Below are 288358 nucleotides of genomic sequence, written 5' to 3' on the forward strand. Positions count from 1 at the left end.
GCAACCCTTTTAGGGGGCTGATGGTAGCTAAGAGCCCAATCCTAGGCCTGTCTACTCAGAAGTAAGTCCCATTGTAGTCAATGGGGCTTACTCCCAGGTAAGCGTGGAAAGGATTGCAGACCTGGGAGGAAGCCCCATTGACTACAGTGGGACTTACTTCTGAGTAGACAGGCCTAGGATTGAACTCTCTGGCCCATCCCAGGCCACGAGAAAAGGCGGTGCCTCCTCTCTCGCACAGGGTCGGCGGATCAGCTGACAGCCCGGGCATGGCTGGGCAAGGGCTTCGTGGAGAGCTGGAGGCTCTCCTGCGGAGCTTGGACATCCAGGCGCTGAGCGTGCAACACCCTGAAGTGAGTGACGGCGCAAAGCGGAGGGTCCCCAGGCAGAGGGAGCTGCCACGTGGATGACTCGGGATGCTGCAGTGGGAAGACCTCGCCCTGCCTGCGCTTCCTGTTTGCAGGCCTAGATTGCCCGAGGGAGAAGGCGCTGGGCTTGAGCCCCCCTTGCAAGTCCGACCCAGTGGCGTAGCTGGGGGGTGCAAAGCACTAAGTTTTGCAGGGAGCCTCCCCGCGGTTTGTAAGTGCCCCCCGTCCTGAATGGCCCCGAAGGGGAGGGGCCTTGCACGCCGCAGGGAGGCTCCCTGCAAAACTTAGTGCTTTGCACCCCCCAGCTACGCCACTGGTCCGACCTTGCGCATTTGTCCTGTATCGCTCAGGGAAGCGGGGATGGCACTCACTGCGAGCCCGATCCTAGGCATGTCTACTCAGAGGTAAGTCCCACTGTGTTCAGTGGGGCTTACTCTCAGGAGAGGGTGGATAGGATGGCAGCCTGCATCATGTACGTCTGGCTGTTAGGAGAGGTGAGGGGGGGGTAAAAGGTGCAGGAGAGGAATTGAGAGGCAGCCTTTGTCCTACAGAGCTGCAGTGAGAAAGAAAGAGGTGGTTCCCTCCTTGACATTGTTGTAGCTCTGAAAAGGCACAGCAGGAGCCCTGGAATTGGCTCCTGTTCTGGAGTGGAGCCAGGCAGGCGGGCCTCTTTTCCATGTGGCTTCCTGGTGGAACTCACACACACAGCTCAGAAATGCCCAATGAGCTCATGGAGGCAGACCCTTAACCCCTCCAATCTCATCTGCCTGACCTGTGGCAGCTGCTTTCCAGGGTCTCAGCCAGAAATCTTTAGCTTCAGTCTTTTGCCCCTGCCAGTGTCATGTCTGATCCAGATACCTCCAGCACCTGCTTGTTGTTACCAGTGGAATTTTTTTTTCCTCAAGCAGCTGTGAGGACAAGGAATCTAGATCAAAACAATGGCAGGAGCAAAGGCCCCCTCACCCCCATGGCAGCTCCATTATGGTTTGGGGACCCAGTGACTGCTCAAGCTCTCTAGATCAATGTTTCTCAAACTGTGGGTCAGGACCCACTAGGTGGGTCTCCATTAATTTCAACATTTTATTTTTAATATGTTATAGATCTGCACTTTACTATACATACATACGTACATACATATATATGCTTTTAACAATGATAGTAAATGGGGCTTACTCCTGGGTAAGTGTAGGATTGCAGCCTAGGATTGTTAAAAATTTTCCTACTTGATGATGTCACTTCCAGTCATGACATCATGTGGGTTCCAACAGAAAGTGGGTCCTGTTGCTAAAAGTTTGAGAACCATTGATGTCTCGATACTGTACAGTACTAGGATATTTTAAATACAGTAGTAAACAAGTTTGTCATTGGGTGGTTTATATGTTTTAAAGAAATGCAAGGAAGAGCCAAAGTGTTCCTTTATAGTCCACCTTTGTTCCTCAAGGCAGCACACATGAGGTAGTCACCCATCATGCACTGACCAGCCCTAGACCTCCTTCAGGAAGATGGCTATATTCTATGCCTGCAGACCACATCCTAGGACCTCAGAATGATTTTTTCTTATCTTTTTTTTAGGTGTTCACAGTTGAAGAAATGATGCCTCACATACAGCATCTGAAAGGAGCTCACAGCAAAAACCTTTTCCTTAAAGATAAGAAGAAAAAGGAGTACTGGTTGGTGACCGTTATGCATGACCGGCAAATCAATTTAAATGCCCTGGCGAAGAAACTGGGTGTTGGAAGTGGGAATCTGCGCTTTGCCGATGAGGCAGCCTTGTTGGATAAGCTGAAAGTTGGCCAGGGTTGTGTCACCCCCTTAGCTCTTTTCTGTGACAAGGGAGATGTGAAGTTTGTGTTGGATGCTGCCTTTCTGGAAGGAGATCACGATAAGTTGTATTTTCACCCAATGACAAACTCTGCAACCATGGGATTACATCCAGAGGACTTCCTAAAATTTTTAAAGTCCACAGGACATGATCCTATAATTGTGTATTTTGATGAAAGTGAGAAATAGCAATGCAACACTATTTTTGTATGTTAGGCATAGCACTTGTTTTGAAAATGTTTACAAGCTATTCAATTAAAATAACTACTGTATCTTGGTATACTGTGTCAAAATGTAGCCTATTTTTAGTTTAATAGCATAATACTGGCTTTGGGGTATGTTTAACAATGCTGAACTGTTTTCCCAGTTACACCAGCCTATAAGCCATTTATTCTGGAGCCCCACCAATAGGGAGTTTGGAAGAAATTAATCAGTTAGTTTGAATACTTCACCTAGAATCAAGATTGACAAATGCCCATTTATAGAACATTATGGCTCTAGCAAACATATTGTGTATCCATTATATGAAAAGAACAAAATACCAAAAATCAATGCTTGGTGTGTATTCAGAGGGAAGGTTTATATAGGTGTGGTGTCCCTATTAGGGACGGTTGGTCTACCCAGTACCATGGCTGGAGGAAACCCTCACCAGAATATAGGTCCCCCAGTGCAGTACAGCTCTTTTGCTTTCCCCACTGGAGTGGACAGCAACATGGGATGAAGTGTGACTGCAATGAAGCATTTTCAGCCATACCAGTCTATGTGAGGCACTCATAGCTCAGACTCAGGGTTGGCCCATTCATACTGTATCAGTGGCAGATTTTGAGGGGTCTGAAGTGACAGTAGACTTGGGGTGCCCGTCTCCCAAATGTGCTACCACCACACTCCAATCACTGCTGCCTCCCTCCCTCAGTCCAAGAATGATCAGTTTTGAGCTGTTGTGAACATGACACAGATTCTGCTTCATGCTTCAGCACCAAGCTGCTCATTCCCCTACTTACCAGGTTTCTTGCGCACTGCACTTCTGTGTTTCAACACAGCATGCAAAGAGCACCATAAGAGCTGGGGGGGGGATTTTTAGCACAGAGGTGGCAGAACGATGCCTGCATCAGGCAGCATTTCAGGTTTCACAGCCCCTGGGTGGAGTCCATGTTTTGTCCATTGGAAAAGGGGCTAACCCCAGTCTCTGGTGACCATAACCATTAAGATTTGGGCTATAACTTTATCCACACAGTTCCCAACATAGCCACTTTTGCCAGCATAACCTGTTCCAGACAAATTTGTGCTCTAAACAGCCCAGTGCTGGTTATTTCTCCAGCAGTGTTTTTAGTAGTAAATAACTGGAAATGGTCGGTAGAAGCCTGTGTCTTAAAACATGCACTGGACTAATGATCCTTCTAATCAAGGATCTTATATGCAAAAATTGTGTCTCATATTTGCAGTGTGAAGGATTGTGGTCTGTTCTCTTACTTTCTTCTGCTGCATGTTTAGACCAGACCTGAGCCTGTGGTCACCACTGCATCCTGAGGCAGGGTAGTCCATAAATTAAACATGTTATGTGAACTACTGTCGTAACTCTTCTGAATCTGCTGCCCATTATTTTAATTGGGTGACCCCTATTATGAGATGAAAATTCTATCCATGTTTTTCAAATCATGAATAATTCTGTAAACCTCTGTCCAGTTCCCCCGAATTTTTTTAACTGAAAAGGAGGTGCTTTTTTTTTTTTTGTAGGGAAGGTGCTCCAACTCCTTGATCACTTCTGATTCTGCATCTTTTCCAGCTCTCCACTATCTTTTTCTGGATGCAATGGCTCCAACACTGCACAGTATTTCAAATATGGATGCATTTATCCTTATTATGTTACAACTTTAGTGGTTGAAGCTTATAGACATATTTGATCTCCGTCTTCCAGATATGGAACTCTTAAGAATTTACATTTCACCTTACAGTTTTACTCAACTGATTACAGACCTCTTGGAAAGTAAACAAATGCTGCTTCTGAAGGAAAAAAAAAAGGTGGAAGACTGAAGAGTTATTTGGCTTGAAATTTTAATAACATAATTAAGTAGTGTACAATGGCAAACATTACAAAACTCTTTAGTAGGGGTAAAAAAGGAAAAACTATAGCTTTAAATAAGAGCTTCTGTAAAACAGTGTTTAAACAGTTTGTGTCACACCCAGGCTCTCTCTTTTTAAGGCAGTTCTATTCTTAATGTTTGAGTTACACACAATAGAGTTTATACTGAAAAACATACACTGGCTCCGTTGTTAGAGCTACACTCTCTTGTGAAACACAAAATATTTCAAGAAATAATGCATTCTAGAGATGGCGATTGTAGCCATAGCAACAGAGTGGAAATTAAAACATTTCATTGTATTACAACAGATTTCCAGTTTCTGTTTTGTAGCTGTTGAAAATTGTCATGTGCAGTGAAAAAGCCCTTGCATTTAATTCCAAAGATGCTAGAATTTCAAAGGATGGTTAAGTGACACACTTTTCCTGATGCTATCATATATTTTATAAACAATTTTTAAAAATTGTTAATATATTTATAAACTGTGTAAACTAATGAAATGGGGATGAAAGGGATGACAAATTTCAGTTTTCTTTATGTATGCAAAAGGGGTGAAGTCTATAAAAATTAGGGGAACCAGGTTATAGTCCTCAATGTGCTCTGGAAGAGGAAGCTAACATTACTATGGGGCCTTAGGTTCTCCCAACAAAATGTTTTCAGTTAATCTGCTAACAGAACAGCAACTGGTTTTACAAAGAACAAATTACTAGGTTTGCTAAAGAAGAACTACAGAAAGAAATTACTTACAGCCCATAAACCTCTTCCTTCGAGAAAGATCAGTGGAAAGGGAAAACTGTATTTCATTTTTAACACTTTGAAATATGCTAAGAAAAACCCTGTTACATGTAGTGCTAAATTCAGTTGGTTGTCCCAGTAGGTACATTACGAAAGGGTATTATCAACTTCTCTTGTGCAAGGCCCATCTAAATAATATGATGGTTGTGGCATAATTCACCTTTAAAATTTTAAAGCTCTAGGTCAGGGATGTCAAACTGGTTTCATACACAGGGCTGAAGTTAGCATTCATAGTGTCTGCTCAAGGCCAGAAGTGACATCATTAAGCAGATGATGGCCAGAAACAAGCACTTTGTTTTCACATAGAAACTCAGCTGCAAATGACAGAAGAGAAAATGTGCAAATCTTCATATTTTCAAGATATGAGAGAGACCAATTATCAAGCTGGGAGAGCCCAATTTTAACAGGAGCCAGATAAATTGCTTCCTGGGGGCACATTTGGCCTGCTGGCCTTATGTTTGACACCCCTGCACTACATAATATAGTTTCCTGTAAAAATGCAACATGCCTATGAAATGAAATTTTAGGTCACATATACATGTATATAACAAGTGCAAAGCTCAAAAAGGTGCAAATCATAAGAAAACAGGTATGGTCAATCAGAGGACTGGCAAATGCACAATTGTTCTCAAAAGTTCTAACAAAGCAACAGAACCTTAAACATACATTGTCTTGGGGGTCTATTCATACTAATCCACAGTTCTCTGTGGCTAGTTTCACTATCCCCTACCTATACCCATGTTTAGAAATGTTTGTGGTGGTATGGCATAAATCAGAGGCTCTGTCTGGAAGTGGCTACACTTAAATAGATTTGCCAATCTGTTTCCAGCTCTGTGGCAGAATAATTTCTGGTAAAGTGTACTGCTAGGTTTAGTTCACAAACGTGCTGAGTGGGTTTCTGGTGCTTTTGGATACATTTATTCAAAAACTAGGTCTTTTTACTGGTGTTGTAGTTTATAATTATATAAGGGCTTGCTGACCTCAATTTCAAGAGGAACATCGGGAAATGGGGATCCTCTGAAGCGCACAAAACCTGGACCTTGGGAAGTTCATAAGAACATGAGACCTGCTGGATCATGCCAAAGGCCCATCTAGTCCAGCTTCCTGTATCTCACAGTGGCCCACCAAGTGCTTCAGGGAGCACAGAAAGCAGCAAGACACAACCTGCGTCATGATGCCATTCCCTGCATCTGACATAAGTTCCTTTGTGTTCAGCCTTCTGAAAGTGATGTCAGGTCTTTCACTGTTATTAGAAATTCCTTTGAATACTGTATATGAACTGTACCTGGATACTGAGTCAAATCCATTTTGATCATGTTGCCTTCCTCTAGTCTAGACAGACTTGGAAAGCTAGAACAAATTCACTTGAATGGGCTGATGCACCTGGAAACAATGTTCATATGGATTCTAACTCATATAAACATTGGGTGTGGTGACATGAACTAGCTAGATCCAAATAATGAGGGGTAGTGTGATGGGCAAATTGTGCAGCAGTACTATCTCATCCAAACATAATAGAAATTGTTCCCTGTGACCTTCATATGACTAATACCAATTCTCGCCTGTTCTTCCCAAATTGAAATGGAGTGCTTATCCCACTGCAAGTCTCATATGCTTAAATATTTTATTTTGGAAAAGGATTAAACAAAAACCACACAAAGCATACACATGCATTTCTGTAAAGATAGTGGACTCAGAAGTCATGGCCAGAATCTTACCCTCCTTTGTAGAGGGTAGGAAGCAGCTACCTTGAAGCTGAACAGACCCTTAAGGTCTCCACATCCTGTAGTTGTAAGTACTCTGCACAGATAACCAGCTGGGTGAGGAAGGTGAGTCTTGAGAATGATGCATCACAGAGCCATGGATGTGTCAGGGGTTCCACCTGCATGCTGCTCCTAGAAGCTGGATTTAGGCTGCAACCAGCTTCGACCCCTAGTTTGCTTAATGTGAGATGTGGCATTGCCTTCTGTTTGCCAACTGGAGAGGCAGACACTATTCTAACTTGTCAGAAATAACATTATTAATGGTAAGCAAAAAGCCTGATGATTATAATAAAACATTTTACATATGAAATGTACTAAGCAAGAGTAAAGGCAGTGGCCCCAGTTCAACAAGAATTTAGATATACTGCAACTGTACTCATGAGAGAAAATGGGCTGAGATAAAAGTGAAAGGTGATGGTGGGGTTTAAATGTGCATAGGTGCTAGCGGGGCAGTACCCTATGAGGTTAAACGGTAAATCTGATACATGTCATGGAAATATTAACACATTGGCTTGTAAGAAAATAAAACTCTGAAATTTAATATAAACCAGGACTTCATGTACATTTCCCAGGATTAACCAAATCTATTTTCTAGTGCCCTTTGCAAGAGTTTTGAAGACAACAAATGCATACAAATATTTTAAAAGTACCAACAACATTAATTAATGCAAACAAAATTATAAAGAAGAAAACCAGGACAACTTATTAAGGGCCTTACACAAAAGGTATGGTTTGCAAAACACAGATCAGATCATGAGCATAGTTACATTGGTCTTTTACCAAAAAGCATCTTTCTAAGTCATCATTGTCATAGCAAAATCACAAATTAAAAAAACCAACAAGTAAAAATAAAAAATACGTAAATGTAAAATATTTTACATTGAAAATGGTATGTTCAAAACAATATAATTCTATTGAAAAAGAAAGTTCCCAGAATCTTCTGTTCCTTTCCTACAAAAATATTGTTGTGTTGTGAAACTTGTATAAAGAATACACATGAGAAAGATGAATTAATGATGTGTGGATTAAGGTGTTATGTTTTCAAGTCCACTTTCAATTTCTTTTTACCATATGCACAAAAATAAATCAACAGAGTCCTGTTTTATGAAGAGCAACTTCATGCAAATTATGAAAACCCAATGGGGTGTGAAGTGCCAATAAGCTTGTGGGGCTCTTTTTTTTGTACCTGTATTTACAACAAATTCCACAATATACTACAGCCTTTTCCCCTTTTAGATTTACAGAACTAAATATTGCTAATTATTAGCAGAAGCAGAAGCAAATGGTGGCTAAATTCATAAAGGAACAAAAGAAGTAGTAATTGGATTCCTGGAGTCATTCTTGCGACCACATAACCCTTGGTCCTTAGAGAGATGAAAATTGTCCTTTTTCAGTAGATCTTAACAGTGCAATGTGCAATAGATTCCATCTTTTACAAAAATCAGCAGGAGTCACCAGTATAGTTCCTTGATTCAAGGAAAGAAGATTTGTATTTCTTGACTGCTGTATTCATGTAGGCCTGTAAAAACTTTCCTTAACATATTGGTTTGGTTTTTTTAAAACATGATTCTTATAGCTGGATGCCTTGTTACTTCAGAAATAAATAGGCTTCATACTGAGATACTGAAGGACACTTTTCTCTCTGTGATCAATTGAAAAGCAGAAAGAGAAGAAAGAAAATGTAAGAGCAGTTTTAAAAAGATATAGAAAAGATATAAAAATCCAGAGTAAAGTTACCAAAAGGGCTAGCAGGACACAGCAGAAATGATTTAAGAAGGTGATAAGAAAAAGAGTACATTATTGAATACTGGCATTCTCTGGTAACCACAGAGCAGCTGTAGAAATATATATTTTTATGTGCACCATACACAGGGTTATGCATATCCTACAATTCTGTGGGACTCAAAACAGTGGAGAATGTGATAGGGTGTGGAATTCAGCTTACTGAGAATCTTGGCAATCATTAAAAAAGGGAATAAATTATGCAAATTAATCAAATAGCAGTCATATAAGGCAAAAGGTACAATCAGTTCATAGAAACCAGCTTTTATATGTCATAGAAACCAGTTTTTCTTGGTACTCATGTGTGTGTGTGTGTGTGTGTGTGTGTGTGTGTGTGCGCGCACGCATGTGTGTGTGTGTGGTATACACAGCCCTGATCATTTTAAGCAAATATTTCTGAATTTCTTAAATATAAATCATATCTTAACAAAGTGGTATGACGTACACAGTGCAATCTTGGGACACCCAAAACAGCTGGTTCCTCAGATGCTGGGATGAACAAAACTGCTATTTATATAAGACTACAGAGAAAACACAAAATGAATATGGTAACAGGTCCAGGAAAAGGAAGGTGAGTTTAAGAAACTGGACACTCCTTGTCTGATCAAATAAAACAAAGTGTCAGTCTCTAGTTTGGCTTCAGCAGTAAGCATGATAAGAGAGCCACTTAACGCAAGCACAATTTACAACTGTTAATGCAATGTGCACTTGTATTATTTATAAAATGTTAGTTTTTTTCCTCTGTAAATGAAAACGATCTCATTTACATGCTGGGTAGAAAACTCACCACTTGGCCCACATCTCATGTAGTGGGGCAATAGAATTAGGAGCTTTGTTGCTCCCTAGACCTGCTTTTTGAATTTCTGTGGTCTGGTTTAGCTTCCACATCTGCAGAAGAAAAGCATTTCATGTTATTTGTTTAGCAGGGGGGAACAAAATGTTCTCACATTGCAACATATATTGTTCGATATGACTGGTGGAAAGGTTACAAAAATGAAGAAAAGGAATAAGGAGGAAAGGTAGGAACACCACTGATTGTTACAATATTATAACAATAATAAACAAATTTATTATGTTAATATTCATTTCATTTATTATTATCTTCATCATCATGATCTTAGATAGTTCCCCCCAGGCTATCCACAGGTGATCAAAGCTCAATTCTAAGAATACTGAACTTCGCTAAAAAATGAAAAGACTTGGAAATTTATGGAACTATGACTAATAGCATCAGCAGAGAATATGCAACTAATTTATTCACCCTAACAAACAAATCTGTAAAGCAGAAAATCATCATTACATGCAACAAAATGGAACATGCAGAGCCAAATTATCGTAAATTAGCTATTGGCTTAGAAGAGCAGAGCTTCAAGCAAGCCTTTTCTTGCAAGCAAACCAATTAACACCAAATCACAACATACCAATTAATTCAGTTCCTTATGCTTCTGTTGGGACAGTGGTTCTATTTGATTTAAGGGTAATTTCAAACAACCAAAGAAAACTGTTGAAGTGTGCAATAAATGATGCCCACATGCAGAATCAACTGTACATTACTTCTCTACCTACCTACCTGTTTATAATTTATACCAGAATTACTGCATTATTAATCAACCCTCTTTTGAGACCTCTAAAGTGGAGTGATAAATGTAGGAATGGATAATTTATGAAACAAAATTGCAGTGAAACCATCACTAGACATGTTTGTTTTCTGTGAGTAAGTTAGGATTACAGTACATCCTAAATCTACTGAACACAGTGGGCTTATTTGAGTAAAATAAATAACACCATTTCCAAAAACATCTAGCAATCACCATTTCTTCATTGTATGGTAACACAGAAATTTATGAGTATCAGCTGATGAAGTGAGCTGGCTCTTATACGATCATTTCCAGGATCAAAACAGACTAAAGCTGTAGGTGCAATACAGCAAGAAATTAGTGTTCTGTACTATGTGGTGAAGCAATGTAGGAATCAGTTAAAGGAAATAACAAATAGGTCAAACAAGAAGAGTCAAGTCATGCGGCTGTTTAAGAGCCCAATCCTATTGGTCATTAGTGCTGGACTGAGCCCCAGGGCTGGTGCCAGGTGTTGTAAATGTGCTGTAAAGCATGTAAAGCCAACTGGTGCTGGGCCCAGCACCATGTGGAGGATGCCTGGAGGTGAGACAGAACTTTGGGAGGGGGGTGGGACTTGCAGAGGCCTTCTTCTCCAGATTCTATCCTCCATGTCGGACTAAAAAGCCTGATACAGAGGTTCTCAAGTCAGTACTGGCAAAAGAGCCAGCACAGACTTGAGAAGCCCCACTTGTACCCTTGTGCCCTTACTCAGGGGCTTGTACCCTTACTCAGGGGAAGGAGACAAATGTCCCATTCCCACAAGGAGACCTCCGGTGGCTTCCCAGCACCCACAGGATACATCAGTTGCCATTTTGGCACCGCTTTTCCTCCATGCACCAGGCAGTTTAGGATTGGGCTGTAAGTCTCATTAAGCTCAGCATTATTTTTCAATAGAGCAATGGAGATTACAGAGGATTTCTTATACAGGAAACAATGGTGGGAACTCACTTTCACTAACGTAAGATCTGGATAGTACAAGTTACTTCTAGTTACGGACACTGTTTTCCAGATTGTTATTTTGCTATAAGAAGTGGTCAGCAGGACGTATGAATGGTACAAACCGAATACATGATACTATGACTTTCCTCTAATAGTACATCCATTCTGGATTTCACTTTTCATCAGTGAATGCTTTCCCAGGCTTTAACTTTTAACTATTCCTACTTCCACTGAAATGAGCGGATTGTGTCTAATACTGTATAAAGAAAGTGAGAACATTAACAGAACAAAAATGTCTAAAGGGTAACAAAATGGTGCAGACATGGGATGCAGGGAGTTATGTTGTCAGTGACATAAGTACTACCCATTTGTGCAGCCACATTCTGCATAGTAAGTTCAAAAGCTGTGGAGGTCCTCTTTGGAAATTTTTTTAAAAAAAATGATACACAATTATAATAGTGTTTTATAATTCTGTGTTTTTAATGGGTAATATGTTTTCTTTAAAAACAATTCTAGTATAATCAGCACAAAAACTAGACTATGCTCGTGTGCCCGACAAAGATGGCAGTGGTACTGACTTAATACTTACAATGCTGCTAGCACTGCAATTAACTGCATTCTCTAATTAACTGTGTAAAGATTTCATCCAGAAACAAAATGTTATCAGTGAGCATTTATAGGACATTTGTTGGCTGCATAACCCTGTACTATGGAAAGACAGGGAGGTTATTTTATATCTACAACAAAGTTTTTATTCTGTTAAGCCCCTTCTCCCAAACCTTACTGAATCACCTTAGTTAAAAAAAAAAAGTTCAAAATTTACCTGTTTGAGGGCACAATCCTGCCCTTCACATGGGCTAACGCAAGACCCTTGCACTGGCCTAGGAGCGTTGCAAATGTGCTATAAAGCACGTTTGCGCCTCCTTGGAAGTAAGCCACACTGGCGCACAGAGGTGCACCGGCACACAGAGGCTGAATCCAGCCTCCATGGCAGTTTCTGCAGTGTGCCTTGCGTTGGCTCAGGCGGGCTGACGCAAAGCTATGGGGTGGGTGGGGAGGAGATGGGAGGGAGGTGTTCCTGGATGGGGGGAGGGTGGGTGGTGGGCGGCCCAGGGGGCAGATGGGTGAGGAGCAGGAGACAGGGCTGGGATCCAGCACTTATGCTAGATCCCAACACCCATTCCTGGGGAGTTTGGAGTGGCTTCAAGTTGCTCCGCTCAGACTTGTATCACGTCAGGAGGTGGTGCAAGGGCGCGTTACCTGGAGGTAAGGGCAAAAATTTCCCCTTGCCTCTGGCTGAGCTACTTTGGGCCCCCATCTTGTGCTGGATACAGCACAAGCCTCTTGGATTGCCTGTTCCAGCACAGGGTAGGATTGCACTCTAACACATGTCCTCCTATTGAAGAAAATGGGATTAAGGTGGCTTACATAAAATATTTCAGTTTAACAATGATGTGGATTCAAGTTGATTGCCCCCCCTTCTTATTTTAAGATGGATAAAAGAAAAATGTACTTAATTTTGTCAGCTAGAGACAGTCCAGAAATTACCTAAGGAAAAAAACAGTGAGCTGTTCCTACAGCATTCTGGTTTTGCTGCTTCTAGATGTAAAAAAGCAATCTTCAGCTACTTTTAGAGAGGGTTACCACACATTCAAGAAGACCGCCATGCAGATTTAATTTTTAATTTTGGGATACATTAATTTTTATTTTATTTGCTGCCTTGATTATTTTTGCAGGAAGAATACAAAAGTTTACAATAAAAAATGGAACATTAGCATTCCTTTTTTTCAGAAGTCTCATTTTCTTTATGTAGGTTTTTATATAAACATAACATTAATGGTTCTTACCAATGGATTAATACCAATTGGTATCAATCATTATAATCAATCATTGATACCAATTTTCCCTTTAAACATGAGAACACATTTACCACACGGCAAACTGTAAGTAAAGATGAGACTTTCAAAAACACATTGTGGTAGGGGATGAATGGGATTCTGATGTTCAAAGAAACCATTCCTAAAACAGCTTTTGGATCCTGACCTATGACATACAATGAACATTTTTTGAAGTTGAAATTTAGAACTCTTATCTACTATGCTCAAGTGATATTTAAATGTTCTTCACAGATGGTAGTGAATTAAAAGGATTTAAATGAACTATGATATTAGATTCATTCATTCATTAGATTAGATATAATAGAGGCACTATTTTCTACTCTTAAAGATCTAAAGTTCTTCTGAAGGTTCCAAAGGGCTCTTGAACTTGTGTTTCTTGAACAGTAGCCACTAATGCATATGGCATACCTGTTTAGAATATGAGGGAGTTTCCAAAACCAGATTGTAATATGATATGGGATCCAGCTCTTCAAATAAAAATAAGCCAACCCAAGCCCATTGGTACAGGTGTGCATCACTTAACAATGGGGATAGATTCTCCAATCCCTGTTATTATGTGATTAGGTTGTTAAGCGAACATCCAGCCCAATTTAGTGCTTTGTTGTGTCAACACACACTCCCTGGCTGCACAGGCTACTGGAGATAGACAGCTGCTTCTTTGCATTAAGAGTTTCTTTGTTGTGTCAACAGACACTCTGCTGCAGGCTATGGGAGACCTGACTGCCTCATTAAGAGCTTCTTTGTTGTGCTTTGACCACTGTCATATATGCGGTTTGTTGTTAAGCAGGCAGTTGTTAAGCGGCGCACAGCTATAGTCTGAAAGTTTCTCTTCTTTGGATCTTACCCCAATTTTAAAAATATTTTGTGCATCATTTTCTAATAAACTCTCATATTCCTGAACAGAAAAAAATAATACGACCATACCATTTTATTTTTTATTTTAATACACTGTAAAAATTCAGATAAAGCTATATAATAAAAATTCAGATAAAGCTCTATAGATAAGACAATACATGACCACAGAAGTACATCAAGCATGGGGTGGAAAAGCACACAAATGGGAAAAAGATGGAGTGGGTCAGTCTTTTCAATGCAACTGCTATAAAAAGGTCGCCATTTGGGTTTCTAAACCATATTGCCTTATTATTATGAACAGTATCATACTTAGTGTGCAAAATAGAAGCACGGAATTATTTTTACTAGAACGTTTTTCTTGATTAGAATTTATACATGGCATAAATAAAAAGCTAGAAGTGCAGAATCCCTTCTATACTCTTTTCACTAGAAAGAGGGGGAAATTTTTTTTACTAAAAGCCTTCAATCTAGCTTAAGGTAGTTATGACTAGTAGTGCAATCCTATGCACACATAACTGGAATTAAGCCCCCCTGAACAAAATGGGGCTTACTTCCAAGTAAACATGTACTGGATTGGCCAGTATTCATTAAGCACTGAAACTTAAGTTAGTCATAACTAAGTTGTTCCACTGGGTTTAACTCAGACTTCGTCACAACTAACTTGAGTTTGATTTGGATCAAATGTATAATCCACATGATACTAGTGCATCTGAAAGGAAAGGAAACTGAAGAAATTACCGTTGCTAAAAGTTACCTGGTTTTTTAATGCCATTTCTGGCACAGCAGCATGCAACTGGGTTAGCATGCATCCAGCAATGTACAGAAAACAAATATTTGTAACACATAGAAAATAAAAATACAGACCGTTAGCTTGTATTATTAAGGCATTTAAAAGGCATGCAGAAAATACACAGTGCGGTTAATGTATCATGCAAACTTTGGCATGGTTACAATTTTTACATTCACCCACATGTTAAGGGGAAAAAAGTGAATTCTCCATATTTCAGAGAAAAGTGTATACATCTGGGTACACCTAGATACTATCCTAGCTAGTAAACAATTTAAACATTGCCTAAGCTGTTCATGATGAACATGAACAAGAACATCTACATTGCAAACAAGAATGTACTTCATATTATTTGTACGTCTCATACACAACCATATTCATACCAAAGAGTTTGATTATCTTCACAAACTGGTAATGATGTTTCACTCTCACTAGCACTTACACGTGCAGGGACAGTACATTCACTACTATTTTGAGTCCCCTCTATGTTTCGGTTATCAGATTTCTGATTCTCAGAAATTGGTCTGTGATCTCTCTGTGGAGATTTCACTGATGAGCCAAATGTGTTATCAGCTGTTTTTGATACAGGCCACTGGGGTAGCGCACTTACATTGCTTACTAATTCAGTGTTAATTGACAAAAAAGGCCTGGAGAAACAAACTGCAGAAAGCTTCTCAATACCTCTTGTTGACATGCCCACCTTATCACTGTGTATGTTACTACAAGAAAATGTTTCAGCAGTTAAATTTGTCTTCCCTGTCCTTGAATTCTTAGGCTTTCCTGATATATATGTAGAATGATCTAGTGTAGCTATATTACCCAGGTCATTTTCTGACAAGGTAACTGCAGCATAAGGAGTACAATGAAAAACAGAGGACTGTTGATGAGGACTGTACTCACTAGAAGCTGATGGGACACTTCTGCCAGCTGTTGGTGGACTCGGGTCAACTGATACCGGTTGCCTGGTGTCCTTAGATAAAAAATCGTGGATGCTTGTCCTTCGAGTAGTTCCTTCAGCAGTTGAAATTACACTGCTTGCGCGAGGTAAGGTAGCATAAGGGTTATTATCTTTTGATTGTCGTTGTGATAGGTCTCTGTGTACATTTTCCTTAACAGGCTTGGCCTTCCCTTTAGTGCCTGCTGTAAGTGTTTTTGAAGAGAAGTTAGGACCTTCCATTCTACGCATATTGGACCTTGCAAAGTATTCTTCTTTCCCTAGCTTTCCATCAGAGAACTCAGTTGTGGTTTTCACACTCTGTGATCTTGCAATACCACTACTGCCTGATGATTGTTTCCGGAGTTTCTCTCTTCCTGATAATTCAGCATTTTCAGAAAAAATTTTCATTACTTCATCCAAAAGATTATCTTGACTTGATGACTTTATCTGCAAAAGACATCCAGAAAGTTTACTCAGTTTCTGATTTTATTGTTCAGAACATAAGAAAGAGTTTTGATAACTTCTACAGCACAATCATATAAAGCCATTACATAGTTTCATCTTATGCTTATGTACTGACCATGACATATTTTCCTCTTTAAATGTACACCTCTATAGGCTGATAAAGAAACACACTTACCTTGATATTCTGATTTCTGGATATAGCAGTACATCTTTCTAAACTGATGTTTTTTCTCCAGAATCAAGAAATTCAACCAGACATTACCATTTCTCTTTCTAATCTCTCATATCCTTCCCACTAACTGACTAAAAATTTCCTTAGCAACCTGAACATCTTGTTCAAGAGAACTTAAGCCTGAAATCATTGTACAAGTTTCCGGATTTGGAATTCCCAGTTGGGAGTCCTTGGAAAAAATCCAAGTTTCAAGAAGAGAACAAGGCTGCCCTCCCTTTTCAAATGAATTCTCCAAAGCAAGGCTTATTAAAAAACCAGTCACCTGTATACAAATACACCTGCAACTCTTGATTCAAAGAAGCTATGGCATTTGCTAAAAGGTTGTACTGTACTGTCAAGTAATCTGAGAAAACTGCTGTGCCTGGTTCTTCAGAAAACTGTTAAAGTACAAGGCAATAAATTAGACCAAGATTACCATCCAGCCTATCTGGTTTCATAGGGAAGGTTTATATTGGAGAAGATAAACAGAAATTAAGTTCTCTGGATGAATTCAGTTTATTCAACCAGTATAATGAGCAATCTTCTTTTTCATACAAAAATGTTACGAAATTTACTTTAACGAGAATGTTGACAACCACCCTGTTCTCTATTTTCATCAGATATGTGAGGAAAAAGATAACTATTATAAAATTGCAGATGAATGTTTAAATGTCAAATCCCTAATCACAGACTCACAGTACAATCTCCTACACATTTACTCAGAAGTAAGTCCTCTTAAATTCAATGGCATTTATTCCCAAATAAATGTGAACAGGATTGCAGCCTTAATCATTTTGAAAAGAATCTCCCAAGTTAAGTAGGATATTTTAATGCTTGAGAATTTGGCATTAACATACAACCACACCCACGTCTTTCCTTTATATATAAACAGAAGGGACTGGAGAAGTTCCAGCTTAGTTAAGTCAAGATAGGAATACAGAAGCAAAATATTCACTGGAAATTTTAATGAGAGGAAAGGAAGGAATGGACCAGGAAGGAAAGTGCAAACCAACACCATAGTAAGATCTGTTTGAGAATAGTTCAGGTTATTTCAATGTGGGGAAGTGGGAAGTCTTTATCTGCGGATTTGGCATTCATGGATTTGACTCTTGGAGGGTTCCAAACCAGCAGCTTGCCCCACTGAAGACCTCCTGGACGCAACTGGAATGTAATTCAGGTCACATGTGGGAGGTTTTCTGAGCCTTGGGAGATGCCGTGTGCCACTGTGCGCTGCCTCTTCAGGGCTCAGAAAGTCACCCGAAGCCCTTTTTCAGCAACTTCCCAATTTTCGTCAAAAATCGGAAGTTACTGGAAAAAGGCTCCAGGTGGCTTTCAGAACCATGGAGAGGCTGCGCATGGCCTCTCCAAGGCTCCTAACAGCACCAGACACAACCAGAGCAATGTTCTAGATGGCATTCCAGTTCTAGTTATGGGAGGAAGGAACCAGATTTGTGACATCTCAACATAAAGTATATGGTGAACAAAATACCACATGATGCCAACGCAAGGTCACAAGCAGTATGAAGATGCCTCAGAATTAAAACCATAGTTTTTCCATCCCTCTGAGTTCTTTTGGCAATGGCATATCTGCTAATACATACCAAGCATAACCAGACAAGGGTTTATTATTATTCATTTAAAAGATTTATATCCCGCCTTTCCTCTGCTGGGGGCTTCCTCCCCAGGCGGCTTACAATAGTAGACTTTAACAAAAACATATACAAACACCACAATACAAACAACAATAAAACAAAAAAGGCATATAGAGGCACAGGGAGCAGACAGATGACACATCAAACACTCACAAAACGAATCAGAAACATTGTGAGCCCTTGCTGAAAAGCCATGAGAGAGGGGGTAGTTCCCCTGGAAGGGAATTTCATAGCTATAGTGCCACTACAGAGAAGGCTCAATGCTGTGCCGCTTCCACTTTTTTTTCATTTTATTATTTTATGTAAGTCTTGTTAACTGCCTTGAGAACCCCGATTGTGGAGAAAGGCGACAAAGTCTTTTATAAATGAATGATGCACTATGAAAGGTACTACAAAGTTATTTATTTTTCATGTTTATAAACTGCTCTTCCTCCAAGGGAGTCAGGGAGCTGGAAATGACTCCTTCCCCTCTTTTTAGCCTTACAACCACCCTGTGAGATACGCTAGACCGGGAGAACAGTGACTAGCCCAAGGTCACCCAGTAAGCTGGATGGCTTGCTTATGAATATGAATCCAATTGCAATTTGGATTATGTACTGAAGCAGCTCTGAGGGAGTTTAGCAGAGGCCTCTTCAAAACTCCCCTATATTTCAGTATTCACAGAAAGACCACCCACACCATGACTTGTAACATTTAGTTTCTATTTCCAAATTTGCTTATACATGCTGGTCATTATGTCTTTTACAGAAGATGCTTTGAATAGTTTTCCTAATAGTTGGTAGTAGTGTTTTAATTCTGTTTTTGATTACTGATTGTCATTTATTGTGTTTGTAAGCCACCTGGAGCTTCCTCTTCTGGAACTGGAAAGGTAGGGTATTAAATCTTTGAAACAAACCAATGTGAGAAACTCAGAATACACATTTTTAAACTGCTAAAATCCTACCCAGTTTGCCAATTATTTCTTTCCAAATTTCCTTACCAATTCTGAATTTGGGGCATAAAATCAAAATTATCAAATTGACTTCACTGGTTTTCAAAACCCACTGTTTTGCAATCTGGTATAACACAAATCATACAAAATCTCAGCAATGTTATGCTTTGCTTCCTAAACTTAAGTAGCTTTTCAACTTACCTCAGCTGAAGTAACCTTATTACTTTCTTCCAAAAATTGCTGCAAAGAAACTACTTCACTTCCAGGGGAGTTGGTCATAATTCTCCACGTGCCTCGTCTATCCAGCGTTTCTGACATTTTATGATGAAGTACAGGGCTAGACCTGGTATGGCTTTTCAAATACTGGATAGGACTGCTGCTGCTGCTGGACCATGCTTCATGATCATGAAGCAGGCTAAATTCTCCACTGCTATGGCTTTGTGGTCTGCTTTGATTATTAACTGCACCTGCTTTGGGGGTAAATAGTATTGACATCTTTATTACACAAAAAATAAACCAAAATACAGGTTAGCAAACACATTGTGAATGAGACCCAGCGTATCACTGATGTTTGTTGAATGATTTTCTTTAATACACTGAAATATCTACTGTCATAAAGGTACTCAAACTGCTACTTGAAAGTCATGTAAGATATACACTTTATTTTTTTATAACCTTTTATGACTCTTTAATGTTATGACTAATTCTTTTATGATCACCTTTTCAGGAAAAAACCAGTTTTTAATCTCAATAGAACTCAATTACAATACCTTTAGATATTTTAATGACTCAGTTTAGAGGTAGAGCAAAACTACAGATAGAATTTTGATGTCTACTGCTATTTAAGAGTTAAAGTAAAAGACATAATATGAAGAAAAACATGTCAGGCTGATCACAAATTTTTTAGTAAAAGTTTCATAAGAAGACATGCCAATGATGGTCAGTTTCACTTTGTTATGACTGTGACTTGAAGAAGAAAAATGAAATTCTGCACAAAATAAAGAATGATGAAATGCCATTTTACCTTGTATTTCAGGGTTTTTTTTAAAAAGAAAACCCTTCAATATAAATTATTGAAAAAATATTAGATTTGGAAAAAAGAAAAGAGCCAAGTACAGTATATATAAAATACTACTAAACCACAGTGTATGTATGCTGCGGACTACATTACTGCAAAGAGAAATTCATATTAGGAAATCATAAACACTTAAAGGAATAATATACTTCACACTTATATTTTGCATTAGGCAGATACAATCCTGAAAGATTAAATGATTTAAAAAACATTTCAACAATTTGTATTCAAATAATGCAATGGGGCAACTGATACTGGTTGTGTTTTTGTCCTGCCTTGCATACTGTTGTGCATCACCTGTCCTGCAACAGAAAAAAACAGGTTGTACATTCCCAGCTGAATGTGTTTGAAGTCTAGAATCGGAAGACAAGAGTATCATTTGTCCCTTTGATTCTACCTATTGTGCAACACTGGTAGCACTGTAACATTCTGCTTGAGCTAGTTCATCTTCCCTCTGCCTTATACAGCCATTCTTCCTTTTTTTCCCCTACTTAACATTCAGAGGAATCCTATCCTTTGCTGCAATAGTCAGGCCAGGAGGCCTGCACTGTATCCAGCACAAGATTGGGGCCAGAAGTGGCTCAGCTGGAGGTAAGGGGAAACTCTTCCCCTTACCTCTGGGTAAGCCACCATGGTTCCAATGGGTCTCCTCAGATTTATGCCACCTCACAAGATTGCATAAGTTCAAGGAGAATGGAGCAGCTTCAAGCCGTTCTGCATTGCTCAGGGAACAGGGTTGGGATCTGGCACGACAGCAGGGTCCCAGTCCTGCTTCCCGCCCGCCCCCTGGAACACCCTCCCCCTGCCCCAGAATGACTCTCCTCGCCTCCTCCCCAACCTCCCCAGACTCCTGCGTCGGCTCAGCTTAGCAGACACAATGCTCCCTTCTCAAGTCGGTGCGGAGGCTGGATGCAGCCTCTGCAAGTTGGCGTGTGTCCCTACACCAGCCCAGCTGACTTCCGAAGAGGCGCAAACATGCTTTATGGCTTGCGCCAGCCTAAACAGAAGTTAGGATTGTGCCCATTGTTCTCCTCCCTGCTCATTGCTGCCCTTACACCTTTCATACTACATTATCCATTTTATTCATTCAAAACTTATGTCACAAACCTTTCTTCACAAACCCTACCTTCTTTCCCCAACATCTCCTTTATCATGAACCTTTCCCTTCCTTATTCCTACAAATTCCATTATAATCTCTTCTTCCTTCTTCTGCTTTTTTCCTGACAATTTAACAGATGTGAAATTCTTTTCTTATTTTTGTGATGTAAATTCCTTCTTTTGACTTCTCTCTTCTCAGAACACTTCCTTCTTATCATTCATTCTCTATTGAATTTTTTCAGTTTTTTCGTATTTTTCAGTAATTTTTTTGTGCTTCAAAATCATAACTTTTTGCTGATGCCCTTCAGCAGCTACATTCAAATCTACTACTGAGTGTTTTTTGAAGAAAAAAGACAAATTCCTTACCTGGGAAGTCTTGTTCTCTGTGGAGGAAGGGTGCATTCCGTAGTATGGGTTTGCCCTTGTGTTGCTAGGCAGGGTCTAATCAAGTCACATGACCTCCTCCACACAGAGGACTCTCATTTCCCAAACGGTATGTCGAGCTTAAGAACCATTCCACAGTAACTCCGGATAGGAAAATAAATCTCCAGGCACAGTCAGAACTAGAAACTAGGAGTCTTGAGTCAAGCTAAATGGTGCATAGAATAAGAGAGGGGAAGTACCCTACTAGGAGGACAGTACTGGTCTACTAGGTACTGGTCTACTAGGAGGAGGGTACTGGGCAGAAGGTCTGGTCTAGAGGGTTGAGCCTCCATTTGCCTGAAGATAACATCCGAAGGTCGCCGGTTCGAGGCCACCGGCACCGTGCGACCTTGAAGCAGCTGACAAGCTGAGCCGAGCTATTCCATCTGCTCTGAGCGTGGGAGGATGGAGGCCAGAATGTGCGACCAGATCAAGAAAGTAACATCTGAATGCTGTGGTTTCTTGAAAGATAGAAACCTTCTTTCAAATTGTAAAAATCCCTACAGGGATAGGCCTACCTATGTAAACCACCTTGAATAAAATCTAAGGAGAAATCTGAGGACCAAGAAAGGCGGTATAGAAATACCTGTATTATTATTATTATTATTATTATTATTATTACTATTTCCCGTCCAGTTACTAACCATCAGGAATGAGATTTTAACAACTAACATGGCAAAGTACCTTCATTGCATTTATACAAGAATTGACTCAAGAAGTTGAGTCTAATGCATATGAATATTTTTCTGTTTAACACCCTGGTTTTATTATTTATGCCAATAAAGGTTTTTTAACTTTACTTTCTCCTGGCCCCCAAAAATCTCAAGGAGAGAGAACGTCCCCAGTTTTAGGAGGTGGGTGGAATGCACCCTTCCTCCACAGAGAACAAGACTTCCCAGGTAAGGAATTCGTCTTTTCTCCAGTGGAGGAAGGGTGCATTCCTTAGTATGGGATGTTCAAGAGCAGTACCCCCTCTGGGTGGTAGATAGGGACATTTGCTTAGGGATAAAGGACCTTTTCAAGAATGCTTCTCCCAAGGGAGGCATCTGAAGAAGCAGCGGTATCAATCTGATAAAGTTTGGTGAAGATGTGGAGAGAAGTCCACGTCGCTGCTTGGCAACACACCTCACAAAGGTAGCCCCACCTGAGGTAGCCACACCTCTGAGAGGTTGTGTTCACCCTCCGGATGAGAGACCTCCAATATACTATACCACTTTATTATGCATTCCACTATCCAGTATGCTAAAATGGAGGAGAAGATTTTCTTTCCTGTGGAGCTTCCTTGAAAGGCAATGAACAGAGCTTCAGACTTATGAAGCAGCTTGGTATGTTAAATATAAAAATGGAGTGCTCTTCTCACATCCAACCTGTGACAGATTTTCTCTTGTGGATGGGTTGGTTGTTGCAAAAGAAGGGAAGACCGATTTCATGCTCTCTATGAGATAATGAGTTTACTTTGGGAATAAGCGTGGTCAGTACGTAGCATTACCTTTTCTTTATGAAACACAGAATGGTCAGGAAGCACGGATAGGGAAATCAATTCTGAAACTCTGACAGCAGAAGCGATTTTGACCAGAAACTTCAAAAATGATTTCTCTTCTAGGCGTTTTGGCCAGGGGTTTGCAACGTGGGGTAGTGAGAACGTGCAAAACCCTTTTAAAGTCCCAGTAGGAATTCTCTTGACAGGAGGAGGATTCAGGAGTTATTGCCTCTCAGGAATCTTTTAACATGTGGTTAACATGGGGAGATGAAATATTTTAGTTCCTAGACCCACTCCTGTGGAGCCCTGATAGCCTACTCAATAGATCCATTCCTAAGATGCCCTGAAAGGCTGCAGCCTGTCTGTGGTGTTAGTCCGCAGGCCCTTGTCCAAGCCATCTTATAAGAAGGTCAAGACTGTGGGCACACTGGGATTGGATGCTGAAAAAGCCATGTAGAGGTACCAGTGTCTAAATATTTTCCAGATATCATAACTTTTGTAAGTGGAATGGTGTCTAGATGCCATTAAGGCAGGAATCGAGAGTAGCCAAGACGCGCTAGTCCTACCCTGTCAAACTCCACATAGTCAGGTGGAATTGCATAGGTTGTGGGTAAATGAGTGGCCCCCGGGAGAGGAGATCTTGATGGGGAGGAAATTTCCAAGCATTTCTGATGGATAACTTGAGGAAGTCTGGGAACCAGGGTCCCCTTGGCCACATCTGCGCTACTAGAATGACTTGTGCATGTAGTAGACAGATGACTTTGAGAACCAGTGGGAGAAGCAGAAAAGGGGAGAAGGCATATAGAATGGGCCATTCAGTGTTTAGATAATCCATGCTTCTGCACCCTACTGCTGATACCTTGAAAAGGATCACAAAGTTGGGCATTGTCACTTGATGTGAACTGAACCAGGACTGGAGTGCTCAGGTGAAGAGTCATACCTTTGAAAGCCTGGGGTTAAAAACCTCCACTCCGCCTCCCTGAGCCTCTGGAGGCTGCGCCAGTGCGTATCAAGGTACTGGAATCCTGCTAGGTGTTTTACTTGTCAGGAGAGTAAATTCGTCTCCGCCTAGTGAAAAAGGAGTGAGGCTTCTAGAGCTAGGCCTCGGGCCTTGGTGCCTCCTTGGTGATTTAAAAGCTTTGGCTGATACATTGTCTGTTCTGCCAAGTTTATGGTGATCTTGTAGGGAGCTGTGGAAGACTCTGAGAGCTAGGTGAATGGCTTTCCATTCTAGGTTTATGCTCTACAGAGCCTCCTGGGGTGTCCACTTGCCCTGAGTGAAAAGACCCACAGTGTGTGCACCCTATCCTAATAAGCTGGCTGTGATGGTTCTGTGTGGAACCTCCACACTCACCCCTTTCATAAGTTGTTCCTTCTGCAACCATCCGTGGAAGCAGGGGAATTCTGATGTGTAAGTGAACCCAGCTCTCTATTTGTGGCTGAAATGGATGGAGGACTTTTTAAAGCCACCTTGTGTGAAACTGAGCCCAAGTTACTAGGTCCTGGAGAGAGAGTAGTATTCCTAGTAGCCTGGATAATTGCATCACATCCAAGGAGCTCAATGTGAAAACTAATTTCATGAGTCCCTTTAACTTTAGGTAACACTCCTGAAATGGTGCTGCCTGAAAGGATCTTGTATTGATGAGAACCCTGAGGTGTTCCAGGGTCTAGGAAGAAACAAGGGAACTCTTTGTATGGTTGATCACATATCCCAGGAATTCCAAGGATTTAATCATGGTCAGGACATTGTTCAAGACTTGAACCCTGGAGGGTGCCCTGAGTAGAAAATTGTCCAGGCAGGGGTAAACAAAGATCCCCTATTGGCGCAGATGAGCCACAACTGTCACCAAGATCCTAGTGAAGACCCTGGGGAATGATGTCAACCTGACTGTGAGTACTCTGTATTGAAAGTGATGCCAGTGCAACAAAATCTGAGATAATGCTTGTGGGCCCTCCTGATTAAATATGGAGGTAAGCCTCTGAAAGGTCTATGGAACAGAGGAAATCTGCCTTCCCCAGGAAAGCCAGAACTGATTTGATATTTTTCCTGTGGAATTTGTGGTAGACTATGTAACCACTTGAGATCCAGAAAAGCTGTTTTTTAAATAAGGAAGAATACCGAGTAGACTCTAGAGTACACACATCGGAGTACACAAAGGGCCACCAGTGTGCAAACTTGAGGAGATTGCCCCCCACCAGCACTGGGTCTTTGAGCGGCATGCCATCAGGTAATTCTGCCCTTGTTCTGCTTAGAGGACTGACTGGAAGATAGAAAGTTGGAGGACTTTGCTGTGTGGTGATGCAATATAAATTTGCTCAACTGAGCTCTAATTCAGGTTGTTCTTCGGGGCAAAAAGACCATCCTTGGCCTCAGAAGACTGATGCTGAGTGTTAACATTCTCTTTGTGATTAGTAGGCAATATTTTCCTATTGTTTTTGACTGAAACAGGATCAAGAACTTCGCCAAAAAATTTATTGCTCATAAAGGGCAGGGCTGCAAGTCTGGCTTGGGATGCTGCATTTTTGTCCCAGTGCCTAAGTCAGATATTGTGCATGGCAACTAGGGAAGCGGTCATGGAACGTGCACTGATTTGAAGTGCATCAAGGGACATATCAACCAAGAATGTTGATAGAGCTAGCTTCTTTAAAGTATCTGTCCCAGGCTTAGGGATAGAAGAGTCAGCACCAGCTAGTTTTTCTGCCCTGTAATAAGTAGCCCTGGGTATTGGCACTGGCAGCACTAGCCCTGATAAAAAATGAGGAGTTTTCAAACACTCTTTTAAGTATAACTACAACTCTCTTATTACATGGGTCTTTAAGACCCTGTTTCCCCTCAGAAGGCATGATGGTATGGTATAAAGCAGCCACCGGTGCATCTACTTTGGAAATTTGCAGTGTCCAAAGCAGCCACTGGTGCATCTACTTTGGAAATTTGCAGTGTCCAAAGCTTACTGTGGTAAAGAATAAAGCTTACCAAACAATTTTGGTGTGTGCTTCTTTTGCACAGGTACTGCTCACCCTTCGCACCTACTAGTTCAGGACGGAGCGTACGAAAGGAAAATGGCACCCGAGAAGTTCACCTCAGAGGCCTGAGATAAATTACTGAAGCTTGGGATTGCTGGGCAGGATGGGCACTCTATTTATAGAAGGTGCCTGCCTTGCCCCCAATGAGCAGAGCTCGAAGTGTGGGCAGAGGAGGCCTGTCAGCTCCTTCACTTCTGCCACAACAGCTGTGAGGCGTGAAGTTTTGGGACCCATTTGGGTCGCGGTGGCACTTGGAGAACGAGGCAGTGGGCACCATGATTTCTCTGGACCGTCGCTGCCTTTGCCGCTTGACAGACTCAGGCAAAAATAATGCGGGGGAGCCTTGAAGCTCCCAGCACAAATGTGCTTAATGTAAACATTTAAGTTCTCGCCGCAGAAGCGGGCCCTTGAGGGAGCTTCACCGCATTTTCCCTCCAGTGCCTTAAAGCACTGGCCCCTCAAGGGGCGAGAAGGAGGAAAGTAGAAAAACAGTTTACTTCAGAGAAAAAAGAAGAGTGAAAAAGTCCCTCAAAATGAGGGAGCAAAGTGACTTGCGATCTCTTGCCAGGGAGGCAAGGCCGAACTGGGAAATGAGAGCCCACTGTGTAGAGGAGGTCATGTGACTTGATTAGACCCTGCCTAGCAAACACAAGCCACCTTGGGTGCCCTTTGGGGAGAAAGGCGGAATACAAATCCAATAAACGAACGAACGAACGAACGAACGAACGAACAAACAAACAAACAAACAAACAAACAAACCCGTACTAAGGAATGCACCCTTCCTCCATTGGAGAACTAGAGATAATTCTGTTTCCATCACAGGATAACTTGTTCTAATTACCAACATTTTGGAGTTACAGTGATCCACAATACAGGTGCAACCTATTTATCCACGGATTTTTTATCTGCAGATTTGTCTCAAAGCAGGAATGAAAGCAGGGGGAACTGAAAGTCAAACACACCTTTGCCCTGGAGCTGGCTCCATTTCAAGGCAGCCCAAAACACTGCAAAAAGGCTCCACCTTGAACAGGCAGGGAAATAGCCCTGGAGCCATGGAAGAGGTTCTCCTTGCAAAGGAACAGTAAGACTCCTGGAGCCCCTGAGCCAGCCAAGGTTGAAGAGGGGAAGGGGGAGCGGAAAACCTCTGTAGCCAGAGCACTTGCAGCAAGGTGGAGTGCTCTCACTCACTCACACACACAGGGGCAGGTGTAGTAGCAACAGAGAGGACTGCTTTAAAAAACTCAGTGAGTGTTTCCCAATTCCCCCCCCCTTCAGACTATGATGGTGCAGGCTCTCTGTGCTCCAGCCTATGGAAACAAAACAGCCCAGCAAGCAAGTCTTCCCAGCAGGCCAAAGCATGAGATTTAAGCTACAATCCGATCCACACTTTCCTAGGAGTAAGCCCCACTGACTAGAATGGGACTTACTTCTGAGTAGGCAAGCATAGGACTGGGTTCTCAGGCTACAACCTGATCCACACTTTCCTGGGAGTAAGCCCCATTAACTACAATGGGTTTTACTTCTGAGTAGAAATGCATAGGACTGGACTCCTAAAAGCTCAGCATCCCACCTGTGAAAGAAGGGGGGACAGCTGAGTACGGAGCGGAGGAGGGGAGTGGAGGGGGAGGCAAAGGAGTGGAGGGGATTGATAACAGCTGCCTTAGTTTCCTTCCAGCCCCAAATGTCAGGCTGCATTGTATTTGCATAACTCTATGGAATTTAGCACAACGGGTTTTTTCTTAATTGCACTGGGTCACGGAACGGAACCCATGTGAATAAATAGGCTCCACCTATTTATTCAGTAAGTTGCTCTGAAACAATATGAAGAAAGTGTCATATAAATCCAATAAACAAATAAGGCCCCAATCCTATCCAAAACACCCCTCGCTGATGCACACTCGTCAAAAATGCATGCACTGCATCCTATGTTGGGGGAGGAGTATTGGGCAGCCTGCAGGAGGCAAGTACTTTTCATACTTACCTCCTGGTAGCTGCCTTATTTCCAATGAGACTCCTCAGACACCAGCTTACTTTGGTGCTGTATGTCCGAAGAGAGGAAAGGAGAAGGGAGATTTGAAAAGGAGATAACATCCAGTGTGCACCATCTCAGCTGGATCCACTCCTTCCACCTTCTCACTGCCCCCAGTTCTTTCCCCTCTTTGCCCAGAAGTGCCCCTGTTCCTCTCACTCTCTCCCTACCCATATCCACCACCAACTCACGTGGGGCTGGTGGATGCTGCTCTTGCTGCTGGCAAGCACTAATGGCTGCCAGCGACTGGGGGGCCTTGCTGCACTCACAAGGCATTGGCATTGGCAAGCACAACAGGATCCAGGCACTCACACCTGTGCCGGTGGATATGATTGGGTTGTAAAAAGCTTAAAATAATAAACAATACTACAGCTGGACCTCAGTTTCTGTGGGGGATCTGACCAAACCCTTCGCAGATACCAGAACCTGTGGATAAGCAAATCTGCAGGTCAGGTCCAATATAACCTCCAGACACGACTGGAGATGTTCTCCGGAGACTTTTCTGAGGCCTGGAGAGGTCGCACAGAGGACTCAGAAAGGCCCCTGGAGGTGTTGTAAGTTTCTTGCACCTTCAGAAGGGGCAGGGGGGTTTACAAAAGAGTGAATAAGATTCAGTGTGTGCCATTCCCAATTCCTCCCCCTCCCCACCCAGAAACACCCCTATTCTTCCAACTTCCGTTCCACCACCCACCCCCACTGCTGCCTTACTTGGCACCAGTGGATGTCCACGCAGCCACAAGTAATGGTGCTAGTGGCCTCATTGTGTTCAGTGGCAGCATTGGTGAGGGTGACAATGTCATGCTCTGGATCCAGGCACTTCCGCCTAGATCCTGCTTCCACTGGCAGATTATGCATTCTGCTTATGAAACCAATCTGATAGGATTGGGCCATGTGAGTATGATGCCAAAAATTTATTTGCTCCTTCAAGCAAATTTTAATGCACTTTTGATTTTCTGTTCTAAGATGAGATTTGTTAAAGTATTCAAAATTATTTGGAGGTATTTTTACCCCCTACATTTGTCTGATCTATGTTTAAACTTTGCAAGTACAGCAAACTGCACCAGTAAGGGAAAAGTACAGACTATATGGCAGAAAAAAAAGAACCACATATTAAGAACTGCATTATTCATTTAATGATTTCCATCCTATTCCAAAGTTTAATTTAAAAGGAATGCAGTGTATAAAATGATCAAAGGAAAAAAAGGAATGAATTGCCCACCACCACACACCAAATGGATGAAGCATACGTGTCAGTTTGCCTAGAAGCATACCTTTGACTTCATGGAGTGAGGCATTATTATTGCTATTGCTAGTGGATGTTCTGCCACTATCAAGGCTGGCTGGTCTGGAAGCTAAATGAAAAAAATCAGTAGATAGCATGAAGCACATACCCACAGCAGATGACACTATGCCTGGTACATTCTGATCACAGAATGCTCCAAGGCAGGAAATCATGCACTACTGGTACTGCACAAGCTGAGCATGTTGACTGTCAATGTGGCTTCTTATAAGTGAGAAAAGCGTGTTTCAGGCAGCCCAAGACAGCACTTTAGAAAAGTGTACAACAGGAGCAGGAATGTACAAAGGAGGAAACATAAAAACAGAATGCATATTTAGAATTAGAGCTGGTTTATTGGTGGGGAAAACCAGAATTTTAAAAGGAACAGCACACCAACATGCAGAAAACTAATTGTGATTATGGCACTTACAGCATATTTGACATGAAACTCTGCACACTGCAGAAATGCCACCAACTAGAGGAGAAAGAGCATCTGTACAGTTAATGTCCTGCACTCCTAACCAACACAAGCACAGAGATATCATTAAATCTGTTAAATAGCATTAATTTAATGCTATTAGATAGCATTAAAACAGAAGCACAGAGATAGCATTAAATTTAAAAGGTGTTTTAAAAAGTTACACTACTATGAGTTAAATTGGTTTATATTCACTTGTAGATTTATCTTAACTGTGATTTCAATTGAAGTTTTCTGCAATTTCAATTTCACAATTATGTTAAAACTTGTTGCAGAAAAAATACATCAATTTATACAAGGTTAAATTTGAAAAACAGATTTGTTAAATATAGTTTTTACAACCAAACTGCAAGATAGGTTTGGGGGGGGGGGGGAAAGAAATTTGGTTCCTGTTCAGGTGCACTTTACTCTCAGTTTGATGTGTTTAAGAAAGGCATTAGGGTGACAGATGTGAGACAGATAACATACAATTTGATAAGATGCGAGAGAGAACATGCACACGTGCACGCTGGCCATTTCCTATTCCTGGACAAACTTCATCAGTACTCCAATAAGAGGTCTGCTGTTCCACACTCCTTTAAAACACACATCTTACCATGAATTCTTGATCCTGTACTAGAATCATCACTAATTCCTTGTGGACTTACATCTTCAAAAGATGTAGCATCTGGATAGGAAACAAACACAATTTTGTTACGAACACATGATTTTTAAATATTTCAGTCAACAAAAAGATAAGACATTTTGTCAAATTGACCATTATTTCAGTAGACTCATACTTCCTCCAAAGAACTTTATAAATACAGCAACTTTTTCCCAACCAATTGTTCCACTGGTCTGCAATTCAATTATTCTAGTTCTGCTGGAAAATAATGTGAAAAATGGAGCACGAACAGATTCCAACAATGCTATTACCACCAACACAACCACATCACACTGTGAAAAGGTTCTACCTATACCTTTATTATTAAGCAACTGCTTGGATCTCAAGCCTGCAGCAGAGTTGACAGTTGCAAAGTTGATGGATGTAGTAGAGAAGGCCATAGATCCCAATTCCTTTCTCCTTTTACCAGTAGATATATCATCAGGACCCTCCAGATGCTCAGAACTACCTGTCCATTGTCCTCCTGATAGGACCATGGACTGCACCAGGTCATTCATGGCTGGGATGTAAATGAAAGCAAATGAATCAGCATGGTTCAATGTTTTTTTTTTAACTGACTTTTTGCACTGTAAAATGCTTCACATTTTTCTAAGTATCAAAGCATACTGAAAGCTACAGTCACAGGTTCATACTGGTTACAACATGCAATTGGCTAAATGAATGAAAAGTGTTAAAAAGCCAAAGCCTTCTTGTACAGATGATTGCAATTGCTTTTTATTAGCTAAACCGCCATGCTTGAGCTAGGAGTGCTATACAGTAGATATGTTAGAAGCTCTGATATGTTTTGCAATGAGAAAATGGAATGAACAGGGTAAGATGAGCAGAAGTGCTAATACAAAGTCAGTGTTGCAATGATTAGGGTTTTATGTTCAGTGCAGGTTTCTGCAGAATACTCTACATTGCATGACACTAGAGAAGAATCTGAAATAAAATGCGTCCTATGATAAGCTACCTTTATGATGCTATACACATTGCCAGATCCCTCCCCCAACTTTTAAAAGAGCATACCATTGAAAAAGTAGTGACAAAAATATGTTCCCTCCCCAATCTGAAATGATAAAACATTTGTAAAGAATAGTACGGCTACCATTTATCTCTGCTCTGGCTTTTAACCAAAGATTTTATAGATTTATAATTTAAGTTTTTATAAGACATATTACAAAGGGTGGAGTTCAAAATTTCCAAATGTATTGAGTGCACTGTACTTTTATGTACACATAATTATGTATTTTTGTTCAAATATGTGCAATTTTCCATAAATTGAACATATACGTGTACATTCATTTTGTGTGTGTAAGTAATAGGCATTTGAGTACGTATACACCTCAAGTGTTACGTGCACCGAGTACTAAGGTGTTTAAGAAACATTGCTTCAGCTCCTTGTATTATAGCAGGACTTGCACTTTACAAAATAGGAAAAACAGCACAGTCCTGGGAAAAGGTTAGTGAAATTAGTAATAGAAGCCAGTGTAGCCATTTAAAAAGAAGCTGAACTGTCATAAAGTCTTACACATGGAGCGACGGTAGAAGGCCTTCATTTTGTCTTTTTCCTTCGGTCTGTTCCTCAAAAAGGGCAGTCTTTTCAGTGCAACCACTTTTATGTCATAGCATAAGGAAAAACGGAAACGGGAAGATGAAAGAAAAAGGGGAGAAGAACAGATGGAAGTTAAATGTTGGAACTAAGGAGAGAAATGAATGTTTGCGTTTCCACTAGGTTTCCACTAAATGCTATTAACCTCATGCTTCTGAATGACAATGGAATATGAAGCCTCCATGGTGAAACTTTTAATACAACCCAAGAAACATTGGAAACCACGTGAGGAATGTAAGAAACTTTTTATAGAATTGCTAAGTCGCTGAAAAAACAAGCAAAAAAGGTGTAGATTTTTGAGGGAAGGTAATCAAAACTCAGCCAGCAGATTTTCTGATGGAAAAGTATCTTGAAAAAAAAAAAAGTTGGCTTGTTGAATAAACATAATTCAATAATGTTATTTTCAAGTCTTCCTGTCAAGCAGTTGCTGTTTTCTTTTCCACATTAATGGCATGTTTTAGATGTGACTAATTTAAGCCCATTATATTGAATTCAACTACCATGAGTGCAGCAGCAGCAAAACTTATCTTTTTTTTTTTTTTACACATTATCAGATCCTGTATTCACCATTTAAGATATTCATAGGATGGAATGAGAAAAGCTGTTAAAATATGACAGAAATCTACTTTAAATATGAATTCCTGATTAAGTAATATACAATACTGCTATTGGGGAAAACAGAAAAAAAATGATAGAACAAAGAAATGAACAGAAGAATATCAATGACAGTGTGGCAACATGTGCAGGAAACATTAAAATCAAATATGCAATACCTGCAGAGAGAATTTAAAATTCCATGTTATAGAAAGATTTCCCAAGTTTCTGCCAGAGTTGCAATCCTGAGCAACAGAACTTTGAAACTAGCAGACATCTGTATTACAGTGTAGCATTATTACCAATACAAAGGATGTAAACCAAGGGTGTGTACAATGTCTTAGAACAGTGTTTGTCTAAGAACCCTCAATGTTTGTCCCCCTGCCATGCCACTTTGCATGGTCCATTTATTGGAAGAACTATTGGAATGGCCAGTGGTGTTCCTGGGGGTCCCAGTGACCAGGGCAACCCCCTTTTTCGCCCCCACACCCCCTGTTCCACCCCCCAGCCCCTGACCCAGAAGTAATTGCGGTGACGTCATCATCACCGCAATTACATCCGCGCAGCTACCTCCTCCGTTCCCCCTTTGAAAACAAGGGGAAACAGAGGAGACAGCCGAGGCTCCAACTGAACCATGCTGCTTGTAAGCGGTGTGGAGGTCTCCACTGGAGCAGTTTGGGGCCACTGGAAGCAGCCCCAGACCGCTGCAATGGAGACGTCCGCGCCGCTTACAAGTTGCAAGGAAGGCTCTGTTGGAGCCTGGGAAGCGGCATGCATCTTCTCTGAAATAGGAGGGGGTGTGCGCCGCTTCCCCTCTGCCTCTGAGGGACACCCAGGAGCGGTGTGGAGAGGCAGCGCCTCAGTGCCAGACTGGGCTGCCCCCTCTCCGCTCCTCTTATAGAAGGAAAGGGGATTCCTAGAGAGGAAACACGTTGGGAGATGTGACTCCCAGCGTGCTGACGCTCTAGGATGCCTGTCTTCTATGCTCCGGAGGCAGGGAGAAGGCGCCCCAGAGAGGCAGCATCGCCACTCCCAGCACGCTGGAGGATAGCAGATGGGCGTCCTAGAGTGTCAGTGTGCCAGGAGTCACATCTCCCAATGTGCTGCTTCTCTAGGGCGCCCTCTCCCTTCCTCTGGAGGATAAGAGACGGGCACCCTAGAGTGTCAGCATGACAGGAGTCACGACTCCCGTTGTGCTGCCTCTCTAGGGTGCCTTCTCCCCTCTTCCGGTGGATAGAAGATGGGTGCCCTAGAGCATCAGCATACCGGGAGTCACATCTCCTGACGTGCTGCCTCTCTAGGGCGCCCCTTTCCTCTCCTCCTATAAAAGAGGAGGGGAGAGGGGGCGGCCCAGTTTGGCACTTAGGCGCTGCCATACAGATAGCTTCTCGCTGCTTCACCACAGTACTCCTGGGCGCCCCTCCTCTGTCAGGAGGATTCTTTTTTCTTAAAAGGACAGAAGCCGGCGGAGCTGCCAGTTTCTCTCCCTTTAAGGAAAAAAGGCAAACAGGCGACAGGGAGGGTGGGGGAGACTTGAGAAGGCACCCCTGGAGGGTCCAGTGCAGATGGACAAAGGTCTACCCAGCCACCTGGACATCACATCCAGAAGCAGCATAAGATCCAGGACACTCCCAAACTGTGGAAACGGTCCTTCAAAGAGAGTGCCACCCACCCCAAAAAATTCACAATCCACCGACTGAATAACAGGTCTCTTGATCAACAGTGCCTGTTTTATCTGGATTTAATTTCCATTTGTTCACTCTCACTTAACCCATCACTGACCCCAGACAGTAGTTCACTATTTCTACCACCTCTCCTGCACTGGATGAAACAGAAATACAGAGCTAGGCACCAAATTGCATACTGGTAACACCCAACCCAAATGATCTGATGACTTCACCAAGCTCCTCAGATCGGCTCCCTGAAGCGATCGCGACCTGGTGTCGCAACTATATTATATTTAAATATTGTTAAGATTGACATTCAACTCTTCCATCATTGTGTTCAAAGTGGCTTACAAAAATGCAATCCCAAAACAAATATAACTATTTTTAATGTAAATGTAATGAAATACACATATTACGTGTTTGTTTTGTTCACGATAAAATTTTGTGGTAGACATTTGATGCTGAAGAAACTGCCCATCCATAAGACGCTTTATTATGGGTAGGCAGGCAGCACAGACGCTTTCCCACTGAGGCAATATACGTAACTTCATACTGACTTTTACTATGCAAATCAGATATGGTAACACAACACAAAATAAAATACAAGCATAGGCACCCACCCTTAAGCTGACCCCACAGGTAAGTCGAGGGCAGGTTTTGAGCCAACAATCATGGAATTTTCTATGGACCCCTCGGACAAGTCAGGGGTTAAACTTAGGGGGGTGTCTAACTATAGTTTTATCTGATTTTACCTGAGGCCAGATCCTAAAAAAAACCTACCACTAATTGTTACCTAAGAACTGTAGTCTCTAATTTATTAAAAATATAGTAAAAGATCATAAGATACATTTTTATTCTTTTTTAAATTCTGGTCTTCACCACCTTTTTGTAAAGACTATCAGAGTAAGTGTGCTGTAAACTACACACTAGTAAAACAGTGGTTCCCAACCTGGTATTCACGCACTCCCAGGGACACTCAACAGGACCTTTAGGGGTAATTGAAAAAGAATGAAATAATGGCAGAAAAAGGCACTCCGTGCTCCAGAATGCCTTGCAAGGCAGGAATGCCTTGCAAGGACCAGCAAGGCAGGAAGGGAGGTAGCTAGTTGGCTGTGAAAGCCCCACCAATAGTTAGTTTTTGGTCATCAATTCATCTATGAACCAATGATTGAAAACCATCACAGTAAAAAAGCTGAAACAATATGAAAAGTGATCAATCACCCAGAATTTCTCAGCACACTTCTAGTGCAAAACAGTGCAAAGGCAGAGTCTTCTGTTCTTCAAGCAGATGAAAAGAGAAAATATGTGATGAATACATGGAGTCTGGGCTTTCATATGGAGGAGATGAAGGCTTGTATTATTAATTACAAACATTTTGCTAATAGGAAGGGTACAATTTATGGAAATGGGCTGCCAAGGGATATGCGAGTGAAAAAGGTTGGGAACCACTGCAGGAGAACCATGAATCAAATCCACCTTTAAGGTGTCTGGCTCTACATACAACATACAACCCATAACACATAACTGAGAGTGTGCAATTCAATTCACAGCAGAGAGATGAGATATTTGCAACTCTTTTTATGCAGAAGTAGACCCACTGCTTTTCATGGGTGTTATTCTTAAGTAATGGTGCACTGAATTGTAGCCTGGGAAGGAGGGTCCCATCCTGGTGTTTCAAAAAACAGACCTGCTTTGCAAGCATTTGCCAAGCAGAACCAGGCTGCAGCAGAAGGAAGGAGAATAAAATGTTAACTTTGGCTGGAATCTCCCTGGAAAGTAACTATAGCAACTAAGGAGGTGCCTGCCTGAGCTGAGCAACAGCTCAACTGAGAAAGGAAACTGTTCAGAGTTGAAAGGCTCTGCCCTCTGATTGACACAGAGATAAAGTGAAGTGATAATTGGAGCTGGATTACTTGGCAAAAATTTCATGTACTATACTTGAGTATCCACCGTAATCACTGGGAATATGTTGGAAATACATAAGGTGGACCCCACCATCTAGTTAAGCAAGAATCCTTAGATTTAACTTTTGCCTGCATCCAAGTACCTAGTTTGTTTCTGTGTCAGGTGGACAGGCTGAAAAAAGTTTGAGTGGTTATAAATGTATTATAAGGACTGCCCATATAGTGAGCTGTGCTCAATAGTGAGAGTTATCCTAGTAATCTACTGGGGCCAGAGCAAGATAGTAAAACATGAGCTCTGTCTGCAAAAATTATCACACTATAGACAACTGAGAATTCTAAGCATACTTGGGGGAAATGTCTCCAATAAGAACATTCTGCAGTAAGTGATTTAGGCCAAAATCACATACAGTGGGCCCTCCTTATTGGTTAGCATGGGAAACGTGGGCCTTCCAGTTGCATCTGGGAGGACTTGTCGGGTACAGGGAGGTTGCATATGCCCCCTGTTCCCCAGAAGCCCCCCTGGTTAAAGTTAAACTTCACACTTTAAATTTCATTGAATCATTTCCAGCTAGTGCAGAAGACCACATTTACTTGCTACCTCCACCCCCACATAATCATATAATCTAGCTCACACTGTCTTGCTATTAGACTTGGATGTAATCTAATCAGTATAATCCTAGACTGCTCCACTGCAATTTCTTACACCACTCTACACTCTACTCTAGGGATATCAAGCAAAAGGCCCATGGGCCAAATGAGTCCCCAGGAAGCAATTTATCCATCCCTGGGAAGCAATTTATCTGCTCTTTTAGCAGAGCTGCTTCTGCAAAGACATTAGTTTGCAGCTCAGCAGCTTAGAGGTGCTCTGTGAAGTGACATCTCGGCAGAAGCAGTGCTGCTGAAAGGCTAGTCTACCTGATAATTGGGCTCTCCCAGTGCCTCAGCAGCATCTCCTTTCTCCCTCTCTCTCCCCCCCTTGATCTGCCCCTTCCCCCTGTACCCTTCCCCCCTCTCCTTCTGAGACCTCCTTCAGTCTCCCCCTACCAGCGCCTCAGCAGAAGCTGTGCTGCTGAAAGGGTGGTTCTGGGAGAGTTCAATTATTACAAGGGCCAGATAAAGAGTTTTGCTGGGCCACATCCAGCCCACAGGCCTTATGTCTGACACAACTACTCTAAAGCAACCGACAAGGTCAGGGAAAGTCTTGGCAGTTCTAATTAATTCTAAAACTGAAGAACAAACTTTGCAAGAATGTTGGTAAATGTGAAGACCCTTCTGAAGGAAAAAGGAATCACCCCAAACTGCTCTTGCCCTCATCAGAGCAAAAGCAATGACAACAGGGAAAAAGGTGGATGGATGAAGTTTCCCTGTATCTGAAAAATAACCTTGCCAACTTCACTGAAGAGGAAAGAGAGATGGTAAAGATGTCCGTCAATGACAAGGTTTCATCCTACAAAATTCTGTATAGTGAGGAGAGGTTAAAAAAATGAAAATTCAAACATGTGCAATTCTCTAGAAATGTGGTGGATGGAGAACTTTAAAGTGTTTCAGACAGAACAACCATGTTCACAGGTAACCTAACAATGCAAAATGACTGAAATGAGATTTTAACTCTCTCTGCCTGCAAGGTCATTAATTTAAAAGTCTGATAGAAGTACAAAAGGTCCATTTTGGTTCTTCACATATGGAGGTACACATGCACACCAGCAGTGCAAAAGAATCAAAAGCACATATGAAATTTGTTATAAATCAATCTTTTATAAAAGGAGAAAAATGTGGCATGTGTGAAATTAATGGACAGCCCAGTCCAAACTTAGAATTGAGCAGGCGCAGGCCTTCCTGTGCCACTTCTGAGTGTTGCAGAAGTGTGGTAAAGGTACTTTTGCACTTACTTGGGAGCCAGTTGTGCTGGCTGGGCTGGGCGGGATCCAGACTGCACGAGCTGGCACACATAAGCATGCACCAGGTGGTGCATGGGGTGGCAGGAGGATAGGACCTGGGAGGGAGGTGGAATCGGCGGCAGCAGCACACAGTGTATTCTAATCCCCCTCCCGGCTAGCCCACATTACACTGGGTTTATCAGATGCCAGCTATTAAGCTGGCGCAGATCCAAGTAGCCCCATAGGACAGGCTAGAGTGTTACTCAAGGCAAGAAGAAAAATAACCCCTTACCCCAAGGCAACCTCCAGTCTGCTCCTAATCTGCATAGGTTACAGAGTAGACCATATGGTATGGTATACCGGCACAGGTTAAGATTGCACTGTAATTGTCAAACCTTTTCAACATGTTTTTACTTTTAAGCAATGGTCCAGTAGGATTGTTCTATTCAATAAAGTTAATATTAAAAAAACCTAACCACCTCTATATTCTCTCTCTCCCAACTTTCCCTTACATTGGCTGTTCCAATGTTTAAAAACAGAGTTGCAAGTATTGGTTGAGAAGTTTGTGAACAAATGCGGTTTGCTGTAGACTGCTAAGCACAACTAAGCACAAACAAGCATCTTTCTGGTTAGGAAAATGGACTGAAGATCTTTGTAGGTGGAGGACAGCAACTACTGACTTGATCTGATGATAGGCAACAACTGATCAAATATTAGACCAAAATAAAATGTGGAATTTGGTTTAGTACAGCAAGTAGTCAAAAACCTGTCTTCTAAGTTTTCCAAACTTTAATTCTGATCCTGTCTCAGAGGTCATACGTCAAATGCTATTTCCAAAGGGAAATAATTAGCATGAATAGCTTACACAGTTTCCAAACTGTGAACCGTGGCTCCCTGGGGAGCTGAGGAAACCAGCCAGGGAGCAGCAGAATCCTTGCAAAAAACCCATCGTCTTATACAATGTATAGGATAGAAACTCACTGCTCTATACAATGCATAGGACTATAGCCCTAATGGGGAGCCATGGTCAATGGCCCAATAGGTCAAGGGAGTCGCCAATCAAAAAAACTTTGAGAACCAGTGGCTTAGATGGATTATCAATCACCAGCGAACCCAAAATGTAAAAGCAATTTGTTGAAAAAAAGATTTAAATGTACAATAAAACAGAAATAAATTTCTAATATTTGTATAGAAACTATATAACCAAAGCAGACACTGTTTTAATTTTTTTCTATAGGAACAAATAACAGAGAAATGTATTTTAAATATACATGTTGTTACTATGTAAAACTTATAATACAATGTGTGTGTTGCTGCTCTGCTTTACTAGCATAACAGATCTTAGTGATGCCATAAATTACTTGTTTCAATTGTTGATTTATAATAAATCAATGAATAGACAATATGAACAACCCAAATCAAAACAGACCTAATTCATTTCAAGAATTGATAAAAATGGCTTGTTTCGGCACAGTTCGTATAACCATATTCACTTCATGATAACTGCAACTACCATGTGATGCCATTTCTATAAAGCAAACTATCACAGATCAAACTGAGTCATGGATTGGGAACTCCTATATAAACTCAGTACCTGTCAATGAAAAATAGTTTATCTAGTCTACTGTCCAATTTTGCAAGTGTGAACTGCCTTCTTGTCACAGTTTCTACACTTACTTTTTTCTCTGAGATGGCAGTCAAAAATAAATCAAGTGACTTACAGCTCAATGTTCTATTTTGTACTATGCCAATGCAATGAGATGTGAGAAAAGATTCAATTTCACAAATGCTGTGTCAACACAGCTTGGTATAACAGTGCAGTGGTGATACAGCATGATGAAGAGATATGAGTTAAAAGGAGCAGAAGAGATATCACACTGTTGGATTACTGGCTTCCAAAGAGTCTATATAGTGGTTATATAAGGTGGACTTCTATATTGGAGTTACTCCTTGTCAACCTGCTGTCCAGGTCTACATTCCATCATAAAACTTTTAGAAGCAAATGATCCAGAACAATGCTTTCCCATGCAAAGCTTGAAGTGGTGTTACACTATGACAGCTCCATTAGAGATGTAGGCTACCTCCTATGAACATGCAGATATAGAGGATCAATACAGCAGCAGTGAAAGAACATTAATAAGGAAGTGTGTCATAGGGTGACCTACATGCACAAAGGCAGAAATGTTATGAGTGTATGAGAAGATACAGTATAGAAAAGAGCAATAGATACAAGTAAAAGATGTGCCAAATTTTACCTGTTTAGCTTCAATCTGAACAATTTTTTTAAACCATATTTAAATACCATAGTCCTAAGAAACACGTAAAGGGCATTTGTCTGCTGAAGGGCTTGATTCTCCATTCTTGGTTCCAAATGTTAAACCAGCATTTTCCATTAAGTTTGGAGTTTTTTTTACTGCACTTGGAAATAGTACACCAAACTTGACTCCTTATTAAAATGAAGCAATTTACTCACTGCTGCTTTTTTTGGTTCCCACAGTCTGACCATCTTCGAGTGAATTTGAGCCCACGGAGGAACTATCTTGACTATCCTGCTGGGGCAGTTGGAGAAATCCTTCACTAGATTCTGAGCGGGTTGGTGTCAGAGTCAAAGACTTGAGACGCTCTCGATTAACATCCTTCTTAGATTTTATCAACTTTCTCATTTTCAGAGTAATCCAGTTGCCTCTCCTTCCATATAAATGAAGAGAAACACTAAATTTAGTATTAATCACATAGATTCTTTGTTAATAGGAGTCTTAAAATACTTTAAATATTTAAAATAATATCCTAAATAATATGCTTGTAACATACAAGGACTCCATTAGGAGTCTATGGGACGGACAGTCCAATCAGATGGTCCGGTGCCACCATGGAAAAAGCAGTGCCAAAATAGCCATTGCTGTATCCTATGGAGCCAGACCAGCTGCTGGAGCCGTCTTGGGGTAAGGCAACAAATATTCCCTTATCCTGTGTCGAGCTCTGCTAGTAGAAATGAGTCTCCTTGCATCTACGCCCGCTATTTAGCTGGCGCAGAACTGAAGAAACCCGTGTTTGGGCAGGAAAGGCTCAGGAAGGGGCACAGGATTCAGCAGCAGACTTTGCTGCTGTTCCTGCTCCTCTCCCAGGCCATATACTCCCTCCTGTCCAATTCCCTCTGCCTAGTTCCGCCCCCCTGCCTTCCCCCCACCCTGAAAAGACTTCCTGCCACCCAGCGGGGACACTTACCGCCCTGTGCTCCTTGGAGGAGTCTTCCCAGGGCTGAGGCCCAGTACCAACTGGCGCAGGCCTCACTGCCAGTGCAGCATTCCTCACTGCCACTGGTGAAATGCCTTATGGCACTTGCACAGTGGCGGCTGCCAGGGCAGCATGTAGGCCACCAGTACTGCCCTGGCTTAGGATTGGGCCCTAAATCACCTGCAAGAGGAAGAAAACAGTAGGAATCATGCATTACCTTCTTGGGGGAGATGGTTCGTAAAACTTATACTGATCCATAATCTTTTCTTCTAGTTTTTCTTTTTGTCTTCTCAATTCATTTAGCTTGTCACTGTAAAGAATAATTAATACACATTTCAAAACATATGTACATTTTTAAACAAAACTGTATTTCCTTCAGCCTCTTCAGATCTTTTGTACTATTCCTGTTCAACTGTTGCATGAGATTGGCGTAGCTTGTGTTTCTGGTGTGGAGATATGGCATTTTCCCAGCATGCAAATGCCAATATTTTGATTCCTAGGAAACGTGTGTGCTTTGTGTTGATTTTGAATAAATAATGCCACAGAGACCTATTGACTTATTGTACTGGTATCATGACATTAATGGTAAGCCACACAACATTTCTACATCCCTTATTTAGAAATATAATTACTAACAGAAATATGCCCCCAAAACAAAGCAATATGCATTATAGGGATAGTAGATGATCATGCTACTGTCACTGTAATGAGTTGGTAAGAATTCCTTAATAATCATTTGGAATGGCTCTTAAGTATGTGTAGCTGGACACAACCTGTGAACGAAGGAATAAAACACTGAAGAAAGCATTTTGTTTAACCATTTTGCCTTCAGTCAATCCATTCTTATTATGGTCTCCTAAAAGGACATATTTTAAACATCTTCAATGATTGTTTATAACTTAGGACAAGTTCTAATCAGTCTGCTTCTTCTCTAGATTATGGCAGTTTATTTAAGGGGTTATAATTCAAGATCAGCACTGAACATGTTTTCACTGGGAGCAGCAGCAGCTATACAAAAGAACAAACATGGTCATCTTTTGTTAACAGCATGTACTGATAAACATTTTCATCATTTATTTCTGGTTGAAGATCCAATAGCACAGTGGTTCCAAACTTTTTAGCACCAGGACCCACTTTTTAAAACAACAGTCTATCGGGACCCATCTAGGTTTACCCATCTAGATTTTAAAAATCTAGAAAGCAATAATGTTTTATTTGTTTATATGGAATAATAACCAGAAAGAAAGACCCAGAAACATTTATCTCCCTATTTTTATACATGCTTGCAAACTGCAGGAGCTCAGCTCCTTGCAGGGCAGGGAGCAGCTACAGTACCTGATTTCTGAATAGCTTCAGGGCTTGAGGCAATTAATTATTATCTTTCCATCACCCTTTGGCTACCCACCAAAAATCAGGTCACAACTCACCAGTGGATCCTGACCCACAGTGTGGGAACCACTGCAATAGCAGTTGTATACATTTTGATACCTACATATATTGCCTTTGTTCAACGTGGAATAGATCTTTGCTTTCCATATTCTGCTCTAATAACGTCCGGTTTTGTAGCATTAATGTCTGTATTTGATCCAGTAGATGTCTGTTTTCCTCCTCCAAGTTTCCTTTTAGTTGGCTAAGCAACTGTTAAAAATGTACAATATTTTAATGTTGGCAATGTGCCCAGTTTTACATATAAAACAAAATACAGAAAGGAAAGCCTGATCAAATAAATAGAAGGTTGCATCTGAAAAATATAACTGCTATGAATTGTCTTCTTTCTACATTAAGGAAAGCAAGATCTGTACTTTCCGTTAAGGTCCTTAAAACGACCACTGTGCCAGAGGATAGCTAATGTCACGCTAACAAAGGAAGGAGAGGGGAGCCAGGAAACTACAGGATGGTAGGCCTAACTTCTGTCCCAGATAAGATGGTGGAAAGCCTAATCACAGATAAAATCTTAAAACATACAGAAGAACAAACTTTGCTGAGGGAGACAAGAATGGTTTCTCTAAGGATAAGTCTTGCTTAAAAAATCTTTTACAATTCTTTGAAAAGTTTAACAAGGATGTGGAAGTGATAAACCCATTGCTACGTATTATATATCTGGACTTCCAGAAGGTGTTTGACACAGGGAACAATCCTTACCAGGTCTACTCAGAAGTAAGTTCTATTTTGTTCAATGGGGCTTACTCTCAGGAAAGCATGGTTAGGATTGCAGCCAGTCACTCACCAAAGGCTCCTGAGAATACTCCACAGTCAGGGAATAAGAGGGCAGGTTATTTTATGGATTAGGAACTGGTTGAAGAACAGGAAATGGAGAAAGGGTGTAAATAGGAAATTTTCAGAATGGAGAGAAGTGAAAAGTGGTGTGCCCCAAAGATTGGTTTTAGGACCAGTGCTTTTCAGTTTGTTCATAAATGATGTGGAGTTGGGGAGAAGCAGCGAGATGGCCAAGTTTGCAGATGACACTAAAATTTCCAGGTAGAGAAATCCAAAAGGGATTGTGAAGAGCTCTAAGCTGGGGAAAACAGGCAGCAAAATGGCAGATGCACTTCAATGTAAGTAAGTGTAAAGTGATACAAATCTGGGCAAGAAATAAAAATTTCACATATAAACTGATGGGTTCCAAATTGTCAGAATAGACTAGGGTGGAGAAAGGAATGGTGATGGAGAGCTTGATAAGTGTTGACCTAGTGGTCAGGATCCATGCTCAGAATCTTTTCCCTCTCACGCAACACTAGAACCAGGGGACATACACTAAAATTGAATGTTGGGAGAGTTAGGACAGACAAAAGAAAATATTTCTTTACACAATATGTGGTGGACATGAGAAAAAGCAAAATATTGGAAAATGATACCTAAATTGTTACAAGAGATATTGAATTGTGTATTACCATTCAAACCAGAAATATTCCTCCTAAATGTGACATCAGAAATTAAAGACCAATATAAGAAACACCTTATTGTTCATATCAGTACAGTGGCAAGAATATTGTATGCGCAAAAGTGGAAATTTACAGATGTTCCAACTAGAGAAAATTTAATAGATAAAATTTATGAAATAGCAGAAATGGAGGTTTTAACAGAAAGAATGAAAGAGAGATTTAGGAAGAGTAAGAAGATATTGGAAGCCTTTTTATGACTGGATAGATAAGTTTAGTTAAACAATATTGACTTTTTAGATAAATCATCAATTAGCATAATGACAAATATGATAACTTTTGTACTGATGAGTATTTTTCTCATTGTTGATTTCTTCTTTTGGAACAATGCATGTTGTAATCTATGGCCAATATCCTCATGTGTAACCTGTGTAGTCCCAGCCCTAAGTCTAACCCATTTTCTTCACCTGTATCTGTAATAAATAAATAAACTTTGCACAAAAAAAGGAAAATATTTCTTTACTCAGTGTGTAGTTGGTCTGTGGAACTCCTTGCCACAGGATGTGGTGATGGCATCGGGCCTAGATGCCTTTAAAAGGGGATTGGACAAATTTCTGGAGAAAAAATTCATCATGGGTTACAAGCCATGATATGTATGTGCAACCTCTTGATTTTCGAAATGGGTTATGTCAGAATGCCAGATACAAGGGAAGGCACCAGGATGCAGGTCTCTTGCTATCTTGTGTGCTCCCTGGGGCAATTGGTGGGCCACTGAGTTAAAGGAAACCTATGGCCTGATCCAGAGGGGTTGCTCTTATGATAATTTAAAAAGGAATTGAGACTAAAATTGCCAGTATTATTATGCCACTATACAAATTGGTGGTTAAGCCACATATGGAGTACTGTGTCCAGAACACATCTCAGAAAGGAGAAAACTAGAAAAGGTGTAGAAGAGAGTGGCCAAAAGGATTAAAGGGCTGGGAAACCTTCCTTAAAAGGAAAGGCTGAGTTGGCTTTAAGCCAATTAGACCAATTGTCCAAATTGGCCCCTGCACCTAAGGGCCCCCTGCACCAGGGTAATCCACCTTAGTGAAATACAGACAGCAACATATTTCAACAGACCCCTAACACCACGTAGCAGGTTTTATAGAAAACAGTTTTAATTTTCTTCTGAATCCTTAAAAAGTCAGTAGTGTATGTTTGTACTGTTTATATTTTGAAATTAGTTGTGAACTGGGTGTGAACTGGTTGTGAACAAAACTTGTTTCCAATTGGGCCCCACAGCTCCTAAGGCCAGCCCTGAGGAAAGACTACAACATTTGGAGCTCTTCAATCTAGAAAGAAGGTGTCCAAGGGGGGCATGAATGAGACGTAAAAAATTATGCATGGGATGGACAGAGTAGGATAGAGAAAAGTTTTTCCTTTGGCGCAATACCAAAACCAGAGAACATCCACTAAAGTTGAATGGCAGAAGAGTTAAATAGACAAGTCCACCTGATAGTTTCCTTCTCTTGGCTAAAACTTCTGGATTTAGGAGAAGGTATTTTCTGCTCTGTACATCTCAGAATCCCCAGCCAAAGGGAAAACAAACAATGCACAGAAGAGCTCAGTACAAAGGGAGTCATAACGAGCAGCCATTTTCCCAGAGTCATTTTCATCAGTTTGTTTAATGAAGCTGATAGCTTATGCCAATAAAGGTCTTTGATTTGACAAAAAGAAATATTTCTTTACCCAGCACATAATTAATTGGTGGAACTTCTTATTGGTCAGATTTATAGAGGAAAAATCTATCACAGGATACACACGGGTTACATGATATGTATGTGCAACCTCTTGATTTTTGAAATGGGTTATGACCAGTGGTGGGATTCAGCCGGTTCACACCGGTTCTGTAGAACCCCTACCTAATGTAGCTAGGGTTCTGCGAACCGTTTGCTAAGCTGCTCACAGGACAAACTTCACAGCCATGCCCCTCAGGGTGTCCACTGGCTGCAGAAGTCCCCACCGGGAAGCCGGCTCCTATAGTAAGTTGCGCGGGGCTGTGCCTGCGCCTTGGAGAGTTGCAGCACCCTGGCTTTGTTGGGCGAGGGCGCGACGGAGCCTCGGAGGTGCCTGCGGGGAGGAGACGCGAGCACAGGAGCGGAGTCTCGCTGGCTGGAGCCGCTGCTGCCAAGCGCTTTCTCGGCGGCAGCAGACTGGTGGTTCCAACCGCCGTGGACCCCGAAGCCGGGCTCCTCGAAGATGCCCGGGCCACCCCTTGGAGGAGCAGCATCATCAAGGTAGTGCCTCATTCATTCCCTCTGGTCGTGAATGTGTGAGTGGGTGTGCATGTGTGTGTGCGTGAGAATGTGGGGTGAATGAGTGAGTGAGTGTGGGTTGTGTGTGTGAGAGGGTGGGTGTGGGGGTGGGTAAGTGTGACTGTGTGAATGAGTGTGGGGAAGTGTGTGGGGTGTGTGTGTGTGTGAGCGAGTGGTGGGTGTGGGGGTGGGTAAGTGTGACTGTGGGGGGAGTGTGTGGGGGTGGGTAAGTGTGACTGTGTGTGAGTGAGTGTGGGGGGCGTGTGTGGGGTGCGTGTGTGTGAGCGAGCGGGGTGTGTGGGGGTGTGAGAGTGAGTGTGGTGTGTGTGAGAGGGTGGGTGTGGGTAAGTGACTGAGTGAGTGTGGGGGGAGTGTGTGGGGTATGTGTGTGTGAGTGAGTGAGCGAGCAATGGGTGTGAGGTTGTAAGGGTGTGAGTGTGGTGTGTGTGTGTGTGTGTGAAAGGGTAGGTGTGGGTAAGTCTGAGTGTGTGTGTGTGAGTGTGTGTGTGTGCTGCCTCTTTCCCTCCTGCTGTGAGGATGGTACCATTCACACATGACGTTTGCCCTGCATGGTGTTCCTGCAAAGGAAACAATGACTGCACACCCTGCCCTGTGCGCCTCTTGGCTCTCCAGGGCTTTGCTGCTGCCTCTCACTCAAGCAGACGTGCCCGCTTGGGCACACCAGCAACTTCTTGGGGAGGTGTTCCATGCGAAAAGGAAAACCAGCTCCGGGAAGGAGAGCTGGAGGGGAGCGGGTGCCTGACCTGCCGCTTAGAATGCCTGCAGGTTTACCTGTTATGGTAGCAAGCAATGGGCCCAAAGAGGGATGATGCATTGAGGGCTGAGCCCAATCCTAGGTATGTCTACTCAGGAGTAAGTCCCCTTATAGTCAATAGGGTTTACTCGCAGGTAGGTGTGGAGAGGAGTGCCATCTTGGAGCCGAAGCCTATGCTTGTCTACTCAGAATTAAGTCCCATTATAGTCAGTGGAGCTTACTCCCAGGCAAGTGTGGATAGGATTGCAGCCTTGTTTCACAGCAGAGTGACAACAAGAGAGCAAGATTTAAAACCGGTTTCTGCCTGGCCCACAGGTGCACACTTTTGGTCCCTGTTGTATATATGCAACATTGGGCAGAAGTGGCTTAATTAAACTACTTCTGATTTTTTTTCTAAAAAAAGTTTTGAGATTCAGTTGCAGGTCGAAGATGCTCTGTGGCAGAAGAGGAGCCGCAATAGTTAATGCTACTCTTACATCAGAAGAGTTTTAGGGCCCAATCCTGTCAGCTTTCCAGCACTGATGCAGCCCTGAAGTAAGAGACCAAACATTCCCTTACCTTCTGGAGGCCTCTGTGACTGCCCTCCCCACCACAGAATGCAGCACCCACCCCTTTGGCACAGCTGCATCAGTGCTGGAAAACTGGATAGAATTGGGCCCTCAATCTGGGGATGATCAGAAGTGATGCCCACCTTCTCTTCTGTTGGCCAGTGAGGGGGTGGCTGACCACATGGTCCATACTGGGGCGGGCCCCAGTATTCCCATCCAGACAGCCATGGCCCCCTGTACCCCCTTTGCAGCCTTGCCTGCTTTCACTAACTTACCTTCGAAGTCCCGCTGCCTTTTATATGTCTTAAAATGGTCATTAGGACATAGAACCTGTTGTTAATTTATTTAAATCCCACCACTGGCTATGACTATAAGCAACCTCCAGGTTTAAGGGGTAATCTCTGAATGACAAGATGCAAGGGAGTGGCAACAGGATACAGGTATCATGTTGTCTTCAGTGCTGCCAGAGACATCTGGTGGGCTACCATGAGATATAGGAAGTTAGACTAGGTGGGCCCTTGACCTGATCCAGCAAGGCTCTTCTTATGCTCTTTTGTTAAGGTCCTTGTGTTTTTTTGGATTCTAGGAAAAAGTATTCAGTGCAGCAGCTAAAAGGGAAATGGGAACTTTTTAGGGCAACGCCCTAAGTCTGAAAACCTCTACCTTAGGTTATTGCGGTACACTCATAAGAGTGCCATGAGATGGCCTCTCCTACCTGTTCTCCCAGACACTGCAATCTTGGATCTTGTAAGAGGCTGCGGAAGCATTGTGACCAGGTAAGTTTGGGAACTACTGGTCTAAGCTTAACCTAAAACCATCAATATTGGTGGCAGTATAGTACAAATCAGTCAAGAAACTCACAGCCAAATCCTGAGCTGCCCGAAGTGTGGAGTTGCTGCGGTGCCAAAAATGGCTGCCGTGGCATCCAACACACAACTGGGCAGTTGCTGGCAGCTCCTCAGGAGAAGGGGATGTTTGTCCCCTTCGCCCCGGCAAGGAAAGTAGCCCCACAATGGGGTTACTTGATTCTGTGGTCCTGCCCTTCGCCCGCCCACTTTCCCCACCATGCCTCCTCCCTGCCCTCCCCCTTCCTCAGAACATCTCCTCCCCACCTCTCCCCACACCTCCACCTACCTCTTCATTGCCTGGCAGTTCAGGTGACCACTGAGCAGTTGAGCATTGGCTATGCCCTGGCACTAGCCCAGAGCCTGCTGGTACTGGGCTAGCTTCAGTGCTTGGCTAGCACTAGGCCCCACAAATGTGCCTTATGGCACGTTTGCGACAGTGCGCACTGACAGTGAGTTGCCATGCACTGCACAGGATTGGGTCCTCATGCTGCTGCAGTGCCCTTCACTGTCATCTATAGATGAGGAAGGTTTCCTGAGGTTCTAAGTTAATTGTGACATATCTAAGCAATAGTCCTGCTGGCTGCCGGGAGAAACTGCCAAGCCTGATGAAGGTGTAGAATACAATGACTATGGGAAGTTCAGTATAGGACTTTGCCCTAGGACCTTCAGCAACATGGCACAAGAACTACCCCAAACACTACATTGAAATTGCAATAACATCCATAGGACTACTTCATAATACACAGAATTAAATTTGTTCCTTATGCAAATACATTTTTTAAAGATATGCCAATCACCTAAAACTGGAAATGTTAAATATTCCAGTAAACTCATAACAGCGGGTATACTATTCTAGAACACTGGTGTTGCTGGGAGTGACATCACTCAGTGCAGAGCTCAGGAACACAGAAGTTTGGTGGAGATATGATGATATCTTCACATCACCTCACTTCTGGATTGCCAGGAAGGAAATTGACCAAGATGCTGAAACAAAAGTAAACACACATGAAACTGCTGCCAACCCCTGCCAAATCGCATGCCTTGTTTCTGATTGTTGCATGGGTGTGTCTTGCCACATAGCTGCCATGTTCCCCCACAGCACCCAGGTGACCTAGGAAAGTGAGTACGGAGGATGCTTGCAATCATGGATGCTGGAAACCAGTTATTTTGCAATGCTGGGTGAATTTTTCATTTCAGTATTTTCTTTTTCTCTAATGGGTTTTCACAGCAATCTCTTCTTGGGCACTCAGGCAAGTTGCAGAGGAGCAGCCGCAGGAGTACAAATGGCAGTGCAGAACTGCCTTCCTCCTCCTCCCCAGACCCTATCATCCATATCCAAGCTCAGAAGCGACCCTTGGACACCTCGCTGCTGGAGGGAGTAGAAGCCAGCCGTGGTGTGCGACAACTCCAGCATTCCAAAACATCCTCTGTATTCTTTCCCAGATCACCTGGGGATGTCAGGAGGCACAGAGGTTAGGGAGCAACACAGACCCATGCAACAATCAGAAACAAGGCATGCAATTTGGGAGGGATGGTGGAAGTTTTGTGTGCATTTACCTTTGGTTTCAACAACTACCAAAGTGACTGCAACAACTACCGCGGCATCTCTCTCCTTAGCGTTGTAGGAAAGCTGTTTGCCCTAGTTGCACTAAAGAGGCTCCAGGTACTTGCAGAGAGCATCTATCCAGAATTGCAGTGTGGATTCCGAGCCAACAGGTCCACCACTGATATGGTATTCTCCCTTAGACAACTGCAGGAGAAATGCAGGGAACAATGACAGCCACTCTTTATAGCCTTCATAGATCTCACAAAGGCTTTCGACCTGGTCAGCAGAGACGGCCTCTTCAAGATTCTCCTCAAGATCAGATGTCCACCCAGGCTCCTCAGCATCATCAGATCTTTCCACAAGGACATGAAGGGCACTGTTGTCTTCGATGGCTCCACATCAGACCCTTTTGACATCCGAAGCGGCGTGAAGCAGGGCTGTGTTCTTGCGCCAACCTTGTTTGGGATTTTCTTCGCTGTCCTGCTGAAGCAGACCTTTGGAACTGCAACAGAAGGCATCTATCTCCGGACCAGATCAGACGGAAAGCTCTTCAACCTCTCCAGACTGAGAGCAAAATCCAAAGTCCAGCTGAAATGTCTGCGTGACTTCCTCTTTGCCGACGATGCAGCTGTCACTACCCACTCTGCCAAAGATCTCCAGCAGCTCATGGATCGTTTTAGCACGGCCTGCCAAGATTTTGGACTGACAATCAGTCTGAAGAAAACACAGGTCATGGTTCAGGATGTGGACTCACCTCCCTGCATTACAATCTCTGCGCATGAACTGGAGGTTGTCCATGACTTTGTGTACCTTGGCTCAACGATCTCCGACACTCTTTATCTCGATACCGAGCTAAACAAGCGCATCGGTAAAGCAGCTACCACGTTTTCCAGACTCACAAAGAGAGTCTGGTCCAACAAGAAGCTGACGGAACATACCAAGATCCAGGTCTACAGAGTTTGCGTCCTGAGTACACTTCTGTACTGCAGCGAGTCATGGACTCTTCGCTCACAACAGGAGAGGAAACTGAGCGCTTTCCACATGTGCTGCCTCTGACGCATCCTCGGCATCACCTGGCAGGACAAAGTTCCAAACAACACAGTCCTGGAACATGCTGGAATCCCTAGCATGTATTCACTGCTGAAACAGAGACGCCTGCATTGGCTCAGTCATGTTGTGAGAATGGATGATGGCCAGATCCCAAAGGATCTCCTCTATGGAGAACTCGTGCAAGGAAAGCGCCCTACAGGTAGACCACAGCTGCGATACAAGGACATCTGCAAGAGGGATCTGAAGGCCTTAGGGATGGACCTCAACAAGTGGGAAACCCTGGCCTCTGAGCGGCCCGCTTGGAGGCAGGCTGTGCAGCATGGCCTTTCCCAGTTTGAAGAGACACTTTGCCAACAGTCTGAGGGTAAGAGGTAAAGAAGGAAGGCCCATAGCCAGGGAGACAGACCAGGGACAGACTGCACTTGCTCCCGGTGTGGAAGGGATTGTCACTCCCGGATTGGCCTTTTCAGCCACACTAGACGCTGTGCCAGAACCACCTTTCAGAGCGCGATACCATAGTCTTTCGAGACTGAAGGTTGCCAATACATACATACCTTTGGTTTCAGTGTCTTGGTCAATTTCCTTCCCTGCAATTCAGAAGTGATGTGTGACATTATGGCTGGTCTGTAGGATAGACTGCATCTGCGGCCCCATCATTATTATGCCATTGTTCTAGAATGCGAATAATGCTTTGTGCATTTTGTATTAATTCACAGGGCTGCAATATAACATTACTGTAGTAACTCAGACAGATTACCTCACACTGATTATTCAATTTTGTATATGTAATGTCCAGCTGTTGGTACTGTTCTCTGAGCTTGGAAAATTCAGCTTCTAATCGTGTTTGTTCTAGTTTAGAATTGTTCAGTAGTGTTTTCAAATTCTTATGATCCATTTGCAGAGCTTCATTGTCTTTCAAAAGATGAATGTATGTATGATTTAGTCTGTAATAAAAATATTCAGAAAACAGGATTGAACAATTAAAGTAAGTCTGTACAGAATTGAAAGTGGTGTAATTCACAACAATTAAGCAAGTAAGAGCATGTATGTGCACATGGCAGGCATTTGTAGATATCAAATGGATGAGAAGTCAAGGAGAGAGATATATTATAAAATTTATTGATAGTTTCAATAACCCAGTGTTTCACAAACTGTGGGTCGGGACCCACCTGGTGGGTCGTGAGTCAATTTCAGGTGGGTCCCCATTCATTTCAATTATTAGACTTGCTTCTACCATGGTATGTGGCTTCATTGGGGAAATGTTACAGAAGGTATGTGGCTTCATTGGGGAAAAGTACAGTAAAAGCCTGTATTTTAACAGGCTACTATGTATATGCTTTTAACAATGAGAGTCAATGGGACTTATTCCTTGGTAAGTGTAGGTAGGATTGTAGCCTAGGATCGTAAAAATTTTTCCTGCTTGTTGATATCATTTCCGGTCATGACATCACTTCCAGTGGATCCTGACAGATTCTTATTCTAAAAAGTGGGTCCCAGTGCTAAAAGTTTGAGAACCACTGCAATAACCTATTACTAAAGATCAATTTTCTACATGAATTTGTACTCCATCTCTTATCCCCTAAAATAGTTAGGGTTCCTTACTTTGTCTGGGAGTGTTCCTAGCATGGGAGACAGATCCCAGACATGCTGCCCCTGATATGGGTACAGTAACACCTGCATGATAAGATTGCTGCAGCAGTAGGTGATGGAAGCCATCAGAGACAACTCAGGCAGCTTGAGATGAATTTAAGCAAACCTCAAAGCAAACTTCTTCAGTGAAGAAGGGGTGGCTGCTTAACCCTTCTTCACTGCCTACTCCACAGCCAGGAGATGCTTTTGATTTTCCTCCTGCTTGCACCCTGCTTGGGGTGGACATCTGTGAACAGAGCCAATCACTGCAAAAGAACCCAAAGGAGGGATTCCAAAACCACGCAAGTGCTGCTCCAGCCCAACGGTCAAGATAGGACCCTATGTTTGAGACTAAGGTGTTATATAATCTCAGTCTTAAATATGCAAAATGCAGCTACATATTTAATAACATATTTAACCACTTTAAATCAGTGGCATAGTGGTAAATTTTAAAGTGCAGGAGCTTATCATGATAACTTTCATAGCTATTTGCCCAGTGACAGACCTGGTGGGGGGGTCGGGGGAACAAAAGCCTCAGACACCACACTTGTGGGGGCGGCACCACTGCACCATCTCCACCCGCCCTCTGGAGCCGTTCCACAAGCTGGGGAGGCCCCATGCTGAGTTCCCAGGAGCTCTGAAAGCCTTCCAAGGCTTTTGGAGCGCTGTTAAGCAGTACTTAGGGTTTTCCAACGAAAACCAGAAATACTGTTTAACAGCACTCTAGAAACCTCAGAAGACTTTTGGAACACCTGCAGACATAGCACGGGGATCCACACAGCTGCGTGAGTCTCCTCAGTGGGGGGAGCATGCTGCAGTTAGAGAGGTTTTTCCTCTTCTGTCACTTATTTCAGTTTTGAAGCCTATTACTTCACTGAAATATCTAGCTTATTTCAATCCAAAACATTAGAGTTGTAATAGTTTTGAAACAAATGTATCAAATTGAAAAATGGGATGAAGAAAATGTCCCAAGAGAAAAGGTTATTAGGCTACAAGCCTATAAACATTTACCTGAGAGTATGTACCATTTAACTCAGCAGGACTTACTTTCAAGTAGATATGTAGAAAATTGTGTTGTTAGGATGCTAGTCTATACATGTTTAGTCAGAAGTCCTTCTGTGTTCAACAACAATATAACATATAATCTCTCAGTTACCCCGTTTGAAAGAGTCTCTCAGGTACTCCATTTGAAAGACAACGGCATCATCAACATATGCCCCCAGCATATACCTGATAATGGTTCTTAAAAAAAAATAAAATCAAAAGCATCACCTGAGCACTCCTGCTGACAACATCACAACTCCTGCTGCAGAAGTTTCAGGGTTCTGCTTCTGTTTACTTCCAGTCAACTACACCACAATTTAAATAAGAAAATCATTCATTAATTTTCTCACCTATCATTTTCCTCACAAAGCCTTTTGTATTCTGCTGTTACAGTTTCATGCTGTTTACTGTGCTGTAGCATCTTCTCTTGCTCTGCTTTGAGAACTTTTTCCAGTTCTTCTAATTGCACTTTTTGTTTCAGCAGCTGATTGTATCTGTAAAGTGATTTTAAACATGAACTCTATTCAAAATTAACAAATTACTGAGAACACAACAACTTTATATGATATAATCTCAAAGTTTTAAAATTCAAAATAACTTATTTTCAACTCAAAATATTGTAAAGGATACATTTCAAATTTAGTTAGAAAACTGATAGTACACTGTAATCACCTATCTTCTAAGTCCTTATGTTCCATCTCAAGGTTCTTGTGTGCGGATTTGAGGTTTCCATGTTTGGAAATTAGAGATTCATATTCAGCAGCTTGTCGTTCATGAAGTTGTTCCAGTTTTTCATGATCTTTGATTAGTGAATCATACAATGATCTCAAATCCTCCCGCTCCTTGATTATGGACTCATTTTCATTTTCCAAAGCAGACTGCTGAATCAGCAGCTGTGCGTTCTGATTCATAAGAGATGTACTTTGCGAATTAATAGCAGAGTTTTCTACCTACAATTGTCAACAGTTACATAAAAACATGAATAATAAAGTTCCTTTTAAAGTATTACACCATAATATGTCTCAGACACCACAATAAGTCTTATATACAGATCAATGGTTCATGTAGGCAAACACAATTAACTAGTTCTGAATCTAGCTTCCCTACCTCTCAAGCAGACCCCTGCTCAGAGTCCTCAAGGTCTTTACAGATGAAATGCTGGGAATTTAATTCAGGCATTATACATGCAAAGCATGTAATCTATCTCTGCGTTATGGGTTCTCTCCAGCAATTAAACGGAGATTGACACATAAGTACATAAGCCAATCTTATTCATTTAGGGCGCAATCCTAACTCCCAGGTTAGGCCAGCATAAGCCATTTGTGCCAACCTGGGGGTGTCACAAACGTGCCATACGGCATGTTTGCGTTGACTTAAGAGTTGAGGAGGCCAGTGCAAGGAGTTGCACAGGCCTCCCAGCGCTGGATCCAGGCCTGAGGGGTAAGTTTGCACTGGCCGAGCTTGGCTGACGCAGAGGTCTGGGGGGGTATGGGGAGGAGGCAATTTGGGGTGGGAGGGTGGTGGGTGTTCCTGGGGTGGGTGGGAGCAGGGGGCGGGGCCAGGATCTGGCAGTTATGCCAGATCCTGACCCGTTCCTGGGAGGCGCAGAGCAGCCTCTGGTCGCTCCGTTCTGCTCAGATTTGCGCCACCTCCTGAGATGGTGCAGATCTTAGACCTATTGAGGCCAGTGCAGCAGAACACGGGCTAAGGGAAAAGTTTTCCCCTTGCTCGGGTTGCACCGATTTTGGCCCCAAACTTGCGCTGGATAGAGCAGACCTACTGGCCTGCCTGTTCCAGCGCAAATTAGGATTGGGTTGCCCAATACAGTTTCCTTCATCGAATGTGGATAAGGCTGCACAATCCTCCATCTCCTAAATTTTACACCTTATTTCACAAAGATTCACTTTACCCTCCACTAAAACTCAAAAAATTGTTCCAGGACACAGAGGAAACAATATGGTTTTTGATTTCTTCTATCACTGAAAGTAACAGGAGGGAGGAAACATGAATATCTTGCTCCAGTATTATGGTTCAAGCAAGGACAGGAGTTGTTTGACTTCTCTCTAGCCTGAGGAGGTGAGTTATGGTTGGGGAACATTCCAAGGTGAAAGCCAATGACAACATATTAGGAACAGAAAGCAGCAAGGAGTTGCAAATCACCAAAGAATGGAAGAATAAAGTCCGAAACATCTTCCCAGGGAGTAAGGGTGCATAATAACATCACTGCCTTGTTTTCAGACACAGGATCAATCTGGGGACGTGTGTGTGTGTGTGTGTGTGTGTGTGTGTGTGTGTGTGTGTGTGTGTGTGTGTGTGTGTGTGTGTGTGTGTGTGTGTGTGTGTGTGTGTGTAGGAATGTGACCTAACCTAGAGGCTGCCTAGAAGGACATTATACAGTCATATTGCTTATAAACAATATACGAGTATTTAACATCTCCACAGACTTCCCATGAACTTCACATTACTTACTAATGCTGCTATTACCATGCACTTAACAACCAAGCTTTTCACTTGCAAATTGTATGTGGTGGACTGGGAGAAAAATATGCTTTTGTGAAAACAGAACCTGAAGCTTGGCATTCTGAGTTTGCAGCGTTGTATTTTGCTCTTGTAAGGAGACAGTCTGTCTCTGAAGTGCCAAAATCTGAGCTTGCAAATTATTGTTCTGCGTCTCTAGTTGCTTTAGTTGTGTTTTCAGGGCTTGCTTCTCTGCCTGCAGAGTTGCATTCTGGATAAAAGAAAAACAACAACACATAAATGCATTAAATACATGCACCTCTGAGGTAATCACAATACTGATTATATTCAGGGCTGTATTTTAAACCATACATTCCAAAATTTGACATTGAAATCTTGCATTGAGGAGAAATTACAAGTAAAAGCACATGAGCTGGGTCCAAACTACATCCTAATTTGACTGCATAATGGTGTTATGGTATATTAGTTTTATACATGTGTAGCATCCTCATGGGGTCATGATGAGAGATAGAAGATATTTAATCTGTCACCTCCATGCCATTTTCCCCACTGAAAAATACTCCAAAAATAATGAAAATCCTCTAATCGTAGTAATAGTCATTTTAAGGGTTAACAGGCACATAAGTTAAGAACATAAGAACAGCCCCACTGGATCAGGCCATAGGCCCATCTAGTCCAGCTTCCTGTATCACACAGTGGCCCACCAAATGCCCCAGGGAGCACACCAGATAACAAGAGACCTCATCCTGGTGCCCTCCCCTACATCTGGCATTCTGACTTAACCCATTTCTAAAATCAGGAGGTTGCGCATACACATCATGGTTTGTACCCCATAATGGATTTTTCCTCCAGAAACTTGTCCAATCCCCTTTTAAAGGCGTCTAGGCTAGACGCCAGCACCACATCCTGTGGCAAGGAGTTCCACAGACCAACCACACGCTGAGTAAAGAAATATTTTCTTTTGTCTGTTCTCCCCCAAAATGTAGCAGTAGAGAATCTGAGTAACCTCTTCCAGTGCCTATGGAGATAAAGGGTCAAAACAGAGGGAGCAGCCCATGGGAAAATGGGCGAGACTGGGCAAGGCAGGGCAATATAAGGCAAAAAAAAAAAAAAGCTTCTGCTAGCAGACTTGAAGTGCCTGCAGTTCTCTCTAACCAACTGTCCTGTGACACAATGAGTAAGAAACTGATGCGTGGCTCTCAGGACTCCTGGCTGATGTCCTACAATGCCTGACATAAGTTAGGCATTACGTTAGGCATATTTTTCAAAATGCCTCTGCAATATTCAGAAACGAAATCCTCAAGATACCAAATTTTATAATAGGGTCCGAGTCAGTGCATAAACCATTCAAATCCAGTTAGATTTCAGATAATCAAAGAAGACAGTAAATTAAGAATACTATGGATAAGAGCTTTAAAGAAAGGCATAAAGAAATGTCCATCCCGTCCCCTCCCCAGTTTCAAAATATACTTTATGCGTGTCAATCTCTTCTATGCCAGATTCAGACAAATCTGCTGTGTCTAGGCTGGCAGAAAAGCAATTTATATGTATGAAATAATTCTGTACCTAGGAATTGAAATTTAAGAATTGACACTGAATTACAAAAGCTTTCATAAGAACATATGAAATGAAGCCTGAAAAATGCCAAATTATGACTCAGAATACTAAGCTACTACCAGGTAAGGTAAAAGTTTTGATAAAGTAAGGTAGATCTACAGATTTTCCAAACGTCCATTTGCTAAAGCAGGGGTGCTCAAACCCCGGCCCGGGGGCCACTTGAGGCCCTCAAGGACTCCTCAAGGACTCTCGTGTGAGCTGTGGGATGAGGGCTCCTTCCACTGCTTGCTGTTTCATACCTGTGATGCAGCAGCAGCAGTGAAGAAAAGGTCGGCCTTGCTTTGTGCAAAGCCTTTTATAGGCCTTGAGCTATTGCAAGACCTTCATTCATTCATATAAATTCCATCTCTAATATATTCATTTATGTAAATTTATTCAAATTTGAAATGTAAATAATTCTTTTTTTTTTTTCCTGGCCCCCACCAGCATCAGAGAGATGATGTGGCCCTCCTGCCAAAATGTTTGGATACCCCTGTGCTAAAGCATACTCCACACAGGAAAAGTTTAAAATGTCTTGCCATTTTTGGATAGCATGAGGTCACATTTCAGGAGTTACTAAGCTGTTTTATTCTCTTTTATGATTTTGCAGGATTGATTTTTACACAGAGCAGCATATGGCTGAAGATGTACCATACGGCATGATAACATTTAACTGAAAACTATTCAAAATGATCACAAATATTACTCACATTTCTCTCAACTTCAATTAATCTATCTTTGACCTTCAACAGCTCTCTAGTAGTCTCCTGGCTCTCTCTTTCCCATTTAGTAACAGGATGACTTTCTTCACCAGTTCTTGAAGAACAATTCTGTACCATTTTTTCCTCCTCTTGTCTTTGCTTGAGGGCTTCATAATTCTTTTTCACCTAAACATCAATTCATTCAATTTTAGATATGCAAAATACCATTCTAAAGTAACTGGGATGGGACAAGAGATGTCACAAGGTGTTTTTTTTTTTTAATTTCATTTTATTGACGGTGATTGTGCACTGCACAGATAATAAGACCTAAAAAGGGTTGTGAGTAACTCAGCATGATTCCAAGATTTGCTGTATCATTATAGAAATGCTGAGGACGAGACAATACCAACAACATTAGTGTAACTTCACGATATATATTATGCTATTGCTGCAGCCAAGTTCTAAACAATGTAATATATTGAGTTAAATATTTGGGGATGCTGTACCAACATATGCTATAACTAAAAAACAAACAAAAAACTAAACAGCAATAGTCTACCATAACTTTTCAAATTAACTTTTCAAAATAGCTCTGAGTAATTCTCTTTTAATCCATTACTTATAAAAGTTTCTGTTTTTTAAGTTGTTGTGAGGATTACTGAAGTAATGCACCTGAAGTGCCTCAAGTGTTCAGGGAACATTACATAAATGCTAGCTGTTACCACATTCCAATGAACTGTTCTCTCATTATTTCAGCAGATGAAGAATAAAAACCCAGACCAGTGTCAATAATGAGAACAGAGTAGTGCAAAAATTATTAATACCACAAACTTCCCTTGTCAATATCTGAGATTAAAAAAAAGTATTTTAGCCTATTTGTTTTCAGATTAAGATTAAGTTTTAAATATACTCAAAGTATACGCATGAAAAAAGAAGAGAGGTTCCAGACATAAGCAAATGAGATAACTCAGAAAGGGCAGATATAGTGTCCTGACTTTTCGCTAATATACTTTCTTGTTCTCAAAAGCAGCTCTGCAGTTTGTCATCTGCCAACAGAGGCATGATGTCTCAGCGATATGTTTTCTCTGGCATGTACTAAATGCCTTATTAAAATTTTTTGCATCGTTTTGTCTTTACAATAAAGGGCTATCAGTGCTTGCACCAGGTTGCAGGTGGTCTGGGGCAGAGCTGATCAGCATGTTCAATGGCAGGCGGCCCGGGCTCCTCCATTGGTGAATATGGGAGAAACGTGGCAATTGATCAAGGTGTTCAAGGGGCTGGCCCAAACAGATGGGCCTAAATTGGTGTGCAATCTGGCCGACTTCTGATGCCAGCCCAGACAGCTACAAAGACAGTAGTAAGTTAAAGACAAACTTGATAAGATTGTAGCTTTATGATGGCAGTTTTATCTTACCCCGAGGAGACTTATGGCCTGCCCAATTTCAGCGCTAAATACGGTGTGGGCTGTGTGGCCCCACTGGGAAAGTGCTGAATAAGACTGCCTGACATACAAAATGTGCATTTTTGTATTTTAAACTGTATCATAGCATTGAGAAAATGCTATTAGTTTAAGTATTTTATTTCAGTTATACAGCATTTAAAAAATTAAAATTTCAATTTTATGTAAAATAAAATTACATAAGAACATAATAAGATCAGCAACACTGTTTTCCTTACTGTTTTAAGCTCCTGGCGCAGCTGTTGATTTAGATTTGTTGATTCTTCTAACCGAGCTTCCAGAGCAGCAATTTTTTCTTCTTTTATTTCAAGTGATTTTTTTAGTGTAGACTCTAGCCTTGACTCCAATAGTTTGTATTTGCTGTTGAATGAAATAATTACAATAATGTTTTCATCATCAGGAAGAACAAAAAGCAAATGAACTAAAATATACAAACGCACATTATTCTCAGTGAAATACATTCAAAAGGTGAGCATACATTCAAATTGGAGTTGTTGTTTTTTTAAGTAATCTGTGTAAGGAAGGGAGCACAGTTCATACCAAATTCCAGTACCTTAATTTTACCCTCCTACCTGCCACGGTTGCCCCCACTGTGGCACATACACACACCCCTCATGCATGCACCCCCCCCCAAAGGTCCATACTTCCTTATCTTGCTCGTTCCTCACATGGTTCCCCCCCCCCCCCCAATAACAGAAGTGCCAGACTTCTTTATTTGTAGGGATCACATGAGGAAGGTGTAAGGTGGGTGGATAAGGGATTGCTGCTGCCCACACAGTTTTTGTCAGGTGCAGACAATGGCAATCCACTTACCTATCCTCTCACCTCACTCCTTGCTCAGGTGGTTTCTTTAAATAAAACAGGAAGTCACATACTGTGTGAGGAAGGAGAAGAGGAAGGAAGTAGATCAATGCAGTTCTGTCTGTGGCAAGTTGGAGTAAGGTGCCAGCAGACTCGGAGTGAAGGGCATGAACTGCTTCATGCACCACAATTAGGCTAGTTCTGCCCCCCACTCATTCTTGAAGGTTTATGTGTGAAAATGTAAAAATCCAACATTTAGGGAAATAATGCAAAATCTGAGGCCACAATTTCAGGAGAGGAAGCACATATGTATAGGAAAAAACACAAATACTTGATATTGGACAGTACGGAACAAAACACAGAGGTGTCACCAGGGATGGTCTGGCTGCAACCTAACAGAAGTGGAAAACTTGAATTCAATCATAAATGAAATATGTGAATGAAATATGCATGCTTTGTGTTTGCTTTGTTCGAATTTTTTTTAAAAGCTAGCAGCTTTGAGAGACCTCCACGTGAATGAGGATCACAGCATGGGATCTTCTCCCCTATGCTGCAATCCTGACGAAAATTGTCCCTGGAGCTATTTACTTTGAGAGGGAAACTGTCATTTGGTGCAGCAGACAATTAAGTTAATGTCTCTGTCTCCATTGCACAATCCAGATTACCTCCCCAGCTATTACTATTTACAACCCAGACACATTCATAAATGCAAAGCACATATTTCAGATCACATAAATGCAAAGCACATGTTTCAGATCACATCTAGCTTGACCTGAATAATTGTAGAACATACAACAACGTTGAATTCAAATAGAGTGGATTGCTAGCAACTGTTTGTCATTTTGGCTGCATTTCAGAAAAAGCAAAGATAAAAATGAGCGTGATCACAATCTTTCAGTATGAAGGACCTAGAGAGCTGGACCCTGCAGTTCCATCTCATACTTGATCAAAATATGGCAGCAGCAAAGCAAAGAAGGAATAAACTATCAAGCAGGTGGATGATTATTTCATGTGTATATTAGCAACATGTAAACCTGGCACCCAATGCAGCAGCTGTTTCAAAAATGATTCTTTCTTTGATAAAGCAAAACTGACTTGATTCCCCTCCCCCCACTGCCAAATTTGCATGCTGTTTTCTGAGATGGCCAATACAGATGAACATTATGGACAGCCCAATCCTATGCATCCTGACACCCGGAAGAGTACCAAAATAGCTACCACTGTATGCTGCAGGTACAGGGAAGCCGCCAGAGGTCTCCTAGGGGAAAGGGGACTTTTCCCCTGAGGAAAGCCCAGGTTCCACAATAGGGCTTCTCAAGTCTGCACCAGTTATTTTGCCAGCGCAGACTTGAGAACCTCTGTGTCTGGCTTTGCAGCCTGACTTGGAGGATTGGATTTGGCGGAGGTAGCCTCCGCTGGTCCCACCCTACCCCAGCTGGTCCCTTCCCCTGAAGGGCCGCACTACCACCTGGTGTCGCACTTACCTCTGGCCAGTACCCTTCTGGCACTGGGCCCAGCACTGACTAGTACCGGAATGGCACCAGTGCTCCCTCATCCCACAGTGCTATAAACATGCTTTACAGCACGTTTACAACACCAAGTGCTAGAGCTCAGCGCAAGCGCTGAGCAATTACAATTGGGCCGTAATCTCTCTAGTTTGCAAAAGAACACCAGCAGATAGCCACTAGAAAAGACACTACTGGGGTGAAGTGGGTCAGTTACTCTCCCCCTGCTAAAAAGAGGAGCACCCACTTGAAAAAGTGCCTCTTACCCAGTTAGCAGGGAAAATCAGCTGTTAGATTGTTAGTTCCAAAGACTTCTTTATTTTCATCTCCTTTATTCCTTTTCCCTCTGCTTCTAGCAGTCAGGGCATGGGCTCTTTAAATGAGGGAGGGGATTTAAGGCTGCAACTCCCAAACTGGCAGTGGGAGTTGCGATAGCACCTAAGTGCATTGTAGAGGCACCTACCTCTACAATAACTGCCATAACAATTGGCTCAAGTCTTTCAATTAAGCAGCAGAAGCCAGCAAAGCTCGCATAGCCGCTCTCCTGTAGGTTTCACTGGCTTCTGGCACACTATGCCCAGGAGGGCTGAGATTACCTGCACTCTTTAGCAGAGGGAGTGGCTATGTTTTTGGGGAGCTGCCTCCCAGAACCCCTCCCCATGCCACTGTCAGCAGGATCCATTCTGAACAGACATCAGGCCTGCACAATGACTGCTTCAGCGGTAAGGTCTGAAGCTCCTCAAATAATGTTGATCCTAAGCAGCACACTCATTAATTCATTGCTGAAGTATGCCTTCTGGGGGGGGGGGAAGGTTGCCCTCTGACTTGTCAGCAGGGGAGGATACCTCTAAAGGAAAACCATTTTCTTTTGATCCAAAGGCACAGGCTCAGGTAATCTCCTGGATTAAATCTGTGGTAGAGGAGGTGGTTGCATCTCAGGCTCTTCCTAATGGACTCCCCAGGATATTCCTCAGCAGGAGAGAGAGCAACAGTCTTTTTGTAACTACGCAGATAAGTGTCTCAGGGATTCTAGTCCCCTTTCCATCTCATTTCAGGGGTTTTCTGATTCCAGTAAAATGTCTGACCCTACCACATGCTGGCACAAGGGCATTCCCATACAGTTAGGAATGCCCCTTTCCTCTACCAGGAACAAGAATTCAGAGGTAAGGAAATTCCCATTTTTTTTGCATCCCTTCTTGTTACAAAACATTAGAAAAGAAACACAAGAAACAATCAGCCAGAACACTAGAAGAGGGACACATCCAGAAAGCTAATAGGAAGAAGGAAGCTTCCTGCTTTGTGTTAGTGTTCTCTTAGTCTCCCTCCTCTAGCATTCTGGCTGACTGCTTCTTGCATTTCTCCTCTAGCATTCTGTATCAGAAAGGGCTGCAAAGGAAGAAAGATGAGAAACAATGCTAACGGGAAGGGCTTGTGCAGCATAATGATACTGTAAGTATAGGGTTTGCTTTTATCCAGTTTCAGTGTCCATGGGGGGGTGGGTGGGACAGGAACATATCCGCTGTGGATATTGGGGGAAACCTCTATGTATTTTGAAAACTTAAATGAATAAAATATTTCTTCCTTGTTACTGTTTGTGTCATGGAGCCTACTATCCTAACAAAAATGATTTCTTCCTTATTCCATCCTATTCTCAATCCATCCTATCCTTCCCCAATCCATCCTATCCTCCTCCTCCAAAATACTGCTCCTGAATCTTAATAGCTGTTCCATGTCACTGCCACTGAATGTGACTTCCTGGATCTAATGATTTCACTCCACAATACCGACACCCCATTTTCCATGGCTGAACAACAAGCATTCTTATGACCCTAGCAGATTCAAGCAACAACTGGAATGAGAGAAGAACTGAGAAGGAAATTTTAGGATCTTGGATAGAAAAAAGAAAGCAAGATATGGTAGGGTAAAAGTGCTGATCTTCTTCTTGAAAAGCTCACATTGTCCAAACAAAACACAGAAAATAAGACTGGATACATAAAATCATAAAGCTGGAAACCTCTTGAGAAAGAAACTGCCACCATCATTATGTCAGTCAATGCTATGCTAATAATAGACTATAGTGCCAGCTGTTTTCATTAGCAGAGTGGCATGCTGACAGGAGGGCTGGTCAGAAGCTGGACTATTCTGTTTTCCTTAACACATATTCCACAAGGAACAGGATGAAATGTAAAACCAAGCAAAGGAAACATATGTTTGTAGGCCATTAGCTTTCTGCTGGCAGGTGCAGTAAACTAATCAGAGCCAAAAATACTTCTGAGAGACCGTGCATACTTCCTTGTCTGGTGTATGACATGACAGTTTTATTTTCTGCTGGAAGCAACACAGTGGCTGAGGAAGAGAAATTTATTATAACAAAAAATGTTCAGTGATGACGGTCTTGCCACATTTTATGCTCCGTGTAAAAGTTAGAGAAAGCATGAAATAGATGAATAAATTTATAGGTCCCCTGAGATCCCCCAAAATGGAATGTGAAAAGCCAGAGTGCTCTCAGAGAGATGCTCTCTATTTTATCATCAATTCTTTTTCACTTTTATCACAATTGTGAAATAGAGAGCACCTTCTCTCACAGCAGACTAACACTATTGCTACACATTAGTATAGTACATCAGGACATTCTGGTTTTTCACATTTAAGTGGTCTGGTTCTAAGGGCTGAAGTGGTTGTGTTTTGAACACCTGTTAGCATTTCCAAATGCACTCTGTGATTCACTCCTATTTCTACTGCACAGACTAGGATGGCCTTGGGGGTCTATTATACAGAAACTGTATCTGAGTTGTTAGGTCAGCAGGGGAGGAAAGCCCTTGCTTTCCCGACAGAGTGGCACGGGAGTGTAGGGAGATAGCACAAGAAGCAGGTGATCCCAAACAGAGCCAAAGAAGCAGACACAGGCTTGTTTGTTGCAGAAGTATGTATTGGTAAAAGGAGCAGGCAGAAGAGTAGTCAGTCGTACCGTTCAGAAGTCAGGGATACAGCAGGTCACAGTCACGATAAGCAGTCCAAGTCACAGAACAAACCAGCAGCACAACACGCAGAAACTCTACCAGATCAACCCACATTTGGTGTCTGTTCTTGCCCCCATATACTGGGGCCAGCCAATCAGAATGGGGCGACCTCATAGTCACAAGACAGTCTTGTGACCCACTCTGATTGGCTGTCCAATGGTGCATTGCACCACTCCACCATAGCCTATGTGACTCTGCACACATCCTCCCAGGTCACGTGACTCCCACCTGCAACAGGTACATCTGATTGCTAATCACACACATATACAGTGCTGCTGTTCCTTTGTTTGCATTTCATACGAGGCCTGGGCATCAAGACCGCTTCTGCCACATCCTGGCTTACAACAATTCAGGGCCTGGGATGCCAAAGGCCTGACATGAGTATTCTTAAAAGCACTAGCTATATTTAATTTAATTTATTTTATTTTATTCAAAAGAGTTCTATCCCACCTTTTTGCCACATCAGGGCACCCAAGACAGCTTACAATCATAAAGTTAAAATACACAATACTCAGCATTTAAAAAATACATAAAAATATAATAAAAGAAAACATTAAAACCCACAGAACAGTAAAGCAGATTACAAACCAGGAAGAACAACCAACAGAAACTAAGGTGGGAAAGGGCAAGTTAACTGAAACAAAAATGTTTTTAACCCTTGCTGAAAGGCCAACAAGAACAGCACAGATCTCAGTTCAACTGGGAGTTCCATAGTATCAATGTTTCCAGAAAAGGATCATCTAGGCTCAGACATAGATGGCACACAAAGGACGATCGTCCCCACATGACCTCACGGGACAAACTGACTCATATGAGAAAAGGCAGTTCCTGAGATACACCAGTCCCAATCATGAAGAGCTTTAACAGTCAAAACCTGCATTTTGAATAGTGTCTAGAAACAAACTGGCAGCCAGGACAGCCTCAAGAGCAGCAATCTGACAGAGTCAAATCACCAATCACCTGAGACCATGCTGACTAGTGTATTCTGCATTATCTGCAGTTTCAAAACAGTCTTTAAGGGCAGCCAAAGTAGAACATGTTACAGTAGTTGAGGTTTGATGTCACCAAGGCATGGACCAGCATATATTTTAATATGCTGAGGAATTCTGAGACAGTGGTGATGAATTCCTGGTAGCAACTAGCTGAAGTGTATCAATATTATGGACAGTTCATGAACAACTCATTCATTCAGTTCATGAACAACTCATTTGCTCTGGAAAGAGCAAAGCTATCAGTAATAAAATATTCACAATTTGTCAAGAGTCAGTGAAGAAAGAAAAAGTCAGTCACTCAGAAAAATGCCACAGCCTAGAGATAGGCGTGCTGTCTGTGTTAGTAGGGTGAGGCTAAATACAGAGATCAGCATGTAAGGGAAGGTATTCAGAGGTGAGGTGGCTGAGGGAAGGAAAAAACTAAACCATGAACTAAGAACTGGAGTCCTAGGGTACAGTAGATAAAGCAGACAAGAGAAGAAGAAATGAGGGGGCCAAGGATAGGAGAAGCAGTATAGTGTAGTAGAAGAGAAGACAATGGAAGAGACAAGAGTACCAGGCAGGCAGAAAGCTGGTTGAGAGTTAAGAGTGGTTGAAGAAAGGAGGTAGAGTAGGCCATGGACTAAAGACCAGAAACTTAGGAATCAGTAAATGGAGGCAGCATGGAGCTGATAGAAAGAGGAACCAAGCAGAAAATAGTTTTTCCTACTTGAGATAAACATTGTGGAATTCTCCATTGTGTTGACAAAGTCAGGTATAACTGAGAAGTGAATTTAAAAGGAATGCATCACACCAGACCAGTTTAAGGAAGGAATGCTACAGGGAAAGGGGCAGACTAAGAAGGGTGAGGGAAACACTGCTGAGCTGCTGAGAGAGCCCAATTATCACATGGTCTGCCCTTTCAGTAGTGCCACGTCTGATGAGGTGTCACTTCACAAAGCCCCTCTTCACTGCTGAGCTGCTAAGTTTGCTTCAGTAGAAGCAACTCTGCTGAAAGGTTGGCCCACATGATAACTGGGCTCTCCCCTAAGTTGAAAATATCACCAAAATGTGCATATTTTCTCTTTGGTCATTTGCAGCTGATAGCTCATTTCTGGCCATCATCTATTCATTGATGTCACATCCAGCTCTCAGCAGGCGCAATGAATGTTATTTGGTCCACTGTATGAAACGAGTCTGACACCCCTATTTCAGACCAGCCAGATGCAGCTTCCTCATGATTTTGGCAGATGATAGAGTGCTGTGTCATAGAACAGTGGTTCCCAAACTGTGGGCCAGGACCCACCAGTGGGTCTCAACCTGATTTTTGGTGGGTTGTGCAACAGACAAGCTGATAGTTGGCAAGGAATATGTACTGAGCCCTATGGGAAGAGAAATGTGTGGCTTGAAGTATGCCAGGTCACCATAATGAACCCAATCAAATGAATGTGGAGTTCAACAAACACTCCAGTAAATGGTCGTCCACCACACTGTAGTTAGGAGGATAAAAACAGCTCGAGCAGCTGGTAAAGGGAAACTTTTTTTAGTGTTTTAAAGCTAGGTAGGTTCTGATAAAGTGCTGTTTTAAAAAGTGGGCCCTGATGCTAAAAATTTAGGGAACCACTGACACAGAACAATGGAATAAAGATATTGCAAAAAATCTTCTGAGAAAATGTTAGCTTAAAAATGAACAAACTACTTTAGAGTAAGTAAACACAGAGTATCTAATTTGAAACAACCACTTGACCTAAAGCAGCAATTGCCAAACTTGCAACTACTGTGCACAGAAAAAGCTGTCGCTGTTTGAACTCACTCTTACCATTCTGCCGTGCTGCTTGGATGAACATAAGAACAGCCCCACTGGATCAGGCCATAGGCCCATCTAGTCCAGCTTCCTGTATCTCACAGTGGCCCACCAAATGCCCCAGGGAGCACACCAGATGAAGCCCACTCAATTGCTGTAACGCAACACTCTAGGCCAGGGGTGCCCAACCTCTGGCCTGGGAACTCCCAATCTGGCCCATGAAGAGCCACCAGTCTCCAATGAGCCTCTGGACATCTGGAGACTTGCAGGAGCCCGTGCTGGCCCAAAGCAACTGCTCTCAGCGTGAGGGCGACTGTTCGATCTCTCACGTGAACTGCAGGCTGAGGTCTCCCTCCACTGTTTGCTGTTTCACATTTGTGATGCAGCAGCGGCAGCAAAGGAAAGGCCGGCCTTGCTATGTGCAAGGCCTTTTATAGGCCTTCAGCTATTGCAAAACATTCATTTATTCATACAAGTTCCATCTCTAATATATTCATTTATGTAAATTTATTCAAATTTTAAATGTAAATTAATTCTTTTTTTCCTGGCCCCCGACACAGCCCCCTTCTGCCAAAAAGTTTGGATACCCCTGCTCTAGGCAATTGCGTTTGTAACACAACAGGCTTTGCACATGCATTTCCAGCTAGACGCCACTGCCTTGAGTGTCACGTTATAACAATCAGTTGGGTTTTGTTCGAGCAGTGCTATGGAACTGTAAGCGCTGCTCACACAGGGAAGGGATGCAGTGCTGCACCGGATCTGGCCTTCAGCCTGTGGTTTGGAAAGTGCTGACCTAAAACAAATACTTCTGAAATTGGCAAGAAGTTTGAAAATACCAATTATACCAACTGCTGACATGCATTTTTAGTTAATTTTTATAAGTCAAAATTCAAATTTATATTTTACCTGGAGGTCTCCGATACGCATTAATCTATATTATTAGTACAGTTTTGAGTATGATTCTTTCTCCCTTCTTCTATCTCGATGCATTGAATAAGCATGCCTGGCACTTAAATAACCTCGAATTCACAGGTCCTCTTTACAGTAAAGACTTCTGCTGTGAGAATTCTTTACCTCTATACATAAGTTATAAAGAACACTGGTTTGCATTCAGAGTTGCACAAACTTTGCTTGCATAAGGTTCTTCCACTTGATTCTTGGCTATTCCCCTTACAGATCCTTGTACTCTGTCCCACGCCTCTCAGGAAGGTTCCCTGACCTTCAGGAGAGGCTTTTAGGAGGCACAGGGGGCTGAACAAGAGAAGAAGAGGAAATGAGAAAGCCTGTTGTGCAAGCAGACGTTCTCTTGAGAAATTCTGGATTCAGCCCAACGTAAACTGTTGATACAATTATGAATTTTATAAAGTAGTATTGTGATTTTTAGAATTGAGGTGTAATAATTAAAGGCATTTCCACAAAACAAAACTGAAGACAAAAAGAACTTAAGAAAAAGAAGAAGAAATTATTATGTTGAATATCCCTTATCTGAAATGCTTGGAACCAGAAGTGTTTTGGATTTTTGAATATTTGCAGATGTTTGGGATCAGGGAAAAGACGAAGTGGTGATACATGACAACAGAGAGTTGGAGAGTGGCAGGTAGGTCTTGGACAGCTCCTCCACCCCCAGCTGCAAAGGCTTAGATATCCTTGGGGCTGCCTTCTGGGCCCTTCTTTCCTTGCAGCAGTGTGCTTTAAAGAACAGGTGGGACTTGGTATCAGCTAGGGCAGGGGTGCTCACACTTTTTTGGCTCGAGAGCTACTTTGAAACCCAGCAAGGCCCGGAGATCTACCAGAGTTTTTTTACAATGTTCGCACCATCATAACATATAACATTTATGTGTACAATGTATGTTGGTGTACCTTGAGCCCCACTGAGTATAACAGGACTTACTCCTGAGTAGACATGCCTAGGATTAGACTGTGAGGCTGCAATCCTAGCCACACTTACCTGGGAGTAAGCCCCATTGAGTACAATGGGCCTTACTCCCGGCGTTTCCTCCCAGAGGCACCTGAAGGGGGGGGTCGGCACTCCACGATCTACTCATTTTGCCTTGTGATCTACCGGTAGATCGCGATCCACCTATTGAGCACCCCTGAGCTAGGGGTTGGTTCTAGGACTCCCCACTGATACAAAAACAGCTAAAAAAAATAACTGTATTCAAGCCATGGTGAGTCAAATTCCCAGATTAAAAATCTGTGGGTGACAAATCCCAACCTGTATAAAAGATATGTTCTTCACAGTGCCTGAACAAACAGCAGGTGCAAGATAATACTTTTAATGAGATACTTACTTTCTGTCATCAAATCTGGAAGGTTTTTCAGGACACTTTCAGCTACGTATCCTGTGAAAACAGCTGGTGCAGAAATACCATAAGGAACTGCTCACAGTCTATTCTAAAAAAATCTGGTACACTCACCTGTCATCTGTACTCTGTTCGTCATGCAAGAGGCGCTCCTTATTTAATCCAATCTTTTCAAGTTCATGAGTAAGCTTTTCCAAGTCATTATTCATCTGCTGCGTCTTCAGTTTTTCATTCACCAAGTCCTTTTTCAGAAAAGAAAAAATAAAGTAAAAACACTGAACATATGTAGCAAATAACGCAACACTAGTTTCTAGAGACTGCAGCTTGAGAAGTTTAAGAAGAGCTGAAAGTAGTTTGTAAGATGTAAGACATATTTCTTAGTCACCTCCCATCAAACAGATTTTGAAACAATACAAAGTCATCCAAATGTGTTTACTAGAGGTGACAGTAAGAAAAGTGAACATACCACAAGCAGTGATTCCTCTACAAACCACCTTTAGCTCTTTGAAGAGATTACTGAGCTTCTAGCCTATACACTCTGACTGCACTGACATTTGAGCAAATATTTTTGAACATTATACTAATTTAATAAATGCAGCAATGCAGTTAATTCCTAAAATAATGCAGGCAAGGCCAGCTTCATTCATTACAAAATCATGGCAAGGGTTCCTTGCATAGTGCTGCAGAAGCCCATGATGCTCACACATCTTAAAGTGAGAGGGAAAGTTTCTGCTTTGCATGTTGCACAGTCAGTGCGTGAAGATGTGTTGTTCACATATTCACTGTCACTACATTGTAACATGTGGACCAACTTTCAGATCATAAAGAGCATTAGAACTAACTGTGTTAACATTATTAAAAAACTTCATTCATAATGAACTAAATTACTAGAATGATACTGATTTGCATTATTTGTACATTACAACTGCATTACCCTTCATAGTGATTGCATAACATAGGGAAAGAAACATTACCTCTCGCAATGTGACAAGTGTTTTCTTGTCAATGGTGGCTCTTTTTACCAGCTCTTTATTCTCTTTTTCAAGCTCTTTTAGCCGGATGGAAGCCTCTTTACAAACACCAATTTCCTTACTGAGTGATTTGTTCTCTTTTTCTAAGTTAGATATTTTTATATTATTTTCTTCCAACGTGCTGTCCTTTATATCTGCTTGCTGTCTAAGCCTCTTGTTCTCTTTTTCTAGCTGCTTTTTGTCTTTCTCTAGCTGAGAACTCTCTTGCTCCAAAAGTTTATTATCTTTCTCCAATTTTTCTAGCCGTTTACTAGAGATTTTGAGCTCTTCTAGGTTTTTTTGTAGGGCTTGGTTTTCAGTCTCCAGATCCTGTAATTCACTCTCCAGGTGCTGTATCTTCTTGTTGCTATTTTCTAGGGCTTTCTGCAGTCTTTGGTTTTCAGTATCCAAACCTTGGTAACTAACTTCTAAACGTTCAGTCTTCTTAAAGGACGTTTTCATAAGCTCTAGGCTCTTCTGAAGTTGTTCTTTCTCACTTTCCAGTTCTTTATTTTCTAGCTGTAACTGAGCCATCTTGATGTTTGCACTCTTCAAAGATTCAACTGTTCTTCTGAGCTCTAAATTCTCTTCATCAAGCTGCACATTTTCTTTCTCCAAGGACTCCAGCTGAAAGCTGAGATTTTTCAGGCTATCTAAAGATTTTTTTAGCTTTCTGTTTTCAATATCTAGACTGGAATTTTCTTGTTCTAAAGCATCTATTTTTTCACATGTAATCTTCAAGTTGGTAATCTTTTTCTGCAATATTTCATTTTCTTTTTCAAGATGATGAACTTCCTTCTCTAGCTCATCCGCTCTTTCTCCTTTCTCTTTGTAATGTTCTAACTCTTTTTTAATTTGCTTCTTTTCAAATTCTATCTTATTTAATTTACTGCTTGTCTCTTTAATAGACTCATGGAGAATTTTATTTTCCTTTTCAATATCTTTGACTCTTGCTTCAGCACTGATTTGTGAGCGCTGTCTAAGGGAAGCTACTGTTGTGTTCAAATGGTCGTTCTCTTGTTCCAGTATTTTAATCTAATTAATTGAAATTATAGACAAAAATTTAAATGTCCATCAGGCTAAAATAGTTTATGTTAATACATGAACATGAAAAAAATGTGCTATCAAAATTCTTTCAAGACTTGGATAATAATATGGTAGTAATAGGTCATCCTGAATTGTAAACATTGGTATGTGGGAAGAAATTGCCAGACCACTTCACTGTATTCCCCACTAAACCAAAATTTCAGCTCACATTCAGGGTTATAGAACAGTAGATACATCAGAACCTAGGAGTTCCTATTATAGAGTCTGGGCAGTTGTAACACCAGGCAGGGCTCCGCCTGAAAGTGGTGCAGAGCTTAGAAGGTTAAATGGGCAGCTCTTCAGCCTAAAATTAGAATTGTTACTTTCGTACTCCCCACCCAAAAAAGGAAAAGAAAGCAGGGAAAAAAATCACACTGCATTAAGTGACTTGTTAGAGTTAATCAATGTCAGTGCTTCAAGCTAGCCTAGGTTTGAATGAAAGACTAAGGGCACAATCATAACCCCTTATGTCAGTGCTTTCCAGCTCTGAGGTAAGAGAACAAAGCACTTCTGAGGTAAGGGAACAAACACTCCCTTTGTATTTGTGACACCTCCATGAGGCCTCCGTGAGTGACACCCAACTGCGGGATATAGCACATGTCCCGGTGGCACCGCTATGCCAGTGCTGGAAAGCACTGACATAAGGGGTTAGGATTGCATCCTAATTCTCATACAGTTAGGGAAGAGATTCAGCGAAATCTGACAACATTCCTAGACAGATGTTTTTCTGTGCAGAGCAGAGTTAGCCTTTTAGTCCTCCTGTAGAATCTACCCACTTTTCCAGCCAATCAGTATACGAAGAGGGTGCTACTATATGCTCATACACAGGCTGAAAGAAGAATTAAGGAATAAAGTTTCCCTGTCCTGCTCAGAAATTTTGAAAAGCATAGGTGTGGTCCATCCACAAGGTAATCTGACAATCTGAGAAATTTAAAAGGGAATACTTGTATAACAAAGTTCTTTTTTTTCCTCAAAAGGGGAAAAAATTAAGCCATGATGACTATGTTTTATAAATGTAGCCTCTGTTTAAGACCATCTAAATAATGACAAGTGAAAAGGTTTCTGATGCATTACCTGTCTCTCTGAGTTTTCTCTCAGAGTCTCAATTGTCTTTTCAAGTTGTGCTTTCTCTTTCATCAAATCTTTGCTCAGATTCTGACTATTCTGAAAACTTTGCTTCTCTTCAGTAAGTTCATTCTCCAGTCTTTCCAGCTAAGAAGAAACACAAAAGTACTCAATTAGTACTTGCAATTCAAATATTATATTTGATGCTATACAATTAATCTCCTAAAACAAAGGTTCCTAAAGTGTGGGGCCTGCAGCCCTAGAGTGAAGGGATCCAGGGGGGAGGTGCCTGAGGTGCTCCCAGAATTTTTTTTCAAAATAATTATCTTGATATACATCTTTTTGTACAGACAAGGACAATTCACAAAATTTTTTTAATTTGGCCTGACTACCAATAAGGCAACAGAAGTAAATATTTTTAATAGGCCACAATATTTATTACTTTTTGATCTGATTTCTGATTTCTCTCATGAGTTTTTTGAGGTCTTTAAATTCCGTGCAATGAATATTAACAAGAAGCAGATAACATTCTGCCTGTGTCCCTTTAGCATTCAGGCTGCCTGCCTGCTTGCAGAACGGCCCCTCCTAACCGAGGAGTTAAGTCAGATAGAGGTTAAAAGAGAAGATGTTTCAGACCTCATTGATAAATTAAAGATCAATAAGTCACCGGGCCCTGATGGCATACACCCAAGGGTTATTAAGGAATTGAAGAATGAAGTTGCAGATCTCTTGACTAAGGTATGCAACTTGTCCCTCAAAACGGCCACGGTACCAGAAGATTGGAGGATAGCAAATGTCACGCCTATTTTTAAAAAGGGAAAGAGGGGGGACCCGGGAAACTATAGGCCGGTCAGCCTAACATCTATACCGGGTAAGATGGTGGAATGCCTCATCAAAGATAGGATCTCAAAACACATAGACGAACAGGCCTTGCTGAGGGAGAGTCAGCATGGTTTCTGTAAGGGTAAGTCTTGCCTCACAAACCTTATAGAATTCTTTGAAAAGGTCAACAGGCATGTGGATGCGGGAGAACCCGTGGACATTATATATCTGGACTTTCAGAAGGCGTTTGACACGGTCCCTCACCAAAGGCTACTGAAAAAACTCCACAGTCAGGGAATTAGAGGACAGGTCCTCTCCTGGATTGAGAACTGGTTGGAGGCCAGGAAGCAGAGAGTGGGTGTCAATGGGTAATTTTCACAATGGAGAGAGGTGAAAAGCGGTGTGCCCCAAGGATCTGTCCTGGGACCGGTGCTTTTCAACCTCTTCATAAATGACCTGGAGACAGGGTTGAGCAGTGAAGTGGCTAAGTTTGCAGATGACACCAAACTTTTCCAAGTGGTAAAGACCAGAAGTGATTGTGAGGAGCTCCAGAAGGATCTCTCCAGACTGGCAGAATGGGCAGCAAAATGGCAGATGCGCTTCAATGTTAGTAAGTGTAAAGTCATGCACATTGGGGCAAAAAATCAAAACTTTAGATATAGGCTGATGGGTTCTGAGCTGTCTGTGACAGATCAGGAGAGAGATCTTGGGGTGGTGGTGGACAGGTCGATGAAAGTGTCGACCCAATGTGCGGCGGCAGTGAAGAAGGCCAATTCTATGCTTGGGATCATTAGGAAGGGTATTGAGAACAAAACGGTTAGTATTATAATGCCGTTGTACAAATCGATGGTAAGGCCACACCTGGAGTATTGTGTCCAGTTCTGGTCGCCGCATCTCAAAAAAGACATAGTGGAAATGGAAAAGGTGCAAAAGAGAGCGACTAAGATGATTACGGGGCTGGGGCACCTTCCTTATGAGGAAAGGCTACGGCGTTTGGGCCTCTTCAGCCTAGAAAAGAGACGCTTGAGGGGGGACATGATTGAGACATACAAAATTATGCAGGGGATGGACAGAGTGGATAGGGAGATGCTCTTTACACTCTCACATAATACCAGAACCAGGGGACATCCACTAAAATTGAGTGTTGGGCGGGTTAGGACAGACAAAAGAAAATATTTCTTTACTCAGCGCGTGGTCGGTCTGTGGAACTCCTTGCCACAGGATGTGGTGCTGGCGTCTAGCCTAGACGCCTTTAAAAGGGGATTGGACGAGTTTCTGGAGGAAAAATCCATTATGGGGTACAAGCCATGATGTGTAAGCGCAACCTCCTGATTTTAGGAATGGGTTAAGTCAGAATGCCAGATGTAGGGGAGAGCACCAGGATGAGGTCTCTTGTTATCTGGTGTGCTCCCTGGGGCATTTGGTGGGCCGCTGTGAGATACAGGAAGCTGGACTAGATGGGCCTATGGCCTGATCCAGTGGGGCTGTTCTTATGTTCTTATGCTTGCCTTTCTGTCAGCTTGCCTGCTTATAGCATTCTATTAAAGGAAGATATAAGCTTGCTAAGAAGACAAACAAAGGTAATAGGCGCAGGGGGGTCACAGAGAACTATGGAGACCAGATACATGGATATGGGAAGACAAATTTGCTTTTTTCCTGAAATTCAATCAAACACATATGGCAAGTGGAATGCCAAGAAACAGCATTAAATTTCAATCATAGAAAAGAAATTGTTCGTGTCCTTCTGGTTGTGTCCGAGAGGTGGACCGAGGCCTGAGGAGGACCATGGAGGGAGGCGCAGGCCTGGTGTAGCCTCCCAAGAGCTTGGCACAGCCCTAACAGAAATAATTGCAGCACTGTGACCCTGCCCCCCCCCCAGACTCCAGCATCTGTGGATTTTGGAATTAGCTGGGGGTTCTGGAATGGATTATCTGCAGATACCAAGGGCCCATGGTATTATTACTATTTATCCTGTTCTAATTCCTGTTAGGTCTCTCCAGTCACTTGTAATATAAATTTGATAAGAACATAAGAAGAGTCCTGATGGATCAGGCCAAAATCCCATCTAGTCCAGCTTCCTGTATCTCACAGTGGCCCACCAGATGCCCCAGGGAGCACACAAGACAACAAGAGACCTGCATCCTGGTACTCTCCTTTGCATCTGGCATTCTGAGGTAGCCTACTTTTAAAATCAGGAGCTTACACATACCCATCACGACTTGTAATCCACAACGGACTTTTCCTCAAGAAATTTATCCAATTCCCTTTTAAAGGCATCTAGGCCAGATGTCATCACCACATCTTGTAGCAATGAGTTCAACAGACTAATTACACACTGGGTAAAGAAATATTTTCTTTTGTTTGTCCTAACTCTCCGAACACTCAGTTTTGGTGGATGTCCACTGGTTCTGGTGTTGAGTGAGAGGGAAAAGAACATTCCCATAACCACTTTATCCACCTTCTGCATAATTTTGTATGTCTCAATCATGTTCCCTCAGGCGCTTTTTTTCTAGACTGAAGAGTGCCAAATAATAAGAGAGTTGATAATACAGTTCATTTAAAAAAAAAAGACTCTGAAGAGGACACTAATCAATGGAGCTTTACCAAACTCAATACCAGAAATAAAACATTTGAAATTCTTCCTGGATAAAGAGAAACCACAGGACAACAGCATACTGACGTGTCAAAAAATATCAAGTTTCAGAGTTTCAACACCTTTATTTCTTCAAATTTATGTGTGTGCTAATTAAAAGGCTATGGTACAAGAACCAATGCTGCATATTTTAAGGACAACAGCACTGGTTCTTGTTTTATCACCATTTTTTAATACATTTGTTAAATATATTTCAGTGTGAACATATAATACAAGAGACTAGGATAACGGAGCCCAAAATTCAGATTATGAAATGAAAAGTTCATTAAAGTAGCTATGTACCTGTTTCCGTATTAAGAATTTCAAAACATTAACATACACTTGGAGCCAAATATAATCTTTACAGATACATCTTGCAACTGCTTTCAGGAAATAATGTTTAAAAACATTTATAAAAGTTAAAAACAAAAGTTAACATTTGTTTTATTTCAGAAACTGCTCAACAATCAAATCAATAAATTCATTCCTCCAGTTAATATCAAAGAGGTTTCCCACACGCCCTGTTCCCAAGTATAAAACAAAAAGGTCTCTGAGTAGAAAACAGGGAAGGAGACATAAAATGAAATTTATACATCTGCAACTTTAGTTTGTCTTAATTTTTTATATATTCAGAAATTTTGTTTTGTGAATTAACATAAGAACGTAATGCTATCCCAGGATTTAACACCTTCTTATTTTAAAATATATCAAGAAAATTAGTACCTTTTTACTTAGTCTTTGGTTTTCCTTTTCCATTTTCAGAATTTTTGAATTACTTCCTTCCACAGATCCCACTGTATTTTGAAGCTTTTCCACAGTCTTTACCAAACTTTGGTTTTCCATTTCTAGTTTTAGTAACTTACTTGATGTCAGTTCATTCACTTCATGGCCAAGTGATTTCTGTGGAACTATATGATTGAAAAAAAATTCCCACTTATTATTTCCAGAATATTTACTATTTGGAATAAATGTACATCTTATGAACCAAGCGAGTCACTCTACTCTATTTCACCATGCTCCTACCATACATTATTCCAGGCAAAACAGAAAGCATGGCCTCAATAGCTTCTGCTTCTTTCATGACAAAAGATTATGAAAATCTAACATGTTGAAGAAATGACTTTGACAAAAAGTTCCCCAGTTTCAGAAAGTCATTTGTCATTTGCTTTCATTTTTCTGGGTTTCCAGTTCATGAAATTGTGGCTTACTGTGGCCCTGAAAAGCTGAGATACTGCCAATCTTCCAAGCTCACCTTTCCATATTTGCTCTGGCTACTTTGCAGTCCAGGATATTATTTTGTTGTGTCAAGGTTGTAAACAGACACTTTTTCTTACATTTTGTTATTGGAAAATGGCTGAGAAATAACCCAATAAAAGTGAATAATATGCTACGAGATACTCTTCTTTTAGCACCAACAACTGTGTCTCCACCATGTGGTGTTGATTGAATTTATGGGAGATATCAATTCCTCCTTGATGACATCACTCCCAGCTCTGGCATCACAATGAGGACGCATCCAATTTGATGATGTCGCTTCTAGTCATGACACCACTTCCAGGTTGATCACTTCTGGTGGGTCCCAGACAGACTGTCATTCTCAAAAGTGGGTCCAGTGCTAAAAGGTTTGAGAACCACTGGTACTGCATTTTTTAATGTTCAAAGCACTTCAGATGTATTATCCTAATCCTTAAGGTTTGTATTATTATACCCACACTATAGCTGGGGAGGTTCATTACTTAGTGAGTTCATGGAAGAGATGAAATTTTAACAGAGAAGTTCTGATTTGCAGAAAAGAGGCATCTTTTAAAGTGGAGTCATTTTATATTTAAGCAGAGGGAGAGCAACTGTTTCTCCAAATGCCTCGCAAGAGTCACCCAGTGTTGAGCTCAGGAATCTAGAAGTTTGCTAGTGATATAATAATGTCATCATGTCACACATCACTTCCAAGTTGCTGAGTTTTAGCTGCTGGAGGGAAGAGAAGTTGGCTGCAGTCAGCCAGGTGTGGTGTGCATTTGGGTGTATGTCGGCTTCAACCACAGCAAGCACCACTGGCTCTCTTGCCCACCGTCTCTTCGCAACAACCAAGTCTCCTGCCAGCCAAGCTGCAGCATGTCTGAGGCTGGCAAGGACAGGGCAGGAGTGATGCTGACACCTTCCTTAACACTTCCTTATGGCTGGTACCCAGGGCAGACTGCACCCCACCTGCTGCTATACCACTGTGTCCCTCTTCACCAGCATGGTGTCTTTTCCAGTGGCTTTGCTAGTGTCTCTTCTGTATTTTTTAGACTGTGAGCCCTTTAGGATCAGGGATCCATTTATTTTTACTATGTAAACCACTCTGTGAACTACTCTTATTGAAAAGCAGTATAAAAATATTCTTAATAATAAAACAAAAAATAAATGACATGAAACAAATCAAAGTAGAGTGTCTTCAAAATACTTGTTGTTACTTCCAATGTTTGTAAATTGATCCATGTGGAATAGCCACAGGTCTGTGAATACAGCCTTGTCAATGCTATGTCTGACCTACAGCCACCATTTCCCAGTAGCAATTAATATGAATTCAGGGGCTGGAAAAAATGCTAATGTTAACGGTGACTGGAAAGTGGTAGCTTTACTGATAGATGAACTAGGCTAGATGCTACTGCCTCCACATGACTACAGCCTTGGAAACTTGTTGAGTAGAACTGTTTACAAACAACTAAACCAGTCTGTAACAAGCTGACCATTTCCCATCTGTGTGGCAAATAAGTAAAGGTTTATCTACCTTCAGAAAGCTCAGTAGTTCTGTTTATCTGTTCAAGTTCCCAACCAAGATGCAGTGATTCGTCCATACTCTGCTTCTGAGCCATTTCTAGAGTCATGTTTTCCTCCATAAGTTCCTCAATTTTCTTCCGATCCATATCACGTTCCTTAAATATTATTGACAGAAAACTTTGTAAATACTGTCAAAGTGGACTGACTTATAGAATCACAGAATGTTAGAGTTTGAAGGTCATCTAGCCATGGCGCAGGCAACTACTACAGCATCCCTGAGAGGAGGCCATGCAGCCTCAGTTGAAAACCTCCAATGAGGGAGAGTATACATACTGCACAAGGGAGATGGTTCCCAGTGTCAGAGCACTCTTAGTAAGGAAGTTCTTTCTAATGTGTAGCCTAGTGTTTCTCAAACTGTGGGTCAGGACTCACTAGATGGGTCACGAGCCAATTTCAGGTGTGTCCCCATTCATTTTAATATTTTATTTTTAATATATTAAACTTGATACTATGGTATGCGACTGCATTTGTGGAAATGTTACACATCTGTACTTTTAACAGGTTACTATGTATATGCTTTTAACAATGATAGTAAATCGGATTTACTCCTGGATAAATTTGGGTAGGATTGCAGCCTAGGATTGTGAAAACTCTTCCTGGATGATGTCACTTCCAGTCATGACATCCCTTCCAGTGGGTCCTAACAGATTCTCATTCTAAAAAGTGGGTCTCAGTGCTAAAAGTTTGAGAACCACTGGTGTAGCCTATACAGGTCATTCCTCGTTATCCACTGGGGTTCCGTTCTGGAACCCCAAGCAGATTAAACAACCCTTGGATAAAAAACAGTGGAAAAATAGATTTAAAGTTCCAATTTCAGGTTTCTTGCCCCTCTGTTGCTCCTAATGGAATAAGGTCATGCCTTGACAAATGCAGGAGTTTGATTCTGGGACTCCCTGCTGATACCATAAAATGTGTTAAATAAAAGCAGTTTTAAAAAATTAAAAATGTATCCCTTTACAATTGCTGTTTAAAAACAGCTTTTCTTACTGTTGTAGAGAGGCAGTCAGCAATTAGAAATGCAAAGGACCCCCTGCATTTGCCTTGCTCAGCTGAAGAATGGAATTGATCTGAATGCATGGCTGCCTCTCTACAACAGCAAGAAAAGCAGTTTAAAAAAAAAACAACCTGTGATTTTAAAGGGATGGATTTTTTCCCCTTCTCCAAGGATTAGCACATTCCTTCTCACTTGCAGTGGCCATTTGTGTAGAGTCAAATCTGTGTATTAAAAATCCATGTATAACAAGGTTGGACCTGTACATACTTCTCTATAATTTTAACCCACTGGTTCTAATCCTGCCCTCAAGAGCAACAGAGAGTAATTTCTCTTCTTCCATGATACGCATTTTTCAAATATGTAAAAAGCTATCACAGGTTGGTCCAACACGTGGCCTGTGGGCCACATGCAACCTGTGAGGCTTGTTTTGGCAGCTCTCGTGGCATGCAGCCCCCCAATCCAGACAGGCAGTTGCACTGCACTTGCTCCACGGTACTGTCTCCTGGACCATAGCAGGGCATGCTGTAGGAGGTCCTGCAAGGCCTGTTGGCCTCACGAGAGCTCCCTTGCCCAGCATTCCCTGCCCTCAAGCAGACGAGTAGCTTCCAGCTTCTCAATGTCTTTCTCAAAATGTGGTGCGCAGAACTGAACACACTAATCCAAGTAAGAACTGACTAGTGCAGAGTAGAGTGGAACTTGCTTCTTTCAGTAACCAAATTTGTGCAAAATGTTAACTAGGTGAATTTTCTAATCTATTGTTTAGAATTAGTTGCAGGAGCACAGGATGATCTACTTAAACTTAACATATATATAAAATGGGTAACATTGGGTGCCTCTGTCCAATGTTCTGGAAGCTGTACTGGAAGCAGCACTAGTTGAGATGATAAGCAGTCTGTCTGAAGGTGGCAAGTCTTCTGGGCCAACTCTTTTAGAAGTCATACCCACAGCGATCAGCTAATGAACAAGCTTGTGAACAGGGCAAACTCCCATGGGAGAGTGCAGGGGAACCCAAAGACTACTGCTGGTATGTCTGCAGATCTAAGCAACAAGGACAACATGGAGAATGATGACTGTGACCTGCAAGGTATGTGCCACACTTGTTTTCCTGCCTGCAGAAGATACGAACTATATGTGTTTTAAATACAAGCTAGTCTCCTGCTGAAGGAGAAGGTGATAGTTAGAGCCCAATCCTGAGGCACGTTTGTGGGTTTAGTGCTGGCCCAGTACCAGAATGAGCCCGGTGCAAGCTCGCACTGGGCTGGCACTGGTGGAAGGCTGGTACTTTGCTGCTTGGCGGTTGCCTGAACTACCAGGCAGCAGAGAGGTAGGTAGGAGTGGGGGGAGGGGTTTCAGGGTGGGAGAGAGCGGGGAGAAGATATGCCAGGAGAGGCAGTAGGGTAAGAGGAGGGTAGGACTGGTGGAGCTCTGCTCCACTGGATCCTGCCATGTGGCCCAACATGGAATTCTTTGATTCTGTGGCAGCTCCAGAGTTACTACTTTCCTTACCTGAAGGAAGGGGTAGTAGCCCCACTACTTTCCTTACCTGAGAGAAAGGGATGAATGCCCCCTTCTCCCAAGGAGCTCCGGCGGCTGCCCAGTTGCACTCAGAATGCCATGGCAGCCATTTTTGGCACTCTGGCAACCCCGTGCTCCAGGCAGCTCAGGATTCGACTGCCTGGCATTCTCTGAATTCAAGGCTTTTCTCTCTCTCTTTTTACTATTTTGTCACTTTTAAAAATATTCAATGCTGAGTTTACTAAAAGTAACCCAGTTCAAACAGTGAAGCACATAAAGTAGACAAAGCAGCAGCAGCTGTCAGAATTAGCAAATTCAGCAGAATTCATTTTGTCTTGATTTAAACCAACATATCTGAGGTCTGATCTTGTAAGCTCACCATCTCCATATCATGCAGCTTAGCCTTTAACTGTAGATTCTCTTTCTCTAATTCATGCAGTTTATCAGAACGGGCTCGAGTCCCTTCCAACTGATCTTCCAACATTGTTTTTGTTTCCAACAATACTTGATTATCTTCTTTTAGCTCCTATAAGAATTAGGAAGAAATATGAAGCTGAAGTTCAATATGCATAAGTATATACCATATATACTCACATATAAGACAAAAATTTACCCTGGAAACCTGGTTCAACTTATAGTCAAAAAAGCTTCTAAAAGCTGCTGCTTGGGCAGGTGGGGGGGGGGCAGGCTGAGAAGCAACACGCAGGGGGTGGGTGGGTAAAAAAACAGAGCCACTTTACTTACCTGTTCTGAGGGGGCAACAGAAAGCAAACAAACCAAAACAAACAAATAAAAAACAGAAGACATTTTACCTTCTTCTCCAAACAGAAAGAAAGGTGAAAGCTCTTATGGGAATTTTAGTCTCTATAAGGACTGTGGCTATGGGTATTGTACTATATTCCTAACAAAGCCTACAACTCACATAAGTGCCTTCATCTACCTTCTTGTTTGGACATCTACCTTCTTGTTTGGACAAGAAGGTAAAATTGCTCCTTTTGTTCTTTTTGGCTTTCCGTTGCTGCCTCAGAACTATTACTGGTAAATCGTTTTTAAAGAATTTTATACACCTCTAACTTTTACACTCAACTTATCCACGGATCATAGCAAATTCTATGATTTTTGGTTTAAACTTGTTCTCTACTTATTCATGAGATTAACTTATACATGAGTATATATGGTAATTAACAGAACATACAAATAGCATGCATTAAACAAAAATAAAAAATAGCCATTTAACCCTTATAAATACAAAAACTATGGACGCAATCCCAACCCCTTATGTCAGTGCTTTCCAGCACTGGCAGAGCGGTGCCAGTGGGACATGTGCTGCATCCTGCTGTTGGGTGTCACTCATGGAGGCCTCCACAAAGTAAGGGAATGTTTGTTCCCTTACCTCAGAGCTGCATCGCCCTTATGTCAGTGCTGGAAAGGGGTTAGGATTGCACCCTATGTTTTACAGACTGCTTACTGCATCATTCTATCTTTTGGGCTGACATGCAGTGCAATCCGATGGTTGTGTATTCAGAAGTTCAAAGAAGCTTACTTTCAGGTAAGTGTGCATAGGATTGTAATCTTAGCAATCAAAATTCACTTCAGAACCCAGAAGTGGCAAATGCTAAATGCAAAAATACACAAGATTGAAAATCAGTGTGTCTGGATGCAGGAAGGTCGGGTCTGGTAATAATGTCGAACAAGGAAGCAAAGTGCCTCTTGCCCAAATGCTGGGACTCCATACTCTGTTGCCAATGTGCTGTGAGCTTGAAGTATCATTTTTAAATTGAAACTCTGAATTCCTCTAAACACTGTTTCTATATGCTAAAAACAGTGTTGTGTTGTGTCTCAGAACAGAAACTTCTGTTGTAAACTCCTTGCAATGGGTAGTCCAGCACACTGGAACACCACCTTGCAAACTGTGAGTCACTGAAAAACTAAAACCAGTGAAAACCAATGGGTTGCAACCTACTTGTTTGTGGGCCATGAAACTGAACCTGACAAGCTGATGACAAGGAAAATGTATTGAGCCCTACAGAAAGTGAAACTGAGTCGCATATGCGCATTTACTCGCAAATACGCAAATATGTCTCAGTCCATTTTGAAGGGCAGGCTGAGAGGAATGCAACACCACCAGAATGGTTCCAATCCAATAAACGCAGCCCCCCAAAAACACTAGAAAAGGAAGTCTCCCCCAGCTGACCAGGTAAATGAAACTCAGCTGCACATGCTGCAGTTTACTTGTGAATAAGCAAATATGCTTTGTCGCCTACTGAAGAACAGGCAAAGGGGAATGTAAGAACACCAGAATAGTCCTGATCTGATGAATCTGGACCTCAAATACTGCAGAAGGTGCTCCCCCCAATAGTAGAAAGAATAAAAACATAGGCTAGAGCAGCTGGTAAAGTGAAACCCTTTTCCCCGTTTTGAAAAGCTAGGTAAAGCAGGGCTTGTAAAGCCCTGATAGAGTGTCATTTCTAAAAAGGGGGTCTCGGTGCTAAACCGTTTGAGAACCACTGTGCTAAAGATAAGTTTCAATTAACTGATGCAGACAGTTTACTAATTGCAACGACATAGTTGAGCATCAAGAGATCTCCCACATTTCCATTCAGATAGCAGATATGGAACAGAGATGAAGGACAGAAGTATAGTAAAAGCTTTGCAACTGAGTATCCAAAGGGAACAGGAATGGCCAATTAAGTAATACACTGGTTAACAATGTTTTACAGATCTTGAAGCAACCCCAAATCACACTTTTCAGACAAGGCTCACCTCTGCAGTGCCACTCTGCCTTCCTTTATTACTTTCTCGAGGGTCCTCTAGGAATGGATACTCTGCTGTAATGAAGTAAATAATCTCCATTCCTAGATGGCCCTTCTGAGGAAAAGAGCGTTGAATGGCATCACTAGAGGAAGCCCTGTCCAATAAGTTAGGGAAGGGGCTGAAGGGAACAGGCAGCTTTTAAACTGACACTTTGTAAGCTGCAAACTTGGTTAACTGGCTGCCACCTTAGACAACTGGAGATGCCAGCTAACTGAACACATCTTAACATAACATTCCACCCGCCTCTTACATCAGGCTTGACAGGGTATAACTGGATAGTGGCTAGGTTTTCCTCTGCTCAGTGTACCCAGCTACTTCTGCAGCTCTCTTGTTTGGTTATCTGTTTTGGCATCGCGTGTTGCTGTCTTTTCTTCTCCCTCTCCAGTTTCTTCAGTGATAGACATGTGGTCAGTGACTGTCGCCAGTTGGATGACACAAACAAAGGAACTAGTGCTCTCCAACACCAGTCTGGGAAAAAGGATACCCTCCCAGAAGGAGGAGACTTTCAGTCACACCGACTCCACTTCCTGGAGAGGAGGGCTTCCCATACATCAGGAATGTCACCCTTCCTCTTACCAGAATAGGAGATTCACAACAGTAAGAATCTTTTGCAACACGTTTGCAACACGTTAATTAATACCACTTTAAGAACAATTTTAAAAACTTCGTCACCTCTACTCTAGCCTTGTAGAACTCAATATCATGTAGCCTCTCTTTGTATCGGCTGACTTCACTTTCAAGTTTGTCCACCCGGATTGCTTTTTCTCTGAAAGCATCAAGTTCATCTCGGTACACTCTGGCAGAACGGGCATCCGAAAGCAAATTCATATTCTAGCAAACAAACAAAAAAGTTATATTTTGAATACTTGGACAAAATTAGATCTTGCAAAGAATGACTGATACCATGCATTCACATTAAGTGACATGTCTGGACAATTAAAAGCAAAGGGAAAGACACTAAATCATTTGGAATATTGAGAGTAATAAGACATAAAACAACTATATTTGGATTCATGTAAAAATGTGAAACTGTAGCATGCAACTCAATCCTATGCATTGCTTGAAAATCTCACTGAATTCAATAGGGCTTACATTTAAGTAAGAGTGCGTAGGATGGCACTCTTATGAATAAAAGTCTCATTTTCATTTGGGCCTTATCCCAGTCACTGAGATTCTATAACACAAGCCTGCAAAACTGAGGGTCAGAAAAGTTTTCCCCAAAATTTATGGTGGTTTGATATGAATTTGGGGTGCCAATTCCAAAAATGGCATCCGTTTTGCCCTATCACGTCTAGTTTTGGAGATACAGTATAGACTCATTAGTGAATGGTTCAAGCAGCTTCATCATGAGGAAGCCATGCTGGAGGCTTCCTCATGAGGAAGCTGCTTGAACCATTCACTAAAGACAATGCCATGTCTCCAATATTTGGAATCAACACCCCAAATATACCCAGCAATTGGTGCAAATTTAAGGAAGCAAAATGTGTGTTGGCCTGTGTAATTATTATTGTGAGAAACATATCTGAGCCCTGTATTGTAATCATCTTTTCTGTAAAACAGGAAATGAATTCAGCCATTTCTGCTATTTTCGATTGCAAATGTGTATAAAGGATCTCACCCTACACAGAGATGCAACAAGTTCCTTACTAATTTAGATAGATATTTAGATAGATATATTTGATTATCCCAATCTAATTGTTTCCACTTCTGGGCACTCAGTCTTATTTTATTGTGGTATTTATGTACGGCCTAACTCGGGTGTCAAACTCATTTCATATAGAGGGCCGAATAGCATTCATGATGCTTGCTGAGGGCCGAAAGTGATGTCATTAGGCAGGAAGTGATGTCATTAAACAAGTTATGACCAAAAATAAGCACTTTTTTCTCACTTGGGAACTCAATAGCTGCACATGACTGAAGAGAAAATATACAAATCTTGATCATATTTCAAGATATGGGCGAGCTCGATTTTCAAGTGGGTTGCCTTTCAGCAGTAACACCTCAGCATGGTTCAGCAGTTAAGAGCCTGAGGGCCGGATAAAAAGCTTCCGCGGGCCGCATCTGGCCCCTGGGCCTTATGTTTGACACCCCTGCCCTAACTCATAGACTCAAGGCAGTTTACATAGGCAGGCTGAACCCTATTTTCCACTGGGATTTTTACAAATATTATTCCATGTTTATGTTGAAACAACTTCCCCAACCCCAAAATTGCAAAGTTACTCCATTTTTAAAGGAATTCTTCTTCTGATAACACAGGCAACCTGAATGATTAAATTGTCTTGATGGATAAAGTTCACAGAATACTAGAGTTGGAAGGGACCTTTCAAGTCCAACCCCTCGTTCAGCACAAGCGACTACAGAATCTCTAACAGATGGTCATCCAGCTTCTGCTTGAAAACCTCCAATTAGGGATGGCCAACAATTGCACTACAGCTCTTGCAGTTAGGAAATACTACCTAATGTAGCCTAAATCTACTCCTCTATAGTGTCAACATATTGGCTCTAGTCGTGCCCTCAAAAATCACTAAAAGCAAGCCCTTTCCTTTCTTCTGTATGACGTAACAAGCTCTTTTTAGTATTCCTCATAAGACTTGGTCTCCAAACACCGCAGCATCACGGCTGCACTTCCCTAAACCTGCATATCAGTGTCCTCCTTAAAACAAGGTGCCTAAAACTGGATGCAAAATTTCAGGTCTGATTAGTACAGTATAGAGCAGAATTATTAGTTTTCATGACCTGGAAACTATGCCTGTTAGCACAGCCCAGCAATGCATTCCCTTTTTTAGCAGCTGCATCACAGTGCTGGCTCATGTTCAATTTATGGTTCACCAAGACGCCTAGATCTTTTTCACACATATATTGTTAAGGCAGGTTTCCCACACCCTGTACTTGTGCCTCTGGTTTTTGGTCCTATGTGGAGAAACATTTGTCTCTACTGAACTTCTTCATGTTGGTATGGGCCCACTAGTGGACTCTTAATATTATTTTGAATCTAGTTTTTGTCTTTCATACTGTTAGCTATTCCCCTAAGCTTGTCGTATCTGCTAATTTGATAAGCATCTTCTCCACCCTATCATTCAGATCATTTATAAAAATTCTAACAGCACAGGGCCCAAAACAGAGCCCTATGCCACTGAATACCTGTCTCTCCAGGCTGACAGATAGCCACTTAAAAGTGCTCATTGGAAATAGTTGTTCAACCCAGCTATGAATTCACTTAACAGCAGTACCTTCTAGCCCAATATTTACCATTATATCCACAAGGATATCATGCGAAACTATTTCAAATGCTTTGCTGAAATCTAGGTACATTATGTCCACACAGTCCCTGCAGTCCACCAGACTAGTCACTCTATCAAATGAGAAGTGATTCATCTGGCATAATTTGCTCTTGACAAACCCATGCTGGCCCCATTATTTTCTAACAGCCCAATCCTAACTAAATGCCCCTACCCCACTGATGCAGCCACACCGAGTGCAGACTGTATTCTGGCAGTACCAGAGGTCTCCTTAAGGTAAGCCTTCCCTGACAGGTCTACTCGGACCTGCACCAACTCTTTCACTGGCATAACTCTGAGTGGACCAGGGGAATATAGATCAAAGCTGGGAAGGAGAATAGAATACTGGTGCAGTCAATGCTGCCAATAACCATCCCCTTTCCACCATTCTCTTCGCCTTTTTTCCTTCAGTAGCATTTACTCTGCACAGAATTATGAATTCCTATTTTTCCAACTATCATTCTAACAAGTCAACAAACACTGAGATTATTTGACTCTCTGCAAAGAGATGTTATATTCATATTGACAAGTGTTGGACAAGTGTTGTGCAATACATACCACAGCAATGCAGCCTTCAGAAGAGAAAATCAGGACAATCTTTTCTCCAGAAATAGCCATTCAAGCCAACAGAACTCATGGCTTTAACTTCAAGGAGAGCTAAGGCACAATCCAAGCTGCTCATAAGCCTGCGCAAGTCCTTGCACAGGACTCTGGGTGTCACGAAAGTCCTGTAAAGCACTTTTGCAGCACCACGGAAATTGGGGAGGTCGGCACAAAGAAAGACACTGGCCTCCTCATGCTGGATCTGGACCTGTGCCAGTATGTTCACATTGGTAGTGGTCCACCAGTGGGTTTGGAGAGGGCTGGGGGAAGGCATTTTGGGGTAGTGGGGGGCTGGGCCTGGAAGGAGGGTGGGACTGGCCTCCAGCACTTAGGCTAGATCCTAACCCCCCCTCCTGAGCAGCCTGGCATTGCACTGGGCTGCTAAGATCTGCACCAGTGATTTAGCTGGCACAGATCTGAGTGGCCCCATTGCAGTGGCTGGGGCAGTGCTTGGAGTAAGGGGAAAAGTATCTCTACCCCACTGCGCCACAGCCACCTCCAACCCTGCCTTGGATATGGCGCAGGGCAGCTGACCTGCCTTTTCCAGCACAGGTTAGGATTGGGCTGCCCATTATATTTCTCTCCCATATGGTGGATACACAATTATGAGGAGCGGTTGCCTCAATTCTGATAACTAACATTACTAATAAAAAACAGATCTATGTGGTGTTAAACTAAAAATATACTGTAGAAATCAAGCAATGCCTCATGGAGAGCTTTTGCCACTAGCTCAAAGAAAAAATAATCTGATTAATATTGTAATTTATTATTACAAGATTGCAGTTTCATATGACGTGTCACAGAATTTTTGAAAGCTCATTAAAAAAATCTGACATACTGTTTTTATGCTTGGAAATAAATTCATTCCCTATAGACCTACCGTACTGTACTTGTGAGCATCCCAGAGTTCATACAAATTAAAACATTCTTTATTTGTCAATCATTTAAATGACCCTTAAGTGCATGAATGGATGGCTTCCAAAGGCACTTAAAATACATGATGCAAAGTGGACAAAGCAAGTCCCTAATCCAGCTCCCTGGCACAAAAACCTACTTAATCCAGAGTCCTTATTTGGAGAATATATCAGTGATTCAACTGATAAAAACAAATAGCTACATTTGATCTGAGCAAAAGCCCCAAAAGTGATCTTATATTTCCAAACCTCTTGTTGTAGTCTCTTTAATTCAGCTTCGATCTGTTCCAGTTCTTGTTTACAATCCAGCAACTGTTCAGTCTTTTCCTCACTTAATTAAAAAATAAAGAATAGAGTAATTTAAAAATAAAACTAACCTCTTATTTTACATGCCTAGAAAAAGAGACAGAACTAAATCAGTTAATAGTTCCTCCATAACTCACTCAGGGACTAACTATGGGTGCAATCCTAACCCCTTATGTCAGTGCTTTCCAGCACTGACATAAGGGCAATGCAGCTCTGAGGTAAGGAAACAAACATTCCCTTACTTTGAGGAGGCCTCCATGAGTGACACCCAATTGCAGGATGCAGCACACAGCCCACTGACATAAGGGGTTTGGATTGCGCCCTATATGTTATATGCCAACACGCTCAAACAATGTTTTTGTCTTAAATAATTAAGAAAAACCACTTGGAGGAAGACACTTGAGCAACTGTTAGCAGGAAGAGGCAGGTGAATACTTAACCATTTGCCTACTCCATGTGTATGATTTGCATTCCCCCCCCCCAACCAACCCCACTTCATATGCATTTTGAAACTAACTGGTGGTGGTAAACCACAGAGGGTGTAAACTGAAGAAGAGAAATGGCATGGGGGGAAAGTGTTAAACACCATCCCAGCTTTTTTGCTCTCAGTCACCCCTCTCAAAGCTTTAAACTTTAAACCAATTTTCTTTTTTAAAAAATTCATTTATCAGAAGTGATAAAACTAATTGATAAATTTGGAAGATGGAAAAAACAGATGAAATCAAATGTTCGTGCATAATCTCAATGAATCAGAAAAAAGTATGGAAAAATTCAATCAACATTGCTGAGGATTAATTTTCAAGTAGCATAAAATAATGTCAATAAGACATCATGAATCTAGCCATGGAATACAATTACTGAATTTATTATTCTGTACACCATCACGCTAACATGTGAAGGAGCTCGAATGCACTGCCTTAAGTTATGCCTCTTAAATCAAAATAATGGCCTCTTCCATATATTCACATATTTTACAAAATATTATATTTTACAAAAATGTATTTTAAAAATAGATTACAAGTGCAATGTAATTTATTATGCACAGTACTAACTGCTACTAACAACTTAATCATTAAAATTTATTTAGCATTTTATTTCTAACAAGGAATGTGTTTACAAATAAAATTCTAAAACACTGCAAATACTGTTCAAAAGTTCACAGTCACGACTATACTTCCAACTGAGTGCTTCAACTAACATGAGACAGGAATAGTCTTTAATTATACAGAATAAACCAGTGTTCACTGTTTAGGCTATTTACTGCCAGTCAAATTAATAACAGCAATTTGCATTAATTTTCCTAGTGCAGCTGTTTACAGAATATCTTGGGCAGACTCATTTCAACAGACATGTAATAATCCACTCATCAGAAAATGAGATCTGTTTCTTTTATTGTATTTCAGTGCTCATGACGACTAAGATGTATTACTTTGTGTGCCATGTTGGGGCGGAGAGGGAACTGAATAGAGATAACAATTAACTCAGCTGGCTTTAGATGATCTAGTCAAAACTTTTGTAAAAAGAGTATTGTTCTTGATAGGTACAGGTTATACCACAACTCACAGCCGATTCCTATGGGCATTTTGCAATGCTGGGACTTCAGATCTGCTGGCACAAAACGTTCAGAAATGGCGGAAACATTCTGCTGCCATTACACACAGAACAGGCCAGTGGCTCTGCGCATGCTCCAGAATTGCCTGGATGCTATGCTGACTACGGGTACACTGGCAGAGGGGCTAGGACATGGGTGAATCTCAGCTGCAAGAGTGCATGCTGGATCCTATCCCCCATTTTTCAACCTTTCCCATCTTCTCACTAAAGCCAGCTAGGTAGCCAACACGGACCCAAGGAGAACAATAAACAGCCAGAAGGCCAACCCATGTAAGCAAAAAAGTACTTACCTCTGCTTGACCTTCTGGTTGTACCCCTTTCCCACCACTAGATGCAGCACGTGCTCTGTCAGCACAGTCTCATCACATACAACAGTGGAGGATAGGATTGAGCTATTAGTGCCCCATTACTTTGTTCAATCTCTGACTCAATATGTGAGGACCACGTGAGACTCATCTCTCCTAGACTACCACTGCTGCTGCCCAATAAAAGATCATGGATGAAAAATACACCAATTAGTCAGGATGAAGCCACTGAATTTGAATGCATAACTGTAAAACCTCCCATGCTCCTACTTAAATCCAGAAGGGACATGAGTCTGCTCTTGGAATCTCTGGTTGTTGGGGCTTGGCTTTCCTACAGTGCCTAGTTGTTCACTTTCTGTTCTGGCAAGCAGGCAGGCAGGCAGGCAGAATCCATTAAGCTTGCCTGTTAGCCAGATAAGACTAAAAAAAAAAACCTCACAAGAAGCAGAGAGATGCTGTGCTACAGCCACTCCAGATTGCTGAGTGAAGACCCTGCAGGACTCAAGAAGGAGTGTGAGAGGGTTCACAGCTTGGTGGATGGGTGTGAGGAGGGGGAGACACATTCTTGGGGTTTAAGAACAATGCAATTATTTTAAAAATAAATGTTATTTTTAAAAAATGAGCCAGTGCAAATCACACTTCCAGCATTAATTTTTCATCGATCGTTACAACTAATTTGTCTACAGAGCCAGGATTTAGGGTACAAATCCTTTAGCTTTACCTTGTTTGTAAGGCTTTGCTTCAAAGAAGAGAAACTGGCAACAAAAAGTTGGATTTTCCCAAAGCTTATGACCAACTAGCTCAAGCAGGCCAATTTCCTTTTCCTGTCCCCACCCATCACAATGTTCTACTACAGTTTGTTTCTCAGTGTTTGATGTTTCTGGGAGCCATTGAGTTCCATGAACATGCAGGAACCCTTTATCTTGGGTAAAAGAAAGGTTGTTCCATACCATGGTGATAGGGAGATTGAAAATCACTAAATATTGAAAGGCTGCAACTTTACCAAGGTCAAGAGAGTGGTTTGTTGAACTGCAGGATTTGGTTACAATGAATAAATTAACTTGGTATATTCAAGACAGGAATAGTTTAGCTCCAGTCTATAAGCTGCATCCTAACATTCTGTCACTTAGTTCAACCAGGGAGCAGGCATTTTACTGATCTCCACTTAGTTTTGAGGCCCCCTGTATGCCCTGAGAAAAAAGTGTGAGTCACACAGTGTTAAATACATCTAAGCAGGGGCACCCATACTCCAGCCCGGGGGCCATTTGCGGCCCTCAGGGACTCCTAATCTGGCCCGCAGGGAGCCCCCAGTCTCCAATGAGCCTCTGACCCTCTGAAGACTTCCTGGAGCTAGCACTGGCCTGACACAACCGCTCTCAGCATGAGGGCTACTATTTGACCTCTCACATGAGTGGGGGGATGAGGGCTCCCTTCACTGCTTGCTGTTTCATGTCTGTGATGCAGCGGCAGTGAAGGAAAGGCTGGCCTTGCTTTCTGCAAGGTCTTTTATAAGTCTTGAGCTATTGCAAGACCTTCATTCATTCATATAAATTCCCTCTCTAATATATTCATTTATGTAAATTTATTCAAATTTGAAATGTGAATTAATACTTTTTTTCTTGGCCCCTTACACAGTGACAGAGAAATGATGTGGAACTCCAGCCAAAAAGTTTGGACACCCCTGAACTAGAGTTACAGCATGACTCAAGTTTCTCAAAGTAAAATCTTCCCCCTCCTGTCCTACGGGGTCAATTGGGCTGGTATGTTCCAAGGCAGTAAGATGAATGAACCGCCCCCACCATTCCAGGATAAGCTCATTCTCAGCTCCAGTTAAGCTGTGGAGCCATGGTGCAGTGACAGTGAGGCAAATCAGGAGTGCGGGGAGAAGGGAATTGGGCCCAGGCAGGAGAAGCACAGCATGTGTGTGGGCTATGACCCAGAACAGGCTGTTCTCTAAGAATCAGACAACCCTGGTTGATGTGATTGCATTAAAACATCTTTGGACTCAATCAACAATTTACATTTGTACCATTGTATTAGTTGATTGTGGAATACCTGTGCATGCTGAGGACAGCAATCTGCACAGTTTCTCCATGATGGACAGTCATGGAGAACTAGCACTACTGGGTTAATTTTGAGATAGAACTGCTGAATCACACTTCATTAGTTTCCACTTGTTAGTAAGGATGCCTCCTTTGCCTTATATCAGGATCTGGGACAAGGTCATGTGCCTAGATGAAGCAAAAACTCAGGGGATTCCATCAGCTACTTTTTCCTCATGGAACTGTAAAAAATGGGGCTCAAGATGCCATTTATTAACCATCAGGCATGTCATGTGGTCAGCTGGAGATGGGCCACATGCAAACTTGCCCATAAGGATTTGTTCAGGAAAAAGAGACCTCACTACTGTAAGAATGCTATATTGTGTTTTATCTGCTTGAGGGAATTGTTGCTCATGCAAGGTAATAAATCCTTGCTTCTGTCAGTCTTCCACTGGTCATGTCTCCGTATTCAAAAATAACTTTTACCCTTCTAGCAATACAAATACTATTATTAATAGGCACACACACAAAGCAAGGGTCAAATTGCATTATGTGAAAAGTGTCTGAATTCCACCTGAATAAATACAAAAGAAATACCCTAATTCAAAGGACTTTTAAGCCATTTCTGCCCAACGTTGCCTATATGCAACAGGGATCAAATGTGTATACCTGTGGGTTGGGCAGAAACAGGTTAACTGGAAATAGGTCCTATTGAAATAATGGAGTGGCTTACTGTAGCATTCCAAGCTTTCTTTGAAAGTTAAGCATTCTTGGGATCAGTGATTACATTTTACTGAGATTAAACCATTCTCAAATACGCTGATTTAAAAGCTGTCCAAAATGCAAGTTCCTTTTCCATTTTCCCAACTGTACAAATTGACCACAATAGCATAGAATTCCTGTTCATGTAATTTATACAGTCAGATACATAAACTTGACAAAAGAGTAGCAATGCAAGCTTATGTGTATCAGCTCAGATGTATAGCCCCACTGAATTAATGGAACTTACTCCTAGGTAAATGCGTATAGGATTGCAGCCTATAGCACTGTATTTAAGACAACACAAATGGCATAAAACATGTTGCTAAAAATATCAACCATCCTGTGATGGCCCTACTATCCTCCTTTTCAGGGTACTCATGGAGTTTCTCAGATAGTTCACAGCTCTTAACTGCATACTTACAGTTCTTGTCTAAGCCTTCTGATCTTTGCTTTGGCATCTGCTAGTTCCACTGACAAGTGCTGTCTGCTTTCTGTGCGTTTCATGCCAGGAGAGCCACAAGGTGATTGTGCTGCTGATGCATGAGGTAGAAAATGAAGAGAGTCTCGTTCTTCAGAGAGCTCTATGATAGTCTAAGATACAATATAAAATCTTTTTCAGACACATGCATATGAATAGAAAAATACTAGTTTTTATAGTACAAGTAGTAATAACATACCAAAGCCATAAGTAGAGGTGTTTGAAAACAGTGTTACTTACTCAGAAGTAAGCCCATTGTGTTTAGTAAGACAGGCAGCCCAATCCTGAGCTGCCCGGGGCGCCCAGGCTCGGCAGCACCGAGAAGGGTGCCGCAGGAGGCGCCTTGGGAGAAGGGGACTTTCATCCCCTTCCCCCAAGTAAGGTAAGCAGCCCTGCAATGGGGTTACTCACTTTAACACCGACCAAGGTAAAGGCACTCGTGTAGGGCGCGCAGCCCTACACAAGTGCCTTGGATCCAGCGGAGGGAACTCGGCAGACCCGCCTCCCTCCCCCAGATATGCCTCCTGCCCGCCCCTGGCACGCCTTCCCCTGCCCTCTCTCCGCCCCCCACCGGGCTCCCCCCTCCCCGGAATGCCTCCTCCCCACCCTTGCTTACTGTGTTGCTGCTCGGCAGTCCGGGAGACTGCCGAACCGCGAAAGCTGGGCAACCGGCCCACGCTAGCCCAGCACCGGCTGGCGCTGGGCTAGCACTGGCGGGAGCCCGGCAGTGAGGCTGGCAAATGTGCCTTATGGCACGTTTGCGACAGTGCTCAGCGGCACGGAGCCATGCCGCTGAGCACAGGATTGGGCTCTTAGGCTGTAATCCTATTTTACGCACCAAAAACACCTCTAACCATAGGAAACAAGTTAACAGCACAAACTAATGGTTTCCTTCTGCTGATACAGCAACACCAAAATTGCTACCATTGCATACTGCTGGGGGGGAGTGTCATGGAAGTGTCCACTGAGCGAGGGAACACTAGTTCTCTTATCCAGAAGTAAGCCTCTGCAGCTTGGAGGGGTCAACTTGAATCTGTGCTAGTGGCAGTTGCTGCCGCCAAACCCACTCCCTTCCTATAACAGCTGCACCCCACCTCCCACACTGTCACTGATTTGTTCCACCCTCCCTGGCCCCCCCAACTTAACTGCCTTAGCAGGTCCCAAAAGGACTGTCGCACACAGTGCGCTGCAGCACAGCTGCAGCCTTCCTGCTGGTGCTCTGGCAGCGTGTGCCTCTGTGTGCTCTAGGAATACCTTTGGAAACTACAGGCAATTAGGTTCGTGAATCGTACTTTCCACCAGTGTTAGAGCACTGTAATACAGACTCAAAAACAGTAGTAGGAATCCTAGCAGTTGGCACACAACTCAGTCAAAAGTTGTGTGGTTGTGTTTTAAAAATTTCATTTGCTTCCATGAAAGAGAGTTAAGCATCTGCTTAATTCTTCCTTTGACATCAAAGGAACTCTAAACAGGTTGATGATAAAAATCAGGTGCATGATCCAGCCTTGTGTGCGCTTTATATCTTCTAAAGAAGACACTTAGCACAAAAGATATTCCAAAGAACTTAGAAAAGATTTTCAAAATAGGACTATACAGCTAAGGTTCTAAATCTATATTATCTAAGGCAGTGGTTCTCAAACTTTAGCACCAGGACTCACCTTTTAGAATGAGAATCTATCAGGACCCACTAGAAGTGACATCATCAAGCAGGAAAATTTTTAACAATCCTACCCACACTTACCCAGAAGTTCCATTTATTATCAATGTTAAAAGCATATATATATTAGCCTGTTAAAAGTACAGACCTGTAACATTTCCCCACATGCAGTAACATCAAGTCTAATATATTAAAAATAAAATACTGAAATGAATGGGGACCCACCTGAAATTGGCTCACAACTCACCTAATGGGTCCTGACCCACAGTTTGAAAAACACTGATCTAAGGCCCAAATCCTAACCAACATTCCAGCACTGACATAGCTGTGTCAATAGGGCATGTGCTGCATTCTGCAGTTGGGTGACAGTCATGGAGGCCTCCTCAAGGGAAGGGAATATCTGATCCCTTACCTCGCTGCTGGAAAGTTGGTTAGGACTGTGCCCTAAAAAAAAAATGATCAGTTAATACACACTATGCCAAACCCTTCCACTGATGCTGGCAAGAAGTGTACAATGGATTATACTTTGAAATTAGTTGCGTTATTTAGACATCAAACAGAAATATTTGTACTGGTTTATAATCTCCATTTAAGTTTTCAGTATCTTATAATATGATACTAGTATGCACAGTATGCTTTCTGGTGCTGTCCGAGCTCAACTGTTGATGACAGAGGGGTTAGGTCAGGAAAAGGGGTGGTGGGAAGATACACCCCTCAGGCTGTCATGGTCAGAGTTCAACTGTTTGTAACTACAAGGTGTCAAGGTTCTAGACCAAGTTCTATGCAAGTTTGATCTCCCTGACAATCCTTTCGAAATGCATGGATGGGGGAGAAATATCAAAGTTTTTACGATTTAGGAGGAGGTGGATTATGGCAAAAGCCCAGAGGATATATGAGTGGGCTGAAAGAGTATTATTAAGAGAAAGGTTGCAAGAAACCAGATGGAAATTGGCAGGGTTAGATCATGTTAATGGTACATTTGAACCTCAGCAATAAGATGAATAAGGAGAATTGGGATAAACTGCATGCTCTATACAGTTATGATGGAGAAGAGGGAAGAATGCAATAAGACTAAGCAAAGGAAGACATTTGAGGGAATTTGGAAAGGAAGGGAGACAGTGGATTTGGTGAAACCCACTGGTGGTTATTAACCTATCGCTCAAACCCAGGGAACACTTGTGGCCCTCAAGGATTCCCAATCTAGCCTGTGGGTAGCCCCCAGACTCCAGTGAGCCTCTGGCCCTCCAGAGACTTGCTGCAGCCTGTGCTGGCCAATGCAACTGCTCTCTGTGTGAGGGCAACTGTTTGACCTCTTGCATGAACTGTGGGACGAGGGTTCCCTCCACTACTTGATGTTTCACATCTGTGATGCAGCAACAGAAGCTAAGGAAAGGCCAGTCTTGCCTTGTGTAAGGCCTTTTATAGGCTTTGAGCTATTGCAAGACCATCACTCATTCATATAAGTTCCTTCTCTAATATATTCATTTATGTAAATGTATGTAAAATTATTCAAATTTGAATATAAATTAATTATTTTTATTCCTGGCCCCTGACACAGTGTCAGAGAGATGATGTGACCCTCCTGCCAAAAAGTTTGGACACCCCTGCCCTAGATTACTGGGTGTACCATAAACCAACTCCCACTGACTGGTATTTACACTTCTCTTCTAATCACCATCCTAAGTAGAAATGGGGCTTCATTAACACAACAATGAAAAGAGCGAAGCATGTGTCCAAACTTCAATATCTGCAGGATGAAAGGGATCATGTTACACAAGAAGTAAAATTACCCCAGAAACGTGACGGATAGGGTCCTAGTACTAAAAACGAATAGGAATATTAGGACCCAAATCCGATGACCTAGTAGTGCCCATCTGAAAAGCCTGACACAGAGCTTCTACAGTCTGTGCTGGCAAAATAGCTGGCACAGACTAGAGTAGCCCCACTGTGGGGCCTGTACCCTTACTCAGAGAAGGGGACGAACATCTGCAGGGCTGCTGAAGGCAGTGGTGGCCCTTTGGATGCTGCTGCACCCAGCAGCACCAGGCCAGTTAGGATTAGGTTACCCTTCAAGTGGAGGAGGGATTGGACCAGAGAACCCGGGTGTTTTTGCCTTACATAAAAGATACTGTCACCTGGGTCAAATGGAGAAATCAGCGGTTGCCCGAGTACGGAGCACCAGTTGGAGTTCGCTCAAACTCAAGTGTTGTCTAGAGAGGAACATTATCAGAAAAGAATTTGCAGGGAGGCAACAGAAACACTGTAGGAAAATAAACTGTAAGGAGGAGACGCTCTATCTAAGGGCAACTTGGATTCTGGTGTTGAAAAATGTAATTTTCAAATTACGTTTGATGCAAATTACTAAATGCGTTACAGTAATGCAGAAGTGTCAAATTCTGTTGGTATGAAATCAAGCAGATGGGTAATACTGCTCTAACACAGCTGACAATGGAATAGGAGAGTGATGGATGGTTTGCAAAACTGATTGATCACATGACTAGGTTTAAGGTGTTTGATTAAAGGCAGCACAAGAATTGAGCAGGGACTTGCTTATATTATCAGCTTCTTCTTGGGAGCTCTGGCTGGTAGTTTGTCTCTTTGATGTAGGAGTATGCTTTTAACATTCACTTCTGTAAGTTTTAAGTCTTCTATTTTAGGATTTATTTTAGGTCCTGTGGGTCTAGCAGTTTTTTACCAGCTTTTAATTACTTTTCTTTTTCTTTTTCATAATGCCATTCACAGGTGAGGGGGAAATGTCAGGGAGATCAAATTTGCATGGAATGTGTTTGAAAAACTCAAAAGCTTGTAATTACAAACAATTAAACACCCCCTTAAGTAGCATCACTGCAATAATTAAAGTCAGAACCTGCCACAACCATATTAAACTAAAAGCATAAATATTGGAAGATCCAGTTATAAAAACATGACAAGATCCGCTGGATCAGGCCAAAGGCCCATCTAGTCCAGCTTCCTGTATCTCACAGTGGCCCACCAAATGCCTCTGGAAGCACATGACAACAAGAGACCTGCATTCTAGTGCCCTCCCTTGCATCTGGCATTCTGAGGTAGCCTACTCCTAAAATCAGGACCTTGCAGATACCCATCAAGGCTTGTAACCCATGATGGACTTTTTCCTCCAGAAATTTGTCTAATTACCTTCTAAAGGCATTCAGGTCAGATGTCATCACCACATCCTGTGGTAAGGAGTTCCACAGACCAATTGCAAGCTGGGTAAAGTAGTATTTTCTTTTGTCTGTCCTAACTCTCCCAACACTCAATTTTAGTGGATGTCCCCTGGTTCTGGTGTTGTGTTAGGGGGGAAAAACATCCTTCTATCCACTCTATCCATCCCCTGCCTAATTTTGTATCCCCAATCACATCCCCCCCCCCCCAGCACCTTTTGACTAGACCAGGAGTGTCCAAACTTTTTGGCAGGAGGGCCACATCAACTCTCTGACAGTGTGTCAGGAGCCGAATTAATTTACATTTCAAGTTTGAATAAATTTACATAAATAAAATATTAGAGATGGAACCTGTATGAATTAATGAAGGTCTTGCAGTAGCCCAAGTCCAATAAAAGTACTTGCACAAAGCAAGGCTGGCCTTTCCTTTGCTGCCACTGCTGCATCACAGACATGAAACAGCAAGCAGTGGAGGGAACTCTCATCCCACAGCTCATGTGAGAGGTCGAACAGTCATCTTCACTCTGAAAGCAGTTGCATTGGGCCAGCATGAGCTCCAGCAAGTCTCCAGAAGGCCAGAGGCTCTTTGGAGACTGGGGGTTCCCCACGGGCCAGATTGTGAGTCCCTGAGGGCCGCAAGTTGCCCCTGGCCCAGGGTTTGGGCACCCCTGTTCTAGACTGAAGAGCCCCAAACGCTATAGTCTTTCCTCATAAGGTAGGTGCCCTAGCCCAGTAATCATTTTGGTTGCTCTCTTCTGCATTTTTTCCATTTTCACTATATCCTTCTTTAGATGTGGATAAATAGGCTGCACCTGTGCAGTAGTAGGTCATGGGCTCAGCACAAGCAGAAGCAGCTTCCAGGGGTTCCCAAGAAGGTATTGTGGCACTACAGGAAGCATTATGTCGCGACCCACCTCAAAGGACAAGGTGGTTGCGGTGTTAAAAGGTTTGGGAACTGCAGCTATAATTCAGTGCTGCTTGCTATGCTCTTATCTGAATAAAAAACCCCAACATTGTTAATCATACTCATAAATTTTAGTAGAAGGATTTCCCATTTGCAATGGAAAGTGATATTTCAGCTCATAGCCACTCTCCATGCTAGTGGAAAAGAGGTGTTTTAAAAATGCGTAAAGAATGCAGAATGCATTCTTAACAGAATGCAAATTAATAGAAGCTTCAAAAAAGTAACTGTTTTATTTTAATTCTTTATAATGGAGGAGGGCTACCTTCACTGATTACAGGCTACAAAGACCACCAAAATATACAAATTTATCGAAGATCCCAGTTTCAGTGCTTTAAATAGCTCTCTCTATCTCTCTCTCCCTTTTGCGCTCTCAAACACTTCATTTTGTTAACGATTAAATAATCCCAAACAACAGAACTGAGAAATTGCTGACATACACATACCTCAGAATGCTCATCTCGCTCATCTATAAGTCTTTTTAAATGTGATGCCATGTTTTTTAGGAGAGGCTCAACATAGTCTTGTGACAAAGCACTGTCATCCATCCACTGGAGATCAAACACATTTTCCTGATTATGAGTTACCTACAAAGAATAAAGTCAGATCAAAGTGAAATCCTGTCACACCTGAAGAATTTTTATCCCACCTTTCCTTCACATTAGTGAATGCCCAAGATGGCCAACATAATTCATAAAAACAGCACCACACATAATAAAATATTACACAATAAAAAGCCCACAACATAAACAACCCAAATACATCAGCAATCCAATAGCATTAAGAGTAACAACAACAACAACAAAACAGCAGCATAAAAAAAAAAAAATCCTTGCAAATATTTGCAGCAGCATAAGACAATATAATATTAAAGAATAAGAGTGCAAATTAAAAGGTACAATAAAAGTGCACTGTAAAATGGTGGAGGGAAGATAAGAACCAAAGGGCATAAAACAACAGTAAAGAATAACAAAATATTCTTCCCACCAAGCCTATCCAAAGTTAACCAAAACAAGAAAGTTTCCAGTTCTCATTAGAACACATCAGGGGAGAGGGCAGTTCTCAGATCCTTAAAGAGGAAGTTCCGTAACTGCGGTTGTCACTGCCAAGAAGGCCCTTCCTCTTGTTGCTGTCATCCCCCCCCAACTATTTTAAGCAGCAGAATCTGAAGGACAGCCCCCTTGGCTTGCCCGGGGGGGGGGGTATGGAGGAGAGGCTTCTTCATCAGGTCGCTGCTGGAGTTTTTCCTCATTATCTCCTCCCACTATGCCAATCACAAGGGGAGGAAATTGTGTTGTTGGTGCCACTGGCATTCTGGCAAGCAGCTCACCCAAGTAAACACCCCCCCCCCCCGAGTAACATGTTTAAATATACTATAATTAAATATATAAGTGATAAGATACAAAAAGATGCACTAACCTAGTGTGATCTAGCATAACAAGGTCATATATTGAGTTTTATCCAAATCTGGTGATGTGCATTTTAAGTGGGATCCCTACTTGTCTTCCATATTTCAAATCTCATATTTTACCTACTAGATCATAATTTCTCTTTCCTTTAGGGAAATTTTCTTCACTTTCACCACTGTACTCCTCAAATACTTCACCACTAAGGTAAAAGGGGGCATGCCTCCCTGATCACAGAGCAACAAAACAAAGCAACAATGGATGGGGTTAGACACAAGCAGAAGTAACCTTTCTACCAAGAAAGGGATGTTCACACAAATGTCTAGTTTGGCCCCATGCCCCACTGAAACCAAACAAACAAGTTTGTTCTCTTTACATCTGCCCATAGCCAATTCAGAACAAAACTTCCTCAGCTCCAGTCCCTCAAACCCTCTACTCTGGGACCCACTGATGACATCTTCATCTTCTGGACCCATGGAAAGGAGCACTTTGTGAAACTCTCAACAACTTTCAATCCACTGTCATCAGGAACCTGAATCACTCATAGAGCAGGTTCACATTGTGAATACTACTATGTAACTATATAAATCCTTCTCTATTATGATCACCACTCTATATTGGAAACTCACTGATTGCTACACATATCTACATGCTTCCACTTTCACTCAGAACACACCACACAATCCACTGTCTCTAGCCAGGCTCTACATTACAACTGCATTTGTTCTGTTCCTTCTCTTATTGGTACTGTTTTTGGGTAGTTTACTGGAGCCATTATGGTTCTCACTTTGTTTGGATTTTCGTTTCCACTGTATTTTATTCCATTATTTTGGGCCTTGAGCACCCTCTCATTTAAGGTCAAAGGCCATGTGTAACTGAGAGCCCAATCCTGTGGTCGGCGGCACGGCTCCAAGCTGCCGAGCACAGCCACTGGTGCTGGGTTAGCGCCGGGTGGTCGCCCAGGTTCCGCAGCTCAGTGGGCTCCCAGACCGCAGAGCAGCAGAATGGGAGGTGGGGGTGTGGACGAGGCATTCTGGGGAGGGGGAGGCCAGTGGGGGTGGAGAGAGGGCAGGTGGGAGGCCTGCCAGGGGGCGGGTGGGAGGAGGATATGCGGAGCTGTGCTCCTCAGGATCCAGGGCGCTCATGGAGGGCTGCGCGCCCTACACGAGTACCTTTTTCTTACTGCCGACCTTTTGGTCAGCGGTAAAGTGAGTAGCCCCATTGCGGGGCTGCTTACCTTACTTGGGGGAAGGAGACGAATGTCCCCTTCTCCCGAGGAGCCTCCTGCGGTAGCACAGGAGGCACAGGATTCGGCAGCAGCCCTTCTCGGTGCCGCCAAGCCTGGGCGCTCCAGGCAGCTCAGGATTGGGCTGCCCGTGCGCATGCATATATGCAAAATAAATTTTCAAAATGTTACTGCTTGTTGAACAGGGACCTACACTCGAAGGATTTACAAGGTATTCCTTGTATTCCTATTCCAAGGTATTCCTGAAAATGATAACATTCATTCAACAAATTGAAGAAACCGATTGACAGAGGTAGCCGCCAGCTCACCCAGGAGCACAGATCCAGATAGAAAACCTGGTTTTTGCCTGCTAAAAACTCATCAATGTATCATCAATTACCTACAACTCATCCTGCTCAGGGACATTTATCTCTCACAGGTACGGGACCAGGATGATCTATTCTTGTTGGCAGACACACCAGCAACTATATAACAGAGACAAGCACAGAGACAAGATCCAACTGCAAATACCAATGCCAACTTCAACCTACTCAGGCAACACCATTACAGGATCCTATAACACTGGATACACTATCAGGAGCTCATTCTTTTGCTTATCAACCAACATGATATATTCCAGTAGCTGCCAACAGTGCCTTCCTGCTAAATACATAGGACAAACAGGTCAGACTCTGCACAAAAGAATAAAAGGACACAAATCTAATATCAGACATAACAATTTTCAAAAAATCAACAGTAGAACATTCTGACCTTTCAGGACACTCTGTCACAGATCTTAAAGTGACAATTCCTTAACAGAAACATTTTAAAGGAAATAAGAGGGAGAATTGGCTAAATCAGAATTTACAACAAGCCTTGACACCATAAAAGGACTCAGTTGAGACAATAGTATTTTTATCACATTCCAACTCTACCTGGAGATTAATAGCTTTTCTTGTGACATCACTAAAGGCTTATATGTAGGATGAACTTAGCATAAGGGAATATTTAGCTGATGCATTTGATTCACAGTGAATATACCTGGGTAACAGTTCAGGAGTTAACAATGCTGGTGCTTACAATTCATATGGCACAATGTTCAACAAAAACAAAATGTTCCTGGGAAATATTTCACAGGAAATGGCAGCATCTTAAGTTTCCTATAGACCACAAGTACAGTGTTGGTGGCATATTTTTGGTCTGTTTTTCTTCCAGAAGAACCTATTTACCACTTGATCTGAAATGTTCCTTCTACAGACAATCTGGAAATCTGCTGTGAATTTATCATCAAATAATCCTATATTAAGAGTTCATACAGTGATTGAGCGCCCAAAATTCATGCATCTCATTAAAGCTGGATAAGGGTATAATTCTTTAGGTTAAAGTGACATACTAATCTTTATTTCTACCGGCTGTTACTATAACATTTATTGCTCACAATATAACCAGAATACTGAGCTGCCCATTTTAACAGATTGTTCTATGCAGTTTCTGCTTGTGTAGCCCTCTGCAAATATTCACATTCTTCTAAACAAAGGATGTTCAGGATGTTTGGCTGCTACCAAAATTCTTTGAAGGAGATTTTACAGTAATATAAAATATATACCTCTTGTATATGGGCAGCAACAGCTGCTCTTGTATCGAAGTCTAAACTTTGGATTCTTTCAATAAACTCTTCTTTCTTCTGACACTAAAAAAGACATACATTTTTTTAAGACAATATAAAACAAAACCAGAATTATATAAATAAAATGAAATGACCTAGAATTGTACCTAAAGTTTCTAAGGAAACTGTACTTCTGTATTTGAAAGAGTTCACCTTCTGTTTTTTTTAAGTAACAAATCCAAGGTGTGAAACTTTTACAGATACAGTTCTGTTTGAAAACGAAGCACTATATTATGATAATATATTGCTTCAGAAAAAGACAAGTCTACAGTCATACAACTACAGACATACAACTAAGGATCTGGCAGTATTTCCAGTGCATAAAATTGAAATTGTGTGTCACGTTTTCTCAACCATGTATGCAATTTAGGTCCAAATCCTAACCCACTTTCCAGCACTGGCATAGCAGTGCCAATGGGACACGTGCTGCATCCTGCAGTTGGGTGACACTCACGGAGGCCTCCCTCAAAGTAAGGGAATGCTTGTTCCTTTACCTCGGAGCTGCATTGCCCTTATGTCGGTGCTGGAAAGTGGGTTAAGACTGTGCCCTTAGTAAGGGTTTGTTTACAGAAACAATTAAATACCACAATATTTGTGTTACATATCTGACCATTATTGGTAATTGTAATTTTTTGTTTTGATATAAAAGTATCAAGCATGGTATTTCATAATACTCACCTGTAGGATTAATGAGCAACAAACTTCAGGATTCTGCCAAACCTAATCTTATTCTCTGCTAAACAGAGATAGTGGCATATAGATCAGAGGAATCATTAGGCTGGTGCAGGAGGTGCAGAACAAGTCCTCAGGAGGGTGCAAGTCCTCAGGAGGGTGGCACCAAACAGGGAGCCCAAACAATTTCCAATTCCTGTCTGGCAGCACAATGTGCCTTGCCAGGCAGCGACCATATCAAGGCCTCGAGACTTGGCATATCCTGCGAGATTAGGCATTGAGACCAAATTGCAGGAGATGATTGGATGCTATGGGCAGTGAAGGCATAGCCTAGAGTTGGGAGCCTGCCTAAGTGTGCAACACAGCCATTTCAAACTCAATAGGAGGAAGGGCAATTAAGAACTGGTAACATGGTTTGTTTGTTTGTTTCTTTCCTCATCATTGACTGAGTTGCGGGGAATAGGATGGGGGATATTTGGTGACTGGGCTCCTTGCCTGCCCTTCTCAAGGGGGGAGGAGCACAAGAGGCCCTTCATTCTCTCTCCAAAATGGCTGTTTCCCCTTCTTCCCTCCTTTAGCAGGTGTGGCAATGGGCTTCTGGTCAGGCATGCTATCTCCCTCCCCTTCAAAAAATTTCGACCAGCTCAGGATCCTTACATACACACCCCAAGCGCACTTAGGGAAGACAGGAGAAAGTGATGGCAATGGCAACAGATACATGTTACAACCACTACTAACTGGGTAAGAGGTACTTTTTAAGCAGGTGCTCTTCTTTTATTTAGCAGGGGGAGAGTAACTGGCCCTCCTCACCCCAGCACTGTCTTTTCTAGTGGCTGTCTGCTAGTGTTCTTTTGCATCCTTTTAGATTATGAGCCCTTTTGGGACAGGGAACCATTAGTTGTTTGTTTGATTCTCTCTGTAAACTGCTTTGTGAACTTTCCATTGAAAAGCAGTATATAAATACTGTTACTAATAATAATACATGTGCTCCTCTTGCTGCTGCAGTCATGGTCACCATCACCTCCATCGCACTGCTCAGGCTCCACCAGCCTATGCCACTATGGGATCGACAAACTGGAGAGTGGGAGTGCAGCTACGGCTGCTTGGTGACTACAGTCCCATCCTCCACCTTGTTATTTTAAAACTATAACCTACAGCAGTGATTTTCAATATTATTCATTTCACGGCACACTGACAAGGCACTAAAATGATCAAGGCACACCACCAGGTTTTTGACAATTGACAAGGCACACCATGCTGCCAGTGAGGGCTCACATCTCCCATTGGCCCTATTAATAAATGACCTTCCCCCAAATTCCTGTGGCACACCTGTGGACCACTCACAGCACACCAGTGTGCCATGCCACAGTGGTTGAAAATGGTTGATCTACAGGGTTGAAGGCAGAAGAAGAAGGAGCTGCGCCTGCTCCTGCTTCACAGTCCTCCTCCAACACTGCAGATCAGTCATTTTCAACCATTGTGCCAAGGCACAATGAGTGGTCCACAAGTGTGCCATAGGAATCTGGGTGGTTTATTAGTAGGCCCAGTGGGGGATGTGAGCCCCCCCCCCTCATTAGCAGCATGGTGTGCCTTGTCAATTGTCAAAAACCTGATGGTGTGCCTTGACAATTTTAGTGTTTTGTCAGTGTGCCATGAGATGAAAACGATTGAAAATTGCTGCTGTAAATCAGTGTTTCTCAAACCATAGGTCGGGACCCACTAGGTGGGTAGTGAGACAATTTTAGGTCACCAAGGTATGTGACTGCATTTGGGAAAATGTTACTGATCTATACTTTTAACAGGCTACTATGTATATTCTTTTAACAATGATAGTCAATGGGACTTACTCCTGGGTAAGTGTGGGTAGGATTGCAGTCTAGGATTGTTAAAACTCTTCCTGTTGATGATGTTACTTCTGGTCATGACATCACTTCCGGTGGGACCTGACAGTTTCACATTCTAAAAAGTGGGTCCCGATACTAAAAGTTTGAGAACCACTGCTGTAGATTATAGTTTTAAAAGAATGAAGAGTATGACAGGGATGTTTTTGTGTGCTTAGTCCAGAACAGGGGTGTCCAAAGTTTTGGCAGGAGGGCCACATCATCTCTCTTACACTGTGTCGGGGGCTGGGGAAAAAAGAATTAATTTACATTTAAAATTTGAATAAATTTACGTAAATTAATATACTAGAGGTGGAACTTATATGAATGAATGAAGCAATAGCTCAAGGCCTATAAAAGGCCTTGAACAAAGCAAGGCTGGCCTGTCCTTCGCTGCTGTTGCATCACAGACGTGAAACAGCAAGCAGTGGAGGGAGCCCTCATCCCACAGCTCACGTGAGCGGTTGAACAGTTGGCTGTCATGCTGAGAACAGTTGCGTCAGGCCAGCGTGGGCTCCAGCAAGTCTCCAGAGGGCCAGAGGCTCATTGGAGACTGGGGTCTCCCTGAGGGCCACATTGGGAGTCCTCGAGGGCCGCAAGTGGCCCCAGGGCCGGGGTTTGAGCACCCCTGGTCCAGAACACTGGGCAAAATGGCTGAATGACTTGATACCAAGGAGAGCTGTGTGGTGGTGTACGTGTGCTAATGCTTCAAATACTGTGGCTTTTTCAATAGCTATGCCAACAGTTGTTGAATGCAACACTAGTGAGGCATTACATTGAACCTAAAAGTTTCTCTGTCCTCTGCTCATGCAACCAAACTATAATTCCTCCCCTAAGAAAAGCTTCTGCTTGTATATCTCTTTGTTTATATGTAAGTTTACTGGGGCGCTACTTCCCAGGCCTGGCACTGATGCGGTGGAGCAGGATGGGTTGCAATGAGTCAGGCTGCCACCCTTTCTAGGAGCAGGGGATCTCACAGCCAAGCCACACCCAGGAGGAACGCTGCTGGGAGGAGCAGCGGGAAGGGGTGGAGTGAGGGGACAGGATGTCTTAAGGGGGCGGAGTGTTGATAGGTCCCCAGGGAGGCAGAAGAGGGGGTGACACTGAGTTCTTGCATCAAGTGACACCAATCCTAGTGGCGCCTCTGATATAGTCCAGTGTTCACAGTTTCCACCCCAGCATAAATGGGCAAATTGGTCTTCATTTTTAGTGAAAAACGTTCATTAAACTCATTCACCTGTTTTTCCTGCTTGTTCCTTCAAAGTGATTTTCCTTAAACATGGCGACAGCATGTATTTAGAAGCTTTAAGCTCATTTTAAAGGCAAACTGTCAGAGGAAAGTTGCCCGAGACTCTAAACAACATGCGCAAGGAAAAAAAACCCTAATAAAGGAAATGTCAGTATGTGTTTAAGTCAAATGCTTTGTCATAGCAACTATTTTATATGTAACGAACAGCTGAATCTATGGGCCATTAATGACAGTAGATCTATTGATCCACTGTTGTAAATGGCCCTGTGACAGTACAAGCTGTCACACATGACACCGCCAGTGATGGAAATGACCAGTGGTGCCACATGCATGCCAGACTCGCCCAGATCTCCACACAGTGCGTAGCTAGCGAGGGGCGGGGGTGCAGTCTGACCCAGGTACCAGCCTTGGGGGATGACACCACAAATGACCCGACATAGCGGAGGTTACAAATAACCCCATCATGCTATATACCGTTGGATGCAGAATTTCCAGCTGAATGCAATGAAAAAGCAGGGTAAAATATCTCCTTTCCATCAAAAGTTATGGCCAAAGTACTGGAAACAAAAAAATGCATGGAGCACTATAGAAAGTGAAACTGAGCCATATTGCGTGTTTACCCGCAAGAAGGCGAACTTGCCTTAGTCTGTTGGAAAGGGCAGGTTGAAAGGAATCCAATGACAACAGAATGGTTCCTATCCAATGAAAGCAGCCCCAAAAAAATACCCAAGAAGGAAGTCCCTCCCTCCAAGCAGATGAATGCATTGAACCCTATGGAAAACAAAAGCCACTGGATGTGTGATCCCCCCCCCCCCCCACAAACACAGCATGCAGCATGCGCTCTGTCAGCACAGGTACAGTTGGAAGATGGTGGGGGATATGATTGAACTGTTGGAATATGAGGACCACAAACTAGCCTCTAAGAGTACATCCATCCAAGGGAGCATCGTGAGAAGTATGACTTACCTGAACTGCACAGCCAAGCAAGAGTAGAAGTAGCTTTTTTACTTCTTCAGTGCCTTGTTCTGAAAATATTTGAAACACAATTCACTGTATATGCATACTTTTAAATGAGTACTGAACATATTTTGATTATCTATGTATTTAATACTCTCCTGTTAATACTAGATTGTGCTGGGTTTTACAAAACACATGGTCATTACTAGAAACTACAGGATGCTGCACAAAGAGCAATAATCTTGCTCTCTTCTTGACCCTCCCCCCAAAAAAACACTGCATGTGGTCTTGTGCTGCACCCAGCTCCTTTTCCAGGGCACCATGGATGAGTTTCTTCCTCCTCTGATGTTGAGAAACTGGTGCCTGAACCTATGACTTAGTGGTAACTACAAATTCTAGTAACCTCTGAACCTAGCTACTTCCTTCACAGAGACCCACCAAGCAGAAGGAAAGGACATGTTTCTCTGGTCTCTGACTCTCTCAGCATGCATTTTGGGGTGCTCTTAAACAGCTCCTAATAGGAGGACCATCAAAAGTTTGAATCCATCACCAAGAACTGCAGTCCAATGCAAGATCTATGCCTGCTTTGGCGGCAGGAGTCCTCAGGCACAAGCTTCCTTTACGTGAATACGTGTGCATGCGGCTGACCACCATCCTTCACCAAAACTGGACAGGACAAGAATTTAGGAATTTTAAAATGGAACTTGAAAAGATAAAGGGAAGGCCGCTGCTGCTATATCCTCCTATCCTTACCCCAATGAAGTAACCAATGAGGACATTTACCAAGTAATGGAGAAGGGACTTGGTAGTAGCAGAGTGTCATCCAGGTCACTAGAGTATGGATGAGCAGTGACCCTCAGCATGTACCTGACCTAGCCTTATGCATGATACCAGGCGCTCATCAGGTGCTACCAAGTGGATCCAAAACTGACTCCCTGTATCACTTGGGCTGCTAGTCAGGAGGGAATTAAAGACAGTTCCTGATGGGATGTTCAGAATGCAGCCCGTAATCCTCCTGGCCTGAGAAGTCAAGTGCCACTAGAGAGTCAATTTCATACCCTGGCTGATATAAAGCTATCCGATCTGCTACTTTCCCACAGTAAAGGCAATCTGTTACTGAGGTAGGTCATTAGGTCTACTACCACAAATCTACCTCCAACATATCATTAGATAGTACTTCTAGATTACTGCCCATCAGTCTGGAAGGGATATGCATCACGATACTGCACAGTGGGCAAGATTACTGGACTTAGTGACAAACACTGCTGGTCAATCAATACTATATAGCTTCAAAGAACTTTTCAAAACATGCATTTTAAGAGCTCATGAAATGCAATGGGAAACTGTCCTTCACCAATGTTCCACATTTGTTAGGAACTACCAGGTGTATGACACTTGCATAACCACATTCTAAAAAGCACTCACTACACTAAACAACTGGAATTAGCACTGAGAATCATATTTTCCCAGAAAAAAATTCTGCTCTTCTAACTGTCTACATCTATCTGAAACCCTGGAGAGCTACTATTACCCAGTGTGGACAATACACTGACAGTGGACCAATGGTATGACTCAGCAGAAAGCAGCTTCATATGTTCTTGGAATTAATAGCACCTTTGGGTTCAGGTGCTCAGCAGACGCTGCATTCATTATTGTTCTGGGGCCAGCACATTTTATCTCTTTCTGTCTTTTCCTTTACATTCTCCACCCCCCAAATTTGTAGATCCTTTTTTAATAACTTTTTGAATAACTGCAGAACTCTGAGGCGCCCAACAGTTATTTCTTCTGTATTACAGTTCTCTAAAATTCTTTTACTAATTTCTAAATTACTAGTTTCTAAGTATTTTGGCAATAACCTCATTCTTGTATATTCTTCTTTTGTGCACTTTATTTTGTGTGTGCCAAAAAAGAAAAAATCAATACAAAACTGATGTAAAAAAAGAATAGAATAGATGAGATTAAAAGTCCATTACATGTAACAAAAACTAGGACAGCAGTGAAATTAATTATTTTAGAGGATTTATCTGACTGCATTTTATCTAGCCCTTCACTGAATGGTTAATTCTTGTCTGAATTAATTTCCTATGAAACATTCAGGAGTTAAAACAATGTGCCTGCTTTAAATTGAATAAGAGACTTACCAGAAAAAGGGTTTTTACCAATTATTAAGACATTTGGCAAAGGCATCATAATCAACTGTTGCAAAGTCTCCTACAGAAACAAATGTAAACATTTATAAGAGGCATGGAGACATCTTTTATAAGTAACCAAAAATGTAAATATTGTGGCCCTAGAATAATAATGCATTCATTTAGGCTTACTTCCAATTTCAAATTCAATACTATCAGAAGTGAAATTATTTAGGCTTTATGACTTTTTTCATACATACAACAATTCTGAAGACTTAAATAAGCAAAATCCTCTCATGGATTGGGAACAGAAAGCAGAGAGTGGGTATCAATGGACAATTTTCACAGTAGAGAGAGGTGAAAAGCAGTGTGCCCCAAGAATCTGTCCTGGGACTGGCGCTCTTCAACCTGTTCATAAATGACCTGGAGACAGGGTTGAGCAGTGAGGTGGCTAAGTCAGCAGATGACACCAAACTTTTCCAAGTGGTGAAGACTAGAAGTGATTATGAGGAGCTCCAGAAGGCTCTCTCCAAACTGGCAGAATGGGCAGCAAAATGGTAGATGCGTTTCAAATATAAGTGTAAATATAATGCACGTTGGGGCAAAAAATCAAAACTTCACATATAAGACTAATGAGTTCTGAGCTGTCTGAAAGGGAACAGAGAGGGATCTTTGGATGGTGGTGGACAGCTTGATGAAAGTGTCGACCCAATGTGCAGCAGCGGTTAAGAAGGCCACTTCTATGCTTGGGATAATTACAAAAGGTATTGAGAATAAGACAGCTAATATTATAAAGCTGTTGTACAAATCGATGGTAAGGCCACACCTGGAGTAATGCATCCAGTTCTAGTCTCCACATCTCAAAAAGGACATAACGAAAATGGAAAAGGTGCAAAAGAGAGCAACTAAAATGATTACTGGGCTTGGGCACCTTCCTTATGAGGAAAGGCTACAGCGTTTGGGGCTCTTTAGTTTGGAAAGAAGGCGCCTGGGGCGGACATAGTCATGACATACAAACATTATGCACGAAGGCTAGAGTGGATAGGGAGACGCTCTTTTCCCTCTCACACAACACCAGAACCAGGGGACATCCACCAAAACCGAGTTAGGAGAGTTAGGACAGACAAAAAAGAAAATATTTCTTTACCCAGCATGTAATTAGTCTGTGGAACCCCTTGCCACAGGAAGTGGAGATGGCATCTCACCTAGATGCCTTTAAGAGGGGATTGGACAAATTTCTGGAGCAAAAGTCCATCACAGGTTACAAGCCATGACAGGCATGTGCAAGCTCCTGATTTTAGAAGAAGGCTACCTCAGAGTGCCAGATGCAGGGAACATGTTGTTGTCTTGTGTGCTTCCTTTGGTGGGCTACTGTGGGCTACTGTGAGATACAGAAAGCTGGACTACATGGACCTTTGGCCTGACCCAGTAAGGTTTTTCTTACGTTCACCAGTCTAAGGTTGCAAAAGGCACTCCGCACAGGAGACAGTTTATCACCTTCAGTGTTCACACTGAAACCCAGTGAAAAAGATCACAGATAAATTGTGAAACTAATAACTTCATAATATTGTGCTATATTCTAGCTATAGCATTTAATAAGACATTTCTTACACTTAGACCTTTGAGGATTTGAAAGTACATCAATAACATACAGACAAGAACTGTGCCAGCACAGCTCAATGATTCAGGGGGAAAGGAAGAAGAGGTGAGGGTGAAGGTGCAATAAAACAACCTTTGTGGGGATATATAACAATGATATGGGAGTCAAAATCAAAGCAATACAATGCCATCTAACAATAAACCATTCACTTCCAGCTTGACCCCAAACACAAGCAGTTGTTATAGAAAGCAAAAGGAAGGAAGCAGATAGACAGTCCTTAGAAGGACAAGGGGATGTGCAATGGAAAGACCATGGAGGGGGAAAAGAAGGGGGAGGAAAACTTACGAAATTATGTGGGTTTCCCAGAGATATCAGGGGCTAAGAAAGTGAGGGTTTGGGAGTGCATAGGAGGAGGAGGAGGAGGAGGAGGAGAACTGGAGAGGGAAGAAGAGAAAAAGGTTCACGGGGTTTGTGACAAAATGAAATGCTGTGACTGGAACAGATCTCTAAAACCTGAACCACAAGCTACAGACAAGGGCTGAGCCCCTCAGCAGGCAATGAAATCACTTCACCCACTTGTGGTGGTAAAGCTAGTCAAATGAACACTCTTAACTAACATCCAAAGTCTCCAAAGGGAGATGGGAAGGGAAATTTTCCTTGTTCTGGAGGAAAATCACAAGCATAAAGTGTATTGCCAATTCAATTGCACACAAGATGAAGACAATGAAAGACAGGGTGGGCCAGAGACCAAGTTCATGAGTCTGTATCTTCTGCTAAGCTTGAATGTGCTGTGTTGAAGGAGCTGTGGGGCAAAGGTGTCAAGACCTGTTAGAAGCAAGTTTCAAAGACAGAAAGTTTGCAGTTGGCCCTAAATGCCAGGAAGTAACCCGAATTCAATAAAGCAGTGGTACTCAAACTTTTCCGGCCAGTGGCTCCCTTGACCCCCATCATGTTCCTGGGGGCTGGAAGTGACATCATTAAACTGGAAGTGGCCAGAAATATTAGCTATATTAATAATTATATTAATCATATCATTAATTAAATGCACATCTTAAAAATATATGATTAATACACAGCAATATACATGCTTTATAAATGATCAGCTACTGATCACTGTTGGAGACAGAATGCTGGAGTAGGTAGATTTTGTCTGGTCCAGGAGGACTCATTTTTTTTAACTTTGTAAGCATACCAATAGAATTGTTTTATCAAATAAACTTTGCGAACAACCAGTCTGACCAACATTACACACACACACACCCCTGTGGACCCCAATCCAACTGGTCATTTCTCCCATTCTCCTTGGATAGGATGGAACCCTTTATTAATTTAATGAAATTAAATTTTTCCAGCAGCTGGTGGGGAAAACAAAAATAGACCACAAAAATATATCAGAGCTGATAAGGGTTTGGTTAGGAGGCTGATTTGTCTCCTATACAAGGAGATGCGCAGCTCAAGCCTATGCATGTCTACTCAGAAGTAAGTCCCATTAGAGTCAATGGGGCTTACTCCCAGGAAAGTGTGGATAGGATTGGGCTGGCAATCACTTCATTAATGGCTGATAAGTATTCCCTTCAAACAGCAAGATTCATCACTTTAAAAATACAGCCTTTCCTCTTCAGTCAAACAACAAGATTAATAAATCACTTTAAAAACAGTACCCTTTTTCTGCTCCTGGCCAAGTAAAGTGTGTGCTTGTCTCTCCCCTCCCCCTTTGCCAACTGCATGGAAACAACTTTAAGGGGAAGGGGAGGAAAGCTGTGGAAGGTTTGGAGATCAAAAGGGAAGAGGGAAGGGGGGTTGAAAAGAGAGATTTCACTTTGGTGAGAAGGAGCATTTCTTTCTGAGGACAGAAAGGTCAGCAAGGACAAGGACTGCAAAATGAGCATGCTTGGTACTTGCCAGATGGGGGCTGGAGTGGAAGAGCTTTGCAAACAACATGCAGCGAACACAGAAGGCGGCAGCCTCGGAGTGGAGGGAGAAGAGGGCGGGGCGGCAGCAGCCACTCTCACAGCTGAGCAACTCCCCTTTCTTCTGCTTTAAAAAAAAGTGCAGAGATGGGCAGAAGATGGGCTCCTATCCTGCCCAGGGGTGTGACTGTATCACTGCGAGAGGTCATCCCGCGCCTCCCCTTTCAGTTCCTGGCGCCTCCCTAACGAGCCGTGCCTCACAGTTTGAATAACACTGCAATAAAGTGAAGGAAGAGGGGCCAGACAGACAGTGCTATTTTCCTGGGGAGAAGAGGTACTCAGCAAGGAGGCCCATAATGTTTGGCTATCCAGTTTGTCATGGGCCAGTGTGCTCAGGGACAGGAGCAGGGAAAAGGTTGGAAAGAGATAAGGGAGTGGGGTTTTCAATATTGAGTAATGGCTGGCACGGTGGTTCTTGGATTGTGGCTGGAATGACGTTGGCTTGCAGTACCAACAGGGAAAACACAACAGACCAACAGCAAAGTAGGATGTTGGAAAGGAACGAAAGACATGAGAGTCTGCTCAGGGGTTTTACAGGTTCCCCCCCCCCATTGATTCCTCTAAGACAGAAGTTCTCAAACTCTAAGGGAAACTTTGAGCAGCAGTAAGTGTGCTCGGGGGCGGGAGGAAGGCTGCAACGCAACCCGCTGGATCATGTTGCTTTGGGGGCGCAGGGGCTTGCTGCCACTTACCAGAGCCTGCAGCAGCCTCCCAAGGGTATAAGGAGCACCCGCACCAGCCTCCACAGGGTTTCCCATGCTACGGAGATTCTCAAAATCATGATCGCGACCACTTCCAGTTTTGCGTTCACAGAGGGGGCAGAGGCTAGGTCTCTCTGGCTGGGGCATTAAAATGACCCAGTTTGAGAACCACTGCTACAGGATCTTAAGTAGGGTGACCTAGTCAAGGGACATTTCATTGCTAGTTGATGGCACTCCATGGGTGCTATCTCTGAACCTGGTTGAGGATACAATGGCTGGTTCAGAGGTCTGTTGGCTCCCATTACCATGCCTCCATGATTGAATTTACACAGGACTATAAGAACATAAGAAGAACCCTGCTGGATCAAGGAGGTGGAGGACACACAGAGTTGGGAATTGTTTTGTTTTATAAACAACTGGTTTTCCTGGCTCAGAAAGCTCATAGGAAATGAGTTTTTATCACAAGGTTAAATTTACTGTGCCTGCAAAGTGCAGTTACTTTATTAGAATTTTGGATCAAGTAAAGTTATATTTGATAGAAAATGAGGGTGGGTTATGTTTTTTGCTCCAATAGCTAAAAAATGGTTTGTTATGGCCTATGGATCTGAGGCCTTCTGCCATGTCCTGGAATCAATGTCATCTTACTGGCTTGGGTCATGCCTTCTTGGCAGTAATTCAGTACTCCATACACATGTTCATCTATGTGTACAGAAATCTACCAGGCAACATACCCTACTCATTTAACTACCATCTCTGATGGCTCTTACGATGTCAGTTATACGAGTTTTCAAGTTTTTAAAGTGTCATGTAACATGGTTTTAACTGTACAAGGTTCTGTTCAGGGCTCAGAATATCTTTTTTAAGTAAATGTAGCTATATTATTTTAAGTATTCTATGAATAGTCTCACAGAAGTTGCTCTGTACTAACTGTAACATGGACAGCTGTAATCAGAGAAAATCCTCAGTCTAGACAGCACCTAATTCTCTAAAGTTAGTGAGTATTCCCTTAGAAACATCTGGAAACCTATCATAGCAGATGTTACAAATATATGGCTCTGGCAACACAAAACTGTTTTTTCTATACAATAGGGATTTTGCAATATCCTCAGTACAAGTGTATAATTTTATTTATGCTATGAGTGATTAAAGAGAAAATAAAGATTATCCTACATATTCTGAGAGAGTTACACAGCCCAGGTTTTTAAGAGGATATAAAACAAAACCAGATTTATATAAATAATAAAACAAAATAACCTAGAATTGTACCTAAAGTTTCTGAAGAAAGTAAACATTTTCTGTATTTGTAAGAGTTCACCTTCTGTTTATTTTACGAGTAAGTACCAAATCCAAGGTGTGATGTTTTTATAGAAACAGCTCCTTTTGAAAACTAAGCACTGTACTATAATAATATATTGCTTCAGAAAAAGTCTAGTCTACAGTCTTACAACTACAGTCATACAACTAAAGATCAGGCAGCATTTCCAGCACATAAATTGTATAGCTCAACTGCAACACAACAGAACATACAGATACCACACAGATGAAATGGTCAATCTAGGTCCAACCCACTGACTTCACAATCATAACATTCCTGCCATGGAAATCAATAGAGCGTTTTTCCATATAATGATCTTAAATTCGCTGGATGAGAAACTGAGAAACTAAAGCACCTATCTCAGCAACTGCAGTCCCTAAAATAATGCTACACAAGGTTTTAGCAGTAGGCTGCAACATTATGGATCCCCTAGAAACCATGCGGCCAACGTGATCTGCAATCTATGCACATATCTGTGTAATGATGATATGTCTCACCATAGGCCCACCTCAAACATGACATTATTCTGTGGGAAGACACATCTGTGAGCTTCAAACACGTGGGATTTGCAACCACATTTGAACCTGGGGACTTAGTCACGAAAAGAGCTGTCCTATTCCCTCCTCTGGTACTGCCAGTCATCCTTTGGCAGCCTTCCTGCATCTTCACATATCCCAGAAGAACATGCTAGCCATAAGGGGAAAGGGGATTTCCTCCAACATTTTTCCCTTCTGAGGGCAGTAAACTTTCGGGGGGGAGGGGGGAATAGGCAGCAAAATGGCAGATGTAAAGCAACAAAGTCATACACATCGGGGCTAGAGGACAAAATTCCACATATATACTAATGCAGTGGTTCCCAAACTTTTGAGCGCCTTGACCCTCCTCATGTTCTGTCGTGGGTTCCAACACAATGCTCAATGGTGCCCCTAAAAGCCTTACTTGGAGTCCCGAGAGACTACTTCTGGATTTCACCAGATCGCAGCCCACTCTGTTGGCCTCTCCAGGCCTCAGAATGCCCCTTGAATGCAGAAAGAAGACACAGAAGTAGCTTCTGCAAACCAGAAACAGCTTCCAGTTATGTCCAGGAGGCAATCTGAGGCCCGCAGAGACCAATGAAGTGGGCTGTGGGCTAGCGCAACTCAGAAGCAGCCACTAGGGACTCCAGAAAGGCTTTTGGGGGCAGTACTGAGCATGGCCCACAGTTTGGGGAATACTACACAATGAGTTCTGGGTTATTTGTGATGGATCAGGAGAGAGATCTTGGGGTGCTGAAGGACAGCTCAATGAAAGTGTTGCCCCAGTGTGCTGCTGCTGTGAAGAAGGCCAATTTCATGCTCAGAATAATTTTAAAAGGGATTAAAAATAAAAAAGCCAATATTATATGCCACTATACAAATCGATAAGGTCACATCTGGAGTATTGTTTACAGTTCTGGTTGCCACATCTCAAAAAAGGATATAGTGGAACTGGAAAAACTGCAGAAGACAGCAACCAAAATTATTACTGGGCTGGGGCTCCTCCCTTATGAGGAGAGTGTTCAGGGCTCTTCAGTCTAGAAAAAGGCACCTGAGGGGGGATATGATTGGGACGTATAAGATTACGTACAGATAAAGGAATATTCATTTTCCTCTCTCACAACAGCAGAACCAGGGGGCATCCACTAAAATTGAGTGTTGGAAGTAGAGCAGACAAAAGAAAACCTCTCTTTACCCAACGTGTAATTAATCTGTGGAACTCCTTACTACAGGATAAGGCAGATAGCACCTGGCCTAGATATCTGAAAAGGGTATTGGACAGATTTATGGAGAAAAAGTCCATCACAGTTTACAAGCCATGATGGGTGTATGCAGTCTCCTGGTTTTATTTCTGAATGCCAGATGCAAGGAAGTGGCAACAGAATGCAGGTCTCTTGTTGTCTTGTGTGCTTCCTGAGGTATCTGGTGGGGCCACTGTGAGATAGAGGAAGCGGGCCTAGATGGGCCTTTGGCCTGATCCAGTAGGGCTCTTCTTATCTTCTTACTTGATAATTAGTTATAACTAGAGGTGAGCGAAAACAGTGATAATTAACACCGCTTTCTGCACTTCTTTTTTGTAAAAAACAAAACACCATTAAAATCTGTGAGAAAATAAAACCAATTTATTTGATTTTTATTATTTAATGGGGGGTGCATGGGTAATGACTGTGGCTGCATCTGCTGACACTATACAACCTACCAAGTACACTTTTAAAGTGATTATGAGCACAATCCAGAGGACATATTCGGTGGGCACAAGTCCCTTGCACCACCTAGGAGTGTTGTGAATGTGCCATAAAGCACATTTTTTCACAGCAGTTATCCCCCCCGCCCCCAAGCTCCAAAAAGTGAAATCTTTTTGGATTAATATTTTGGGAAATCTCTTTCCAAACTACATCATCCGTAACTTAAGTTTATAAAGTTAAAAAAAAACACCCTAGATATCAAATTCAGTTATATTCATATTGAATTTGGTGTTGGTCTTTAAAATTCTCTCTCTACTCTTGGATGAGATTACAAGGTATTGCCTCTGTTAAAAAATGATTTATTCCATACTCCCACACCTTATGATAATCCTCCAAGTTTTCCAAAGTTGTAGGAAGGGAACTGTCAGGATCCAGACTGGTTAAAGTTAAAATATTCCACATATTCCAAGGTTTTATATTCGTATAATTGTATCATCAAACTCTTTAACATTTACACTTCAGGAGTGACTCAGTAACCATGCGGGTTCCATTCTGGAACCCCTCACAGTTAACTTAAACCACAAATACCAGGAAACGCCCCCCCCCCCTCCAGAGGCAAGGAGAGCTGTACCACCCACCCTCTGGAGAGTCCTCTGAAACCCTATGAACCCAGTAGGGCTTCCCTGGGCCTCCTAACTCCTGATTAGGAATTAAAAAGTCCTATCTACCTCTTGGGCCAGTTCCCCCTTCCCTGCCCCAAAAATACTCAACACCAGCCGGCGCTGCAGGACTACCAGACAGCCTTCCATGCTGAGCTGAAGCTCAGCATCAACTGGCACTGGCCCAGTACCAGTGACCACTCCTCTCCAGGTGCCGCAGATGTGCCTTATGGTACATTTGCGACAGCCACACCGGCTCTGGAGCTCAGCGCTGAGGGTCAATAGGATTGGGCCATGAGTTTAGCCATGCAAGGCAGTTAGGGCTGGAGATCCTTCTTTTGCGTTGCAAACAACTTGGTTTGCTGCAAGCCAGGATGCTCCCAGAGTGAAGCTTTGGTTCACAGATTCAAATATATTGTGCAAGCAAGGAGGGCACATGTGGAACGTTTCAAAACATGACTTCTCTCAAGCTAGCCTACCAGAGTGGCAAGAATAGTGATTGCACTGTGGCCTTCTTCAAGTTCTTTCTTGTCATCAGTCCAACTACAAACTATGGTACTGCCCTGGGTTGTACTCTCCTAGCAGACATCCAATGCTACGTTCATACATAATAAAAGGGTGTTACATGTCATGCATCCAAATAAAAGAAATGAAAGATTGCCAGGCAACATCTGAGGCCAAACTTCTACTCATAAATACGACTGTAACTACATGCTGATATATTTACCATCATGCGTAGTTTAGCCTGCAGTGGCCCAAAGACACTCAACATTGATTTACACAGGATTATTGTGAGATACAAAGTTAGAGACACCATGCACCACCTTGAGCTTCTTGGATGAAGGACAAGATATGAATACAATAAATACTAAGTACAGCACAGGAAAAAATGAGGAAGTAAAGAGACAAGACACTACAGTGCAAGTATACTCTAAGATGATCAAAGGGGCAAAACATGTTGTAGGTTTCAGACAGGCAAAAACAGTGAAGAAATGCATAGGGGCCATTTATGAACATCCTGAGTCTGAGAAAGCAAAAAGTAGTGCCCACTGTAATGGGGACATGCTGACATGGCACTTGAATGCCTATGACACAGCCTCATGCAGAGTCAGACCACTGGTCTATCTAGTGTCCACTCTGACTGGCAGTTGCTCTCTTGGTTTGTCAAGAGAAGAAAGGTCTTTCCAATCATTTTCTGTGTGATCCTTTAGCAGGAGGTGCTGGTCCAAACTTTCTCCATGCAAAACACATGATTGATTGCTGAGCTATGGTTCCTCAAAGCTACTGTTGTCTCATCTGCTACTGAAGAGGAAGGTGACAAAGAAGGTACTGATGTAATACTGCCAACTGGTTAACCATAGTTAAGTCACCAGTTGTGGACCACGGGATTATGTACTTTTCCCATTCAGCTTCAAAAATGAACTAAGTATAAAACCTGGCTAGCCCTAGTTGTGGCTAACACCAATGCCAATGTAACAGTTAACTGCAGTTAGGAGCAGCAGGAGGAATTTGCATTCAAGCTGGGAAGGAAGTGGCCCACTGCCAATTGCTTAACCATCCCTATGCGAAGTAGCAAGATTTGTTCACATCCCTTGTCAATAACCAGTATTTCTTAGACTGGTTTCCCCCATGTCTAACTTATGGGTCTTTATATAGCCAACAACAAATGTAAAGTTAAACACCATTAATCCAATCATATCACAAGCTTTAATTGTACAGCATAGGCGTACCCAGGTGTCTGTGGGGGTTCTGTTTTGGATTCCCCACGGATACTGGAAACCATGGATATTGGGGGCATGATAGACCCACATGTCAGACCCACTCTAACATGTTCAGAAAGTTTTTAAAAGCCTCCAGTAACTTGCCCAATCATTGCACAGCACTTAACTGCTTTTACAGGGCTCCAGACAGTCAATCTTCAGTTTCTTCCAGCCTCTTCTGGGTCACATGGAGGCCCTTTTCTAATTCACAACCAACAGCCCTATACTCCTAATAAACCAGCTTATCTCTACATATGCCGGTGCAATGACAACCCAAGAGGGCTGTTTTTCTACCCTTGCTCTGTGCGATGTGTGTGATGTCCTTGGACATCTCCTCATGGGCTGGTGGTGGTGCCTATTGCTGTGTTGCTCATTCCTGGTAGCCACCAGGGGTGCTCTCACAGCACTGGCCACTTATTGGCACTACATACCTGCCCTCTTGTTCAGTTCACCATGGTGGCACTTCTCTGGTTGCCAGCAGTGGTACTGACTGTATGCAGTGATTGGTTCCTTGGATGTCACACCAATGATGTGCCAACATCACAGTGGTGAAACACAGATGTCACACCAGTGATGCATTGATGTGAAACCAAGAGCACGAGGACATCACATCAATGAAATGCCAATGTCACAGTGATGGAGTGCTGACACCAGGATGCCATTCCATGGATAATGGGCCATTTCAATGTTTTCATGGACTCTGGAAGTGTCACTGGAAAGGGTTGTGTCAGCATTTTTGCCTGGACAAGTTTGGCATATGGACCTTGTTGCATTGGCACTGATGCACTGGCAGTGAGGCATTGCCAGGATGGGTTAATCATATGATTGACATTTTGCTGGTGTTATGCACAATTGGCACAGCAACCAAATCGAATAGGGCTGTTAGTGCGTAAATTGTTCAGCTTGCTGTTATTAATCTCATCACCTTTTAAATGTTAAAAAAGGAAAAAACATCACCTACCTGATAATACAATTTCACTTGTTTCACCAAAATAGACAAATTTTGAATTCTAAGTGATGCATCATTGTTGACTTTCTTATTTACTCTTTGACAGGCTGCTTTAGGGTTGCTGAAATTAAGAAAAAAAGAAGAAGATTTAAATGAAAAAAGGCTACAAATTTAGCTGAAATTTTCAGATAAAAGTTTATAACCAAGGAGAAATCCCAGATCTCTAAAGCTTAAAATGAACGTTAACCACAAGTTTACTGAGCATAACTGAGACTATGAAACCAATATGCATACAGTGTATGATAAAACAATTAGGGAATTATAGCTAAAATTTTATACACGAACACATGAGTCTTGTTTTCTGTTTTCCTGAATTTTTTAAAGCAACAACAGAAGGGGACACAAAAATATATTTGCACTAAATAGATACTTTGCAATAGTTTATAGTATTGTCCATGATATAAGACTTGGAAATGAGATGACAGAAAAACCATCAGTTAATGTTAGGCACTTGAAATTACTACATATTAACATTTATTTTACTCTCAAACTTTATTTGATTCAAATTTCTATTATTTCAATCCTCTGAAAAACACATGGGAAGCCAATATGGGGGAGGGCAGGAGGAGAAGGTGAAGGGGGAGGGTAGAACAGGAAGGTGATGGGCGGGATGCGTTTGGTAGCAATGGTGGTTGCTGAATCCTAGGCCCCTTCCCAGACCTGATCCCATGACACACATCCATGCGGACTTACACCAGTGAATTTACTAGTATAAGTCTGAGTACACTCCTCCACACTGTGGAGGCTTACCCTGAGGTAAGGGAACAAATGTTCCCTTACACAGAGGAGACCTCCACACACACTCCCTGCAGGATGCCATTTTGGCTATTACTGCATCGGCAAGGGGGGGAGAATAAATTGGGTTGTGAATGTACAAAAACATGCTGCTAAAACATACTCCACAGCTCAGTTTTCTCAAATCCAACTAATTACATGAGAATCTACTACTAGGTATGAAATATCTTTTTCAGAACATAAGGACAGTCTTGTAGTAACACAGGTCATTTCATGCCAAATCATCGCACAGTTTCCAACTGTCCTCCTTAGATTTTTATGAAATTGGGGTGCTTGTTTGTCCTATGGTGTAATGAAAAAAATACCAGTTTTTAGTTGCCTATGTTCACTATGTGAAATTTTATAGCTACATAAATTTTCAAAATTTCATCAAAAAAAATGTTGTGCTAGTGATACTAACTAGCTGTAACTCAGACACCAGTTGAGATATAGGGCTGTGGATGGTCTGGTTTAGAGCTCTTTTAATGATCTTTCATATGCTATACAACTCAATGGGTGTAATAATTTAATTTTTTTAAATTCAATTTAAATTTTTAAAATCTGTTCTCAAAAACAGACATTTTCAAATTTTTGAAAAAAATTCAGAATTAGTTCATACTTGAGTGTAACTATTCACAAAAAACTGGGAGGGATTATGATGATGGGGCATAAGATATGAGATGCAACACATGTATGATCAAGAAAAAATAGTGGAATCAAAATTTTCAAATTAAACTCTTGCTATAATAATAATAATAATAACTTTATTTCTACCCCGCCTTTCTCCCCGAAGGGACTCAAGGCGGCTTACAACATATTAAAAACAATTTAAAAACAAATAAAAGCATATTAACACATACTAAAAACAGCAGTCAGAGTAAAAAAAAATAGGTAAAAAGAGCATAGAGCAGCAGCAAGTCATAAAAGAATCAGGCCTGTAAAAAATATTAAAAGATGTTAAAAGGCCAAGAACTCAGAAGGCCTGTTTAAACAGAAGGGTCTTCAGGCCTTGCCGAAAGGTCTCACGAGAGGGAGCCATTCTTAAGACAAGGGGAAGGAAGTTCCATAGTGTTGGTGCCACTACTGAGAAGGCCCTATTTCTTGCAGCCGCCCCACGTACCTCCCTAGGCGGCGGCACTTGTAAAAAGGCCTTCTCTGATGACCTGAGAGGACGAGCCGGATTGTACGGGAGCAGGCGATCTCTAAGATACCCTGGTCCAGAGCAGTACAGGGCTTGAGATATGTGTGTTTATTTGCTATGTGCTATGAGATATGTGTGTTTATTTCATATGGATAATCTGTATCAAGGGAGTTATCTTCCTCCTCCTAGGAAGCTGCTGTAGTCAAAAAACTGTCACCTCACTGCTGAGAGGGTGACCTGCATGATAACTGGGTGCTCCTAGCACTGCTTTTTTAGCAATGCCACTTCCACCAATGCATCACTTCACAGCTCAGCAGCTGCTGCTGCTGCTGCAAGCTGGATAAAGAGATCATATCCAGCCTACAAGCCTTATGTTTGACAAACCTGCCCAAGACCTTTGAAAATACTATCGTCTCAAGTTTCATTCTCTAATCAGAAACCACTTTGAAAGATAACCAGGCAGACCAACAGACAAAATATAATTTGTTTATTGAAAGTCTAAACAAAAAAAGATTAAACAACAGAGGAAAAGAAAGGTGCGTAATAGAAGTACAGTGAGATGATGGAAAATGTCAGGTGGGAAGCTTAAGAAAAAGGTTGTCACCAAAAGTATGCAATAACCGTTAACATCCAGTAGATGGAGCCAAGATACTACTGCATCCAAATGAATTACGCAGGCAAGATCTGTAAACCAGCTGGAATCATAGCAAACATGCACCAACAAAAAAAGGGTGGGTAAACCCCATAATCCTGACTAGATAATCTCTAGTCCAGTAGTTTCCAAACCTTTTAGCACCGAGACCCACTTCATAACAACACTCTGTCAGGACTCACCTAGCTTTAAGAGACTTCAGCAAAAAGTTAAAGCCCATGTTCTTCAGATCAGGACTATTCTGGTGGCCTTGCATTCCCCTTTATTTGGTCTTTGAAGCAGACAAAGGTACATTTGTGTTCTGGTCACGAAAAGGAGACCGGATTCCTTGACGTGCTAAATGACTGTGCCTTAGAGCAGCTAGTCATGGAGCCCACCAGAGGACAGGTGACTCTGGATTTAATATTGTGCGGTACACAGGACCTGGTTAGAGATGTCAATGTTACAGAGCCGTTGGGGAACAGTGATCATGCTGCGATTCGTTTCTACGTGCACGTCGGGGGAAGAATACCGGGCAAATCTCTCACAAAAACCCTTGAATTCCGACAGGCGGACTTCCCTCAAATGAGGAGGCTGGTTAGAAGGAGGTTGAAAGGGAGGGTAAAAAGAGCCCAATCTCTCCAGAGTGCATGGAGGCTGCTTAAAACAACAATAATAGAGGCCCAGCAGAGGTGTATACAACAAAGAAACAAGGGTTCCACTAAATCCAGGAGGGTGCCCGCATGGCTAACGAACCAAGTTAGAGAGGCTGTAAAGGGCAAGGAAGCTTCCTTCCGTAAATGGAAGTCTTGCCCTAATGAGGAGAATAAAAAGGAACATAAACTGTGGCAAAAGAAATGTAAGAAGGTGATACGGGAGGCCAAGCAAGACTATGAGGAACACATGGTCAGCAACATTAAGGGGAATAATAAAATCTTCTTCAAATATGTTAGAAGCAGGAAACCCGCCAGAGAAGCGGTTGGCCCTCTGGATGGTGAGAGAGGGAAAGGGAAGATAAAAAGAGACTTAGAGATGGCAGAGAAATTAAATGAGTTCTTTGCATCTGTCTTCACGGCAGAAGACCTCGGGCAGATACCGCTGCCCTAGCGGCCCCTCCTGACCAAGGAATTAAGTCAGATAGAAGTTAAAAGAGAAGAGGTTTCAGACCTCATTGATAAATTAAAGATCAATAAGTCACCGGGCCCTGATGGCATCCACCCAAGAGTTATTAAGGAATTGAAAAATGAAGTTACTGGTCTCTTGAGTAAGATATGCAACTTGTCCCTCAAAACGGCCATGGTGCCAGAAGATTGGAGGATAGCAAATGTCACACCTATCTTTAAAAAGGGAAACAGGGGGGACCCGGGAAACTATAGGCCGGTCAGCCTAACATCTATACCAGGTAAGATGGTGGAATACCTCATCAAAGATAGGATCTCAAAACACATAGATGAACAGGCCTTGCTGAGGGAGAATCAGCATGGCTTCTGTAAGGGTAAGTCTTGCCTCACGAACCTTATAGAATTCTTTGAAAAGGTCAACAGGCATATGGATGCGGGAAAACCTGTACACATTATATATCTGGACTTTCAGAAGGCGTCCGACATGGTTCCTCACCAAAGGCTACTGAAAAAACTACACAGTCAGGAAATTAGAGGACAGGTCCTCTCATGGATTGAGAACTGGTTGGAAAGGAAAGGAAAGGCCAACCTTGCTTTGTGCAAGGCCTTTTATAGGCCTTGAGCTATCACAAGACCTTCATTCACTCATATAAGTTCATCTTTAGTATTTTCATTTATGTAAACTTATGTAAATTTATTCAAATTTTAATTGTAAATTAATTTTTTTCCCCTGGCCCCTTACACAGTGTCAAAGAGCTGATGTGGCCCTCCTGCCAAAAACTTTGGACAGCCCTGATCTATGAGATAGTTTTTAATACTATTTTTGCTATGGTATGTACACATACTATATATGTATACTGTGTTCTTAATACTTACTCTTTTTTTTTAATAATTTAGAAACTGTACAGTTCTTGGGTAACAATTAGTAGATTATTTTCCAGGATCTGGCCTCAGGTAAAATCAGTCAAAATTCGTCTGACTTGGACACCCCTCTAAGTTTAACCTTCGACTTACCCAAGGGTCATAGAAATTCCCATGATTTTTGACTCAAAACCTTTCCCTCATCTGTGAAATCGATGTATAGGTGAGTGTCTACAGTAGGTACCCAGGGAGGATACCAGTTACTGGTATTGAAAACCACTGAGAGGGCCAGTAGAGCCAATAGAGACCCCTTTCACCTGCCCAGTCCCTGGTGTTATGGTATCTTATTAGGACAGCAATTTTTTTCAATCTTTTTCAACTCGTGGCACACTTACAAGACAATAAAATTGTTGGGGCACACCATCAGTTTTTTCACAATTGACAAGGCACATCATGCTGCTGGTAGAGGATTCACATGTTCCAATGGCCCTACTAAAAAATGACCCTTCCCCAAACTCCCACAGCACATCTGTGAACCATTTGTAGCATGCCAGTGTGCCAAAGCACACTGGTTGAAAATTGCTGATGGTTTAATATAACCATATCAAACTCTGACCAAAATTCAGATTGGAATTGAGTTGTGATTAACCCCCAGTACTCTCCCCTGCTTTCCCCCTATATTTTGCATATTTTTCTATTTTTTAGGCAGTTTTTAACCCTCTAGCAGCATCTATGCCATTTAGCTTCGGGGATATTCTTTACAGGTAGCTTTTGTCCTTTGATAAAAACCTCTTGGAGCATGCTACATGTGGATTCAGTGCCTTCCCATCTGAGTTAAATAGGTCCCCACTGATATTGGAATGTGCCTGCCAATTGGTAGCATCCCTGTCTCACCTGATCCAAGGGATGGAATGGAGTGACTAGGTAATTTCCACTCCTCCAATGAGGTGATGTGACATCATCATTACAGCCAAGTCATAAAACCTCCTAGCCCAATGGAAGGGAGGTTGTTCTCTTTCAGTTGCTTGAGTGACCCATTTACTGGGGACTAATTGAGGAACACCCACTTGCTAAACCACAAGTGAAAAGACTGGAGATTCCTTGCAATGTAAGTAGCGTTGACTAGGGCAGCAGTCTTCAAACCATGTCTTACGGCACTCAAGGATTTTTGCTCCAGGCGTGGCAGTGGTGAAGCCTCTCTGTTCCACACCACAGCCAGCAGTTTTCATGCCGGATCTTCACAAAGCCTTGTGCTGGGCAACTGCTTCTGCTGCCTGCTGCCCCAGAAGACTCTGTGCCCAATTTCCTGGGCAAAGTGGTTCCCCGTTGTGAGGGTCTGTGACGACTGAGTGAGAAAAATGTTGGCTGTGGGGTGGAACAGTAATGCTTTGCCATCGCCATGCCAAACTACACCTGGAATAATTTTCTCAGCATGCCAGTTCCAGTCTGTGGGTTGGAGTTTGAAGGCCCATTAACTAGGGCAGTGGTGTGGCCCTTGAGGACTCCCAATCCGGCCTGCAGGGAGCCCTCAGTCTCCAGTGAGACTCGGGCCCTCCAGAGACTTGCTGGAGCCCGCACTGGCCTGGCACAACTGCTGTCAGCATGAGGGCAACTGTCAACCTCTTGTGTGAGCTGTGGGATGAGGGCTCCCTCCATTGCTTGTTGTTTTATGTCTGTGATGCAGCAGCGGCAGCAAAGGAAAGGCTGGTCTTGCTTTGTGCAAGACCTTTTATAGACCTCGAGCTATTGCAAGACCTTCATTCATTCATATGTCAGGGGTGTCCAAACATTTTGGTGGGAGGGCCATATCATCTCTCTGACACTGAGTCGGGGGCTAGGAAAAAAATAATTTACATTTAAAATTTGAATAAATTTACATAAATTTGAATAAATTTATTAGAGATGGAACTTATATGAATTAATGAAGGTCTTACAGTAGCTCAAGGTCTATAAAAGGCTTTGCACAAAGCAAGGCTAGCCTTTCCTTCACTGCCACTGCTATATCACAGGTGTGAAGCAGCAAGCAGTGAAGGCAGCTCTCATCCCACAGCTCAGGTGAGAGGTTGAACAGTCGTCAACATGCTGAGAAAACTTGCATCGGGCCAGCATGGGCTCCAGCAAGTCTCTGGAGGGCCAGAGGCTCACTGAAAACTGGTAGCTCCCCGAGGGCCGGATTGGGAGCCCCCTGAGGGCTGCAAGAGCTCCCCTGGGCCAGGGTTTGGGCATCCCTGGTTTTGGATGACAGTTTGGGACACTGCTTTGCAGTGGTTCCAGTTTTTCTTGGAGGACAGAATCCAGAAGGTCGTATTGGAGGACTCATACTCCAGGGGTGTAATCAAGGGAAGAACTAAGGAGAAAGAGTTCTGGGACTTCTACTGCAGAAGTGGTGATGTCATCAGCAACAGCTCTCAGGTGTGGTCTTAAAAATTTTTTCAAAAGGGCCACAGTCAAGAAGAAACACAAGGCTCAGCGGGAAGTAAACAAAATGTTAATATCTCCCTGCTAACTGGCTAAGAGGCACTTTTTCAAGTGAATGCTCCTCTTTTATTTAGAAGGGAGAGAGTAACTGGCCCACCTCACCCCAAAGGTGTCTTTTCTAGTGGCTGTCTGCTGGTGCTGCATCTTTTTAGAATGTGAGCCCTTTTGAGACAGGGAGCCACTAGTTATTTGATTTTTTCTGTAAACCGCTTTGTGAACTTTTTGTTGAAAAGTATATAAATACTATTAATAATAATAGTAATAATATCTTGGCCACTATCATTCTCACTGGCTATATGAGACACAGTTAATCCTATGAATATAGTCAACTTGACCGAGCCAACACAGGCATCTCTGTTTCAGCAGTGAATACATGCTAGGGATTCCAGCACGTTCCAGGACTGTGTTGTTTGGAACTTTGTCCTGCCAGGTGATGCCGAGAATGCGTCGGAGGCAGCGCATGTGGAAAGCGTTCAGTTACCTCTCCTGTTGTGAGCAAAGAGTCCATGACTCGCTGCAGTACAGAAGTGTACTCAGGATGCAAGCTCTGTAGACCTGGATCTTGGTATGTTCCGTCAGCTTCTTGTTGGACCAGACTCTCTTTGTGAGTCTGGAAAACATGGTAGCTGCTTTACCAATGTGTTTGTTTAGCTCAGTATCGAGAGAAAGAGTGTCGGAGATCGTTGAGCCAAGGTACACAAAGTCATGGACAACCTCCATTTCATGCGCAGAGATTGTAATGCAGGGAGGTGAGTCCACATCCTGAACCATGACCTGTGTTTTCTTCAGGCTGATTGTCAGTCCAAAATCTTGGCAGGCCTTGCTAAAACAATCCATGAGCTGCTGGAGATCTTTGGCAGAGTGGGTAGTGACAGCTGCATCATCGGCAAAGAGGAAGTCACGCAGACATTTCAGCTGGACTTTGGACTTTGCTCCCAGTCTGGAGAGGTTGAAGAGCTTTCCGTCTGATCTGGTCCAAAGATAGATGCCTTCTGTTGCAGTTCCAAAGGCATGCTTCAGCAGGACAGCGAAGAAAATTCCAAACAAGGTTGGTGCAAGAACACAGCCCTGCTTCACGCCGCTTCAGATGTCAAAGGGGTCTGATGTGGAGCCATCAAAGACAACAGTGCCCTTCACGTCCTTGTGGAAGGATCTGATGATGTTGAGGAGCCTGGGTGGACATCCGATCTTGGGGAGGATCTTGAAGAGGCCATCCCTGCTGACCAGGTCGAAAGCCTTTGTGAGATCTATGAAGGCTATAAAGAGTGGCTGTTGTTGTTCCCTGCATTTCTCCTGCAATTGTCTAAGGGAGAATACCATATCAGTGGTGGACCTGCTGGCTCGGAATCCGTGTCGTGAGAATGGATGATGGCCGGATCCCAAAGGAGCTCCTCTATGGAGAACTCGTGCAAGGAAAGCGCCCTACAGGTAGACCACAGCTGTGATACAAGGACATCTGCAAGAGGGATCTGAAGGCCTTAGTAGACCTCAACAAGTGGGAAACCCTGGCCTCTGAGCGGCCTGCTTGGAGGCAGGCTGTGCAGCATGGCCTTTCCCAGTTTGAAGAGACACTTGGCCAACAGTCTGAGGCAAAGAGGCAAAGAAGGAAGGCCCATAGCCAGGGAGACAGACCAGGGACAGACTGCACTTGCTCCCAGTGTGGAAGGGATTGTCACTCCCGAATTGGCCTTTTCAGCCACACTAGACGCTGTTCCAGAACCACCATTCAGAGCGCGATATCATAGTCTTTCCAGACTGAAGGTTGCCAACACAAAGTCAACTTAGAGCTCAATCCTGAGCTTGGTGGCATGACTCCATGCCGCCGAGCAGTCGCAAACTTGCCATAAGGCACGTTTGCAAGCCACACTGCCGGACTCCCGCACGGCCAGTGCTGGGCTAGCGTGGGGCGATCACCCAGCTTCCGTGGCTCAGCAGTCCCCCGGACTGTCAAGCCGCGGCACGGTAGGTGGGGAGGAGGCATTCTGGGGAGGGGGGAGGCCGGCGGGGGACGGGCTGGAGCAGTGCCGGGGAAGGGAGGGAGGCGGGTCCACGGAACTCTGCTCTGCAGGATCCAAGGCACTCGTATAGGCCCCGTGCCCTACATGAGTGCCTTTACCTTACCACCAACCTTTTGGTCAGCGGTAAAGTGGGTAGCCCCATTGCGGGGTTGCTTACCTTACCTGGGAGGACAAAAGTCCCCTTCTTCCGAGGCACCTCCCACAGTAGCCTGGGAGGCGCAGGATCCAGCGGCAGCCCTTCTTGGTGCCGTCGAGCCCGGGCACCCCAGGATATTTTTAATGTTATTTTTTTGTTTATTTCAAAGTATTGCAACCCACTTCAAGAATTTAGGATGAAACAGCTTACATCATTAAATGCAATACTAATAAATTTCAAAGTAGAAATGAATGGCAGTAGTTTAAGGAAGAAATTTAAAAATGATGTTTTTGTTGTTGAGTGGACTAAAGGAAGTGTCATGATTAGCTTCTGGACTTCAAAATCTAGCATCACACCACAGGCCATGGCTTTTGTTATCCTACAGGATTCAATTTTGTCTCCCATTGCCATGACCTCTGTCCTGCCCTAAGCAACAGCTCAGTGTCTGACCCTGAGAAAGAGGAAAGAGTTGAATTGGGAGGGCCAGGCCTGGACCAGGTCCAGATCCTAATACTAGACTAGAGCTTAGGCCTTAGCATTAAGGAAACCTTAGTCCCAGAAAACTGGAAGGGATGGCCTAGTTTCTTTATAATGGCAAGTGAGTTTGCAACCGTTTCTCTGCACATCAGCTTGAGTCCCTGTTTTCACCATACTTTGGGTGTTATCCTGAAGCACCCTAGGATCAGCACAAGTCCCTTGCGCCGGCCCAGGAGGGTCACAAACATGCTGCAAAGCACATTTGGTCCTCCATTTGAGTCAGGGAGGCCAGCCAAAGGACACGCGCAGCTTCCCTACACCAATGCAAGCCCCGGGACAGGTGAGTTTGTGCCGGCCTTTCCATGCCGGCGCAGGGATCTGGCAGGCGGGGAACAGGCGTTCTGGGGTGGGGGGAGGGCAAGGACAGGATCTGGCTCTTATGCCAGATCCTAGCTGAGTTCCCAGACAGCCTGGGCCAGTCCTAGGCTGCTTGGATTTGCCCCACCTCTATAGGTGGTAGAATTTCAGTTGGTGGTACCCTGCGAGAGGGCTCTTTCAGTGTTGGCTCCCAATATGTGGAGTTTTCTTACTCATAAGGTGAGATGGGAGCCCTTTATGTCAGGTTGCTAGCACTGTCTTCATTTTTTTTAAAAATTCCAGTAGATCTTCATTGCTTTGGTATGAGTGGAAGTTCTCTTCCCCCCCCATCATCTGCTGTTTGTTTATACCCCGCCTTTCCACCCTGCTTAAGGGCTCTCAAAGCTGCTTATAAAATAAAACATGAATACAATAGTGAATAAAACAATACTAAATTAGAAATGTAAAAACAACTGAAACCATAAAAACAATATGACAAAATAAACCCAATTGGATCACAATTAAAATAGCGTATCATAAAAAAGCAACAGCCTCCCAATGTCAGCATTTAAAAGCTTCCCTAAATAAAACAGTCTTGAGGCCCTGCCGAAAGGACTGCATGGAGGGAGCTGTTCTCCAGTGGGAGGGAATTCCGCAGATGGGGCATCACCACCAAGAAGGCCCCATTTCTTGCTGCCATCCCCCTCACCTCTACTGGTGCTGGCACAGTAGGAAGGGCCCCTTCTGAAGACCTGAGAGGACAGGTAGGATTATATGGAAGGCAGGACCTTGGAGAGGAATTTTATCAGGGGGTACAAAGTTTCTTTTGGGCCCCTTTGCAAAGGGGGAGGGGTGAAACAGAGTGGGGGAGGGTGGTGACGGGTGAGCAGAATGGGGGCAGGGAGGGGTGAAACAGGGCGGGGGGAAGGTAGAGATAGCTGGAAAAGTCTTTGGAGCCCAGGTCTACTAACCCATGTGGCAACAGTAGTTTCCCCAGCATCCCCAGTTGTGGTAGTGTTCCCAGCATCTCATGCGGGCAACAAGTCTGAGTAGATATGAAAATGTAATATCTCAGGAAATTTCTGGGCCCCCTCCTTTAGCCCCCTTTTTGACCCTGGGCCTGGGTACAAATTACCCCCTTTACCCTCCTTTCCTAGGCCCTGATGGAAGGAGGTGATCTCTCAGATACCCTAGACCTGAACCGTAAAGGGCTTTAAAAGTAAAACTAGCACTTTGAATTGAACCTGGAAACAAACTGGCAGCCAGTATAATCACCAAAGCAACAGCATGACTGAGTTGAATCAGCAAGCCCCAGCAACCACACAGGTGGCCATGTTCTGCACCAGTTGCAGTTTCCAGGCAGTCTTCAGAGGCAACCCCCCACAGAGCATATTGCAGTCATCTAATCTAGATGTCACTAGGGCATGTGTCTGCATGACTTGATTTTAGTCTCATAGTTTTACAGCCCAATCCGAACCTGTGCTGGTACAGGTAGGCCAGCTGTATCCAGTGCATGGTTGGAGGTGGCTGTGGTGCAACTTGGGGCAAGGGGATATTTTTCTCCTTACCCCAAACACTGTCCCAGGCACCACAATGGGGTTACTCAGAACTGCGCCAGCTAAATTTTTGGCGCAGATCTGAATAACTCTGTGTTAGGCCAGGCTACTCAGGAGGGGGGTTAGGATCCAGCCTAAGTGCCGGAGGCCCATCCCAACTCCCTGCTGGGCCCGGTCCACCTGCCAGTCCACCCACCTATAATTAAATATATCTATATTAAATATAATTAAATAAACTGAAAGTCACAAACAAATCCTACCAGTAAGACATCTGCATACAAGCTGTAGATTCATAGCTGATTTTGGCAAAGCTTTTCATACTCAAAATGCCTTTGCTGGATAATCAGTATTCTTGAGACAGAGAGACTCTATTCTGTAGCAGTAACAAAATACAACAGCTAAACTTGGTTACCATCTCAGCTGTTACTGATAAATTATAGTCTTTCTAACACAAGCTACTGCCAGACAGAGGAAGTAACTTTCCTTAAGAGATGCTCCTTGGCGAAAGTCAAGGGAGTATCCTACATAAATTTTAGAAGTCATGACATATGCAGACAGAGAAGAAAACTCTTCCTATGGATCTGACAAATTCAGGAGGTAGCAGCAATTATTTTTAATTGCAGTGGAAGGTCAACTGACAGAAATCTTAAACCAGCTGATAAGAGTTACTGTGCTGAAAATTTCTGTGCAATCTACCCAACAGGACAGAGGAAAGAGAGAGATATCAAAGAGCAGATGTGGCATGCTATACACAATAGTGAACTGTGTTTTCAGAAGAGCTGCAACACGACACATCCATATTAGTATTCAAGATAAAATGTAAGGCTTACTAATTTACTTGGCTAGCTGATAGTTTTATTGTTGTTTAAATTGTGTTTGCAAGTTGTTTCAAATGGTTAAAAGGGTGAAGCGTAAATTGTTTAAATAAAAAAACTGAGGATTTAGGCTGCAGCCATAATCAGGCACGGAAAGCACACCAAAAACAGAAAAGGTCTGAACGTTTTTGTTAGAGTCAGTCACTTGGCTGAATAGACCCGCTTAATGGAAATGAGCCTTGCCAGTTCCACCAGGCATCTGGCTACAGGAAACTCTTTGTAACATACTTTTGGCTGCACACATGTGCCTTTTTCCCCATGCTACGGAAATATAAAACTGTGGTCCCAGTTTCTTACAGGTTATTTGTAGAAATAATTGCTAGCATCACCATGCATGCTTATGTGTAAACAAGCATAGGATTAGGTTATAAACCACTGAAAATTTCAGCTCAGCATGCTGCAACAATGAAAAAAGTTTGATATTAAAAATTACTGGATAGAAAATAAAAACAGCAGGTATAACATATTACATTAGATAAATCTATGGTGCATTATATAAATCTATAGACCAGCTTAATAGAAAGAAGCCTTGCCTGTTCCACCAGGCAACTAGCTACAGGAAACACTGGCAATGTTGTGTACAGTTCTAGTTGCCCCTTTAAAAATATACCAGCGTTTGAAGCAATATAGAAGAGAGCAATACAATAATCAGGGACTTGGACCATCTGCCCTGTAGGAAAATAAAATAAAATAGAAAAGCTGGTGCATGTTAGTTAAATAAAAATACAAGGTTTGGCAAAGAATTCAAGTGTGCTTTATAATATTATAAATAGGTATGGAACGAATTAAAAAAAACCGTGCAGAGCTGGGTAGTTTGTTTACAGTTTTAAAAATGGCTTACTAATGAAACTCTAAGGTTCAGAGATACTACAGAATTATACATTCTCACATAGAGGGGGTGCAGGTAGTTCAAGAGAAGATGCACATAACTGCCCATAGCAGGCAACTGCTTTCTACTTTGGTTCTAAGATATATTTCTGCATGAAGACTAATGGAGTGAAGCATGTTACTGCTCTGCAGAGCTCTACAGAATTACTGTTAAGCTTGCTGCTGAGGAATAAACTGTTCTGGTAGAGTGCCCCTTCAAAAAGGACTCAAGGTACTTTATTGGATAACTGGAAAGCCAACATTACAGCCTTTGTCACCCAGCTGGCTAAACATTGAGTGAATATGTTTTTACCCTTTCATTGTATCTAGTATCCTGTTGTCCACCCAGAAAGATGCAGTTCTGTAGATACAAAAGGGGAGAACCCACTAAACATCCAGTGTACGTGTGATATCCATGTCCCCTCGGGGTATTGGCTCACCTGCCTCTTCTAGCCCGGCCCAGTCTCTCCAGGGTCGACGCGAGGAACGGGGAGCAAACAAAGAGGGCTTATTTTCTTTAATTTGGTGGTGGCCTTTACATTCATGGGGTGTTCTTGTTCCTTCACAAGAACCCTAATCCCCCAAGTACAGTCTCAATCACAGATTCTCCACAATCCAGGACCCAAGTGGCCCGCCGCCCCCAAGAGCCTTTATCTCCCCCCCCTTTTAGTTCTCACCACGAAAGGTGTCTGGTGCAGGTTGTTCTCCGCAGGTCCGGTCTGGAGCTCTGGGGTTCTCTTGGCAAGGGGCTGGGTCCAGTGGTGGCCCTCCTTTCCCCTTGGTTCTCAATTGTTGTTGGACTCAGCCAGGAGTTATCCCTGACGTTTTCTGGACTGAGATCCCTTCCCCAGCCTATTGGCAGCCCCTTCCTCCAGGGGCTGGAGTATTGGGCTCCTCTCCACTCCTGGATCTCTCTCAGCTGGGAAGGCCTCTCCTCCCTTAGAGATACCTCCTTTCTTCCTTTTCTGCCCCTTCCTAACCCCCATTCCAGGGAGCTCTGGAAGGTGCATCCTCCCCCTTTCACTGTCTCTTCCCTTCTTCTTATCCCTCTAGCCAGACCTCTTAGCCCTGCCCCTTCCTTCCCACACCTGGGCCCCAGATCTCTCGGGATCTCCTCTTCCCTTCTCCCTGCTGGCTCCACCCTTTCTTTCCTCCAAGGTAGCTGCACCTGGGCTCTGAGAAGGCCTCTGCCTTGTACCAGAGGAGAGGTGCCTGCTTGCAGCCAAGACTTAGGAGTCTCACCCTCTTGGTCAGGTTCCTCGCTCTTCCCTGGTCTTCCAGGGGTCTGTATACCCCTTTTCTCTACTTTCCACCCCTTTTCCTCCTGTTCCCCTGATGGGTTTTGCTTCTCCTGGTACCCCCAGGGATGATAGTATGCAAGGCTCTTTTTCCTGGGCTGGGCTAGGGAAGTTCTGGTTAACATGAAAACAAGTCAAGTTCTGGTTAACATGAAAAGTTGGGACCATTTTTGGTAGGAAAATAAACATCCAGTCTCGGCAGTATTTCTCTGAATGAAACCACATAAATGGAGGGTCAGAGCCTAGGGCACATGGTTCACAGACTCTCCACGTTGATGCAACAGTCATTGGACGTACAGTTTTGAAAGTGAGTTGCAGATTGGTTTAAATGGCTTGCTCATGAGCTGTGACAGAACAAGTGACTGACTCTAAGATTACATCTGAATTCTTAGAACAGGTAGAGTTTGGCCAGACTTTTGAAGAAAGTTCTCAATAAGAATGTGAAAAGACTAATGCATTGCCTACTGTAGGAAAAATTGATGAAAAAGCAAAGGTCTCAGGAAAGTTAAATAACTCAGCAGGTGTTAAGATGAAATGTGTAATCAAGGATGTTCTGTGAAGACACATTCTGTGACTGAAAGCTCTTTCAGTCTTTGTAGTGCAAAACTGTTTCCACTTAACCAGCTAAGGGTGCAATCCTAGAAACGACTTTGGCCACGCAAGTCCCTTGCACCAGCCTGAGAGAGTTGCAGATGTGCCGTAAAGCACATTTGTGCCTCCTTGAGAGAAAGCAGTTCAAAAAGAACTAAAAGTATGGTATTCTTTTCACCCTTGAGGCATGTGACATACATGGGATTTCCCCATTCAAGGGTAGGGACCACCACTGGACAAAGCTCTAGCAGTTTCCAAGGTCACTGCTGTGCATGCATGGAACTGTGTATGACTTGCACAGAGACCACAAAGAACCACTGTTTGTTCCACTACAGCTAACCAATAATGTTGAACAGTCCATTATATGTTCTAGAAAAGGCATACCTTAGCAACAGAAAACATACTTTGTATGCAGTGGATTTCAGGTGCAATTCTTGACATCACCATTGATGCTGCTATACTGATTGGCAAAAAAAAAGTTCACAAAGTAGTTTAATAGTAAAATAAATAAATAGACTTAAGACGGATTACAATTGAACCAATGATGCAAAAGAAAAACCAGAAGTCATTAGGAAAGACATTTTGATGGGGTGAAGAAGGAAATTTGCTCTCCCTCTGCTAAATATAGGAGGACCACCATTTAAAGATAAGTCTTTCCCCTGCATCCTCTAATTAAAAAAGATTTGTGTACCAGAACTGGGAAAGACTTCTGCCTAAAACTCTAGACAGTTGCTGCCAGACAACACCAGATTAGATGGACTAATGATCCAACTCCATATAAGTCAGCTTCATGTCTCAAAAAAGGACAAAGAAATTCAATCCTGATGCTGGCAGATTACTTTCTTAAGCTCTTAATTTTTCCATTTATGAACTGTTAACCTGACAATGTTGAATTCACAGAAAAAGTATTCTCGAAATTAAAGAGCAGAATAATTGTTTTTGAAATATTTTCAAAATAAAAGATCACCTTGTACAATGCATGGAATTATTGAAAAAGAAGTCTGCATGAAACAAACATACATTGCCAGTGGCTCACTAGTCACACTATACATATATTCCAAGGAAAGTATCTCACATAACTGAATAGGTTTTTTTGTAAGGTAGAAAATGTAAATGCTTCACTGGCAAATAGCCTAGTAAAATAGGACATCTCTCTCTAGAAGTCAATAAGCAGCCCAGCAGTAAAAGCTAGCCTTAAGCAATTTTACTTTTAAGAGCAACCTACATATGACAAGTTACATTAATTTCTATTGGAAAGAAGACAGACAGAACATTCATGATGTGAATACTACAATTCAAAAAGCTTAGGAAATGGAGGAGAGTCTGTCATTTCTCAAAAGCATCAGTGCTGCAAAATACAGATTCGGCCATCACGTAATCAGGGATTAGGTATCTTTTTCATTCAACAAAATCTATCACAAATAAATATGAAGCCATTAAGCTATCAGATTTCCAAGCCTAAACAGACTGCAAACCAGTTGCATCTTCTGTCCATTAAAGGTACTAAATGACTAAACCTACTATTTTTTGCACTGAATTTTTAAAATATAGCTTAAATACCTGAGGTACTCCAACAAATAGATATATAGTTTATATGTTGGGTCTGGAAGATCTATGAAAACTAGAGCAAAATGGTTATTATTTCATTACATAGTTTTATGTTAAAAAAACACGTCTTAGCAGAACAAACTCATTCTATATGCCCAAAGTATCTTGGAGGATCACTATTTTGCTAGTTGATTTTTTAAAAAATTTTTAATTGATTTTAACAGTGCTTCAAAATGTCTGCAAACATATCTGCAAATTTGTTTGACTGACACTAAAATGCAACAAGAGAAATTGATCTCACTGAAGAACTTCTGGATATACTGATAATTTATATCACTCTTCATTCTCAAACTATTTGACCCTCAAGTGCTTGAACAAAAGCGTATGGTAAAATGATTTGTTGGAAAAAAAAAAAACACTGTATCCTATTATTTGCCAGCAGAGTGCTTGGCTCCTTGCAGCCATAAAGGCACCAAAAGCTATACGAGTTGAGTATCCCTTTTCTGAAATGCTTGCAACCAGAAGTCTTTCAGATTTTGAAATATATGCATATACATAATGAGATATCTTTGGAATGGGACCCAACTCTAAATATGAAATTCATTTACAGTATGTTTCAAATACACATAGCCTCAAGGTAGTTTTACACAATGTTTCTAATAATTTTGTGCATGAAACAAAGTTTATGTGCATTGAACCATCAGAAAGCAAAGGTGTCACTATCTCAGCTACCCATTTTGGAACGTTTTAGACTTCCGTTTAGGCAGTGGTACTCAAACTTTTCGAACCAGTAGCTCCCTTGATCCCCGTGACTGTTGGCCATGACTCACCATCATGTTCCTAAGGGCTGGAAGTGACATCATTAAACAGGAAGTGGCCAGAAATATTAACTATATTAAATATAATAAATAATATTATAATATTATATTTATTATAATATAATATTAAATATTAAATATATATTAATGATATATTAATTATATTAATCATATCATTAATTAAATGCAGATCTTAAAAATATATTATTAATACACAGCAATATACATGTTTTATAAATTCTCAGCTGCTGATCACTGGTGGAGACAGGATGCTGGAGTAGGTAGATTTTGTCTGGTCCAGGAGGACTCATTTTTAAAAGCTTTGTAAGCATACCAATAGAATTGTTTTATCAAATGAACCTTGTGAACAACCAGTCTGACCAACATTACACACACACACCCCTGGGGACCCCAATCCAACTAGTCATTTCTCCCATTCTCCTTGGATAGGATTAAACCCTTTATTAATTTAAAGAAATTAAATTTTTCCAGTAGCTGGTGGGGAAAACAAAAATAGACCACAAAAATATATCAGAGCTGATAAGGGTTTGGTTAGGAAGCTGATCTGTCTCCTATAATAGGAGATGCACAGCTCAAGCCTATGCATGTCTAATCAGAAGTAAGTCCCATTAGAGTCAATGGGGCTTACTCCCAGGAAAGTGTAGATAGGACTGGGCTGGCAATCACTTCATCAATGGCTAATAAGTATTCCCTTCAAATGGCTGATTATTCCCTTCAAATAGCAAAATTCATCACTTTAAAAATACAGCCTTTCCTCTTCAGTCAAACAACAAGATTAATAAATCACTTTAAAAACAGTACCCTTTTTCTGTTCCTGGCCAAGTAAAGTGTGTGCTTGCCTCTCCCCTCCCTCTTTGTCAACCGCATGGAAGCAACTTTAAGAGTCCTGATGACTAGTAAAATAGGAAGCATTTTATTTGGGGAGGGGGAGGAAAGCGGGAAGGTTTGGAGATCAAAGGGGGGGAGTGGAAGAGGGAGGGGGTTGAAAAGAGAGATTTCACTGATGAGAAGCGATCCCAGGCTGGGAACTAGGAACCAACCAGTCAAGGATCAGTGAGGGTTAAGGGCTGCAAGCATGCTCGGAAGAGGGCAGGGTGGCAGCAGCCACTCTTGCAGCTGAGCAACTCCCGTTTCTTCTGCTTTAAAAAAAGCGCAGACGACAGGCAGAAGACGGGCTCGTATTCTGCCCAGGACTGTGACTGTATCGCTGTGAGAGGACATCCGCGCCTCCCCTTTGAGTTCTGCCGCCGCCCTAACAAGCGGTTTGAATAACACTGAATTTAGGGATACTCAACCTGTACTCTTCTAGCACTAGTACTGTGGATAACTGAATACAAAGACTTGGTTCAAATTAATGTCCTAAACATAGTCTGAATAATATATAGCAAGGTTTCTAAGTCTGAGTTCTAAGAAGAATGACCACTGACATTTTCACAACCTCTTAGATTAGACAAAGACTGCACAGCCCTAAATAATTTGGAACCAGTGTACCTTAAAGGATCATCTCCACCCATATAATCCTGCCTCTCCTCTATAATCAGCTGAGGATGACCTTGAGGAGTCTGCCATCAGTATAGCTAGTGGAAACAATGGAAAGATATAGGATTGATAAGAGTTTATTACCTTGTATCTGACCTAGAAGACATGTATTTTTCTACTTTACTGTTGCAAGCATGAAGTAATGCAGCCCTCCATGCGAGTGCTTACCTGAAACCTAAAGTGATACTGTACTGAGTGTATGTAGCTTTAACTGCTGTGGCTTATAATAATAAACTCTGCTTACAAGTGCTAATTACATGGTAAAGTTTTACGCTAATTGATTTTACTTATATACGTACACGCACATACAGTTCACTATAGTAGTATACTCATCCATGCTTTCCTGCATGAACAATCTTCTGATTAAGATGCCAGGGCTAAAAGCAAACACAGTGTTCATGCTTCACTAACTGTTAATACTGAGGGAAATCATGAGTTGACACAGAGTTGGCACATGTTTACATTAATGTGTTAAGGACACGTGCCAAATTTCTCATTCACAGTTGTATTTGAATGGGTGACACCATCGTCTTCCCTCAAGCAACTATTCATGGCACAAGCTACCTCACTACAAAGTTCAGCTTGAAAAAGTATTCTTCTATTAAGCACAAATAAGAAACGCATTTCAAAACATGAACACAGCAATTATTGCATATTTTCTACCCTACAGTTCGTGCACTGAATATGTATTTTAAAAGGAAAAAAGGAAATGCCTTTCCTATAAAAAGAAAAACGAGAAAGTGAGGACAACACAAACCTAAGGCAAAAAGGAAAGTAGTTTTATTCAACTTATAAGTGAATATCTAAGTTTCCCTTCACTAAAAAATAGTCTAGAATACTATAAGGTCCTTATAAAGGTTACTATAAAGGATGGGTGTGCCTAGGCACTTCTTGTGATCTTAGTTCAAGTGTTTCAGGATTAAACCAGAAACACAGGAAACACAGAAAGATGTATGAAGTAAATGAAAACATCCCCATGCCCACCTGTCTGCTAACAGTGCAGAGTGGTCAACAGTGCAGATGGGTGAGAGAGATGCTGATCAGTGCATGCTGATCATGAGTTCAACACAGAGACGAGACAGGTTCAAAGGACACACTGGATTTCTAAGGAAAGTTCCATGTGTGTACTCCAATATAAAACAAGTAAGAAGATAGCTCATTGGATCATTTTCTGACTTTGTTGGGAAGCTTCCAAGCTTCTGAACTGCTGAAAAGTCTACTATGCAAGAACTTTATTCAACAGTTTCACATAAACAAAGGTGGTCCCGTGCATTTCTTATTGCCTGGTACCAACACAGTAACTATGGCCTACACGAGATATATTTATACGCTGACTGTCATGACTATCCAGGACTAGGGTCAATAGCATAAAATGAGAAGGGGAGATAAAAAGAAAATGAGTTTATATTATCAAGTCAGTGGGGGGGAGGGGAATATAGCAAGAGTAAAATCAGAGGACACACAAACCTGGAAACCATAACTATCTAGACATTATTTAGAAGAAAAGGCTGTTGTAATTACTTATAACAATAAAAGCTAAAGGAAAAAAGGGGGTTAGTCTGTGTGTTTGAAATACAAGACAGAAATGTAAAACCAGAAACAATTTTTACGTTAATTGCAACAGCTGTCATCTCAAAGCAGCATAAAATGTGAATATAGCTTAACTATTGTTTCATTTCAGTTTGACTACATGTGTTCCCTTCTATAATATACAAACTTGTATTATTTAATACATTATAACAATATAAACATGTGTTCAGCCAGCCATCCCAAGAGTGAATTACTGCCAAGTGAATACAATAAGTCCACTTACAACATTTTCAGACAATATAAATATCTGCAAGCTGTATTTAGCTATTCTTAAAGGTTCATCTCTTTTGTATAGTGATGTGTACCTAAGAGCACACATTAAAACTGAAGTCACATGAATTAGTGTTCTGGGTACAGATATCTTGAATATTTACAATATTGCTTCTTAAATTCTAATGGACAAAAGTAAATCTGATATATGTATTCAATAATTAATCTTTTGTCCAAAAATCATAAGTGCAAAAATGCACCAATTTATGATCAAAAATTTTCCGTACATAATATTAAGGTGTAACTAGCAACAGCAGCAATACCATTTATTTCAACACAGAACTGCCTCAATTACGTAGAAAGAAGGAATTGAAGTACAGTAATATGTTCTAAACAGCAAATGCAGTATGTGCAGGAGGCATCCAGAGTCCCCTTCCTTCCTTGACACTCTTCAGCTTCTTTCTCAGTCCATTATACCTCCCTGTAGCTTCTCCGTCAATTTTTCCTCCTCAGTTAAGTTCCCATACTAGAAGTTACCTCTGCAGAGTGAAACAATAAAGGTGGTCCAGCTTGGGAAGAGAAGCTGCAGAGTGGGACATGAGGTTCAATGCCATTGTTACTATTAAGAAGTCAGATCTCTCACTTGCTCTCTAGGACTGGGTATGCTCCATGTTTAAACTCAAAGAACTGTCACCATCAGATTTAATACGGTCCTTCATCTTTGGTAGTAGAACCAATTTCTAACCTCTGGATATTTTTATATTCTACTACAGGTTGACCTTGGCTTTCGTCTTCTTGACTTTCATCACTTTGTTCTTTTGACCTTTTCAATTTATAACCATATTTCGAATTTCATCAACCTGCTTTCGTCTTTTGTCCTATTTAAACCAAATCCTCAAAGGGTAAGGAGTAGGATCAGCCATAGGAATTGAGTTAACTGGCACCCTGGGGAAATACTATACAATGGGAGGGGATCAATCACTCTGGCACTGACAGGACATGACTGTACAGAAAGGTGGATTACAATTGCCTGGTTGCTCTCAGTTACTTTTCATAATGGTATCTGGTAGAAACTTGTGCTGAAGAGATTGCAGAAGAATTGCTTCTATTTTCTGAATGGGAGTCACTCCTGAGCATGGACAGTCTGATTTTTTTTAAATTGTCTAAGCTAGCAGTCCCCAAACCCACCTAGCTTTACAAGAAAAAAAATTTCACAGCCACATATGCCTCTTTTGAAGCATTTGTTGGATCAGGACCATTCTGGTGGCCATGCATCCCCCATTACCTGGTCTTCCAGAAGAGCCAGAATGCATTTGCCTACTCGCAAGTAAATGCACATGGCTCAGTTTCCCTTTCCATAGGGCTGAATGACTAGGCTAGAGGTTCCCAAACTAGGACATTGCAATGCTCCAGCCACTGGGAAAGGGTCGTTAACCCCTTAGAGGGGTTAACATCACAACATTGGCAATAGCACTTCCAGCTGCCGCAAAGAAGGGATTCCCACTTGCCTGGGGGTCGCAATGGCCCTCTAGAGTAGTGGTTCTCAAACTATTTAGCACCAGGATCCACTTTTTAGAATGACAATCTGTTGGGACCCATCGAAAGTGACGTCATAAGCAGGAAAATTTTTTAACACCCCCATACAACAAAAATCAGATCAAATTAGAAGTTTATAATAAGTTTAAAAATTTATTTAAAATAAAGAACCCTCCTAACCTTCCCAAACAGTTGCTGAACTGTTTAAAAAAAAAAATTCCCCAAACACCCCAAATCCTATCCACACTTATCCAGTAGTAAGTCCTATTGATTCTCATTGTTTAAAGCATAGTAACCTGTTGAAAGTACAGATCAGCCATGAAACAGGAAGCGAGACACAAGCCCCCATACCCTTCAGAGAGCGGGTTCGACCCCAGGTAAGTGGAAAACCCCATTTTTCACAGCAGCAGTGCAATCTTGGAAATGCTGCCATTACCCCACCCCCACAACTACTTATAGAGGTCCCACCTCTTCTATGAAGTTTAGGAACCTGTTCATGCCAAGAAAGGTTTTGGAATTGGAGTGGAAGTTTAGGAACCTCAGGACTTAGCTAAGCTTTGACAGTCATCCTTTACTTTCATCCATGCTCTGGGAAGTCCAAGGTATTCTTGTACTTTATTTCACTTAGGATCTAAAGCCAGCAGGGAAGAACAACAATACCTGCAATACCAATGACCTTCTAGAAGTAAAGAATAAATTAAAATACTGAAGCAAACACTGCATGCCTTAACAAGCACTTTTAACACAACTGATGTGATCTAGTTACGTGATCTAATATGAATATATAAAAGTTGCCCGACTGATGATTTACAATGGAAAACAAACAAATGGACAAATGGCACTCAAAAAACAAATAATTCAAAACATTCCAAAAGCACAAGCCCCATTTAACAGCAATCTATTTTGTGCTAAAGGAGTGTTTGACTAAAAAAAGTCTTACATGCTGGACAAATGAAAAGAGAAAGCTATTTTAAACAGATACATTACAGTATTTGCCAACATCCATTATATTCATCCTGAGTACATCCTGAGTACACTTCTGTACTGCAGTGAGTCATGGACTCTTTGCTCACAACAGGAGAGGAAACTGAACACTTTCCACATGCGCTGCCTCTGACGTATCCTTGGCATCACCTGGCAGGACAAGTTCCAAACAACACAGTCCTGGAACAAGCTGGAATCCCTAGCATGTATGCACTGCTGAAACAGAGAAGCCTGTGTTGGCTCGGTCATGTCGTGAGAATGGATGATGGCTGGATCCCAAAGGATCTCCTCTATGGAGAAGTCGTGCAAGGAAAGCGCCCTACAGGTAGACCACAGCTGCGATACAAGGACATCTGCAAGAGGGATCTGAAGGCCTTAGGAGTGGACCGCAACAGGTGGGAAACCCTAGCCTCTGAGCGGCCCGCTTGGAGGCAGGCTGTGCAGCATGGCCTTTCCCAGTTTGAAGAGACACTTGGCCAACAGACTGAGGCAAGAGGCAAAGAAGGAAGGCCCATAGCCAGGGAGACAGACCAGGGACAGACTGCACTTGCTCCCAGTGTGGAAGGGATTGTCACTCCCGAATTGGCCTTTTCAGCCACACTAGACGCTGTTCCAGAACCACCATTCAGAGCGCGATACCATAGTCTTTTGAGACTGAAGGTTGCCAACTACAATTATATTCAAATCAACATGCACTTTAGAAAATACCATTAAATGCTCCAACATCTAAACCAGCAAACAAGTTGTCACATCAATATGTTCACAGGGTTGAAATATCTCAAGCTCCTCTGGTACAACAGGACAGTTCCATTCACTTTAAAGGAAGTGACTTTTCAAATAAAAGTGCTTATCATTTGAGTCTTTGGCTTCCCAAACTCCTAGCAAAACGGTTGCCACCAGGTCAAAATCCAGAGATTCTAACACTTTCACAACAGCAATGGAAGATACAAGTTAAGCTTCCTCCTATCATGAGTCTCCCCCAGCTGTCAGTTATATTTTCATACCATGTTCTGGATCACCCAAACTGCTGATTTCCTCTATAAAAGACAGGAGTGGGGGAGGAGCTGAAACAGCAAAAGTTACATCCTCTTTTGCTGCTTTGGAACTATCACAAGTTTGTTTTAAATAATAATTTTGAAAATCGTAAACCAGTTACTTTGGCTTAATTCCACAGAAAGTTCTCTGAATTCAGGATTATTCTGACCAGGGACATCAATTATTAAAGCAGGGACCCATCGAAATACAATCAGCTATTGTAATGAAGGGAGGAGACCAATAGATAAGTGAAGTTACATAAACACCCCTCACAATGTATTAATTTATTACCATATTTTTATACCGCCTTTCTACCCCTAATACAGTGTTTCCCAACTTTGAGGGAGCTTTGAGGGAGCTCAGTAAGTCTTTGTGGGGGAAGGGCTAGGGCAGCGACATGATCCCCAGGATCGCATCCCTATGGGGAGCGAGGGGTGTGTGCTTTCTACTTACTTAATGTAGGTATGGCTGAAGCAAGCTGCAGGAGGTACGGGGAGCCATGCGCAGCCCTCTACAGTGCTCCTTGAGGCTTGGAATTGTCAGTAAAAGTGGGGGCAAAGCACCTACTGCAAAACGGAAGTGCTTTGTGTCCGCTTTTACTAATGATTCCAAGCCTCGGGGAGCGCTATAGAGGGCTCAGCAGAGCTCCCCACACCTCGTGCAGCCTGCTGCAGACCTACCTACATAAAGTAGAAAGCACCCCCTTGCCCCCCATAGGAACGCAATCCTGGGGATCACTTCCCTGCCTCTCCCCTTCCCCCACTCCTTAAAGGGGGGGGAACCTTTTACAGAACTGGTGGGTCGCAGTTTGAGAACCACTGCCCTAAGATTTGCAAATGAGGATGGCTTATCAGAGAAACATTTAGCAGAATCTAAGATTGTCTGCTGAACAAACCTTCATCAGCAACCTCTACTGCTCCCACCACTGACAGCTCCCCAAGGCCAAGTATCCTCTTGCAGCTCCAAACTATCTAAGAGCCTAATACTATTAGTAGAAATAAGTCCCATTATAATCAATGGGACTTACTCCCAGGTAAGTGTGGATAGGATTGCAGTCTCAGGCCTATCTTTACATGCCACTCCTTGTCCTTCAAAAGAGTTGCCTCACAAGATGACTAAATATCTCTATTATGCAAGCCTTCTTCCTCTCTAACCTGACTTCATCTTCACTCCTCCCTTATATACAAATCCTGGCAAATTGCAAATCCCATTCTCTTTTTGATGCCTGCACTGCTACTTTAAATTACTTTAAATAGAATAGGGAAGAACTGATACATGGACTACACTAAGGGCACTGCATTCAAGCCCTTCTGTTACCAAAAAGGGCTGTTTTGTATAGGGGAATAATTACACTGCCCTTATTGGAAACTTCAGGACCACAGGCTGGATAACAAGACGGCGTAATGCAGAGAAATTCCCTTTTAGCTTAAGGAGGAGACTGAAAGAAAGATAACTTTTAATAAAAGATTATATTTTTATTACAAAAACACACAGGTAAACATAATGCACATGAAAAATGATGAGTCTTGGTCCTAGTACTTGCATCTAGTGTACCTAGCTTTATGGTGGTTGCATGTGAAAAGTATTTGGTGCATCCAAGGAAATTAGAAAGGGAACGGTTGAAGGGAAGGATTTTAGGGGTCCCTGGTCTGCCAAACCCAGCTGCTAACTAAAGATGGGGAGAGAAGGGGAGAAAAAAAGGGGGGGGAAGAAAGGAAAAAGTCCCAGACGTGAGATAGTTACCTGACTTGTAGAGCAGTTGGATGGGGGGGAAGAGTCCTGTGGAGGACCCTCTGACATGGAGGGACAGCCAGAGAGAGAGCATGTGGGCAGAAGGCCTCTCTTAAAAGGGGTTTTTTCTAGACCTGGAGCTGACCTGGATGTGATCTAGAGCTGACCTGGTTGTGCTTGCTTACTGCACACAGTGGGGTACTTGGAATATGTAAAACACTGAAAGGATTATCAGCAAAATTCAATAGGGTCAAATGACTGTCTTCCTAGCTGGGGGAACTTACACAATACAGTAACCCAGGAAAGCAGTTCAAATTTGCATAGAGTACTTAAGCAGTGATTGAGTTAAAACAATACAATGAATAGGAGACACTTAAACAATGATTTACTATGCAAGACTTCTTCCTCCTAGAGGTGGATGTTCTTCCTCCTAGAGAGGTGAATGTTGTAACCATGAGCTTGTGGCTTGACCTGATTGTGACCTGTGTGTTGAGGCTTAATGCGTTTGCATAAACAGTGACTGGATTAGGAGACACTTTTGCATAAACAGTGATTGGGTTAAAACAATACAATGAATACAGTGACCACATGGAAGTGGAGGTTGTGTAATCCATGAGCTTGTAGCTTGAGCAGAGTTTTGGAAGTTTGGCCTGCAACCAGATATAAAATCAAAATTAAGGAAAAAGGGGATTTTCACATAACACTTCATGGTTCAATAATTTGAGGCAAATGTTGTACAAACACACCTGGCCATATCTGGGATCCCAAAGAACCTGATGTTTTACAACCTTGCTCTAGTTTTTTGGACCAGAACCTAATAGAGATTTATTCTCACAATCTTCAGGACTCTAACTACTTAACCAACCATACTTCTGCTAAGCAGTCCTCATTTGCAAATCAAGAAAGAATATTAACTAAAAAACTTACTAAACTCAAAACATTGAGAATAAAGATATTGGGGTTTAAACTATATACTTATAGCAAAGGGAGTAGCAGCAGGACTATATCATTAAGCCCTACCATTTCAGACCAAGATAAAGAGGGTTAATAATATCAGCCAAAGGAACAGCTGAAGTCTATTAGTTTTCTGCAGTATACAAAAGAAGGAAGTTACCAACACTAGGCAGATGTTGATTACTCTCACAGAATTTTTCAAACCAAATCATCATAATCGGCTTTATAGTAAAAGAGAAAGAGAATACAGAGACTTTTACACTCTGAATTCTGTAACACTTAGGTACTTTACACTAAGCTACTTTAAGGTAACTACATAATAGTTGAGTAGAAATTGTGTTCTGTGCTCTGTTTGAGTCAATTTTTGGATCTGGGGGTTGAATTTCTAGGCTCAAGAATCAGGGAAATTAAAATATAGGTTCCTATGGGTTCACAATGAGAGGGACGCAACAGGTCAGGTCATCCGACATTGGTTAACAAAAACACGATGCCGCAAAGAATGAAAGAAATGTTGGGACCCACACAGAGGAAGCTAATGCTGATATTGCGAGGAATGGGTCATCTAAGTATCTAAGGTAGGCGAATTTCCATGAAACAGTTTAATGCACATCCTTGGATGACAGTGCAATCAGTACTACGCTGGTGCAGTAACAATCCTGCCATCATAGCCCCAATTCCACTGATAGACACACCATGGATAGTGTAGCATTGTTCCAGAAAGTTTCTTCCAATACCAGTAGAATTACAGCTGGCAGAAACCTCAAAACCAGATGAAGAAATGGGTGGTTTAAAGAATACTCAATGTATGTATAGCATATCTTAAAACCCTCCAGACAATGAAAACATTACATATACTGGCAAAGAGCTACAATGACATCAAATCTGGTACAAAAATTAAAGAAGCTGAAGGACAGGATGAAAAACCAAAAACACTGAGAAGTCTCAACTCCTGCCAGTCAAACTAGGAGCAATTGTTAACAGGAAGCAGGAAGTTCATGTTAGTCTCCCCTCTAGGCTACCTGCGTGTCTTGCTATAACCTTTCTACTTATAGTGTTTGGTTAAAGTAAGACATGTTATTACTTCATGTGAATCTAATAAAGATAAATGAAGGTAATGGGCATGGGGAACCACAGTTACCAGGGGACTCCTGTAAGTAACTGCACATTTAAAGAACTCATTTTGGGGTGTAATTTACCCAACTACACATTATGCAGAGTGAGCTGCTGGTATGTAGAGATGATAGAATTCCAAACTGTTTATAGTGCAGATGTAATGTCACTTTTTAGAATAATTATCCATGCAAAAGACCCTGACTGCATGAGCACTCTGGAGGAAAGGTTTTGGGCGGTGCTGGTTTACTACATGCAAGAAATTTTTTAGGTAGAAAAGGATTCAGAAACAGGACTCCTAAACTTCAAGTTAGGACTCCTAATTTGAAGCAAAACAGCCCAAAATTCCAACAACCCAGTTTTCCACCTCACTTTACATAATGTGTAAATGGAGTCATTTAGTGAAGCTGTTCTGGGTAGTGGTTATTTAGTTTTATTTTAAATATACGTATATTTTCATCTTTGTCTCACTAGATATTTCCAGAATGCCAAGGCAGCAAGTGGGTGACCACATCTTACTACTGTGGTCCTTTCTTACTTACCTTATTTGGTCAATACATCTGTTCCAGGAGAGGATATTTAATTTATTAAAGAAGTGAGGCTGGGATGTCAACTTCTTAGAAGGTGATGGTGGTTAAGCTTCTCAAACAGAGAAACTGTAATGACACTATTGGAGATCCATCTCCAAGATTTCCTCTTAGAAATGTTGTATGGTCACAGCACAGCTCCAGGCATTCTAGGTGATACTATCTTCCCCCAACCCATTTCATTTCCATTTATGGGTAAATTTTGGGGCAGCTTTAGCAGACAGTAGTCACCTAGAGGTCAACAGGAACAGAAGTGGAGCAAGGAGGGGGCAGAGTGGTAAGTACAGCATGCTCAGCAACACACCATGTAAGCACCCTCCCCCTCAGGTGTTGGAGCCATTCAGGGCAGAGATGGCAAAGTACTATCACTGCCCTGAATGGCTCTGATGCTAAAGGGGAGGGGCGCTTACAGGGTGCATTGTGGAGCATGCCATACTCATCACTCTGAACCCCCCAGCTCCAATTCTGAACAAGAAGACATACATACAACTTACAACATTTAACTGGGAGTTTGTAATTCAAATCACAGCAGTGACACAAGCAACAAAGAATGACTGTGAGCAAGTGCAGGTGCACACAGCTGCAACCCTATTTACTCAGAAGTAAACCCACTGCTTTCCATGGGTGTCATTATTAAATAATGGTTAGTACATTCTTAAGTAAGTACTGAATTGTAAGCTGGGACTTTGTTTCAAATGGAAACCAGGATTACATCCAAGTGTTTTTTTGTTTTTGTTTTTAAAACCAGACTCCTAAACTGAGGGGTGCATGAAATTCTTTGAAAATGACTTACCAGGAACTGTTCTGAGGCAGCAGCAAAAAGAGAAAAAAGGAGACATTTTACTTTCTTCTCCAAACTGGAAGGGAGATGACAGGGCTTATGGGCTTTGTAGGCTTTGTGAGGAGTACAGTGCTGCATTTCCATAGAAGCAACCTTCATACAGACTACAATCCCATAAGCACCTTCATTTCTCTTCCTGTCTGGAGAAAAAGCTAAAAAACAGACAGATTTTTGTCTGTTCTAACTCTCCCAAAAGTCAATTTTAGTGGATGTCCCCTAGTTCTGGTGTTGTGTGAGAGGGAAATGAGCATCCCTGTGTCCACTCTATTCATCCCCTACATAATTTTGTATATCTCCATTATGTCCCCCCTCAGGTACCTCTTTTCTAGATTGAAGAGCCTCAAATGCTGTAGCCTTTCCTCATAAGGGAGTTATCCCAGCCCATTAACGATGATGATCACTCTCTTCCGCAACTTTTCTAGTTCTACTATATCAACTTTTCGATGAAGTGTTAAGTCTTGACCATGCATTCTCCAGAACATGTTAAGAGCCTGAAATGTTAGCACAGACACTGCAGCTGTAATGTCAAGGAAAATGTAAAGGTGAAGTGTAAAGGTTAAGACAACTCTTAGCAACTTGTCTTTTGGCCTCGGAGGTTCTGCATCTTCCTTACTATAGTTGTGCGCCGCTTAACAACAGGGATGTGGATCTTCATCCCTGTCGTCAAATGGGCCTTGATGCTATGCAAAGCCTCCAAAGACGAGGGGAAGCTCTGCTCCCCTCACCTCCAGAGGTTTTTATGAGCCTCCCAGAGGCGGCACATATCCACGTGCTGCCTCTGCAACGCTCAGAATGTGGGAATCATGAGAGAGACGTAACTTCCAATTTCCTCTGGAAAATCGGAAATAGTGTCTCTTGCGCAATTGGGGCATTCTGAACTGTTAAGAGGCAGCATGAGTCTGGGAGGCTCAGAGACGCCTCCGAAGGCAAGGGAAGCTCTGCTTTCCCTCGCCTTCGGAGACTTGGGGGTACGACCTCCTGGCCATTGCATACGTGACCAGTTGCTGGCCAGAAGGTTGTTAAGGGGCACACACCTGTACAAAGATTCAAAACCTGAATCTATGAAGTAAAGAGGCAGGGATTAGCAGGTTTGCTGTTCTAAGGAATGTTCCTCAGGAATGTTTGAAACTATTAGGCGAGTTCCAAGAGCTTGACAGCAGGTTCCCCTTGTCCTGCCGTTCATGTAGACTAGGGGTCGGCAACCTGTGGCTCTGGAGCCGCATGCGGCTCTTTTAGCTGTCTGCTGCGGCTCCTCCGGGTGAAAGTGGCAAAGGGGGTGACAGGAGGCACTTGTGTTGGGAGGGCAGGCTGCTTCCCTCCACCCCCTGAGCTCACTGCCCTCCTCTCCCTTTACCCCCACCTGCCCCGCATTGCTTTCCCTTTTCAATTTTGTCAGCTCTGCAGCCTTAAGCTCCCTGTTTTTCCCTTCCCCAACTCTCCAGCAGGATGCCCTCCTCTTCAGCCAATGCGAGCCCTTGCAGCCCACCTTTCCCTGAGCAGGTCCCCACTCAGTGCAAGGAGAGGCTTTTCCTCCACAGTAGAGGAGACATCCTGTGTGTCTACTCAGTAGTTAGCCCCATTACAGCAGATGAAGCTTACTCCCAGGAAAGGGTGCCTGGGATGGCAGCCTTGGAGCCTGCTCAGGGCCAAGCGCAAGGACGGGTGAGTGGGAGCCCGCGCCCGGCAGGTCTGTTCTTAAGCAAGCCCCGATGTAGTCCCTGCGCTACTCCTAGGAAGGTGTGGAGGGCTGTAGCCTCAGCCCCCTGCTAAGTAAGCCCCACTGTAGTCAGTGGGGCTTCCCCCCAGGAAAGTGTGGAGAGGACTGCAACCTGAGAGCTCCAACCAACTTGTCTGCTCAGAAGTCCCATTGTAGTCAATGGGGCTTACTCCCAGGATAGTGTGGAGAGGGTTGCAGCCTCAGTGAGGGAGGGCAGGCAGGGCAGAAGTTGGCCTGTGGCTGCCCCCCCACCTTCCCCCCCCCCCAGCTCTGGCTTCTTCTCTTCCCCACCTCTGGAGTCTGTGTCCTTTTTTCCTTCCAGCATGGTGCCTCTGGAAGGTGGGGAGAGTTCTTTAGTATCCATGTAAGATAGCCAGATGTCATAACCGAGGTATGTATTGGAATCCTGGAAGATCTGGTGAGGAGGTAGATGTGGTGTCAGCAGTGGCCCCTTTAAGGGTAAGGCCAGGGCATCCAGCAGAGTGTGCTGCACAGCTGCAGCCACTTGAAGGCAATAGGGCCCTCGGGAATATAACAGCACCTGAGGCAGGAAGGGGGTGTGCGGTGGAGAGGACACTCTGACTTTGGACTCTGCCCGACTTTGTGACTAACAGACTGCTGGAGACACTGGAGTTTGAAGTGTGGCTGCTGTGCCCAAGATCTGCTGATGACCCAGGGTCTGCTGTAGTGGTGGGAGGCTGCTAGCAGGAGAGAGGACATCTGCAGGCTGAACAGGTGAGCTACCCTGGAGGTGGGGTCCAGCAGGACTACAGGGCAGAACCAGGGTCATTTGTTGGGGGGAAAGAAGAGGAGCTAATTTGCTTAAAGTGGGCATAATTCTCCAGGCAGAGAATGGCCTTGGAATCAGGCAAAACACTATAGAGAACCAGGCATCTGAAAACATAGGACAAGAATGTATGACAAAACTAACTAAAAGCTACAAGAGGGGCCTACATTATAAAAATGGGACCTATAAGAGCATAAAGGTAAAAAAAAAACTATATATGCAGTGTTATCTTCATTTTAGATGTCAAAAGGGTTTTGTGGCTCCCTTTTAGATGTCTCCATTTAGATGTGGCTCCATTTTAGATGTCAAAAGGGTTTTGTGGGTTTTTTCCTCCGGAAAATGGGTCCAAATGGCTCTTTGAGTGCTTAAGGTTACCGACCCCTGATGTAGACAGACATCACCTTTACCATTTCCTAGATATTACAGCTGTAGTGTCAATGACAACATTACAGGGTCTTGACCATGCATTTTTTGGGGGAGTACCACTACCATACTATAGGTCCTCGAACTGCATAAACAGTAAGATTTCACATTACTTTTCTACCACTTACATAACAGTTATCTTCTTTGCTACTTAAGTATTTTCATCTCTACTATAAACCAGAGATATCATGAGAGAAGCATCTTGGGTGACACTGTATAAATAGCCTTGATCAGCCTACTATTCCAGACTATGCCATCAACCAAATAGCACCAACAGTTAATGGACATGCTTTTCCTGCACCAAATACAGGCTTATGTTAAGTTTCATCCACTTTACTTTCCAATGCTTTGCTCTTTCAACTGCTTTAAATTATAACCATATTTCAAATTTCATTCACAGGCTTTGGTCTTTCATCTAACCTTCCAAGAGGTTAATCAATTATGTTTATTTAAGTTTCACACATATTTACATGTGTTCTAGTTAGTCATTTATGTTTTTCCACTGGCCAAAATAAATTTGCAAGCTAAATAAACTATGCTTTGACATTCATCAATTTCTTACATTCATCCATGCTCTGGTCCCTAACCAGATAAAAGTGCAAGGTATTGCTGTATTCTGCAAGCTACCTTGATACATAAATCTCAAGAGATTAATATCCTTAAAGCTTACCCTTCCCTCTGCAGATTTCATGAGCCACAGTACTGAACCTTCACAGAGTGATGTTTAACTATGAAACCACTTAAATAATGCTCCCCATGGCTATGGCTATAACACTATAGAAATTCAGGGAACACAAAGGCTTCTCCTTGATAATGTTTGGGTTATTTCTCTTTATCCCCCCATCACCTTTAGTTTTTCCCCTCAGTAACTTATTCCTTTAGCAGTGCTGACAGCAACAAATACTAAATGGATCATTGCATCTTAATATTTAACTTTACCACATTTCTGAATATACTGAAAGTAGTTGTGTATTACTGGACAAAGATCTTGCTTGCTTAGCTTCCAAGTAATCACAATCCCTGAGTGAATTCAAATGATAGTAATGTCTGACTGAACACTAAATTTGTACACATCCATTAGTAGATGCAAGCAATGATTTTGGGGGGGAGGAGGTGGTGAACCTTTGAATGCACCACCAGAAGGTCTTGTGTCAAATTCTTCTGACTAGTAATGCTGCTGCTCATAAACTTCACAGATGTCTATTCGTAGATGATGATTCCCATATGTTGAATCACTAGCCTATATGCAGTAGCTCTTAGGCAAAAAGAACAGCACAAGAAATTAGGTATGGCATTTAGATCAATATTTAAGGATTGCATATCAGAAAATAAAATCCAGAATGTGTATTGGCTACAAGTTTAAACCATCAACCGTACACACTTTGTTAAAGTCTGAGTAAACGTGTGAATGGTCATCTTTACAGAATCATACGCTGCTTCTAAAAACACTTTGACTCATTAAAGCAAAACTACAGTGAACATCATTTTTTCTGCAATTTACAGTCTTCCCAGTGGAAAAGCAGATCAAAATAAAATAAACATATGAATTTGATACACTGTCACTCAATATTACATAAAAGTTCCTTAGGCTTGAGTCTAAACTCTAGAGTATGGGTCACCTTCTGATTGTCTCTTCACATGGCAAAACCAGACTGTTTGTAATTATTGCTACCCGATTGTGTCTTTTGAACATACATACAGGTTGAGTCATTTGCAAGGGTTCTGTTCCAAGAACACACAAGGATAGCAAAAAACTGCACTATAGCAAATCAATTTAAAAAACAAAGTTTCTTTGCTCTGGTGATTTAAAAACAGCTTTGATGACCTTTGTAATACACACAGAGTCATTCAGTCTCTCTTCAGGCCCTTAGGCTTCACTAGGAGGCCGTGATCCCTCCCTTCACCAGAAGCCCCAGCAAGGGGGAAAGAATGGAGGTGATAATTGCTGCCATTTAGCCTTCTTTTACATGCTCAGGGGGAAGGGTGTAATGAACCCTGCAGAGAGAATGACTAATGGATTGTCAGCCAGCTGCCCTCTCTGGCATTATTAAGAGACTGTTTTCCTTTAATTTAAAGGGTTCTTCTAATCAGCTTTGAGATAGAAAAATCTGTGGATACTTAGGTTATACCTGTAATCACTTGTATGTATCACTCTCTGCAACAGTAAAAAGTGGTTTTTAAAACTGATTTTAAAGGGGTGCATTTTTCCACTTCTCCAGGGATCAGCACATTCCTTCTTATTTGCAGGGGCCATTTGTGTTGAGTCAAATCCGTATATAACAAGGCTGGACCTGTACATCTATATGTACACACATATGCTCACCTCAATAAGTATGCCTCTAAGCAATCATACTGCATTTTGAGGTGTGTTTCAAAAAATCTTCTAAGGCAGTTTTTTGAATGCTAAATTAAATTAAGGCTGCAATTAACTTGAATGTAAGATTCACTGAAATCAAAAGGATTTATTTCCAAATGAATCAATTTAAGACCAGATTGCAAGTGTAACTGCTTTTTAATTGAAAACATAGTTGATCAGAATCATTGAAATGACACTTTACATATGCTGTATAAAAAGGAATGGATCGTAGAAGGTAGTGAGCTGTCCAATCTGATCTTACAAAATGTGTGTATTGGGCTGTAAGGATAATGTGAAGTGCCCCCAAGCTGGACAGGAACATAGCATAGATATTAGAAATTAAAACATACCGATATGCTCAGGATAGCCAACTCTGTACTGAACCATAACATCCTACCTTGTTTCTGCCTAGTATTTCCTGAATCTATTTTTACAGAAATCATGTAGATATACAACTTTTCAGAGTAGCATCAGCACAGACCTATACTATAAAAGATGTACCACAGTATTAAACAATATCCTAGGTCAGAGGTTCTCAAACGTTTAGCATCAGGACCCACTTTTTTGAATGAAAATCTGTCAGGACCCACCAGAAGTGATGTCATGATTGGAAGTGACATCATCAAGCAGGAAAATTTTTAACAATCCTAGGCTGCAATCCTACCCACACTCACCCAAGAGTAAGTCCAATTTACTATCATTGTTAAAAGTATACACAGATATGTAACATTTCCCCAATGCAGTCACATGCCATGGTAGCATCAACTCCAAAATATTAAAAATACAATATTAAAATTAATGGAAGCCCACCTGAAATCAGCTTGCAACCCACTTAGTGGGTCCCAACCCAAAGTTTGAGAAAACTCTGTCCTAGGTAATTTGAGAACATGGCCACAAAATACCAAATAATCTTAAGCAATAGAATAAAAATGCATTCAGTCAGTAACATACCAGATTCTGCAAGGCAGCAAAACAGAGAGAAATAAAACAACTTACATTTGGAGCATGACTTCATTCAAGAAAACACCATCCACCAGGGCAACATATTCTTCCAGGTTGGTTCCATTTCCTCTAGCCAACAGTCCAAATGTCTTAACCTAGAACCAAATCAGCATCATTATTGCACTGACTTTGTCTGTAGAGCATGAACATAGATAGATCAGCGATTTCTAACCTTTTTCATCTCGTGGCACACTGACAAGGTGCCAGAATTGCCAAGGGACACTATTAGTATTTTGACCATTGACAAGGCACCCTATGTTCCTGGGAAGGGGCTCAAATCGCCCAATGGCCCTATTAATAAATGAGCCTTCCTAAACTCCTGTGGTACACCAGCGGACCATCTGCAGTACACCAATGTGCCATGGCACAGTGGCTGAAAATGGTCTAGAGTAGACAGACAAGACAGACAGACAGATGGATAGATAAGGGAATAAAAGCCTTACCCAGGTAACAAGAGGGCTGGATATGAAGAGCTCCAAAACAGGGGTGAATATCTCGTTTTCCATATTTTAAAAAAAGCTGGGTAGGGGGTTTCAACTGGAAAAAACCAAGAGGCGAGGCAGGGTTCCTTTCGTTTTAGCAGTTCCGCAAAATTATCCACGACGTCAGGAAGAACAAATCCAGGCTGGCTCTCCAATATGCTCAGAAAGTAGTCAGGGCATTGGAGACATTATCCGCCTGGTCCAGAAAGGAAGAGATCCGCGGCCATCAACGCCCAGCTTCAGTTTTTCCCCCTCAATGTCTCCCACTGACTCTTTCTTCTTCCTCTCTCCGTGCTGAAGAGGGAGGAAGGAAGGAAGGGAGAAAGAAAGGAGGGACCCAGCGAAGATCCTACAGCAGCGGCCGCACAACGCCCACTCCCCCCCGGGCTGCAACACCAGCAAGCATGTCCGCAGGCAGATGGGGGCAAGTCCTCGCCAGGCTCCCCAATTAACCCCCCGTGTGTGTGTCAGCAGGGAAGGCGGCGATCACATTCCTCTCCTGCACTTTCTCGCTAAGCCAGCTCGGAGAGAATCACTTCCCCTCCGCAGCCAGCCTGGTTGTCTCGCCCCTACAGGAGACGGGGGTCACGCGCCAGCCCCCGCAGGAGCGCCCCCTCCCTCGGCTTTGCCTCTCACTCGTCGTCTTAATGCGATACTCTCCCTGGTGGCTCCCCGACTCGCAGCCCGCACAACTGGGGCAGGGACCCCACCCCTTATCCTCCGTCTCCCCCAACCCACCCCGCCCAGCTGTTCCAAGCTCCAGTCGGCTTCTCCCCGCGCCGCCTCGGCCCTTCGCTCGCTTCCCCCCACCCCCAGCCAGGCAGCTTCCTCAGCTTCCTCTTCTCCCCCACATGCCCTCCCCCTGCTCTTGGGGGGCGCAGCCACTCCCCCCCAGCAAGACTGACTCCCTTGGGCGGGGGCACACCCACCGCCCCCCAAGTAACGGCCACCAGGCTTCAACGGCGCCGCATCACTCACTCCCTCCCTCACACACCCCTCTCGCCCCTCCAAGGGGAGACTGAGAAAATCCCTCCGCAGAGCCAGAGAAGCGCTCCCGCGATCGCGCGCTTCTGGCTTGATCCGTCCGCCGCCGCCGGACGGCGAGGGAGGAATTAAGGAAAGGGCGGGGGAGGGAGGAGAAAACCGCTGCATGGCGCGCGCGAGGGAACGCTGGCTGCAGCTGCAGTAACGGGCGCCGGGCGCGCGCCAGGGCACGCGGAGAGGGCGTCGCGCGCTCTCTCTGAGGAGAAACGTTGAGGGTGTGACTGGGGCAGAGGAAGGGGCAGGATGAGGGTGCGCTTCTCCGCCTCCCCTCTCTGTGCCATAAAGCCTTTGGCCCGCACCTGGGGATGCCTGCAATGAACCCCGTTTGGAAGAGAACGTCACCACCCTTGCAGGCTGCAACCCTCGGCACACGCTTGCCTGAGTCAGCCCCACTGCAGACTACGGGGCTGGGGCTGCAACCCTAGGCACACACTTGCCTGGGAGTCAGCCTCATTTTGACTTCAGAGGGACTTCTGATAGACATGCATAGGATTGGGCTGTTATGGCTGGTATGCATGTCTACTCAGGTATGCTGCAATCCTATGTATGTCTACTCAGAAGTAAGCTCCACTGTAGTCAATGGGACTTACTCCCAGGTAAATGTGGTAGGATTGGCTGACAGACCCTTCAGCTGCAGAAATAACTTGTGGAGTGCAAAGTAAGGGCCCAATCCTATCCAACTTTTCAGCACTGGTGCAGCTGCAATGCAGCCGCAAGGTAAGAGAATAAATGTTCCCATAGGTTGAGGAGGCCTCTGAGACAGCCTGTCCGCCACAGGATGCAGTGCATGCCCATTGGCACAGCAGCACTGGCATTTAAAAATTGGATAGGATTGGGCCCTAAATGTTCCTGTTAATAATAAAATGAAGTGTTCTCACTGACATGGCATCACATTCACACACACCCCTCACCCCAGTGAGGCAGGGGTGTGTGTGTGAGAAAGAGAGAGAGCCCATGGGGGTGCAGGCAAGCACATCTCCCTGTGGAAAGAGGGAAAGAGGAAATGTGTGTGTGAGTGAGAAAGAGCATCTCCCTGTGGAAAGAGAGGGAAAGGGAGGAAATAATAGTATTTGACATCCCCCTGGGCAAGAATGGTGGTAGAAAGGATTAATTTCATTTTTAAGCCTCACTTGCCGCCCTCAGAGCAAGAAGTCAGGAAGTCTCCCTTCAAGATAGCAAGAAATATTCAAGATAAGGAAGCAGGGGAGAAACAGTCTCGCATGTATTTGATTTATTAGATTTATATCTATGCCAGATATGTAACCAGTCCTAGCAGCCATCAAAAAAGGGCAATGTTTTCTGAAGGCATCCAGCTGCTAAATGTCAATTTGTAGACTTGGTGCTGAAGGATGGGATGGGTGAGGGCCCAAAACTATGTGTGGTGGTGCCTCTGGCGTTCTGCCCAGGAGGTTGGTACACACCCACCCACACATACACTGGTGCAGGAGGTTGTTAGAGGTATACGCACACACACACCATGGTGCAGGAGGGTGGTAATGTACGTGTACACACACACACACACACACTCTGCTCTCTTGACAAGGACTAACAAAAAAGCTCCTTAGCTTCACAGATGTAATCAGACATCTGCAAGACATTTTTCAGGTTACAGTGAAAGAGTGTGAGAAATGAGAATAATGGACACTCTGAAATCAGATTGTACAAAAAAGGAAATTATTAAAATGAAGGACAAGGCAGAGAGGATTGTTGTGCTCTGATTAGGAAGAGCAATTCCACTAATTTGAGTTAACATTTCCCAATCAAAGAAAGGGACTACTGTATGTTGGGCTAGTAGCCATGTGTGAAGCATCACTACAGAAACTTATGAAAAGAAAAACAAACTAAGAGCCCAATCCTGCTGCCGGGCAGCACTGGTCTTCCATGCACTTCCCTGGCAATGGCTGTTGCAGATCTGCTATAAGGCACATAGCAGAATGGCACCAGTGGGAAGGCTAGCACCAGTTGGTGCTGGGCCTCCATGCCAGTCAGACACCTGCCAGAACCTGACAGTGGTAAGTACCCCGCCAAACAGTGGTGATACAGGCTAATGGAAGCGAGCCAATTATGTTAAAACAGATCATTTGGGCACAGCAAATGCTTAGCAGTTTAATAGGGAGAATGTTCAAATGTTTACTTATGTTAATGAACCAGTGTTTATGGGTGTTTATAGCTAAATAGTTTAAAAAAAATAATGTTTAAGAAATAAGGAAAATGATGCTTAAAACATATGAAATCCACTTTGTCTGAAGAAGTCTGAAACTGAAACAAAGATAGGCTGTAAATCAAGGAATGAGTCTAGCAAACTGTCAAAGCATCCGATAAGGTTCAAAAAGGGAGTGTAAGGCTGGAATTTACATCTGAGGCTTAACTGCAAGTATGAAGGAGTGAAACAGACTCCCGGCTTCTTCCCTGCAATGAAACCATAGAAAAAGAACATTTTGGATTTTAAAATGTAATCAACATATATAGTGGCTTCAGAAGTTAATTTTAGCTGTTAGAATAGTTTAATCAAAGCATGAAATACACAGAAAGAGGAAAACTATTAAGTTTTACTTAAAGCCACAAGTTTGAAAATTGTAATGCAACCTTGGAGATGCAGATGTAGCAAAGTTAATCAGGAGAGTCTGACAGGAGACATTGGAATGTGGTATAGAGTTACTCCTCAGATAAGACTCTTATCTTAGGCACTCTGTGGACTCAAGGTCCTGCTTAATTGGAACTAAGGAAGTACAACCTAAAGTGAGATTAGATTACAACTCAGATTTACAACATACAGGGAGTAGCCAGGAAGCAGAGTAAAACTTATCTCTTGGCACCAAGAGGCAATAAAACTAAGGGTTATATACAGGTTAGAGACACTTTTAATGAGGGAAAACTAGCAACATTAGTTAAGACAGTTGACAGCCTTGACAAAGACAGTAAACCTGTTGCTAATTAAAATAGAGTTTTTCAAGATACAGACACCCGCAGAAACAGCTGGACAGGAACAAGATAATATGAGAGAGTCCCTGATAAGCCAGCAAAACATAATGAGAACCTCTAAGCTGACACAGAGGGAAATGATATTTGTTTTAAATAAGAAAAGAGTTCTAAAAGAGAATCCTTTTGTACAATAAGAGTTTAGTTTGTCCTGAATTAAATAAATGAAATTACACCACTATACAGATCACATATGAAGAATTACACATGGGATAGAGGGAAAAACCAAAAGGGCTTAGTTCAAACAGAGGTTAGCAGAAAGCCCACAGTGATTAATGAGACCAGACAGAAAGAATGTTGAATAGATAAGCAGATGGCTGTTTGAAACATGTCAGGGTCAGGCCAGTGAGGAATGGCCAGAGATAAGCAAAGACATACCAAAGGCCAGTAATAAATAAGTAAAGAGTAGCAAAAGATAAGAACCAAAAACAAAGTTATCTCTGGTCAATCCTGAGAAAGCCTCCATCTCTGATGTCACACATCAGCCAATGAAATGTAGGACTCCTCAGACAAAGGAGCCAGAATCCAATATAAGGGAGAGGCTCACACTGGAAAATCACTCTCTGAGGGCTTTGAGAGTTCCCACACAGCAACTGTTACCCTGCACATGCCCAATCTCGTCTGATCTCGGAAGCTAAGCAGGGTCAGGCCTGGTTAGTACTTGGATGGGAGACCGCCTGGGAATACCGGGTGCTGGAGGCTTATACCATAGTCTTTCGAGACTGCAGGTTGTCAACCTCACGGCTCTAATTGCTCTCTTCATTTTGGACAGGAGTCCCTGAGAGGCCTGTTGCTGGCAACAAAATAAAGCTTGCAGATGATCACCACTCTTGCTTACTGAGTTTGCTTTTGAACTTTGCTCTTGACCTTGCAACAGTGGGGAGACATTATGGGGCATGGGGACGATGGCGGAAAGGGGTGTTTTGGGGCAGGGGAGGGCAGACCAGGAGAGTTTGGGCCTGGAAGAGGGTTGGGCTGAAATGGCAGCCTCTGCTGCTGTCCCTATCCCCCCTCCTGGAACTCAGAGTCCTACACCGGTCTCCTCTGCACCAGCAATTGAGCTGACGCAGATCCGAATAGACTCATAGGGGCTGCCAGGGTCCGACACAGGATAAAGAAACCAATGTTTCCTTATCCTGACCTCTGGCTGCATCCCTGGCCCTGCAGGATACAGTGGCGGCCATTTCAGAGCTGCTGTACTGCAGGGCAGCAGCCTGGATAGGATTGGGCTGCCCATGTAGCCTTTAAAAACAAATGTAATTAAATGTGTATACATAAACACAAATGTAATAGCTTTATTTGCAAAGATAAATATTTCCTATTTAAATCAAATGCAGATCTACTCAAAGAAGGTCTTTCTCTCCTTACTAGCAAATTAGATCTTGTTGGAAATGTTTATTAGACAGCAGATTAAAAAAATGAAAGCTGGGGTGGGGGTGAACATAGGTGAGAAATCTTGGACTAGAGTAAAGGTCTGGTGATATATGAGTGAAATAACTGCCAAAAAACTTCTAGCTCTTTAAGGCAACTACAAAAGCATTTTTGTACAAGCCTGAATAATTAACCACTAAGCATTCTGTGTCTGGCAACAGTATATAGTACATAATTGTGTAAGCAAATACTATGGAAGTTCTCTGGCTCATGAACATGTAGGCTTTCATCAAGCAACAATTACCGTACTTTAGCATAGGCCATTTCCTGGTTTTTAAAGATTCATTACCAGGCACTGCTGATAAAAACATCAAGTTGCACGCTAACAAAAAGCAACCAGTCCCTTGGAAACAGTTCACACTGTTTTGAGATAGAATTAGGAGGACACAGCTGTAAAAACTAGTGTATACCTTCTTGTTTTCAGTTCTCACATTTACCTAAGCTCAAGGCTACTGTGAAATTTCTACTTTTAGAGATCTTCACAGAATGCTAAGTATGTGCTGATTATTGCAATCGCTGTTAATTATTTCATTCTCCAGAAGACTACTGGAAAAAAAGTATCCAGATTTTTGTTTAATGTGCTGCAATTCTTAAAGCCAAAAGAGGTTGGAACGACTGTGTATCAGTTCTCAAGATTCTATAGTGTTTTAGTGTAGAAATACCATTCTAGTTCAAGATTCTATCATGCTCTAGTCTAGTGGAACCAGGACCAAGTAAACAGGCTGCAGTATGGAACACAGCTGAGGCAGGTGTTACTCCTTACTCTGATCCTGGCAGTAGCATCCCTAGGTGGACCCTTTTTATTTTCTGCCATATAAATGAATGACTGCTATTCCCTCCTCTGGAGAAATCATTGCACTTGACCCTGGTTGTAATAAGAGTAAAACCTATCCACAACCCTGATGCTGCTTGTTCTGAACATCACTGACAGGGAGTCCTCATGAGGAAAACATGTTTCCATGTCCGAAGGGGTCCACACACACACAAAGAGGTCAACTCTCCCTGCATATCTCAAGTATCATAATTGCAACATTTTTCTACTCCTTAATAGAAGCTCTCTAAAGAAAAATGGTGTTGGATTATGTGACTGAGTCACAACCTAACTCATCCTCGTGGGAATACCTCTTCCCATCATCTTCTGTGATGTAGAAGTGATAGCAGCAGTTACACAGCAGGATCTGACCTAATGCACCAGAGTGCAGTATTGTGAGCATATCTGCATTAGAACAGTGTTATAATTACCTCCTGTAGCATTGTTTGAAACTATGACAGCTGAACCCTCTCCTGCCTTTCCCTTATGAAACCCTGGAGAGTTGCTGCCTGTCAGTGTAGACCAGTGGTCAACTTTTTTTGTGCCATGACCCCAAAAAATAAATAAATAATAAGGCTGGGGACCCACTGCTGATCCCACCCTGCTCCCAGGACCCAATCACCCCTATTCCCATCACGGCCCATTCTCTGCCCCCACAGGATCCCAGTGGAACACTGGTGTAGACAATACTCAATTAGATTGACCAATGCCTTGATTTAAAGGAGTTTAATATGTTCCTCCTGCTTCCTTGAACAGCTCTGGCTGTTTTTCCCTCACCCAGTGCATGGAACTGCATGGTACCATCTTTCTCCCCTCATATTGTTCCCAAAAGTCACTTTTTCACATGGCCTCTGGCTTATCTTTGTACCGTATTTTTTGCTCCATAAGACGCACCTAGTTTTTAGAGGAGGAAAACAGGAAAAAAATATTCTGAACCAAATAGTGTAATAAAATATTTAATAAACTATAACAGAATAACATTTGAACCATGTAAAGTGAACAGCAGTCAACAGTGGCATTAAGAACCATTATCACTGTCATTAACAAATGGAGAGACTTAAAGGTTTGAGTACTCTAGTTTTCTGGAAACCCCAAGAACTCATCATTGCTAGAGTCAGAATTTGTGAAGCTCACAAAAGCAGGTGCACACAAATAGGGGATCACATTATCTTTCTGCTACAATGATGTTCTGCCAAATTCCAATCCACTGGGCCTCGTGCCCGCTTAAGGCTGATCAGTCCCCCTTGTGCAACTCACCAGTGCAGCAAGCAAAAGTGAGTCCAGTTCCAGTCCACAGATGCCAAGTAAATCAGTCCCATCAATTAGAGTTGCCAAATCAGAGTCCAGAGCCAATAAGCCAAATTACAGTCCAAGGTCAGTCAAATCCATCAGGGTATCCAAGTCCAGTCACAATCCACAGTCAGATTCCAAATTCAATAAACCCAGTCAGTCTCCTCTCTTACCTCCAACCTGCACTCCTTCAAAACCCACAAACCCTTTCTGCCTCAGGTACTCCCCTGAGGGCCCTATTGCCTTCCAGTGGCTGCAGCTGTGCAGCACACTCTGCTGAATGACCAGGCCTTACCCTTAAAGGGGCCACTGCTGACACCACATCTACCTCCTCGCCAGTGATTCCAATACAAATGAACAAGTGGAAAGTCCAACCACAACTTGAATTCTCAAGACACAACAGACCTCTGGATTTATGGTGAGAACCGAGCCTTACCTGGGGCTTGTGCAATAAGCAAACACTGGCATTCTGACCAAGGAGACAGTTTTTTCTTTATGATGGGGGGGCTTACATTCAGATGCTGGATGAGGTGAGTGAAAGCGCCCCTTCCCTGCTGTGTGAGTGAGTGTGGGGGGGGGCAGAGCATCTGTGTGTGTAAGAGAAGGGGGCAGCCTGTGTGTGTGAGAGAGGGGGGAAAGTGTTCGTGTTGCAGAGAAGTTGTGATGCTCCAGGCTTGGGGTGGGGGGTGGGGGGAAAGAGAGGCTGTGATGCTCCAGGCTTGGGGGGGGAGGCTTTCCTGGGAGTAAGCCCCCCTGACTCTAATGGGACTTACTTCAGAGTAGATATGCACAGGATTGGGCAGTGAGACTGCCACCCCACCCACGCTTTCCTGGGAGTGAGCCCCAGTGACTCTGTGACTTACTTCTGAGTAGCCTCTGACTGGGAAGCAGAGCAGAGCTAGCGGGCAGGGGGCGGGGCCAGAGCTGGGGCGAGTTTTTTTTTTTTGCAGTATTCGCTCCATAAGACGCACACACTTTTCCCCCCACTTTTTGGGGGGGAAAAAGTGCGTCTTATGGAGCGCAAAATACGGGTAATTCTTATTCTCAAGTGTAAGCAAGCTTTATTTTATTTATTTATTTATCACATTTTTATACCACCCTTCCTCCAAAGAGCTCAGGGTGGTGTACATGGCTGCTCCCTTTTTTCCTCACAACAACCCTGTGAGGTAGGTGAGGCTGAGAGAAAGTGACTGGCCCAAGGTCACCCAGGGTGCCTCATGGCTGAGAGGGGATTTAAACCTGGATCTTCCAAGTCTGAGTCTACCTCCCAAACCACTACACCACCCTGGCTCTCTACCTTTAAGTTATGGCATTTGCCCACATTCTTCCCAACTTTGTCATTCCTTCCTTCCCTCCCTCTATTGTTTCACCAGTGTCCGTTTTACACTATCAGACTCTTGGGAGCAGGAATCTGTTTCTGTTGTCTATGTAACCCTGCAAAGTGCTATGTACTTAATATAAATTAAGTGCAATATAAATTAACAACAACAACAACAACAACAAAACAAAACAATAAAAGATGCAATAATTTGTTATTTATTTTGCTCCTAAGCAATAGAAACTGGGTTTTTTTTTAATTTTTCAGATGAATGTGAACTTTTATGAAGGTGCAACTGGGGTCTTATCTTCTTCTCCCCACCCTTCATTGTATGCACTGATAAGTAGATTAGCTCAGCAGCACCCTCATCCTACTTTCTTGCAAAATACTGACCCAAACAGTCCCTGCTTTCATTTAAATCCTGAAATTCCATGTACATAGGCTTAAATTCTATGTATGACTCTTTTGTGCTTAAGTTTCTTTATATAAAATAATGTGTCAAAAACTTTAATTCTACACTAGCATATATCAAAATAAGAATTTTGCTCTGAAGAGAGGCCGGTAGGCCTTTCTTCTGAGTTTGTCATCATCAATACTTAAAGGTTTGCCTTGGCAAGCAGGAAACTGTGATTTCACAGTGGAAAAGAGTCTGCTGATCTCACCAGAAACAGAGGTTGTTTTTCTCACTTCTGATGTTTTTACAGTAAAATTGCCTGTGCACAATATATGTTCCAGAGGAATATGAAATTTGTCTGTGTGGAGAGATATCTGGACTCATTCTATGGAATGAGATGTAACATATATCTAGAGTAAAGAGGAATTATTGAATTCTTGTGTTTTCTTTTGAAATGGTGAAGTTTTTGAGTGTTCATAAATGGGACCAGAACTGTCTGTATCAGAATTTTGGACAAGTCCTTTTTGTTTTGCATGCTCAGAAAGGAACAGCTAGAAAACCACAAGTTCCAGTTCCCTAACACAAAACCACAAGCACATTGGGGTGGAAGAACAGCCAATATTGGGACTGAAAGTAGAAGAAGCTCAGAGCTGTTGGGTACAGGGAGATCTATTTCTTAACTGATACATTCGAAACATTTGGTATTATGCTCTTCAGTTTCAAACACTTTTTCAACAGTGGCTTACCATTAAAAGATGAAAACAGTGAACAAACTAAGTCAACACAAGAGGAACAAAACCATGAACAGCATTGAAGAGCAGGTTTAAAAAGCCAAGGCAAATAAAAAAGTCCATTTAGCACTGAAAAGACCAAATATAGTGTCTTGTTCTCCTTGAAAGGCATTTTTCTTTACCTGTACAGAAGATTTTCATACTCCCGCTGCACCACCTCCTTCCCCCATGCTATATGCCATGAGCATAAGTGCTTCTTCAACACATATGGCTCTTTGATGTGTAATATGGAGCTCATGAAGCTATGTTGGCTGAGCTCTTTTTGCATCACAATTAATATAAAGGTAATAAACAACTTTCAAGTTTTATAATTATTTACCAGGTATACACTGAGAGGCCACTGGATTAAAACATAAGTTGAATATTCATGGTAAGTTCCAGATATACTCATGTACAAGTATAATACGAGTATTATACATGACTCATGTATAAGTCAAAAAATTATGCCTTAAATTGACCCTGAAAACATGGGTTGACTTATAAACAGATCAATGCAATGTAGTAAATAAAGCTTCTGTGAGCAGCTGCTTGGTGAGGTGGAGGTGAGACTGGGCTGAGAATTAGGACACAGAAGGGAAGGAAAAATTGTACTTACCAGTAATTGTTCTGAGGCAGCAACAAAAAACAAACCCCAAAAAGGTTGCTATTATAGCTTTTTCTCCAAACAGGAAGAGAAGTGAAAGCGCTTATGTAGTCTGTATGGGGGCTGCTGCTATAGACATGCAGCACTATACTCCTCACTTCCAGAGGGTCCAGGACAGATTGTCATTCTAAAAAGTGGGTCCCGATGTGTATTGGAATCTCGGTAGATCTGGAAAGGAGGTAGGCTGTGGTGTCAGCAGTGGCCCCTTTAAGGGTAAGGCCTTGGCTTCCAGGAAGTGTGCTGCACAGCTGCAGCCACTTGAAGGCCATAGGGCCCTCAGGGATATAAGGAGCACCGGAGGCAGGAAGGGTTTGTGGGTAGCAGAAGGAGGAAAGCTTGAGGCAGGGGAGACTGGATTAATGGACTAAGGAATTGATGGCTAATGGATTGATTGGTGAATGGATTTTGGAGACTGCTGGAACAGACTGCTGGAGACACTGGAGTTTGGTGTGTGTTGTGTGGCTGCTGTGCCTAAGACCTGCTGAGGACCAAGGGTCTGCTGTATTGGTGGGAGGCTGCTGGCAGGAGAGAGGACCTCTGCAGGTTGAGCAGGTGAGTTACCCTGGGGGTGGGGTCCAGCAAGACTGCAGGGCAGAACCAGGGTCATTTGTTGGGGGAAAGAAGGGGAGCTAATTTGCTTAAAGTGGGCATAATTCTCCAGGCAGAGCTTGGCCTTGGAATCTGGCAAAACACAGTGCTAAAAGTTTGAGAACTGCTGCCATAAGTTGTTAATATTATTATTAACAGTATTTACAGAACTTACAGCAGTTCTCAAACTTTTAGCATGTATATACTGATTTTAGTGATTTTGAAAGCTTTAGTAAGTTGACACAGGGGTGTGTGTGACTCTACAAGAATTTGGAGGAACAATACTATCATGTTTTATATCAATCTATGTGTAATTTCATGCAGAATGCAATGAAACAAACCACGTTGAAATATCTGTTTAGCAAAAGGTACAGCCAATAAACCAGTGGGGGCAGAGTGATGGTACATCACCACACCCACCACCTGGGGTGTTGCCCTGCCCACTGCATGGGGTGACACACAGGCCTCCTGCACAGGCTGATGTGAATCCTAGTGACACCACTGGGGTGCTGATTCCAAAAATGGCATCAGTTTTCCCCTATCATTTCTAGCTTTGGAAATATGGCATAGTCTCATTAGTGAATGGTTCAAGGAGCTTCCTCATGAGGAAGCCTATGCTATGGCCATTTTTGGAATCAGCAACCCAAATTCATAAAAAAAAACCACCATAAATTTTGATAAAACGTTTTTTCTGACCCTCAGTTTTGCAAGTCTTTGATATAGATTAAAGGTCATCCTGAACTATTTTTTGCCAATGGCAAAGAGTGGTTAACTTGATAACTGTAGGCACAGTGTATTTTAGTGCATTTTACATTAGAACAATGTTTCCCACTAGATGCTGTGCCAGAACCACCATTCAGAGTGCGATACCATAGTCTTTCGAGACTGAAGGTTGCCAACTAAGGGTCGGGACCCACTAGGTGAGTCATGAGCCAATTTCAGGTAGGTCCCCATTCATTTCAATATTTTATTTTTAATATATCTGTATTCAATAGTGTTGAATGCCTTTTTGTTATCCTCTTTGTAAGTGTTAATCACGTGTTGTCTAGTTGTATCTTATTGCCTATTTCTCCAATAAAAAATGGTTTAAAAATAAATAAATAAATAAATTAAATAAATAAAAGATTAACAAGTTGTGAGTTCCTGCACTTTTTTTTTACAAAAAAAGCACTGTCCAAGGGTAATCAAAAATTCCATGATTTTTGGCACAAAAGCTGCCCTTGATTTATACTCAAGTAACTACTGTAAATATATTTAAGAATTTAAATACATCTTAAATATTGCAGCTCTCAAACATCTGAAGTTTATCATATGTGGTTCTTACATTAAGTTTGACCACCTTTGCTATATGCCATCCTGTTTAGGAGGGTTTCCCAAAACTCAGGTGCCAACTTTTGGAGGTGTGGAGGGATGTACAAGGATGTGGAGATCAGCAAAAATCACCTCCCTCTTACACTAAAGAAAGTATACAGGTTGAGTCTCATTATGCATGAGGATTCTGTTCCCAGGACTCACATGGATGGCAAAAAACATACTAAAGTAAATCAATTTAATGAACAAAGTCCCTTTACTGTGCTGATTTAAAAACAGCCTTGCTGACCTTTTGAAATGCACATAGAGGCAATCAGTCTCTCTCCAGGCACTTAGGCTTCACTAGGAGGCAGCAATCCCTCCCTTCACCAGAAGCCCCAGCTAGGGGGAAAGAATGGAGGTGATAATCACTGCCATTAAGCCTTCTTTCACATGCTCAGGGGGAAGGGAGGAGTGAAGCCTGCAAAGAGAATGATTGATGGATTGTCCACTCTCTCTGGCATTATTATTATTAAGCAACTGTTTTCCTTTAATTTAAAGGGCCCTTCTAATCAGCCCTGAGATAGAAAAATCTGTGGATAATTAGGTTATACCTGTAATCACTTGCAGGAGTGTATCTCTGCAACAGTAAAAAGCAGTTTTTTAAACTGATTTTAAAGGGGTGCATTTTTCCTTTCTCCAGGGATCAGTGTATTCCTTCTCATTTATAGGGGCCATTTGTGTTGAGTCAAATATGTGTATTAAAAAAATCAGTGTATAACAAGGTTGGACGTGTGGTTTGTAGCAGAACAACTTAAGATATAACTCAAGTTGTATCCTGAGAGCCAGGATGATGTTGTGGTTCATGTGTTGGACTTAAACCTGGAAGCTCCAGATTTAAGTCCTCTCTCAGCCATGAAGCAGGTCCTCTCATGGATTAAGAGCTGGTTGAAGACCAGGAAACAAAGAATGAGTGTCAATGGACAATTTTCACAATGGAGAGAAGTGAAAAGTGGTGTGCCCCAAGGATCTGTCCTGGGACCGGGGCTTTTCAACCTCTTCATAAATGACCTGGAGACAGGGTTGAGCAGTGAGGTGGCAAAGTTTGCAGATGAAACCAAACTCTTCTGAGTGGTGAAGACCAGAAGTGATTGTGAGGAGAGCCAGAAGGATCTCTCCAAACTGGCAGAATGGGCAACAAAATGGCAGATGCACTTCAATGTCAGAAAGTGTCATGCACATTGGGGCAAAAAATCAAAACCACATATAGGCTGATGGGTTCTGAGCTGCCTGTGACAGATCAGGAGAGAGATTTTGGGGTGGTGGTGGACAGGTCGATGAAAGTGTCGACCCAATGTGCGGCGGCAGTGAAGAAGGCCAATTCTACGCTTGGGATCATTAGAAAAGGTATTGAGAACAAAACGGCTAGTATTATAATGCCGTTGTACAAATCTATGGTAAGGCCACACCTGGAGTATTGTGTCCAGTTCTGGTTGCTGCATCTCAAAGACATAGTAGAAATGGAAAAGGTGCAAAAGAGAGCGACTAAGATGATTACGGGGCTGGGGCACCTTCCTTATGAGGAAAGGCTGCGGTGTTTGAGCCTCTTCAGTCTAGAAAGGAGACACCTGAGGGGGGACATGATTGAGACATACAAAATTATGCAGGGGAAGGACAGAGTGGATAGGGAGATGCTCTTTACACTCTCACATAACACCAGAACCAGGGGACATCCACTAAAATTGAGTGTTGGGCGGGTTAGGACAGACAAAAGAAAATATTTCTTTACTCAGCGTGTGGTCGGTCTGTGGAACTCCTTGCCACAGGATGTGGTGATGGCATCTGGCCTGGATGACTTTAAAAGGGGATTGGACAAGTTTCTGGAGGAAAAATCCATTATGGGTTACAAGCCATGATGTGCATGTGCAACCTCCTGATTTTAGAAATGGGCTATGTCAGAATGTCAGGTGCAAGGGAGGGCACCAGGATGAGGTCTCTTGTTATCTGGTGTGCTCCCTGGGGCATTTGGTGGGCTGCTGTGTGATACAGGAAGCTGGACTAGATGGGCCTATGGCCTGATCCAGTGGGGCTGTTATTATGTTCTAAGCTTCCTGGATGACCTTGGGATCAGGGCCTATGAGGGGAATGTTAGCAAGGGGTACAAAGTCTCTTCTGGGCTCCTTCCCAAAGGGGAAGGAAGGCAATGGGGGCAGGCAGAATGGGGGGATAGGGAAGGGGGAGGGTGCTGACAGCCACAATAGTCTTTGGAGCTCATTTCTATAGACTTCTTGACACAGAGCCCAGGTCTACCTGAACATGGGGCACTGTCAGCTAGATAAAGTAACATGGAAAACCAAATACACTCCTAAGTCTCTCTAAAATTTTTGAAATACAGAAAATTGATTGGATAAAATTAGCATTATCATATTTAGGCTCACACTAAAATGGATCAAAATGAACTTCAAAATGAACTGTAGCCCCACAGATAGGTTTCTGAGCCTCTATACAATCCTTCATGGTTATGGAATCCACAAGACAAAGAACTACTGTAGCAGGCTGGTTTCCTCCCCAATCTGGCACTGTATTAAGGAGGGTCATGGATGCTTTCCTGGGTCTGGTGTGAATGGCTTAAAGCAGCAGTTAACACTGCATGCACATGGTTGTGCCACAATATTATGCGCTGGCAGTGAGTTCAGTTGAGACAGGAAAATGTCAGGTCCCAGGAACTTTCTGGGCTCCTTCTTTTCGCTCCTGGGCCCCCTTTCTGACCCTGGACCCAGGTACAAATTACCCCCTTTACCCCCCTCTCCTTGGCCCTGCTTGGGACAGACACTATCTTTCAGCCTGACCTACCTCACAGAGTTGTTGTGAGGACAAGAGCAACTATGTACCCAGACTCCTTGGAGGACAGGCAGTATAAAAATGTGAATAAAAAACATCCAGTGTCAAGTGAGCCCTTCTGGCCAGAACATTCTACAAAGGGCATGTCACAACTGAAAAGGCCCTTTGTCTGGTCACCACCACTCTCCTCCCCTCTGAAGCTAGGGACACCCAGAGAAGGTATCTTATGATATGAACCTTAGCTTTCATATGGGAGTAGGTAGCCCTTTTAGATTTTGTAGCCTGCAGTTAATCTACCACAAATCATGGAGGAATTTTTTTTCCCCATAGGTATTCTCTTCAACTATCTTTTTCTCTTTCCACTCTGTATCTCCCCATCCTCCTCCTCATTCATTTCTTTCTCTCCTACCCTTCTCTAACCCGCTCTCCATTTATGTCTGTGGGCCCAATCCTATCCAATTTTCCAGTGCTGGTGCTACTGTGCCCATGGGGTATGCACTGCTTCCTGTGTTAGGGATGCAGTCACAGAAGCCTCCTTAAGGTATGGGAACATTTGTTCCCTTACCCCAGGGCTGCATTGTGGTTGCACTGGAGCTGGAAAGTTGGATTGGATTTGGCTGTATGTCTCCTCTGCCCACCTTCTCCCTTAAACATATGCTGCTTGTGGTAAGTCTTCACCACCACAAGCATAATCCAAGGTAAAGTGCTTCATCTGAGCTCCACTATAGTTTAAGGCTTAAGCTTTGCATGCCACACAGTTAAGCTAAAGCACTATAGGTATCACTGTTCCTAGGTGAAGCAGATGCCCTGATTGTCAGTTTGGTCCAGATCTTTCATGGTCGATCACCTGTACTTGCACATTGTGAAATTTGCAATGATATAACTGCAAAGGAAATGAATGGATGACTGCTTGCTGCTGCCTTAGTAACTTCAGCTGATTTGCAGCATTGGCAGCAGCAAGGCTAACAGAGCAGGACAATGACTCTGGGTTATTTGCATTTGTAATTTTTTTTGATCTGTTTAAACAGGCATCCTTAAATACAGATCTTCAGTAAGTGCAGATGATGTTGCTTCTTTATTGATAGGGTGTTGAGAAAAGACCATATTACTCTGCTGCTAGTTCAACAGCATTGGCTGCTGATGGGTGTCTTTTCCAATTCAATTCCAATTCCAATTCCAAGGTTGAGAGCAAAGTTCAAAAGCAAACTCAGTAGGCAAGAATGGTGATCATCTGCAAGCTTTTATTCGTTGCCAGCAATGGCCTCTCAGGGACTCCTGTCCAAAATGGAGGACAATGAGAGCCATGTGGGAACTCTCAGTGCCTCCAGAGAATAGCAATGTTTCAATGTGAACCCTTTATTTAAATAGTATTTTGGCTCCTTTGTCTGAAAATCTTACACTGTCATTGGCTGGAATTATGACATCAGCGATAGATCACTTTACAAACATCTGATTGGCTAGTTTCAAATTTCAGATCCATATACGTTCAAAATTTACATTGAGAAATATATATACTATGGATTCCAACAACCACTAGATGGCACTGTTTACTCATTTATTACAGTACTAGGCTTTGATATGCCAATTATCTCTGGCTATTCCTCACTGGCCTGACCTTCACAAGAACACCTGCTTATCTCCAACATTCTTTTGTCTGGGCTAGTTAATCACTGTGGGCTAACTTCTGTTTGAACTAAGCCTCTTGGTTTTTAATTCTCTATATGTGACTTGTTGTTGTGATCTTCTATTCTATGTGTAAACATATTTACAAGACAAACTAACTCTTATTGTACATAAGGATCCTCTTTTAGAACTTTTTTCTTATTCAATTTAACTAAATTCAGCTCTTTCGGTTAACTTAGAGACTCTCAGTGTGTTTTGGCTTAATTAGGGGACTTTCCTATAGATGTTATATCTGTTCCTGTCTGGCTAGTTTCTGCTGATGTCTGTGTTTGTCAAATTCCATTTTAATTAGCAACAGATTTACTGTCTTTGTTCCTCATTAAATGTTAGTGCTATCTCTTAACCTGTGCATAACCTATATCTCTTTCCCAATTAATTGATTCAGCTGCTTCCTGGCTACCCATAAAGCTCTTTGTACCTCTCCAGTTAAAATTAAAATTAACAAGCTGGACCTTGAGTAGTGTCTGCTTGTTAAACTTTTCTCATTAAAAATAATTTAAATCGTGTGTCTTCTCATCCCCACATCCTGCTTCCTTCGCTGTATCCTTTGATTCATGTTGGCAAACTATCTTTCTGAAATACTAATTTAATTGTTGCAGGTGCACCTCCTGACCTCATTATTTGTTTTAATTAAAAGTGGTAGGATGTTGAGTCTACAAAGAAGTCCTATCTGAGCTGTCTATGAAACTTGATTTACGCTTCTGCTAAGGCTGCATCTGAATTTCATGGCTTGAGCATACTTAATTTAGCTTCCACTATTCTGTGTATTTTATGCTTTAATCAAACTAATTTTAACAGCTAAAAATTCATTCTTCCTTATATATTGTTAATTTTACTCTATAACTATTAAAGCAGTGAAGAATATCAACGTACATGCTAACTTTAATAATTCATTTGGCATTTCTATGAAACTTTGGTGTGTTGCTTTGGCAGTCTACCAGAGACATTCTTTGTTAATTTACACCCTTAAAGACACTACTCAATAAGCATTTTTAGAATCCAGCATGTTCTCTGTTCAGAAGCCTGGATGTTTCGAAATACAAAAATCTCCTTCTTAATGTGCTTTCTCTGTTCATTTGTTCTAACAATGAAACTACAGCTTACCCTCATTCATCATTTTACCAATTAAACTGACAGTGCTTTGAAGTTCGAACCTTATCTTGTGTCCTTGAGATTCCTTGAGTCTGACTAGCAAAGGCTGCTAGTATAGCAGTTTCAGAGGGGCCTCAGAACCAAATGGATTTTTGTAAATTTGTTTGTGATATGTGCTAAGCACATATAGGCTTTTTAAACATTTCACCCATAACATTGCATTAGCATTATTAACTTAAGTAAACATAATGATTAGTTTTAGCATAATGGCTACATACATGGCATAACATTTGCTCTGTTAAACATTTGGTCTGTTAGCATGAGTGGCTTCATGGCTTTAAATTAAACATGTGAGCCTAATTTGTTTGTGTTTGGCTTGTGGCTTTGTTTAGCCTGTATCACCATCAGTGGGTCATAGCCAGATGACAAGCTAGCCAGGTGACACATAGCCAGGTGACAAGCTGTCAAGGAAAATGTATTGAGTCTTATGGAAACCGAAACAAAGCAGCACATACACATTTACTTGTGCACAGTTGCTGGTGCCTTGGTTCACTTTGAAGGGTAGGCCAAGGAGAATGCAACACTACCAAAATGCAAACCACATGGAAGTAGCATTCACATTGTTGTTTTTTATTTATTATACATACTGAATTAAATAAATGAGAAGCCTGTTTAGGTTTTTCGCCATCTTTTTTTGCCTAATAAAGCAATGCCAGTCGTTCTATAGGTGGTTGCTTTAAAAATTGGGTCATGGTGCTAAAATGGGAAGCACTACATTTATATAATAAGTTGTTTGGACCTCACTGAGGTCTTCTAGAGAGGCCTCGCTCCACATCTCTTCCTTCACTGTGTTCAGATGATCAAAGGTGCAGAACAGAACTTTCTGTATTGTAGTACCCACTGTTGAGTGATTGATTAGGCAAGCCTCCTTTTTCTCTTGTTGCTAGGATCAGGCAAAACTTTTCTGTTTGCAAAGGCATTTGCTGAGCATGTTGGTTTTAAATGTTTCACATAGCTGTGGGCTGAGTTTATAATGGTGATTTTAAATTGTGATGGTTTTGTAATACATTGCATTGAGCTCTTTGTTGCTGAAATTAAGATTAAAATTCACCTGTAGATACTTGTGTGTAGGTTGATCTCCCAGATAGGTCAAGGGCAGGTTCTGACCTTAAAACCATGGAATTTTATATGACCCTCAGATAAGTCAGGGGTTAAGCTTAGGGCAGTGTCTGATTATAATTTTGTCTGATTTTATCTGAGGCCAGATCCTGAAAAACAACCTACTAGCAATTGTTACCTGAGAACCGTACAGTCTCTAATTTATTAAAACTTTAGTAAAAGACCATAAGATACATTTTTATTAATTAACTTTTAAAATCCTGGTCTTCGAAACCTTTTTGTAAACGCTATCAAAGTAAGTGCACTGTAAACAACAAATCAGTAGAACCATTAATCAAATCCTTCTTTAAGTTGTCTAGTGTGTTAAGCCAGAGGCTCTGCGTATAACACATAGCATATAATACTTAATTGGGAGCATGCAATTCAATTCATAGCAGAGAGACAAGCAACAAGGACTGAGCATGAGCAAGTACAGGTACACATCTTTACAAGATTTACTCATGATCTTGTAACAGGATCTTGTAACAAGAGATCCACTGTTTTCCCTGGGTGTTATTCTTAAGTAATGGTGCACTGAATAGTATCCTTGGACTTTGTTTCAGATGGAAATGAGGATTACATCCTGGTGTTTTAAAAACCAGACCTCTGCCAAACATTTGCAAAATGGGTGTAAAATGCAAAATTTGCAAAATGGTGCAGAAATGTTGGGTGTGATCATGCCAAAGAGAACAAGGCTTGCTTGATTTAAATGGAAGCCTTGAACCCTGGCTTACATTTTTCTCAGGAGGAAGGAGTGAAAGGGTTAATTTTGGCTGCAGCTTGCAGAGACTAATGCTCTGGTTTCCCTGGAGACTAATAGTCCTTAATTATCTCTGCATTATCCTCTTGCTCTCCTCTAGGCTTCTCCTGCCTGCTTGAATAGCCAGGACCCCTAAGTGACCCACAGATAAGGAAAGGAGATAATTTACACTTGATTTGTTGGCAGAAATCTTGACTTATAGGCGAGTATCTATGTTCCTTTCGTCTATGGAAGACACCTATTTATCTTTTTAAAACCCAATACATCCCCTGCCTCAAGCCTTAACTAGTTGTGACAGCAGCATCCCATATGGAACTGACTACCAAATCACTAGGATTGGGGGGGAAGGGTAGGAGCAGGGTGGTTTAAATAGCAGTTGCAGCTGTGGCCAGTATTGGGGAGCTGAACTCTCTTCTGGCTTTCCCTTGTGAAACTACTGTTTAAACCCATTTTCCTCCCAAGTGGGGAGAAAAAACAGTAATGAAAAACGGTTTCAGATGCAAAACTGCATGTAGGGTCCTCTCTCTACCCCCGCCTCCCTGCCATACCTCCTCCCCCTTCCCAGAATGCCTCCTCCCCGCTCTCCTTCCTGCCCTCCCTTACCGTGTTGCAGCTTGGCAATCTTGAGACTGCTAAGCAGCGGAGGCTGGGTGCCCCCCCCCCGGCGCTAGCCCAGCCCCAGCCAGCACTGGGTTAGCATGGGCGGTAGGACTCGCAGTCTGTGGTAGGACTCGCAGACATGCCTTACGGCATGTTTGCGACAGTGCACAGTGGCATGAAGCCGCTGCGCCAAGCTCAGGATTGGGCTCTAAGATGCCAAGTTTTTGTCAGCCTTCTCTTTTACTTAATCTCTTCTATCCCAGTAGTTGTTAATCCTGTGTCATGCTGCCCAATCTTGTGAACATGTGTCCAGAAGTAATTCCCAATGTCTTGTTTGGGGTTAACTCCCAGCAAGACTGTAGCCAGGAAGGAACTAGTGGGTGCGCTGCTTTACCCCACCTAGAATATTTTGGTAAAGCTGACTTTTCAATTTTTAACATGACAGCCTCTATTTAAAGAATGGGAGCTCATTTTAAGCACATGAACAACTGTACTTAAAAAAAATAACAGCTAGTGCTTCTTCCAAAAGTGCAGTGAGAAGACACTCCTGAGACCCTTGTCTCTCCTTCACTTCCTTTTCCATTCCTATCCCTTTCTTCTTTTCAAATCCAGCATGAAACAGGAAGGAGAAAGAAGATGAGGAGGGTTAGTTCATCTTCTGATGCATTGACTTGTGTGAGGGTAATCAACCACCTGCCCCTTTGGCAGCTGTGGTAGATGGGCAGCTTGCCCACCCCAGGGCAGTAGTAACACATGTCAGCTAGGGTGGGGTGTGTTGCCTCATGGCAGCAGGAGAGCAGACCGGGGTCTGTGCTGAGGCAACTGCTTTAATATAATGTAATTTATGAATTGCAGGTACCATGTCAGCCTGTCTGACGTGAAAAATATATGGAATTAGTTTGTTTGTTTATTTACTTACAAAATATCTATATCCTGCCTTTCCCCTCCTGCAAGAGAGTTTGTCAAAACAGCTAAGAACATATTAAAAGAACATAGTAAAATACAATAAAAATAAAAATTCAGTGTTAGCGAATTAAAAAAGAATAGAACTAAACAGTATACAGTACCATGAAGAGTACCAAAACAATGTAATTGAGAATATTTTTCATTCATGAATTTGAAGCCCCACCTAGTAAGGAAGAGTGGTTAAAGCTCTCCCAGGTAAGTTACATAGGTTAGCTGCCCCAGTCACGTTTTAAAGGGTTTGTATCAACCTCTTCCCTTGACTGAAAGGTATTTAACCTGAATTTATGGTCTAATTCAATAAAAATTTCTTCACAGCAATGCAGTACACTGCTTGGGCTACACTGAATTCCACAGGGGATTTTTGGCAGCTAGAGATCTCTTCAGGGTAAGCGGACAGCAGCTGCAATGGGTTGCAACAAAATGAGCTGCGCAAAGCCATATTGATCTGGGTAGGCCTGGAACGGGGGGTGGTGGGGGTGGTGGTGGTGGTTGTTATTAACAGTATTTATATACCGCTTTTCAACAAAAAGTTCACAAAGCGGTTTACAGAGAAAAATCAAATAACTAATGGCTCCCTGTCCCAATAGGACTCACAATCTAAAAAGACGCAAAAGAACACCAGCAGGCAGCCACTAGGAAAGACACTGCTGGGGTGAGGAGGGCCAATTACTCTCCCCCTGCTAAAAAAAGAGGAGCACCCACTTGAAAAAGTGCCTCTTACTCAGTTAGCAGAGGTATAGATATGGTTAGATATGGCATGCACCAGTGTTGCTGATCCCTCCCCATCCTGGGTCCAACACATCCACCCCCACCAATCACTGTTACATTCTGCCTTTCTCCTGCCCCTCTGCTGAACATGCCTGGTCCAGTGGGATTCCTGATGACTGCCGTGCCCATGGGAAGACTCCAGCCTTCCCACCCTGTTGCAAAGCGTTTTACAGTGCTTTTGGAAATGTACCTTTACAGGGTGAAACTCTGAAAATGCAAGAGCAATGTATGAATGGTGCTGTTTGCCTAATCTGTAAAGCACCATTAAAAATGCCAAAGAGCAGATTCAAATATTGCAAAAACTGCCACAAAGAAATCTTCCCTTTGTCACTGAGAAAGACAACAGGAAATGAATTAGAAGTTCAGAAAAGAAATGTCAGTTAAGTACTAAAAATACTTTTTTAGGAGTAACTGTTGTTTGCCATAATGGTAGGCTCCCAAGGGAAATTGCGCAATTTTCTTCAGTCATCATTTCTAAGGCTGAATTTGCAGGGCAGTTTTAAATCTAGTGTCTTTTTCCAAGGGAGTAAGACAGCGGTGTCCAAACTTGTTGGCAGGAGGGCCTTATCATCTCTCTGACAGGATGTTGGGGGCCGGGGAAAAAGAATTGATTTACATTTAAAATTTGAATAAATTTACTTAAATAAATATACAGTATTAGAGATGGAACTCATGTGAATGACTGAAGGACTTTCAATAGCTCAAGACCTATAAAAGGTCTTGCACAAAGCAAGGCCAGCCTTTCCTTTGCTGCCGCTGCTGTTTCACAGACATGAAACAGCAGGCAGTGGAGGGAGTCTTCAGCCCACAGCTCACGTGAGAGGTCAAACAGTCATCCCTCTCACTGAGAGCAGTCGTGTTGGGCCAGCATGGGCTCCAGCAAGTGTCTGGCAGGCCAGAGGCTCATTGGCGACTGGGACAGCTCTCTGTGGGCTGGAGTGGGCCTCCCCAAGGACCGCAAATGGCCCCCTGGGCCAGGTTTGGGCACCCCTGGTCTAAGAGATCTTAAATTAACCACTTTCAGAGCAGTAGCTATGTAAGAGCCCAATCCTGTGCTTGGCAGCACAGCTTCATGCCACCAAGCACTATTGCAAATGTGCCGTAAGGCATGTTTGTGAACCTCTCCGCTGGGCTCCTGCCTGTGCTAGCCCAGTGCAGGTCAGTGCTGGGCTAGCGCAGGGAGGTTGCCCAGCCCCCGCAGCTTGGTGGTCTCATAGACCGCCAAGCTGCGGTATGGTAAGTGGGGGCAGGGATGGGGTGGGGTGGAGGCATTCCAGGGAGGGGGGAGGCTGGCAGGGGGTGGAGAGAGGGTGGGGGGAGGCGTGACACGGGGAGGAGGTGGGCTGGAGGCATGCTGGGGGAGGAAGGGAGGGAGGCAGGTCCGCAGAGCTCCACTCTGCAGGATCCAAGGCGCTGTGGAGGGCTTGGCGCTCTACACGAGCACCTTTACTTTACCGCTGAGCTTTTGGTCAGCGATAAAGTGAGTAGCCCCATTGCAGGGCTGTTTACGTTACCCGGGGGAAGGGAACAAAAGTCCCCTTCTCCCAAGGCGCCTCCCATGGTAGCCCAGGATGTGCAGGATACAGTGGCAGCTGTTCTCAGTGCTGCCGAGGCTGGGCACCCCGGGCAGCTCAGGATTGGGCTGTTAGTCTGTAGCAGCAGACCCAACAACAACAAAAATTACTGTGATGATTTCAGGACTGGTGCAAGTCCCCCTGGCACCTGAGGTGTGTTGGCAACCTTCCATTACCATGTGAGGTGCCAACCTCTGTTCCTTCTGCCCATGAAATGGAAGAGCTCTGTCCCCATCTTCATTTTCCAATTGAGGAAGTAGAAGAAAAAAGAGCAGTGGAAATGAGTGGGAGGATGCAGGTGGCCACTGCCTCCCCAAGCTGCCAGAGGTGACCATCTCAGTCAGTCTCATAGATGGACTGGCCCAGGGCACTTTAAAGCACCTTAATGGCCAAACCACACTAGTCATATGTAGCATTTTCAGAGTTTCACCTTGGAAAGGTACATTTGCAAAAGCACCATAAAGCATTTTGCAACAGTGCCAGCTCATGATCAGCAGTTTGGCCACCCCTGCTATATGTTGCCTTGCCCCTTAGAGCTGGTTAGGTTGGGCCACTTGAGAACACATCAATAAAATATATTTAATTTCTGTAATTAAATGACAGCTATGCAGGTACAGTGGTGCTGCCTGTATCCAGTGCAGCTTTGGAGCAGGCAGGAGATCTCCTCAGGGTAAGGGTGTTTTTTTTTTTTGTCCCTTATGCCAAGTAACATCCCAGCCTGCCCAATGGGGCTAGTTAGATCTGTGCCTATTAATAGCAAGCGCAAGTCCGAGCAGCCCTGTTTAATGCTGCCAGGCCCAAGATGGGGGTTAGTATATGGTGGATCCTGCCCTCCTCCCTGGCCGGATTCCCCCCCCCCCCATTCCACCCACTGATGCTGCTTGCTCTCCAAGTGATTTGTGGCACACTTGCCACACCTCCCACCTGCCAAGAGCTGGCTTTGGATTGTGCTGTCAGTGACAGAGTCTGTCTTAATTTTCAATAAAGGAAAAGAATTGAATAGATTCCAGTTGGATATCAGGGAAAAATTCTTGATGGTTTAGCAGTGGAATGGTTCAGCAGGTGGTTCAGCAGTGGAACAGATTGGGAAGTGTGGATTCTACCTCACTGGAGATCTCCAAGTAGAGGCTCAATGGGTACCTCCTGGAGATGCAGTAAGAGAGTGTTTCTCAAACTGTGGGGTGGGACCACTAGGTGGGGTATAAGCCAAATTCAGATAGGTTGTGTAGCACCTAGCTTAGCCGCCATTGAAAATACAGGATACAGAGCTGCTGGGCAGGGCGGGTTTTATCCTGAATAGGGGGGAAGATGGGATGCTGGAAAGGGGGGAGGACTGTGTCGTTGGAGAAGGATCCAAGTTCTGTTTTGACTTCCAAGCTGGAATGTTTGAATTCTGAGCTATGCAAAATAACAGCACGAGCACATTATGTAATAGGACTTTTGGCTGATCGTGGCTTAGGTTTGAAGCCTAAATTGATTGTGTCAGTTCTGGCCATGACATCACTTCCAAGGTAATGACATAACTTCCAGTGGGTTCTGACAGATTGTCATTCTAAAAAGTGGTCCTGGTGCTAAAATGTTTTAGAACCACTGCTCTAGAAAGTTTTTCCTGCCTCAGGCAGGAAGTAGATTAGATGGCCTTGTAGATTCCTTCCATAATCCTATGATTCAATGGCTCCCTGAGGTTCAATGAGAAAGTCAACAGCCTCCAAGGTGGGGTGAAATTGAGTTGGAACACTGCCTGCCCCCATTTTTGCCATTCATCCAATAGTGATCAGAAGTGTTCACCTTTACATTCTTCCTTATAAATGAATGTCTGTCAGACCCAGCAATAGTACACACAGATTTACTGTTCTCCCTTGTGTTTACAGTGCATAGGCCTTTCTTCCTTACACATTACACTCCTCATAATTATGGTCATTTGGGTAGCTAAATAAATAGGCACAGCCTTGTCCCTGAACGATATGTATCTCATACAGGTCACATCCAAAAAGGCAGAGTTGAGTATGTTTTTCTCCATCAGGCCAACAGTTGCTTCTGGGAGGAGACAGTGCCATTTAACAGCCCAATCCTGAGCTGCCTGGTGCATGGGGCTGCCACAGCGCAAAAAATGGTTGCCATGATTCCTTGTGTGCACTGGGCAGCCTATGGCAGCGCCTTAGGAGAAAGGGACATTCATCCCCTTCCCCCAAGTAAGGGAAGTGGCCCTACAATGGGGCTACTCAACTCTGCAGTGGCTCTTTAGCCTGCGCTGAATCAGGAAGCCTTGTGTTGGGCTGCATGGCCCAACATGGGGCTCTGGATCCCACCAGTCCCACCCCGCTCCTTCCCCTGCCATGCTTTCCACCTACCCTCTGCCCACCCCAGAATGCCTCTGCCCCACCTCCCACCACGCCCCGACTTACCTCTCTGCCACCAGGTACTTTGCACGGAGCACTGGCGGTGGATCACCGGCCTCCGACTGGTGCTGTGGCAGCACAGGCTGCTTTGGGCCAGCTCTGGTGCTGGGCCAATGGTAATGTCTGCAAATGTACTTTACAACATGTTTGTGACAGTGCACACCAGCAGTAAGCCAAGGCGCATTCAATAGGATTGAGCCTTTAGTCAGGAAACTAAAAGGAAGGAGTGACCTGATTGGCTCCCCTACACCCTCAGCTGCTGCTAATGAAATATGAGATCCTGTTCACCCGTCTTCCACAGCATGTCTAGATTTACTTTGTCAGGACACAGTTCTATAGATTGAACCAGAAAAATAATAGGTGATCCTACAGCAAGACTACATCATCTTATGAAAATATACCATAATGGTATAAATTACATTCCAGAAAATCTTTGTGGAGTCCCACCTCCAGCATTGAGCTTAGCCTTTCAGAAAAAATAAAAAAACAACACTATGGGAGGCAAGCTCCAGATAAAACACATAATCCACTCTAATCACCAAGCAAATGTTTGCATTCTGCTATTTTTATTCAACCTCCTTTCCTTTTGATATTTTAAGAGCTATTTTAAATGTTAAAAAGTCCACATTTTATTTCATTGGGGGAACCTCAGACTTTGGTATTTCTTGATTTTGGATTCTTATATTTTCTTCCTTTCTATCAACAGAAGATAATAACCTTGGCTGAAATATTCTCTTCTGTGCAATTTATTTCCAAATTCTTTTTCCTGTTGCATATTTTCATATGCTTATTTATGATTTATTTTCAGTTGTGCTTCTCCATCATTTATGTTGTCCAGTTTCACTGTAGATTCCTTCCCATGTGGAGTAAAAAAATTTTTCCATTCTGTCATTCTGTGGTTCTTTTATGGCTTATTTTTGTTGCAAGGTCACCAGATTTCTTGTTAAGGAATCCAGGCTGAAGAGAGGATTTGGTGTGGTGTTTCCAAAGCCTTCCTAAAATATTAATCATGACGTGAGGAGACTGTATGGGATAATGACTAGGAACACAAGGGCTGACGGTGGCAGAATTTAATTTTCTTCCACAGTTGTGGATTTATTTTTAGACTTCTCCATTGTAAATCTATTCTAGACCATTTCACACGCCACTGGTTTTTCTGTCGAACATTATAAAACTCACAAAAGGCTCTCTAAAGGAGGGCAAATGAGTTCATTTCTTCTTCTAAGCATGATTAGACTGGCTCTCTATGTAGTATAATTCTGAACAAGAGCTGGCAATTTCTAAATGGGTGCAGTGAAGGGGACTCCCTTGCTTTAACTTCTCTTAATCAAGTACAGTAGATTTACATTTTAAAGTAGTGTTTAATGGGTTCTTTGGACACATGATTACTGGCACATGATTACCATGTGAGGGAATGTGTGTGGCCTGCTGCCTCAGGTTCCAAATAAATGTTACCTCAAATGTGCCAAACAACCTTCACATGTCTAGTTCCCTCTCCCCTTGCTGTAACCTATAGCTAGGAAAACATGACATGACAATGTTGTTTTTTCCCTTTATCCCTACCCAATGTTATAGACTGCCATTCAGGAGACGGGACAATGCATAATATGATGATGTTACATGACATGCTTCCCTCAAACATTTAAATGAGAGGAGGGAAAACTAGTACAACATGTGCCACTTTGTTACCCACAAAATGTGTGTTTAAGAAAGTATCTAATTTAAATTGAGCCTCAGTAAAAGTTTAAGGGCACAATCCTAGCCTGCGCTGGAACAGGCAAGCCAAGATAGGGGGAGCGCAGGATAGGAGCTCCAAGTGGCTCAGCCAGAGGTAAGGGGAAACTTACCCTGGCCCCTATGGGTCTCCTTGGACTTGTGTCACCTCTTGAGGTGGCACAAGCCCGAGAAAAGCGGAGTGGCTTGAAGCCACTACAAAATCCCTGGGAATGGGGGTTGGGATCAGGCATAACTTTTGGATCCCAGCTCCGCCTCCTGCTCTCCACCTGCCTGCCCCTGGGGCTCCTCCCTGCCCCGGAATACCTCCCTCCCACCTCCTCCCCAACCACCCCACAACTTTGCATCGGCCCAGCTGGGCTGATTCAAGGCTCAGTGCTTCCGTCAATGCAGAAGCTTGTGTCAGCCACCAACTCCTATGGCATGTTTGCGACCCTCCTGGGTTGGCGCAAGGGACTTGCACTGGCCCAAGGGCACTTCTGAATTGCATGCTAAGAGCCCACTGGATCAGTCCAACCTAGTTCAGCTTCCTGTATCTCACAGTGGCCCACCAGATGCCTCAGGGAACATGAGACAACAAAATACTTGCATCTTGTTGCCACTCCCTTGCATCTGGCATTCTAAGGTAGTCTACTTTTAAAACCAGGAGGTTGCACATACCCATTACAGCTCGTAACCTGTGATGGTCTTTTTCTCCAGAAATCCCATGCATAACTTTGTCTGCCATGTTCCTCCTCTGGCACCTTTTTTTCTAGCTCAGGGTCAAAAGGGGGGACCAGGAGCCAAAGAAAGGGGCACAGAAATTTCCTGGGATCTTATATTTTCCTGTCTCACCTGGACTCGCTGCCTGTGTGGGATGCTGGGTGCATGGCTGCTGCAACTGCCAAAAGCCATATGTGCTGGGCTAAGGATTGTATACATGAGTGTCAAATCTGTGAGGAAACTGGCCTGCTACAGTAGCTCTTTGGCATGTAGATCTTGCAAGATCTAAAAACCTTACAAGAAACTGCTTGCCATAAAGGAGTGTATAGGAGCTCAGCTACACAGCTGCAGGGCTTCTGCTGCTGCAGATGTATGTTTTGGTGCAAACAGGACACTTTCCATTCTAGTGTGAGCCTAAATATGATGATGCTGATTTTCTGCAATTTTTTTTTCTTATATTTAAAATATTTTAGAGAGACTTAAGAACATATTTCATTTTCCATATTACTGTATCTACCTTGGCTCTGCATTGGGAAGCCCAGTAGACCTGGGCTCCAAAGACTTTTCTGGCTGTCACCATCCTCCCCCCACCGTTTTGCCCTCTCCCCACCCCTCTTGTGCCCACCCTTGTTACCTCCCCTGCTCTGTTTCATCACCTCCCCATTTGGGAAGGGGCCCCAAAGAAACTTGTAGCCCCAGATAAAATTCATCTCAGAGGCCCTGGGGAGGGAAGCAGAGGCATGTATTGAGTGCTGGCTGTTATACTGTGCACTGTCATTGATTTGGTCAGTGGGTTGCAGTAGTGAGACCTCATCTTCACAATTCTTGGGAATCATTCTTGCAAGAAACCAGGGTTGGGAAATACATCCTATCAAAAGTGTTTCCTGTTAGGGGAACCCCACTTCCTTGGTTGAAAACCAGAGCTGTAGAACATGGGGAAGAACTGTTGGAAGCAGCTGGGGTTGGTGAAGAGACATCTGCTGCTGGTTCCTGCTCTGAAGTTGGCTTCTACCCACCCCCCCACAGGTACACATGCCTTTGGCAGTCCCCTTTGGTGTGGGAGAAAGGCAGGATAAAAATCCTATAAACAAACTCCCCTAAGAAAGTTGGAGTGGGGAATTATATTATATGGGCACACCAGTTAGTTTCTTGTCCTTCAAAGCCTCAGAGGAAAGCGCCCACACTGTTGGCTACAAGGGCTCCTGGGATTCCTACAGAGTCAGGAAGTCTGCCAGAGGTTGATTGGCAGTGCAGGAAAAGGAACTAGCATGGCTTCCACTATGATGAAAGCCCTGGATTGCAGAGAGTGTTCTTCTTTTTGTTTTCTTCCTTGCCCCTTGTCAGGGGCTCCCTAGCTGAAAATGTGCTGTGCCCGCCACAACTGAGGAAAAAAGTGCACAGGTGTGACGAGGGTCAGTGCTATCATTAGGACAACTAGGCAGCTACCCAGGGCCCAGACCTCGGGGTCACAGTACTGACTTTGAAGGGTGGTTTTATACAGTTTTGTTTTTTAACCCATGTAAAAAATGCAACTGTGATAAATTCAACTGCAAAAATGCAATAACTTTTTCTTAATTTTAAGATCAATACCACAATATACATAAAACATGTCACGTGTGTGAATTTACTAGAGAGGTCAACGATGATAGGAAGCGGAACAAGAAGAAGGGAACGGCAAAGAATGCGCTGGCTTGATACCATCAAAACAAATACAAAGATGAACGTTCAACAACTGAAAGAAGCCATGCTTGACAGGGTAGCATGGAGAGATCTCGCGTATTAAGTCACGAAGAGTCTGGACACAACTGAATGGATAAAACACACACGCAAAGCACACATACACAATACACAGGCTTCTGTATCTTCACATCAGGTTTTCATGGATTCAGTTATTTGTGGATCTGGCGGGACCCTGCTCCAATTCAATTATCTTAGTTTTTGTGTACTAGCGCTTCCAGTGTTTCTTCCTTAAACTTAGTGAAATTGTTGCTGAAATAAACAGCAACTGAACCAGCCTGCACACTAGATGAAACCTAACTGAACATTAACAGGAAGTACTTCCTGTTAACATTGAGTTAGTCTCCCTCAGAGCTGCATTGCACTGTCCCAGTGTCCAGGACAGGGACATTACAACATCTTTTGACATTGTGTCACATGACATCACTTATGGGTTCTCCCCAGAGAAGGTTGCTCTTACTGTGGTGGCTTTGCACCCCCTGTTCCTTCTTTTGGAACCTCCACAGGAGAAGGAATGGGGGGAGCACTAAGCCACCAGAACCTCCTCCCCTGGGGAGAACCCAGAAGTTATTGCCTTGTGTCGCTTGCAATGCAAGGCAGTCACTTCTGGGTTCTTTCTGGAGGAGGAAGTGCTTACTGCAGCTGCTTCTCGCCCCCATTCCTTCTCCTGTGGAGGCTTCCCTTGAAGCCTCCATTGGAAAAGGAACAGGGGGTGCAAAGCCTCCAGCACCTCCTCCTCTGGGGAAAACCCAGAAGTGACTGCCTTGAGCCACTTGTGGTGAAGGCAGTCACTTCTGGATTCTCCCTGGAGGAGGGGTGCTTGTTGAAGTGACTTTGCACCTCTGTTCCTTCTCCACAGGAAAAGGAACAGGGCTGCGAAGCCACCAGTGCCTTCTCTGTAATTAGGGCAGAGCCTGAGGGGCAGTCATGTACCTACCCTTGGGGTAGTGGCCAGGGCAGGTGCCCCTCAGTCTCCGCCCTAGTTATGCCTCTAGTCCTCCTGCCTGTAGTGTGTAGGCTTGCTGACTCTGGTTCAGCAAGGATTTTGCTTTGTTTAAGGAAGAAACATAAAAACTAAGGTAATAGAAAGGGTGTGGAGGGGATGTGTGAGGGCTGCTTCAGTATTTGAATAGTGTCCTCCGTATCCACGGTTTCTGTATCAGTGGTGTGTGTGTTTGATGTAACTGTAGTTGGATCCCAAAGGATCTCCTCTATGGAGAACTCGTGCAAGGAAAGTGCCCTACAGGTAGACCACAGCTGCCATACAAGGACATCTGCAAGAGGGATCTGAAGGCCTTAGGAGTGGACCTCAACAAGTGGGAAACCCTGGCCTCTGAGCGGCCCGCTTGGAGGCAGGCTGTGCAGCATAGCCTTTCCCAGTTTGAAGAGACACTTTGCCAACAGTCTGAGGGTAAGAGGCAAAGAAGGAAGGCCCATAGCCAGGGAGACAGACCAGGGACAGACTGCACTTGCTCCGGGTGTGGAAGGGATTGTCACTCCCGAATTGGCCTTTTCAGCCACACTAGATGCTGTTCCAGAACCACCATTCAGAGCGCGATAGCATAGTCTTTCAAGACTGAGGGTTGCCAACAATATCCTTGCATAGGCATAAAATAGCCTAGCACCAGCCCTGGGTGTGTCTCTATGATGCCTGGACGCTGGACAAATGGCAGATCTGCTCCTCCTGGAAGTCTGACTCAGGAGTTAGCACCCCTACAAGCCTTTGAAATGTCTCTTTCTAATATTAAATTTGACAATATGTTGGGTCATGACTTCATGGCAAATCTTCTTTAGTCCAGCTAGAGCCTCAGACATCCAGCTGCATCTTTCATTGGGGCATCAGGTGGTGGAGATGGTGAGCTTCTTGACAGGTTTAGGATTTCATTGCTGCTCAAAGAGCAGAGTGCTCTCAAGTGCTAAGTGCTGCTCAAAGAGCAAAGTGAGTCCAAGGATGTTTTTGACAAACGAGATTGGCACCTGATGGACACAAAGTTATATCAGGCATTAGAACTCCAATTCACTGATGAGCAGAAATAAAGCAGAGCTGAGCATTACAGAGACTTCTTCCAACTGCATAAGTACTCCCAAAGAACCCATCTTCTCTATGCCATGAGATGTGAAATGGGGTTCATCCCTCCAGATATAGGAAGTGGTTAGGGATGAGGCAGTCACAGAAGGAACTGAAGCATGGCAGGCATAATGCTGTTATGATGTCATATCCCCCACACCTACAAGAAAATATGAGGGTCTAAGGTTGATAGTAGTGGCTCTCTGTGAGTACAGTGAAAGGGGACACTGGCTGCCACTTACATCCCTCTTGCAACCTTCTTCTTCCTGCAATATATCTTGCAGAACATGTTGCTGTAGTTCATGATGGAGTAGATCAGAGGTTCTCAAACTTTGAGGGAGCTTTACTCCCTCAGTAAGTTATTGCAGGGGAGGGGCTAGGGAGGGGCTAAGGAGACACTTTGCACTCACATTATGTAGGTAGGGCTGCAGGAGGTGCGGGGAGCCCTGCACAGCGCTCCCCGAGGCTTGGAACAGAAGTGCTTTGCACCTGCTTTTAGCGAACATTCTAAGCCTTGGGGAGCGCTGTGCAGGGCTCCCCGCACCTCCTGCAGCCTGCTACACCCCTGCCTTCTTGAAGTAAGTGCAAAGCGCCCCCTTAGCGATGCGATCCTGGGGATTGCATAGCTGCCTTGTTACGTGAAAATCCCCTTTTGTCTTTTATTTTATATCTGGTTATGTTACTATGGACTAAAATATCATGCAGGCCAAACTTCTCACACAGGCCCAATTTCCAAAATCCACCTCCCTAGCTTGTCAAGTCACAAGCTCATGGTTACAAAATCCACCTTCCTAGGATTCAGGTATTATAGGAAGAAGTCTGGCATAGTAAATCATTGTTTAAGTGTCTCTTATTCATTGTATTGTTTAACTCAATCACTGCTTAAGTACCGTATGCAAACTTGAACTGCCTTCCTGGGTTGCTCATTCAATGTATTGTTTAAGTTCCCCCAGCTAGGAAGCCAGCCATTAGACCCCATTGAATTTTTCTGATAAGGGACATCCTGACTCCAAACACCCTGCTGGGTGGTAGTAAGCAAACTTCTACCCAGCTCAGCTCAGCAAAAACCCTTTTTAAGAGAGAGCTTCCTCACATGCTCTCTCTCTCTGGCTCCCCCTCTAAGGACACAACACATCTGTGTTGTGTCAGAGGGTCCTCCACACAGGACTCCCCCCCCCCCATCCAACTGCTCTACAAGACAGGTAACTGTCTTGCGTCTGGAACTTTTTCCCTTCTTCCCCCCTTTTCTCCCCTTCTCTCCCCATCTTTAGTTAGCAGCTGAGTTTGGCAGACCAGGGGCCCCTAAAATTCTTCCATACAACCTCTCCTTTTTCTAATTTCCTCGGATACACCAAATACTTTTTACATGCAACCACCATGAAAGCTAGGTACACTGGATTCAAGCATTAGGACCAAGAAACATACACTTATCCATGTGCATTATGTTTACCTTTGTGCTTTTGTAATAAAGTTATAATCTTTTATTAAAAGTTATCTTTCTCCCAGTCCCCTCTTTGAGCTAAAGGGAATTTCTCTGCATTACACCGTCTTGTTATCTAGCCTGCAATCCTGAGGTTCCAATAAGGGTAGTGTAATAATTCCCTCCTAAACAAAACAGCCCTTTTGGTAACAGCCTCCCTTCCCTTCCCCTGCCCCTTAAAGGGACTGGTTTCACAGACTTGCTTATCCTTTTCACAGGAGGGGAGGTTTTTTCCCTGGATGAATGAGGGGAGAAGGCTTGCCTAGCTGTTAGTCTGTGCAGTGCTGCAGCTAGTGCAAGGTCGAGCATGAAGGCTGAGCACTGCCAGTGGCTCAGAAATTATTAGCTCAGAAATTGATTTCTCAGGAAAAGCAGGACAAAATGGGATCACTTCCCAAGACAATTCTAGGTTGAGGAAATTACAATCCCCTCCCCACCAGCCCTCCCTGTCAGCTCTTCGCCCTCCCAAAGCACACTCCCCCTACTCACCTGTCAACAGGTGGGAGTAGCAGCAGAGGTGGTAAGGAGGGATTTTTCTCCCCTTCTCACCTGCTCCACCGTGCACCAGAAACAAAGTGCTGGTGGCAGCCCAGGATTTTACACTCTGCCCAGCCGTAACACATTAATGGCCTAGTCATGTCCTTGGCTGGCCTGCAGGATGCAGCGGTACAGACATAGGGCTCGGCTGGAGCTTGGGCAGAAGCAGAGCAGTAAGTAAATAATTTTTTTACTTACCTTCTCTGCCACTCTCTGGTCCCCAATGGGACTACTCAGATCTATGCTAGCTCTTTTGCTGGTATAAATCTGGTAGTTTCAAGAGGACATGTTGGGCTGTTTAAAAAAAAAAAGTATAGAAACAAAAATTTATATAACTAAATGATTGTCTATAGAATCAATAATTATTCACTCCCTTGTGAATGTACACTCTGATATCCATCTTTTTGTGGATCTGCAATGTTCAAAATGGACCTTAGAGCAGCTTATTGGGGGGACGACTCCATTTTTATTAGTAGCAGTTTACAACTTGCATTTATAAGAAGTTACAAATTACATTTGTATTAGTTGGAGAAAAGGGCCCATGAGAGGAGGGTTCAGGGAGTAATTTGTACCTGGACCCAGGGTCAAAAAGGGGGGCCCAGGACCAAAAGGAGAGGGCCAAAAAATGTCCTGGGATCTTACATTTTTCTACCTCACCAGGGCTCAAGAGAGGGGTGCAGGAGGTACGTTGTACCTGGGCCCAGAGTCAAAAAGGGGCCTGGGAGCCAACGGAGGGGACCTGGAAATTTCCTGGGATCTCAGAAAATGTTTGCACATATTGTAAGACTAGCATTCACATTTTGGTTCACATTCACGTTATAGTTTTATATATTATGATTCATAGATATTATGATCTAATGGAGAAAGGAAAGGGCCCAAAAGAATTTTTGTACCCACAAAAGGAGCCCCCAAAACCTTTGTACCCCTTGATAAAATTCCTCTCAGAGGCCCTGCCACCAACTACTTCCGGGTTGGCCAAGCCAGGGGCTTCCCTGGGCCTCCCAATGCCTTATAAGGCATTAAAAAATGTCACTTCCAGTTTAAAAAAACAAACTGGGAGTTTTTCAAAAAAACTGGAAGTCACGTGTTTCATTCTCATAGTTAGTCTGAACCTAGCAGAGGTCAGCAATGGACATGATCCTCCCGGATCTCCCCTCACCTCCAGAGGATGTGCAAACCTGATCCACGGCTAAGTGATTCTATGGATATGGGATCCCTGGATACAGGGGACCCCCTGTATACTGAATGAGCCCACAGCCTTTTGCACAGACAGCCTTTTGCAACTGTGGAACCAAGTCACAAAATGGCTGCTGACAGAGCATACAACACACAAAATGAGGATTACTCTAACAAACCCTAAAAATTTGACTTCATAAATCTTCTGGGAACTGAAGCAAAGCATTGGGAAGATGACAATTTAGCCCTGGGCAGATTTACTGACAACTGTATGTTGAAGTATCACAAGATTTTCTAAGCAATGTCTGAAGATATACTGTCCTGCTGCTGAAATGTTCGGCTAAAAATAGAAAGCGATAAGGAGGAATCTCTTAATACTCTTAATACCTAGAGAAAAACGCTCAAGATAGCTGAATATCCCTGAGGGCAATTCAGAATAAGTGAACTGCTGCTGGTCAACATCTTTCTTAAAACATGGGGATTGGCATCCTCAACAGCTGGTACAAGCTGTTGCATCAAACAGGTGGTGGGGAAACTCACTCAATATGGCCTCAGCTCACACAGTAAATTCTGCTTAACAATACAATTGTTAAAATTGTAAAAGGAAAAAATCACCAGAGGGATGCCAATCTACTCATTCAATAACACATAGATCAGTTAATAAGAAAAAATTGAACAGGAGTTTCCCATGTGTAGTGTTTGGAAAAATGCTCGAATAGGCATTTAGAAATGGTAACTTACACATGGGATTCTCTGAGTCTTTTTCTGAACTTCCCCCAACAGTCCGAATCCAGATTGGGGGGGGGGGTGGCCTGCTGGGAAGATGGTGACAGTCCCCAAACCGGTGGCACCCACAAAGCAGATATGGGAAGACTTCCCAGACTTCCTGCCAGTTTCTTAGCTCTAGCCTCAAGGATTGCCAACCACTCCCAGCCCTGACCTGCTGCCAGCAGTATAAAGGTCAGCCCTAACAAGCCCAAAGCAGTGGATGTCTGACCAAAAGCCAAACCCGTCAACCAGGCAGTGCTCCTGGAGGAAATTCTGACCTTATTTCAAACCCATCTTGGTCAGGCAGGATTATCCACAGCTACACATCACTCTCTGCCCCTCCCCAAGGGAATGGTTGGTCCTGAAGCTGTTGCTGGGGATGCACCACTGGCCCTGGACACTGCCTGGTGGTTGGCCCTACTTGGGATCGCAAGGTTAGCACAGCTGCAGGGACTGGCGGGGAAGCTGTATGCCTTTCTTGGAAACTCGCCTGGGGTGACAAGAGCCATCTGGAGGACAAACTCACCACAGCTGACCGACCGACCAACCTCCAAACCCCATTCTGAGCTGGAGCTGGAGTTGGAGCCATATTCGGACTGAGACAAGAGAGGAGGAAAATGAGGCACCAGTGCCCTGCCAGCCTCCTGTCTGGGTCCCTGGCATCAGTGCCCTGCCCAGGGCTCAGAGAGGAAGGGGGCTGAGTCAAGCACCCTCACCCAGTGATGTAACCTGGAACCTTGTCTAAATAAACCCATTTTCTGCACCTTGGCCTTGTGTGGTAAATCCAATGTCCAAAACCCCAGATATGTCCAGCCCAAACCCTTTTGACTGCCCTTTTCTCTGTGGGAAAGTAAAATTATAAGCACAAGATTCCAAGATGTGTTTAAATTCATGTCTAGTTTAGTGGGATATAAAATGTGTGAAAAATGTGGTGGCATGAGCAAAGAGGTATCTTAGAGGGGGAAAGCAGCTGTCCTTCACCCCTGCATGTTTTATTTTCCTGTGGCTATTGCACAGTTGTCTCTCCTATATCTTTTTAAAGATTGTTATTGGGGATAGGGAACCATTTATAGACTTGTTTTTTGCTATGTAAACCACCTTGTGAACTACTTTCTGTTGAAAAGCAGTATATAAATATTCTTAATAATAAAAATGATAAAATTTTATCTACAAAATGAATCAATACCCTGACCAGTCTGAAGCTCCTGCTCCTTGGTAGTCTGGTAGTAAGGATTCAGCAGTCACTGACATTGTCCAAATTCATTTCCTGTCAAGCTACTGTTTGGCTACAAGCAAAGTACAGGAGCTCTTACTCTCATACATACTGCAATAACACTTATGGAGGCAGCGATGATTCTCCTCAGGTAAGCTGAAATGTAATGCTATAAAAACAACATTGTGTTCTGGTTGAAGGCCCTTTTGCAGCTGTTTTCATAGTATGTCTAGGGCAGCTATTTTCAACCTTTTTCCTCTTACAGCACACTGACAAGGCACAAAAAATTGTCAAGGCTCAGCACAGTTGACAAGGCACACTGCACTGCTGGTGGGGAGCACATATCCCCAATGTCCCTGCTAATATGTGACCCTCCCGTACATTCCCATGGCACACCTGCAGACCATTCTCAGCATGCCAATGTGTTGTGGCACAATGGTTGAAAATTGAAGATCTAGAGTTTTCAACAGATATCCTAATTATACCACCGATAGAATTTATTTTTATGTTGTCAGTTTCTCCTGTGTTTATTGTAAAAATCACACATATTAAATACTGGTTGATGAGAAAAGCAAAGCAAAAGCCAAGCCATATGCTCACTCTGATGTATGCTGCTTAATTTAATTCTGCATTCAGTGTAGATAAGGAAGGATTCTGTCTATGCTGTTATGCATTATGGTTATGTTCATTAATTAGGGGAGTGAAAAGAAGTAAAGGTAATATATTATCTTATGAATAATTAAAATACATATTTCAACAAATCTGATTATGAACCTCTTGCTTTCCTGTAACGAGGTAACCTAGTCATTGGAGTCTGGGCTCTTTATTAATACCCCACCTGGCTGACTCCTGATTCTACTCCTGCTATTAATGGCAGTGTTTCACAGATCTGTAGTAAGAGTCAAGACACATTTCCTGGATCAGACCAAGAATTCTTAAGTATCCTGTTCTTTCCAACACTGGCTAACTATAGTAGATGCCACTAGGAAGTCCACAAGCAAGACATAAATACAAAAACCCCACTTCCCGCATTCCACCTCAGCAACTGATATTTGGAGGCATGTTTGGAAGCTCTATTTAGGTACCATGGCCAATAGCTTGTTGACAGATTATTCTCCACAAGTTTATCTAATTTTGTTTTCAATAAACAAGTTATTAGTGTCCTTTAACAGTTCGGTACAATATTTGGATTATATCCAATGTCTTTCATTATATCTTTTATCTGTTTCTTAAAAGTGCCTTTAAAGGTTCATATCCAGAATAAGTGGAGAGGATTATTACTGAGTAAAAGATATTACCAAGAATTTACAGGTGCAGCCTACTTACCCACAGATTTTTTATCTGCAGATTTGTCTCAACTCGAATGGGGTGGGGAGGACGAAAAGTCACACACACCTTTGCCCTGTGCCGGCTTCTCGATCAGTTTCCAGGCAGCCCAAAACACTGCAAAAAGGCTCCGCCTGGCCCAGGCAGGGAAATAGCCCTGGAGCCATGGAAGTGGTTCCCCTTGTGAAGGAACAGTAAGACTCCTGGAACCCCTGAGCCAACAGTGAGGCTGAGGAGAGGAAGGGGGGGGGGCAGAAAACCTCTGTAGCCAGAGCACGTGCAGCAAGGTGGAGTGCTCTCACTCACACACACAGGGGCAGGGGCAGTAGCAACAGAGGGGATTGCTTTAAAAAACCCAGGGAGTGTTTGCCCAATTCCCCTGATGGTGCAGGCTCTCCTGCTCCAGCCGACACAAACAAAACAAAACAAAACAGCTCTGCAAGCAAGCATTCCCAGCAAGCAAAGCAGGAGATTTAGGCTACAATCCAATCCACACTTTCCTGGGAGTAAGCCCCATTGACTGGAATGGGACTTACTTCTGAGTAGAAACACATAGGCCTGGACTCTTAAAAGCTCAGCATCCCACCTGTGAAAGGCGAAAGAGCGGAGGGAATTGATAACAGCTGTCTTAGTTTCCTACCAGCCCCAAGTGTCAGGCTGCAGCATATTTGCTAAACTCTATGGAATTTAGCACAACACAGTTTTTGTTAATGGAGCAGTGTCATGGAACAGAACTAATGCAGATAGGTTCCACCTGTACTGTAAATTATGTATGTGTTATATTTTACACTTCCTGTTGTGTTCTGTGACTTATCCATCTGTTGAGTGCTCATGGTGGTGACTGAGACAACCATTGCTGCCGCTACTGTACTCTGATTCTATAACTTCTCCACCACTTGCTCCTGGTAGTGATGGCAGCTGTTGCTGCTGAGCCAGATCTGGCTCCTCCCTGGCTGCCCATAATTTTTATGATGTTGTTTCTGTTGTGTTTTCTTCCTAATGGATTTTTGTTATTCCTGAGGAGGGCGTAGCTAACCCCCACACCATCCTGTGAAGCCAGATCCCCATCTATAGCAAAATGAGGTAATTATGTGGTAGCAGAGACTTGTAGAATGGATTGCACCATTTCTGCAGGGATCATATTTTTGATGAAAAATGGTATCCTGCTGCTGGAGTCCAAACAGGTGCTCTACCTCCTCAATATTCTACCACCATCTTGCTATATGAGTAGACCATGTCTTGGATTCATCTACTCCTTACAAACCTCTTACTAAGTCGTTCCACAAGCTTTTGTGAGCAATATGATAGGCTACAAGCAATTCTTAAGGCAATCCAAACTGTATTTACCCAGAAGTAACTTCACAGAAATCAATGGGACTTACTCCAGGTCTAAACAAATCACTCATCTTGAAACTGAATTTAAATAATTTTTTGTTTATTTTTTACTGTTTAGCTCAGTTATGTGCAGTTTTAATTATTCCCCCTCCCACAGAGTCCATAACTATTATTGTTTTGTGGGCTGTTTTTTGAGTATGTGTGACATTCATTTATAATTTAGACAAGGTCTTGTTTTCACTACATGTGTTAAGAATTTGAGCCTTAATGCTTTTCCTGATACGTTACATCAGTCTAACTTCATTGATTCATGATGCAGCCCTGGAGATCCTCTGTTTTCTTCCTTCAACCCTTTAAATACCTGAAGACTTACATAAGAACATAAGAACAGCCCCACTGGATCAGGCCATAGGCCCATCTAGTCCAGCTTCCTGTATCTCACAGCGGCCCACCAAATGCCCCAATACTTCTTACTGTATTTCCTATGAATTCCTTTTTTTAATCTTGAACTATCCTAGCCCTTTCAGGCTTTCATCACAGGTCCTGATAAAAGCTGACTGGCCTTTGTTAACCTCTTTTGATCTCCTCTGAATCTTCTCTAAACATGGTGTCCCAGACTTTATACTGCTGCCTAGATAGTTCAGAGTAATGTGTCAGTTTCTCCACATGTCTTAGGTGAAACCATCTGCTACTGCTATTCAAAGGATCACTTGCCTGTTTTTTTGCATGATGAAGTTTTCCTAGAAATCCTCACATCAGGTGTTAACAGCAAAACTGGGCTCCTTATACAGGCATGCCACTGTATCTGCTGGGATTCTGAAACAGAAACCCCTGTGGATACCTGAATCCACAGATACAAGGGGATGCCTACCCCACCACTCAGCCGTGAATTGGTCTGTGCCCCCTGTGCACGCACCGCTGGCATTCACCCCTTCTGGAGGTAAGGGGAGCTCTACTCCCCTCACCTCCAGAGGGTCCTCTGACCACAGCAGTGGTTGTGGACTGTACATCCGCGGCTTATGCTAGGCTCAGACTGAGCCCTCCAGAGCTTCCCCAGACCTCCTAATGCCTTCTAAGGCATTTAAAATGTCACTTCTGGTTTTACGAAAAAGGCTCAGTCTGAGCCTGGCAGAGACCATGGCCTCTGCTGGACTCAGAGAACTCTCCAGAGGGAAGGGGGCATGTGCAAGGGGGCCCTGCAGACCAGATCAGCAGATAAGTGAATCTGCGGATACGGGATCAGGGCTGGCCCAAGTCCTCCTGGCATCTGAGGTGGCATGCCAAATGCTGCCTCCCTTACCCAATGAAGTGCCAGCCTCTGCTCCTCCCACTGTCCAATGTCCTAGCTCAGTACTCTCCTCCCCTCCACATTTCCTCTGTGTATCCTCTTCCTTTTCCACTCAATAGAGTGAAATGGGAAGGAGAAGTAATGGAGGCAAGTAGGCAGACAAAAATGGTCCCCCAAAATTTGCTACCTGAGACTATTGCTTTGGTTGAATCTGAGCAATTGTCCATATGGAGTTCTTTCCATGTATACAAGCTCTATTTCCATTATGTCAAATTCTTGGTTTTGCCACTATAGTATTTTGGTAAAATAAGCCTTGCTTCCAAACCTGCTGTGACAGAATGGAAAATATAGAAATAAAATGAGAAGGATGGAATGTGTAGGATGGAATTATGTAGACTCCACTAGCTAGAAAAAGCTCATAATTATTATTATTTTATTAGCAAAACATTGAGTGGCTCAAATTTGATGTTACAAGAAAATGTTAAAACAAGCACTCTTTTTCTGATTTACTAAAGCAAAACTTTGAACTATGGGTGGAATTCAGAGTAATACTTCTGTGAATGGAAGCTCCTTCTGAGAATGAAAGGAGCTTTCCACTCAGTCAAATAGGCCCCAATCACCTTTTGTGCAAACAGAATAGCCTTGTTCTTGAAGTACACCTCCATGAACAGAAGCACTACTCTGGATGTCACCCAATGTTTTATTACAGCCTAACACTTTTGGGTTTTTGTATGGAGAACTTCATGTAAATAATATTTATAGGTTGAAGTGTTTGTGAAGTATGTGGGAAAGGGGGGGGGGTCCTTCTTAAACAGAGAAATCAAGTTGAAACCATTCAGTCTACCTACTCAGTCCCATACTGACCCCTTGAGGACAGCCAATAAGATTAATATGCATGTTTCAGATACTAATAGTGTCTACATATAAATGGATAATGTTTTGTAACTGCCTGTCTCCAACCTCCCACCTCCAGTAGGGACATAATTTTAAGTCATACCATTGCCAGTTATAGAGAGGTGAAAGCATGGAATTCACAAGGCATGTAGGTGTATCAAAATTAAGCCACAGAACTTAAAAAAAAAAGATAGTCAGTGATCATGCTGCATCTCTGAAACCTTCCAAACCACAGGAATCTGTTGGCCAGTGAAGTTAGTATACATAGCCACTGGTCAGGCTGCTGATGTGTATGGAATGTTTATGAACATTCTGTCATTAAGGCTGCAAGCCTATGCACACTTTCCTAGAAATGAACATAGTGGAGCTTACATCTGATTAAACTTGCATTGGATTGTGCTGTAGTTAAATATATTGACAACACAATCATATGCATGTCTTCTCAGAAGAAAACCTCATGGAGTTCACTAGGACTTACTTCCAGCCCCAAAATATCTGTTTTTATGTCTGCTCTCAGATTGTCTTGCTCTAACTGGAATGTAATACTCTTAGGCCTACCCCTGTATCTGGCAAATTCATGTTCTCCTTTCCTTGAGGAATGGTGGTTGCTTCCACAGTAACCCTTTTGTTTTGTTTTATTTATTTGGAGGATTTTTACTCCAACTTTCAACTGAATAGTCCTCAAGGCAGCTCAGAATGAACTGCAGTAATAATTACATATATTATTATTATTATTATTTAGAAAAAAAGAAACAAATTAAAACTGAGAATTGAAAAAAAACAAACAGTTCCACACATGCACAACCCAGCAGAGTACTCTAGTTAATGGCAGAGGAGGCCAGAGGGTGATTCCTTTTGCTTCTGCAGTCCCCAGGCAATTAACAGCTTGAAACAGTATAGTCTGTATAGTATAGTATAGTGGCAGAGAAAGGAGAAGCAGGCTCCCTGCAACAGCTCCATTCCTGGTTGATGCCTGGAGTCTAGATGGTGATTCCTTCACCACCATGTTCTTCCTGGAGACAGGAGATGCAACCTTCCAGTGGTCCTTAGCCCTATGGCATAGGGTATTTCTCTTTGCTTTTGAAGACCCTGGGCAAGTCTGGCAATTGTCATTACCAATTTTCACAGAATCCAGATGTCAAATGGCTTCATTCCAGTGAATTCTGTGTTGTCCTCCCATGTTTTTTCAGCACAATCCTAATCTTGTACTGAGCTGGCAAAGGCTTCCTGGCACTAAGAGCAAAATCCTATACTTGTCTGCTCAGAAGGAAGTCCCATTGTCTTTGTGGGGCTTACTCTCAGGAAAGTGTATAGGATTGCAGCCGGGCGGCCCAATCCTGAGTTGCCTGGAGTGCCCAGGCTCGGTGGCACCGAAAAGGGCTGCAGCCGAATCCTGCGCCTCCTGCGCTACCACAGGAGGCTCCTCTGGAGAAGGGGATGTTCATCCCCTTCCCTCGAGTAAGGTTAGCAGCCCTGCAATGGGGCTACTCACCTTACCAGCACCCTAAATGTCGCCAGTAAGGAAAAGGCACTCGTGTAGGGCATGTAGCCCTCCACAAGCGCCCTGGATCCTGTGGAACTCAGCTCCGCGGATCCTCCTGCCGCCCACCTCCTGGCACGCCTCCCCCCTCCCCAGAACGCCTCCTCCACGCCCCAGTCCACACCCCCACCTCCCATTCTGCTGCTCTGCGGTGCAGGAGACTGCCGAGCCGCAGAACGTGCCTTATGGCACATTTGTGACTGTGGTCGGCGGCACGGAGCTGTGCCGCCAACCACAGGATTGGGCTCTCAGTCATTAATTTTTAAACTTAACCATTAGCATGTAGCCAAAGACTAAGGAGGATTGGGGAAAAGTTTTAACTGAGTTCAACCAACCCTAGAAAGGTTAGAAGTTCAAATGTAAAAAGAGAGTTTATTAAAAATACAAGGGGAGGGAGAGTTGGATAATTCAAGGAAGGCAAAATAAAACAAGCAGGCTTGGAAAATGACTTGGACATTGGCAGTGCCCTGGTGTGAAATTTACCAAAGATACAAGCAGACAATTTTGGGCAAAATTAAAAGCAAAATAATTCCCTAAGGGGTCCCTTAAACATCCCCAAACTATGGCCAGCAAGCCAGATCCAGTCCACCAGCACAGTTTGAATAGCCTTTTAAGGTCAGTGGCATTACATGCATCTCCCTATCTTCTCCCCCACCTCTGCAACAGCCATAAACGTTTTTCTCCTTGCTAGATGAAGCTGCTGATGCACTAGGTAACTCTTCCTAAGAATCTTTGATTGTGAAAGTTCTTAAAATGATGCACAATATGTATATATTATGTTCTATAATTGATCCCCTCCAGCCCACCATAAGAACAAGGCTGTGTGATGTGGCCTTGGCAGTTTGGGGATCCTTGCTCTCATGCATCTAACAGCCCGATCCTATGGGGAAAACAAAGAAAGGAAAAAGTTTTAACTGTTTATGGCATAGAGGATATGGTATTGGCAACCTTCAGTCTCGAAAGACTATGGTATCGCGCTCTGAAAGGTGGTTCTGGCACAGCGTCTAGTGTGGCTGAAAAGGCCAATCCGGGAGCGACAATCCCTTCCACACCGGGAGCAAGTGCAGTCTGTCCCTGGTCTGTCTCCCTGGCTATGGGCCTTTCACCCTAAACCCCACGCATCCCATGAGGTTAACGGACCATGGCGAGGCAACACCTTACTGGCTGGGGACTGCCCAGCTTAAGGCGGGCGGTAGCTGCCCAATGAGATGCAATGATCTCTCCCACCGTCGGAAGCAGCCCCTGGCGTCATGCTCTACGCCAATCGAGCAAAGACTTATAACCGGTAAACTGCTGCTTCCCGTGTTGTGCCGACGCCGTATGGCGAAGTTGGAGTGTCCTCTCCAGTGCGCGAAGCCTGGGTAAAGAAGGTATGGAGGATAGGCTGTTACCCATGCAGCAAATCCCCCCTCTCCACGTCGCTGGAATGGTCCAATGGAAAGGCAGAAGCCAATACGGTTGGTTCCAGCGGCGTCGCAGGAGTTGCCAGAACGTGACTGTGTTCAGCCATGAACTGCCTAAGGGACTCCAGCTCCTGATTTTGCCTCGAGGTTGACTCCTGAAGCCTTTTCCACAACTGGATGTAGCCACAAGGCAGTGGAGGTTTGAGGTCAGAGTTTCCTTCTCTTAGATGAGCTGCCTTCCTAGGCTGACGAGTCCCATCTACCCGGGATGGGACTCCCAGGTTACCTCCCCATAAACATAACTGTATGTTATGTATACATAACTGTAAACATAAACATAACTGTATGTTATGTATACATAACTGTATACATTATTATATTATGTATGTATGTATGTATTATTATTATTATTATACATACATGTATGTATGTATGTATGTATTATGTATGTATGTATTATTATAGAGGATATAATCTTTGAGAAACTGTTGTTGGAAACACAATTCTATATAATAGCCATATCTATCTCTATGCATGTAAAACTGATTTGTGGAGGATAAATCAAGATGGTTTAAATATGTATAAGCATGAAAGTGCTTCTAATGTGTGTGGAGTGTTGAAAGTCTTGGTAAATCAACTAGGAAACTGTCAGTTTAGATACAAAGAGGTGAAACATGAAAGTCTCAGTGTTTGAAAAGACAATTTACTAACAGCAAAGACAGGGAGTTAATTGATTCTTCTTGAGAGTTAAAGCTTATTTTCTGCTCTTTCACTGTTCGCTATGAGTTCTTTTAAAGACAAACTTAGCATGGTGTTCATATATCATATGGATATAAATTATTGCTTTACTTCATAGAAAAAAACATTTAACAAATAGTCTGCTAAAAACAACATTTTGTTTATCTGTAGCTATGGGCTGTACTTGCCCTCAATGTCACCTGAATCTACCAGACCCTCAACTGGGTGGGAAGACAAAAGCAGAACCCAATAAGATTCCTCTATTGACAATAAAGAATTCCCTGATTGAGTCACCCCACCTAAGAATCAAATAGGATTTTATTCTATGGGGCAAAAATATATAAACACTTGACTTTAGAGCCTTGACTTTAGAGACTTTAGATGGCAATTGTTCCATTGCCATCTTCTTTGCCATCATAATTTCTAGCAGTGGCCTGGTAGGGTGGATAGATGATCATGATTTGTAGTACCCAAAAGGCCACTGCACCACCAGAACATAAGTTCAGATGGTACAGCAACCTGATAGCATTGGGCCCTTTTTGTATATTTTGATTCTTGTCTGTTATTGTAGAATTGTTCAATTTTTATTTTATTAAGATGTTATAGTGAATTAACATTTCAAAGTACTCTTTATGGCTAATTATTTTAGTTTGACTCCCTGTTCAGTGTTATTTTATTAATTTTCTTTATTTTAACATTTATATCTTAGGTTGCAATTCTATACATACTCACCTGGGAGTAAATCTCATTATACTGAGTGGGGCTTACTTCTGAGTAATGACTGGGGAAAAACAATGGGCACATGTTGGACTTTTTAAAGACTATTGAACTGAACAATGTTTTTAGGCTTGTTCTGCTAGTCATGTTGTTAAACACTGTCAGTTATTTAACCTGTCAGGAGACCTGTCAGCAATAAAGGTAATTGCAAATCTGAAGATTTAATTACCCCATTCAATCTTTTGTTGCTTCTAGCCAATTGTGATTTATACTACTCTTATAATGAAAAATTGACTCTTCTATGTATTATTCATCTATTGTTTTGATCTTATACAGCTTTACCCAGTCTTTTTGTTCACCATAACATGTAGACTATGTAATTTTTTAACCCCCCCCCCCCCCCCGCAAAAAAAGAAAGGCACATTATCACATACGTATTTCATATTCCCACCATTCAAAGAGTTGGACTAATGTATTTCTAGGACAGTATTCCTTGTCACCTCTTTCACTGCAAGTTACTTATCTGTGCACATCTGCTCTTTAAGGATCAAAGATCTCATTAGATTAACTCTATTCTTTCATACAAAGTCTGAAGCAAAGGAGGAAAAATGGAAAAAGTACAAAAATGTGCCAGGGGAATGGAAGAGACAACGATGGGAATAAAGAGCTAGATGATGGCAAAATCAAAGGAGAAAAAATAATTCAAAACAGGCCTGAGACTTCCTTCTGTTTTGTAGCTGTTGATGACCTAGACAACTAGTATAGCACTAATCAATTTTCATTAATCAATCAAGAAGGTGGGTGGACAGCAACTTATAGATAGGGAGGTAGATTCTACTTTGTATTTACTCCAATAAAATATGAATTGTAATGTTTGAAAAGGCTGTGTGTGTGTGTGTGTGTGTGTGTGTGTGTGTGAGAGAGAGAGAGAGAGAGAGAAACAACAAACATGGTGAAATCACAGGAGATGGATTTTAGTGCTTTGACCCTGACATGATTTGGATCATAGCCTTCCTCTGCACTACTTTTAATGGGAAAAGATGGGGAAAGATTCCCTATTTTCAATGGGGGTTTTCACTAAAATATCAGATGGGAGAGACTACAATCAGGATCATCCCTCCTGCCACAGTACCCCTAAATACAATATTAATAAATAAAACTGAAATGTCACTATGAGCCCAATCCAAACTGCAGCCCTGCACAGCTGCTACATAAGAGTAACCTTGAGTCTGTGACAATAGACAGACGCATTTACAACACAATCTTATGCATGTCTACTCAGATGCAAGTCCCATTGAGTTCAATGGGACTTACTCCTTGAGAAGTGTGCATAGGGATTGCAGCTTCAGTATCACATATAATTTGGCCCTTGCTCTAAAATAAAGTCTAATTTCTGGCTGCAGCTTAGAGCATTTTCTTTGCATATAGAAAGTTCAGGTTCAATGCCTTGTAGCTCCAGATAGGGCTGAGAAGATGAGGGTCAGCACCAGATTGTGCCAGGTGCTGAGGCATGACCTACAAAAGTTCCTGTGCTTTGCATATACCCAGACCCAACTACATGTTCTCTCTCCTTGCCCTTCAAACTTGCTCCCTCCCCCCCACCTGCCAACTTACTCGTCTAAGCAGGCAGGCAGGCAGGAATATCTCTGTTGGCCAGGCAGGAGAAGAAAAGGCAGAAGCACCTTTGTAAATTTTGGGTATGTACTTCATCTTCCCTCTTTTCCTTGTTCAGTGGAGTGCAGATGTTTCTCCCAAACACCAGTAGGGCTACCACTTGGGAGAAACATATCCCCTTGTCTGTATAGGGAAGAGCAGGAGGAGGAAGCAAATGTGCTGCCAGCTGGGAGAAACATCCAAATCAACCATTAGGGAGATAATAATAATACATGTATTTATATATCGTATTTCTTGGTCATCAGATTTCTCCTCAGACTTTATTCAAGGCGGTTTACATGGGTTTACATGTTCTAAATCCCCATAGGGATTTTTACAATCAAAGAAAGGTTCTATCTTTCAAGAACCACAACATTTCAGATGGATCTTTTTGATCTGGTATCACATTCTGGCCTCTGGTTTCCTCCCACACAAGCTGACAAGCAGCTCCTTCATCTCTCACATGGAGGGCAGCCAAGACGCTTCTTTGCTCACACCAAAGAGCAGGTGGCTCAGCTTGTCAGCTGCTTCAAGGTCTCACTATTCACGTGCCGGTGGCCTTGAACTGGGGACCTGCGGATGTTATCTTCAGGCAAATGGAGGCTCTACCCTCTAGACCAGACCTCCTGCCCCAGACCAGACCTCCTGCTGGTAGGATGAAATCAGATAGCAAATCCTCCTCCCTCTCTTCCCCATCAGTCAACTGGGTGGAAATTTCCAGTGGCAAGCCCTTTCAGGAACATGGTCCCAAAGCTGCCTATTATGGTTTCAATGGTTCTTGACTTTGGACCTCACAATACCCAATGCTGACCCATCTAGTCCTTCTTCCGATGTCATCAGCCCCTAGCTTGCCAGACTGCCCTCACTCTTCACAAAGCCTTTAGGGATTAGAATCTGCTTTTCAACAAAATAATTCAAAGCAGTTTACACAGACAATTTAATCGGACAACAATTAAAACATCTCCAGTCTTCACTGGAGTTTCATACGCACTTGTCCTTGAGTCTTGCAGGTATCATTAGCCAGAAGGTAGCAGCAGCTCCTGATCTCAAAACTCTTGGTGCAGAAGGCTTTGGAAGGAAGAGTGATGCAAAAGGTCTCTTTCCAGCCCTCTTATATTTTTAAGGAACATCTTAGGACCCAATCCTATCCAACTTTCCAGTGCCAATGCTGACTTTCCAGTAGCCATGCCAACGTGGCATATGCTGCATCCTGTGTTAGGGAAGCAGTCACAGAGGCCTCCTCAAGGTAAGGGGACATTTATTCCCTTACTGTGGGGCTGCATTGCAACTGCATTGGCGCTGGAAAGTTGGATAGGATTGGACCCTAATCAATGAATCAATAAACACCATTAAAACGGATCAGGGATGGGATGTGTGGTGGGTGGGGAGGCGAGTGAGGCAGAGCCTCCCCAGCAGAGTCCTTCGAAAAGTGCTGCTGCCATGTGAGGCACCCAAGCACCCACAACTCACACGCGAAGTGCATGGGTTGTGGGTGCTTCACACTTTTCAAACCCACCCACCACACCGCCTCCCCACCCACCACACGGCCCTGGTAGGGATGGCCCCTTTGTGGCCACTAGTAGAACACAGGGGAAAGCCAGAAGCCACTGGAAGACCAGAGAAACACAGAGATGCTTCATGTGACTACAGACCAGCCTCTGCGCCCTTGAAAGCCCAGTGAGGGCCACTCGCACCCCGAGCACGTGGAAGAGCAATCCCTCCCACCACACCTCTCCCTGTGAGAGAGAGGCGCCGCGGTAGCAGCGACCGTTACTTTTCCCTTCAAGGCGGGAGGGCGTGGCCGTCTCGCGCCCGCAGTCAACGAACTCGGTTTCCACAGCAACGCTGTCAGGCCGAAGCGCCTCGCGCGCCCCACAGTGGTGAATGACTAGATATTTCTCACAGCCCCGTGCGCATGCGCTCTGCATAGAGCGCGCGGCAGCGGGAGGAGACGAAGCGCGTGATTGGGCTGTGAGGAGATGCGGCGGTGGCGCGGAGTTGTCGCCTTTGCTGCTGCGCAGGGAGCGCGCGCGCGCCTTTGCCCGTCACGGCCGCGCGACCTCATCTTTTATTCATGCGTTGCGCCTTTCCCGTCCTCCCGGACCGTGACGACGGTTGCCATAGTGACGGGAGTCGAACACCCCCTCCCTCCTCGCAAGCAACCGTCGCAGCGCGAAGCTGCCCTGCCTGTCCTCGTGCGTGAGCGCGTGCGCACCGTGGCGCGCGCTCGCCTCCTCCCCTCTCCTCTGCGCTGCGTGTGTGTTTGTGAGGGAAGGCGGGCAGGGAGGGGGCCGGAGGGGGGAATGAGATGGCGGCCGAGGGTGAGGCGGAGGCAGAGGTGGAGTGGGTGGTGGACAGCATCGCCGGCTTCCTCCGCAGCCCCGCCTGGTCCATCCCCATCCTGGAGTTCGTGGAGCAGAAGTGCGAGGGTGAGACGAGGGGCTGGGACAGGGGAGGGGCCGCGGGAGGGCGGAGAGTCTCCTTCCCTCGCAGCGCTGAGCCTGAGGGAAGGGGGCTGGGCTGGGCTGGGCTCCTGCCCTGCCCCGCCTCGCCTCCTTCACGGAAATGGATGTAGCTTTTGTGTCAAGGGGGAGAGGCGACCCCAAGGACATGAGGTGTGGGGCAGGATGCGCAACAGGTCCGCCCTCTCAAGCTCCACCTGAGAGGGCTACCCCACTGGACTGCCACTGGGGCAGATCTGCAGCCTCATCTGGTGGTGCTGGTGGTTGTCTTTAAGCCCTCTTTTCCCCTCCCATAAGAGCCCCCTGCATGAGACCGAAAGCCCATCTCGTCCAGTCTCCTGCATCTCACAGCGCCTCAGGAAGTACCCAAGACAACCAGAGAGCTGCATCCTGCGGCCCTCCCCTGCGCCTGGCATTCAGAGACAGCCTCCTTCTAAAATCAAATTACCCATCAGGGCTTGCAAAATGAAATGGACCTTTCCTCTAGGAATCTGTGCAATCTCCTTTTGAAAGCACCCAGGCCAGATGCTGTCACCACATCCTGTGGCAAGGAGTTCCACAGACTAATTACATGCTGGGTAAAGAGATATTTTCTTCTGTCTGTCCTAACTCTCCCAACGCTCAATTTTAGTGGATGTCCCCTGGTTCTGTTATTGTGTGAGAGGGAAAAGAACATCTCTCTATCCATCCCTTGAATAATTTTGTACCTTTCAAGCATGTCCCCCATCAGGCGTCAACAGCATCTCCCCCCCTCCATTCTTTTGCTGTCCTAAAAAAAAATCTGGAACTTTGTAGCAACTAACAGCTACATATTCAAATTTTGTCCACATGGTTTCTTTTGTCTGATTTCATTCAACTTACCATGATGTTTGTTGGTGTTCTTCTGTTTATGTTAGGTGTGTGCAACATAGAGATAGGCTGTCTCTGATAGCCAGATGCAGGGGAGGGCACCAGGAAGTAGGTTGTGTCTGTTGTCTTGTGTGTTCCCTGAAGCATTTGGTGGGCCACTGTGAGATACAGGAAGCTGGACTAGATGGGCCTGTGGTCTGATCCAGCAGGGCTCTTGTTACATTCTTATGTTATAGAATCATAGAGTTGGAAGGGGCCTAATAGGTCATCTAGTCCAACCCTCTGCCTTAGGGTTGGTCTTAGAGGAAATCCTCTTAGAGCATCTCCAACAGGTGCTTGTTGAGCCTCTGCTTGAATATTACATTGTTTTATTTTTGTTTCTTTTGATCTTACTTGCATTTACAGTTAGTTATTCATGTTTTTCACTGGCCAAAATAAATTAGTAAACTATGTAAGGCTATACTTTGACTTTCAACCATTTTTGACTTTCATCCATGTTCTGGTCCCTAACCAGATGAAAGTATATGAAAGGTATTGCGTATAAAACATTATATTTGTATAATGTAGAAAAGAGCTTTGACCATTACATTGCTTCTTAGTGAAACCAACCAACTCTACAGCACATTTTCCATATCTCTGCGTTACAGGGAGTGTGAAGATTTTGCTAGGGATATTTGGAAAATAAATAACGTGGTTGGGGTGTGTTTTACAAAACTCTGTTAATAAGCCTTGGTACACACTTTGTCCTTTCCAAAGGTGAACCTATGAAATGATCCTGCCATCTAGTCTCTCCTATTTTCTATACTAGGACATAAATGGATGTTGATCGTAACAAAGATGATCTCTCTTTACTGTCAGATAATCTTATGTGTTGTATGTTACCTGCACTTTTACATGGCATTTTGGAAAGTGGGGTGAGAACTTCTGCAAGAGTTGGGTGCCTGTGAAGGTAGCCTGCTCCTGGAGTCTGATGAATCCAGATGGATTTCTGTTTGTCTTGAGGAGTTTTCTGTTGCCAAGGCTAGTTAACCTCTGACTTTAGAGAGTAGACCTTTCCCTATCAAGTAAGTAAAGCTTATTTGTACTCAGATAGGAATAAGAGAATTACATGAAAATAGTTGTCATATGAATAGTGGCTAACATTTTCTGACACTTCTTGGGACTCAGCATTTGTTTTCTTCCCTTCCTAACTGATTCAGGAAAATCTAAAATAGTATTTTTTGTCCACAGTCCTAAAACCACTTAAAATAATTCTGTACAATTCAGTAGGTGGCATCTTCAGTATTCCTGATGTAGTTTGTGCCCAATTGAAACATTTTCCCCATCCCCTCCTCCCTACCACTGTTCTCTGACCTCTTCTAAGAAACTACTGTAGGAAATATAGGGGACTTTGGTATTAACTATGGTGCAAGGATTTCAAAAGTGCTGCTATTTTTGGCATAACATCCATAGTTTAACCACAATTTACACTAAGCAGTTGTATAGTGGCAGAATGTGAATTATACTGCATTAGGCAATGGAATGGAGAAAAACACAAATTTTAAGATACGTAATTAAAAAGGTTTTGATGATACAAAAAACTAAGATTACTGTTGGAATCAGTGCCTCTGAATTGCATAAGAAACATTAAAAATTCAAAATAAAGATTTTTTGTGTTATACAGTATAATGCGAGGCCACTAGTTGGGGTGCTAACAAGTCAATAGATTCCAGTAATTAGTTCCTCCCCCAACTGCATTGCATCCTATGCTGTTGCCAAGCTATGCTTCCTGATGAATTGCCAGCTGCTGTTGGCCCACAAACAATAAAATGTAGTTGGTTGGCAACATAGCATAGGATTCCAACTGCACAGTACTGTGAATATTGAAGTAAAAAAATCTTGTAGTTAAAAAAAAAAAATGTTACAACATGTTCATTTTCTTTCTGTTGCTGGTAGATTCTTTGCAGGAAAAAAGGGAATCCCCAGTAATCTTACAGTTGTTTAGCCAATGGAACAGCGGGAAACAAATTGCGTTTTTTTGAGTTAGTATATTTTTACCACAGGCATGATGAAACTGAAGTGGTGTTGGTTCCCCAGAGTCAGCCACTTTGTTTTCTGAATATTTTGCTTATTTAGAGTGTTTGAGCTTTTTAAACTAGTTTTTATCAGGTCAGTCCTAGGGTTTGTATGGATTACTGTATGCTACTTTGTTCATAAGGACAACTTTATGATTTCAGATTTTGTTAAATTTCAGTATGACATTCGCTTCAGACTGCTGCAGCTGGAAACAATGCTTTTGATTCCTTTGAAATGTTAGTGTATTTTGAGTAACTAACTACCAGTTCCATGCATATCTGTAATATCAGAGTGTGTATGCGCATGTGTTTGTAAAATTATGTGTGGCATTAGTAAGTGACCCATAAACATCAAGACTTGGAAATTCCTGAAATGTGGATTGCTGTAACATAAATCTCCAGGTATTACTAAGAAGGGGTAGGGTTGTGAGGATGCTGGGTTGTGAGGACAACTATTGAGGATGTCTCAGGCTGGAGATGGTGTTCCGGGACAGTGGTGTCACTAGAGAGGTGTGGGAGGTGCTGACTGCACCAGGTGATGCACTCAGAGGTGTATATAATGCAACTACTGGCCAAAATTGTAAAAAGATAGTTTTGAATAATACCATCATGTTATTTATTGTTTGATGCGTAATTTAATGCAGAATGCAATGAAACAAACGAAGCTGGAATATCTGCTTTCTACCAAAAATTATGGCCAATTAAACAGAAAAGAAAAACACAACTGCCATTATATAAAAAAAGTTGATTTATTTAACTCAAAACTGTTCAGTGAGACTGATTGTTATAAGAGCCAATGAAGTGTCATAATGAGGTGTTAGTGTGAGTCTGCTCTCATTTCCTTGTATCAGAGCTAATACTAGAACTCTTATTCAGATGTGTGAGTGTCATCAACTTGGCCACTGGTTTTTTTTTGTTACTGATTTGTTGGGTGACCTGTACTGTTATATATTAAAATAAACATATAATGTTAATGGGGATTATACCAAACCTGCATTCCACTACATTTAGGCTTATGATACTGTAATTTATTCTGTATGGTCTGGTATGGGAAGAGGTCCATTGTGGGGGGGGGGGGCAAACTTTCACTCTGGGTGATGCAAACTAGTGACTCTTCTGTTCCAGGAGGGAGTATTTAGGAGCTAGAGGGAGAAGTGGCTGGATATAAAGTCATGAATGGGAACATTGGACAAGTAGGGGAGAAGAAACCAAGGAGATAGCTCTAGATCAAGGGTGTCCAAAGTTTTTGGCAGGAGGGCCGCATCATCTCTCTGACACTGTGTTGGGGGCCGGGGAAAAAAGAATTAATTTACATTTAAAATTTGAATAAATTTACATAGGTTTACATAAATGAATATATTAAAGATGAACTTATATGAATGAATGAATGTCTTGCAGTAGCTCAAGGCCTATAAAAGGCCTTGCACAAAGCAAGGCTGGCCTTTCCTTTGCTTCTGCTACTGCATCAAAGACGTGAAACAGCAAGCAGTGGAGGGAGCCCTCATCTCACAGCTCATGTGAGAGGTCAAACAGTCACCCCCACACTAAAAGCAGTTGTGTTGGGCTAGTGTGGGCTTCAGCAAGTCTCCGGAGGGCCAGAGGTTCATTGGAGACTGGGGGCTCCCTAAGGGCCACATTGGGAGTCTTCAAGGGCTGCAGGTGGCCCCAAGGGTGGGGTTTGGGCATCCCTGCTCTAGATAATGCTCTGGTATCTAAAAAAGGAGGGAGAGGGGATGTGGGAAACTACAGGCTGGTCAGTCTAACATCTGTTTCAGGTAAGATGGTGGAAAACTTAATCAAGGATAAAATCTTAGAACATATAGAACAGTGGTTCCCAGTCCTTTTCACTTGCATACCACTTGGTAGCCCATTTCCATAAATTGTATCATTCATATTAGCAAAAAGTTTGTAATTAATATAGTTGATGTTAAAGTTATGTTGTAACTGTAAATAAATGGTCAGTTTTCAACCACTGATAATATCTGGTAATACATGAATTGAAAAATTAATTTAAAACTTAAAACAATGACAAAACTACCATACATAGAGAAGACCCGTAAGAACTCATTGAACACTACTCACTGGACTGACTGAGGTGCCTGCTTGTATATACTGTACACTGGTACCAAGGTGATGACATTCAAATGTTTGTGAAGCGGAGGAGCATGAGAGCTGAGCCTGTGAAGCAAGCATAGGCTCTGCAGTGGCATGTTTGCAACACAGTGTTTAGGGAGGGATCCCCCACCATTCCCAAAATAACAAAGCAATGGAACATGGGCTTTTCTTGAGGTTAAATAACAAAGAAAACATGCACTGCCACTTGTTACAATGTTGAATTGATTTCACACATTTTGACCTGAATCTCATCTTACACTGTTGACATATGTATCAGCATATACATTATTTGTATTATTCTGCCATTATTCAATTTTTTTGTGTACCCCTAAATGTCCTGGCGCATACCCCAGGTTGGGAGCCATTGGTAGAATAATAAATAATAATAACAATAACCAGTATTTGTATACCACCTTTATTGGTTATTGGATTACTCCTGACTTTAATCCAAGATGGTTCATGTAGGCAGGCTTTCTCTAAAACCCCAAGAGGATTTTTACAGTAACAAAGAATTTCTTCCAGATGAATCTTTTACAGTCTGGTATGAGTTCCAGTTGTGGTTGTCTCCCGTGCTGATTGACAAACAGTTCCTTTTCTCTCACCAAAGGGCAGCAGAGATGACTTCTTCTCTCACTGCAAAGCAGCTGGAATAACTCAGCTTGTCAGTTGCATTTTGAGGTCTCACCGCTCACGGAAGCTTCCAGTGATCTCAAACTGATGTCCTTCAGATGTTATCTTTGGGCTTAACAGTGGCTTTAACCTCTACCAGACCTCTTGCCCAAAGAAGAACTCGCTTTGCTTAGGGAGAGTCAGCATTGCTTCTGTAGGAGTAAATGTTGCCTCACAAATCTTTTAGAGTTCTTTAAAAGGTCAACAGTCATGTGGACCTGCTGATATAATATATTAGGACTTTCAAAAGGCGTTTGACAAAGTCCCTCTCCAAAGGATCCTGAGAAATCTCAATAGTTGGGGAATATGAGGGTAGATCCTTCTATGAATTAGGGTCTGGTTGAAGAAGAAGAAACAGAATGGGGAAAAATGAGCAGTTCGCACAATGAAGAGAGAAATGAGAGGTGGAGTGCCCCAAGGATAATTCTTGGGACTTGCACTTTTCAATTTGTTCATAAATGACCTGGAGTTGGGGATAAGTGGCAAGGTGGCCAAATCTGTGGATCGACACTAAGGCCCAAATCCTAACCCACTTTCTAGCACTGGTGTAGCTGTGCCAATGGGACAGGTTCTGCATCCTGCAGTTGGGGGGCACTCACAGAGGCCTCCTCAAAGTAAGGGAAAGTTTGTTTCCTTACTAGGAACTGCATTGCCCTTATGTTGGTGCTAGAAAGTGGGTTAGGATTGCGCCCTAAATGTTTCTGCATGGCCAAGTCCAGAGTGGGTTGTGGAGAACTCCAGAAGGATCTCTCTAGTCCAGCAATTTTCAACCACTGTGCTGCAGCAGTGATGTGCTGTGGGAGTTTGGGGAAGGTCATTTATTAGTAGGGCCATTAAGGGATGTGAGCACAATGCAGCATGGTGTGCTTTGTCAATTATAAAATACTGATGGTGTGCCTTGACAATTTTAGCATCAGTGTGCTGTGATAGAAAAAAGGTTGAAAATCACTACTCTAGACTGCTAATGGGCAGCGAAAAGGTAGATGCACTTCATTGTAAGTGTCAAGTGATTCACATTTGGCAAGAAATCAGAGTTTCTCATACGTTGATGGGTTCTGAGCTGTTCGTGTTGGATCAGGATAGAGATCAGGACAACTCAGTGAAAGTGTTGACCCAGTGTGTGGTGGCCGTGAAGGCAGATTCCATGCTCGAGATTTTAAAAAAGAGATTGAGAAGAAAATGGCCAATATTAATATGCCATTGTACAAATCTATGGTAAGGCCACATCTGGAGTATTGTGTTTAGTTCTAGTCGCCACACCTCATAAAGGAGGTTACTAGACTGGATCAGTTTGGGTTTCGCCGTGGATGGGAGAATGGAAGCTGCTGGCTAGAGACCAAGGAATGTAGACTGGAAAGAAATGTATAACATCCTGTGAACCAGCCTGAGGAGTGTTTTGCAGCTGCCTGTGGAAACTTTGAAAGCGCAATAGTGATGCAGTCAGGATGATAATTGTGCCATGAAGGGAGACATCTGGCAAAACCGAGTATCCTATGATTATCCAATGCGGAGAATCGGTGGGATACCGCAATCCCAGGCTATAAACTCTACAGGAGGGACAGGCAGGGGCGTGTTGGAGGTGGGGTGGCCGTTTATGTTTAGGAAGGGATAGAATCCAGCAAAGTAGAGATTGAAGGTGGGTCCGGCTCCACCGTAGAATCTCTGTGGATTAAATTACCAGGCTTGTGCAGCGATGTAATACTGGGGGCGTGCTATCGTTCTCCAGACCAGAAATCGGATGGGGACCTTGAAATGAGAAAACAGATCAGGGAGGTGACAAGGAGGGACAGGGTTGTAATCATGGGGGACTTCAATTATCCTCATATTGACTGGGTCAATTTGTGTTCTGGTCACGATAAGGAAACCAGATTTCTTGACGTGCTAAATGACTGTGGCTTAGATCAGCTAGTCACGGAGCCCACCAGAGGACAGGTGACTCTGGATTTAATATTGTGCGGTACGCAGGACCTGGTTAGAGATGTAAACGTTACTGAGCCATTGGGGAACAGTGATCATGCTGCGATCCGTTTTGACGTGCACGTTGGGGGAAGAATACCAGGCAAATCTCTAACAAAAACCCTTGACTTCCGATGGGCAGACTTCCCTCAAATGAGGAGGCTGGTTAGAAGGAGGTTGAAAGGGAGGGTAAAAAGAGTCCAATCTCTCCAGAGTGCATGGAGGCTGCTTAAAACAACAGTAATAGAGGCCCAGCAGAGGTGTATACCGCAAAGAAAGAAGGGTTCCACTAAACCCAGGAGGGTGCCCGCATGGCTAACCAGCCAAGTTAGAGAGGCTGTGAAGGGCAAGGAAGCTTCCTTCCATAAATGGAAGTCTTGCCCTAATGAGGAGAATAAAAAGGAACATAAACTGTGGCAAAAGAAATGTAAGAAGGTGATACTGGAGGCCAAGCGAGACTATGAGGAACGCATGGCCAGCAACATTAAGGGGAATAATAAAAGCTTCTTCAAATATGTTAGAAGCAGGAAACCCGCCAGAGAAGCGGTTGGCCCTCTGGATGGTGAGGGAGGGAAAGGGGAGATAAAAGGAGACTTAGAGATGGCAGAGAAATTAAATGAGTTCTTTGCATCTGTCTTCACGGCAGAAGACCTCGGGCAGATACCGCTGCCCGAACGGCCCCTCCTGACCAAGGAGTTAAGTTAGATAGAGGTTAAAAGAGAAGATGTTTCAGACCTCATTGATAAATTAAAGATCAATAAGTCACCGGGCCCTGATGGCATACACCCTAGAGTTATTAAGGAATTGTAGAATGAAGTTGCAGACCTCTTGACTAAGGTATGCAACTTGTCCCTCAAAACGGCCACAGTGCCAGAATTTGGAGGATAGCAAATGTCACACCGATTTTTAAAAAGGGAAAGGGGGGGGACCCGGGAAACTATAGGCTGGTCAGCCTAACATCCATACCGGGTAAGATGGTGGAATGCCTCATCAAAGATAGGATCTCAAAACACATAGACGAACAGGCCTTGCTGAGGGAGAGTCAGCATGGCTTCTGTAAGGGTAAGTCTTGCCTCACAAACCTTATAGAATTCTTTGAAAAGGTCAACAGGCATGTGGATGCGGGAGAACCCGTGGACATTATATATCTGGACTTTCAGAAGGCGTTTGACACGGTCCCTCACCAAAGGCTACTGAAAAAACACAATCGGAATTAGAGGACAGGTCCTCTCGTGGACTGAGTACTGGTTGGAGGCCAGGAAGCAGAGAGTCAATGGGCAGTTTTCACAATGGTGAGAGGTGAAAAGCGGTGTGCCCCAAGGATCTGTCGTGGGACAGGTGCTTTTCAACCTCTTCATAAATGACCTGGAGACAGGGTTGAGCAGTGAAGTGGCTAAGTTTGCAGACGACACCAAACTTTTCCGAGTGGTAAAGACCAGAAGTGATTGTGAGGAGCTCCAGAAGGATCTCTCCAGACTGGCAGAATGGGCAGCAAAATGGCAGATGCGCTTCAATGTAAGGAAGTGTAAAGTCATGCACATTGGGGCAAAAAATCAAAACTTTAGATATAGGCTGATGGGTTCTGAGCTGTCTGTGACAGATCAGGAGAGAGATCTTGGGGTGGTGGTGGACAGGTCGATGAAAGTGTCGACCCAATGTGCGGCGCAGTGAAGAAGGCCAATTCTATGCTTGGGATCATTAGGAAAGGTATTGAGAACAAAACGGCTAGTATTATAATGCCGTTGTACAAATCGATGGTAAGGCCACACCTGGAGTATTGTGTCCAGTTCTGGTCGCCGCATCTCAAAAAAGACATAGTGGAAATGGAAAAGGTGCAAAAGAGAGCGACTAAGATGATTACGGGGCTGGGGCACTTTCCTTATGAGGAAAGGCTGCGGTGTTTGGGCCTCTTCAGCCTAGAAAAGAGGCGCCTGAGGGGGGACATGATTGAGACATACAAAATTATGTAGGGGATGGACAGAGTGGATAGGGAGATGCTCTTTACACTCTCACATAATACCAGAACCAGGGGACATCCACTAAAATTGAGTGTTGGGCGGATTAGGACAGACAAAAGAAAATATTTCTTTACTCAGCGTGTGGTCGGTCTGTGGAACTCCTTGCCACAGGATGTGGTGATGGCGTCTAGCCTAGATGCCTTTAAAAGGGGATTGGACAAGTTTCTGGAGGAAAAATCCATTATGGGGTACAAGCCATGATGTGTATGCGCAACCTCCTGATTTTAGAAATGGGTTATGTCAGAATGCCAGATGCAAGGGAGGGCACCAGGATGAGGTCTCTTGTTATCTGGTGTGCTCCCTGGGGCATTTGGTGGCCGCTGTGAGATACAGGAAGCTGGACTAGATGGGGCTATGGCCTGATCCAGTGGGGCTGTTCTTATGTTCTTATGTTCTCTCATAGAATAAAATTTGTAATAAAAAACCCCATTTGAAAAAAGGGGTTTGTGGTCAGCCTGCCTATGTAAACAGCCTTGATTCTATGTGACACAAGTCTACAAGTCTTCAGGAAGATCGGTATATAAATACTATAATAAATTTTTAAAAAGTATATAGTGGAACTGGAAAAGATGCAGAAGAGACTGCCCAAAACAGTTAGTGGGCTGGTGCACCTCTCATTCAAAGAAAGTTTAGTGTTTAGGGCTCTGCAGTCTGGAAAGAAGGTGATGGGGTGGGGACATAATTTATACATTAAAAATTATGCATGGGATGGATAGAATGAACAGAGAAGTTCTTTTCCATTCTGCACAACACCAGAAGCAGGGGACATCCACTAAAATTGCTTGGCGAGTCACAACAGGCAAAAAGAAATATATCTTTGCCACTCCTTGCCACAAGATGTTGTGATGGCACCCTGACTAGAAGCCTTTAAATGGGTATTGGACTGATTTATGGAGGAAAAGTCCATCACAGGTTTCAAGCAATGATGACTGCTTGCAACCAATGTGTTTTAGAGGTATCCTATCTCTGAATGTCAGATGTAAGGGAGTATCAACAGGATAGAAGTATCATTTTTGGGTGCTCCCAGAGGCATATAATAGGCCACTGTGAGAACAACTTGCCCCTCTTTCTCCGTACCTGCTGTGGTGCAGCCTGGGTGGGCCATTGCACATGCAGGAGCCACTGGCTCTTGCTGCTGGAGGCTTCCTTGTGCTCATAGGAGTGTGCTGTTTATGACAGCAAAACAGCATGTTCCACTGTCGTATCTGATAGGATTGGGCCACTATGTAGCTAATATCCTGTTTGGAAGCATGTCTGTTGTACATGCATTTGTGCACACATCTCATTTGACCCTTATATAGTAATTAGCAGGAAGGAAGCAGCTTGACCCTATTCATCTCAACACAGCATCTTATTCAGTGTCGATTTGCTGGTATCTCCCTTGTGAACCCCTTTAGGGCAAGGAACAATTTGCTCAAAAGGAGTCTATAAATATTCTTAATATTTTGTTTTATGGTTAAAAAGTGGTATATAAATATTAGAAAGGACTGATAGCAAATTGTTGCATCCTCTAATCAGCCCCTGAGATGAGTGATCTTTTTGCTTTTGTTAATTGGACTTATAGGGCAAAGCTGGTGTGTGCCACATCTTTCTGTACAGTGGATCCGTGGTATCCGCAGGCCTGGCATCTGCAGATTTAACTCACCATTGGATAAATTTAAAGGGTTTTTGTTTTTTTTAAAGCACACCATAATTGAATTTCCTATCTTCAAGTAGCCAAACCATGCCATTTCCCAGCCTCTATAGCTGTTTTTAGACTTGAAATACCCACTTTTGGGTCACACGGTTGTTTCTTGCTCTTCTCATCCATTTTATTTTTTTAATGGTGAGGCATAGGTAAGGACTATGACTGCATCTGCTGGCACTATACCAGCTGTATTTATTTAGTACACATTTAAAGCAATTATAATGTAAATTTTGAATAAAAACTCATAACACCACTTTCTGCACTTCTAATTTTGGAAAACTGAAATTTGTGAAAAAATAAGTTTTCTCTCACCTCTGTCTATTGGCATGTAAGCCAGGAGTTCAGCATTATCAGAAGAAATAATTATTATGTTTCTATTTGGGGAAAGCATTGAAGATATAATTTAGAAGGAAGATAGAGTTATTTTCAGATTAGGAAATGCCTGTTTTGCAGGTCCTCTAATTTTGTGCATGGTTATGTCTTGGAGTTTAAATAAATTTCACCTGCCAGGAGTGTATATCTAGAAAGAATATTGTGGAAATTCAAAATACTGGAATATCTGCATGTAAAAGAAAAAAAATCCTGTCTTTCAGTTTTTGATGATGAAGAAGAAAGCAAGTTGTCTTACACAGAGATTCATCAAGAATACAAAGCTTTGGTGAGTAAAACAGGTTGAGTCTTGTTATTCATGTGGGTTCCGTTCCCAGAACTCAAGTGGATGGTAAAAACTGCATTAAAGCAAATCCATTTAAAAAACAATGTCCCTTTGCTAGGAGATTTTAAAACAGCCATGCTGACCTTTGTGATATGAGACAGAGACATTAGACAGACAATCCATCAATCAGTCTCTCTCCAGGTGCTTAGAAAGACTGCACTCAGAGCCAATGACCACTCCCTTCACCCAGAGCACAGCACTGGGAAGGAATGCAAAGTGCTTATATTCCTTTCATGTGCTTATATTCCTTTCATGGGAGGGGTTTCCTGCTTTGGAGTGAAGCTGTTCTAAGTGCCTGGAGAGAGAATGATTGATGAATTGTCAGCTGGCTGCCCTGTCTAGCATTAAGGAGGCTAAAGGGCCCTTCTCATTGTGTTGACATAAAACCCACAGGTAAAAATTTTGTGGATAAGGTTATACCTATAATTTACCTTTTCCTATTACCTTAAGAAATGTGCATATGAAGCAAGAATGCTTTGTGTATCTCGTGTAGACATTTTTACTACACTAGTCACCTAATTGACTAAAAACACAGAGCACAATCCTGCGCATGTCTACTTAGAAGCAAGTCCCATTGTGTCCAGTGAACCTTACTCCCAGAAAAGTGTGGATAGGATTGCAGCCATAGTATTTCATTGTGAAAGAGCTACTATTGGGCATTTTTTGAAAATAAAAATTGCATAGTGTATTAACATCAATACTCCTAATTTGCTGCAACTGTGTCAGGTCAAAGAAATTGTATCCTCTTACATTCTGTTGAGGATTTACAGCCAGAACGTGACATTAAGGTAGTTGTGTGTCTGCCAATAAAAGCAGTAGCCCTGTGTCTTGTCAAACTCTCTGTTGAATGAATTGTTCTGTAGCAATTATGTTCCTTCCAAATATAAAAGTTGTTGTTGTTTCAGTAGGATGCTATAAATGAGATATTGGGAATGAGTGATTGTTTACATTACCCTTATTGTAACTACCCTTACATTACCCACTTTGAATGATGCTTATCCATCTGCTAATTGAGTTACTGATGTTTCAAAGTTCTTAGAATTTTGGTGGTGTGGGATGTCCCTATTACTGCAACTGCTACGGATGAAATTGTGAGCAGCTCCAGGAAATTTTTGTCATGTTTCTCCACACTCCACACTTTTTCTGACCATGGATAGTAACTTCTTTGAATTTCTATATATTCTCACTTTTTAAAAGTTGCTTAATTTCCAATTTCTAATCCAGTCCAACCAAAGAAATGGAGATGTATAGCCATCATCTGAGATTCCAGAATGTATTTCCTTGAGACAACATAGCCTTGAAAACTTATTGGAGATGGCATATATGGTTCTAGCAGTTGAATGTTCAGGTTGTGCTATAATGCTGTGCTGTATTGTACACAATAGCTGTGTCTCAAAGTTTAACATCTGAATTACATTTAGAAAATTTTGCCACAGCTCATGAAAACAGATATGACTTGTCATTTAAACAACAACAACAACAACAACAACAACAACAACAACTTTATTTCTACCCCACCTTTCTCCCCGAAGGGACTCAAGGCGGCTTACAACATATTAAAAACAATTTAAAAACAAATAAAAACATATTAACACATACTAAAAACAGCAGTCAGAATAAAAAAAAATAGGTAAAAAAGAGCATAGAGCAGCAGCAAGTCATAAAAGAATCAGGCCTGTAAAAAAATATTAAAAGATGTTAAAAAGATGTTAAAAGGCCAAGAACTCAGAAGGCCTGTTTAAACAGAAGGGTCTTCAGGCCTTGCCGAAAGGTCTCAAGAGAGGGAGCCATTCTTAAGTCAAGGGGAAGGGAGTTCCATAGCGTTGGTGCCACTACTGAGAAGGCCCTATTTCTTGCAGCCGCCCCACGTACCTCCCTAGGTGGCGGCACTTGTAAAAAGATAGTGTCAAATAAAATGGTTTGTAAAATGTAATACGTGCACTTAATAAAGATCCAGGCAGCTGCTTAGGCAGCTTATGGAAGGAACTTGTGCTCATACATTAGAACTTCTGACTTTTTCTTTGAGTAGCAGACCCTCTATGTCACATCAAAAACTGATTTTGAAATTCTGTTCAGTGTGGCAATGTGAAGAACTCCTTTTGAGACAAATCTGAAGCCCTCTTGGCTCACATAAGTACTTCAATGGTTCTTTCAATCTTGGCCCAAAGTAAGTACAATAAATTTGAACTAGCAGGTCCCTTGTTCCATTTTTATTGCAAATTAAGAAATAAAGCTTGACATGAAGGATCTGCAACAAAATGTTATCTTTCCAGCTCTAATGCTCAGGTAGCTCAAGCAGGCCGCACCTCTGTTCAGTGTTGTTTTTCTAAATTCAACATTCCATGGTTTCTGGGGGCCATTGATCATGTTCAGCAAGCATTGGCCAGTTTTTAGGGAAGGAGGTTTCATTTTAATTTACAGACTTACCTACTTCTGTGTACCTAGGGAGTTTCCCAAGAATTTGGAAACCACTACCTCTGTATGTGACCCCTTTTCACTTGGAATCTGATAGACGCTTACGGCACAATCCTACCCTGCGCTGGAACAGACAAGCCAAGAGGCTTGCGGTGTATCTAGCACAGAATAGGGACCCAGAGTGGCTCTGCCAGAGGTAAGGGGAAACTTTTCCTCTTTCCTCTGGGTAAGGCACCCTGGCCTCTATGGGTCTCCTTGAACTTGCACCATCTCCAAAGGTGGCAGAAGTCTGGGGAGAGCGGCTTGAATCTGCTCGGAACTCCCCAGGAACAGGAGTTCGGATCTAGCATAACTGCCGGGTCCCAGCCCCGCCTCCAGCTCCTCACCCGCCCGCCCCTGGGATCATCCACAGCCCGCCCTTCCCTCACCCCCAAAGCCTCCTCCTCCCTGCCCACCTCAGAGCTTTGTGTCGGCTCAGCTGGGCTGATGCAAGGCTCACTGCACAAACTGCCACAGGGGCTGGATTCAGCCTCCATGCGCCAGTGTACCTCCATGCGCTGGTGCGACTTGCTCGTGAGGAGGCGCAAACATGCTTAACGGCACGTCTATGACCTTCCTGGGCCAGTGCAAGTCCTTGCGCTGGCCCAGGAAGGTCATAGACGTGCCATAAAGCATGTTTGCGCCTCCTCACGATCAAGTTCTTCTCTGGATTGTGCCCTTAGTCACCTGAATTTGCTATTGGAATATAGTTGTATTATTAGTAAAAATAAGAAAAAAATTGTATTTTGAGCAGAAATGATCTACATTAGCAATTCCACTTGAGCTGAGTACATTATCTAGTATATGCGTATATCTTGTTGACTCGAGAGCTCTGCCGGTCCTGCCCCCTCCGTCCCCCTGCTTCGCCCTAGAATGCCTCTCCTGTGCTCCAACTAACCTCTCCACCTGGAGATCATCCCTTGCTCATCCCTCAGCAGCTTGGTGCTGAGCGTTGCGGGTGTGCCCTATGGCATGTTTGCGACCCTCAGCACTGGCAGAGAGTTGGTGCTGAGAGTTCAGGATCGGGCCCTAAAATGGCGGCAGCAATCCCATATACACCTTCCTGGGAATAAGGTCATTGGACTTACTTCTGAATAAAACATCCTTGGGTATGTGAACTCATATGTATGTAATTTATTTAGATCTTGAGTTTAAAATTACTTGTGACTGTGATTTCTGTGCATGTGAGCAGAAGCCATAAATATTGTGGAGGATTTATAATTCTTCCAGGTTGAAAAGTTATTAGACAGTTACCTTAAAGAAGTTGGAATTAATGAAGAAAAATTCCAGGAAGCTTGTATGTCTCCTCTTGCCAAGTCTCGTACCTCCCAGGTAATTACTTTTTCAACAGAGTTGAGTATTAGTTTAAAATTGTATGGTTGAGTTTCCCTTCATATTATTATTTTTATTTTGTACATAAAATATTTAAAACACCCACAATGATTGCTTTCCTATGTGAAAATGATGCATTTTTTGTATGCACACATACATACATACATACTTACATTTTATTTTAGTCAGAAGATCAGTAATTTCACACTTGAGTTCCTTAAGAACTCTTAAGTGGATGCCATCTGGGTCTGGTGACTTGTTAATCTTTAATTTGTCAGGGTATTTCTGAAAAATCCTCTTTTGTAACCTTTGTGTGACTTAATTCTTTGGTGATTCAGATGGTTGTTTTGGTAGCAGTATCTTCCTGAGTTGTTCTGCTGTGAAGACAGATACAAATAATTCATTTAATTTCTCTGCAATCCCTTTCACCTCCCCTCCTCCCTTCATAATTCAGGTAGCCTACAGCTTCTTTAGGAATTTTCCTGCTTCCAACATATTTGAAAAAGCTTTTATTATTTTCCTGAATTTTGCTGGCCATGCGCTCCTCAAAAGCTTTCTTTGTGTCCTGTATTGCCTTTTTACATCTCTTTTTACAGAGTTTGTGTTCTTTTTTTTGTGTCCTCATTGGGGCAGGACCTCCATTTATGGAAGTAAGTTTCCTTGCCCTTTATAGCCTTGCTGACTCTGTTTGTTAGCAATAGTGGCACCGTCTTGAACTTTGTGGAGCCCTTTGTGATATATGCTCAAACTGGGCTTCTATTGTTACTGTTTTAAGCAGTCTCCATGTACTCTGAAAAGATTTGACTCTTTGCTTTTCAGTTTCTTTCTTATTAGTTTTCTCACTTGTGAGAAGTCCCCACTTTGAAAATCAAGGGTTATTGTGTCAGATTTGCTTGACACTTTCCCCTGTGAAATGAATGTAGAAATGGATTGCAGTATGGTCACTGTTCGCTAGCAGTTCCATAAGAATTACATCCTTCACTAGTCCTAGGTACTGCATAGTAGGTACCCTTTGGTTGGCTCAGTGATTAGCTGCTCTAAGGCATAGGGTGCAATCCAAAGGCGCAGAAAGGCATATTTGCACCTCCTCAGGAGGAAGCTGGGCTGACTCTCAAAGAAGTGCTGGCCCAGGAGGCCAACACAGGCCTCCGCGCCAGCTTGCTCCTTGCAAGTTGCGTTGGCCCAGCTGGGCTGACACAATGAAGAAAGGTAGGCGGAGAGGAGGTGGGAGGGCGGGTGGTGGGCGACCCCAGGGGTGGGTGGGCAGGGAGTAAGAGGCAGGGCTGGAATCTGGCAGTTATGCCGGATCCCAACCCCAGTTCCTGGGGAGAACAGAGCGACTCTAAGCCTCAAGAGGTGGTGCAAGTCCAAGGAGACTCATAGGCGCCAGCGGCCCTTACCCAGACATAAGGGGAAATGTTTCCCCTTGCCACTGGCTGAGCCACTTATGGCCACAATCCTGTGTTGGAAACAGCGCGGCTTCTTGGCTTGCCTATTCCAGCGCAGGATAGGATTGTGCCAACAGTCATATAATATATCAGAAATCAGTTCTCTCTTTCATGATCAGAACATGAATTGACCCAGTCTATGTGAAAATCATTGTAGTCCCCCATTACCCCTACTGTGTGTCTCATGAATGCCTCCCTGGTTTGTTCCCTCATCTGAAGGTCTCCTTCAGTTTTTTTTATAATAATGTGCTCCCAGTATTGAATCACTCCTTAAGCCTAGTATTTAATGCACAGTGATTATATGAGAGAGTTGGACCCCCTTCAACTCTCTCATATGAGAATGAGAGAGTTTGTTTATTGTATACCCCCCAATGGTATTTTTTTTATTTGCTCTAAACATTCACCTGAGAACATTCTGTGTACTCCTATGTTTCTGCCATCTAGGAATTTGCAGTCTTTTCTCACCTCTATTCCAAGGCCCCATAGCACCCTTCTGCATACAAGTAGCTAAGTACCGAGAAATCAAGTATCTGGTCAAAAAGTGAGTGGTAGAATTGACTATAGTATAGTAGCTAAGTATATGAGTTAGGAAGTCCCTAGTTCAAATCTTTTTTGAGCCACGAATGCATTAGTTCATCTTGATTTCTGGCCACTCCATCTTTAGTAAGGAGGCAGTAATTTTGCTTATTAATTTGTACTCTGCCTTTCTTTACAAAAGTGCATTCACATGCTACTGTCCTACCTTGCACATTTGTTGTAGGGTTCTGTTTCATTCTGGTTTAGTTCCCAGTTTTGTTTAATATTTAGTTGGTTATTTTGTTTTATGCCCGTGTTTTGGTTTTATAATTTTATTTTGTTCTCTTATTACTTACATAGAGCACCCATACTGGCAGGGCACAAATTGTGATATAAATAAGCACTTTGATCTGAAGCACTTTAAAAACTCAAAGTATTATACACATGCATGTTATTGTTGTACTTAAGGAACAAATGTACCTGTATGTACTCAGAAGAAAAACTAGATGGTTTCCTACCTTACAATTTTAAGCATAACCATGAGTTCTCAACTGTCTGTGATGGATTAGGAGAGGAATCTTGGGGTGATGGTTGATAACTTGATGAACAGTAACTATTTCAGAAACTATAACAAACACATCTCCATACATTTAGGTTATTGCAGTAACGAGGGGAGGTAGCCCTATCTTGAATTAATCAAGCTGCAAATGTGTTCATATTCTGAGATTTTTTAAAAACAAAACAAAAAGACATTTTTTCCATGCAGGCCATTTTGCAGCCCGTATTGGCAGCAGAAGATTTCAGATTGTTTAAAGAGATGATGGTCCAGAAAAATATTGAAATGCAGTTGCAAGCCATTAGAATCATTCAAGAAAGAAATGGTAAGGAAAGTGTGGTTTTACTCTCCTCTCTCACTATTAAACTGGGAACTATCCATGAAACTAATGGGCAGGAGATTTAGGACGCAAAAAAGGAGTACAAAGCACATAACTAATCTGTGGAATTCAGAGATTCATAATTAATGAATTATGATTCATAATTAATTAATAATTAATCTGTGGAATTCACTGCCACAAGATAGGGTGATGTTCAGTAGCTTGGATGGCTATACAAGGGAACTGGACAAATTCATGGAAGACAGGTCTATCAATGACTACTAGTCATGATGGTTATGTGCTACCACCAAATCCAGTGGTAATATGTCTTTGAATACCAGTTGCAAGGGAGCAATGGTGGGAATAAAGTATGCCTTCGTTCTTGCTTGTGGGCCACTGTGGGAAACAGAATGCTGGACTACATGGACTTTTGCTGATCCTTCTCCAGGGATCAGCACATTCCTTCTTATTTGCAGGGGCCATTTGTATTGAGTCAAATCTGTGTATAAATAGGCTGGACCTGTAGTCACAGCAAATGAAGAAACATCAAGCTTGTCATTGATCATTCCACACAATGTATAATTTTATAAGTCTCAAGCATGGCACCCTTTAATTGCCTTTTTCCAAGCTTAAATACACAAGAAATTATAGACTTGCTTTCTAAGGACGATGCTTTAACCCTCTGATAATTTTCGTTACCCTGTTTGCAGCTCTACAATCTTCTGCTTGAGGTCTGATGACCAAGATTGTACATTGTATTTGAGATGTGTCTGCATTTGTATGGGGCAATATAATTTTTTTTAATTCTTCATCCCTTTCCTAATGATCCTTAGCACAGAATTTGCTGTCTTTATTGCTGCTGCACACTGAATCAGTGATTTCATAGTGCTATCTATCTTGAACCAAAGATATAGTTCCTGGTTCATTAATTGGCTCACACGCCATCAGTATTTGTATAAAACTGGAATTTTTTTTTTTTGCCCTAGTCTGCATTAGCTTACACTTTCTTACATTGAACTGTGTTTGCCATTTGGTTTTTCCATTCACTCAGTTTGGAGAAGTTCTTCACAATCTACCAATACTTTGGATTTTACTACCTTGAAAAGTTTAGTGTCATCTGCAAACTGGACCTCCTCATTGTTTACCCTAACTCCAGATGATTTATGAACATGTGAAAATGTCCCAGGACAGATCCTTGGTGGACTGTGCTTACTTCCCTCCATTGGGAAAATTGCACATTTATTCCTACTCTCTGTCCCCTGTTCTTTAACTAGTTACCATTCCATAGCAGGACCTGACCTCTTGTTCATGATTGCTGAGTTTACTGAAGAGTCTTTGGTGAGAGATTTTTGTCAAAAGCTTTTTGAAAGTCCACATACAATATCAACCGGATCACCTTAATCCACATACCTGTTGACACTCTCAAATAATTCTAGAAGGTTAGTGAGGTAAATCCAAAATGGTGTCAACATATAATTACTACCAGTAAGAAAAAAAAATGATGATGTGACAAGCAAGAAGTCAAACAAGAAAAGAAACAGCTTGTCTCTTAAAAATTTGTAGTGAAAGGGCCAGCTGGATCTCACAGGGGCAGCATTCCACAATCTGGATGCTGCAGCTGAGAAAATCCTGTCCTGCATTTCTGTGAGGAGCTCCAGAAGGATTTCTCCAGACTGGCAGAATGGGCAGCTAAATGGCAGATGCGCTTCCATGTCAGTAAGTGTAAAGTCATGCACATTGGGGCAAAAAATCAAAACTTTACATATAGGCTGATGGGTTCTGTGCTGTCTGTGACAGAAGGAGAGAGATCTTGGGGTGGTGGTGGACAGGTCGATGAAAGTGTCGACCCAATGTGCGGCGGCAGTGAAGAAGACCAATTCTATGCTTGGGATCATTAGAAAAGGTATTGAGAACAAAACTGCTAATATTATACTGCCGTTGTACAAATTGATGGTAAGGCCACACCTGGAGTATTGTGTCCAGTTCTGGTCGCCGCATCTCAAAAAAGACATAGTGGAAATGGAAAAGGTGCAAAAGAGAGCAACTAAGATGATTACGGGGCTGGGGCACCTTCCTTATGAGGAAAGGCTGCAGTGTTTGGGCCTCTTCAGCCTAGAAAAGAGGCGCCTGAGGGGGGACATGATTGAGACATACAAAATTATGCAGGGGATGGGCAGAGTGGATAGGGAGATGCTCTTTACACTCTCACATAACACCAGAACCAGGGGACATCCACTAAAATTGAGTGTTGGGAGAGTTAGAACAGACAAAAGAAAATATTTCTTTACTCAGCGTGTGGTTGGTCTGTGGAACTCCTTGCTACAGGATGTGGTGATGGCGTCTGACCTGGATGCCTTTAAAAGGGGATTGGACTAGCTTCTGGAGGAAAAATCCATTTCGGATTGCAAGCCATGATGTGTATGTGCAACCTCCTGATTTTAGAAATGGGCTATGTCAGAATGCCAGATGCAAAGGAGGGCACCAGAATGAGGTCTCTTGTTATCTGGTGTGCTCCCTGGGGCATTTGGTGGGCAGCTGTGAGATATAGGAAATTGGACTAGATGGGCCTATGGCCTGATCCAGTCGGGCTGTTCTTATGTTCTTCCAACTGCACCTCTATAGACAGTTGTGCAGAGCCTCTGATGATAATGCAGTATGCAAGCAGGTTCATGGAGGAGGAGGCAGTCCTTCAAGAATCCAGATATCAAGCCGTGTATGGCTTTGTAGGCGTAGTTACCAGTAGTTTGAATTGGACCCAGAAGTAAACTGAATGGTGGTGCAGATCATAAAGCACCAGAGTAATGTGTTGGATCAGCACACTTCAGAGAGCACCCTGTCAGCTGCCTTTTGTTCCATCTGAAGCAGTGATTTTCAACCTTTCACCTCACGGCACATTGGCAAGGCAATAAAATGGTCAAGGCACACAATCAGTTTTTTTACAATTGGCAAGGCACACTGTGCTGTCAGTGGGGGGCTCACATTCTCCAATGGCCCTACTAATGAATGACCGTTTCCCAAATTCCCGCTGCAAACCTGGGGACCGTTCGTGGCGTACCAGTGTGCCACAGCACAGTGGTTGAAAATGGCTGAAGATTAGGTGTGACTTTAGATTTTTCTGGGACCTGGGGTTCAATGGATTCAATGAGAAATGGATGCATTGTCAAGAAAAACATCAGTGAGACAAGAGAAATGAAAAGTGTGCCATTAAGAGGGCAAAAATAGGTATCCAAAAAGACAAAAACAAAAATTATTTCCCCTTCTGTTGCCGCAGCCACTGAAGAGTCATGAACAGTCTCAGAGGAGAGGGGAGGCTGCAGTATATTCTGCTTCTTCCAGGTTGCCTCAGTTTTGGTTAGGGCAGTGGTTCCCAAACTCTGTGGGAGAGTATGGGTTGCTGTAGTAGTTGTGGGGGAGGGGAGGGGTGGTACTGGTGCTTCCGCGATTGTGCCAGTGGGAAAAGCTCTACTTTTGAACTTCAAATAGTTTCCCCCTGGCGCTGGTGCGATTGTGGGAGTGCTGGTGCTGCTGTCACTTTTGCCCTACTCCTTAAGGGGGCTGTGACAGCTTCCTGGGCTGGGGCCTTGCGATTAGGGCATGTAGTCCTGGGTTAGGGCATGTAACATATAGTCAAGTTGACTAGTAACTGCTGTACATGTTCCCTTTCCCCCTTTTCTCTGAAGGATCTCTGCCAGCAGCCATTTGGGAAAGGGAAGTATAGGAAAGGAATTGAATAATGAATGAAAATACTGGGTTGCCTGACTTGGATAGAAGCAGCATCTAGCATAGAACCTTTGTCAGTGTGATCTGTTTCACGTTTCTTTTAGGATGATCATAAAACTATGTAGTTATCCTTGAACACTATTTTGTATTACCAAAAGTTTGCTTGCGAGTTCTTTGATCCTGTATTCATCCACCAGAATTTCTGGTAGAAAATCTCTCTCTCTCCCCCCTTCTCCATTCTGTTACATGAATTTAGGTGACTAATTCTGGCAGTCACCTAAAATGGATTCGCTTCCAGAAATTGTTCACAAGATTCTGGGCAAAATTTGACCTGTGTTAGCTCTAAAATTGACACCTAGCAACAACTCAAAGTTCATTTTTAGAAAATTTGCCTGCCATCCTTCTGTACTCATTCTTTTGGTTTTTTTAAACAGGTGTGCTACCTGACTGTTTGACAGATGGGTCTGATGCATATACTGAAATTGAGGAAGAAGAAATGAAAATATTGAGGGAAGTTCTCAGGTAAAAATACTTTTTTTGCTTAAATTTTGTTTCTGCATTTGACTCCAGAGTCCTTTGCACCATGCATCATGACGCCATGGGAAGGACTTAGCAAAGCCCTGAACTGACCAGAGTTCCCTGACTTATCAGTGTGCTCTGACACATTGCTACCCGATTGGGGTTGAATATGAAGTTGGTGTGGACTTGTTGTGGGTCTCTCGTTTCTCAATGGTTTTTCAGTTCAGAGCTTGAGAAGGGGTGCCTTTCCACACATTAACACTACAATCCTATGCATACTTACTCAGAAACAAGTCTAATTGTATTCAGTAGTGATTATTCCCAGATAAATGTGTGGGATTGCAGCCTGAGTGACTAAAGGCTGGTGTGCTCCCTGGGGCATTTGGTGGGCCACGGTGAGATATAGGCCGCTGTGAGATACAGGAAACTGGACTAGATGGGCCTATGGCCTGATTCAGTGGGGTTGTTCTTATGTTCTTATTATGTTCTTATGTTCTTCCAGCTGCACCTCTATAGACAGTTGTGCAGAGCCTCTAATGATAATGCAGTATGCAAGCAGGTTCATGTAGGAGGAGGCAGTCCTTCCAACTAGTCCTTCCTGGTTAGTCCTTCCTTGGTTAGTCCTTCCTAACCAACTTTCCAGCACTGCCATAACCGTACCAATGTAGTGTGCGCTGCATCCTGCCGTGGGAGGCAGTCAAGGGGGGCCTCCTCAAGGTAAGGGCATGTTTGTTACCTTACCTTGGGCCTGCATTGTGGTTAGGTCAGGCCTGGAATATTGGTTAGGATTGTGCCCTAAGTTAAAAATTGATGTTGGAACAAATGGATCACACCTGTTTTGAGCATGGTGCTCAAGGGAACTGTTGCTATTTGTTTACGGAAGGGATGTTAGAAAGTTTAAGGACTTCCTTAAACCTATGAAGGCCTACGAAGTACAGGTGGTCCCTTGTTATTCACAAGGGTCCTGTTCCTGGAACCCTCATGAATACCGAATTTCATGTGAAACCAAGTCACTCAGATTTTGGGGTCCAATGAGCTCTCAATGCAACTGGAGCTGTTCTGAGACCTGTGGAGGCTACATGCTTCTACCCTTCTAGAACCTCCAGAGGCCTTTCTGAGGCTCGTGGACGCTGTGCACAGTGCACAGTCTCCACGGGCCTCAGAAAGGCCCCTGAAAGCCTTGGAGGCCACTTCTCCAGAGGGGACTGGAGCTGTGGTCCAGTTGCCTCCGGAGGTTCTGGAAGGGCACTTCTTGTGTTCTGGAAAAGCAGCTTCCACAGACCTGCACACAGCCTTCACAGGCCTCAGAAGAGCCTCTGGAAGCAACTGGAGCACAGGCTTCAGGTTGGGCTGAGTGTGGCTCAGTGAAGAGTCAGGAGGACTCATGTTGAGCTAAATTCGCGGATGGAAAATCTGTGGATAAGTAGGCTCAACCTGTATGTAATTGTAAAATACAAAACACTTTTTTCAGTGTATATAACCTGTATATGAAAAAGGGGCAAAAAAATCAGAGGCTATTAGTCTTTGGTCGAATGGTTCTTCTGCTTGGTTGAGTCTGTTTTGAATACCTTTTCCTCTTATTCCTGCTTAGGTATTTCTCCAACCACCAGACATATCATGTTCCTAAGTGAGCAGATCATTTCATTATGTCATTGAAAGATAGGAATGGGAGTTACAGTACCCAGTTCCCTTAATGTTTTGCAGTTCTTTATTCAGTTTGTCTCACTCTCTCCCCCTAGCTCTCTCTTCCCAGGGCACTACTTACACCTCCCTTTCTGGCTTTTTCCATGCTTTTTTAGGGAAGATCTAGAACTGCACAATACCTTTTGTAACTCTGTAATCAGAGCTGAAGATATAGGTGTAGCTGGGGGTTGTGTGATGTTCAGGTAGTTCTCCTGTAGCTCTGGTAGTGTAACTCACCATTCAAGATCAATGGGCTGTCTAGTTTCTTCACAATTTACAGTGCAAGTTTACAGTTCAGAGAATTAACATTCCATTCAATCTGAAGAGTGGCTCTGGCATTTTGTGTGACGTTTTATATGGTTAAGAAGGAAAACTGTGTCTGGGGTGTCCATTGAGAGACTGGAGTGAGGACTAAGAAAGCTGGGAGTGCTCTGTGTCATTTGGAATTCCTCTTACATTTTAGATAAGCAGTTTATTAAAGAATTGTGAATCACTGAACATACAGAAGTATTGCATGTTGTCTTGCTTTCTGTTTTGTAGGAAGTCTAAAGAAGAATATGATCTAGAACAAGAAAGGAAAAGAACTAAGGAGGTATGTTAGGATTCAGTTGCATGCATCTACTACATGAATGTGGTAATGCAATTTTCTTTGGTATCTAGTTAATATCAGCTCTATTAATTCAGACTTCAGCCAAACATGCACTCTTGTCCTCAAACCTCCTGGCTTCATAAAAGGATTGTTGTGGTCTTGTTGTGTATTAAAATTAAGGGTTGTTGTGGTGGTGTGTTTGTTTTTATTTTGTATATTTTGGGTTTTGATAGAGTGTTTTTAAAAGTGGGCCGTGGTGCTAAAATGTTTGGGAATCACTGTACTAAGGCATTTGAACTTACACCTGAAAAAGACAGTTTTAATGTTAAAAATGTTAAAACTAAATTGAAACAGTTTAAATACTGTTAATTAATAATAGTGACACTTGCTTTCTTCCCAAATAAGAAAGCACATAGCAAGAATGATGGTCTGTACATTTTGGGTTGATAGGAGAGCAGGACTAACTTTAGCAAATAAACACCTCTTGGTGTGCTAGTTGATACTACGGTAATTTTTATTACCTAATCTCAGCTAGTTTCTGTTTAGGTTAAATAAATAGCTTTTGTGAAAAACATATTTTTTGAAAGTCTTGATTGACAGAAGACCTGCTCTGAGACTTATTTCAGCTAGTTATTGCTTTTTAAATACCTGAATTGTACTACTGATATTGTCCCACTTTCTGGTTTTCTTAAATGTGTAGTCACATGATAAACTGAAATCATCTGCTGGTGCGCACAAATCTCTAGGACATGTGAGTGAAAGTGCAGGCACTAAGGCATCTGTTGACCATGCTACAAAACTATTATCAGGTATGGTTACCTGCAAGTATCTAACACATATGAAATATCTAGCATGTTTGTTTCTAGTTATAGTCTAGGAAAGGAAATTCAGTATTGATTAACATTGTTTGAATTGGTGCCAAACTTTGTGCTTTATAGCTGTGAAAATGCAGGGGAAGGGGGAAACAGTTTGGATATCTGCTGTAGCAACTGTTCCAGACGGTAACAGTTTCGACCCCCTTCATCCCAAGAGAGGGTGTGTGTGCATGTTTGTTTTAGAGAATTTTTATCCTGTGTTTCCAGTTCCAAAAGGAATTGCTCAAGGTGGTTTTGCCAACTAAAATTAAACAAAGCAGATTAAGTAATCAATAACCAATAATTAAAAAAATATACAAACCACAAAGCTATACCATGAAGCAACCAATCAGAGATCAATAGATAAGGAAAAATGTTTTCTTTAAACAAAAGCTCTTTTGCTGAAAGAGCGGAACCTTTGATCAGTAATGGGATGCAGGCAAAGAGGGAAAGCTCTGTATTCCGATTGCAGTAACAGAAAAGATCCCCTATCATGCTTTTTAATGCCACCTGTTACTGGTTGTGGCAGTTTTGGATGCCCTTGAGAAAGTGGGGGAGAGGAAATGAAACAGAAGCAGACAAAGAGCAGCTGCTCCTTCTGTATAGACAAAGTGTTTTCATCCCCAAAGCATTTTTAACACCAGTTATTTTCAAGGAATAGATTGGTTCACAAATCAGTAAGGCACTTGAATCGCTTCCCTCATTCAATACTGTAGTGTTAACGGGTGTGCATAACATGTGCACAGGAGAAACCTGTCGAATGTGCAGGGATCAAATGCAGATCAGTGATATGGCAGATAAGAAAGACACAATCAAGAAAGGAAGGAAAGAGAGAGATAGGGAAATCGGAACCCAAGGGAATACCCAAGGGAATGGAGTAGAAAGCCAGGGCTTTTTCAGCATTAGGGTGGGAGGATTGCTTGGGAGTTGAGGAGAAAGAAGCTAGAATTCCAACGTACTGGCTACAGCAAAAGACTGTGGATAAGTTGCAATTCCCTCTTGCCAGAACCAAGGGCTTACAGGAATGACTCCTTCAGCAGGCCGTGAAATAGCTTCATTCATTTGTGGGCTATTCTATCCCACCAAATGATCACTCTTAACCAGCACAGCAGATACTTTTTTTAAAAATAATTTTTTAAAAGTATTTTTCAAAAACAAATATAAACAAACACACATAACACAAGAATCAAAAACAAAAACCACTGCACAAAAAAAGGGTGCAGGAAATCATATATAATCATATATCACTAAAACTAATAAATCATTACATATCTTAATCAATTTCCTCTTCTAAATTTATCTCTTAATATCATTTTTCATTTGTCATTCATCTATCATATCATATATATAATGCAATCTAAAGGCCCTATCATATATTTCTGAAGTTTCATTTTCAACCAAGCATGAAAAGGTTTCTATTGCTCAATTTGTATTGGTTTTCGTTGGTGATCCAAAATTTCTGAAAATCTGTCCATTTCACCCACATTCATTATTTTCTCTTTCTCTTCTTCCTCACTCTCCATGGAACATGTCTCAAAATTTTGACTTTATTATCATCCGCTATCCATTCCTTTTCCTGTGAGGTCTTCAGTAATTTATCTCTGTAAAGGTTCTGATGAATTTCACATAAATTGCTCTTGGTAATTCAAGTTTTCTCAGATAAAAAGTGCTCACTCTTCTCACTGAATCCAGTTCTATAGGTATCTCCTCCATCTGTGTATCAATCTATTCTGATATTAATCTGACAATCTGTCACGACGTATCTTCTCCTTTCCCTTCTGGTATATTTTGTATCCTCACCACTCGAGCTGCACTATCCATCTGGATTTCAATTAACGTTGTCTCTGCGTCGTGCTGATTTTCTTCTGTCTCCGATATTTTATCTTGATCTTTTTTTATAAATTCATCTAATTGTTTAGCTAAAGCATCTACACTGGCTTGGGTCTGTACAAATTGGTTTATTTGTTGCTGTACCATTGCCAACAGTTTTTCCATATTATCTTGCATAGTCTGTTTCTAGTCTTTCCCTTTCAATTCCTCTTGTATTAATTTTCCGAGTCCCGTCTCCCACGCTGGCAAGCTTCGGACTTTCGCTGTTTTAGCCGCCATCTTTGTTCTTCCTTCCTTTTGCTTGCAATATTCTTTAAGACCAGTAGATGTCCTCAGCGTATTATCTTCCTTGCTCCACTTATAAACAAATCCAGTTCTTGCAATGTCTTTTTAAATCCACTAGATGTCACCAGGTGTCACTGGTGCACTGTTCTTGTTTTATTTTTGTTTCTCTTATCTACTGTGTTTATACTTGTAGCCTTGGCAACCGCATTCTGTGGAACTCCTTGCCACAGGATGTGGTGAAGGCATCTAGCCTGGATGCCTTTAAAAGGGAATTGGACAAGTTTCTGGAGGAAAAATCCATTACGGGGTACAAGCCATGATGTGTATGTGCAACCTCCTGATTTTAGAAATGGGTTATGTCAGAATGCCAGATGCAAGGGAGGGCACCAGGATGAGGTCTCTTGTTATCTGTTGTGCTCCCTGGGGCATTTGGTGGGCCGCTGTGAGATACAGGAAGCTGGACTAGATGAGCCTATGGCCTGATCCAGTGGGGCTGTTCTTATGTTCTTATATTTCTCAATCCGCAAGAATGTCAAAACATCCAACATGCTCTTTCAGGCACTCCCAAACAATAGTAGCAAGCCAAGGCAATAAACGCTCCAATACACAAACTTTATCCAAGGACAGTTAATTTATAATCCATCGAAATTCAAAGTTGTAATTATATTTTCAGATAACCATAACAAGCTTGGTAAATCTCTTCTACGATTTCTCCTCACACCGATAAACAACTGGGGGGGGAACCTCCCCCCCTCTTCTTCTCACAACAAAATAAAAACCAAATCAGGCAATCAGATTACCCACTCCACACCAGGCGTACACGAACGGAATAACACTTACTTAAGTCTTTCAACATCTTTTCCTGCTGGGGTCTTCAGCTTGATTCAAAATGAATTCTTCACCATTGCTGCCAAGACGGTGGAATCTTCTGGGAATGCCCCCCTAGCCGGGCTTTATCTCGTCGGGGATCATACCATCACATGAAGGAGTTTGTCTCTCCTGACAAACAATCCTTGAGTCTTCTCAGATCTGCAGCTTTTGGGAAAAAACAGAGTGCCTTTCAAGAGCTCAAGAAAGGCACCTCTGCTCAGCTGCTGACTGGCCCCTCCCCCCACCAGCACAGCAGATACTTGAAGGGGCTCCTTTAACAAGCAGTCACTGCAGTGGTTGAGTGTGTCCCTGACCAGAGATATGGGGCTAATCTCTGACCTCCCACTAAAATAGTTAAGAGTCCTAGACTCACATATGCCGAAACACAGCTTTTGCACCAAGGAGAAAAATATAAATCCTTGGCAGAAGATAAATTTTTAGAGAAGAGGAAGTTCATTTTAAGTTTGATAAAAGCCATACGTGGTTAAAGATCCCAGGTTTTTGGTCTGTACTGGTATGTTGCACAGGCAAAGAGGCAAAGAAGGAAGGCCAATAGCCAGGGAGGCAGACCAGGGACAGACTGCACTTGCTCCCAGTGTGGGATTGTCACTCCCGAATTGGCCTTTTCAGCCACACTAGACGCTGTTCCAGAACCACCTTTCAGAGCGTGATACCATAGTCTTTCGAGACTGAAGGTTGCCTACTACTACTACTACTACTACTAATATGCTAATTTCTTTGAATGCAAATTTAGGTCTAGAGGCAAGACACAAAGATTTATCTACTTGGGAAGTATCCCCTGCTAAATTGAAGGAAGATAGTCGGAGGAAAGCAAATGGGAATGTCTCTGAATATGTAACCAAGCAAGTGGGAATGGAAGGCCGTGTAAGTTGAATGCTTGCACCATTTAAGATGTCGGTAACGTAACTATGATATTTGAACCAAAAATATACACTCCTTATGAAATAATATTGTATGACTTTTAAATTTTGTCTGTTACTGTTGTGTATAAATATGGAGAGTCAATGCTTGCAGAGAGATGCTGTAGTAAAGCCGCTTTTTAAATTCTATCAGAAATTATCAGAACTTGGAGCACAAGAGCTCCGGGAGCGTGAAGACTACCTAAAGCAGAAAAGAGATGCACTAATGGCTTTGAAGAAGGAAACAAAAACTAATTTGCCACCACAGAATACAGAGGAGAAAGAAGAGCTGTCGTCTTCCAAAGAGGTGCCTTTTTAATTAACATAAGATCTGCATTGAAAAATGTGGTCCCTGAGCTGGCATTGCACAAGTTTAGCCAGTTAGATATTTTGGAATGGAGAGAGGAATGAGTGGAAATTGGATTGGGGTCGTGTTCCTTGTTCAGATGATCAGTTTTCAAAGTCTCTACCTGGAACTTGTGGAATTTGCTATATGTCTGTAGTAGTCAGCTTCTACCCTTGACCAATCAAGGTGATGCTGCATATAATGGAGAATTGCAAACATTTTAGATGGCTGATAGGAATTGCAAACATTTTTAAAGCAATGTTTAAATAGAACAAAATTTATATAGAAAAAGGGCAAGTCATGTGTTTTAATAGTCATCATTAGACTAGAAAAGCACATTATAGAGCACTTTGGCATGATTCACACAGGCATGTATTTCATCTAATAACTTTTATGGATATGTGGACCATCACAGATTAAACTTTAATTTCCCTTCCTTAGTTAAGTCAGACACTGTACCTGAATAGCTAGGTAGCATACATGTAGTCCTCCAGTATCCATGGGGGTTATGTTCCTTCCCCCCATGGAATACTGGAAACTGCAGATATGAGGGAACCTTATCTCTGTGGTTCCATGTGCCTCCACCCTCAGCTCCATTACCTGTTTATCTTCATAACATTTTTTATATCACCCTTCCTCCAGGGTAGTGTACATGGTTCCTCCCCTCTTTTTGCCCTCACAACAATCCTCTGAGGTAGGTGAGGCTGAAATATAGTGACATTTGCACAAGGTAATTGTCTTGTTTAACCAAAGGCTATAAGCAGAGAGCTTATAGCCAGACACAGGCAGGGAGGCTAAGAGTGAACAGGAAGCAGGTAGTTCCTCTTAGTCTCCCTTCTAGCCTGCAGATTCCCTGTCTGCTTGTGTGGTTATAAGCTCTCTGCTTATAGCTAGAGGTGTCCAGTAAGATAGGATTACAGCCAATGGGCTGAGTAATGTAAATAAGGTCATTTTCACATGCCTATACTTTCACATGCCTATACTCTATACTAGAGGCCATCTATAGGCACCATAACAACATAAACAGAAAAGAGGAAATGTTCATTATTAGCCATCCCTAGACCCCAGCCCTTAGCAAAACTAACATTTTGGGATTTAACAAAGAACAGGCTGAAACAATAGGTGCTTTTAAGGAAACAGATAACTAGGTATGGAATGGTTAATGTGATAATTGGGGTTGGGATCAGATTAACAGCTGGCCAATTGGAAAAGCCTGATTATAAAAAGACCTCTTGTTCCTGTCTTGGCATCTAGATGGGGATAAGCTCTGCTAGGGCAGAACTTGCATTTGTCTTAGCCTAAAATTACTTGATTTGCTGTGTGTGTATGTGTATTAAAAATTTTTTTTACGCAGTAGGCTGCCTCTGAGTTTTAGCAGTCTGCTAACTACTTTTTAGTTTTATTTTATTCCCTTGAGAAAGCTCTACAGAGTTAGCTAGGGTGAAACGACCATGATACTAGCCTTAGAGCCCGAAAATGAATCTTTCCTATAACTCTGGCCACAGAAGCCTTGGTGCTTAGAGCAAGATTGCCAGGCTCACATTCTTAGCTTCCCCATTGATTCTGAAGAGAAATTATCACCCTGGTTCTTAATATTCGGTAGGATGTGAATGTGCAAATATTAGCTTCGATTGCTAAGGGATGTTTTAGGTAGCACTCATTTCTATTGTGGTTAACAGCCACACAGTAGGAATCTGTCTAGTGTAAAAAGGGAGTGTGCATTTAGTGCCTGTTAGAAATATGTTCCTGTCATTTTAAATCCATAAGCTCTGTAAACAGTAGCAAAAGACTTCCACATTAAAGCTGGGAGAATATGGTGACAGCAGGTCACATGCTTCTGATATTTTTGACAAAAATTCGGCTATATAAATAAGAAGTCAAACATAAATCTAAGATGTCTACTGGATGTAAATAAGATTCCACCAGAGCCTCATATATGCATCACACTCAGTTATCAATGGACTAGCACAGCTTTTTTCTGAGCTTGCCCTTGTAAAGCAGTATCCTGCTTTTTGTAGTTCTGCTTTTTAACAAGTCAGACCAAAGCATTATGTGTCTAAGTTACAAAAAAGCTGCTAACAATATTTCATAGAAATACAAGTGGTACAGAAATAATGTTTCATCCTTGACATCATAGATGCTGCCTTTTAACATTTGTTTGCTTCTAGGGAATTACAGAAGAAGAACAGCAAAGATTGTTACAGAAGAAAAAGATCCTTGCTGCAAAATTGAAAGAAGAAGTTATTAATAAGCGATAGTTTAGAGAAGCTGGTTCTAAGAAGAACGGAATACATTTAACCATGAACTGAAGTGTTTGCTTTATTTTTGATTTTATATGTTACAAAAGCAGTAATGTTCTGTAAGGATTTAATTTTTAAAAACATGTTTGGTTTTTTTTTTAGTAGATGTGATTATTCCAAAGCATTAAACTGCAGTAGTTTAGATTCCTCTAGTTGCTAGTATATATTGCTGAATGCAGTTACTGGGTTTTTAATTTGTCATTTGTTTTTAAAGCAACCATCTCTTCATAAATTACTTTGTTACAACTCAGCACTGACACAGTTGTACTCTGGTTTAATATTATGAACTGTTATAGACCATCAGATTTTATCGTGAATTGGGAAAAAAGCCTGGAATTTCAGACAAATGACAGCTGTCAAGGGTAAGGCCAGTTTACACATTAATGCTGATGCAGGCACCTTTACACACTTGTACCCTATATGATGCAGGTTTAAAACAGTATGCTTTTATAAACTAGCTTGGGTCATATACATATAAAAAATACATCCTCTGATTTGTGTTTTAGGCTCACTCTAGCTATATACTAGTACAAACAACTTAAAACTATTGCAGAAATGACTTACATTTTCTTTGACTTGGATTGTAATTGTACAAAGACAGTCCCAGCTATTGTTCATTTAAGGATCCCAAATGTACTAACTTTTCTGAATTACCACTATCCCAACACTTCTGAGAAAACAGAAGGCTTTCCAACACAGTAAGAAACATCAATCCATATTTCATGTAACTTTTTATTAAAATAGTATTTAACTGAGACATGTTGGCAGATGTAATCTTTTTCTTAAAAAATCAGTTGAAGGGCCCCAGGCATTTGAAATGTGGGCTGTCCTGTGGCAAAATGCAGCCAGCATGTAAACTGGAAAGAGGTGTTGGGGGGTAAGTGTGCACCTGAGGCAGACTGTATAACTGAAGAGTTTAATCTTTCACAGCATGGCAATAGTTGTGTTCAGATATTGGCTGACATATTTTCTGTTTCTAAACAATAAAAAGAAACTGGTTTTTGCTAAAGAAGTGATTCACAAGGTAGTCTGCATGTATTTTTAAATCACCTTTGAAGAAAAAGAATGAGAGCATAAATGTTTTATGGGTTTTTTCCCCCAATGACTTAATACAAAGTTTGGGCCCAGGGACAGGTGAATTCCACTGTGAAGGCAAATGGTACATACTGAGCTTCCCCCTTAGTAACTGGTCACAGTGGGGGAACAAGAGACTTGCCAGGAGTACACAAAAAGTGAACATAAGAGGTCAAGTCTACAGCAATAACACTGTCAAACAAGCCACAATGTTTCCCTGACTACTTCCTTTCAACATAAAAAATCTAAGCTGAAGAAAGTGAGAAGGAAGCCCCATTTTGGTTGCCTGGAGCCCCCAGAGAGTGAAGAGAGATGTCCTTCAGGCCATAGTAACTAATCGGTCATTCACAACACATTGAATCAAATCTAGAAGCATTCATTACTTTTCCTGCTAGATTTGGTTCAGTGGTGTATAATTGTACAAATAACTATCTTATTAAAATCCTCTAAAATGGCCACGTTTCAAAATCTGAATTAATTTACCATTTACAACAAACCAAACAAAACCAATAATTATGGAATTACAGGGTCACATTTTAATTCCTGAATTTTACAGTTCAGCATTAATATCACCACATGTGTACAAATGGTGTAAAACAAGTACAGTGGTTTTTTTCAATACAAAATAAACTTCTGTTTTATGGAAAAAACTATACTTCATATCTACACAGACAGCCCATCTTTTGCAAACAATAGCTAAAATTAAAATTAACTACAAAATCTCCAAAATAGGGAAACTGTTCCAGGAGAAATGGACCCATAACTCATTACAAGAGTGATCTATAATGGTGTATTGCCGCTGGTTTTATGGTTCAAATCACTCTTGACACATTTGTAGTTTGGGAAATTTCTTCTTTCTTCTGCATGATCTCAGATCATATATGGCCAAACTAACATTAAAATATTTACAGTTCACTTGCTCTGAAAATAAAAAGGTCTCAAAATGGTTGCCTCCATCAATTTACCTAATGTTCTTCTGAAATTTTACTTAAATACATGGAATGTGTTAAGAAGCAGCCTTTGTACTATACTCCCTAGGTTCCAGGTGCTGCGTGTTGACTCTGTCTTCATATCACTACTGGTCAAAAAAATGACTCTGCCCCCACTTTCAGCAGGTTTCAAAACCCTCTGGCAGCATTTCACAACACTCTCTCTGCAATGTGAAATGCAGATGGCTCAAGGAAAACAACTCCATTCAACATGGAGTCCATAAAAGGCTATCATTAGTTGCACCTCAGATGCCATCTCAAAGACTAGGGTTTGTTATTTATGGTTCTAGAGACTGTTTTTCTCAAAACTGACAATCCTGGGTATTGGTTCTCAAGAGCTTCTTAACTTCTGGTCATCTTCCATTTTGAACCCAGCTTCTCTTCTCCTCCCAAAATACGGAGTTGGAAAAAAAATCAATTTGCCACTCAGCATGCACTACATAGCAGGGTGCTACCCTCTCTAATTTGGCTGACTGTGCAAATAGTGGTCCCCAACTTCTGAATTTATTTTTATGGAAAGAGAATCATTTAAAAAACCACACTGGACAGCACCATTACAAAGTTATGTTACTAGGTTTGCATTTGAAGCCGTACAATTTTCTTCTAGCTTGGATACAAACTGGGGAAACCCTGCAGTATCAAAAAGTTACTTTTCCCATCCCCTCACAGAACCAGGGAGGCTCCTTTTTGCTGGCAAGCTGTCATCCAGGCGCTGATTACTAACCCACCATTTCCATTTAATTTTTAACAGCCCACATGGCAGACTCATTGACTAGAAAGAGATTAGCTTCTCTGGAAGTCTGGTGTTCTCAAAACTAAACCCTTCTAGTTGAGTTTCTTTTGCTACTCCTTGTATTGTGTATTTTTCAGGGAGAAAGCTTTCCAGAGTCAGACTATTTAGCTCAAACAGTCACAGCGTTTAAGCACCCCAAATTAGAGCTTGTTTCAATATTTTTAAGAGCCAAGACGAGGTCTTTTTCGTGGGGATGTCTCCTCTTCTTCATCTTCCTCCTCATCATCCGGATAATCCACAAGGCCAACTAAACTTCCCTGTTGAATGTAAAAATAAGGTCACATATGAAAAGAATTATCAGGGAAAAAAATCAAGTGTTGCAGACACCCTACTGCCCAGCTTGCAAAGGAAAAAGCCAAGACCATACCATGCTGAGGTGTGTCTCTTATGGTTCTCTCCACTGAAGAAAATAGGAAAGGATGTAAGCACTGCCCATTAAATAAATCAAGAAAAGCACTTCCATGTACTAATGGAACTTTGTACTTTTTACGCCATTCACAGCCATAAGATAGGATGTCTATTAGCTGACATTTGTTTTAATAGTGGACTAGACCAATCCTCTGTGTCTATCACCAGTTATTAGCTTTGCCTGGTAATAGTGTCTGTGTTCAGAAGCAGCATGCTAATGAATATCAGTTGCTGGGTCGACAACAATGGGCCCAGGGAAGGCCTGCCTTCAAGCCCACCTTGTGGCTTCCTTGAGGCATTAGTTGTCCCCTTAGAAGCAGGATGCTGGACTCAATTCAATGGAGCTTTGACCTTGCCTAGAAGACCTCTTCATTCATTAAGAATAATGTTTAAGAGATGTTTACTGCATATACAATCCCTGTATAATGTCTGAACCAAATCACCAAGCTCTTTTATGGAAGCAGCAGAATAATGTTAGAAATCTCTCTTATGGGCATGAGCTGCTGTTTTCCATGCCTAAAGTAGGGATAATTATTTTAAAGACAAGGGGTTTTGTCGCACAAACTGTCAACTGGCTGCTCCAGTATCCAGTGATATCTGAAAAAAACAGTATTAAAGTCCTTGGGGATCAAGACCATGACATGAGAAGCAACCATTCCATAAATATGAAATGGCACAAGTATTTCTGTGTTGCTGTAAAATAATTGGAGCCTTGACAACAGAACCACTATTTTTCCCTAATAAAACACAAGTGTATTAAAAGTTGGTAAGCAGAATTTTTTTTTTATGTTACCAAATGTTCCAAGTGACTAACCAAAAGCAAAAGCAACAGTGTGCTTCCTAACAGGTGTTTGCAGAAATTATCTTCCTCCCCCATCTCAACACAGTTTTCTGAGGTCCCCACTCCTGGGGGTTTGGGGATAAGGTCAGCGGAAATTCCAGTTGTGTGGAGGCAGCATTCATGACTTAAGTTGTGGTCACAGAAGCTGCCTTTACACAGTTTTCAAGTATTTCTCCCCTGCTATGCAACCCCCACCCTGTGCCACAACCTACACTGCCCTCAAAGGTCCCTCAATCCTCAGGAGGGACCTTTTTAGTCCTCTCCTTTTTAGGGAGATTTGAAGCAACAAAGATAGTGTTAGTGCAACACACAAGCTATTTAATATGCAACCAAGTTATAGTCAAAGAAAGTTAATTATGACTAAGTACCACTGAAATCAATGAGACAAGTTAGTTGTGAAATTTAAATGCCATTAATTTCAAAAGGTACTCAGGAATTGTTATTTTTTTTGCAATACAACTCCACATTAAAAGTACCACCAGACACTAAATAACCACAAGCTCATACGTTCCACTGTCAGAAATTAAATACTTCAGCAAAACCCACCCAGCAAAGTTGTCATATGTATGAAATTCCTGCAAGGTTAAGCCAGTGGAAAGTAGAAGCACCACTCTCCCACTGGATCTTAAGCCAAACTGACATGGATGTTGGGAGGAATTTTCCTACCATGAAATCCATACTGTTTTTCGATTACCAATCCACACACTGTGCCTGCTGTACAAGCACCAGCTTGCTTACCTTTGTGGCTGTGACTGCTGCAGTCAAACTGGCATTCTTGGAAGAGGAACCATTTGAACTTGCTGGCGATGTCTGAGCTGCTACAGATTTACTGTTTGTACTATTTGCTCCATTAGTTGCACTGGCAGAGTGGGAAAAAGTGAATTTGAAGCCGCCTGCTGAAGTCCTTTTGGGGAGATTCTCTTTGTCTTCACTCTCTTTTGCTATCGAAAAAAGTCAAAATCTTTTTAGCAGTCAAGAAGAGAAATAATCTCTAAAAACCATAACACAGATGTTCTTCACTTTTTTTAACCAGCAGGCTGTTGAATGGGCAAGGAGGGGGAAATGTAAACATGAAGAGAATTCTTCATACAGCATGGAAAGCCCCCATACAAAGCATATTATGTCCAGTATAAATGAAGATCAGGACTTCTTAGTGGGTCAAGTGTACTCTAGCTGGCAGATTCCGCCTAAACATCTCTGGAGCTCAGATGCCACTGTAGAGATACAGCTCATATAAGCTGCCATCACCTTGATGCAGGAACTACTTATGACAGAACCGCTGCCATCAAAAAACCTCAGTGTGAATGGAGCTTACTGTTGTAGTGGGCAGCCGATATCTTTGTTGCCAATTTCTCCAGAACTTCGTGCTCGGCAGGTGTGTCTGCCCAGATATCTGGGTGCCGAGCCTGCTGGGGTGACAGATAGCGGAAGCAGCTGCCCTATGCAAAGTCCTGGGGAGATCGACAATGAAGATATCAGGCTGTCCTGTGAAATGGTAAGCTCCATTAGGCTGCTACCTAAGCAACTGTGGTAGTATGAGAAGAGTGTCTTCCCAATCACAGACATCTTGCTTATATTGAATTTGGGAGGCTTGCTGTGGTTGCATGTGACAAGTTACCTTTTCTTTTTTTTGGTTACAGAAAGATGAACGCTGTGATTGGGTGGGTACAGTAAGAGAGAAGGACTGTGATAAAGGCCGGGTTGTTTACCTAAGAGCCCTCCACCTCAGATCTGATTTTTAGTTTAGCTGAATGTTTCTCCCTGGTTACCAAATCTACAAGAAAAGTTTCATAATTCTGGGAATTAAAATTCTTGATGCAACTATAGATGTAGAGTGCTCATTTGCTCCAAAAAAGCTCTGATTTAGCCAGTATCAATGAATACCTTTTTTAGTCTCCATGAACTTTTCATAACTATCTGGAAAATCATCCTCTGCCTTGGATTTCTCTACAGGGGGCACAACAGCTTCACCTTCCTCCTCTTCATCTTCATTGAACCACATTTCCTCATCATCTTCTAAGGCTCTAGCATCTCTGCGGAATCTGTTGCTACGCAGTATAGATGGGACACTGCAAACAGACCATAACGATTTGAAATTGGACACTACAGTTGCAACACAGGATGCCAAAACTAGACTTATAATTGGTTAATACAGTACAGAGGTTAGCAGAAAGCAATCCAGAGAGTACTCATTCACTTCGCACTTTGGTATCCTGGTCCTCTGCTATGGAGGTCAGGGTAGCACACAGGGTATGTGAGCCAGAAGCCCATGGAAGGTGTAGCAAGGCATTTCTATACAGTAGTACAGTGAGCCCTCAATTTAATGGATTAATAGGGAGAAAGGTATGTCCATTAATGCCACAAATCCATTCAATCCAAATACCCTTTCCCTGCCCTGTTCCATTAAACCCCTACCTTTGAAATCTCCTTTGGCATTGCTGCTCTGCTCCCCACCAGAGTTGCTCTAGCTGGGGGACGGGCTTGCCTACTTCCAGGCCTGGCCCTGCCACCTTCATTTTACCCTCAAGGACCATGCTCTAAGGACAGAGAAGTATTTCCATTCCTAGAGTGCCCTTATCAAGAGCAAAAGGACAAAATGGCCAGCACCAGCCCTGGAAGATAGGTAGGACTTCCCCCAGCACTCCAACCCCTAACTAACTTGTGGAGCTGCTCTGTTATTGCTGATGGACTTATGTAAGATAGGACTGAACATACTTCTGGGATCTTGGAAACTGTTATTTCTGAAGCCTTGAATAGACGTCTATTAAATCAGGGGTTTTCTGTAAAGGCAATCTGGAGTTACCACAGCAAGTATGTTTAAACATGTACCTTACTGGAAGATAGGCCTGGCTCCAATGGGATCTAAACTGTTCATTCCGACATTGTCTTGCCCCCTACCTTATCCCATACACTCCTCTTCCCTGCTGTGTCTGGACTTTTAGATTGTAAGCCTAGGAGTAGGACCCATGTCTTTATGTACGGTGCCAAGTTATTTCCAGAGTACCCACACAATACAGCAATTATAATTACATTGCTAAGCTAGACTCTGCTGGTCAAGATTCAAATACCAGATAAAGTGAAAGTGACAATAGTATGACAGGGATGCAGTGCAGATGGATAAAATATGATTCCTAAACACCGTTCACGTTGAAAACGTTGCATTCAATAAAGAGAAAAATCAAAAGCACACATGGACAATTCAACAGTCACCTCCAGGAGGACCCTGTCACCTGGACAAGAGCCAATTATACAGTCCTTGGGGTGCTAGCGCAAGGGTGACAGACGGAAAGTACGAATATAGTGAAATTCCATTGTCTTCCTACATAGGTATAGAGTGAGACGAATACTACGTATATACACAAGTGCCCTCTTTGCCAGTGTGCTTGCTGGTTTTAACACACCTAGCTCCTACAACAAAAAACAGAGAACCTCTGGAGGAGATCAACTGGGAGTCTTATCCCCCGGAACACGAATCTAACTTTCTTCTTAGTAATTGTGATGCAAGCCTACTTCTGTCTCTGTTTAAAATTCAAAATGACATTCTAAGATTCTCAAGTCTATCTGAGACTGAGATGTAAGCTGGAGAGAGCTGAGCACAAACAGAACTACCAGAGGGAACTGTATTCACTGTTTACTGGGAGTAGTTGTGTTGCTATTAGAGTGGGGAGACCAGGTTCAAAGCACCACTAAGCCATGAAGTTTACTGACTGACCTTGGACCTGTCACATACTTCCTGACCTCACAAGGGTTGTCAATACAGAAAGAGGCAGACTGTGCACATTACCCGGAGCTCCTTGGAAAAAAGGGCAAAATAAATCAAGTGGCATTTTGTGCTGTTCTGGATGCAGTTGTGCAAGTGGAAGAAATGTTACAACAAAGACATACAACAATGACATACTAACAATCTGAAGTGAGACAACTTGTTGTGTATTGCAAAACATGCTGCACAAATAATCAAATCAAGGCAGAATTCCATTCTGATTTCTGGGAACAAGTCCTCTTATGTGAGTGAAAGAATAACTTGGATACAACCCATAAAAATAAGTGCATTATTGCAAGGACAAAAGGTGTATGTCACAATATGAACCACAAGGGAGTAATACTTCAGAAAGTCTGCTAGAAAGACCACCCAACAATGCTTGTAGGTTGACATTTCAAACTTTGTTTCAGGATGCATACCTGTTCAGTTTCTGGCTTTGTCTGTCTTTTTCTTGCTCATACTTTGTCTTCAATCCTTTGAACGTCTGAACATATTCTATAGATTCAAGTGCCTTATAAAAGTTTTCAACTATATGTGCAGTAAGTGACTTGATATCTTCCTGCAATAACACAAAATGAAGTTTTATGTTACCAAGTTGGAGAAAATCATAGCAATTGACAGGAGCTCCTTAATGTGGTTAAGTTAATGAACAATCCTTCCATGCGCAGCATAAGGATGGAAATTCTCCCTTGTCACTCTCCTAGTGAAGGTCATTCTCCAACATAGCAGTTCTCCAACGTTTTGGTCCCTGTAGCCTTTTATGTTCCTAACAGTGGTCTTGGGGAGCCTCAGAGCTCTGAAAAGCACACCCTGAGATCAGATGCTCTAGGGCAACCAAGGCAGTTTCAGTTCCATAGTCAGGCCTGATACCACACTGGAAGGGATCCAAATACGGGGGGGGGGGCCATATTCGCAGATCGGGTCCATGCACCCCCCCACGCCCCTCCAGAGGGTCGTCTGAGCCCAGCAGAGACTGCACACATCTGTCTGAGGCCTCCACCAGGCTCAGACTGAGCCTTAGAATGAAAAAAGTCACTTCCAGTTTATTAAAAAAAGGATTGCGTGGTCTCTGCTTAGTTTCACCCAGAGTTGAGTTCCACCACCTATTCCAGAACACGGCCCTGTAATCACAAATTTGAGAGGGTGCAATAGCTGTCCAAATCTCCCTGATCCATGGAGAATTTTTTTCAAGAGAGGTCAAAGCATGGCCTCTTTCAACAGAACTACACCATCCCTAAAGGAGACACTCACTACCTCAGACATCCATAGCCAATGTAACTCTGGAAGATTACATTAAGCAAGGATGGGCAGAAGGGTTCAACAAACAGGTGGCAGGTCTCAGAGCTCTTATGTCAGCTGACTCCAAACAGCAGGACCGCTGTGCTAGGAAAAACCCATTCCCACTGTGAGCTGCGCTTTCTGTTTCGCTGTGCTGGAACTTGCCAGCCGACCTCTGCAGAAAGTCATGCTGGCAGCTGAGTCTGCCTAGAAATCCGGGCATAGAGCCTGCCAGGGTAATGGGCAGTGGAAGCAGCTGCCTGGTACAACTTTCTGCAGAGATCAGCTGGCAAGATGCAGTGCAGTGGGACAGTAAGCACTGCTCACAACAGAGATGAGGTTTTGCAGGTGCAAAGCCAACCTGAAGGCAGGGGTTTGGCGCCTGCTGCTCTAAGTAATCTGTCCACATCCTCGAGCAATGTAAGCTCAAACAAATCCATAACTATTCCCCAACCAGATGGGTCACCAATCATATAATCTCTGACCTTGTTAGTCATAATACTTAGTCATAATACAACAATACATATTTACATAATATTTACATAATAATATTACATAATACATAATAATACATACTATTTAGTCATAATACTTAAGATTGCACATACTCCTAAGAAGCTGTGCTCCTTTCAGAAGGTGAAACTGAAAAACAAAACACACAACTTACCACTCTGATGAACTCAAAAAGTTCAATGACCGCTGAATTAAGCAGATTGTACCTAGTTCCATTATCCAAAAGAGCATTTATGACTGGCTCAAAAAGGTTGCCTTTGGTGATATAACGGTTATAAAATTCATCTTTTAAGCCAATTATCCTCCTCATGAAACGAAGAGCACCTACAACATTAAGGAACATTTTAAAAAGTGTCCTTGGTAGTTTTCAAAGACCATATTTAACACTTTGAAACAGGTTTTATCAACAGTATTTGGATGCAAACTAGTTTAATGACAACAGCAAAAATCAATTACCGACAAAAGCAAAAGAATCCTTTAACACAGTGATGGCGAACCTTTGGGGCTCAGTGTGTCAAAAATTAGGAAAACATTTGACTCTGCTGATGTGTCAAACCTCCTACTCCACCCCCGAAACAAGGGAGAAACGATTATTCATTCATTATTTGAAAAAATACAGTCCAATCATGTGTGGTGTTATGTATTACATAAAGAAACTACATCTAGTAGTTAAAAAATGAAATATGAGTAAAACAAACTTAGTTGTCATCAGGTGTTGGTGAATGCAGGCGTGTCACCCAAAATGTGTGTCATCTTTGTCATGCGTGTTATAGATTCGCCATCACTGGGACCGGTGGGTTTCGGTCCTGGGACCGGTGCTTTTCAACCTCTTCATAAATGACCTGGAGACAGGGTTGAGCAGTGAAGTGGCTAAGTTTGCAGACGACACCAAACTTTTCCGAGTGGTGAAGACCAGAAGTGATTGTGAGGAGCTCCAGAAGGATCTCTCCAGACTGGCAGAATGGGCAGCAAAATGGCAGATGCGCTTCAATGTCAGTAAGTGTAAAGTCATGCACATTGGGGCAAAAAATCAAAACTTTAGATATAGGCTGATGGGTTCTGAGCTGTCTGTGACAGGAGAGAGATCTTGGGGTGGTGGTGGACAGGTCGATGAAAGTGTCGACCCAATGTGCGGCGGCAGTGAAGAAGGCCAATTCTATGCTTGGGATCATTAGGAAGGGTATTGAGAACAAAACGGCTAGTATTATAATGCCGTTGTACAAATCTATGGTAAGGCCACACCTGGAGTATTGTGTCCAGTTCTGGTCGCCGCATCTCAAAAAAGACATAGTGGAAATGGAAAAGGTGCAAAAGAGAGCGACTAAGATGATTACGAGGCTGGGGCACCTTCCTTATGAGGAAAGGCTGCAGTGTTTGGGCCTCTTCAGCCTAGAAAAGAGACGCCTGAGGGGGGACATGATTGAAACATACAAAATTATGCAGGGGATGGACAGAGTGGATAGGGAGATGCTCTTTACACTCTCACATAACACCAGAACCAGGGGACATCCACTAAAATTGAGTGTTGGGCGGGTTAGGACAGACAAAAGAAAATATTTCTTTACTCAGCGTGTGGTCGGTCTGTGGAACTCCTTGCCACAGGATGTGGTGCTGGCGTCTAGCCTAGACGCCTTTAAAAGGGGATTGGACAAGTTTCTGGAAGAAAAATCCATTATGGGGTACAAGCCATGATGTGTATGCGCAACTTCCTGATTTTAGAAATGGGTTATGTCAGAATGCCAGATGCAAGGGAGGGCACCAGGATGAGGTCTCTTGTTATCTGGTGTGCTCCCTGGGGCATTTGGTGGGCCGCTGTGAGATACAGGAAGCTGGACTAGATGGGCCTATGGCCTGATCCAGTGGGGCTGTTCTTATGTTCTTATGTACTGCTCTAACACATCTAAATCTCACTGATGCCTAACTGGACCTACTCTAGTGTAAGCCTGAAGAGTGCATCATACCTAGTTGAACCCCAGAGTGGCGAGCAAGAACTTGACCACACAGAGATGCTTTTCCTGAGTCAGTCAAACTAGAACACACAGAACCATCTTTGGGTTTGACTCCAAGAAACCTAGATTTGATTGTGTTGTTGTCATTGTCCCTGTCCTACTGAATGTTTGAGGACCACTTATTCTCCTCTGACTCGGGCTCACATGCCTAAACAGTTGATGGATATCAAATCAAGCAGATGGTCTGGCTAGGACCTATTGTTCTTGGAGAAACCAGAGTAAGATGATGCAGAATACACAAAAGCACCTGTCTCCCAGGCCTTGCTTCTGCAACGGCATCAATTTCAAACTGCCTTAGGGAAGCCACTGTCCAAAGGAACCTTAAGCTGGTTCATTCCTCAAAGAGGAAAAAAACACGGAGGACAAAGAAAGGAGCAAGGGGAAGCTCAATCAACACATAAAATTTTATGTGCCTGTAAAATTTTATGTTGACCTCCTGACTGAACACAGTCGACAATGCAATTTTTTTTTATTTCACCACTCCTCTGTCAGCAGCAGAGGCTCCAACCATACTTGAGAAAGGCCAACAACATTCCCAGTGAGGCTCTGTCTCATAAATCTTTTTTTTGTTGCCACTCTGTGGGCAGCAGCACGTACAACTTTCTTGGTTGGTGGCTCCTGCCAGTCACCTCTCCCCCCTTTAAAATGTGCCAGGAAGATCATGGAGGAATTTGTTGGTAATTCAAGCACTGCCAGTTGAGGAACAGCAAAAAAAGTTAAGAAAAAAGCCCCACCAACACCTTTCACATAGACTTCAGTTTCAGGTTGCCTATGGCAGTGGTTTTCAACCTTTTTCATGTTGTGGCCCCAATAAATAAAGTATGAGACTAGGAACCCACCACTGACCCCCCCAACCCAATTTGCCCCTGTCCACCCCCAAACCAATTGCCAGTGGAGGTGACAAGTGTAATAGTGAAGAAAGGCTCAACAACAATCCTATGTATGCAAGCAGTGTGTAAATACTTTCACATATGAAGTGTTGGTCCATATACAGCCCTCTACTGCCCCATACTATATCGCATCACCTCAACAGTACAACTTTGCAATCAGTAGAACTTAAAGCTCTGGTTTCTTCCAGGGAGGGGGAATGGAAAGGTGGTGATCTCTGGATCATAGAACTTTTGAAAATGCCCTCCGCAAATGGGGGCAAAATGTCAGGTAAAGGATATTTTATTGGACCATGGCCTCCAAACCCAGACACTTTTAACTGGACTACTTTTAATATTTTGTTTCTGCTAGTCCTGACAAGGAACAAGGAGTTCAAAAGTCACTCTACCTACTGTCTACTAGAAGCCTCTGTCTACTAGAAGTCTTATTAAGCACCTTCCTTGGTTTCTGACACTTTACTCAGGAGGTCTAGTCCCCCATTCAGTTGCAACAAAGTCTAAGCAGGTGAAAATGATCACAAGTTCTTCCCCAGTTTATCCCTGCCTCCATTTCTCTCTTTTTCCTTCTATTGATTTTAACTTGTCGAATCCCTTGGGGCAGGGTCCTGTCTGTGCATTCAGGTAGCACTCAGAAAAGTTAAGTATGGAAATGTTTGTTCAGGATGGATGGGAATGACTTCAGCATTTCTACCAAATGCAAAATGCAGCATCTTGAATACAAAACAAGACCCACTACTTACACAGTGCCAAAAAAGTGTGTTTTGAATTCATCAAGACCAACACTCTTCTCAGCAAATCCTTGTTCATAATATAGTTCTTGATGTGGTATGTGTGATGTTCCACACAAAACGTGAGCAGCTCCAAAATTAAGGCAAGCAGCTGTGCTGTTTGATAGTTGTCTGCAAAATAAATACCACTTGAGTACAAATTGCAAATGTTTCTGCACTATTATCCTCTTGTCACACTTTTCCTAAGCCAGGAAGTACGAACTGGAAACCGGAACCTGTTTATATTTAACATATTTCTTCCTCACCTCTAAAACTATTCAAGGTAGCTGACAAACACAAATTTTTAATTAATGTAGTGAACCCTTGATTTCAGTGGTATATCTAGGATATGGCGACTATGACACTTGAAGGGGGGGCGCCACAGATCAGAAGGAACAGGGGGTAACCAGGCAGATCACGAAGCTTAAACTCTGCAGAATTCTAGTTAATGAAATAATAGCATCAAGACCCACCTCAACCACAGAGCCACTGCTTAACTATAATTTACAAATCAGGATATGAAAGTGGGATTAGACCCTGCTTTCGTGTATGGTTTGTAAATCACAGCTAAACCACAGATCTCTGGTCCAAGCTATACACACAGCTGCAATTTCACTAATGAGGTTTCCTCCATCACAGGTCCATGTCAGAGCTGAGGAAGAAGCACGTGAGCCTTGAGCTTACTGCCACTGCATTCCTGATCCGAAAAACTATGGATCTGCCCAAGAAAGAAGACATAACCCTCCTGAAAGCCTCAAGACTATTTCTGAAAATTCTCAAGGTCCCTTTGCCACTTGGTTGCTCCTGTGACTACATCAAAGCCTATAAAACCTTGGTACACACTGGCTGTGCCCACAGATGGCTCATGTTACATAATCACTTTTCTTTACTATAAACTTTTCTGGGTTCTTAGAGTAATGCAGCCACCTTGCGAATGTTTCAAGATATGGCACACATGCATGTCATTATATTTCAGGGCATTCAGAAGATCACCTTGTACTGTGCCCAAAACTGCCAGGTACAGTCAACTCAATCAACATCATTACATTAAAAAAAAATGGTTAGGGAAAGAAACAAGCCCACTGGTTCTTCTGCCTTGGTTGACAAAAAATTCAGTTTGTATTGAAGTTCTGTTTATTTAGCCATTATGAGATTACGAGTCCAATTGTGTGAAGCTGGCATTCTGCTGGTAGGAGTGCTTACAGGTGATGAATCTGAACCACTACAGACAGGGGCATTTGCTTTGTCATGGGAAAGGTGGGATATAAATGCTTTAAATAAATAAATACTAAATCCTGCCACATTCTGGTTTGGTCTGTATGTCACACACCTCTTGCACAGTGTAAGTAAACAGTTCGTAGTTCTCATGTGGTTCAACATGCCTGTATTATAAATCTCATATGTATTATAAATAAGCTCAAAAAAATTCATTCATTTATATAAGTTCTGTCTCTAATGTATTGATTTATGTAAATGTATTCAAATTTCAAATGTAAATTAATTCTTTTTTCCCAGCCCCCGACACTATGTCAGAGAGATGTGGCCCTCCTGCCAAAATGTTTGCAAACCCCTAGGCTATATATTAGCTTCCTTCCCTATCTATTTTGTTGTAAGATATTTTCCACTGCAATTTAACCACAGTACTGGGTGTTGCCTCACCATCTGAAGAATAAGATTCCGCTTTACAGCGTCACTGTCTGCATCAATTCACCTGGAACAATGTCACAGGTAGCATTCCAATTGTTGGCTGGCTGTGCACCAAGTCACAATTATGGTCCCCTCTAAAAGCATCTCTCCACCCCCAGCCACACACACTCTCTCTCTCTCTCTCTCTCTTAGAGGAAAGCTTGGGGCTTAGCTGTTAGATTGAGGTTTTCAGGACAACAGTGCCAAGCATGGTCAAAGACAATCCCCTCGCCCATGCTTCTCTTGGCTACTCTAGAGATGGAGAGGAAAACACAGGGCATGGCTGCACTCAGCAAAGACATCCAAGGAGCCTCCACTGACCACCGCCAACACTAGGTCACCATCCTTGACAAAGGGCGCCTGTTCATTTGCCACAACAAGGAAGGTAGCCAAAATTATTAAAGCCTCTCCATAGGACCAAGTCATGGGTCCTTTGCATATTCAGCTTAGGGTACGTCTACACTACAGATTTAAACTGGTTTAGCAGTTATTCCATCTCAGTTGGGTACTGTAATTCTGCCAGGGAAAGATAAGAATCTCTAACAGGGATTCTCAGCACCACAACACTGTACTTCCTATGATTTTCTGAGGTCTGACAGCTGAACAGTTACGAAACATATTTTGTAATGTAAATATGTTCCATGTAACACTGGACAGGATTCTCTCTCTTTGTAAATTATGATCACAAAGATTGAAAACTACTTCACTTGCTACCCATCTGAACTATTTTGAATTTTTTTTCAGGAAAGCAGGATAATAAAACATTTTTTATAATTTAAAAAAATTCAATGTATATTTATCTTAGAGCTCTCCATGAAGTTCATTTAATATAAAAACTGGACTTTTATTTTAGGTAGTGACATTTTGCACCATGGTGTTGAGTGAGAAAAATTATCTCCTCTGGCTCAGAGCAAGCAGAAGTTGTCAACCAAAGATGCTCAGGAAAGGTTCCTCCCATATATATTTCATCTCAGTTTAACTTAAAAAAAAAAATCACACACACACACCTACCTGGGCAAATTGTATTACTCTTGTTGCTTCCAATTACTGCATCTTTCAAAAAGTGAAAAGATTTAAACACTGTAAGTTGCCTGTTGAATTACTGTGGCACATAGAAAACATTTCAAGACAAAAGATACACATCTTATTTCAAGGCTGGGAAGCTTCTAACCCAAGTCTACTAAAACATGCCCACTCACATATTAAGGAGCCATAGGACCATATGCCCCTCCCCCAAGGTTTGTTTGTAACAAGACAGCCATGCATAAAACCATATGGGGCTAGCTGCCAAAACTGAGTGAAATTACACCAAACAAGAGCAGATGTTGAAGCTGGCCTTAGGCTGTGGAGGTGTTTGTAGCATACTACAACTTCTTCTCCTCCATCGGGGCCTAACTCCATTCTGTTCTGCCGTAATGACAACAATTTTCAAAACAGGTTGCTGCTTTAGTTACCCTGAAATTCATAGGTTCATTCTTGCAGGAAAGCCGTGTGCCTAAAGTCAGTGAAAATTGTTAAATGAAGACAAAAGAGTCATAACTTTTCTTAAGAAAAGTTAACCAGATCCCCAATGTTTCTCCAAATAACATTTATAAATTTATATAGACTTTTGTGTTTGTGCAAAACACGTTTGCAGTTGCCAGAGAATTCACATTAAGAAACCTGTGCATACAGACACAGCATCAAGTATGGATACCCAAATGCCACTATGAGCAGAAGAATTAAACAAAGTGCTAGATCTTAGGAAGTTTCTAAACAAACTCTTAATTTACCTATGCTATATAACCTTATTTGTGAACTTTTTTGTTGGAAAGCAGGATATAAATATTCATAACAATTCAAGATTCAGACTCTGTTGAGGATTCATGGTCAGAAGCAAAACCAAGAGGCAACAAGTCGCTTCCCATGCAGGTTTCACATTTAATATGTGAACCAAAGCTTCCCAAGTATTCACTCCCCACAAGCACCTTTGCATATTACGTACCAGTTTTTTTCAGGACATAGCACATGATTAAAACACTCTTCATAAGAGTGAGAATTGCTTTTTAAAAAACACCTTCAGTATTCTAAATACCTATATCACCTCTGATCCTAGGTCAATTTTCATTTCTAGGTCAGTTTCAAATACAAAATGTGAGCCAATGACAACATCTTAAAATTCATGACTAGAAAAGGCTGCTTTTAGAAATGAAGCCACTAAGAGACTTTTAGTATTAGCAGAAGGTGAAAAAAGGACTACTGACATCAGGAATTTCTCAACAATATTCTGCCCAGCAACACACACGTACAGACTTCCATCAATCTTCTGCAAAAAGGTAGCTCACAATTGTATGTTTAGAGATCTGGCGAAGAACACTCACAGGGAAGAAAATTCAGAAGTCATGTTATTGGACAATTTGCCTTCCTGCAAATTTAAAAACATCACCACACATTCTGAATACAAAGGGTAGGACAGGGCAAAACCGCTAAGCTAGTATTTGATCTTACCTTTGTCACTCTTGTCCTCAGATGTATTTGCCAGAAGTGGAGCAGTGAGAACATGCATACAATGGTTGTAGAAAAAATTGAGAAATTCACTTTTCTCCGTTTTCTGAAATACAAAATATTATATTATAACCACAGTTACTGTATGAACTCATGCAGCTTACAAGACAACGAAAAAAATGAATGACACTGCTTTCAATGCCTGTAAAAAAGTCTATGTAAAAGAGCTGAAAGGCATCTCCCAATCCCATTCTGTAAAAATTCAAGTGTGCCCACCTTCTCAGGTAGGCAAGCAGTGGCCAGATTTTCAGGAGTCAGCTACAACAGTTTTACCTTTGCAGAACCACTTTATCTTCAATGGTTCTGGTTTGTAATGGCCTAATTATTTTAAACTGCTCTTAAAGATGTGGCTGAATTAATGTGTTTTGGGCTGCAATTCTACACACATTCACCTGGGGGTAACGCCCACCAAACTTTATGGGACAAGTACATCTTTCAAGTACATATGTATACATTGTTTTACAGTCAGTAAGCTACCTTGAGAATTCTGCATTTGAAGACAGGATAAAAAGGTGTTTAATAATATATATGTAGGTATGTAGCAAAGTAAAAACATTGCCACTGCTTCTAATTTAAACATACAAGTTTTGTTGTACATGTAGTACTGGTTTTATTTACATTCTTTCCTTCCCAGTCACCCTGACTTGGGGAAGTTACAGCATCTCCCTATGAAAGATACTAAGCTGAAAGTGTCTCGCTGAACAGCTTTGACTGAGAGAATGACCTAGGTCTTACCAAATCTGTATCTACCGCACCACACTGAGGAAAAAAATTGCATTTACGGTCTCTCAGTCTAACAGCACAAAACTATGCGTGTCTACTCTGAAGTAAGACACACTATGTTCAATGGGAATTACTTCCAGGAAAGTGTACACAGGGCTGCAGCCTAAGTTACATACCATCATTATTTTGCAGGCAATGGGGTGACCCCCCCAGCCCACTTCCAACATTCCCAAACTCCCAACTTTCCTACACAAACACTGTTACTTGAAAGCCTTTCAATCCACTGTTACTTGACATTTCTATCAGCAGCAGCGGAAAAAGAAACGGTCTGGCCAAATACAAATGGGTAGCGACACACATGCATGCCCATAGCCAGAATGGTGCCCAATCAATCTAAGCATAATAAATTCTGTGGGTTAAGCTTTGCCAAGATTTATGCTTAGAAGATAATGTTTGGACTCAACACAAAATTAAGCTCTATGCATTTGAAAAAACACAACACCACACAAAATCAAGAACATGATCTAATAAAATATAGAGGTACCATGCTGTGGGAAATCATTCTGGTGACATAAAACAGCCATTCCAGGTTTACAAATGGGTGGCAGCATTTTATTCCTGCCACAGAAGAAACAACATGCTTGAACGTGCATTTGCCAGAAATACAAAGGCACCGTGCATTTTCAAAAAGAGCATCAAAGATATCAAGTGTGCCAAAAGATATTTTGTTCAACATGTTTCTTAGACAGTAAAGTTTCTTTACCCCTTTCCATTTTCTTACATTAGCTGTGGCCAACATGTTCTCAGGATCGATTAGCGTACGCAAGAGCCCCATTAACTGAACAGCGCCCCCAAGCTCGGGGTCAGTGTCACAGATCATTTGCTCAGTGACTACGTTTATGAGGAGGATATCCTGTAACAAAGCAAGACAAGTTAGACTACCTACTTCCAAAAATTTAGCACAAGTAGATTTTTTCCTATCCCAAGAAAATCACTTTGTTTGATTTTTGCCACTCTTTAGGGTATTACTGAATCAGACTGTAAGTTCAGCCACTTTTCTTGATGAGAATGTTGATTTCCTCTTGATAAAAAGGAGACAGTTGAATTTCTCTCATTATTATTATTATTATTAATAACAGTATTTATATACCGCTTTTCAACTAAAAGTTCACAAAGCGGTTTACAGAGAAAAATCAAATAACTAAATGGCTCCCTGTCCCAAAAGGGCTCACAATCTAAAAAGACGCAAAAGAATACCAGCAGACAGCCACTAGAACAGACACTACTGGAGTGAGATGGGCCAGTTACTCTCCCCCTGCTAGAAAAAGGAGCACCCACTTGAAAAAAGTGCCTCTTACCCAATTAGCAGGGGTTCATTATGATCTTACAATTTTATGACACCGTTTTGCTGCAAATGTTTTGTAAAGTTTATGATTTGTAAAGCTGCTTTGAGTTTTAAAGAAAAGCAGAATATAAATGTATGAAATAAATACTTCTCAGAGATTTTTGCACCTATGGGTTTGTTTATTGCTATCTACCTTGGCTGAGAGAGGTTAGCCCAGGGGTATCAAACATAAGGCCCAAGGTAGCTCTTTATAACGGAATCATTAGCTGCTTTGAGTTGTGAGCTGACACACTGGGTAGAAGCAGCACTGTTGAAAAGACAGTGTTGAGAAAGCCCAATTATCATGCGGGCCACTCTTTCAGCAACACTGCTTCTGCTGTCATTGATGAAAAGAGTATCCACATGATAATTGGGCTCTCCCAATGCTGCCCTTTCAGCAACACTGCTTTTGCTGAAGCACTGGGAGGGAGAGATGGAAGGAGGTCTCAGAAGATGAGTGCTTTGGATTGTGCAAATTGAGTGCGGTGCTTTAACGTTATATGTTTTCGTGCATGGATGTTTAACTTGCAGTTACACAGTTTTTGCACTTTTAAAACCACATGAACAGTGGACACATCAATTACAGCAGAATTAGACATACCGTTACTGTTTATGTGGCTTTAAACCAGCAAAAACTGTGTAACTGCAACTTAAACACACATGCATGAAAACACCAAAGGTTTCTACTTAAAGCACTCAATTTGCACTATCCAAAGCATTTGCCTTCTGAGACCTCCTTCCAGAAGCAGCATTTTGCTGAAGCCCTGTGAGGGAGAGTTGGAAGGAGGTCTCAGGAAGCAAGGAACCATATGGAGGAAGAGGCAGACCAAGAGTGGTGGAAAGGCTCTGGGAGAGTCCGATTATCACGCTGGCCACCGTTTCAGTAGCACAGCTTCTGCTAAGGCGTAACTTTGCAGAGGGCATCTCAGCAGGAGCGGCACTGCTGAAAGGGTGGCCCATGTGATAATTGGGCTCTCCCATACCTTGAAAATAGGATCAAGATTTGCATATTTTCTCTTCTATCATTCATAATAAGTAAATGCAAGAGTACTAAACACTTCTCTTTAGACTCCTGTTTCTGTTACAACATTTGCAGTTAAATCAATAAGTAAATGGTTATTACCAACTGCTATTTGATGTTTTGTTTTACAATTTAGAGAACCAGAACAATTTAGAGAATAAACTGCAAGTACACATGCAGGGATGAATTGCCAAACATACAAGCTCCAGGTCAGAGCATCTGTCCATATTTTGCAACTCTTTCCCTGCCCTACGTAAAGCTGTGCATATCACAAAGAACCTGTGGAAAGCATGGGGCAAAATAAGAACAAATGGTTATCTTGCGAAAACCAGGAGACCAAGACCTTGCCAGATATGCAGGCATGCTTTCACATAGTGCACATAAAGGAACGCCAAACAGTATTTGGGAATACAATTACAGAACCAGGTATGTAAAAATATGATCTTGACTGATAGTTCTGAATTCCACAATTCCTGTCATACCTTTTTTGAGCTTCCATGAAATTTAACTGTCTACACTGAACTTTTACATTTGCATCTTCACTGATCAACTTTAAAACAACTAAAGTGTTACTGGTCAACTTTAAAACTTTGATATACACTTGCAAATCTGCCAAAGGACAAACGGGAATCTCGCTGTATTTATTTAGGCTTTTTCCCCCCAAATGAATTGGCTCCCAAATAAAATCATTCACAACAAAGACCACATAAACTCATAACTCACTCAATACCATTACAATAGCTGGTATCCCTCAAACACACACACACACAAAGACTCATCAACAAGAAGATGGTAATGGGTCTTCCCTCTCAAGAAGGTCCCTCAAGAAAGTACATATTGCACACTCTCAACATGCGCTGTCAACCATAACTTAATTTTAATGTAGCAGTGCAATCTGGTCATTCCTCTCTTTAATTTCACTGTGTACTGTCTGACAATTACTGTAGGAACCTCTTGTGTCAGCCTCAATTTTCAATGAGGATCCAAATGCTGATTTTGCTTACCCCATGACTCTCCATGTACTTACTGATTTTGCTTACCCCATGACTCTCCATGTACTTTGAGAGTTGGGGAGAGAGGTGAACGATTGAAGAGAACTAATAATAGTAAAAGGATAAGGGGCCTTGTTTCTAGGAACAGCAATTGCCTTTATAGATATATATTTACATTACAAAAGCAAGCTACATCTTTCTTACGTCGTCACTCTGCTGGGCTTCCTGCATTACGAATTCCCGGACCATGGATGGGCTGAATTCTACCAGATAAGAAAATATATCTGTAGCAGCAGATCTAACTTGCAAATCATCCATGCCCTGAAATGAAAATAAAATGAGTTTAGTGAAAATGAATTATTTCAGATGCAGCAATGTATGCAGTTGAGTTTTTAAATAAATAAAAAAATAACTCTTGGGTGGATGCCAACTGGGTGCAGTGACTTATTGATCTTTAATTTGTCAATTAGGTCTGAAACATCTCTTTTATCCTTAATTTGACTTAATTCCTTGTTCAGGAGGGGCAGTTGGGGCAATGGTATCTGCCTGATGTCTTCTGCTGTGAAGACAGATGCAAAGAACTCATTTAATTTCTCTGCCATCTCCAAGTCTCCTTTTATCTCCCCTTTCCCTCTCTCATCATCCAGAGGGCCTGAAAAGGACCTAGATAACCATCTCCTACTAGATGACGAGAAGAGCATTCCAGGTCCCAGACAAGACTGGTTGATGACAAGACAGCACATCCCATATGCATCCGTTCATCCATACATACACACACAAATACCACAACTTGCTGTGATGTTTATTTCAGAATTTCTATCCTGCCTCTCACTCCAAAAGAAAATGCTGATGTACCAAAGGTAGCTAATGTACCAAGATTAAAAATACAACGAAGATCTACATGTTGATATTAAGAACATGTAGATCTTGGTTGTATTCTTCAATCTTAATATATTAGCCACCTTTGGTACATCAGCATTTTCTTTTGGAGTGAGAGGCAGGATAGAAATCTGCATATTTCAACAAAAATTCACAAAGACCATATTTTCATTTCTTCTGCTAACTTTGGCAACGAATGGTGCCCCTCCCAGTTTTATACATATAATTAAATTTGTTAAAGCCCAGGTGAAGTTGTCCTTTCTCAGATCGCTATGCCACCAGAACTATGCAAGTAAATGAGTCAGGAAATATGCAGCTCTCTACATGCTAATCTCTTTCCAAAGCTCTGTGTGCATTAGTATCGTAAGTAGTGATAGTCCCTATCCCAGTTTCTTAAACTGTGAGTCGCGACTTCATTTTGGGTGGGTCATGGGCCTGCCATGACCAGGAAGCTTCTGGGGTGCATTGGTACATGACCCACTTCATTGGCTGCATTGCTCTGCATCATGCTCCAGATAGCTTAACAGCTTGTTGGTCCAAAAACTTGGTCATGACCTATTGATGGGTCATGACACACTGTTTGAGAAATGTAGTGTAATGTGGCCGGTGAAGCGGTTTGCATGCTATTTTGCCTTGCAGCTTCCAGACCTTGTCAGGCCCCACATCTACTGTGGATGATGCAGTGGGTTGCCAAGGTAAGGAGTATGAGAACTCCTGCCCTATCCTGTAGCTTCTAAGGAGAGAACTGTTCACCTTATCCAGCATTTACAGATGGGCACTCCATGCTGTCAATGATCCATAAAAGACTTAAAAGTTCTAACAGCTCATACAAATACTAATTCAGAACAAACTACTACCAACAGCTTAAATCGAACCTGAAGTTCAACCTACCATTACTATTTCAAGAGCAGGAAGAATTCCTAACTTTGCCAAAGTTTTGAAAAAAGTGTCTCTGTTCTGAGGTTGTAATGTCTGAGAAAATGCACAGAACTCCTTGAAGAAGTTAACCTGTAGGACATGAAAGAAACACAGTAAGAAATAGCATAAACCAATAAATACTAATTCAGCTATAAACACAGATGAACTCGACTTTATTGAGTACAAAGTGCACATCTTTTTTTCAAGTAGTAAAAAAAATAAAAGCAGTAAATTAGCAAAATGGAAGGCTATCATATTCCCCTAATTTTCCACCCCAACCAGTCTTCTCTGTAAGACTGCATGGCCATACAGCTTCTCATTGCATGGCCATACAGCTCACAACTTCATGGCTACAGAGCTCGGTGATGACAATGTCATTGCGGAGCGCTCCAATAGTCAACAGCTGCATCTGCACAGCCACAGTAGTGCTCCAGGCAGGCAACCAAAAAATTTAAAAGAGAGAACACTGACCTCAATGTATCTGAATAAAATTAAGTAATTAACCTGTGGAACTCCTTGTCACAGGATGCGGTGATGGCACCTGAAGGCCTAGATGCCTTGGAAAGGGGACTGGACGGATTTATAGAGGAAAAGTCCATTATAGGTTAACAAACCAGGATGACTATGTGCAACCTCTGGGTTTTAAAGGTAGCCTATCTATGAATGTCAGATGCAAGGGAGTGGCAAGAAGATACGTGTATCTTGTCTCGAGTCTCCCTGAGGCATCTGGTGGGCCACTGTGAGATACAGGAAGCTAAACTAGATGGATCCTTGACCTGACCCAGAAAGACCTTTCTTTCATTCTTAATATAGAGATAAGAGTGGGTTAACTGATACCCAGAACTTTGACTGACTACTAAACTATCTAGAAAAAAAAAATTGGATCACAGGTTTATGGGATGGAAGAAATGCAGTCAGTGACTATTATTATATAACATACAGTGACAAGCACAGTAAGTAAAAGCATTTCTCTGACTGTTATGAAGTATTAAGAAAACAATTGTTACTTTGGAGATCTCGGTCTTTTCCTTCACAGGTCTGGACTGAAAAGTAACCATTTTTCTTGCCTCAATAAATGCTTCCCTGTGGTCTTTGGAGGAGTAGAATAAACAGTTAAAAAATAAATTTATCCTTCCAGTAGCAATATTTCATGGAATATGGTAGAATCTAATTGTTCCAACATTCTGAGATATAGTATCTTCAAAGACAAAAGCTACTTCAGTGCTTCCCTATTCAAGAAAACATGAAAGGGATACCTCAATTCTTACTTTCTACTTTTCAAAAGAAACAGTGTTTGGAAAGAGAAAGTGTGCTCCAGGAGTCGAAAGCCAGGAAGACAATGATGAGTGAACATTGAACTGACTGCTAGTTACTACTTTGCTGCTTTTTATGATACAGAATATCATGTTTGCTATTCACTTGCCAAGTTTCAGGTTTCACAAGGAACTGCACTTTTTGGTAAACCCGGGAGATGGAGAGGCCAAAGAAGCTGGACAGGAGGGCACTGAAGAGTAGCAAAAAAAGGGGGGATAGGAAGCTTCCTGTCGCAATCTACTTCTGGCTCACTTTGGTTCCTGTTCTCTCATATTTCCAGACTTCAGCCATAAAACACATACAAAAAGAATGCAACAGCTGGAGTTGAAGGTTGCCTAAATGTACCAGATTCCATGGAGGAGACACATATGCAGATAGTCACAACAATGGACCTTTCGACATATTACATGGCAGGAAATCCAGGTTTTCCACAAAGTGTACATTTGACAGGGAGGTGGGGTTAATTTTGGCTCTTTGATAAGCACACATATACGATACATGTGTTTCAAAACATTTCCCCAATGAACCATTGACATTTTTAATTTACATTTTAAAATTTCAATTTAAAAATCTAACAGCTCAATGGGGTCATTTAAGAGACTTATTATTGGTTTACGTCATGGGTCTCCAAACCCTGGCCAGGGGCTACATCAGGCCTGCAAGAGGATCTGATCCAGCCTGCAGCACAAGGCGGGGAAGCTTGACTGTTCTGGCCTTCAGCAACCTACTGATGGGCAGGGACTGCAGACCCTTGTGTGGAGAGAAGCTTCCGCTGAAGAGGTTTCCCAGAAGATCGCCCAGAAAGGTGAGAGCTTTGTGTGTATGTGTTGGCCAATGAGTCCCATCTATCCAACACATACTGAAAGCTTGTTTTCTTTTTACAAATTAATTTATTTCTCAGATTTCTCTCAACATTACTTATTACTCAATTGTTCCCCAGTTCTTTATTGCTCCAACATATTAATTCTCTCCCCAATCCCTCCAAATAATTTCCCTTTCAAAATATTTATTTTCCACCATATTACTCCTTTCAAAAATTCATTCTTCCCAAATTTTTCTTTTCAAAATCCATTCCCTTCTCTTCCATCTCCAAAGCATTTATTCATTTTCCAGCCCTCAGCACCATGTCAGATATACAGTGCAGCCTTCGGGCCGAAATGTTTGGAGACCTCTGGTTTATATCAACTGCTGCAAAAGACAAAATCTGTATTTCATCAATACTGCAACAAATTTAACAGCATGCACACTTAAGCATTCACTATTTTTAAAAATTAGACAACCCACCCTGCTGCAAGTACCCCTTGAAACTTCTCTCTAGCAAAATCTTCTTTAAAAGTAGCAAGAATTATGGAAGTAGTGAAATCAGAGGGCAGCAACATACATGCAGGTCCCAAGTGAATGTCACCCAAACCAGACTTACCAGTTCACGCCTTTTGTCATCATCGGTAGCTTCATCAGTCAGTTGTGCAAAAACTTCAGACAAGAACTTTTCATCTTCCTATAGAATAATTTTTACACAATTAATATCTCTAGTTTACTAGCTGCCACAGAAATAACATCATACTTTTATCGTTTGTGCAGCTCACTGGGCACAAAGGGCTTGTTTAGTTTTGTACAGAAGGATAAAGGCAGGACAGAAATGTTTTTATAATAAGCACTGCAAAAAAAGGAACTCCATTTTCTATTTTCAAAACTGAGAGGTGATTTCTCTGAAATTTGGAATTCCTGTTTCCACTTAAGACGTTTACAAACCACCATAGCAAAAGTGTAATATTATTATTGTAGGACTGATCACAGCAACAAGGTACACTCCTGCAAAGGAATGGTCACCTGAGGTATCCTTTGCAGGAGTGCGCCTTATTACTGTGATCAGTCCTACAATAATATTACACTTTTGCTATGGTGGTTTTAAAGACCTTTAGAAGGCATTCTGAGGGGAGGCTCACGGCCTCCCTGGTCCTCAGAACACCCTCTAGATGCAACTAGAGCACAGCTCTGGTCCCATTCACTTGAGCAGGCCAGAAGCTTGCAGGGATCTAGAGGCTTGCCGCGGCCAGAAAGAAGCTTATTGTGGGCCGCACCTGGCCCTTGCGCTGGGGTTTGGGGACCCCTGAATTAGAGAAAAGATTTTGAGGTTATGAGAATAATCTCCAAAATAGGAGACAGCATTGGTCATGATGCAAGGAAACACACAAGTTGCATGACATCTGCACTTGTTTCTCAACCAGCACCAATGGCACAAGGGAAGCTGTTTTTGAAATTGAAGCAACCTGCAGAAGCAGTTTGCAACAGGACACAATAGGGGAGGGAGAATAGTGACCATTCAAACAAATAAGCTGAAACAACCTCATAGGTGCACATAAGACCTTGGGCTCAACTCTAAAGTAGCTCTTTGGACCTCAGCTATCAAGTAAAACCATGCAAACTCTTAGTTGTGCATACATAGTTTTCTTCCAATTATTACTACTTACAACATTCCCAGTCTAAAGGAGGATTCATCCAGCTCAATTACAATATACTTCATCTACTATAGCAGAAGTTGACAAACTGAGGGCTTGCAAGCTACATGCAGCTCTTTGACATATAATGTGTGGCTTGCAAAAATAAGCTGGCTGAGTTCCATTTTGCATCACAAGAAATTTTTCAAGTTTTATAATTACTTACTGTGTATAAACTGAAGGTCCCCTGGATTAAAATACAGTGGATGATTTTGTCATCCACTGATTTGACAATGCAGGTCCCCTGACCCATGTTGAAGTCCAACATGTACACTTCATGTCCGGAGGGTGTTCTAAGGCCTCCAGAAGGCCTTAGAAAAGCGCTTCTGGGTTTTGTTTTTGAAAAAACAGGAAGTGTTTTTCTAAGACCTTCTGAAGACCTCAGAAGGTGTTCTGAGGCCCAAGAAGGCCTCCTAGGCCTCAGATGCCCTACGGGCACAAATGAAACACACCTCGGCAGCATTCGGAGGTCTGGCGTGCCATGACTCATGGATTTCAGCATCTGAAGGGGTTCCAGTTACAGAACCCCTGTGGATGCCGAGGCACTACAGCATAAGTTTAATATTCATGGTAAGTAAATATATTAATAACTTAAATGCTTCTTAAATATTATGACTCTCAAACATCTCTCTTGTGGCTCTCAGACTTCTTAAGTTTATCATATGTGGCTCTTATGTAAAGCAAATTTAGCTACTCCTGTACTATTGGCAGCTGGAAACTCTAAGCCTATTTCACATTCTCACAGCTGTAGCAACAAGGACCAAAATAAAGGAGGAAATTATATCCAAAATAAAGTTGTTGGCAAATACTGAAAATATCTCCTCCTTGTATTATGCACTTGGAAGGGGAGGGCATGACAGGTAGGGGAACAGAGAAAAGGTCAAGAAGAGGTCTGGGTTTTTGTTTTTTGTTGTTGTTTTTAGTTAGTAGTTATGCAGTTAGGTATTTACTTCACTCAATGCCAAATAATCTGCGTAACAATGTATTTAAAGTTTTAACATATCAAGAACAATGCAATACCATTTAAAATTCTAGCAAGATCAAAATCTAGTTAGAATCCCATCCAATAGGAGTCCAACATCCATCATTAAAAATCCTAATAGAAGGGTCTTACAACGCTTTCAGGAAATGCAAGGGAAAGTGAAAAATACTCTTATTTTAAAAGAGTCACCAAAGGTTTCTCTATACACTCTTGTAGCTTGGGTCTTACATACAATATTATTGAAGAAGCTTGGACAATCTCCGTGGTCCTAGCGAGGATGTAGGGGGGAGCAACTGGTCTTGGGCTCAGACCAAACGTGCACTTATTTTTTTATTTTTATTTTTTGCAAAAACACGTTTGTGAGTTTCCACCTATGTGGGATTTGTGACCACTCTGAAATTTGAGGGTTTCTTTATAACAAAGCCATGCTAGTTCCCCTCCCTTGCTGTCATTCTTCAGCAGACTACCTTTGTGTGCATGTATCCCAGCAGAACTTGCCAGTCAAAAGGAGTGGGGACATCCTCTTGAGGGTTTGCCCTTCTGAGGGCAGTAAACAGTGATAGCAAGATTCAAGCACTCTGTTTTTTATACAACCAAGAACAGGATTGTGCCCTAAAACAGGAATGTAGGAATGGTTCAATAGGAGCAAGTGCAGGATGACATCTTATCTCTTATGAGGACTCAAAAACCCCAGATATCAAAAGCTGTGAGTATGTGAGTATCATATGTTCAAAAGGTCTAAACTAGCAGTGTCAAACATAAGGCCCAAGGCCTGGATGCGATCCCTGGAAGCAATTTATCTGGCCCCAATATAACTGGGCTCTCCCAATGCAATAATTGAGCTCTCTCATATCTAGAAATTAGATGAAGGGATTTACAACCACTCAAAAATTTAATCAGTCATCACAGTGCTACAGACCCATCATATAAAATGCAATGCAGGTATACATAGGAAGACAAGAGATCTATGTCCTGAACTGATGGTGTGCCCATGACCATGAAGGCTGCAGTAGGCAAGGTGAGAGCCAGGATGTTATAGTGGTTCTGGTAACCTGGAAGATCCAGGTTCAAATCCCTGCTCAGTCATGAAGCTTCCTAGGTCACCTTGGACCAGTCACTATCTCTTAGCCTAACCTATCTCACAGAATTGTTCTGAGGACAAAAAGTGGGAAGGAATCATGTACACCACCCTGAACTCCTTGGAGGAAGGGTGATATAAAAATGTGAAAAACAAACAAAAATAAGACATTACCAGAACATGAGCTAGTATTTTCACAGAGGGAAGAAAGGGGCATATTTTTAAAATGTTAAAGAGGGAAAAGTGAAATGGTCTGGCAACAGACTGAATATGGGGAATGAGAGGGTGGAAGAGAGAGAACAGTCAAAGATAAAGCCAAGGTTTAGTTCAATGGGGTGGACAGTGATATTATCAATGGGGAGAAGGAGAGTACAAAAAGCTGGTTTATTAGACCTCCACGCATTTTTAAAGATTCTATTTTCTAGGTGCTGACCAGGTATTGGAAGAGGAAAAGTTCTACCTTGCTCTCAGGATGTTAGTGGTGATTTCATTTCACCATCATACCTCTGGGATCCCTTCCATCTTTGTCAGGAGGAAAGGTGTGAAGAAGGGTACAGGTTGGGCCAAACAGGGACAACAGGAGAAACAGGCCCTTCTCTTCATTAGCCCACAGAAGTCACCTTCTCCAGGCACTAATATATGGACAGTGCACAACTGTTTACTTACAAAATTATTTTACTGCTTTCAGGTTAACTTTGAAATTTGACCTTATGTTTTACATTATTTTGTAGAGAACTAGAACAGTCACACAAGAAGAAAATTAAACAGTCCTTATACAGTCTTGATAACTGTTCAAACACATTAGAATTCACATATTACTGTTCGCGAGTGCTGAAAAGCTAACAAACATTTCTAATAGCAAATTTATATTGTTTTTAGTATAGCACAAAACATAGCTGCTTATAAGTAGACAAAATGGCTGTCTGCTAAGAGTAAACTCACTGCTGGAAATCACTCACCTTTCACACAATAAAGAACGAGTTGGATGCAACATGTCTGGGTTTAAGAAGAATATGCTTCACTTTCAAGAAGCCTGTGAAATATCTGATTGAGACAGTACAGCAAAGACTAAAAAGCCTGTGTTGCATGCAGGCATTAGAATATCAAGGAAAAGGTTTAAAGCATGAACAACACAGCAATGTTGAACTAAAGATGTACAACTGTTAGCCTTGCAAGCATGCCTGAAAATCTCAGAATGCAAGCTTTTTTCATATTTCTAGCTTCACTTACCTGTAGCATACTGACAATCTCAACTTTGTTAAAAAAAATGAAAGAAGTGAGAGTAGAAAGAAAATTTTCTTCAAAAACAGATGGCGTTGGCAAAATGATGTCCTGAATGTACTGTACCCTGTAAGTCTGATGAATCTTTTGCCTAAGTTCAGAGTCTGTTATGGGTATGACTTCTTTAAATTTTGCTGTTTTGGTCAAAAATTCCCTGTGCCTTTTTGGCTGTGCTAATGCAGGATCATACTCAAGGCATCCCACAACATCCATAATGCACTCGTCTGAAAACATCACCTCAAAAAGAGTTGCTTTATTGAGGAATAAAATTCCTCGAATAATTTCATACAAATGATGTAAGCCTTCAGTATTTTCTAGGTTCTCACAAAGCTGGAAAAGCTGCAGTAATTTTTTAATGTAGCCTTCGTTTTCCAAAGCCAAGGCTAATTTTTCTCTACGGATGGGCGATGACAGAACTGAGGTAACTAGGTCGGCAATCTCTTCGAGTTTGTTGAGTTCACAAGTAGGAAGATCAATCAAATGACTTGTTTCAGGCATTTCCTCAAAGCGTTCTTCCTCAGATTCATCAATGAGGTCCTGTGTGACTTCCACTGAAGGATCTTTACCTTGAACCTAAAAATGGAAGCATGAACAATTGCTGACTCATTCTGAAATGCCGGTAACCGTGGGTTGTACAGAAAAAAAAATCAAATCAATCATTTGATCATCATATATATAACACTCACATGATGTTAACAGGTGTCTGGCATTCTGCAAATTGAGCTCAAACAAAATGGGGCTTATGGTCTCTATAAATCTCAGATTCTGGTATAATTGCAGATACCGATCCTGTGGAAGACATGCAAGCTTGCTGGTGGCCCATCAGAGCTCTGCATGTGAGCCCTGAAGATAACTCACTGGAAAGGGTCAATGATACTATTCATGCTCCAACAGTTTAACTGCCACTTATTCAGTTACCAGTGCAAGAAGCAGTCTGATCTTCTCACCCAGATACTGATACCTCCGCTGTTTCCACCAACAGGGAGGGTGAAGATGGTAGTAGGCACTTCTGGAAAGGGCTTGTCCTTTGCCATAGTACCATTGCTAAGGCATCAGTGGAGGGTAACAACAGAGGATACTAGTTCCAGTGGCTTGAACCTTCAGTACAAACATCATATAAAGTAAGGGAGTCTGGTGGTTTGGTCTAGGGAGGAAGGTCTACATACAGGAGCCTGTGCATGCCAAAACTGAAAACTGCATTCAAACATGTTCAAGTCATTCTGAAGACTTAAATAGCGGAAAGGTCAGTTATAATTCTCTTTAATAACAACTAGCATCAGCAGTGACTGCTACAAAGAATAGTCCCTGCAACAGACTGCGACAAAGAATAATAGGGAGAGAGGGAGGTCTCATTCCAAATACTGGAGTATTCTGCAGGAAGCAAAGCAACCTGTGCATTTGGTTTAAAGCTCAATCTAGCTAGAAAAGTGGTTCTCAAACTTTAGAGAGTGTTACTCCCTAAGTAAGTCTTTGCAGGGAAGGGGTGATGGCAGCAAAGCAATCTTCAGGATTGTGTCACTAAGGGGGTGCTTTTACTTACTGCGGGCTTCTGCAAGCAGCAGGAGTGTGAGGGCCCCCGTGCAGCTCTCTACAGGGCTCCCCAAGGTTTGGAATGTTGAGAAACAGCATGCACAAAACATTTCTGGTTTGCAGGAGATGGTTTGCGCATGCTGTTTCTCAACATTCCAAGCCTCAGAGAGCCCTGTAGAGGGCTGTGTGGGACTCCCTGCACCTCCTGCTGCTTGCAGAAGCCCGCAGTAAGTAAAGGCGCGCACACACACTCCCGTGGCGATGCAATCCTGGGGATCATGTCGCTGCCTCCTCTTACTGCTGTCCCTTAAAGGGATGGGGGAAACTTTACATGAACTGGTGGGATGTGAACTACCAGTTTGAGAACCAAACTGCTAGGGAATTAGACAACACTAGACAAAACATGACAAAATTCCTTAGCTGCTAGGGAAGTAGCTGAAAGTAGCTTCACTGAAAGTAGCTTCACACGTTATACTTTTATACAGGTGTGCACACATTCTATGTGCAATGCACAGAAAATGGGTGTTTTTCAATTGCATGTATTTCACAGGTAAGTATGTTAGGCAGCTAAGATTAGCTTCATCTCTCTGGAGCTTGTACTTCTGATGGCAAAAGTGAATTTGCTGCCAAATCAAGTAACCCTCAAGCACTGCTCTAAATGGACTACCAAATGGCATCTGTGTTGGCTAAAAGAGAACATATTTTATTTCAAATTCTGAAGTGGGGTTTATACAAAAAGATCTTAAATGTTCAAAACCAAATACTGATCTTACCTGGCAAATTTTTTCCCAGATCTCATCACAGCCAGCTTTTTCTTGAAAACTCAAGGCTAAATCATAATTTTCTGCTTCTGACCAAACAATCAAAGTATCCTGTTTCAGAACGAAAGACTATACTTATTATTTGATTCCTGGTACACATGTCCAACAGTGATATATGATCATATATTCAAAAAAGCAACTTTGCTCTGACTTGATCTAAGAAGATACTAGGAAAAAATAAAGTTAACTTCTAAGAGAAGCAAATTTTCCACAAGACCTTTCATTCATGACTCCCTAATCAAGCTTTTAATCAGCAACATTAGTCCTCTTAATTTAATGTCTTTACTATATTTAACATAATGTCAACAATATACATAACCTTAAATGATTTTTCAGTAGGTTACACAATGTAAGTTTGTAATTTGACATGCTCAAGATGCAGTTCACAAGAATGCATTTTATGCTATTTATGTTCAATGTAGCTATTCAACAAATTGAATGCGATCAACTGGCAATGAAAATGTTTTAAGAACCAGCCACTAAGAAAAGAGGAAATGGCTCAACCTTGACATTTCCATCCAGTTCCTGGTTTATTTGCGATGTAGTTAGAAACCAGGATTACCCAGTTCAGGACTCATGACAGTTCTTGGCTTGTTTTAAACCACAATCAACAATCTAACACTACCTTCTCCATGTTGTAGAAAATGTACATACCTGAGACTAGGGAACACCACACAAAATCAAGATTCAATCCCTGCTCTATGCAACATGTGATTTGAGCCATGATGTGTAGCATTCATCCTAAGACACCACACATTATCCTCAAATTCCACACTGTTGAAAAACATGTATCACCATACCTCTCTATCCTGTTTTCTCTCACAGAATCAAGTAATCAAGCACACAGAGATATTCATTTAACCATATTCATTAGCAAGCAATAGGTGTTGAAATGCATATGCAATACAGCATTATTTACAGTAGCCCAGGGCATATGATCCCCAAAAGTCAAGCACTGGATGAAACAGTGCTATAGGATATACATTAATGTAGGAAGTAAACAAACATTGACTGGCCCAGAACTCACTGTTCCCATTGGCTAGAATGGCTTTCAATCACAACAGTGCAATGAGTACTAACAAATCAGTGCGAAAGGAAGCTGTATTATTGGATATTTGACGGAATACAACTTAACTAGTACTTGACATTCAAAGCATTTTGCAACGCATACAGCTTTAATGCTTTCCTTTCTGATGTGAAAGATAGTGGACTGTCTTAACCTCTTTCTCTCTCTCTAAAGCAATATTTACCCTAAAGTATGGTTGACACATGCTAGCAGATACATAGGTTAGTCCTACATGATTCACAGTTTCATTTAATTTTCTCAGTGTGTTGTTCAAAGAAGGTAGAGCAGAAGAGGTACAATGGCAGATTTTTCCTACTCCTCTAAGAGTACAACATAATGACTTAAACCCACATTTGCAATTGTGACAATGTGTTAAAATTAAATCTGACACATCAAACGAAGTAAGAGTTCCAATAATTCTCTTCTAGAAGTGCATTTATAAAGTGAGTTGGAAAAAAACAGCCTTTGAATACATTGCTGTGTTGACAAATCGTGGCTAACATTCATCAAAGGTTATTATTAAACAGCATGATCAAAATGCAACTTTAAGCTATATTAATGAGAACAGAAAGAAGAGGAGTATAAATAAAGAAGAGAAGGATAAATAAGATTAGCAATGGATACCACCTTAGAAAGATCTGTGGAAAAGCAAGCATTTTTTGCATGTCCTTGAACATACTATTTTCCCCCCAAATTTCATGAAAGAACACATGCTTGCCACTTACATTCAAAAATCTAATGCTTTTATTATTTCAGGCAATATACTTTTATATCCAAATTTTAAGAAGGTCAACATTTAAATAATTTCTACAGTATTTGAGTCAGCAACCATTTTACACAAGTGTATTTTTACCAAAAACTACACCATTACTGATGTACATCCATCAGTGGTGATCCATCTCGGATTAGTTGGGCTTAAGAAACTGCAACCATGTTCCAAAAAGCTGCATAAAACAACAATACATTAAATCAACATTCTCAAGATGCTTCTTTCAGTGCCAAAACATTATCAAAAACCACTGAGATGGGAGCTAAATCTGCTTCCTGCCCCTGAGAATCCATCTACTTTTATCTCCTTGGGTCAATTGTTGGTTATATGTAAGGATTTCACAGAAAACTGGGGTTTGGTTTGGGGTAAAAACAAATATAGATTGTTCAGTGGAGTTGCATTTTTCCTTCTTCATTAGGAATGCTTCTACTAGTTTAAAAGATGCAGTAGCAAATAGGAACTGTGTTATACACATCACACTAAAATTGCAATTGCATGACATAAAACAGCCTCCTATGTACAAATTCTAATGACATTTAATCTGGATCATTTTACTACAATAAAAATGATCTGCAAGTTTACCACCCAGAGCTAATAATTCTTGTTCACTATACTGAAATGTCAACACCAGAGTTCAAACAGTTGATTAATTCTGAAAAGGTATGATAACAAATGAATGCAACCTGTGTATTTCTGAGTTTCTGTTTAAGCCTTGCTAAACCTATTTATAGATAAGATGTATTTATTTCAGCTCTGATCCTTCATTCTGCTCTATGCTATACAGAGTCCTGTGGCAGCAGAGTTCTAATAAAGTCAGAGGAATTGCCCCATGACACTGAAGCATGCTAACCTCTTGCAGCCCAATCCTAAGATGCCCCAACATCACATGGAACAGCGGCGCCAAAATGGCTGCAGCTGTATTCTGTGGAGTAGGGGCAGCAACCAGAGTCTCCTGGGGGTAAGGGAACAAACGTTCCCTTATCCCGTGTCAACCCCCCCAGTCGGCAATGGGGCTCCTTGGATCTGTGCTAAGATTTAGCGGGTACAGGAATGAGGAGGTCTGCATCAGGCTTCCGGGGACAGGAGGGGGCATAGGATTCCACTGCAGAGTCTGCTGCCATCCCTGCCCCCCTCCCAGGCCCATTCCTCCCCTCGGTCCGCCTCCCTCCACTCAGTTCTGCCCTCCCATGTCTTCCCCATATCCTGAAAAGCCTCTCCTCCGACTGGCGGAGAAACTTACCCGCTGGCCACTCCAGCGACACGCCATTCCAGCTCAGAGGCCCTCACCAGCGCTGAATGTCGAGCAACGGGGAAAAGTGCCTTACGGCGCTTTTACGACAGTGCCGGTGGTGTGAGCATACCACCGGAGCTGCGCCCAATAGGACCGGACCCCTAGAGATCTAACTATGAAACCAGAAACCCATGACTGTTCTTAGTGATAATTTTCAGAAAATTTCTTCCTTAACACAAACTGAACTCATAAATAGGTATGCATTTGACTCCACTTTGTAAGAACATGGTAAAAGTGAAGGAGGTACATTTTCAGAGAACATCAACTTAAAATAGCACAACGTATTTTTAAAAATTATTTGTTCTTGAGAAAGTTACTGGCGGAATAAGGCCCTTACCTACTATTCTAAAGGTAACTCTATCCACCAGAGCAACTATTATTTCTACTCTAAGAATCAACTCTATGGCAGTAGCTTCCATGAAGACATAAGGCATGGTCAGCAATGGTTTGAAATAAACTATGCAAACTCTAAACACAGGAGATCATTTCCCCAACATAACATACTTTTACTAAACGTAAATGATCAATTAAGGAAAAAGGTATTTGAAGGTACACAAAGGGCACTAACAGTCATTCCAACACTACAGAGTTCACCCAGTTAAATCTGTAACTCAATTGCTTAGGAACAACCTCTAATAAGAAAGTGACTAAAAGCCGCACTTGCACCCTTTGGACGCAGGGAAGTATTTATTTAGCTACATTAATCACTCTGTGAATGACTTTTTTTTTAATGTTACATAAACATTCTTAATAATATTTTCTTTCTTTAAAGAGAAGAAAACTAAAACCATTTCTTACTTTGCATCCACTCACCATGCTAACAGAAGAGAGATAAGTTAAAGTGGACAATCTGCATAGTACTAGTTCACGCAAACACAACTTTAAGGCAGCATTTATAAAATAAACAGCCATTATTCCTACAGCTTCTATTATCCTTACCACCAGGACCCAAGAATACATTAAAAATAACGCGATGAAAAGTTAACTGAAAAAACGGCAATGTAAGAGAAATATTAAGTCAAGCCTGCATAACATGTGGCTTACCAAGCCAGATACAGCCCATCAGGCATGTATTGAGGCTACCAGGTGCTTGGCAACCTCCCATTTTTTCTTTTTGCAGTCTCAGGTAGGAAGCAAAAAACGAAAACATTATCAAGCCCCTGGAGGGCTGCCAAACATCCTTGCAGTGTTCTCTCTAAAGGAGTGTGTGCCATTGCACAGACCCTTTCCACAGCCATGCAACATGGTGGTATCCCCGGACGCTCAGCGATTACATCATACAGCATCACCAGACCTCTGGGAAAGCCAAGTTCTGAGCTGTGCGGCCACACACCTTAGAGAGAATACTGCTGATGAGCTTCATCCAGCTTGGAGAGTCATGTAATGCAGGCCTGCATTAAGTGAAAACAGACACATTACAAAACATAACACAGAACACCAATGTTAAATTATTAGATACAGAACAGCATTTCTCAACATTTGCCCCCGCTGAACCAGTTTGCATGGTCCACCTGTAGGAAATACCACCAGAAGTAACTGATGATTATGTCATCAATATGCTGATGACACCCAGCTCTATCTCTCCTTTCCTCGAGACTCCAGGGTGGCGGTTGAGGGCCTGGAGCGCTGTCTGGAAGCAGTAAGGATCTGGATGGGGGCTAACAAGCTGAAATTAAATCTGGATAAGACAGAGACTCTCCTGGTTTGGAAATCCTCGATGCAGGTGCTGGATTATTGGCTTGCTCTGAATGGGGTTGCACTCCCTCTGAAGGAGCAGGTTCGCAGCTTGGGGGTCCTCCTGGACTTGTAGCTGCTACTGGATTCCCAGGTGGCGGCTGTGGCTAGGGGGGCCTTTGCTCAGCTTCGGCTGGTGCGCCAGCTGCGACCGTACTTGGATCGTGCAGACCTGGCCACGGTGATCCATGCCACGGTGACATCAAGGTTAGATTACTGTAATGCGCTCTATGTGGGGCTGCCCCTGAAGACGGTTCGGAAACTACAATTAGTACAGAATGCGGCGGCCCGTGTGGTCACTGGAGCCAGGCGGTTTGACTCTGTCAGTCCACTTCTCCAGGGGCTACATTGGCTGCCCATTCGTTTCCGGGCCCAATTCAAGGTGCTGGTTTTGACCTTTAAAGCCCTATACTGCTCTGGGCCAGGATATCTTAGAGACCGCCTACTCCCGTACAATCTGGCTCGCCATGTCAGGTCATCAGAGAAGGCCTTTTTGCAAGTGCCGCCACCCAAGGAGGTCAGGGGGGCGGCTGCAAGAAATAGGGCCTTCTTGGTAGTGGCACCAACATTACGGAACTCCCTTCCCCTTGATTTGAGAATGGCTCCCTCTCTTGAGAGTTTTCGGCAAGGCCTGAAAACACTGTTGTTTAAACAAGCCTTCTGATTTCTGGCCTTCTTAACATTTTTATACATCTTTTAGTTTTTTACAGGCTTGATTCCTCGGTGACTTGCTCTTTTATTCTGTCTTTTAATCTGACTACTGTTTTTATGGCCTCTGTAATGTGTTTTTAAATGTTTTTATCTGCTATGTATTAATGTTTTTAAAATCTGTATTTTAATATGTTGTTAGCCACCCTGGGTCCCGTTAGGGAGAAGCGCGGGATAAAAATAAAGTTTTATTATTATTATTTTATTTTTATTATGTCATTGTCAGATACTTCTGAATTGGGAGGCCAGATGCAATGCAACAAACACAGGTAAAAGGATCAAGGCGGAGGGGAGGACTTTTTTAAGCCTGCAAAAAGTGCATGCTGAAGCTCTGCTTGTTAAGCTTAGCCTCTTACTGCTGATTGTCATATTGCATTGCTGTTCTTGTTGCCAAGCGGTGGGGGTCTGGCATGTAGTACCAGACATCACCCCAAGTACCACTGGTGATATGAGTCCCACCAATTGAGAAACGTCGATACACAATTTTTAAGGATTTGAACAGAAAGTGGATTTTTTAAATTCCTTCAGAACTTCTGTTTACAAGCTCACAGAATACACTGTTACCCAGACTAGCTAACTCATCCTAGACTAGTGGTTTGCAAACTGTACACATCACAGGTCAGTTACTCCCATTAAACAGGAAGCTGATGTCAGACCACATCCAGCAGAGTTACATTTGCTGAACGATGAAGTATTATTATTAATGAATTTTTACTCTGCCTTTCTACTATACATCGGAGCATCCAAGGCAGCTTACAACATAAAAGAACACGCAATACAATGAATGTCAAATAAAAAAAAATAAAGAGAAGATTAAACAGGCCAACACACATTTTGCTATCTTAAAAGTTAGACCTATTCTTGGATATAATTGGGGTACTGATTCCAAAAATGGCATCAGTTTTGGCCTAGCATGGCCTCGTTCATGAATGTTTCATGCAGCTTCCTCATGAGGAAGCCTACGTCATGGCTTCCTCATGAGGAAGCTGCCTGAACCATTCACTAACCATACTATTCGCATTCCATGACTCTGAAACAAGACGTACTAGGGGAAAACTGATGCTATATTTGGAATCAGCACCCCAATTCATATAAAATCACCATAAATTTTGAAAAAAAGTTTTTCTGACCCTCAGTTTCACAGGCCTGTGTTTTTTGTACATACCTTTCTTTTCTGAACTAAATAGAAACATACTTTGCATCAAAATCTATGGAACCAACAGTGCTAAAAAACAAACAAACTAACAATTCATCACATAATGAAAAATAAAAACTGGGTGTAATTAATACATTTTGCCATTTTTGTAGAACACAGTAAGGTCTTCTAAACAACAGTAACACAGTAAAGAAGCATTTAAAAAATTTGGTACATGCCTGCTGCTTTTGATATGCAGTGTTGGGATTTATCTTCGATTCCAACAGCAGCGAACCTGAAAAGGACAACATGAATTGCAATTAGGAACCTTAGCAAAGAGCAATATTGTCTCAAATCATCTTCATAACAACATGCACAGATATCTATTTCAGATCACTATCCAACATTCTAAAAACGTCATACAAACAATTGTCATGGTAGAAGAAACAAAATCAGAACAAAATTTTTTTGGAAGTTTGTTTGGGGAATTCTTTTGCAATTTCATTCCAGAATCTGACATCTGAGCGACACATAAGTAAAACAGACAACAACTTACCATTTCTAATACCATATAAACTAATTTACCTATGTAAGAACATTATATTCTTATCAACCTGGGGTAGCTAGAATATATTTGTGCTGTGGTACATTCAGAACACTAAACCCTATAACCCTAAACTCTGCATTGTGTGCGTGTCCAAGCAGTCATGTATCGTGGCAACCACTCTGGAGTAATCTTTTCCAGCCCTCACAAGGTTTATTTAGCACATTAACACCTGTTCGTTAGCAATGATGCCAATGCGTTTTCTTCTTCTAAAAACAACTTTCTTGCTCTGAAGAAAAAAAATAACCTGACATAATAAGCGTTTTATCTAGTTAAAAAAAAATCTTTTTCTGCTACAATCATTTTTAAGAAAACACATCAACATGTAAGACACTGTACAAAGTCCCCCCCCCCTTTTTCTCTTAAACTACTGAAAGTTTCAAAGATTCAATCACTAGGACAACTCTGAAACAGTGTTTTGGTTACTTATATACTCAAGACAATTACTTTGAAACAATATACTGAATTCAGAGCTACTTAAAACTAACAAGCTACAGATTTAGATCAAAGATGTGAAGATGTAACTGATAAAGATCTGAGATTTTTGTTAGTCATCACCCAAAATAAGGGATTTGGCAGCCTGAAAATGAGGGGGATGGGAAAGGATCTTCTTTCCCCCAGTAGGTTCTTGTTCCTCACAAGAAAATGTTTAGTTTTGTACAGGAAATAAAGATCAAATGTCAGGAAATTAGCAAGTGTGAAAAAGATAATTAAACTGAATATATGGTTAAGAATGTCTCTTTGGGATACATTTTATAGAGCAAAGTTTTCTAGAAGTACACGACCAGGGGAATTCTGAAGACAAATCAAAGTCTAGACAAGGTGGGCTAGCAACATATGTAAGAGGACTTCAAAGGGCCAGAGTTCAAAGGAACTAGCCTATTTCAGTGAAGTTATGGCAGGTCACTAGCCACTCACCTGATCCTTGAGTTGCAACTACTTGCAGGTAACTAAGCAGGAAAGCTTTTCAAAAACTTTTTTCCCCACCTACCCCCCAATTAAACTTCTTCATTTTTAAAGCCACAAAACAACCAACATAAATCTGTGTGGGGATAGGTGTGCTAGCAACTTTTGTAGGGGTAGGGGTGGAAGGAAGGGGTGTAGATTCACCTATGGGGGAGGCAAAAAGGGAGAATGGGCTGAATGACGGTGGACCCATTTCAGGAGAACATGAGAAACAGGAATTGGAGAAAGGAAATATATCAATTGGGGGGGGGGGGGAGAAGAGGAGAGTCCATGAGTAGGGAAGAGTGGAAATTTATCTGGAGACCTTCTCCTGGGGTGGGAAGCAGGACATGTGGTGGGTGGGGAGGCAGGGTGAGGCAGTGCCTCTCCAGCAGAGTCCTTCGAGGAGTACCACTGCCGTGTGAGGCACCCAAGCACCGACAACCCATGCGCAGAGCATGGGTGCCTCACACGGCGGTAGTACTCCTCGAAGAACTCCGCTGGGGAGGCACTGCCTCACCCTGCCTCCCTACCCACCACATGCCCCTGGTGGGAAGGCTGAGCCCCTGGGCAGGAGTCAGCAGGCGCCCCCTGGCGGCCTGGCTCCTCAGCCCCACACTGAGGACCGACCGTGGAGGGAGGTGGGGGCGGAGAGGAGCCCCTCTGGCCGGCGGCCGCCCCCTCCATTGTCCCTGCCAAGCCAAGCCCAGCCGAGGCCCGCAGCCCGCCGCCTCACCGTCCGACTCTGCCCGGACGAGCAGCGACATCCCCTTGAGGCGCTCCACGTAGGTGGAGGAGACGTGGCCGGTGCCCCTGTCGTCCCATTGCCGCTCCTCGTTGAGCGTGTAGACCTTCACCCGCCGCCGGGTGTCCGACATGGTGGGGCCCGGCCCGGCCCGCGGAGGAGGGAGGCACGGAGGGGACGCTCAGGAGGCCTTCAGCTCGCCGCCTCTCATGGCGCCCGGGCCGCCGCCGCCGCCGCCTTGCGACCCGCCACAGCAGCACCAGCAGCGACTACCACCGCGGCGCAGCCGCCATCTTGTAACCCGACTCCTGTCCCGTCCCTGCCTTTCTCTTCCTCTCAGAGCAGGGAGGGAGAGGGGCGAGAGGCCCGCACGGGCTCCACTAGCAGGGGCTACGGCGGCCGAGAGGGGAAAAAAGGAGCGAGATCGCGAAACAGCGGAGGCAGAGCGCAGTTCGCGCATGCGTGCTGCGTCCCTCCCGCTGGGCGGGAAGGAAGCGTCTCGGCTTCGCCGGGCTTGAGTGTGACAGGCGCTGCGCGCGCGCACACGCCTCCCTCCCCCCAGCGCGGCAGGGCGGGCAGCTGCCTCAGCACCTCTCTGCTGACGGGCTTAGTTTGGGTTGAGGAAAGGAGCTGCAGCTTGTGTGAAGCGGCTCCCTAACAGGGGCTTGCCGTGGCTGCGGAGGCAGGTGAGGCAGAGCCTCCCCACTGGAGTCCTTCAAAAAGCACCTCCACCCTGCGAGGCGTTCAAGCACAATCAACCCACGCGCTCTGATCACCTCACAGGGCAGCTTTCCATGTGGGTTGCGTGTGCTTGAGCGCCTCACAGGGTGGAGGTACTTTTTGAAGGACTCCAGTGGGGAGGCGCTGCCTCCCCAGCCACCACATGTCCCTGCAGTCCCTTCTCCGTCTGCAATGAGGGAAAAGGGGAATTTTGTGGTATATGCAAGCAGATTATATCCTATTATATATTATTATATCTGCTCCTCTCTAATATCTACTACATATTATATTTTTTTAAAATCCTTTTCACACTTATATAAACACAGTACAGTATTTGTATTGTATTGGCAACCTTCAGTCTCGAAAGACTATGGTATCGCGCTCTGAAAGGTGGTTCTGGCACAGCGTCTAGTGTGGCTGAAAAGTAGGGCAGTAGTTTTCTGTTTTCTGTTGCATGGTGCAGAGTTGTCGATCCGCTTGTCGGTTTTCACCCTAAACCCAACGCACCCCATGAGGTTAACGGACCGTGGCGAGGCAACACCTTACTGGCTGGGGACTGCCCAGCTTAAGGCGGGCGGTAGCTGCCCAATGAGATGCAATGATCTCTCCCACCGTCGGAAGCAGCCCCTGGCGTCATGCTCTACGCCAATCAAGCAAAGACTTATAACCGGTAAACTGCTGCTTCCCGTGTTGTGCTGACGCCGTATGGCGAAGTTGGAGTGTCCTCTCCAGTGCGCGAAGCCTGGGTAAAGAAGGTATGGAGGATAGGCTGTTACCCATGCAGCAAATCCCCCCTCTCCACGTCGCTGAAATGGTCCAATGGAAAGGCAGAAGCCAATACGGTTGGTTCCAGCGGCGTCGCAGGAGTTGCCAGAACGTGACTGTGTTCAGCCATGAACTGCCTCAGGGACTCCGGCTCCTGATTTTGCCTCGAGGTTGACTCCTGAAGCCTTTTCCAGAACTGGATGTAGCCACAAGGCAGTGGAGGTTTGAGGTCAGAGTTTCCTTCTCTTAGATGAGCTGCCTTCCTAGGCTGACGAGTCCCATCTACCCGTACAGTACTACATACTATATGAAGATCTGAAGATACTATACTGAAGATACACCATGCCTTCCTGTAAGGCCCTTTGAGCAATTTCAGCCATTATTGGGCACCACTGGAACTGAGCCAAGTGCCTGCATTTTTTGAGGAACATAAGAACAAATTGTTTACTTATCTACATAGTACATTTCAAATGAGCCAGTGATCAGACTCCTATGAGTAAAAAAAAGCAGTCTGACAAAAGTCTATTGGAGCCACATTTTAACTCTTGAACTCACTTGAAATATAAATCTTCACTGTCTACAGCTATATGCAACCCTTATAGTTGAATGGACACAGGGCACAGGATCTAGCAATCAGGCTCCACTTCCTATTCATCTCATCCCGAAACTGGATTTAAACTAGGACAAGAGATTGCTGCCATCACCCAAGGCTAGCGAAATCGGACACAAGGAGGCTACCTTGGAGACATCTCCCTCCGAGAAAAAATAGATCCCTAGGGAATAGCTGGGAGGGCCTCTTAAAAGCCAGACAGTAGCAAATTCTTTTGCAAAAAACACAGCT

The 288358-nt window shown here is 42.6% G+C and overlaps 4 protein-coding genes and 2 pseudogenes across 10 annotated transcripts; 3 read left to right on the plus strand and 3 right to left on the minus strand.

Moving 5' to 3' along the window:
- Nucleotides 1–232: 232 nt before the first annotated feature.
- On the plus strand, nucleotides 233–2464 carry LOC136649437 (prolyl-tRNA synthetase associated domain-containing protein 1-like). Its single transcript, XM_066626056.1, has 2 exons — nucleotides 233–350; nucleotides 1938–2464. Exons 1-2 carry the CDS (start codon nucleotides 267–269, stop codon nucleotides 2373–2375), a joined length of 522 nt encoding a protein of 173 aa, XP_066482153.1. The 5' UTR covers nucleotides 233–266; the 3' UTR covers nucleotides 2376–2464.
- A 1766-nt stretch (nucleotides 2465–4230) lies between these two features.
- CCDC88A (coiled-coil domain containing 88A) lies at nucleotides 4231–160856 on the minus strand. Of its 3 annotated transcripts, XM_066626036.1 has the most exons (33): nucleotides 160232–160856; nucleotides 159783–159883; nucleotides 123771–123879; nucleotides 112617–112686; nucleotides 110485–110543; nucleotides 105658–105741; nucleotides 101867–102007; nucleotides 95564–95733; nucleotides 90366–90447; nucleotides 85994–86152; nucleotides 82887–83033; nucleotides 79949–80093; nucleotides 77905–78089; nucleotides 73737–73874; nucleotides 71541–72611; nucleotides 70681–70808; nucleotides 60381–60522; nucleotides 58713–58889; nucleotides 56495–56656; nucleotides 54601–54878; nucleotides 54279–54422; nucleotides 52013–52199; nucleotides 42805–42950; nucleotides 41530–41622; nucleotides 40552–40766; nucleotides 31956–32039; nucleotides 30741–30944; nucleotides 30377–30448; nucleotides 29296–29376; nucleotides 19097–19365; nucleotides 15600–16083; nucleotides 9392–9492; nucleotides 4231–8464 (listed from the first exon to the last, which is right to left on the minus strand). In XM_066626036.1, the coding sequence occupies exons 1-32, from the start codon at nucleotides 160292–160294 to the stop codon at nucleotides 9428–9430; spliced, it is 5655 nt and encodes a 1884-aa protein (XP_066482133.1). In that variant the 5' UTR covers nucleotides 160295–160856; the 3' UTR covers nucleotides 4231–8464; nucleotides 9392–9427. The 3 variants fall into 3 exon arrangements, with proteins under 3 accessions (XP_066482133.1, XP_066482142.1, XP_066482124.1); XM_066626045.1 differs by lacking the exon at nucleotides 29296–29376; XM_066626027.1 differs by lacking the exons at nucleotides 4231–8464; nucleotides 9392–9492 and having other exon boundaries at nucleotides 14095–16083.
- LOC136638361 (U2 spliceosomal RNA) lies at nucleotides 90146–90350 on the minus strand (annotated as a pseudogene).
- A 4019-nt stretch (nucleotides 160857–164875) lies between the features above and the next one.
- Nucleotides 164876–164994, plus strand: LOC136637451 (5S ribosomal RNA; annotated as a pseudogene).
- A 46031-nt stretch (nucleotides 164995–211025) lies between these two features.
- CFAP36 (cilia and flagella associated protein 36) lies at nucleotides 211026–245088 on the plus strand. 4 transcript variants are annotated; one of them, XM_066626171.1, is made up of 10 exons: nucleotides 211026–211194; nucleotides 223403–223467; nucleotides 227209–227310; nucleotides 230041–230155; nucleotides 234304–234391; nucleotides 236612–236663; nucleotides 237361–237469; nucleotides 241254–241384; nucleotides 241574–241726; nucleotides 243934–245088. In XM_066626171.1, the coding sequence occupies exons 1-10, from the start codon at nucleotides 211074–211076 to the stop codon at nucleotides 244021–244023; spliced, it is 1026 nt and encodes a 341-aa protein (XP_066482268.1). In that variant the 5' UTR covers nucleotides 211026–211073; the 3' UTR covers nucleotides 244024–245088. The 4 variants fall into 4 exon arrangements, with proteins under 4 accessions (XP_066482268.1, XP_066482277.1, XP_066482260.1 ...); XM_066626180.1 differs by lacking the exons at nucleotides 211026–211194; nucleotides 243934–245088 and adding exons at nucleotides 211225–211428; nucleotides 242408–242527; XM_066626163.1 differs by lacking the exon at nucleotides 211026–211194 and adding an exon at nucleotides 211233–211428.
- Nucleotides 245089–245879: 791 nt separating this feature from the next.
- PPP4R3B (protein phosphatase 4 regulatory subunit 3B) lies at nucleotides 245880–286369 on the minus strand. 2 transcript variants are annotated; one of them, XM_066626152.1, is made up of 16 exons: nucleotides 286024–286369; nucleotides 283978–284033; nucleotides 276988–277086; nucleotides 274634–275257; nucleotides 270266–270343; nucleotides 267505–267621; nucleotides 265939–266055; nucleotides 263119–263250; nucleotides 261558–261660; nucleotides 260082–260123; nucleotides 257358–257516; nucleotides 253876–254045; nucleotides 252350–252489; nucleotides 250055–250239; nucleotides 248909–249111; nucleotides 245880–247178 (listed from the first exon to the last, which is right to left on the minus strand). In XM_066626152.1, the coding sequence occupies exons 1-16, from the start codon at nucleotides 286163–286165 to the stop codon at nucleotides 247083–247085; spliced, it is 2463 nt and encodes an 820-aa protein (XP_066482249.1). In that variant the 5' UTR covers nucleotides 286166–286369; the 3' UTR covers nucleotides 245880–247082. The 2 variants fall into 2 exon arrangements, with proteins under 2 accessions (XP_066482249.1, XP_066482241.1); XM_066626144.1 differs by having other exon boundaries at nucleotides 263101–263250.
- Nucleotides 286370–288358: the final 1989 nt, after the last annotated feature.

This window comes from Tiliqua scincoides, chromosome 1 (genome assembly GCF_035046505.1).
Source record: "Tiliqua scincoides isolate rTilSci1 chromosome 1, rTilSci1.hap2, whole genome shotgun sequence".
Classification (NCBI taxonomy): Eukaryota; Metazoa; Chordata; class Lepidosauria; order Squamata; family Scincidae; genus Tiliqua; species Tiliqua scincoides.

What these genes read in the sequence shown, in the direction of transcription:
- CFAP36 (XM_066626171.1), top strand. Translation starts at nt 211,074, where the DNA reads ATGCGTTGCGCCTTTCCCGTCCTCCCGGACCGTGACGACGGTTGCCAT. An exon ending in AAAGGAAAAGAACTAAGGAG is followed by an intron (nt 236,664 to 237,360) that starts GTATGTTAGGAT and finishes TTAAATGTGTAG; the next exon opens with TCACATGATAAACTGAAATC. An exon ending in TGCTACAAAACTATTATCAG is followed by an intron (nt 237,470 to 241,253) that starts GTATGGTTACCT and finishes ATGCAAATTTAG; the next exon opens with GTCTAGAGGCAAGACACAAA.
- LOC136649437 (XM_066626056.1), top strand. Translation starts at nt 267, where the DNA reads ATGGCTGGGCAAGGGCTTCGTGGAGAGCTGGAGGCTCTCCTGCGGAGC. An exon ending in TGAGCGTGCAACACCCTGAA is followed by an intron (nt 351 to 1,937) that starts GTGAGTGACGGC and finishes TCTTTTTTTTAG; the next exon opens with GTGTTCACAGTTGAAGAAAT.
- PPP4R3B (XM_066626144.1), bottom strand. Translation starts at nt 286,165, where the DNA reads ATGTCGGACACCCGGCGGCGGGTGAAGGTCTACACGCTCAACGAGGAG. An exon ending in ATGTAAGAAAATGGAAAGGG is followed by an intron (nt 261,661 to 263,100) that starts GTAAAGAAACTT and finishes TTTGTATTTCAG; the next exon opens with AAAACGGAGAAAAGTGAATT. An exon ending in CAGCAGTCACAGCCACAAAG is followed by an intron (nt 247,179 to 248,908) that starts GTAAGCAAGCTG and finishes TACATTCAACAG; the next exon opens with GGAAGTTTAGTTGGCCTTGT.
- CCDC88A (XM_066626027.1), bottom strand. Translation starts at nt 160,294, where the DNA reads ATGGAAAACGAGATATTCACCCCTGTTTTGGAGCTCTTCATATCCAGC. An exon ending in AGAAGGCTTAGACAAGAACT is followed by an intron (nt 90,448 to 95,563) that starts GTAAGTATGCAG and finishes TTTTTAATTAAG; the next exon opens with TGAGGAAAAGACTGAACAGT. An exon ending in AACTACTGAGCTTTCTGAAG is followed by an intron (nt 78,090 to 79,948) that starts GTAGATAAACCT and finishes TCAATCATATAG; the next exon opens with TTCCACAGAAATCACTTGGC.